General features: G+C 46.9%; 5 protein-coding genes and 1 pseudogene across 11 annotated transcripts; 5 read left to right on the plus strand and 1 right to left on the minus strand.

Moving 5' to 3' along the window:
- Positions 1-259: 259 nt before the first annotated feature.
- Positions 260-18,275, plus strand: C24H1orf100 (chromosome 24 C1orf100 homolog). Of its 3 annotated transcripts, none has more exons than XM_008149906.3 (5): positions 260-320; positions 2,674-2,742; positions 13,877-13,972; positions 15,822-15,994; positions 18,174-18,275. In XM_008149906.3, exons 2-5 carry the CDS (start codon positions 2,687-2,689, stop codon positions 18,263-18,265), a joined length of 417 nt encoding a protein of 138 aa, XP_008148128.2. In that variant the 5' UTR covers positions 260-320; positions 2,674-2,686; the 3' UTR covers positions 18,266-18,275. The 3 variants fall into 3 exon arrangements, with proteins under 3 accessions (XP_008148128.2, XP_054569087.1, XP_028013901.2); XM_028158100.2 differs by having other exon boundaries at positions 272-329; XM_054713112.1 differs by lacking the exon at positions 15,822-15,994.
- A 2,124-nt stretch (positions 18,276-20,399) lies between these two features.
- On the minus strand, positions 20,400-56,984 carry ADSS2 (adenylosuccinate synthase 2). Of its 3 annotated transcripts, XM_008149847.3 has the most exons (13): positions 56,660-56,984; positions 42,669-42,771; positions 41,595-41,663; positions 39,197-39,247; positions 34,995-35,061; positions 34,618-34,725; positions 33,582-33,663; positions 30,487-30,613; positions 29,169-29,323; positions 27,450-27,574; positions 25,813-25,910; positions 23,055-23,204; positions 20,400-21,534 (listed from the first exon to the last, which is right to left on the minus strand). In XM_008149847.3, the coding sequence occupies exons 1-13, from the start codon at positions 56,840-56,842 to the stop codon at positions 21,482-21,484; spliced, it is 1,371 nt and encodes a 456-aa protein (XP_008148069.1). In that variant the 5' UTR covers positions 56,843-56,984; the 3' UTR covers positions 20,400-21,481. The 3 variants fall into 3 exon arrangements, with proteins under 3 accessions (XP_008148069.1, XP_028013902.1, XP_054568947.1); XM_028158101.2 differs by lacking the exon at positions 39,197-39,247 and having other exon boundaries at positions 56,660-56,904; XM_054712972.1 differs by lacking the exons at positions 39,197-39,247; positions 41,595-41,663; positions 42,669-42,771 and having other exon boundaries at positions 56,660-56,717.
- A 3,755-nt stretch (positions 56,985-60,739) lies between these two features.
- CATSPERE (catsper channel auxiliary subunit epsilon) lies at positions 60,740-139,885 on the plus strand. The gene is made up of 22 exons (XM_054713085.1): positions 60,740-60,811; positions 64,964-65,012; positions 65,934-66,007; positions 66,289-66,358; positions 68,337-68,407; positions 75,349-75,373; positions 77,120-77,197; positions 80,551-80,657; positions 85,775-86,267; positions 94,114-94,588; positions 96,341-96,783; positions 101,701-101,759; positions 105,375-105,450; positions 106,146-106,198; positions 110,724-110,774; positions 111,176-111,209; positions 111,278-111,357; positions 123,403-123,502; positions 127,419-127,505; positions 133,665-133,822; positions 138,162-138,215; positions 139,624-139,885. Exons 1-22 carry the CDS (start codon positions 60,747-60,749, stop codon positions 139,766-139,768), a joined length of 2,847 nt encoding a protein of 948 aa, XP_054569060.1. The 5' UTR covers positions 60,740-60,746; the 3' UTR covers positions 139,769-139,885.
- LOC103293486 (non-POU domain-containing octamer-binding protein-like) lies at positions 98,369-99,911 on the plus strand. The gene is given in 1 exon segment (XM_008149848.3): positions 98,369-99,911. A coding segment is annotated over 1 exon segment (1,371 nt). The 5' UTR covers positions 98,369-98,395; the 3' UTR covers positions 99,767-99,911.
- LOC103293488 (protein MIX23-like) lies at positions 135,583-136,269 on the plus strand (annotated as a pseudogene).
- Positions 139,886-145,209: 5,324 nt separating the features above from the next.
- DESI2 (desumoylating isopeptidase 2) lies at positions 145,210-183,388 on the plus strand. Of its 3 annotated transcripts, none has more exons than XM_054712884.1 (5): positions 145,210-145,324; positions 173,803-173,875; positions 176,904-176,997; positions 178,272-178,413; positions 181,814-183,388. In XM_054712884.1, the coding sequence occupies exons 1-5, from the start codon at positions 145,283-145,285 to the stop codon at positions 182,027-182,029; spliced, it is 567 nt and encodes a 188-aa protein (XP_054568859.1). In that variant the 5' UTR covers positions 145,210-145,282; the 3' UTR covers positions 182,030-183,388. The 3 variants fall into 3 exon arrangements, with proteins under 3 accessions (XP_054568859.1, XP_054568861.1, XP_054568860.1); XM_054712885.1 differs by lacking the exon at positions 145,210-145,324 and adding an exon at positions 145,885-145,908; XM_054712886.1 differs by lacking the exon at positions 176,904-176,997 and having other exon boundaries at positions 178,289-178,413.
- Positions 183,389-255,178: the final 71,790 nt, after the last annotated feature.

Consider the following 255,178-nt stretch of genomic DNA (forward strand, 5'->3'; position numbering starts at 1 on the left):
ATTAAACAATCTGGGTTATTTGCCCACGTGGTGTTCCTTTCCACACTCCTTTTCACCCTTTCATGTCCAGCTGGGCTTTCACAGAGATCAAAAGACACCTACTTGCTTTAAGCCCAAGACCCGAAAGGCGTTACCTAGCAAAACTGTCCAACCCAGAGAGCATCACAATAGCTTTTGAGTGATGTAAAGGGATCAAGTCCCCTAACTCTGCAGGGTGCCCTAGCTGTCCATCCAATACCCGGAGACAGCTGAAATAGCCGCTGTCCTCAGAGGACCCCTCTTTAAAGCAAGAAGGTCTCCAACTACTGCAGCCCAAGCAGGTAACACCGGTATGACTGTCACCGCCCGCACCTCTCTCTCCTCCCACTTCGTGGTTGCATTACTGAATAGCTATGATTGCATGTTGAATGTTCTAGAGACTGGAGCTCACGATTTACAGACACTTGGTGGCAAACCTTTCCTAAAGACAAGAATCCTTTTACAAAGTGAACATTCATACTCAACTTTGAATTGTTTGAATGGTTCTAGCTCAACATTTTTTTCTCTCTTAGAAATGGGGTATACCTACATTAAGGTATCTGACTCTATGATGCCAGAAGAACAAAGCTGCCGAAACCGGTTTGGCTCAGTGGATAGAGCGTCGGCCTGCGGACTCAAGGGTCCTAGGTTTGATTCTGGTCAAGGGCATGTACTTTGGTTGCGGGCACATCCCCAGTAGGGGGTGTGCAAGAGGCAGCTGATCGATGTATCTCTCTCATCGATGTTTCTAACTCTCTATCCCTCTCTCTTCCTCTCTGTAGAAAATCAATAAAATATATTTTAAAAAAAGAAGAACAAAGCTTAAAAACTGTTAACTGAGTTACTAGGTTACTGAGTTGACTGACTAATCGTGTTTTTTGTTGTTGTTTTTTTTTTTCATTTATCCATTCATTCCAAAGGCTGCATAGAGCACTTCCTTGGGTGGGAAACACTTCTCACCAATGACAGTGAGGTAGGAGGGCAATGAGAGTGGAGAGACTGGCCACCAAAACAATATGGTTCCGGCATCTAGAAGTTTCCATTGCAGCTGGAGAGGCAAGGCACCGTACGAAACTCATGTCTTCTTCTTAGAAGAATCTCTAGAGCCTTGTCCACGCCCGGGCCAAGTTGTCACTCACTAAATAGTTTCTTAAACGACAGGCTTTGTAAATGAATTAATAAACCAATGAGGAAAGACCTCAGAACCAAAATGCATAATGGAATTCATCAAGGGCTCTGGGAATTCAGAGGCGGGCTCTGGGCCATTGGGAAATCAGAACAGAGGCCTTGAATCAGGCCCTGAAGAACTGGCAGAATTGAGACTGGACGAGGGAGAAGGGAAAAGCATTCAGGCAGCCGAATTCATAGTAGGGTTGGGGGGAGGATGGAAGGGGAGGAAGAGGTGGGTACCCAATCTTTCCTGAGAAAACAGAAGCAATAAAAGACGGGAGACCCTTTTCTAAACGTCCTCTCACAACGCAGGTGCTCAAAGGCGGTTGGGAGCAATCGCCAGAGAGCAGCCCTCCAGTCAGCCTGGCTGCTGTCTGAACCCTAAGAGGACCCAGTTGATGGGTCACAATTCTGAGCAAGCACCCCACCCCCACACCTTCTCTGCACTGATTGGAGGAATCTGCTTCATATCAGCACTCCAGTTGCAAGGGAGTCTGGGAAATGTAGGGCTCAGCCTGAAAGCTGGTGCAGCAGGAAGGCACCCTAACAAGGGTGGGAAGGCGGCTAAGTGCCCAACTGGCACAGTATTTTTTGTTTTTAAAGAAAAGTGCCCTAGCTGGTTTGGCTCAGTGGATAGAGCATCGACCAGTGGACTGAAGGGTCCCGGGTTCAATTCCGGTCAAGGGCACATGCCCAGTTGTGGGCTCCATCCCCAGTAGGAGGCGTGCAGGAGGCAGCCGATCAATGATTCTCTCTTATCATTGATGTTTCTTTTTTTTTTTTTTAATATATTTTATTGATTTTTTACAGAGAGGAAGAGAGAGGGATAGAGAGTTAGAAACATCGATGAGAGAGAAACATCGATCAGCTGCCTCTTGCACACCCCCTACTGGGGATGTGCCCGCAACCAAGGTACATGCCCTTGACCGGAATCGAACCCGGGACCTTTGAGTCCGCAGGCCGACGCTCTATCCACTGAGCCAAACCGGTTTCGGCTCATTGATGTTTCTATCTCTCTCTTCCTCTCTGAAATGGATAAAACAATATTTTAAAAGAAAAAAGAAAAGCATATCTGCATGCATTAGTTTACACTTCCATGTCTTTGTGCTCCTTTTCAAGTCTATTGCCTTCCCTAAAGTGTCGGGCAGAGGATCTCTACTTTATATATATATTTTTTATTGATATTTAGAGAGAGAGAGGAAGGGAGAGGGAGAGAGAGATAAAACATCGATGATGAGAGAGAACCATGGATCGGCTGCCTCCTGCAACGCCCCCTACTGGGGATCGAGCCTGCAACCCATGCATGTGCCCTGACCGGGAATCAAACCCAGACCTCCTGGTTCATAGGTCAATGCTCAAACTCTGAGCCACGCCTGCCGGTGATCTCTACTTTTAAGAAGGACTTTGTAGTACCAGATGGCTTTCACCTGGAAATGTACATACACTTGCCATGGGAACATTCTTCAATTTTTTTTTTTCTTTCAGAATCCCATTCATCATGACTGCCATCCGGCTACGGGAATTTGTTGACCGCCACCCAGTGATCCCACCCAGGTAACCTCCTTCCAGAGGCAGACAGGCAGGCGCCTGGGGAATCGGACCCGGTCACATGCTGCTCTGTGATAGGCAGACAGCTGCTGCCAGGCGCCTCTAGTGAAGTTTCTTTGGGTTTAGTTGTTAAAAACAAAACAAAAACTAAAAACTCCCACACTCGTGGCAGAACCCAAGCAAGCAGGCAACTCTGAATCCCCAAAAGATTGAAGGGCATTGGCTTTTGCTTGGGAAGGGCTTTAGCAAGAAGACTGAGGGACCCCTTTCCTCCGCTTGGAATCACACCAACCACCCCTGTGCTTCTGCTACGCGGGAGGTGACCGCACAGACGGAAACTAGGGCCGAGTATCACTCTTCCTCCAAGTTCATCCGTGGAATAACAAGTCCTAGACATGTCTCATTGGACTAAACTCATCTTGCTGGGAGAGATTGTACAACAATCTGTAAATTCTAACCCCGCCCACCCTTCCCTACTCGCCATGGGACCGGCAGAGATTTATAAACTACTAGAGGCCCGGTGCACGAAATTCATGTACCGGGCGGGGTGGGGGGTGTCCCTCAGCCCAGCCTGCACGCTCTCCAATATGGGACCCCTCGAGAGATGTCCGAGTGCCCTTTTAGGCCACGACTGCTGGCTCCCAACTGCTCACCTGCCTGCCTTCCTGATTGCCCCTAACTGCTTCTGCCTGCCAGCCTGATCACACCCTAACCACTCCCCTGCCAGCCTGATTGATGCCTAACTGCTCCCCTGCCAACCTGATTGCCCCTAACTGCCGTCCCCTGCAGGCCTGGTCACCCCTAACTGCCGTCCCCTGCAGGCCTGGTCACCCCTAACTGCCCTCCCCTACAGGCCTGGTCGCCTCCAATTTCCCTCCTCTGCCAGCCTGGTCACCCCTAACTGCCCTCTCTTGCAGGCCTGGTCCCTCCCAACTGCCCTCCCCTGCTGGCCTGATCACCCACAACTGCCCTCCCTTGCAGACCTGGTCCCTCTCCTGCTGGCCATCTTGTGGCAGCCATCTTGTGTCCACATGGGGGCAGCCATCTTGTGTGTTGGAATGATGGTCAATTTGCATATTACTATTTTATTAGACAGGATAGAGGCCTGGTGCATGGGTGGGGACCAGCTGGTTTGCCTTGAAGGGTGTCCCAGATCAGGGTGGGGGTTCCCTTGGGGTGTGGGGCGGCCTGGGCGAGGGGCCTGTGGTGGTTTGCAGGCTGGCCACACCCCCCAGTGACCCAAGCGGAGGCTCTGGTATCTGGGATTTATTTATCTTCTATAATTGAAACTTTGTAGCCTTCAGCGGAGGCCAGGGTAGGCCAGGAACTTGGCTTCCTCCATCGCTGGGGAAACCCAAGCCTCCTGCTCTCTACAGCTCCGTGGCTGCTGCCATTTTTGTTGGGGTTTATTTATCTTCTATAATTGAAACTTTGTAGCCTTGAGTGGAGGTCTGGGCTCGCCAGGTTGTGCAGAAAGCTTGGCTTCCTCCATTGCCAGAGAAACCCAAGCCTCCTGCTTGCTCTGTGGCCGCAGCCATCTTGGTTGGGTTAATTTGCATATGTGCTCCTGATTGGCTTGTGGGCGTGGCTTGTGGAGGTACGGTCAATTTGCATATTACTCTTTTATTAGATAGGATAAAATTGTGGTAGGAACCTCATACAGCAAGTGACTTTGGGGTCAGCCTCCTGCAGCCCCAGTGACTTGGTGGTTTTGAGCAAACCTCGTGTTCATTCTAGTATTTAGTTAATTTTAACAATATTTAGTCAACAAAGGTAAGTTCTTTTGCTTCTAGAAATTATCAAAGGAAGAAGGGGGGCGGGAGGGATCTTGGTTCCTAGGTATTTTGAGAGCCCTTTCAGAGAAAATCCAGAGCCTGCCTCTCGCTCCCTGAAACCCTGAGAGGAGGAAGCAGGGTGGTTCCAGTGGCTCCCGGTTTCTGTCTCCCCACAAATGTTTGGCCTTTCTGTGTGTTTGACATCTGTTCTGTCCACGGTTGGGCCTATTTAACTGTGGTCTCATCTCCTGGGGAAAAATGGAAACAAACTTCCCTTTGTGGCTGCTGCCTGGGGCTCAGCGGAACTAACTCAGTCACTGGGCCTGACCTGAGCCAGCCGTGGGCAGCCTGAGGGTTTGGGTGGAACTCGGTGTGACAGGCACTGAAGTCGAAAGGCTGGCTGGGTTCCGTTCTCTGTGTTCATCCATCAGAGCCCCACCAGGAGGCGCCTGTCTGAGCTACACTGGGTGCCCCACCCACCACCCAACCGCCCACCTTCAGTGTTCACTGTGGAGCAGGGCTGTCTGTTTTCTGCCTTGGCAACAATCGTGGGTCCAATCCACCAGCATGCTCAATCCTGCCTCCAGGATACATCTCCCATGGCAGTGACTCACCATCTCCACTGCCAACCTGGGTCCGGACCACCATGGCCTCTCCCTTGCTCATCTACACTAACCACCTCTCTTGTTGTCCTACACCCCATTCTCAGGAGCGAGCTTCATGAAATAGAAATAGGATCAAAGCCACCCCCCTTTGCATAAAGCCCTGTGATGATTGCATTTTGCATAAAATCCAAACTCGTTGCCAGGGCCCACGAAGTCTATGTGAACTGGCCTTGCCCATCTACAAAGCCCCATTGTCTTCTTCCATCCCTTCAACAGACCACACTCCATTCCTCGGGGCTTTTGGACACGTCCCTTCTCCCTGGATCGCTCCCTCCCTGACCCTGCCTGCCCTGTCTTAACTAGCCTCCTGTCACCACCCTGCTTAGCTCCTTGTCAGCTGCTCAGAGAGTGATTCCTTAACCACCCTGGCTAGAGAAGGTCTTCTGTCCACCTCTCCAGCTCTGTTATTTTTTATTATTATTATTGATTTCATAAAGAAAGGGAGAGGGAAAGGGAGAGGGAGAGAGAGATAGAAGCATCAGTGATGAGAATCATTAACCGGCTGCCTTCTGCATGCCTTCTACTGGAAATGGAGCCTGCAACCCAGGCATGTGCCCTGACCGAATCAGACCGTGACCTCCTGGTTCATAGGTCAATGCTCAACCGCTAAGCCACACCGGCCGGGCTCCACCTCCGTTTTACTCCAACTCACACCTTTTTTGGACACATGGCCTCGTGGCTCTTATCACAACTTATTTTTTTCTTCTTGGTCTCACCCACTGGAATAACAGTTAACACTCATGCAACTCTTATCCTGTGGCAACCACTGTGTTTAACCTTCACCGCAACTTTGAAGTACAGTTGAGGAGGTACAACTGAGGCACAGAGTGGTTAAGTAACATCCCAAGATCCCACAGCTAGTAAGTGATTGGCAGAGGTGGGATTTGAACCCACTGGCCTGGCTCCAACATCTGTGCTCTTAATCCCTGTGAAGAGCGGCTACAGTGTTTGGACAGGTTCAAGCCTCGGACTAATGAGAGGGCACAGTCCTCTCATGGCCACGTGCAAGTCCCAGCTTGGAGGGCAGAGGCCTCCCAGCACAATTATAGCCAACAGCTGGAGTTGTAAGCTTGAACCTATGGTCCCAACACGTGGCCTCACGTGCCTGTTCAGGTGCATGTAATTGAGTAGGATTGAAACTCATGAGAATGTTGTAAACATCTTGACCACACCCTTACTTTGCCTCGTGGCATCTGGCTATAAAATAAAGACACGGCTTGTAGTCTGGGGCGCTGTCGCTAGCTCTCCATCAGAGGCTCTCCATCAGAGAGGGCAGCGTCCCACCCAGACCCAGCTTTTATTCTCGTCTGTCTTTTCTCAATCCTTCACTGCCCCCTCTCAGGCTCACCAAACCTGGCTGAGCTGGCGTGGCACATAAGGTGCCCTGGGGCTGAGTACGCCATGGCCGTGCCGGCTCACCACAGATCCCCGCACTCTATTACATCTGGTTAGCTCCCTAGGGTGGCTCGTTTGCCTCTCCCTACAGCCCACCATCGTCACCTCTGCCCAGCTGATTGTCACACGTGGTAGGTCCTATGCACATTGGCTGAAAAAAAATGAAAATGAATGAAGCCAGTCTTCGTTGAGAAAAAAAAATGATTCTGTCATTTATCTGTGGTTTGGTTTCGTGGTGACTGGCAGGGCCTGGAGAAGACCCGCCCGCCCTTCTGCCGATCCTTTGGCTCAAGCTTTTATCCAATCCATCCTTCAATGCCCAACCCTGTGCTAGGCAAGACTGAATTTCCAGCCAGTAGGAGCACCTAATAAAATGAAATGGGAAATGGCTCCCAAGTAGCTGTGACCGCGCAGAACTTCCGTAGTAAGAACTATCGTAGATGCAAATGTTAACTTGTGCCGACGCCCAGCTCCAGACCCGTCACTCGGGGGCAGGGCTGGGAATTGCCATGGTTTGTAGAGCCCCCGCTGCCCCTGAAAAGATCACTTCCGGTGGAAGACACTCAGGATGGTGCAGAGGGTAACAGAAAAAAGAATCGGTGTCAGCATTTTACCAACTCTGGTTGGCAGCTGTCTCTGAGGGGTCCAGGGCCGCTCTGGGGTCAGCGCAACACCTAACAGGTGGGGTATCTGCGTCAACAGGACAGTCGACTCTTTTTTTAAATATATTTTATTGAGTTTTTACAGAGAGGAAGCGAGAGGGATAGAGAGCTAGAAACATCATGAGAGAGAAACATCGATCAGCTGCACACCCCCTACTGGGGATGTGCAACCAAGGTACATGCCCTTGACCGGAATCGAACCTGGGACCTTTGGTCCGCAGGCCGACGCTCTATCCACTGAGCCAAACCGGTTTCGGCTCATCGACTCTCATGTCATCGTTGGTGGAGGTGATTGTATCACCCCCACGTGACTGATGGGGAACCTGAAGCTCCCTCTTCCTCGAGGAGACGCGTGGGGACAGTTGTCTCAGGGACGAGGCCCCAGCATGGCGGCCTTCATCTCCTGTCCTCATCAGCTCGTGTCCTGACTGAGTGACTTACTGCCCCCAAGTCTCAGGCTCCTGGCTCATTGGTTGCCTGGATACGGCTTTCCTTCCGGATGATAAACTCTTGAGTGGAAAGATTTTTATTTATCACCGCTCTATCCCTAGCACACTGCAGACACACAGAGCATGTGTTCTACTGCATTCAACAAGCGTGTAAGTGTTCTTTCATTGAATTGCAGCAGCTTCCAGCTAACACTGCCATGTCTTCTTTCTTTTCCTATTCCTTCGGTCTATGACGTCTACTTCCTGCCTGCCCATCAGTCAGGGAGTCATGACTCAGTGGATAGAGCGTTGGCCCACGAACTGATGGGTCCTGGGTTCGATTCCAGTCAAGGGCATGTACTTTGGTTGCAAGTTTGATCCCCGCCCCTGGTCGGGGAGTGTGCAGGAGGCAACCAATCAATGTGTCTCTCTCATATCGATGTTTCTCTCTCTGACTCTCCCTCTCTGTTCCACTCTCCCTAAAAATCAATGGGAAAATATCAGGTGAGGATTAACAAAAAAAAAAACAAAGACAGTACAAGTAAGAGAATGTAAAATATCTTATTTTTAAAAAACGCTAAACTCTTCTGAAAAAAGTAATCATACGTACATATAGATGATTCTGGATGCAACATGGAGTTTGGAGAACTGGGCTTGACTCATGGCTCTGGCAGTTGCTAGCGGGTAATATTTAGAAAGTCCACTCTCTGAGCCTCAGTCTCCTCTTGCACAACCAGGTGTAAATATTTACCTGGCAAGGTGACCGTGAGAATTGGATGAGATCATCTCTGCACAGACACTTTGGGCAGCAGGAGGCAGACATAACAGAGAATTGCAGTCACAGCCGCAGCCCCCTCGGGGACAGACACTCCCGACTCCCCGGGGCATATCGAATGGTGTCTGTGGTTACAGTCACCCTCCCAGGGGACAGGTCTGCTCTTGTCTGAACTGAACGCGTCGCCTCCGAGAGCCGAGCTGTCCCGGACTGTAAATAATGCATCGGACACAGCAGACTCCTGCCCCATCGGAGGAGAGCAAAGGCAGAAACCGAGGGGGTGTGAGCCGAGCCGGGCGGGGAAAGCTGACACGTGCTTTCCAGCCATCCATCAGTTTGCCCCACACCCACCCACCCAACCTGGGAGAGGCCGAGTGCTGACAGCCAGGCAAAGGCATTTTCCTGTAGGAGGTAGCAATTCTCTTCCAAAAACTGATGTTTTAGCCTCTTCGTTGGGAGCTTTCTCCTGTTTGAAGGCCACATAGGAGAGGTTGGAAAGTCTAACCAAGGAGTTAGAGGCAAAGTGTCCCATCTTCAGCCCCCACCCTCCAACTCCCACCTTACACACGTCCCCACTGTCCGTTCCTGGGCCAAAACCTGCCCAGGCGCACCCCCAAACACACACAAGCTCAATGGCAGAGCATTAGCTGGTGCTGGTGGAGGGCTCCTCCCCCAAACAGCTTGGGCTGCTACCTTCGCTCAGCGAGGGGAGAAGAGTCCGTGGTCAGAGCACAGCCCGGCACACGGCACAGCCGCCGTGAGAAGCCAGTGCCGCTCCGGAGCTCCATTGGCGTCTAATACACTGGCACATGGCCCTGGGGAATCATTCAGACCTGGATGGCGCCGAAGGAAGCCAGGGCTCCCATCCCGGGCACTCAGAAACGTCATTAGTTCCCAGTATTGTGCCAACGCCTCTCTCTCCTTGTGACTCAGTCCCCGCTGTTAGTTACCATCCAGGCCTCGGTCATATTACCCACCTCTGGGCAGACTCAGACAGCCTGTGGTTTCTCTGAAAATCAGAGCTCCCCGAGGTCCTGTTTGCACAGACAGACAGACAGGCCCGCCCTGCTCACAGAGCTTGCCTTTCATACCAGGTAGGAAGCGGGGACCCCACCGGTCCCCACATGCCCCACTCTGACCCCAACTCTGTCCAGGTCTTGACTTCTGAAGTTGCCTCACCTGGAATCTCTTCCGTATCTTATTTGCCTCCCCAAACCCTAGACACCTGCCCAAACCCTACCCATTGGCCTTTATTCAGACCACTGTTTTGGCACATGAAGAGCATTTTGAGGACAAGAACTGCTGCTGAGTCAGTGCCAGAAACCCACCATTGTCTCACTAATAGAAAAAGGCTGGTCTTGCCGAAACCGGTTTGGCTCAGTGGATGGAGCGTCGGTCTGCGGACTGAGGGGTCCCGGGTTCGGTTCCAGGTCAAGGGCATGTACATTGGTTGCGGGCACATCCCAGGTAGGGGGTGTGCAGGAGGCAGCTGGTCGATGTTTCTCTCTCATCGATGTTTCTAGCTCTCTGTCCCTCTCCTTTCCTCTCTGTAAAAAATCAATAAAATAAAATAAAAAAGAAAGAAAGAAAGAAAAAGGCTGGTCAACCTTGAAGCTCTGAAAGGTCAGAGCCAACCACTCCCTATCTAATTGAGACAGTGGTAACTGAGGCAACTTCCCCATCTTGTAATCATGTAAATCCTTACTGATATGATAATCCACTTATTACCTGCCTAAGGGCTATGGGTGTGTCCCAAACCTGCTTAAGGGTAATGGGTGTATCCCCTAGTCTCAATAAAAGGCATAGCAAGGCCAGAGCCTAGTAGTAGTTCTCCCACTAGAGTTGGACTACCGCCTGGCCCCCCATATCGCCAAACTAATTTTCTTCTAGTCTCTTTTAATTTGCGTGCGGCCCTTCTCCAGAAACCGAACCCTGAACCGGAACCCTGAATCACGCAGGACATGAAAGGGTCTCCCACAAGTCAGCTAGAACCTAGCAGGGTGTGCAGAGTAGGTTACGTACATTCCCTAAGTGATGTTTGGACTGGAGGTATATAGCTTAAGTTTCCATTGATCGTCAGCACCTATTGGAGAGCTACTTCATGCAAAACCATGAACTACTTTCTACTGACTCCTCCCTGGAATTCTTACAGCGCCTACTGAGCACTCAGAATCTGTGGAAGGTCCTACAAGACTGCACACCTCACAAACGCTATGGTCATCCAACAATGGCCATCGTCCTGTGTCCCCTCTCCCAGGGAATGGCAGCATCTTCCCAATGCCTGAAGCCTAAGACTGGCCTTGGACAGCTCCCATCTTTTACCTCAATCCTCTCCTAACGTATCCCCACTCCATCCTCTCCTTGCCATCCACCTTTTCAACACATTGCTCAGAGCTTCACCATGCCCCACATAAACCACTAAAATCTCCTCCTAACCAGCCTTTCTACTCCTAGTCAGATTGTCCTCAAATTTGTTTTCCACCGCCACCAGCAAAAAACTTTCTAAAACAAAAAGTGTATTATAGCCTGCCTAGTGTGGCTCAGTGGTTAAGCATCGACCTATGAACCAAGAGGTCACGGTTCAATTCCCGGTCAGGGCACATGCCCAGGGTTGCAGGCTTGATCCCCAGTGTGGGGCGTGCAAGAGGCAGCCAATCAATGATTCTCTCTCATCATTGATGCCTCCAACTCTCTCTCCCTCTCTGAAACCAATCCTATCTAATAGAAGAGTAATATGCAAATTGACCATACCTCTGCTACACCCACAAGCCACATCCACCAGCCAATCAGGAGCGAGTATGCAAATTAACCCAACCAAGATGGCTGCAGCCACGGAGCAAGCAGGCTTGGGTTTCCCTGGCAATGGAGAAATCCAAGCTTCCTGCACACCCTGGCCTCTGCTGAAGGCTACAAAGTTTCAATTATAGAAGATAAATAAATTCCAGATACCAGGGCTTCCGCTTGGGTCGCCTGGGGGCGTGGCCAGCCTGCAAACCACCACAGGCCCCTCGCCCAGGCCGCCCCATGCCCCAAGGGAACCCCCACCCTGATCCAGGACACCCTTCAGAGCAAACCAGCTGGCCCCCACCTGTGCACCAGATCTCTTCCTATCTAATAAAAGAGTAATATGCAAATTTACCATCACTCCAAGACACAAGATGGCTGCCCCCATGTGGACACAAGATGGCCGCTAAAAGATGGCCAGCAGGGGAGGGCAGTTGGGAGGGACCAGGCCTGCAAGGGAGGGCAGTGGGGGCGATCAAGCCTGCAGGGGAGGGCAGTTAAGGGTGACCCGGCCAGCAGAGGAGGGAAGTTGGGGACGACCAGGCCTGCAGGGAAAGGCAGTTGTGGGGGACCCAGGCCTGCAGAGGAGGGCAGTTAGGGATGACCAGGCATGCAGGGAAGGACAGTTAGGGGTGACCAGGCATGCAGGGAAGGGCAGTTAGGGGGGACCAGGACTGCAGGGGAGGGCAGTTAGGGGCAAACAGGTTGGCAGGGGAGCAGTTAGGCATCAATCAGGCTGGCAGGGGAGTGGTTAGGGGGTGATCAGGCTGGCAGGCAGAAGCGGTTAGGAGCAATCAGGAAGGCAGGCAGGGAGCAGTTGGGAGCCAGCAGTCCTGGATTGTGAGAGGGATGTCCAATTGCCCATTTAGGCCCGATCCTACTGGTATCCGGCCTAAACGGGCAGTCGAACATTCCTCGAGGGGTCCCAGATTGGAGAGGGTGCAGGCTGGGCTGAGGGACACACACACACACACACACACACACACACACACACGTGCACAAATTTCGTACACCGAGCCTCTAGTCTATATATACAAAAGCCTAAGCGACCTTTATGACCAGTCGCTATAATGCACACTGACCACCAGGGAGCAGACGTTCAATGCAAGAGCTGCCCCTGGTGGTCAGTGTGCTCCCATGGCCAGCCAATCTCCTGTGGTCCCTTCCCAGCTAGCCAGCCCTGATCAGCCCCGATTTGGACTGGGTGAGACAGCCCCTATGGGCCCCAAATTGCCAGCCAGGTGGAAGGACCCCACCCGTGCACAAATTTGTGCACCAGGCCTCTAGTAAAAATATATTTTTAAATGTGTATTATGTCATTAAGCTTTTAAAAAATCCTACAAAGATTCCATTATCACTTACATTGGTGGTTCTCAACCTTTCAGACCCACACTCCCTTTTTTTGTAACAAATATTTTGTAATGTCCCTACAGTTCTTTGAAATAAAATCTGTAAATAACAGAATCTAATCACAATTTTAAAATATCCACAGAATACTCAACTATAATCTAAAAGGAAAAGTAATTCATTCTAAAATGAGATGAATTTCAAAATATAAGGTCTGTCTGGGCACCACTACTCTGCAGCCTCCTCTCCCCCAATGCCACTGCATTTCAGCTGCACACACCTGTCTCACCTTCACGCCCCGGAAGCACTTCCTGCCATTCTCCACCTCATTCATTCCCGTTTGTGCTTCAAACCTTCCTCCTGACCCAACCCTCCCAGGCTTACAAGACCATCACAGTGCTTCTTAATTTGTAGCCCCTATATACTTACCAGTTTTTTAAAAACTTGTTGTGCAAGTTTATAAATATATTAAAAATAAGAGAAAATAAGCTCGGCCTGCATGGCTCAGTGGTTGAGCGTGACCTATGAATCAGGAGGTCATGGTTTAATTCCCGGTCAGGGCACATGCCCAGGTTGCAGGCTTGATCCCCAGTGTGGGGCGTGCATCTCTCATCATTGATGTTTCTATCTATCTCTCCCTCTCCCTTCCTCTCTGAAGTATACGTGTTTGTGTGTGTGTGTGTGTGTACACATGTGTGTGTGTGTGTGTGTGTACACATATATATGTATATATGTATATATTTATTTTTTTTAAGTAGAGAATATAAGAAACCCCCATTTTCTAATTCCCACTTTTCAACTATGATCAACATTTGCCCCACTGGTTTTAAATATCATTGCATTTTTTTTTCTGATATTTTGAAACTGACACATCAAATATTTCCTTATGATTCCTGAAACCTGAACCTGAAAACTGGATAAAAAGGACACTCCCATCAAGAAAGTTCAAGGGGGAATAGCATTGGGAAGGCAGTCAATAATATTTCAATAATTATGTGTGGTGCCAGGTGGGTACTAGACTGATCGGAGGGATCACTTTATAAATGATATAAAGGTCTCATCACTATGCTATGCACCTGAAACCAACATAATATTTAATGTCAACTGTAATTAAAATACAGTCTTGAAATAAAAAATAATTAATTAACTAATTAATTAAAAGTTGGGGGAGGGGGAGTCCAAGAAGTTCTGTGCCAGGAAATAGAGGCAAAGACCGAATATCTTCTTGAATTACATCACAGCTGGCATTCCTCTCTAAAGAACTGATCGTAGTAATTGCCTTTTTCTCACCCCTCACTTTCTCCACCAGCCCACTCATTGCTCATCAAGGAAAGGATGTCCTTGGCTACCTCCCTGGGCAGCTGGCACGAATCCATGTTGTTTCCACTTTAAGGAGCTCTCCCAGGTAAGACACCTAACAATTACACTAAAGTTAGAATGACACATTTTCTTAAACAGGAATCACATCTACACTAATAAAAGAGAAATATGCAAATTGACCGTACCTCTGCAATGCCCAACAGCCAATCAGGAGTGAGTATGCAAATTAATCCAACAACTATGGAGAGTTAATTTGCATACACAGGTGCGAAGGGGAGGGTGAGGCAGGACGCCTGCTATGAGGGAGAGGGTCAGGGATGGAGGGAGCTACAGGAGCGGTGCTCTGGCCGGGAGCGAGGACTTGCAGGCTCCTGGGCGGCCGGGAGTGAAGCCAGGGGAAGGAAGGCCTATTCTTGCACGAATCTTCGTGCAATGGGCCTCTAGTTTTGTAATAACAAATATGAGTATGAGAACAATAATAATTATTACTTGATGAATAGAAAATGTTTAGAAGGAAATACACCAAACTGTTAACAACAGTTATTTATGAGTGGTGAGATGAATGGTGTTTGTGTTTTATATTTTATTTTCCAGATTTTCTCTAGTGAGCATATATTACTTTTATAGTCAGCAATAAATAAGGATCTTTACTAAATTATCTAAGAAATGTAATCACCATGAGTTTAGAGTTTCAACTTAGTCAAATAATTTAACTTTTCCTGAGTCTGTTCCCTTCTCAGTAAAATTACACATTTGACCCGGATGGTTTCTGCCTCTGTGGATATAATTTTAATAACAACAAAAAAGATACTTTGATGTTGCGTTCTAGTTTGTAGAGGCTGGAAACCATGGGAGTTAAAAGCAGCAATTTGAGTAACTTTATGAAATGTTTGATCTTGGGCAATTTTCATTGCATCTCCGAGTCTATTTTCTTATCTGTTAAACAAAATAATTGATATAAAATCCCAGGGCATAGTAGGCACTGAAAATATGATTGCTATTACTCTGAGTTCATCTGGCATATTTTACAAATTTCTCTTTTTCTCTTATTGCCTTTGATATAATCAACTCCTGGTTATCCTCCATGCACAGACAAGGGCACCCTGGCATCCATACAGCAGCACAGAGTCTGGACTGAATAGATGGCACCAGAAGTAGTTTTAGAGGTCAATCTGACCCAATTAGATGAGGAAGATGCAGCCCAGAGAAGGGGCATGTCTTGCTTGAAGTGCAGTTGGTTAGCATAAAAGCTGAGACTGGAATCTATCCACATTTTCTGATTCCCAGTTCAAAGCCCTTTGCTCCAACTCAAATACATACTTGACTCTGAAAAACCAAGGGGGAAATCTAGTGCAAATGTCAATCAACTATTTTATTAAGTTTCTAGATAAGAATAAGAATAAGAAGGAAGCCCAACTAGTGTGGCTCAGTGGTTGAGCATCGAGCTATGAACCAGGAGGTCATGGTTCAATTTCTGGTTAGGGCACATGCCCAGGTTGCAGACGCCATCCCCAGTGTGGGTCGTGCAGGAAGTGGCCAATCAATGATTCTCTCTCATCATTGATGTTTCTATCCCTCTCTCCCTCTCCCTTCTTCTCTGAAATTATATATATATATATATATATATATATATATATATATATATATATATTTTTTTTTTTTTTTTTTTAAGGAGAATACAAAGGAAAAGAGAAGCAGGTTGCCTTCTGTGACCCGAAACTGGGAGAGAAGGACTGCAAAGGGAGGGAAAGGGGACTGGAACCCCTGAGCCATCTACTGACAGCGTGGCTAGGGCTGGCCTTGATCGATGAAGTCTGACCAACACTGTCTTGGTGGCCTCCTGGCTACTTCCAGGGAATGGATTTCAGCTGATGAGAAAATGGAACGCTTTTCTCCGACTGGGTGTTCAGCAAGCTGTTACTATTTTCATTTAGATCTCTCATAGACTTGGCCATGCCACCCGAGGGGAAACATCAGTGTCAGCCTCAACTAGACCAACAAACTCTCATCCGATATATCTGTTTTCGAAGACACTCCAAGCCTGCCGAACCATGGTACAAAGAAACCACGTACCAAAAAGACTATTCTCTGCCATTTTACACGATTGGTAAGTCAAGCCAACTGCTCTTACTCTTTGAGACCAACCCCACCTGCGCCGCAGAGGAACAACTCCCACGGGCTTGCCATCTCAGCACGTCTGGGACCAGCCAAGTTGGGAAGAGGAGGGGGAGGGGGAGGTGTGTGTCCCGGTGCAGGAAGAATGGTGAGGTCGGCCCTGGGGCGTCTTCTTCCTTTCCTAGCTCCCTGTAGAGACTTCAGGAATGAAGATATACAAATGTCCTTGAGAGTAGGCGGCTCAAGTCTGATCACTCTTCACATATTGTTGAGGAACTCTACTCATTCTCAATATACATACATTTTTTTAATTGATTTCAGAGAGGCAGGGAGAAGGAAAGAGAGACAGAAACATCAAGGATGAGAGAGAATCACTATCAAGCTGTCTCCTGCAGGCCCCCTACTAGGGATTGCAACCCAGGCATGTGCCCTGATTGGGAATTGAACCAGTGACCTCTTGGTTCATGAGCTGATGTTCAACCACTGAGCCACACCAGCTCAGCTTCATTTTATTTTTCAATGATGGCTTTCAAAGAAGGCACCACCCCAAATCCATATGAACTGTCATATCACTTTGTCAAATGGTGTGGACATTTTAAGAAATCATTTCCCATGTTCCTTCCACCCCCAGATCTGCATCAGATGCTAGTATTTCAGGTTGGATAGCATTCACTGTGGGCATGTATGTTCACTAAATGGAATGCCACCAGGAAGCCCCCAGAAGTTTGTCGTGTCTCCTGAGGACATTTACTGTTGGATTTGCCTGGCTGACTGTATAATTCAGCTCCATTGTAACTTCTACAATGCGGATCTCTAAGGCTCCCACTTCGAAACTGCTTTGATATATGTCCCTGGAATACTTGGTCAACTTCAAGGTCAAGAGTTGCTGTTCAACTCCATAGCAAGCCTTGAGAAGTGAAATGGTTACGAATTACATACAGGATCACACTTAAATTAGATTTTAAAAACCTTCCAGGGATGGCAGTTCTAGTTGTACTCTCTGTGCTAATGAAATGTTATTTGTTCTTAATAGCAAGAAATGTTTGTTTGTTTGTTTAAATATCGTTGAAGTGCTATGGGAGGTGGAATAGAACTGTGAAAAGATTAGGGACTTTATCGGCCTGATAATCCTGGGTCAAACAGGGTACTGCTCTTCCAAGTCCTGTAAATGTGGGCACATTAATGAATCTATTTGAGATGGTGGTAGTAGTATCAGTGGGCCTTTGAGGGTTACTGTGAATATGTGTTAATGTAAGCAAAACACCTAATCCAGAGCATAGCACGGTACTTATGAAGTATCGTTTCAACATTGTTGTAGAAACACTCTGGTATTTTTTTTTAATGTTTTTTTTTTATTGATTTTTAGAGAGAGAGGAAGGCAGAGGGAGAGTGAGATAGCAACACCGATGAGAGACAAACATCTATCGGCTGCCTCCTGCATGCCCCCTACTGGGGATTGAGCCTGCAACCCGGTATGTGCCCTGACTGGGAATCGAACCAGTAACCTCTTGGTTCATAGGTCAACGACACTCAAGACGACACTCAGCCACACTCTGGTCTTTGATTCACTGAGCGTAGATGCAATGATTGCTGTCTTCGCAGTTTGATACAAAGAAAGTGGCCCATTTATAATGGAAAGTTTAAAGGGTTTGGGGGAAATCTAGAATTAGGAAGTCAAAATGCAAATTTGTGATTTATTTTCATTACATTTTTGCATAACTCAGTATTATGAACTGATAGCATTCACTTTGGGCATATATTTATTATTAAGCCACATAAATAATCCTTTGGTCCTAGCTGGTTTGGCTCAGTGGATAGAGCATCGGCCTGCAGACGCTGGTTCGATTCCGGTCAAGGGCACATGCCACGGTTGCCAGCTCAATCCCCAAAAGGGGGGCGTGCAGGAGGCAGCCGATCAGTGATTCTCTCTCATTGATGTTTCTATCTTTCTCTCCCTGTCCTTTCATCTCTGAAATCAATAAAAGTATATTAAAAAATAAAATAAAAATAACCCTTTGACTAAGTCCTTTTTCACATAGCTTTTAAACATATACCTTTGTCTAAATCCCGTAAGTTTTGTTATTGTATACAATTGCTGTTGAAATGACAGTGAGTTAAAATTTAGGAGTGAGTAGTCCTAAAGTAAATAATTAATTTGTTTTAAATTCCAGATTGGGACCGGAAATTAGGCACAGTTTCATCGAATCGTCGACCAATCAACTCACTGCCAGAGTTCTACTGTTGTGAAGATAGGTGGCGCTGAAATAAAAGCTTTAAACCAAAATAGCTATGGCGTTTGAAAACAATATTTGGCGTTTTTAGGTGACTCTTTTAGACTAAAACCATGATAACAGACCTACTTTTTCTTTTTAACACATTTTTATTGATTTCAGAGAGGAAAGGCGAGGAGGAGAGAGAGAGAGAGAGAAACACCAATGATGAGAGAGAATCATTGACTGACGGCCTCCTGCACGCCCCCTGGGCAGGTGCCCTGATGGGGAATTGAACCGTGACCTCCTGGTTTATAGGTTGAAGCTCAACCACTGAGCCACGCTGGCCGGGCAGAACTACTTTTAATTTCCGTGTGTTTCCAATGGTTAGAATCCTAACATATTCACATGTTGCAAGTTCTTTCCAGATTAAGTTGGTCATCCCAGGGCAAGGAATCGACACCCAGCCCCACTACCAGTCTTGCGGCTGGTGCTGGTAAGCTGTCTTACATTTAGTCCAGCGGTTCTACGTGGGCCAGGTAGGAACGTAATCGCATCCGCTCGAAAACTGCATCACTGAGAGAGAGAAAAAATAACTGGGGATGTGGCCAAGGAGGGAGGCCCTGGAGGTGCTCGGGATGCAGAAACCCAGGTAAGGCACAGGACTGGAGTGAGATGTGAGACGAGGGGAGGAGCGGGGGAGAGAACTTACTGAAAATCTGTGTACAGTTACCACTCCTGCCCTAGCCGGTTTGGCTCAGTGGATAGAGTGTCGCCTGTGGACTGAGGACCTCAGGTTCCACTCCAGCCAAGGACAAATGTCCCGGTTGCAGGCTCGATCCCCAGTAGGGGGCGTGCAGGAGGCAGCCAATGATTCTCTCTCATCATTGATGTTTCTCCCCCTCTCCCTTCCTCTCTGAAATCAATAAACATATATATAATAATAAAAGCAAAATATGCTAATTAGACCGGATGTCCTTCTAGACGACCTTCTGGACAAAGCAGAGGCTGCGAGGGAAGCCTACGTCCTGGGTGCCAGAGGGAAGCCGGTGCCGGCAGCTGAGGGAAGGAAGATGTACTCTTGCACGAATTTTGTGCACTGAGCCTCTAGTGTTTAAGATAAGAGTTACCACTCCTATCCTTGGGAGAAAGTTGACAACTAGGCATCAAGTCCCCAGGCCAAAGGCTAGAGGTTCTTCTCTAAGCAATTAAATCCCAAAGAAAAGACTCCTACCTTCTGGCCCGAGACTCCCCAGCATACTAGTTGGTTCCCAACTCAATACCCCAAAGTGAAGCCTACCAGTCAAAAGCTTCCCCCAAGAACAGATTCATATAGCTTTGCATTGTCTCAGTCTTAGTTGTAAAGAGCCAACCAAGGATCACTGGATTTGGAAAAAAAAAAAGAGTTACACTTTTTGGGTAAAAATTTAGTATACTCCTGGCTCAAAGAATGGGTTATTTCCATTTGCTTCTGGACCATTGCTGAAAATGTTTCAATACGGCAATGTTTCAGCCAGATAAGAATGTGGACTTTAACATGCTTACTTCTGCCCGGCCGGTGTGGCTCAGTGGTTGAGTGTTGTCCTATGAACCAGGTGGTCACGGTTTGACTCCCAGTCAGGGCACATGCCCAGGTTGCGGGCTCCATTCCATGCAGGAGGCAGCCGATCAATGATTCTCATATTTGTTATTTCTATCTCTCCTTCTCCTGTCCTCTCTGAAATCAATAAAAATATATTTAAACAAAAAACATGCTTACTTCTAATGGAGCTTACATCTCTGGGCAGCTAATCTAATTTAAAATCCAAGTAGGAAGATGAAAAAGCAAGAAGAAATAAAAGCCAAGTCAACTTCCATTAAAATAAGTAAACATTAGTTATTATGTACCAAGTATAAATTATTATTTTATATAAAGATCATTACTGATCAGCAGTGGGCTTTGTAAGATCACCTGTACTATCCTTTTTATTGAATCCAACAAGGCTGATCTTATTTTAATATTTTTCTTAAACTAAGTATTAATAAAAAATATATCTAGTGAAGATAAAATGTATTTAAATGTTTTCAAAGATTCTGTTCTTGCTCTTTCCCCACCTTATCCCCCGACACAGCAGGGATAAAGCTCCTTCTTATATACACTAGTATTACCACTACTTCTCTTGCCAGAACAAAAACACAATACAAGTATACTAGAAATATCTGGTTCTTTTTAATCAGCTATTGATGGAATAATAAAATAAATTTAAGTGGCACCTAATTTAACATTCAAGATAGTTCACTGAAGGATAATCTACAACACAATATGTTAAGCCTAATTGTTAAAATAACACCTCTTTTTTATTTTTTATTTTTTTCCCAAGAAAAGAGAAATAAAGGCATGACCAACAATTTGGGTTCATTTGGACACTCACAGATGATTTTGTAGGCATACTGGCAGGCACAATGTTGAAAAAACAATGCACAGATTTAAAATAATGGTAAGATAAAACAGGAAACCAATTCATTTCAGATTTAATATCTGATATTGAAGAAAATATTCACCAAATATCACAATAGATCTTTTAATGACTATTTTTTTAACATTAAAAGTACTGTATTAGTGAACACCTTATCTCTTTGAACATTTGTTCAATGTATTAAATAATTTATAGAGAGAAATAAGTTTTGTGTTCTGTACAAATTAAAGGACCCATGAATATATCACCCTCCCCCCGCCAAAGCTCGAATTCGCAATGGTCTTAGCAGAAAATAAACAGTTCACAATTTAAACAGAATTCATAGCATTACAAAAGTTTACAGAACTCCTCTCTTATCCTTTTTTCTAACAGCAAAGGTTACAATGACAGAACTGAAAAATCAGAATGTAAAAATATTTGTGCAAAACTGCATTAATTGTTCTTACCATTTAATAGAGGTAAAACCTATGAACACACAAGGACGATAATAAAGAAAAACTACATTGAAAGTCATTCTATTTTGGGTTTCAAACAACATGGATTATACTATTACTAAACATGAAAGAAAATGTGGCACCATGAGCAGCAGGAGCAACAGATGATTTCGGCAATTGTGCCAGCCAAGGAAGTTGACACTGGAATATGCCGAAGCTTACCTCCACACCAGCCATCCATCTTAAAGACTGGAAACAACTATAGGGCTTACAAAGCACGTCAATGTCTTTATTCTTGAAGTTTGTAGATCATAATGACACAATTAAGAAAGTCCTTTGCCCCCTTCTCAAGGAGTGTTTCTTGTGTAATTGGAAATCCTTAGAAGAGTTGAATCATAGACTCTCTGGACTTCCCTACACCAATCCACTTAACTGAGAGAGGAAAATAAAGTAGAAGAATTGTATTAATTAGTTTATAATGTTGAATCTTTGGGATAAGAGACTCCCCTCCCCGCCCCCCCTTTTCTCATTGTCACCACAGAACTTTGCCCTAGGTGCCTTTCGTTCCCTTTTGTTCTATTCTGTAGCAGATGGTGCCAATTTCTAAACCATTAGAATGTGCAGGTGAGATCCAGCACAGAGTAGTTAGCTTTACCAGTTTCTGTTTTAATGCACAATATTTACAATTCCTCAATTCCTAATAATTAGGATAAAAAATATTGGCCCAAACCAGCAGAGACCTAAAGAACCTTTGATTAAGTTCCTAATAACTAGAAAAGATAAGCCCCTTTGATGAATGGATGATGCTAAGATGATACTGAAGTGTCACAGTGCCTTTTATATCTCATAAAAGTAGAACTTTCCGGAAGAGAACACTATGTTAACTTGCACAGCCTTAGGAATTGCCTACTGTACCAGCCTATGGGCATCTCTAATCATTTGCACCTCCTGGGCAAATCTTATGAATTTTACAGAATCATTGTTAAATTCATTGTTTATATTTCAAACAATGTTGACTAAAGGGTGAGTTGACTGAATTTGACAATCTAGAAGGGGCAGGTAGCAATATGGAAAACATAATTCATGTTTGAGATGAAAAATCAGAATAGATTATACGGAGGATACCTCCCACCCACTTCACTTTCTGTCTCTCAGATCCTCATCAGTGTAAATAAAAGGGAAAAAGCAATGTGTTAAAACGAAGACTTCACACAGCTAGTCACAGCCATAACCTGGTTATGCCTAATCCCCTGGCCAGCTGACACTTTTTTATTCTTTATTCTTCTCTTATATTTTTTCAAACTAGAGTTCCTATCTTCTGTACCTATTATTTTCTAATGTCTAGTCAGGAAACTCCTCCAATTCTCAATGGTGGGTTAACTCCAAATGAAAAAAAAATCACACACTATTTTTGGTGGTAATGAAGACACAAAAGGAGGTGATTTAAGAGGGAGAAGGAAACAAGAATCAATGTCTTAGGGTGAAAAGCAGACTAACAGAATTAAGACAGGGTCAAAAATGGTGAGAGGAATCTATTATCTTCAGGCACATGAAGGATTAGAGAAAGATGATTATATTTACTCTAAAGAATAAAATTATTGCCGAAACCGGTTTGGCTCAGTGGATAGAGCGTCGGCCTGCGGACTCAAGGGTCCCAGGTTCGATTCCGGTCAAGGGCATGTACCTTGGTTGCAGGCACATCCCCAGTAGGGGGTGTGCAGGAGGCAGCGGATCGATGTTTCTCTCTCATCGATGTTTCTAACTCTCTATCACTCTCTCTTCCTCTCTGTAAAAAATCAATAAAATATATTAACAAAAAAAAAAAGAATAAAATTATTTCATTTCTTCCTGGGCATCTATGAATAATAATCTTTTATCCTATTTCAAAGGTCGACAGTCCAGTCAAAAGGAGAGAAAGCAAAGACAGTTGTTCGTAAAGTGTTTCTATTTACCTGGAATCTGAAGCTCATCTTCAATAAATCGAACGTAATTTTGTGCGTTAACAGGCAGCTCTTTAAACGTCCTTGCATTTGATATGTCTGTGTTCCATCCTGGAAGAGTCTTATATTGAACTTCAACTTTATTTAAGATCTCTTGGTTTGCTGCAAGTTAAAGAGCAAGTATATTAGTTCATGCTGTACAGTGCCTATTGTCCAACAACTTTTTGCTATCTCATAGTTTCACAATCTCTTATTAAAATCTTTGAAGCCAGATGCGTTTTGCAATTAGAAATTTTCAGAGTTTAGAAAGGAAAAACGGTGCACCTGGGGTGGAGTTTTATAATCAAGCATATTTCTACAGCAACACAGGATTATGCACTGTAAGCAGATGGATTATTGGTTTCAACACCATGATCTGTGGAATGTCCGAAGGCTCCCGGAAAGAAGGCTACCCTTGTTCTCATCTGGGAAATCTCTTGCTTCTGTGACTGTGTGCCAAAGCTTAGATGGAACCTCCTTCACTATCACCAAACTACTGTCTCTGCATCCCCTAGGACCGTGGTCGGCAAACTCATTAGTCAACAGAGCGGCAAACCGCGCCTTGCAAGCCGCATGTGGCTCGTGAGCCGCAGTTTGCCGACCACTGCCCTAGGAGAAGGTGAAAATGGACTAAAGCCAGACCAGCTCTTCTGACCAGAGATCGCACGGTGGATGCCGAACCATGTTCAGATTCCCCCTGCAGGACTGACACAGGCATCCCCCAGCTGTGGGAGTACCGCCTGCGCACAGCGCCCTGGTCAGGATGCCCCCTGGGATGCCCTCCACCAAAGCGAGCTGCCCGTCTGGAGCAGCCCGCTTCCCAATGGCTTCCTGTGCGAGGATGTCCAGGACCAGCTGAGGGCTTTTGATGTAGCTACTTTGCAGTTCAACTTCTCCCTCTGCCTAAGCCTGCTTCTCTCACTCTCTCCCAGACACTGTTGCTCAGAGCACTTACGAATAAACCACCCGCATGCAAATCTCTATATGAAGTCTGTTTCCCAAGGAATGCAATGTAAGACAGTTGGTGCCAGGAGTGGAGTGAGGAAGAAGGCTCTAGAATGGGGTCCTGGAGCTGGATCATGGCCAGCTGGCTGGCAGGGAGGCCCATCAGTGGTGTCAGGCAGAGCACGGTAGTATCTGGCATGTTGCAGTTATTAAAACGTTCACAGGAGGTGACTGGGGGTGCCCTGCTGGTACAAAGTACAGCGCTGGCAATATCTGAAGCACTGAGAAATAAGCACATGGGAACAATGGATCGGATGGCTCTCGACATTCATGAACTGGAGAAAGACAATGAAAGATTCAGTCTTTCATCAGCTTCAGGCAAGTGTGAAAGGCGGGACCTGCGGCAGCAGATTCTAAAGAGAATCTCATCTCCTACTGAGGCTCAGGCTCTGGCCTCGGTCACACAGACAGCAGAGCTCCAGAGACAGGTGAGTTCTCCAATCCAGCCAACCTGCTGTGACAAGGCCAGGGCCCTTGTTTGGGGGAAGTGGGACCTGAGACTTTGGATGGGACACCTGAGCGGATGCACGGAGAAACCCTGAATCCCTAGATTTGCTGGTGGCCTGCAGAATGGCCTACTACTTTGTGGGGTCGTCACGTAACTGCACTAAGAAAGCATAAAACCAGGCTAAATAGTTCAAGATGATCAGCTAGTAATTTAATTGTCCCCTAAAACAAGAGCCAATACGCTTCAGAGGAAAATAACAGAATCTGAGTCTCTTAAATATATTCAGACATAGAAACAGTGATTCAGAATCAAGGGAAAGAACAGCCAAGAGCAGGCGTCCTCAAACTACGGCCCGCGGGCCACAAGCGGGTGTTTTTGCCGTTTTGTTTTTTTACTTCAAAATAAGATATGTGCAGTGTGCATAGGAATTTGTTCATAGTTTTTTTTAAACTATGGTCCAGCCCTCCAACGGTCTGAGGGACAGTGAACTGGCCCCCTGTTTAAAAAGTTTGAGGACCCCTGGCCAAGAAAAACCAAACTGTAGATGGCCCAGAGGTCGGACTAATAAGACAATGACGTCACACGTTTCAAAGAACTTGCAACTATCCTCAATTCCCACTGACTGGCCATTAGCAAGTCACAAAACCTACCAGCCCACCAAGCTTCACTGAGCTAGTCGATATGCCTTCGTTTAGCATATCCCCAGTCTTACAGGATGGCTAAACAAATTACCAGTTCCTACTTCCGGAAGCTGGAAATATTTCCAGAGCTTCCTGAGTAACTGAGGAAATCATTTAACTAAAGGTATATCTGAGAAAACACCTTTCCTCACGTAGAAAGTCTCCCTACATCCATCCACTTTAGACACAGATTAGCGGTTAGAGAAAATCCTTTATGTGGCTTGAAGGACAAGGTGGCTTAATGTAGTAAGGACCTGCCTTTCCTGACAAGCAGGGCTCTTTTCTCCTACCCCACATTTTGCAAGGGATGGAGGAATGCCTACATCGATTAAGAAAGGTGAGATTCAGGGGCAGCATAGCTGGGCTCAGAAATAACATGTTTCTTCATTCCTATGTTTTATTTTGCTTGCAGCAATCCAGCACCCAAATGCATAGCAACTATGCAACAAATGCCAATACTAAGTGAATATACTTGCACTGTTCACAAGGACATAATAACCATGTGGCTATATATCATAAATCATACAGAAAAGCTTTATGAAATTGCTCTAATATATTCACCTAAAAATATTCTTTATACACAGCCTAAAAAAAATACCTGGGAAATGAGGTATAATTTCACCATCTAACTTGTAGGCAACTCCAACTTTAATTTCTGTAAACATGTCCAAAATATCCAATTTGGTAAGTGCCAACCTAATTTTGGAAGAAAAGACAATGTTAAAACAGCAAATTCTTAGAGGCTATAACATCTAACATGATGAGGGAGTAAAGGAAAATTCATAAAAGCTAAAAAGCTCCACCCAGCCAGCGTGGCTCAGTGGTTGAGCGTCCACCCAAGAACCAGAAGGTCAGGGTTTGATTCCCAGTCAGGGCACATGCCCAGGTTGCAGGCTCGATCCCCAGTGTGAAAGAAATATGCAAGAGGCAGCCAATCAATGATTCTTTCATCACTGATGTTTCTATCTCTCGCTTCCTCTCTGAAATCAATAAAAACATATATATTTTTTAAAAAAAGCTAAAAACTCCAAAGCAATTCTGAAAACTGATTAGGAATTTGTTTTAAAGCATGATACACATAAAACACAACAGGACAACATACTGATGAATTCGCCTCACAATAAAAAAATGAATTAATTAATCTACTAGTAAGTTACTCTTCTAATAATGAAAATAGATTTTCACTGATTCACCCACACCCTCTTGTTTAACTTTCTTATGATCAACACATATTTGTGGGCCGGCAGCCTGGGGTACGGGACACATTCTGTGGCCGTGGGACAGCGGAACTCACTGTTCCACAGGGCTGACCACAAGGTACATGCATATTCACACCTGTGCCAGCAACCCTCATTCCCTCACTCTGGGTGCAGTCCCCTCCACCCTTCCGGTCAGATCCTGTCAAAGGAGACTGAGGAAAACACAGCAAGGACTCTTCGTGATACATCAACATCTCCCAAAAAAATGACTGGAAAACAGAGCTTTAAGGGGAAATTTGTGGAAATTAGATACAACACTAGGTTTGGGCAGGCAATACTATTATAATTAAAAAGAAAAACAGGCTCTGGACAGTTTTGCTCAGTGGATAGAGCATCAGCCTGCGGACTGAAGGGTCCCAGGTTTGATTCCGGTCAAGGACATGTACCTTGGTTGCAGGCACATCCCCAGTAGGGGGTGTGCAGGAGGCAGCTGATCGATGTTTCTCTCTCACTGATGTTTCTAACTATCTCTCTCCCTTCCTCTCTGTAAAAAAAATCAATAAAATATAAATAAAAGAAAAGAAAAAGAAAAAAAAAGGCACAGAAGGAATAACGTGCCCAAGGTCACACAGCACAATGCACAGATCTGAGGTTTAATCCAAAAGTCAGACGTCAATCAAGCCCATGCACAAAATCACTGTTGTATGTCCTCCGCCATGTATCTATACTCCACCCTTGCACTCCTTATCTATCTCCTCACCTACCCACCTGAACTTCCCTCCATACTCATACGCATGTAAGAGTATTATGATTTTTTCCTTCCAACCTTGGACGTCCAGGAAGATCACCTGGGGTCCCTCTCTTGCTTCCCTTCTCCTATATGTTGGTCCACTTCTAACTTGAACTAAAATTTCAGAGGTTAAAGAGAGAATTTTTTGGATTGGAGTACTGCCTCAAGTTTGCATTTTGAAAATTTAACCTGTGGTCATGAATTATCCTATTATTTCCTGAAATAAATGTTTCTAAGAAAACTCACGCAGTAAATCCGTTAATCATATGAGCATATTTAAGCAAAACGAGATCCAACCAGCCACATCTTCTTTTCCTTCCAGTAGTCACACCAACCTCTCCACCCCGTGTCTGTAATAATTCACCAATTTCCTAGGGGACAGAAAATAGAACTTTATAATTAGGACACCAATGCTGTCGATCTAGAACAATTATACTTAAGATCAGATAACAAGTTAGAGTCTCTTTGAGATAAATATCTTCCAGAAAATAACTAAGTTGAAGACAGAATTCTACAGAGATGACGGATTTTATGTGAAGGAGACATTATTTGGAATAGATCCAATTTTGGCTTCATTTTTCACCTTATTTTAAAACCAATATTTTTTTATGATGTCATATAGATCACTTCCCAAAATTTAGGTTAATATATAAAAAATATAAATGCTGCATTGGTATATTAAAACAAGCCAAGCCCTAGCTGGTTTGGCTTAGTGGATAGAGCGTCAGCCTGCAGACTGAAGGGTCCGGGATTTGATTCCGGTCAAGGGCACATGCCTGGGTTGTGGGCTCGATCCCCAATGGGGGGCTTGCAGGAGGCAGCCCATCAACGATTCTCTCTCATCATTGATGTTTCTCTCTATCTCTCTCTCCCTCTCCCTTCATCTCTGAAATCAATAAAAATATATTTTAAAAAAACAAGCCAATTGTCCAAAGAACAACTATAGCTTGATGATTTTCCTGAAAACCATAAGGCAAACTTGCATCTAACAAATACTTGTTGATGTCACAATGCTCTTTTGAAGAGAATTCAGGTTGAAAACAATGCTCAAAGATCTAAGTTACACTTCCTACAACCTACCTTTCCCACCTCTGATCTCTCTATTCCATAATTTACACCTTTCTGTTTAAAGCCATCATTTCTTTTTCTTTTTTTTTTAAATATATTTTATTGATTTTTTACAGAGAGGAAGAGAGAGGGATAGAGAGTTAGAAACATCGATGATAGAGATACATCGATCAGCTGCCTCTTGCACAACCCCTACTGGGGATGTGCCCGCAACCAAGGTACATGCCCTTGACCGGAATCGAACCTGGGACCTTTTAGTCCGCAGGCCGACACTCTATCCACTGAGCCAAACCGGTTTCGGCAAAGCCATCATTTCTTACTTCTTATATTTTGACATTATTACAGTTACATATTTTTAAAATGTTTGCTCTGTCATGTTTGATTCCCAGCCCTGTTTGTGTGGCCTGGGGCAAGTTACTTTAGTTCTCTGTGCCTCAGTTTCCTACTGTGTACAATGGGGAAGGAGGTATGATGAGGATCCAAAGAGCTTATAGGTATAGAGCGCTTACACAGTGCCTGTCCCAGGTCACCCCCATGCAAGTGTTGGCTATGAGGAGACAATGTCCAGAGATCACTTTCCTCACCCTTGTCTCCTAATGAGCTTTTGGTGAAAGGCAGTTGTCATTTTTAACAACTTCTTCCGCCTCCACTATCTCAATGCCCTTCATAAACCCGCCTTCCTTCAGCCTTGCAATGACAATGACCTTTAAGTACCCTCTGATCCCTCCTTTTTTGCTGCCACTAACGATAAATGTGTGCATACATTTTTTATAATGTTGCTCTGATCAGTCTTGCAAATTAAGTGAAATGCACGGAAAATAAGAATTCATTAAGGGAAAAAAGCATGGACTTTTCTTTTAAAACTTTCGAATTAGATTCCCTGAGAAAGAGGCTTACGTTGTCTTGCTCTGTAGGAAAGGCACCGATACCAACTCTAGTTGTGTAAGCTTTCACAACCCCATACACTTCTCCAACATTTTGAGGGGGCATACCCAGTCCAGTACAAACACCTCCAACTGTACAGTTTGAGGAGGTCACGAAAGGATAAGTTCCTAAAAACAGAAACAAATATTAAATATACACACATACATACAAATTCTTTTAAAACAGAATTACTATGAAGATTCTGCACTGGATTATACTCTAGGTCTTTGACAGACTTGAATCTAACTGTAACCACCCTCCCAAAGCCTCAGTGTTTTGGTCCTGATTCCTTCTGTCTGTAATGAGATAAAAGCATAGGTCAGAGCTATGCCTGCAGCAAGTACACTGGAGTAGCTCCGGGATGCGTGCGCTTACTCAGCTCTGGAGGGTAGATACTCACCTAATGGACTGCTAAATAATGTAATGCCAAAACCCTGGTGTTAATCTGCCATGTAGACTTATAATCGTATACTTGGACACTCGCCTTTTAGTTTAAAACCAATTTATTTTACTCCCTTTATTAAATAGGGTACAGCAGCAACCTGCAGTGACAACAGTAGAAAAACTGTATGGTATTTTAGCATTTTCCTACCTTTTGATGTCTATTCCAGGAATAATCCCAGAAATGACAAGAGTAAGCGAAGAGTGGTATGCCCCCAACCCAAGATCTTCTTCATGCTTAAAATTATTCACTATGCTAATTAGACCATCTGTTTTCTTTCCAGATTGGATAGGCCAGTGGTCGGCAAGCTCATTAGTCAACAGAGCCAAATATCAACAGTACAACGATTGAAATTTCTTTTGAGAGCCAAATTGTTTAAACTTAAACTTCTTCTAACGCCACTTCTTCAAAATAGACTCGCCCAGGCCGTGGTATTTTGTGGAAGAGCCACACTCAAGGGGCCAAAGAGCCGCATGTGGCTCGCGAGCCACAGTTTGCCGACCACGGGTTCAAAGCATTTATTTGGTCATCATACAGTCCTACGGAAGTGAGGTCTGGAATTGAACCATGAACCAAATAATAAATTCAGTTTACAGAATTTCAAACCTACTGACCCAAATATTAATTTGACTTTTCTAATAAACAACAAAACTTAATCTATGTATTGTGTTTTCCACAATAATCCTTAAAAAAAAAAAGACTAGCATAAGATGACAAACTTCCACCACTCCTGAACATGTATACAAGCTAACAGCCTTGTTTTAAAACCCCTTAATGCTAACATGAATTATTTATATCTTAAGCACTTTAGGGCTCAGTCTTGCTCCCCCTAAGTCATAGCTCACTTACCAAAATCGATATCCAGAAGTGCTGCATTCGCACCTTCTACCAAGATTTTCTTTGGCGGTCCATGGAGGGCCTCATAGAGAAAATACACTCCGTCTCTCACCATTGGTTTAATTCTTTCCATATAACCCTATATACAAAGACAAAAACCAATTTCAATGTACACTAATAAATTTACAATATAACCAATCCGAGTAAAAATTCCTTGACTTGCCCTAACCGGTTTGGCTCAGTGGATAGAGCGTCGGCCTGCGGACTGAAGGGTACCAGGTTCGATTCCGGTCAAGGGCATGTACCTTGGTTGCAGGCACATCCCCAGTGGGGGGTGTGCAGGAGGCAACTGATCGATGTTTCTCTCTCATCGATGTTTCTAACTCTCTATCCCGCTCCCCTCTGTGTAAAAAAACAATAAAATCTTTTTTTTTTTTTTAATTCCTTGACTTGACGACAGTGGAACCTGACAAAGGCCAAGCAGAAAGGGGCAGGTGATGTTGCCCACCCTACCGCAGCACTGGGGTTACCTCTGGTCTCTCATGCTGACTCCCAGCACCAGGAGAGAGACACTAGCTCAACAGCAGCAGAGATACAATGACATTCAAAGGCTAACCTCACTGCAAATAAGGTGACAGCCTCCGAGCAGCCAAGTACTCACACTTCATAAACCAGCTTTCAGGAAAATGAAAACAACTGAGTGTATTACATTACGATTTTATATTGTGTGAAGTATTTAATAATCTGTAAGCCATGTAACCATGAGTTTTAAAACTTGCATCTCAAAATGTGATTCTCAAAATGTGGTGAGGGCCACCAGTGACACTGCCAAGCATGCAAACATCAATAATTGATTGCTAATGTTCTTCTTCCATTAGATTCCATTACAGTACAATATCTCAGTGGTATTACTAGTAGACAATATCCAGTACTATTGTACACGTGAGCATTATAAAACTTGCTCAAAACATATTTACATGAATAATACTGCTTAATTTTAGAATTCAATTAAAAATGTAGTATAAACAAGAGTTGCACCACTGCCTATGGTATAAAGCATAACTGCAATAAAACCTAGTTTCAACTATCCTACCTAATAAAAAATAGTAATATGCAAATTGACTGCACCTTCGCTATGCCCAAGCCATGCCCACCAGCCAATCAGGGCGAGTATGCAAATCACCCAACAAAGATGGCGGTTAATTTGCATACGCTGAGGGAGGGAGGAGTGAAGACTGAAGACAACTTAGAAGGAAGAGGGAGGAAAAGCGGAAAGCAAGGAGGCTGCCAGAGGGAAAGCTCCAGAGGGGCGGAGCGGGGGCGGGTGGCAGCGGCGCGTGGGTGCAGGCGCAGCGGCCGCAAAGGCGGCGGCCGCGGCAGTGCACGCTGCCGCAGCGGCCGCTTGCAGGATTCTTCCTGCAAATGGGCTACTAGTGTTTAAATATTTTGCCAGACTAGTATGGAAATTCCAACTTCCATTCATGAATTCACCAAAGTGTGCTCTACCCACTGATGAAACCATGGTCCCTCCCCTCTTGGCTCTAGTCTCCAATCTCATGCTTATTCCTGGTTTAGTCCTTTTTTTAATGCCTAAAATGACCAATCCATCATCACATCCCTTGTTCCTTAAAGACCTGGTTCAACATATATTACCTATGAAGAACCTTCTTACCCAATTCTGTTCATTATTATTCATCTACTTTTCATTCACATGGAACGTGTATAAAATAGAATTGAAAAGCCATATCCATACTTTAGTACATAAATATTTCCAAGTTGCTAATAATACATAAGCATCATGTCAGTCACCGGTGACTGACACTATTCTTTCCGTCCGGAAGACAAAACAAGCTGGGTGCTTAACGTGTTAAAATAATTGTTGCAATGGCAGAATGAAAAGAAAATGGCGATCTAGTCTAAGCAACCATCAATACACTGAAATCCAATTTAGATTGTTCCTTGGAGGTCTTTTATTTTTTAGGACTTTAGTAAGGGGGGAGATCTAAGGTCTGCAACCGTTTTAGAATGGCACATGAAGTTGGAAAGCTTCTATCCAGTTCTGGAATGGTTATTTATACTTAATTATAGAAGAGAAAGAATAGCAGTCAGATACATGGGAAGCAGCTTGAAATTCACCAAAAACTGTGGAGGAATGGAGGGTGGAGCAGATAGGAGACTTGACTACTGACTAATTCAGGCACCACGGACAACTAATAGCTGCCAACTGGGCCTAATCTTTGGCCAATTACCTTATTTGTCTCTGAAGAGATTGTCGCTGTCTGTTATCACTTCTAAATGAGCTGGTTAGCTTCCAGAGCTGTCTCACTTGTCCCTTTGTTCATTAGCCTCCACATTGCTATGAGTGATTTTATATAATATAAATCGTCTTTATTCAGCGCAAAATTATTCAGTAGTTTTTCATTATCTCCAAAATAAAAGCTTATCTCCTGTTTAAGTCCTTGGCCAAAGCCACATAAGACCAATATAAGACCTACGATTTGGGCCCTAGCTGGTTTTGCTCAGTGGATAGAGCGTCGGCCTGTGGACTAAAGGGTCCCAGGTTCGATTCTGGCCAAGGGCACATGCTGGGGTTGTGGGCTCGATCCCCCCAGTAGGGGGCATGCAGAAGGCAGCCAATCAATGATTCTCTCTCATCATTGATGTTTCTATCTCTCTATCCCTCTCCCTTCTTCTCTGAAATCAATAAAAATATATTAAAAAAAAAAAAAAAAACGACCTACGATTTGGTTCCTACTTGTCTAACTTTATTTTCAGGTAGTTTACTCCTATTCCCTGCTCCCCACTCAATATTTTGTTTCATGTCATATGAAGTTACTCAAATATACCACTCCTTTTAGGCCTGCATGCTTTTATATTTAAAAAGGGCAAACACTTTGCTTTCCCAGTTCTTATCTATAATACTTCACACATACCTGTGTAGCACTTATTACACTATAAACTATTTTATGTATAACTTCTAAGTCTCCATATATTCTTCATCCTTATAATACCAGTTCCTAACACAAAGCCTGAATGAATGAAAGCTCTAGATGCCAATTTGGCAAACAGGTTTTTAAAAGGACATTAAAAAGATCAGAAAGCATTACCTTGAGTTTTTGTAATTCACCTTCGATGTCTATTTCCAAAGTGGGGTATATAGATTTGTACTGGTTTGCCAGAACTTTGAACCTGAGAAATAAAGAAAAATCAAGACATTAGCTCTCTTTCTCAAATATTCTGAGTAATATCATTTTATTCAAATGGTTTTTGTTGATGAGTGATCTAACAAATTAACCCCCAAAATGGAGTTACGTTCTGAAAAATAAAATCTAATAAAGGAAATTAGTCATTATGAATAAATGATACACTCAAAATATTTTTCACTCAAGTTTAGGTATATGTAGGGGGAAAATAACTGAAATCTATAAGACTTATATCTGAATTAATTATATTATACTGTGTTTAAAACAAAAGCGATGTCCCAGCCAGTGTGGCTGAGTGGTTGAGCATCGACCTATGAATCAGGAGGTCAAGGTTCAATTCCTGGTTAGGGCACATGCCCAGGTTGTGGGCTCGATCCCCAGCAGAGGGCATGCAGGAGGCAGCCAATCAATGTTTCTCTCTCATCACTGATGTTTCTATCTTTCTCTCCCAATCAATAAAAATGTATTTTAAAAGTAAATAAATAAAATAAAACAAAAGGAATGGTCTACATGACGCTTTTAAAAGAGATGGAGGCAGACATTATCAATCAGCCTCTAATATCCCCGGTGGAGGTGCATTGACAGTGCAGACAAACCACTGTCTGGAAACGGATAGAACCCATGATGCCTTTGATGTCACCTATCATTAAATGCAACCAACTAACCCCCCATCACGGAATCACCATCTGGCTTTCCTTAAACATAATTTTGCTTTTGTCTTCTTGGGAGTGCTGCTATGATAGCATCATGTTACTTTTCATAAAGTTCATCTGAAATTAAGGACCAATGAAAATGCATAAAAATAACTTTAATACTCTAAATAAAACAAACACGCCAACCACTAGTCAAGTAGAATGCTGATTTTACCAGTCTGCAATCTGAGTTTTAAAAATTCTCACATTCCATTTGCTCTCTGCATTGTGAAACACGAGTCAGTTACCTCTCAGAGAAGCCATCGAAATCAGAAACAAGGTCGCACATCCTGAGTCCACTCCGAGCAGCTTTGGAAGAATAAACTGGGCCAATGCCCTTTTTGGTGGTACCCAAACTTCAAAATAAACCAAAACAAGCTTTAAGTTAGACAAGAGGCAATTCTTATGGCCAGACGGACTGTTTTCTGTTTATGCTGTTTCCTGTAAGTTTCTTTTCACAACCCTATTGATTTTCTCTGCAATCTAAACTATTTTTCTCCAACCTACATTTATATTATATAAAAGCTTAAAGGGAACCTGCACGGTTGGCCTAGAATTTAAGCATAAGGGTGTGGGTATGCTTCAACTACACCAAAAACAAAAAACAAAGAAAAAAAACCCATACTTCTTTCCTGCTTGTTCTTGTCTCTGCTGTTCCTGGATGCCATCAGCTGCTTGATGAAAATCAAACACTGCAGGGAAACAAAACAAGAGCAGTTTTGTTGAAACAAAGATGACACAGGAAAGCAAACCATATTGTATTTTAAATGACCGAAGCTATAAATCCCTTCAGTCGAACTTCATTATGAGAAATGAGGTACAGTTTAAGAAGCAACAATAAAGGTGGGAGTGAAGGTTCCAATGCCAGCGGGTATGTTAATATAAAAATATGTCTGATCGTCCATTCCTATTTATTGCCATCTATACGATTTAAACAATGAAGAGGGTTATTTTGGAACACCCTACCCAATAATTCTATGAAGCTCCGTTTACTAAGGTATCTTCTTTTCTTCAAGCTCTGGACTCCAGAAATCTAGGGATTATTTTGACATCTCCCTCTCCCTCACTAGTCCCAATCCTCCCTCATCTTTCACCAAAACTGTGGCCTCTAGTGAGTGTGCCTATTTCCTCTGGGACACCTCTAATTCAAAATTTTTATGTAGCCAAAGCTAGCTTTCCAAGACACAAATATGGTGTCACCATTCCTTTGCCTTAACAATTCAGTGGCTTTCTATTGCTGAAAAAATGATATATCTGATAAAGGTTTAACATCTAAAATATATAGAGAATAAAATTTTTTTTAAAAGCAAATAAAAGAAAAATACATAAAGAACTCCTACAACTCAACAGCAGAAAAATAAACAATCCGATTAAACACTGGGCAGAAGACCTGAATAGACATTTCTCTAAAGAAGACACAAGTGGCAAATAGACATATGAAAAGATGTTTAGCATCACTAATCATCAGGAAAATGCAAATCAAAGCCACATGAGCTATCACCTCACACCTGTTAGAATGACTATCATCAAAAAGACAACAAATACCAAGTGCTGGTGAGGATGTGGAGATAAGGGGACCTGCCCAGCTGGAGGGAATGTAAATTGGCGCAGCCACTATGAAAAACAGTACAAAGCTTCCGCAAAAAATTAAACACAGAACTACCATATGGCCCAGCAATTCTACTTCTGGGCATTTATCTGAAAAAATCAAAAATACTAATTCAAAATGATATATGCACCCTATGTTCATTGCAGCATTATTTATAACAGCGAAGATACAGAAGCAACCTAGGTGCCTATCAACAGATGAATGGATAAAGAGGATGTGGTATATGCATGCAATGGAATATGCCTCAGCCATAAAAAAGAATAAAATCTTACCAAATGCAACAACATGACTGGACCTAGAGTGTATTATTCTCAGTGAAATAAGTCAGGCAGAGAAAGATAAATATCATATGACTGCATTTATATGTGGAATCTGAAGGTCAAAACAAGCAAGCAAGCCAAACAAAACAGAAAGAGACTCATATACACAGAGACCAAACTGATGGCTGGCAGAGGGGATAGGTGACAAGGTAACGGGGATTAGGAGGTGCAAATTTCCAGTTATAAAAGGAAGTCACAGGGACATGATGTACTGCATAGAGAATATAGTCACAATCCTATATAATAAAAGGGTAATATGCAAATCATCCGAATGGCAGAACAACTGGTTGCTATGACATGCACTGACCACCAGGGGGCAGACGCTCAATGCAGGAGCTGCCCCCTGGTGGTCAGTGCGCTTCCACAGGGGAGTGACGCTCAGCCAGAAGCCCAGCTCATGGATGGCGAGTGCAGTGGTGGTGATGGGAGCCTCTCCTGCCTCCGCGCACTGAGGACATCCCCTGAGTGCTCCCGGACTGGGAGAGGGACCCCTGAGTGCATGAATTTCATGCACTGGGCCTCTAGTATTATAATAACTATACGGTGACAGAGGGTTATTAGATTTGTCATGGTGATCACTTCTTAAGTTATAAAGATGTTGAATCACTATGTGTACATCTGAAACAATATAACATCATATACCAACTATAATAAAAAAATTTACAAAACAAAACAAAAAATAAAGTGAGCAATTTATTTATTATTTTTAATACATTTTTATTGATTTCAGAGAGGAAGGGAGAGGGAGAGAGAGAGACAGAAACATCAATGATGAGAGAGAATCATTGAGTGGCTGCCTCCTGCATGCCCCCCACTGGGGATCAAGCACAAAACCCAGTCAAGTGCCCTGACTGGGAATCGAGCCATAACCTCCTGGTTCTTAAGTCGACGTTCAACCACTGACCTTTTGCACTCAGATGTCGAGTGTGACTCAACACGGTTAGCATTAGAATAAAGGAATCGAGAAAAAAGCAAGCGAGTGCAAAGGGTTAAGCCACAGCAGACAGGCTAAAATAACACATGTTAAAGCATACATATATAGGGTGGGGCAAAAGAAGGTTTACAGTTGTGAGTACACAAAACACGTAGTTTATTCTTGTATTATTATCTATTATTATATTATTTTCCATACGGACAACTGTAAACCTACTTTTGCCCCACCCTGTATTATTACACATATTATTACTAACATCTAAATTTTAGTCTGAACTTTCTTCCTCTACCAGGAAACCTTTCCTTTAAGGACGTAAATTTATAAAAAAGAAAAAATCATTACTAAAGAAATATAATAAAAATATAAAATTAATTCGCATTTAAACCACATTACTTTCTAATTATTCTGGTCCTTTGGTCCTTTGCATTACTATTGTCTTTGTTTTTTGTAGTCTAAAGTAGTTAAGTAACTTGCTTAGCCATGCGCTATACACCCAAGGATACAAACTGTCATGTGACACACCCAGAACATTTGTCACGAGGAAGGAAGGCGGAGAATCCAGGCAGGGATACAAGTCACTCCTAACACGGTGACATCACCAGCATGCTTGTATGTCTACCCATGGCCGAACTATCTGGTTACGTACATTAAGGTTATAATTTACTCAAAGGGCACACACTAGGAATCATCCTATTGTGCAATCCGAAATGGTGGCGCTCAGGTTAAGACACTGAATTCCACAGGCAGCTGCCAGGGGACCATGAGAAATATCTGAAGATAAGCAGTGGCTTCCATCTTCCAACACAGAACCTCCCTTTATGCACAGGACAGAGGCAATGAACACAAAACGCTACACGTAAAACCCATGAAGCGGGAAGAAGTTAACGATGATGTAATAAAATATTCATGATATCAGAATACGTACAAGGTAGTAATTAGTGAGTGTGAGCAGATAAAAATCATATAAAGTAATGAACAAAAATACATTTTTCATTACCTAAGAGACTGTCAGTATAAAAAAATATTAATAACACTACATTGCTTTCTATATTAAAGCACTATAGTGATGACATATGAAAGTATAAAACAAAATTACTAAGATAAGCTAATAACCAAAAGAATATGTTTTATATAAGTGACAGCTGAGAGTATGATTTTTTTAAACCAGAAGCTTACGATAGCCAACAAAAATGACAGATTTACAGCTTCATTGCTTCCGTCCAAAGGGTTTTAATTTGCTTTCTTGGCTGATACTAAGAACTTTGATGGGGCTGCCTCTTAAATGAAGGTCAATGTTCAAACTAGAGCAGCAACTGCCTCAGGAGAACTACATATTTAGGTAGAATTTAAGAGTTCAATCACTCATAAGTTTCTTACATGGCTTATAGTTCTTTCTCTTTCCTGGGTATTATCTCTTAATCATGTCACCATTAATAAACAATTCTATCACTTAAGCAATAGGATGATAGGGAAACAAACCTCAAATTTATCGGTGGTGGCTGAATTAATTTTAGAATCCAGTTTGCTCTAAGTAATGGAAGAGAAAGCTAGTCTGAATAAAGGCTGGATCATTTAAAAAGCAGCATTATTACAATTGAGACACAAAAAGTCACTCGATTTGCCAGATGGTAAACCTACTTTTACATGAGTATTAGTGTGGGGAAATAAATGCTCTCGATATTTTGATATGCCGTATTTTTTTGTAGATCTAGAGAGTCTCATGAAATATTGCTTATATTATTCATTTGACTAGCTAATTCTTCCTTCAGAAATAGGTAAATTTTAGCCTAGCTTTTATAAAAAACAAAAAAGAAGAAAAAGTTAATAAGACTTTATGTATTTGGAACCCAATTATTACAATCCACCCAATTAAAGACAAAGTTGGTTACAGAATGCTTTTGTGTGATAAGTTTCTGGGAAAACGATAGTTAAAAATAAATGCATTATGCTTACGTCCCCCTTACCAATATGAGCTCTGTCAGAGATGATAAGCCTTTTTTCCCAGCCTTCCAGACCTAGAAGGAAGGGGGGGAAAATACACTTAACTGAACATTTTGTATAAAAATTCTTTCATCTTAATTTCTTTAGAAACAGTGTTTAAAAGTGTTTTTCACTGAAGTAATAACTTTCATAGCTTTTCTCCTGCATAGGAAACATGTTTAACGAGAATTTTCTCACCTGTCATTCATTATATATACAAACTCATTCACACATTCTTTCTAAATGTTTTGCTCATAAAAGCTCCAAACACAACCAGCTCTATCCACATAAAACACTTCTAGGAACCCAAACAGCAAATGGTAAAAAAAATGACATATTGTAGGAGTTGGGGGGAAGAGGAGGTAGTTGTAGAGTAGGGGGAGAATTTCAAGTAAAGGGAGTTGCTAATCTTGGGAATGGCACCCTTTCCCAAGACAATTATAAAAAATATGATTAAACAAAATAATAAAATGTTCTCACTAATCCCTTCAAAGTATTTCAATTACTCTACTTAGTACACCGAGCTGTAAATATACCTCCCCATCCACCTGTGAATGCCGGCGAGCAGGGACCAGGAGGTTTCATAACATGGGCCAGTCATCCAATAAATGTTCAAAAAAATTGTTGAATGAGTAGGTAAATGAAGGTAAATAAATATTTTTTAACATTTTTATTTCAGAGAGGAAGAGAGAGAGAGAGAGAGAGAGAGAGAGAGAGAGAGAGAGAGAGAGAGAAACATTAAGGATGAGAGAGAACCATTGATCAATTGCCTCCTGCACGCCCCACACTGGGGATCGAGCCTACAACCCAGGCATGTGCCCTGACCAGGAATCAAACCGTGACATCCTGGTTCATAGTGACACTCAACCACTGAGCCACATTGGCTGGGCAATAAATATATTTTTTAAAGACAGTACACCTTTGTAAGCTATATACGTTTTAAGGATAAGCCACTATACTCCCAACATTTTCAAAACTCATGTTTGATATTAAAAATTGTTCATTTTGACATTTTAAAATTATTCCTTATAGATTAGAGAGAAGGACTTCTTGATAATGTGCTATAAGCCATAATAGGAAACCTTCCCCTCTACAGCTGGTTTTGACAGGAAAATATGCACTGCTTAAGGAGTATTACAAAACATGTATTACAAAGAAACACAGTACAGTGGATTCATCTGGATTAGACAGGCCAGAGGGAAAAGAAAGTAGGGCGAAGCTTTCAGAGGACGGAGGGAAGCAGAGCGCAGCACGGGAACCTCAGGCTGGCCAATTAAAGAGCTGGCCCCAATACAAAGGCTAACACCGCAGGGAGGGCAGCGAGACAGGGTTCTGTGGAGCCAGACTGAGTTGTCTGAAACACTGGAGGACAGACTGTTACTTTTAAGCCTGAACAATGAACTTGAGTGATGTAGTAGAACTGGGTATTTTAAATTCGAGCCAAGCGAAAGAGAAACTCACTAATGATTTCCCTCAATTGTGTATTATTTGCATTGCCAAATTCCTCAAACCCTAGCAAGGTAGTCAAGTTGACTTCCAAAAATCCAAAAGGGATTAAGAAAGGCAGGAAATCAAGATTTTTTCAAGGAGATGGACGGATCCATAGCACAGAGGAGCATTTCTCTCATTTGGAGGGAGGGACCTAACAGCCATCCTTTACCCCTGGGTTGTGGCAACCACGGAGCTCCAAGTCAGGAAACAAGACCGGCAGTGTGCGCCGTGCGCTTCGGTGGCTCCCGCACTGCCCTAAACTCATTTCTGGTTTGTGCAGAAGGATATGCTAACCTGAGTATAAACGACAAGATGAACTCATAAATTTCCTAGAGCTTTGCCAACAAGATACAGTAAGTAGTTTTAGCTCCCTAAAGATAAAGTTTAATTTGTAAAATAACCAAGACTTACACAATGACCTTGTTATGTTTGTCTTTTGATTAAATACGGATTAGAATTGATAAAATTTAACGACTGACATTAAACAACTTGCCCTCAATAACCTGCAATTTTAAAGTATAAGACAAAAGTGTGAAGTGCCTGGCTTAGCCGGCATGGCTCAGTGGTTGAGCATTGACCTATGAACCAGGAGGTCACGGTTCAATTCCTGGTCAGGCCATATGCCCAGGTTGCAGGTTCAAGCCCCAGTGTGGGTGTGCAAGAGGAAGCCAATCAGTGATTCTCTCTCATCATTGATGTTTCTATCTCTCCTCTTTCCCTCTCCCTTCCTCTCTGAAATCAACAAAAATATATTTTAAAAATATAAAAAATAAAAATAAATAAATGTTAAGTGGCTGGCACGAGATCCGAATAAAATTTTACCAATAATAATAATAATAATAATAATAATAATAACTAGTTACTAAACAAGGCAGACTCATTCTTTCATACCTTTTCCTTTTTTAACATTTTTTTCTGCTTCCTCAAATAATCCCGGTAGATGAATTACCACACCATTTCCTAAAGGAAAACAAACAAATTAATCCCAACCTTAAACATCTATACTTTATTAATATAGAAATACATAATGATATTAAAATAGAGACATCTACAATTACCCTTTATCTAGAACATAGGACATTGAGGGACTTGACTTTACAGGACATTCTGATTTATCAAAGTGTTATCACAGAAATGGTTCCAAGTTTTAGACAGTAGTATAATGTAAGTACACAAAAGAACATAAACAGAATAAAAAAACACTAAAATTACACTCAATATAATTTACAATTTCTTTGAAACAAAGTTAAACTGTTATTTTGAAAGAAACTAGTTATGTAGCTTTAGGCAAATTAAACCAGATCACAGTAGACTCTAGATCAATGTCTTTCAAATTGGGAATCACACTATTACTGTTAATAACATCAATTTAGTGGGTTGTAATTAGCATTTTTAAAAATAAAAAACTAGAACATATCAGATTGCACTATATGTTCTAAGGGTTCAGAATCAATTTATAAAACATAGACTTGTTTGCCTTATTGTGTCATGTTTGAAAAAATGATCAGATGACCTAATAGTTCTTTATAGAATTAAGATTACCAATGAACACAGTTAAGTGCAAAGCAATCATTTCAAAAAGTATTAGTGCTAAAAGATCTAAAAGGAATTGTAAAATAGCCAAAGTTAGGTATATTTCCAGAACAGGTGTCCTCAAACTACGGCCCGCGGGCCACACACATGCGGGTGTTTTTGCCATTTTGTTTTTTTACTTCAAAATAAGATATGTGCAGTGTGCATAGGAATTTGTTGATAGTTTTTTTCAAACTATAGTCTGGCCCTCCAACGGTCTGAGGGACAGTGAACTGGCCCCCTGTTTAAAAAGTTTGAAGACCCCTGTTCCGGAAGATACCAAGGTCAAGATTAATCATTTAAATAATAAAGGGTGAAATCAGTTTGATAATGAAAAATGAACACTATTATGAATTAGGGGGGGAAATTCTCAAGGGATCATTCTATACTTACCAATGAATGCAGTAACATTTGGATTAATTATTCCACTGGGTAAAAGATGAAAATCATACTCCACGGAATCTACAACAACTGTGTGGCCGGCATTATTTCCTCCCTGAAACATATGATGGGAAATTGAACCTGACAATAAATATGACAAGTAATAGATCTCCTTCCAAAGGAAATTAATGATTTCCTGCTAAAATGTCACTATCACTTAAGGAAACCCAAGCATTTGTCACAAATACTAATTCTTTGGAGGCTTTGTAATAGTTTCACTATCCTCTCTCCATTCCTCACTTCTGAAAACTGGAGAATTCAGGTTTCTGGAAGATGGTAAGACATGCCCTCTAAAAAGATTTAAAAAGAAAAGAAAAGACCACAGGGGACAATTCGTTTTTATTGTTTTGGGCACTCACTATGTAGGACACGTAGTAATCTAATTAATTATCCATGATATTCCAAAATAAAAATCCCTAAAATAGAAAAGGGTAATCCATTCAGTTAGCCTCACTTGATATAAATCCTATATAATAAAAGGCTAATATACAAATCGACCTAACGGCAGAATGACCAGTCACTATGACATGCACTGACCACCAGGGGGCAGATGCTCAATGCAGGAGCTGCCCCCTGGTGGTCAGTGCACTTCCAAAGGAGGAGCACTGCTCAGCCAGAAGCCGGGCTCACAGCTGGCAAGCACAGCAGTGGTGGTGGGAGCCTCTCCCGCCTACCAGCAGCACTAAGAACGTCTGACTGACGGCTTAGGCCCACTCACTGTGGGGAACGGGCCTAAGCTGTCAGTCGGATATCCCCCAAGGACTCCCGGACTGCGAGAGGGCACAGGCCTGGCTGAGGGCCCCCCCGCCCCTCTGAGTGCACAAAATTTGTGCACCAGGCCTCTAGTATTCATATAATTCCCATGGTCTTAAGAGTGTCAAACAATTTCCTGACCTGACATTTGTATTTTACATGGACTTATCAACTAGCAAATCTCCCAAGTAACTACCTCAAATATTGGCTATCCTGAGACTCAAACTTTTAAATTTATAAATCAGTCTTGTGAGTTTGGTTAGTAACAGATCCCTGGGATCTACTCATCTCTGGATAACGCAATACACTAGGTCAAAGACTCTCTAAAGCTGGGAATCATACTGCCAACCCAGGGTGAAATTTCCCCTCTGTGAAGCTCAAGACTAAACAGACAATTAAAGCAAAATTTGAAGTCAAATGATAAAAATTAGGCACAAAGCAGACAATATTAAGTGACCAGATACATTTTCTAATTTCTAAGTTTAAAAATGGGAGAAAACACAAATCAATTAATTAGTTTTAAACTTCTATACAATTTTTTTTTAATTCCAAAGTAAACCACATACTAGGAATATATTTGCAACAAAAAGTTTGACATTTTCGTGGGACATTTTTAAAAATACCCATCAAAATAGTATCTCCAGAGAATGACTAGTCTAACTTGATCACAAGACAATTTTTGCCAAAATGAATGTTATTTACATTTTACTAAATCCTTACCAATCATGAATTCAGAAAAATGGTCCTTCAAAAAAAGCAAATGCCCATTTACACTGTTTTGCACTGTACAAAGCAAAGAATCCCTGTTTGAAGGCTACTGTGTGTCATGTATGTTTAAAAACAAACAAACGACTTGACAGTGGTGACCTATAGTCTACAAGATGACAGGTGGGAGGCAAGACACAGGAAGACAGAAGCAGGAGTGTCAAGCAATACCTCCCGCACTGGATACCACCAAGGGCACAGGTGAATACTTCTTACTATTTATTTTTAACAGGAAACATCTGCATAGGATACGAAGGCACAGAGGATGAGCAGTATTCCAACCCGACCCTGCCCTTGTTCCCTGGACAAGGCAACCAGGTACCACAGGTTTTGTGTCCTCCCAGAGGTAATTTTGCATATACAAACATATTTACGTACTAGAGGCCCGGTGCACGAAAAGCGTGCACGGGTAGGGTCCCTATGCCTGGCTGGCAATCAGGGCCCATCAGGTTCCCCACCTCCTCCTTCCCTCGTTGCCCACGCACCGCCACCATGCAGTTCCCCCCACCTCTTCCCTCCCTGCCTCATCGCCTCCTCCTTCCCTTACTCCCTCAGCGCCCCGCTGCTGCCGCTGGTCGCCCGCCATGTTCCGCACCACCCCCCTGGTGGTCAGCGCATGTCATAGCAAGCTATCAAACTCCTGCTCTCCCTGTTGAACTCACAAGGGACCACTTTGCATATTAGCCTTTTATATATATAGAAGATTGTTTTATTCCATGTTTACAAATGTGAGCAAACTATATACACCTGGGCAGCTTGCTTTTTTTAGAGCAATCTTAGAGCTAATTCCATAACTTTGCAAACAGAACTGTCTCATGCTGGAGGCTAATTCCAGCAGGTCATAAATGCAAGAAGTTTCATCAAAAGGTTGATGGAACCTTGAGGCTTCAGCAGGGCTGAATACATATTATTGCCTACTGGAATGGCCGAAGGCAATTCCCCAACCTGAAGATCTGCATATATTATTGCCTGCTGCCAGACAGCTGAGGGCATTTTAATCTACATGTTATTGCCTCCTGCTGGCCAAACACCTGAACAGCTGAACGCAGTTCCCCCAAAACTGACAATGCCTCTGTATACTAAACCTTACCCTTTGATATGTGTATCTGCTTAGCTTAGGGCAATTTGTGTTAATAAAGAGCGAGGGGTCCAGAGACTCAGGGAACTTGGTTCCTACAGCTAAGCTCCTCTGGCTCCCCCATGGATTACAAATTTATATTTCTAGTCTCTTTATTAATTTACGCCGCAGCGCCTTCTCCAGATTCCTGAACCTTTCTAGATGCTGGATATCACCCCAGCAGTCTCATTCTTTTAACAGCTGCACTATACTGTATTCCTTTTTATATGGACACATAATTCATTAAATTTGTCTCATAACAGAAGCATTTGGGTTGTTTGCAATCTTTTGTCATTTTGAATAATGTTACAATACACTTCCCAGTACATACTTTGTTATTTCACACTTGTGTAAGTTTATCACCAATACTGATAGAAGACTCCTAAAACAAGTATTACATACCAAAAGGACATACTGGTCTGTCCAATTTTTCTTTAGAGCCCAGAAAAATGCTAATTTGCTATTACAATTATTTAATTCTAAGTTATTATAAATCACTAAATTTAATAAGTGCTTACTAAATTGTTATAAAGTATTAGTAACTTTGAGACAATCAATGAAGCATTATTATTTAAATTAAAACTAGCTTTTTAAATAACCTATAATTTGCTTCATATAAAAAACAAACTACTCTGTAATTTTTGGAGTAGACCTTAAAAGTAAGCCTACTACTTTACACAAATCATCTTTACAGATATTAATACAATCATTTGGTGAAACAGTGACTAACTCGGTGGTGCACAGTGGTCTTGTTGCACAACCAAAACCTACTCTCTGAGATAATATTGTACAAAAACAGGCAGTATTGATGGCAACAACCATAGTGGAGAGATGATGGCTGAAATGTGTGTGTGTTTGAGGAGGTTGGGATTGGTGTGACAGATGACTTTAGGGGGATAAACTGGTTTAATTCTTTAAGCTCTCCCAAGGTGGTGGTTTAGGCTGGAAAAGTTCAGCTGCACACGGCTTGAAATCACATTTTAATTAACAGCTTGCTCACTCAAACATTAACCAACAGTTTTCAATAACCCATGTCTTATTAAGGATAACTACAGAGTCTTAATCTCATTTAAATTCTGCTTTAGTATGAAAATGTGGTTACATTTACCCGATTATCCTAGTAAGGAGCTAGGGGAGAAAGTGTTGGGCTGGTCAGATAAGTCTACGTGGTCACAGAGCCCTATGGGGATGGTGGGTGTGGTAGCTTCTAACCATGAGGCACAGGCTGTGCAGAAAGGTGCTCAGAGGAGCTGAGTGTGAGCTGCGCACAGAAGCTCCTGACAAGGTATCTCCACAGAAGCTGAGTGTGAGCTGCTCACAGGAGCTCCTGACAAGGGAATCTACATATATTATCAGGTAACAAGCCCACCAAGAATTACAAGGGCAGCTGCTCTGAACTGCATGTACATTCCCCCGTTTGTGATGGAACTGCTTCTCACATGGGCAACTCTATGAAGTGTGCACCGGCATATCTAGCAAGGATATATTCATTTAATCATGTCTAACGATTCTCCTTAATTAGCAATGGCCACATAATACTATGTAAATGATAGGAGATCAGTATTTTTTGTTCTGTTTTTAACAGAGATGCAGTATTCCTTACTCATTCCAAAATTTTCCCAAGCCAAACTTGGTGAATCAACCCCCAGATACAGTACTAATCATATATTCATATTAATAGTTACTTGTAACTATCTCTTGCTGCTTTGCTAAATTCCCAAAGCACTATGATCCCAGTCCCTCCTGTAGCATTTAACAACACCTTTTTAATCAAGGCTGTGTTTTCTATGATTTAACTAAATTTAAAAACAACACAGAAAATGTTCAGTTAACTGTTATACAAGGAGGGCCTCAATGGCTCTGAGGTTCAGTCCCCCTTTTTCCCACCTTTACTCTTACTTTGCAAATCACCCCTCTGGCCGAGCCATTAGATCCAGCAGGGAAACCTGACCCCAGCAGGGCCAATCCAGCTCCGCTCTCTTGGGCATTTGATTTGAGTAGAGAAGAAGGCACTTAGGAGTTAGAGATGCCAGTCACCTAAGGGCACATCCTCAAGAGAAAGGCCGCCAGTCCCGACCTTTGACCCCAGAGCTGCCTTTGGGGCTACTCTGAGGCGGGGCCATCCCGCTCTTCTTTCAGACAAACCCCATCTTGCTTAAGACCCGGCTCTTTCCATTGTTTGCAAACAAAAAATCCAAATGACTGACAAAACAAACGCATTTCGACAGAGTATGTAGACAGCTGGCTCTTTAAGTTCACATCTTTCACTAAAGATAAATACATATAAAAATGATTAACTTCTAAACTTTAACACTTATGCTGTGCGGAACAAAGCTCATGGTACTGCAGAATACAGGGGTGCTTTCTGTACTGTCCCCAGCCATGCTTTTGCTTCCCCATTTGATTTGAAGCTTTACAGAAGTCAGAAGACAGTGTTTTTGAAATTATTTTTGATGGCTCCAAAGAACCAGAGGTTGTCAAGCCCAACTGTGGAACAGAAGTTTAGAACCAGAAGTGTTGTTATGTGAAGTTTCTAACTAAGAAGCTCCAAAGGTCCAGAGGAGATTAAAAAAAAAAGGTTTGGAAGGGAATAAAATAACCTTAGTCTGCAAAAGTGCCTCCTAATCCTTAAATTAGTTTGCTATTAGGTCTTTCTCGTCCCCCATCACTCCCCAACTGACTTCCTGCCCTGACGTGTTATGAGCCTGAAACAATGGTCTCTTTGCAGCAACAGTGGAGGCCCCGTGTCCAGGGCTAACACTCATGCCCATGGCCCAGAGGCACTTCTCAGGCCTAGAAAACAGTCAGTGTGTCTTCTCTTCCCCTTTCGCTCTGGATACAGGGGCACTGTGCTGGGATCATGCCGCTCAAAGTGAACATCAGTCAAGAAGTCCATTCTAGCCTGGTACTGGCATAAAAACTGGTCAATGAAACAGAATAGAGAGCCCAGAAATAAACCCACGTCTATATGGTCAATTCATATTTGACAAATGAGGCAAGAAAGTGCAATGAAGTAAAGACACTCTCGTCAATAAATGGTGCTGGGAAAATTGGACAGATACATGCAAAAACAACTGAAACTAGACTCCCTCCTTACACCAATATACAGAATAAGCTCAGAATGGATTAAAGACTTAAATGTAAGACTCAAAACCATAAAACTACTAGAAGAAAACTTAGGCAGTAAAATCTCTGACATTTCTCTTAGCGATATTTTTTCTGATATATCTCCTCAGGCAAAGGAAACAAAAGTAAAATAAACAAATGGGATTACATCAAACTAAAACGTTTTTGCACAGCAAAGGAAACCATTGGCAAAATGAAAAGAAAACCTACAAAACAGGAGAGTATATTCGCCAATGATACATCTAATAAGGGGCTAGTTAATATCAAAAATTTAAAAAGAACTCGTACTACTCAACACAAAAACAATCCAATTTAAAAATAGTATGAGGACTTGAATAGACACTTCTCTAAAGAGGACACACAGCCCTAGCCGGTTTGGCTCAGTGGATAGAGCGTGGGCCTGTGGACTGAAGGGTCCCAGGTTCGATTCCGGTCAAGGGCATGTACCTTGGTTGCGAGCACATCCCCGGTGGGGGGTGTGCAGGAGGCAGCTGATCGATGTTTCTCTCTCACTGATGTTTCTAACTCTCTATCCCTCTCCCTTCCTCTCTGTAAAAAAATCAATAAAGTATATATTTTAAAAAAATAATAAAAAAAAGAAACACAAATTGGTAGTTACAAAATAGTCATGGGGATGTATGAAAAGTATAGGAAACACAGTCAGCCATACTGCAATCACTATGTCTGGTGCCAGTTGGAATACTAGAAATATCAAGGGTAACACTATGTAATGTATACAATTATCTAACTACTAAGCTGTACACCTGAAACCAATACAAAATAAAACTGAAAGAATATTTTTTTAAAAAGGAACATGCAATCCAATAGGGCAATAAAATATATCCAATGTTGGTACTTGCTTCGACAGCACATATACTATAAAATATATATCTATAATAATAAAAGCATAATATGCTAATTAGACTGGACGTCCTTCCAGACGACCTTCCGGATGAAGTCCGGGCTGGGAGGGAAGTCTGGTCCCAGGTGCCTGCCGGAGGGAAGGAAGGCCTACTCTTGCACGAATTTTGTGCATTGGGCCTCCAATAAAAAAAAGAAGTCAGAGTTTGTCCTATAAACCACTGTGGATCAAACAGAGCGTTCCTATTTCTTGCCTAGTCTTCAAGCTTCCTGGGAACCCAACCATCTTTTGAGTCACTGTGCTGCTTTCTTAGTAAAAACTGTAAGACCTGTGTCTCTTTCAGATTAAACATTTCACTGTTGCCAAAGCTAAAAGACTTGTCAACCCACAGCAACAAAGTAATTCTAAGGATGACTTCTCTTTTGTGAAAACATTCATATAATTGCAATTAGCTTTTGATTTCAAAGTAGAGCAGATTAAGTTACTACCAGTAAGTTGATCAAATTAAACTATTCAACAGTAACCAGACACACTAGATAGGAAAACATACACAGGGTATCTGAATTTCTTTTCAGCAAAGACATCCAAGTGCACTGCTCATTATCTTTTAAAGGCTTAGGCTATCCCCTTCACCTCACAGTTACATACACAGGCAAATGTCACACATGGTAAAATTCTCAGGTACCTGTGTTCTAGGCCTTAAATTACCATTATAAAACCCTTTCTCACAATGAAAGTGGAAAGAGGCATCTTAAGATCCTAATTAAGAAGCTTGAGACTCTAGGTACCAAACTGGATTTAAACACTTACTGAACGAGGGTCAGAGATGATCAAGGTCATGGGTAGGAGGATCAGACATACAACCAACAACTGCCCAAATCAATGATGCCGTGCAACTTTGTAAATGCTTGGTAAAAACTCACCTACTCTTTCCATTTATGAATAAAAGTGTCAATCAAAAAAGTTTTCTCTCACAAATAAAATCCTTTAAAAAGGGTTTTAAAAGTTTGATAAGAGACAAAAACCCCATTTTAAAAATTTTGAAAGAAGAATTGTATCACACTGAATTAAATATAATTAAAGGTTGATTCAATGTAAAGTACCATCCCATCTTGGAGCCAGCGTAGCCATGGGAACTGTCCTCCATTTGCTGTTCTTTTCAATTGCCTTGACCAGGCAATACTGAATACCTCAATGTCCCTTTTCCCACTGATAAATTCTAACAATCCACACTGATATTTAGTGATTGTATTACATCCACTCTAATATTTAGTGTCAAAATCTGACATAGTTCCCAAAGGGTAATACAACTACCTTTGTATCCAGTTACAGTGAGTAAGCTATTAAGTATCTATCATTTTACCAGTTCATTCTAGATTTGTTCTAGGCACACACTTTTCCTAGAGATACTTGAAACTATCCAAGTAACCCACCCATTCCCACCAAAATTTAAAAAACAAATAATATTGGTTAGACACCACTGAGATGATCCCATACAATTTAAAATGTTATGCCTTAAAAGTAGAGATGGCCCTAGCTGGTTTGGCTCGGTGGCTAGAGCTTCAGCCTGTGGACTGAAGGATCCCAGGTTCAATTCTAGTCAAGGGCACATGCCTGGGTTTCGGGCTTGATCCCCAGTAGGGGACGTGCAGGAGGCTGCCAATCAGTGATTCTCTCTCATCACTGATGTTTCTATCTCTCTCTCCCTCTCTTTTCCTCTCTGAAATCAATAAAGATATGTATGTGTGTGTGTTTTTTTTTAATTTTTTTAAAGTAGAGATGATGGTATATTAAAACAGGCTTAAGTAGCAAACAACTTAGAACATCCACATTGACCAAACTTGAAGGTCTTCTGCCCTCAGCAGAGAAAAACTATTTACTAGAATTGCACGGCATTCAACTGGTATACGCTGAGGAAAATACTCTAAAAAGAAGTATCAGTTGCTGAAACTGGTTTGGCTCAGTGGATAGAGCGTCGGCCTGCGGACTCAAGGGTCCCAGGTTCGATTCCGGTCAGGGGCATGTACCTTGGTTGCGGGCACATCCCCAGTAGGGGGTGTGCAAGAGGCAGCTGATCGATGTTTCTCTCTCATCGATGTTTCTAACTCTCTATCCCTCTTTCTTCCTCTCTGTAAAAAAAATCAATAAAATATATTTTAAAAAAAAAGTATCAGTTACCTATTTTCTCATTGATAAAAGAGAGAAGACTTTAATATAAACTATTAAAGCTTTTGAACATAATGGTACCATGTAAAAAAATACTTGTTCAAATACTAAGTTCATCCAAAAAATGCTGGTGATTCCACCTTAAACTCATTCTAATAGTCAGTGAGATTGTCCAGGGAGTGTTAAAATAATTTACAGGACAGGGTGAAACTAATGATTGGGGTGATCCAGTCACCCAACAAATGTTGAGTGTTTACTTCCTCTCTGCCTCACACAGTACTGGGTGCCCTGGAAGAAAACAAACAGGAAACAAGTCTTCTTTCTGAGAAAACTACATCCTATTAAGGAAGGCACAGTAATCCAAGAAAGCAAGTTTTAACCAAGTATACAAAAACAACAACTGGTATACCCTTATGTACTTGGGAGATACTATAAACTATGTGTATAAAAGGCAACCCTGATAGGAGACACAGAAATAGCAATTATAAACCTGGAAGAATGGTTTTCCTTAAATGCTAATTCTCTACCATCTCCGAAATAATGGGCCGGGGTTTGGGAAAGTCATTTTAGCAGTAGCCAGTCGAGGCACTCAATAACACTTAAGTTGCTCTCTTTTTCAATTGTTCTGCGGTTTTCCAGGAGAAAGCCTGTTTGCTGCTGGTACGTCTTTTCTACTCAGTTACCACCTTTTAATAGCTGGTTTCAGAGCCTTCAGCCTCCTAGCCTCTAGCTACAAATTAACAGTTTTCCATTGAGTGTTTGTTTACGGCAAGCTTTTTTATATAACCAAGTGACAGGATACACTGTCCCTTTATAATTAATTTTAGTTAATATTTTCCCTTTATATTAACTTTTTAGCCCTGGGGGGAAGCACAAAGGGAAAAATGTTCCGGCTGATCCTGATCACAGGCAACGTCGTGTCTGTCCAGGACATGACGTATCCAGGACTTCGAAGCTTGCTTTCTCCAAGAACAATAAACAAGCCCTTGCTTAAGGCCTGGTATGAACTCCAATAGCTAAAATTTTCTCTGTGGTTTCTACACAACATGAAGGAGTTATGGTATAGTCTACTTAGGTGGAGCAGCGGTAATAAGCTTTCTAACAAAACTACTTTTGTGCCGCCAGAAAGAGGCCGTCCGATTCCCTTACTTGGACCCCTGGGAAAACCTGTAGTGGCAACCTTCCCCATGCCCATCCTGGCAATACTGGTTTCCGTAAGTTGTCCACTAGACCAGCGGTCGCCAACCTTTCGGACCTCATGGACCACCAGTGGTCCACGGACCACCAGTTGGTGACCACTGCACTAGACTACACTGAGTGGCCAGATTATTATGATCTCTGAACACATAATAATCTGGCCACTCAGTATATCCTATCTAATAAAGAGGGAATATGCTAATTAACCCTCACACTGTTGCAAAGATGGCAGTGCCCATAGCCAATAAGGAGGGAATATGCTAATTGACTGCCCCACCCTCAAAGATGGCGGTGCCCACAGCCACAAGATGGCGGCGCCCAGTCCCCTCAACCCCTCCCGGGCAGCAGGTGCGTGGCAAGGCCGGGCCCGCCCCCAGGCAGGCCCAGCTACTCCACGCGCCTGCCTCTGGAGTCCCCCAGTCCCCTCAGCCCCACAGCTGCCCAGGGCCAGCCCGAGGTGCAGGCAAGCCTTGGATGGTGGCTGCCCAGCTTGCCCAGGGCAAGCCCAAGGCGCAGGTAACCAGGGCCGGCTGAGGCTTGCACTACCAGCAATGGCAGCAACAGAGGTGTGATGGGGCATCGCCTTCTCCTGACCGCCAGGTCACTTCCTGCCCCTGAGGGCTCCTGGACTGTGAGACAGGGCAGGCTGAGCTCAGGGACCCCCCATCCAGTGCATGAATTCATGCATGGGTGGGGTTCGGCCAGCCTGGCCAGGAGGAGGGGACATAGGCGGCTGGCCGGCCTGCCTGCTGGTTGAACTCCTGGTCGAGGGGACAATTTGCATATTAGCCTTTTATTATATAGGATATACACTGAGTGGCCAGATTATTATGCGTTCAGAGATCATAATAATCTGGCCACAAAGTGTATATGCTCCATGGAGACACAATCTGTGCCCTTGTCAGCTTTTTCCCCTAACACCCAAAGTCAAATCATCTTCTGTCACCATATACTAGTATTGGCCCCCTTTACCCTTTACCACCTCCCCACCCCTTCCCCTCGGTCATCACCATGCTGTTGTCTGTCTGTCTATGAGTTTCAGTTTAATGTCCCACATTTGAGTGAAATCATATGGTTCTTAGCTTTTACTGACTTATTTCACTTAGCAAAATATTCTCAAGGTCCATCATATTGTCACAAATGGAAGTATTTCATCTTTTCTTATGGCTGAGTAGTATTCCACAGTATAGATGGACCACATCTTCTTTATCCAAACACCTAGTGAAGGACCCCTGGCCACTGTGCGTAATGCTGCAATGAACATAGAGGTGCATATATCAAGAGTATCTACCAAGTTATAAACAATTCCTTATAAATCCTGCATCTGAAATACAGGCCTTAAGTGCTATGGTGATAATAATGCCACTGGCTTTGCATCTATTCTTTCCAAAAAGAAAAAACATAGTGTGTTTTTTTTTTTAATATATTTTTATTGATTTCAGAAAAGGAGAGATAAAAACATCAATGATGAGAATCACTGACCAACGGGCTGCCTCCTGCATACCCCGCCACTAGGGATGGAGCCCGCAACCCAGGCATATGCCCTGACTGGGAACTGAACCATGACCTGGTTCACAGATCAATGCTCAACCACTGAGCCACACTGTCTGGGCCAGTTCTTCTTTTACAAACTGTATTTTATATTGAAAGAAATTCCTTATTTTATGGTTCCATTGTTGAGACATGGATACATTATGTACATACCTCTTCTGAAGACACAATCTGTACAAAAGTTGAGTTTATGAGATGAATATCACACAAAAAAATATTAAATTCTAACAAAGTACCTATTTTCAACAATCCACAAAACTTGAATCATCAAACAAGGCAATCCAAGCTCAAAATATGAGCTCTTAAAAGACACTGTAAGAATATAAAGATTTGAGGATTATAGAAGGAAGGTAGTAAGTCAAAAGTTTACAGGTGAGGCAAGCCTGCCTAACAAGTCTGCTCACCTGTTTCTCCTCTGTCTGCAGCTCACATTGGAAAGCCACACTTGGCTCCTTGTCAATCACTTCCCTCCAGACCTTCCCAGGACAGCAGAGCAGACTGGTCCAGGACCTCCTTCAAGCCTACTTTCACAGTAACCCATCTACAAACCAATGCTACTATTAAAACTGGAGATCTTCTCTAATAAAGGTTATAATGATACCACTCCCAAAACCTTCTTTCCAGCTACATAATGTAGCTCAACCTGAGCACAACTATTTCCAGATAGGAAGATGGCCAGGAGTGCGTGCAGGAGCAAACAGGCCGGGCTCCCTCTTTCTACCCAGCAAGGTATGTATTCCCATACTTCTTCCCCAACAGCATGGCCAGATCTGGTCTGAAGACAAAAGGAAGCGAAGGCTGGGCTCTGGAGCAACTCCAAGGCAGCGTGGGGCAGCAGTTCAATGCCAACACCTCCAGGAGTGTTAGTAAGAAGGTAGGTGTGTTGCCGGAGGGCTGGAGGAGCAGAACGGAAGGAGAGGTGATGGTGGTGCTAGTGAGAATACTAAGAGCCAGCTGGGCACCTACCTTAGCTGAGGAACGGCCAGGGTGGATTTCTGCATGCAAAAAAACACAAAACAGCCCTAGCTGGTTTGGCTCAGGGGATAGAGTGTCAGCCTGCAGACTAAAGGGTCCCAGGTTCGATTCCCGGGGTTGCAGGCTGGATCCCCAGTAGGGGGCATGCAGGAGGCAGCCAATCAATGATTCCCTCTCATCACTGATGTTTCTCTCTCTCTCTCCCTTCCTATCTGAAATCAATAAAAGTACATATTTTTAAACACACACAAAACAAAACAAAAACCACCAGATAAGTTAGAATGATCGTATTTAGCTTTCTACTTCCTTGTTTCTGCATGCTCACATGGTATTTATTCAATTTTCGGTGGAGAGCTTCCAATCAAGGGGGCCTACTAACTTGTCAAACATATACAACATGGCATCATCATACTGTGCCATGTATGTTCATGAGGAAGAAACATTCTGCGAACGAAACAGACTTCAAACGTAACATTACCATTTGTTTTGAAACGGGCTATTGCTCAACTCTCCCCGAATTTTGAAAGGGGTAATAGTAACAGGAGCCTTCACAAAGGCCTTAGCCTCTAGGCTGCTTCGGAGCAAACGGCAAATAGGAAGAAAGCTTACACCGAAAACCACGTGTCTCTCAGGAGGAAGTACATTAGGACCATTCTATTTCCCCAAAGTTCACTTTCAATGTCAGCGTAACGATGTAAATATTTCTACATACCAGCTCTGACATCCGGTATCTCCTGGCGTCACTCGGAAAAAGAACCGGGATTCCGTGCACGGGGACCAACAAGTGAAAATAACCTCCCCTTAATACTAACACACAGAGGACGGAGCCCAACCAGGGGGCCATTAGGGGCCATTACCCGGTCCACAGCCCCGCGGCGGTTCTCCTGTCAACCAAGTGGACGCGAGGAGGCCACGATCTGTTAGCTCGGGGCCCTGCAGGTGGGGGCCATGGTGGGTCTGGATTCCGGGGCATTTCGGGACAATCCACTCCCACCTGATTCCCGAGTGGGCGGGTGGGTGATGGGAAGGAGGATGCCGGCCAGTTCCTCCGCCGGGAGAGTCCGGAGCAGGCCTCGGCCGGTAGCTCCTCCAACTCGCCCCGCATCCATCCCCGCGCCGGCCCCCAGTCCTGGGCTGAGAGCTGGTCCCCAGCCCGAAACCTGCTACCCCCGCCGGGCATCGCGCATCTCTCTACGGCTTCCCCCCCCCCCCCCTCAAACCGCATTTTCCTCCAGAGCCACCCCAAACCCCGCAACCCAAGACCCCCCACCCAGGTCAGGGGTCTCTGACCTCCCGCCATTTCTCCAGGTCGCCGCAGCTCCCAGCAAGAGGAGGGGAGCTCAAGGTGACACCTGGTTTTGGAGAGAGGATCCAGGTTCTGGGCCCGACCTCCCGGGCCCGGCTTCCCGTCTCGGAGCCCGGTCGCCTCACCTGGCAGCGGCACACGATGTCCGCGTCCTGCGCCAGCAGATCCACCACCTTCCCTTTGCCTTCGTCGCCCCACTGCGCGCCGAGCACCACCGTCACCCGGTTCCCTCCGGGCCGCGCCCTGGGGCGGCCGCAGTCGCCGTTGGGCAGGGAGGATGCTGCCGGGTGGGTCTCGGCCAGCGCCATGGCTCCGGTGACGCGAGGAGAGCCCGGGGGAGAGGCGGACGGCAGGGAGTGCGCGAACGGAACTGCTCTGCAGCCCGGAGCCACATGCAGAGGAAGCGGCAGCCAGCGGCGGCCCCGCCCCGGCCCCGCCCCCGCCGGGCCGCCCCCTCCAGCCAGGCCCCACCCGGCTCCCCGCCGCGGCCCGCTCAAGGGGGGACCATGACTGCCCCGCTCTGGCCGGCCGCGGCAGCTCCGCCTGGAGGGAGAGGCCCTGGTGGCCGCAACCGCCGCCACCCGGAACCGAAGCCACGCCCCTTTCAGGGCCGGGCGCGCCATTCCCCCCCCCCCCCCCGCCGCAAACCCGAGAACGGAAGCGGCAGGGGCGGGGCTTAGAGCGCGCGCCAGCCTCAACGCCCCGCCTCCCCTCCCTGTCTCCCGCTTTTCAAACTGGAGGGCACGGAGGCGCGTGCTCCAGCGTCGGACTACAACTCCCGGCATGCAACGCTCCGAGCTGAAGTGTAGTATTCTGGTACCAGAGTGCCCTGCCTTGTATAGGTTTCAGTCTCTGAAAAGGTTCAATTTTAAATTATTTTTTAATTCCTGGGTTTGCATTTACGGCACGCCCGACCCCCTGAGTCTCTCACAGTGCCTCATGCCAGAGCAACTGTGGCCTTGAACTTCTGGCCGAAGGCGGCAGGCACTGAAGCGGGTTGCACAGAGAGGGAAAACAATTATCTTTTAATGACTTGTTTTTATTAAGGGATGAGATTGTGTGCAGAACAAAAAGGGCGGGATTTCATCATACAAATGGGGTGGAATGGGAAAGTATAGGTTTCGAATTGGAAATTAAGGACTAGGGGTAAGAACAGAGATGGGAACAGGGAGTGAATAGGGCCAACTCAAAAGTAAAGCAATAAGGTGGAGAATGTTAGACCTGAAAATCTGGGGATCAAGTAGAGTCCTAGCCCTTCTCATTTTACACTTTAGTAACACAGGCTCGGGGAGGAGGAGTGTATTACCGATGTCAGATAGTATATGCCAGATACTGTGATGCACTTAGCTCTCTTAATTCCCACAACCATACGAGGTAGGTAATACTGTCTTATCCTTATTTTACAGGATTTAAAAGTTAACGTGTTCTACTGAGAGCTCAGTTGCTATCTAAGCAGCCTGAGTCCACAGCCCAGCCCCTTTGTGTATATTCCACTCCTATTAGTGTTTCGGGTGTCCCTAGATTCCAGAGTATGTCTCCTGCGGAGTATCTTCCACCTGCAACACAAATTAACTCTGACATAGAATTCTGATATAAAGTTGCCTGGGCCCAGCAGGCGTGGCTCAGGGGTTGAGCATCGACCTATGAACCAGGAGGTCAGGGTTTGATTCCTGGTTAGGACACATGCCTGGGTTGCGGGCTCAATGATCCTCAGTGTGGGGCATGCAGGAGGCAGCTGATCAATGATTCTCATCATTTATGTTTCTATCTCTCTCTCCATCTCCCTCTCTGAAATCAATAAAAAGATATTTATAAATAAATAAATAAATAAAGTTGCTTTGGGGAAAAGGTGTGCATAGAATCACATTAAATGTAGTGTCTCCCAAATAAAATAAAATAAAAGATTATATGTGTTTGTCCCAAATCATATGTATGCAATCATGTTCTCTAATGGTTCCCAGAGCATATTTTATAATTTTTATTCAAAGATTTATTAAGTCAGCCGAAACCGGTTTGGCTCAGTGGGTAGAGCGTCGGCCTGCTGACTCAAGGGTCCCAGGTTCGAATACGGTCAAGGGCATGTACCTTGGTTGCAGGCACATCCCCAGTAGGGGGTGTGCAAGAGGCAGCTATCGATGTTTCTAACTCTATCCCTCTCTCTTCCTCTCTGTAAAAAATCAATAAAATATATTAAAAAAAAAAAAAAAGAATAAGGTAGTGTTTCAAGGCCACAGTTGCTCTGGCATGAGGCCCTAATGACGTAAGGTAAGGTGACCAGACGTCCCACTTTTGGCGGGAGAGTCCCAATTTTTAACAATTTGTCCCGCGTCCCGCGGCATTTTATAAAAGTCCCGATTTTTGGAAAGAATACACGACAAGCTAGGGAACGGCAGGAGAATGGGAAGGGAATATACGGTTTTCGGCGGCCAAGTGGCTATTTAGCCAGTATATGAGTTTTATATTATTTTTCTTAATTTTATAATGTTAAACTTTAATAATAACAAATAATTGTTGAGAACTGATTATCGAGAACTGCTTATCAAAGTTCGCATTGCTGATCAGTTGTTAGAATTCGACCACCATTGTTTGGACTTAATGAACAATGGCATTTTTTGGGATTGGCAACGACGAAAACATTTTGTAACTGTCTCTCAGACGATACACATCGTACTGCGTGCTAGTAAGCTAGTTAAACAAGTGATGTCATTACAAATCAGCTATTCAGATAACTTAGGTAAGTAATTTATTTATTTATTTCATAAATACATAAATTTTCTTGAATTTAGCAGACAGTACTCGTATTATTTGTATTTTATAGTGGCAGCAAAAAGTCTAGCGCCGGCCTTGAAAGTGACACTTACGACTTACGTTACAGCAAATTCAGAGGAAAAATAATACAAGTTAGTATTGTATTATTTAGAAAGAAATATAGGATTAAAATAATTTTTAAAATATAGTTACTTTATAACAATTAAATTAATTTATAAACTAACATTAAAATATGTTCATGTAATTATGTACCTACGTACTGTGTTTTTAAGCAATATGTATATAATAATTTATAATATAATTTTAAATTATTTTTTTTAGATTTTTAACATAATGAGTAAGAAAAGAGGATGCAAATTCAACAATGATCTAAGAAGTGAATTTCCTTTTATTAAAAAAACCAAAAGCGATTACAATATAGACCAAATTTTTAATCAAGAACCCCCCCACCCCCAACCCCGGGCCGAAACTGGTTTGGCTCAGTGGATAGAGCATCGGCCTGCGGACTCAAGGGTCCCAGGTTCGATTCCGGTCAAGGGCATGTACCTTGGTTGCGGGCACATCCCCAGTAGGGGGTGTGCAAGAGGCAGCTGACCGATGTTTCTCTCTCATCGATGTTTCTAACTCTCTATCCCTCTCCCTTCCTCTCTGTAAAAAATCAATAAAATATATATATTTTTAAAAAGACACACACCCCCCCTTCCGGTCAATGGTGTCCCGCTTTACCAACGTTAAAATCTGGTCACCTTAACGTAAGGAGGAATAAAGATACAATTGCAGCCCTTCAGGATGCAGATTATTTGGTCTACCGACAAGTAAACAGGTGAATTATACTATTGCGTGATAAATGTCGGCGTTCGTCTTGTTTTTAACCACAAGATTACAAGCCCCTTTGTAAACCAGAACGCTCTATTTTTTAATTTATTTTTTACTCAAGGGCACGAGACAGCGTGGGGCATACAGTGGGTGCTCAATCAGCACCTGTCTCTGCTCATTTCTGTTCCATTGAAAAGTCCTTTATAGAGTGTGCCGGCACCTGTTATGCACTGCCAGGTGCGTGTTTGTTATCGCAGTGCTTCCATGCAGGCGAGGAAGATTGGGTCTAAAAGATGCACCAACTGGAAAGTTTTACCTTCCTTCCCCCCGGGTTTTCCGAAGCGGTTTTGCTCTTCCACTCCAAACAAAGCATGGCTCTGCCTTTCCTAAAACCTGGCTTAGATTTTATTTTATTTGTTCTTGTTGGTAGTATGACAGATCCCTCCCATTTTCTCCCCCTCTCCCCTCCTCCTCCTCCCGACCTCTCCCCACCCTGGTTTAGGTTTTCCACTGAAGCATCCTCTGCAGGCGCCGGGTCGCTGACGCGCACGCGCACGCGCACGCGCACTTGCCGGTGGGCGGGCGGGACCCGCGAGGCGGCGCGGTTGCGCGGAGCGTCCGGGCGCCATGTCCGCCGGGGGAGTGGCGGTGCTGCTGTCCTGTCTGAGCTGCTGCGGCTCGGCTCTGTGGAGGTAGAGGCGCCAGTGGAGGACGGGGCTCCCGGGGCCTTAGCAGGGGGTCCCCATCCCAGCGCCTCCGAGTCCCCGGCCACCCGCCCGCGCAGACCCCCCCCCCGCCCCCCCGTCCGGGCCCCCAGCAGCTCCCCGAACCCCCCCGGGCGTCTTCAGTGCCTGGAGGCGCAACAGGAGGGGGCGCTGTGGGGACACGGCTGCCGTGGAGTCGTGGTCACTTCACGTCGCTGACCCCTGGGAATCCTGAAACGGCTTTTGCCCGAGAGGAGAGGAGAGGAGCGAAGGAGAAGCCAAAAATGGCCACCCGATTGGGGATGAGGGATGGGGGGGGGGGGGGGTCGGGGGAGGGCACTTCACTAGGATAACCAGGCCACTGGTGGTTGAGTGAAGTGTATTAAAATCTCCTAGGAAGGTTTTCAACGTAGGTTAAAGTTCCGGGGATTATTCAGAAGAAAAAAAAGCACACCCTGCGAATATTCTGTTTAATGGAGGTTTTGCTCTCACAGTAATTACTGCTCTCCAACGTTGTGTTAAGAACACCAACAACCAACCAAACCATCACAGAGGTTTCAGATGGGACCCAGGCATCTCACTGGACGGGGGTGGGGAGGGGGGGTCAAATAATAAAGAGAGGCCATGGGAAAGGTCAGGGAGGTCATGAGAAAGCAAAAAAAAGGGGGCATTCTAACAAGTGTGAAAGCCTTTTTCCTTCTCTATAAAAAGAGAAAAACCTCTCTCCTGGGGTGCATTAAAAAGCTGTGGTACATACATACGGTGGATAGTACTCGGCCATAAAACATGGAATCTTACCATTTACAACAGCATGGATGGACCTAGAGCAAGCATGTCCAACTCAAAGGCTGAGGCAGGCCAAATAAACAAGATTTCAGTGCATGTGGGCAGCAGAAAACAAAAGCTTCCATTTTCATAGGAACGTAGGTTCATTTCGATAGAGACATGCTGAATACAAGGGCCGAAATAAATGAGTCATCGTTAACAAAATAATAGAACATTGTAATAAAACTTAATATTTTTTTTCTTGAACATTAACTTACCAGACACGGAATACCTGCACAAATGAATAAGCGTAAAGCAAGTAAACCTATTTTTCTTGTTCTCCGAAAGCGAAATATTTCCTGTTGCGCACACCAAACAAGTCAGTCCAAGACTAAAGATGTGGCCATCGGCTGCTAAAATATTCGCTGCTGGTATTAGTGGAGAGAAATGGTGCGCCTGCGTGTAAGGCACGTAAGGGAAATGAATGCAACAGGATTATAGTAATCAGTCATTATCTAACATTGTAGTTCGTCATTAATAATGATGTATAACAGGATATTGTAAAACAAGTTATGAAATTTTTATTAAAACGTTTCTTACATACCATTATATTGGCTGGGCCACAAAAATATTCATTGTGGGCCGCAGGCCTCGAGTTTGACATGCTTGACCTAAGAGGGTATTATGCAAAGTGAAATAAGTCAGCCAGAGAAAGACAAATACCCTATGATTTTTTAAAAATCTATTTTTATTTATTTCAGAGAGGAAAGGAGAGGAGAGATAGAAACATCAATGATGAGAGAGAATCATTGATCGGCTGCCTCCTGCACACCCCCAGCTGGGGATGGAGCCCGCAACCTGGGCATGTGCCCTTGACCGGAATCAAACCCAGGACCCTTCAGTCTGCAGGCCGATGCTCTACCCACTGAACCAAACTGGCTAGGGCCACATACCATATGATTTCACTTACATGTGGAATCTAAAAATAAATGAACAAACAAAATTGAAACAGACTCATAGATAACAGAGAGCAGACTAGTGGTTACCAGAGGGGAGGGAAATTGGGGTCTGGGGGAAAGGGGTGAAGGGATTAAGAAGTACAGAATGGCAGTTACAAAGTAGTCACAGGATGTAAAGTACAGGATAGGGAATAGAGTCCATCATATTGTGATGACTATGTATGGTGCCAAGTGGGCACTGGAAATATCAGGGGGAGCAGTTTGCAAAATATAGGATTGTCTAACCGCTGTGCTGTACAGCTGAATACAAAACAATATTAAAAGTATACTGAAATGTAGATTTTAAAAAAAGAATGCTTTATGAGAGCCACTGGCCACATGTGACTTTTGAGAAGTTGAAATATGGCTAGTCCAAATTAAGATCTTTTGTAAGTGTAATACATATAAACTTGATTTCAAAGACTGTACCAAAAAATGTAAAATATCTCATTAATAATTGCTTTATATTGATTACATGTTGAATAAAATATATTATTATTTTTTTTTTAATATATTTTATTCATTTTCTACAGAGAGGAAGGGAGAGGGATAGAGAGTTAGAAACATCGATGAGAGAGAAACATCGATCAGCTGCCTCCTGCACACCTCCCACTGGGGATGTGCCCGCAACCAAGGTACATGCCCTTGACCGGAATCGAACCTGGGACCTTTCAGTCCGCAGGCCGACGCTCTATCCACTGAGCCAAACCAGTTAGGGCTAAAATATATTATTAAAATCAATTTCACTTGCCCTAGCCGGTTTGGCTCAGTGGATAGAGCGTCGGCCTACGAACTGAAGGGTCCTGGTTTCCATTTCTGTCAAGGGCACGTATCTCGGTTGCAGGCTCCTCCCGAGCCCAGGCCCTGGTTGGGGTACATGCAGGAGGCAACCAATCGATGTGTTTCTCTCACATAGATATTTCCCTCTGTCTTTCCCTGTCTCTTCCACTCTCTATGAAAAAAATCAATGGAAAATTCTCTCTGTCTTTCCCTCTCTCTTCCACTCTCTCTGAAAAATCAATGGAAAAATATCCTCAGGTAAGGATTTTACATTTTTTCAAATTAAAAAATAAAATTAAAAAATCAATTCACTTGTCTCTTCTTGCTTTTTTAATGTGGCCACTAGAAATTTTTTAATTACATAAGTGGCTTGCATTATATTTATGTTGGACAATGTTGCTTTAGATAGAATCAAGGACCCTGAATAATAGAAAGAAATGAAAATGAACAAAGACTTAAAGAAATTTGCTCTTCAGTGTTTCAAACAAGCAATACTGTTTTATGGGTTTTAAATCTTTATTCATTTTTTTAAAGCTCAGTTTATAAGTGAAGGAAATACAGCCAATATTCTTAACAGTTTTCATCCTAAAACAAAAACAGCCCTACCTGGTTTGGCTCAGTGGCTAGAGCGTCAGCCTGCGGACTGAAGGGTACCGGGTTCCATTCCAGTCAAGGGTACATGCCGGGTTGCAGGCTGGATTCCCAGTAGGGGGCATGCGGGAGGCAGCTGATCAATGATTCTCATCATTGTATTTCTATCTCACCCTTCCTCTCTGAAATCAATAAAAATATCTTCTATATCTATATATATATATAAAAGCCTAATATGCAAAGTGTCCCCTCAGGAGTTCCACCGACCAGAAGTTCAATCACTCGCTATGACGTGCGCTGACCACCAGGGGACGGCGCGGAACAAAGGGAGGCCCTGGCCGACAGCTGGGGAAGGGAGGCCCCAGGTGGCAGCCGGCAGCCTCTAGGGACCCTACCCGTGCATGAATTTTATGCACTGGGCTTCTAGTATTAAAATAAAGGTAAATTTTTTAAAAAATGTAAAAGTATTTACAGACAGTCCCCGACATATGATGGTTCCACTTAACAATTTTTTTACTTTATGGTGGTGTGAAAGCCATATGCATTGTAAACTACATGAGATTTTTCAACACTTCATTATAAAATAGGCTTTATGTTTAATAATTTTGTCCAATTATAGGCTAATGTCAATGTGCTGAGCACATTTAAGGTAGACTAAGCTGAGCTTTGATGTTTGGTAGGCTAGGTGTATTAAATGCATTTTCGAATTACAATATTTTCAATTTACAATGGGGTTATTGTGATGTAACGCCATTGTAAGTCAAGGAGCATCTGTACTTCTCATTCTAGTGTCTTCAGATACTGAGCTAACCCTAACACCTCTTGAGTGGTGGGTAGAGTTCATGGATAATCCTTAGTTTTAGCCCTGACTATGCTCTCCAGGAAGATGCTTGGGCAGAAATGTAAAGCTCTTGGCAGCCCAGGCATGCTCTGACCATGCATAGAATCCCTCTTCCTTGGAGGAGAAATTAATTTTCATATTCTTATTTAACCTTTTCCTCCACAGATATTACGCTAGCAGCCCAAACTACCGCATTTTTAGTACCAGAAGTACTGTAAGTGTTTAACTTTTTAAAACTATAGTTAAGTTTTTTTGTTTGTGTGTTGTTTTTTTTTACCTTAGGGCAGAGTTAATCATACTCAGTTGTATAGCACAGTGTCATTCTTTTATTTCTTTTTCATATTCATTTCATCTATCTTCCTAATATAGATCTCCCTCTCCAATAATAGTCCTTAAATATGTAAGTCGCAAAAACAAGTGGTGTTGGTTTGAGTGTTTTGTGATTAATATTCAAAAAATAATGTCATGATACAGATAGGATGACCCTGTCTCCCAACCTACTAGAGTACCTCCTAGATACTTAATATATTATTTTTGAAATAAAATAAAAATCTTATTTGGTGGGGAGACTACTGAAGTGTCCCAAAAAAGTTGTCACTTTTCCTTCATTGTATTACTTTGTATAATTCCAATACATCAAATTTTAATTATTATCCTATATAATAAAAGGCTAATATGCAAGTTGACCGAACTGCAGAATGACCGGTTGCTATGACATGCACTGACCACCAGGGGACAGACGCTCAATGCAGGAGCTGCCCCCTGGTGGTCACTGCGCTCCCACAGGGGGAGCGCCGCTCAGCCAGAAGCCAGGCTCATGGCTGGTGAGCACAGCAGTGGTGGTGGGTGCCTCTCCTGCCTCTGCGGCAATGCTGAGGATGTCCAACTGATGGCTTAGGCCTGCTCCCTGTGGGGATCGGGCCTAAGCCATCAGTTGGACATCCCCTGAGGGCTCCCGGACTGAGCACAGGCTGAGCTGAAGGGCCTTTCCACTCCCCCCGAAAGCACGAGTTTTGTGCACTGGGCCTCTAGTTTCTTTAGTAAGGACCTAGAAAATTGAATCGTACATCTGAACAAAGAGATGAATATTTTGGAGCAAATGTTTTGTTTGAACTATTTTATCTTCTTTTTTTAGATTACATTAGAGTATGAAGGAACATTATTTTCTGAGTGGAGTGTGCCAGGAACTTGTTCTGTGAAAAATAAACGGTAATATTTTTGTCGTGAATGTCAATGTATGTGTATTTACAAGTAACAAAGCATTCACATAGCATGAATTCAGACTTGAGGCTGTGATTTAATGTCAATTTCTTCCCATTAAATAGATGTGAAAAGAAAAACAAAATCAGTTTGAAAATAGAATTCAAATATTGCTGTATTTTTATTTTTCTTATTTTAAGATTTTAGGCGTAAAGAAGAGTAGGAAACTTTTTATTAATCTCGTATGCATCTTTATTTATTTCTCCCTTCTTGTTCTCTTTAAATGCTAGTTCACCCAGGACAGAGCTGCGCTGTTCTTCTCCAGGCTTTCAGATTATAAAACCACTTGTTACAGGGCCAGTGAGTTGATCTTAATTATTAAGCTTGAATAATCCAGTTCATTTTTCCTTTTTTTTTTTTGAGCTTTCAACCTAATTCAACCTGTTTTAACTAATATAAATTATAACTATAAGTTAGAGGTATTTTTAAATTACTGTCAAATTTTCTTTAATTTTTAGATATGTCTTTGCAAATTATAACTAATGAAATGATATGTGATTTTCATTTAGTCTTTTTATTAGCCTGTTAAAGCCCGTTACCATTGTAATGATAACAGTACTCCCGGCTGAGAGGGCTCACATCATATACTTCTATGACAATGCTCAGGATAAAGAGCCATTCTAGAAGATTTGTTTTTACTCTGTTTTTGTCAATAAAACATATGTGAATGCAAATAAATGAATGATGTTGAATCCTCTCAGGTTTATCAAAAAAAAGTAAAGCATTTTAATATTTTTTTATTGATTTCATAGAGGAAGGAAGAAGGAGAGAGAGATTGAAACATCAATGATGAGAATCATTAATCGGCTGCCTCCAAGCCCACAACCCAGGCATGTGCCCTTGACAGGAATCAAACCTAGGACCCTTCAGTCCCCAGGCCAACACTCTATCCACTGAGCCAAACCAGCCAGGGCAAGCATTTAAAAATATTGGCACTTTATCAATTAGTAACAAAGTACTGGCCCCACAGCTCACAGCTTAAGTTTCCACACAAGTGTGTAAAACCACCGCTATAGAGACTCCGTGTGACGAATCCTGCCTTTCCTCTGGGGCTTGTGCCTTCTTTTTAACTAACAATCTTCATTTTCATGAAACAAGTAGAGTGATATGAGAGAGGCCAGATGAATATTAAAACCCTTTGCACTCGCTTGCTTTTTTCTCGATTCCTTTATTCTAATGCTAACCGTGTCGAGTCACACTCGACATCCGAGTGCAAAAGGTTAATTCATCTTAACCCCTATAGTTGGAAAAATATTTGAATTTGGCTTTTTGAGTTTTTTGAGTTTTTTAAGTTTCATGAACATAATTCCTGAGAAAGTAAAGGATTCCTTTCTCTTTTATTGTTTTTTTTTAAAAATATATTTTTATTGATTTCAGAGAGGGAGGGAGAGGGAGAGAGAGAGAGAAACATCAGTGATGAGAGAGAATCGTTGATCAGCTCCCTCCTGCATGCCTCCCACTGTGTAAAAAGCCCCCAACCTGGGCATGTGTCCTGACCGGGACTCAAACCATGACCTCCTGGTTCACAGATCAATTCTCAGCCACTGAGCCATGCCAGCCGGGTTCCTTTTCCTTTTTTTTGTATGTTGGAAACCCCTAGAAACATTATGAAACATGTTATGTAAAAAAATAAGCATATACAAATACATGCAAACATAGGGACTACCTTTGTCATTTAGGTATAATGTCATCAGATCTTACAACCTATAAGGAGGGACATGTGGCTTTTAAAACACACTAAAAAAAGAAACAAAAATATTTCCAGGCATTGCCAAATGTCCCCTGGTGAGCAAAATCACCTCTGGTTGATAGCCATTAAACAAGGAAATTGGTTGAATTGTGTTTCAGTGGGGAAAACTGTAGGAGCTCTGCATCAGACACTCACTCCTATCCCTTGGGAAATTACAAGAGTTTAGGGATCTCTGTGTCAGGAATCATGGTCAAAGACTCAGGAACTGGGGGAAAAGACATATATTTCTTATTATTACACAAGGTCAAATATAATAGAAACAATAAGCCATCTAAATTTGTCTCCACCCATGATAGTAAATCCTCAATTACAGAGAGTAACTAAAGAATTGGACTAGTATTATATGAATATTTATTAGTTCTATTCTGAAATTTATTCATTATACTTCCTCTAACCTTAATCTTATTTATCCTTTCAAAGAACCTTAGATAATTAACTTAGTTCCTCTGTGACTTTGATGCCTGTATTAAATTAGTATTTTTTTAAGTTAACTTCATATATCATAGTTGCTTTTGCAATTTCTTTTAGGATTTAGAAGAAGAACGCAATTTATTTGTGGACAGTTCTAATATTTGCTTTCTGTGGTATCATAGAGTTATGTAAGTAATGCAATATTGAATACAAAGGTTATTAATACTTAAGAGTATTTAGCTTTAAATCTTAATTAACAAAATTAACAAATGGGTTATCTACATTACAGTTTCCATATAAGCTTTCTTTCACCAATCAAGATATTCTCAAATAGCCCTAGCTAGTTTGGCTCTGTGGGTAGAGCATTGGCCTGTGGACTGAAGGGTCCCGGGTTTGATTCTGGTCAAGGGCACAGGCCCTGGTTGTGGGCTCGATCCCCAGAAGGGTGTGCAGGAGGAAGCCGATTAATGTTTCTCCTTCTCATCATTGATGTTTCTATCTCTCTCTTTCTCTCCCTTCTTCTCTGAAATCAGTAAAAATCTGTTTTTTAAAAAGGTATTCTCAAATATGCTGCCAAACTTATATTGAAAAACAGACAATAAAAATAATCACAACCACTATTTGAACATACACTGCTTCTATTTTATTTAAATTATATCTCTCAGTTAGTCACAATAACCACACAAATGTAAGTATTATTATCTTTAGTTTATAAATGTGGAAATGTAGGCTTGGATAGATTAAGGAATTTGGACAGAAATACAAAGCTACTAAAAGATAGCATTGGGGTTTGACTCTGTTTTTTCAGGCTACAAGGCTCTTTTATTTCTGTTATATACATTACTAGAGGTCCGAGGCACGAAATTCATGCAAGAGTAGGCCTTCCTTCCCCTGGCTGCCAACACCAGCTTCCCTCTGGCACCCGGGACCCGGGCTTCATCCAGAAGGACGTCCGGTCTAATTAGCATATTGCACTATTATTACTATACACTAGTAACCCTGCGCACGAATCCGTGTGCCAGTAATTCTCTGCAGGGCCTGGCTGCTCCGTGCCCGCTGCCCAGAGGTTCTCCACTGCCCAGAGGCCCTCTGCATCTGGGGTGGAACACTGCCCGCATGCAGTGGCCATCCTCCCAGGACTGGGGGACTCCGTGAGGCTGAGAGTACTGGGCGCCGCCATATTTGTGACAGAGTGATGGTTAATTTGCATATTACCCTTTTATTAGATAGGATATTACAAAAGGACTCTGTCCTGGATAGCTCTTCAAACCCATTGGAACATGAGAGTGAATGACTATAATTAAGAAAGGAAAACTAGTACAAGAAAAAATAATTAGCCCTGGCCGGTGTTGCTAAATGGTTAGAGCAGTGGTTCTCAACCTTTTTAATGCCACGACCCTTTAATACAGTTCCTCATGTTGTGGTGACCTCCAACCATAAAATTATTTTCGTTGCTACTTCATAACCGTGATTTTGCTACTGTTATGTAATGTAAATATCTGTGTTTTTCGATGGTCTTAGGCGACCCTGCTAGAGGTTCTCAACCTGTGGGTCGCTTTCTCCTGCTGCTTTTAATATTCTCTCTTTGTCTTTTGCTCTTGGCATTGTAATTATGATGTGTCGTGGTGTGGTCCTCTTTGGATTCCTTTTGTTTGGAGTTCTCTGTGCTTCCTGGACTCGTAAGTCTATTTCTTTCACCAGGTGGGGAAGTTTTCTGTCATTATTTCTTCAAATAGGTTTTCAGTATCTTGCTCTCTCTCTTCTTCTGGCACCCCCATAATTCGGATGTTGGTATGCTTGAAGTAGTCCCAGAGGCTCCTTACACTATCTTCATATTTTTTTATTCTTTTTGCTTTTCCGGTTGGGTATTTTTTGCTTCTTTGTATTTCAAATCTTTGACTTGATTCTTGCGATCCTATAGTCTGCTGTTGGATCTCTGTATATTATTTTTTTTTTTAAATTTCAGTCAGTGTATGCTTAATTTCTAGTTGGTTCTTTTTCATAGCCTCAAGGGTATCACTAAATTTATCAGCCTTTTCTAGAAAATTCTTGAAAAACCTTATAACCGTGGTTTTGAACTCTATATCCAGTCTGGAGTCCATGTTGATGAAAACCCCTTGGTGGCTGCGGCGGCCAGCAGTGGCAGCAGCAGTGGCATGATGGGGGTGGTGCCTCCCCCTGACCAGTCTGGTCACCTCCCACAGAGGGAGGCCAGACTGTGGCTTAGGCCCACTCCCCTGGGAGTGGGCCTAAACCATCAGTAGGACATCTCCTGAGGACTCCCAGACTGTGAGAGGGTGCAGGCTGGGCTGAGGGACACCCCCCAGTGCATGAATTTTGTGCACCGGGCCTCTAGTCTATACTAATAAAAGGGTAATATGCTAATTAGACTGGACGTCCTTCTGGACTAAGCCGCAGTGGCTGCAAGGGCCGAAGGCAGGCAGCCATGGCGGTGGCTGCGAGGGCCGAGGACAGGTTGCTGTCATGAGACAGGCCGCCGCAGAGGCCGGCAGTGGCAGCAGCAGCGGGGTGAAGGGCGCATGCCTTCCCCTGATCACTGGTCACCTCCCACAGAGGGAGGCCAGAGGCAGCAGCAGTGGTGGGGTGATGGGGGCACGCCTTCCCCTGATCGGCCTGGTCACCTCCCACAGAGGCAGGCCAGACTGCAGCTTAGGCCTGCTCCCCTAAGCCACAAGTAGGACCTTCCCTGAGTGCTCCCGGACTGTGAGAGGGGGAAGGCCAGGCTGAGGAATCCCCCTGCCAGGTCCTGGGTGCCTGCAGTCAGCCAGAGGGAGGGAAGCCTGGGTGCCAGGTGCAGGGGCCGAGGCAGAGGTGGTTAGGGGTAATCAGGCAGGCAGGGGAACAGTTAGGGGTGATCAGGCCAGCAGGGGAGCAGTTAGGAGCGATTAGGGGTCCCAGGAGAAGCCACCCGGGGTCCTGGCTGCCTGTAGCCAGCCCAGGCAAAGCTGGCCTGGGTCCTGGGTGCCTGCAGCCAGCCAGAGAGAGGGAAGCCCAGGTCCCAGGTGCCTTCGACGGGTCAGAGGGAGGAAAGCCCGGGTCCCGGGTGCTGCGGCCAGCCAGAGGGAGGAAAGCCTGGGTCCTGGGTGCCTGCGGCCGCCCAGAGGAGGGAAGCCTGGGTTCTGGGTGCAGGCGCCAACGCAGAGGCAGTTAGGGGCAATCAGGCAGGCAGGAAGCAGTTAGGGGTGATCAGGCAGGCAGGTGAGCAGTTAGGAGCCAGCAGTCCCAGATTGCGAGAGGGATGTCTGACTGCCGGTTTAGGCCAGATCTGTGGGATCAGGCCTAAACCAGCAGTCAGACATCCCCCGAGGGGTCCCGGATTGGAGAGGGTGCAGGCCAGGCCGAGGGACCCCACCCCCCATGCACGAATTTCATGCACTGGACCTCTAGTATATCTATATAAAAGGCTAATATGCTAAGTGTCCTTCCCACCTTCCAACTGGTCACTATGATGTGCACTGATCACCAGGGGGCAGATGCTCAATGCAGGAGCTGCCATGACACACACACAGGAATGGCACTGCAGACATGGCTCCCACAAAGCAACACTCGGTTTCCCCCAAGTGGGACACAGGCCCCACCACTGCCTTGGAGTGACAGCCCACCAAATCACAGCCAAAGCTGCCAACACCCCATTTCACAAAATGCAGCCCACAGCCCAGCCCAACCCGGAAACGGTTGCTGTGGGTGCCTGGTAATGATGTCACATAGCAACGCCTGGCTCCCTCTCCCTAGCAACAACTATCCCCCTTGAAGTTTTTTCAGCCCAGGAACACAGGTGGAAACATTTCACACTGTAACCAAATGTCTGTGGAGCGTTTTCCCTGCCTCATCTCATTTGATCCTCACAGAAATCCTGAAGTAGGTAGATAGGAGACTCGGTGGAATCCTATTTTCTTTTCATTAGCCAGAAAACGGAGATTTAGAAAGCTCAGAAACTTGACCCGACTGAAAAGAAATAAGAAATGGTGGACCTTGAAAATGACTTCAGGTTTTCTCATGTGCAGAATATAGTCAAACACTGCTGCAGTTAAATATTTTACCCTTTGTTCTCCCTGCATGATCTACAATGATAATCTGCTTCGTGTTGATATTTATTGCTGTGTTGCTAACAATTACCTGAAAGAGAAGTTGGGGTGCTCCACTGGGCTGGAAAAAGTTTAGCTAAATCAGAAAGCAGGCCTAATTAAGCAAGTTTATTATATACATACAGTATATATGGCTAAGTTGACTCACGCATGCGTGATACATATAAAGCTCTCACTGGCATCAATCGCATGCGTGTGTCTCCATCTGTCATTGTCAATTGTGAATTCGGTTGACACTTCTATTATAGAGAAAGGGTGAATAGTGATATTAAAATATTTCTTCTAATTAGTTTCCTTTCAGTGTGCACAAATTCATGCACTGGGCCACTAGTAATATATATGGATGCCTGGACATCTTTAAAAAATGTGTATGTGTGTATATATATATACACATATATATATGTGTGTGTGTGTGTGTGTGTGTGTGTGTATATATATATATATATACATTTTTAAATCATATATATATAATTGATTTCAGAGAGGAAGAGAGAGATAGAAACACCAATGATGAGAGAGAATCATTGATCTGCCACCTCCTGCATACCCCCTACTGGGGACCAAGCACGCAACCCGGGCATGTGCTCTTGACAGAAATCGAACCTGGGACCCTTCAGTCCACAGGCTGACGCTCTATCCACTGAGCCAAACTGTCTAGGGCTGGACATTTTTATTAGACTTATTTCTAGATACTTTATATTTTTATTGCTATTATAGTCAAATTTTTAAAATTGCATTTTCTAACCAGAACTTCTTGTTGTATATAATGCAGTTTACTTTTGAATACTGGTTTTTATATCCAGCAACCTTATAACATTCTTTTTTTTTTTTTAATATATTTTATTGATTGTTTACAGAGAGGAAGAGAGAGGGATAGAGAGTTAGAAACATCGATGAGAGAGAAACATCGATCAGCTGCCTCTTGCACACCCCCTACTGGGGATGTGCCCGCAACCAAGGTACATGCCCTTGACCGGAATCGAACCTGGGACCCTTGAGTCCGCAGGCCGACGCTCTATCCACTGAGCCAAACCGGTTTCGGCAACATTCTTATATTAATTCTAATAATTTACTTATATATTCTCTTGGAATTTTTATAAATCATATAGCCTGAAAATATTTTTTCCCAATAATTACGTCTCTTATTCCTTTTATTCCATACCGCATGGCTGGCACACAGTGTTTCTAGAAGGATTATATAACAGGCCTCCTTGTCTTATTTCTGATCTTAAAGGGAGGTTGTCATCATTTTATTATTTTGCATAATATTTGTTATAGGTTACAAGTTAACTTTTACCCAGTTAAGGAAATTTCCTTTTATTCCAGATAGTGGTGAATTTTTCTTATGAATTGGTGTTAAAACTTATTTAAAGTTTTTTTGTTTCCACTTAAAAGTTAATATGGCTTTTCTCCTTTACTATGTTAATTGGGGGAATAATATTCATTAATATTTGTATTTTAAACTGACCCTGTATTTCTAGAATAATCCAACTTGGTGTTGATGAATTCTCTTTCATATATATTGACAGATTTTGTTTGCTAATATTTTTTAAATATATTTAAAGACAGAGGGTTTATAAGGACAACGAGGGGGGAGGTAAGGGTAGAGGGGGGTGGTAACCGGGTGGTAGGGAGATATGGGGGGAAAAAGGAGAAACAATTGTAATAATCTGAACAATAAAGATTTATTTAAAAAAAAAAAGAAAGAAAAACAAGAAAAAAAAATAAAATAAAGACAGAGGGTTTAATGTAGAAAACATCAAGATGGTGATAGAAGATTCTATACTCCCATGTTTGCTAATATTTTGTTTAGTATTGTGTGTGTGTGTGTGTGTGTGTGTGTGTATTCAGGAGTGGGGTTGGCCTGTGATTTTTCTCCCCTCATACCATCCTTTTCTACTTTTGGTAGCAAGACTATGCTGGACTCAACACTTAAGTTATTAGTCTTTTTTTGTTGTTGTTCCTCTAAGAGATTTTGTATAAGATTGGAAATACATATTCTTTGAGTATTTGATGGAAACTTGCATAGAAATCCACTTGAATCTGGATTCTTTTTGTGGGGAGAGGATGTGGAAGATTTCCTAATTTAATGGCTATTGTGCTAGTTTGGAATTTTTCTTCTTGTAAGATCCATTTTCACCAGTAGTATTTTTCTGGAAATTTATCCTGTGTCCTCAGCAATTTTAGTATAAATTTCAATGTCATAAAGTTGTCTATAATGTCCTCTTGTTTTTGTTTAACCTCTGAGATCGGTGCAGTGATTCCTGTCTTACCTTTGTAACATTTTTATTTGCGTCTCCCTTCTATTTCCTTGTTCTTCTTCCTCGGGGTATTGCTATCTTATTAGCCTTTTCAGAGAACCATCGTTTGGCTCTGTTGAGCTTTTCTGTTGCTGCAGATGTGAAATGATGATGTCAGATTTTAAAAGAAGATTAGTCATGCATCTTGGCTATGTGAATGTGCACTGTTGTTAAGGAAGCATGCAGATTCAGGCCCCTCAGCCTTTGTGAGGACACATGAGAGTCATCATTATATTTAATTTTAGACATATGTAGCTTTTTTGGGGGGTGGGGGGGGAGAGAGACAGAGAGAGAGACTTTGATTTGTTGTTCCACTTATTTATGCATTTATTGGTTGATTTTTTTTTTACTTTATTTATATTGTTGACACTGTTAAAGATGTCCCCATTTCCCTCCCTTTTGCTCACCTCCATCCAGCTCACACCCACCCCCCTTCCCTCTGGCCATCACCACACTTGTCTGTGTCTATGTGTTGTTTCCCGGATGTACCCTGACCAGAAATCAAACCCACACCTTTGGCATATCGGGATGACACTCTAACCACCTGAGCTACTCAGCCACAGCCATATGTGGCTTTTATTACATTTAGCTGTAATAATTTATCTCTCTTGGAATATAAAGGGAATATTCCAAGATTTAGAGTCATGTATATTGAAAGTAAAGTATTCAAACTAATATTTAGCATACTGTTTACTAACATATGATTCCTCTTTTTCCCAACAGTCATTACCATCACAATTTAACCCAGGTAAAACTTTTTTTTAATTTTATATGTCCTTCATATATCACTACTATATTATTTCTCTCTTATCTTCCATAATTACCAGAAGAGGAATTTTCCAAACTAATTTTTCAATGGAATGTGTGTAGAGCATGGTACTAAGGTATGGTCTGAGGATCCTTAGGGCTCAGGCCTTTTCAGATCTACCCTTTTCCAACCTCGTATCTGCATGGGGACAGATTCTCCCAATATGCTTTCACCAAAACAACACGTACAGCAGCTTGGTGCAGGAACATAGAGGAAAATCCAGCTATTCTGGGAAGCAAGATATTAAAAAGATTTTGTAATATAAAACAACCATTCTTCTTACTACTTTTTTGTTGTTTGGAAAATAGTTATTTTTTCATAAAAGCATGTTGGTTATGTTAGCATGCAAATATGTTTATCTTAGTTTTAAAACAAGTTAATAAATATTTTTAATTTGTTTTACATATAGAGAAACGTAACCCACATAAGAGAAAAGCTTTATGGAATGCTCAATAATTTTTAAGACAATAAATGTCTTGAGTTCAAAGGTCTTTAATATATGGATGAGAGGATCATTATGTGTGATAGATATGTTCAGAATGTTTAAATTGAAATCAGGTGATAATATTTGGAAGTTAAAGCACTATAGATATTTTAATTTTCTAAAAGCAGTGATTTACTAGAAAAGGATGCAGTAAAAATAATAATAATAAATAGGCTTCCTATATCACATCCAGATGGTTGAATGTGTCTGTTTGTACTTCTGTCCCAAATCCAATTGACATCATGCAATGCTTTATTACAGTTATAACTCTTGCATGAAAAAGCAAGAAAATATTATTTGTGAATAAAGAATTTAAATATAGAAAATAGAGAAACTTCTAGAAGTAGAATACATATTACACACCAAAATAATGCAGAATAACCTCCATCTCACTCAAAACACACAGAAATGCCTTTATAAAATATTATGTCTGGCCCAGCCAGTGTAGCTCATGGCTGACCGTAAACCCATGAACCAGGAGTTCATGGTTCGATTCCCAGTAAGGGGTCATGCGGAAGGCAGTCAATCAACGATTCTCTCTCATCATTGATGTTTCTCTCCCTCTTCCTTCCTCTTTCTGAAATAAAAAAAAAAAAATTTTTAAAGAGAATCCTATATAATAAAAGAGTAATATGCAAATTAACCATCACTCCGCAACAAAGCTGGTGGCGCCCATAGTGCCAGGGCGGGACGCTGGCGTCGTCGCCCTGGTGACGATGCCAGCCAAGGCCATAGAGAGAGGAAGGGCTGACGACAGAACACTGGGCCGCTGGGCCCGGGGCAGTTAGGGGTGACAAAGCCTGCAGGGGAAGACAGTTAGGGGTGACCAGGTTATTTGTAGTGGCAAAAGCAAGCTACAAATAACCTGTGTAGTGTGGCTTCATCTTTGTAAAATGTGTGTGTGGGGGGGGGGGGGGGCGGGGGAAGGGTGCTGTGTCTATTTGTGAGTGCAGAGAAAGATAGGTAAGCATTCCTATGAAGTTTTAAAATTACCTCAGGTGTTTAGAGGAATATTATTAACTCTTCCTTCGTATGTCTTCGAATTGTTTCACTTATTTAAAAACAACACATAATGCTTTGATTTTTTAAAAATATGTGATAATCAAAGTTTTAAAAATATATCAACATTTTTATGGTTATGTTTTGCTATAACTAAAAAATTAAAGTTGTCCAAAATTAAATGCAAACATTTTGTTTTTTAGGATATCATGGTATGGGTATACGATCCAGAAAATGCTGACACAAATGAGTTGCATTTGAATGCAGTTGCGCCATCACTAGTAGGTGGAAACATTATCATAGATAAAATAATATGCTACATTTCTTTTTTAAGGGCTGTGAATAATTTATTTTAAGTGGCCCAGAACTAACTAAATACATTTTAATTATCCATTAAGTTGAGTTTGTGCTCTATCTCTACAATTATAAATTTTCCTTTAGAATTCTTTCCTGAGCAATTTTTTTTTTTTGCATTTTCTATGCACCTCTTATTCATGAAGAAGCTGATCTTTAAAGTGCCTTATAGGTATTCATTGAACATCTATCTTGAAATCATGTTTCAAAAACCTGTTCAGTCTCTTATTGAGTTAGAGGTGGGTTGAGGTTCAAAATGCGTTAAAAATTGGGGATTATTTACAGTTCAGCCAGAGATGTTTATGGAAGAGAATGAAGAATGAAGAGTCGCGATAGTTAAGACTTGGGTATCTCTTGGGCACATTGCACATTGGCTGATGAAAACCCAAACAGACAATTTACATTTTGCTAAAATTAGTTTGTGGATGATTTATCAAAATTGTAGCATTAAAACAATTCCTCAAACTACTCATGTGAAAACATCCTGATTTGATCATGGGTAGGCATCTTGGAGGCAGATACCTGACTTGAAACCTAGAATGTGAGTAGAGAAGAAAGGATATGAGAAGTTGCATAAGCAAAGACACAAAGGCATATATTTATGTTACAACTAGAAAAATACTTTAAAAAATAATAATGCAAAAGTTGACACTAGCACAGTGAAATTTATTCTGTTATACATTACCAATAATAGAGTTACTTGTCATAGTTCTTTTAGAAATCATTTTAGTAATATGTATCAATAATTTTTTAAGTATTTATAATTTTTGACCTAGTAATCACACTTCTAAGAATCTAATCAAAAGAGAAATAGTCCTGCCTGGCTGGCGTGGCTCAGTGGTTGAGAGTTTACCTATGGACCATGAGGTCAGGTCACAGTTTGATTCCCAGTCAGGGCACATGCCTGGGTTTCGGGCTCAATCCTCAGTAGGGAGCATGCAGGAGGCAACTATGAAATCTATGATTCTCTCACATGATTGATTTTTTTTCTCTCTCTCTCCTCTCCATTTCTCTCTCTCTCTCTCTCTCTCTCTCTCACACACACACACACACACACACACACAGAGAGAGAGAAAAAAATCTCACACACACACACACACACACACATACACATACACATATATATATATATATATATATATATATACACACAGAGAGAGAGAGAGAGAGAGAAATAGTCCTAATTGTGGAAAAGACTGTATATCATGGCAATAATATTAGCAATAGTGAAAATATAAAACTACCTAAATGTCCAATAGGGGATTGTTAAGTCAATGATGATAATTCACTCAGTGGAATATCATGCTATCATTTATATAGACTTCTGTTTATATAACATGAATATATAACAGTAGCCTACATTTGATAAATCCTAAGAAAATATACTAAATATGTTTTTATATTTTTGATAATTTCTATGTGGTAATTTTTCTATATTTATAAAATTACCTTTAATGACCATGAACCACCCTTTTTAAAAATATTTTTTTTATTTTATTGATTTTTTACAGAGAGGAGGGGAAAGGGATAGAGAGTTAGAAACATTGATGAAAGAGAAACATTGATCAGCTGCCTCCTGCACACTCCCTACTGGAGATATGCCCGCAACCAAGGTACATGCCCTTGACCGGAATCGAACCAGGGACCCTTCAGTCTGCAGGCTGACACTCTATCCATTGAGCCAAATGGGTTAGGGCATGAACCACTCCTTTAATGAAAAATGTTTTTAAGTTTGTGGACATGATTGTCCTAACTTTTTCTTGGCCTGTCCTATTCTCTATCATCTTGTTGTATGTGTTGTTTATTATATTTTATTTCCATCTTATCCAAGCTACATTAAGAATGTTTCATTTACTTTTTGCCTTTACAGTTATATGAAAGATTGCTATGCTTAAAATTCTGAATAGTGAATATGATTTTCAGAAACAAAAGGAAAATATATATTATTCTTTATGTACCAGGCAAACCTATATTTCTCTATCAAAATCATTAAATGTGTATTCTTCAGGGAAGCCTTCCCTGACCACCATATGTACTCTTCAAAACTAGGTTAAATCCTCCTATTGGGTAACCCTATAGTCCCAATGACGAGACCCTTACTGACGCTCATCATGGCAACCTCAAAGGCTCCTTTGTAGGTGGTTGACATCTATACTAATAATAGAGGAATATGCAAATTGTCCAGGACACTGTCACACAACGACCAATCAGGATGGGGGCAGGGCGGTGGCAGAGAGCTCTCAGCATGCCTGTGCTGGGGGTCTGAAGGGCATGGAGAGGAAGGGACAGCAGATAGGCAGTTAGGGGGATCAGGCCAGGAGGGGAGAGCTGATAGGCAGTTAGGGGAATCAGGCCGGTAGGAGGTGGCAGTTAGGCAGTTAGGGCAATCAGGCCAGGAGGGGAGAGCAGTAAGGCAGTTAGGGGAATCAGGCCAGGATGGGGGAGAAGTTAGGCAGTTAGGGGGACCAGGCCGGCAGGGAAGCAGTTAGGGGCATCAGGCAGGCAGGCAGGTGAGTGGTTAGGAGCCAGTGGTTCCGGATTGCGAGAGGGATCCTGGATTGGAGAGGGTGCAGGCCGGGCTGAGGAACCCTCCCCCCCCACATGAATTTCATGCACCAGGCCTCTAATATTTCTAGAAAATTAAACAGGAGCATTATCGGAGGATTAGGGCAGAAGGGAGCTATGGAATTCTAGACTGACCCTCATTATCTGACTTTTTAATTCTAGGGATTCCCCATAATAAAACTATTGCCTCTTCTAAAAATACCTTATTAGGGATAATTCCAGTCAATTCAACTTATCCTTAAATCTCTTGAGAAAAAGAGGGAGCATGTCATATTTGTCTGTTACTAAGAGAATTTTTCTTAAACTCTCCAGATATCATTTGAAATCTTCCTTGAAAGAGTATGTTGCTTTGAAGGCAACTCATGTAGAAATAATTTTAACAGATACGTTTTAGAAGCTCCATTATGTATTCTATTGATAGTAAAATTAAGGGTATTTATTTAGGGGTCCTTATAGTCTCAGTTCATTCAGTATTCTGATTGTGCATAGTATATTCAACATATTGGAAATTGTATTATGATTTCATTATAATTCATAAAATTCTAATGGGGCGGGGGGGTCAAATGGTAGAAAAAAAAGAAACCTGCACATTGAAAATGAGGTAAATTTATAAAGTGTCTTAACTAAAATAATTGATTCAATATAACATGATGTAATTTCCAAGTAAATTTGGCTATGAAAAGAGTAAAAATAATTTTTTTTTTTTTTTTTACAGAATTCCTTTGTACTTACAAAGCAGATGGCCACTTTGGGACAGAGGCCAGCCATATATACATTTCTGAAGAGAAGAGTTTATTTTCCAGATGAAAAACTGAAGGATGGGTATTTAATTTTTAAAATTTCAAATATAAAATTAATCTATATAATTCAGTAAAATAAGTATCGGAGACTTAAAGCAAAAGAGGTTTAAAACCCTAGCAAAATTTCATGGAATATCTTATGTGTAACTTCCAAGTAGATTATTTTATGATACAAAAAAAAAAAGTAATAATGAGACCTAGTTACCAACTCAGAAATTGCCAGTCACACTCCTGGATTATAGTCTCACAATTTATATTAAAAGCTAAACTTTCAGGATGGTGGCACATTCTGGCAATACCTCAAAACTAGAGGCCCGGTGCATGAAATTCATGCACTCAGAGGGAGGGGTGTCCCCTCAGCCCAGCCTGCCCCCTCTCGCAATCCAGGAGCCCTTGTGGGATGTCTGACTGCCTAAGCGGGCCTAAGCTGTCAGTTGGACATCCTCAGCGCTGCAGCAGAGACAGGAGAGGATCCTATTACCACTGCTGCACTTACTAGCTGTGAGGCTGGCTTCTGGCTGAGTGGTGCTCCTCATGTGGGAGCACACTGACCACCAGGGGGCAGCTCCTGCATTGAGCTTCTGCCCCCTGGTGGTCAGTGTGCATCATAGAGACCAGTCGTTCCACTGTTTGATCAATTTGCATATTAGCCTTTTATTATGTAGGATGTTTTCTACTGATGTCACAGTTGTGCCACCACATACACATAAGTGCACATCACAAATTCCACTTGAGAAGTAAAATCTGTTACTGTTAAGTTGGCAAGTTATCATGGGGTTTAGACAGCCTTTCTTAATCTGTTGAACCACCTAGGCACAGGTCAAGGAGCTCATAACTGAAAGATACAATATGTACTTCTAATATGATGTTGAATAGTGGTAGTAAGAGGAGACATTTTGCTTCGTTCCTATTATTAGGAGGAAAGGCTATAGTTTCTCATCATTATGTTCTTGGTACGCTTTTTGTAGATGCTTCTTTATCAAGTTGAGGCAGTTCCCCTCTGTTGCTAGTTTTCTGAGAGTTTTTATCATGAATGAGTGGTGGATTTTGTCAAATGCTTTTTATCCCATTTATTGATATGATTATATACTTTTTCTTACTTAATCTGTTGATGTGATAGATTACATTAGTTGATTTTTAAATGTGGAACCATATATGCATAACTGGAAAAAGTCCCATTTGGTCACAATACATAATTATTTTTACACACTGTTGGATTCAAAATGTCTGTAGCTTTATCTGTGATGTGTTTACCTGATTGTGGTATTAGGGTAATATTGGCCTCATGAAATGAGTTGGGAAATATTCCCTCTGCTTTTATTTTCTGGAAGAGATTGTAGAGAATTGGCATAACTTGTTCCTTAAATGTTAGAATTCACCAGTGAACTGATCTGGGCCTGGTGCTTTTTGTTTTGGAAGGTTAATAATTATTTATCAATTTTCTTTAATAGATATATCCCTATTCACATTATCTATTTCTCCCTGTGTGATTTTTGGTAGGTTGTCTTTCAATTGGTCCATTTCATCTAATTATCAAATTTATGGACATAGAACTGTTCATAGTATTATTTTTTATCTTTTAATGCCAATGCAATCAATAATGATGGCCTCACTTTCATCTGTGATATTAGTATATTGTGTCCTTTCTCTTTTTTTCTTAGCTCAACTAGAAAGTTTATCAAGTTTATTGAACTTTACAAAGAACCAGCTTTTCTTATTGATTTTCTCCATTGTTTTTGTGCCGGGGGTTCTTGTCCCAGCCTTACAAAGAGTTCAGCAATCTGGAGAAAGGGGCTGATGCATAGATTAAGAAGGATTCCAAAGGTGAAAGGTAATTTTGAAAGGCATTGGGGGTCAGAGGAGCTTCAGCTGAAGGAGCTAGAAGACTACCTCCTTGTCTAGGACCCTTGCTTTTATTAACACAATTTGTCCTAAGGCAAGGTGGAGACATACACTTCAAAGGGTAAGGTTTCAAAGGGTAGGGTTCAGAAGCATTGTCAGTTTGGGGAATAGCCTACAGCTGTTCAGGTGTTTGGCCAACAGGAGGCAATAAAATGCCCTGAGCTGTCTGGCAGCTGACGATTATCCTACTCAGGTTTGGGGGAGATGCTTTTTAGCCATCCCAGATGATTCAGCCCTGCTGACATGCTGGAATTGGCTTCCGGCATTTTTGTTTTCAATTTATTGATTTGTGCTCTAATTTTTATTATTTTTCTTCTTCTTTTTTTAGGTTTATAATGCTTTTCTTTCTCTAGTTCCCTAAGGTGGAAATTTAGATTATTTATTTTAGATCTTTTTTCTTTTCTAATACAAGCATTTGATGCTATAAATTTCCCTCTAAGCACTGCTTTCACTTCATTCCCCAAATTTTGGTAAGTTGTATTTTCATTTAGTTTGAACTACTTAAAATTTCACTTGAGATTTCTTTCTTAACTATGTGTTATTTTAAAGTGTACTGTTTAATCTCCAAATGCTTGGGGATTTTTTTTAGCTATCTTTTTGTTATTCTAGTTTAACTGTATTGTGTTTTAAGAGCTGACCTTATAATTTCTATTTTTTTAAATATTTTTTTATTGATTTTTAGAGAGAGAGGAAGGAAGAGGGAGATAGAAATATCGATGAGTGAGAGAAACATCAACTGGCTGCCTCCAGCATGCCCCATACTGGGGAATAAGCCAGCAACCCGGGCATGTGGCCTGACTAGGAATTGAACCAATAACCTCTTGGTGCATGGGACCATGCTCAGTCCACTGAGCCACACCAGCTGGCGGACTTCTATTTTGTAAAATTTCTTAAGGTGTGTTTTATGACCCAGGATATGGTCTATCTTGGTGAACGTCATATTTGAGCTTGAGAAGAATGTATATTCTGCTGTTGTTGGATGAAGTAGTCTTTAAACCAATTAGATCAGTTGGTTGATGGTGTTGTTCCTTCAACTATGTCTTTACTGATTTTCTGCCTTCTAGATCTGTCCATTACTGACAGAGGGAATTGGAAGTCTCTATACTAGTGGATTTTTCTATTTTTCCTTGCATTCTCTATGATTTAGTAAGACATACATCTGGCAAAACTAGTTTTTATATATTTTTTATTTTTTCTGTCGGTGGGAAAAAAATGGCAGTTAAAAAACGTTATGTATTTATTGATTTGGAAGCGGAAGAGAAACATGAATGATGAGAATCATGGATCAGCTGCCTCCTGCACGCCCTCTACTGGATGGGGATGGAGCCTGCAACCTGGACATGTGCCCTGACCAGGAAAGGAAGTGGGACCTCTTGGTTCATAGGCCGACGCTCTAACCATTGAACAACACCGGCCAGGGCTGCAACATTTTTTTTTTTTAATCTGCCCTCCCCTCTCCTCCCCCATGCTTGTCTCCAAGACCTGAAACTGTGGCAAAACTAGTTTTTAAAAGCACAGGAATGTGGACACAAATGCAAACAAAAAATAGGCCTGTAGTGGGGAGGGAGAGACATTAACTTTCCACAGTATTGGTATGTTCTGAATCTGGATCTGGGTGACTACTACACAGGTAGGTGTTCACCTTAGTATGAGATTATTATAGCCAGTGGACAATGGAACAAAATGGTACTGGTGATTTTTTTTTGTGTGTGTAATTGAACTTGAAACAGATGTTAGAGTCAGAATCAGAGTTGCACTGATTTTCATGGTGGCGTGGTTAGGGCATAGAGGTTTGATGGTAACCCTACAATTACTCCAACATGGGGTCCTCTTGACCCGGGAAGACCTCATTTTGAGTGGGCAGAATGCCATCACCACCAACCCAAGTGTGTGTTGATTGAGGAAATAGGAAACTAAAGAAGACTTACTGACCATTCTGCAGCCTGATGTGTCTGGATGGGCCTGCTGAGAAACGCTCCTCAGAACTTTCCCTGACTTCTAAGATATATGTCCGAGTGCTGGTTTCCACAAATTCCTCATGTGTCCACTTCAAAAGATAAGACCCAGCCCTGTCAAATTTTAGAATACCAAGAAAAAAGGGGAAGACCCTAAAAGCGTATGGAAAGGCAAGTCATTTAAGTAACAAGGACCAATGTGTCATTCTCATTAGTAATTCTCCCTAAATACAAACAGACTGGAGAAAATGCTGTCCAGGCTCTGAAGTCTCTGCCCAGACAAACTATCAAACAAAAGTGTTAAAGATATTTTGGGATTTCAGGATCTCAAAAAATTTATTTTCAGATGCACTTGGACAAAGAGTACTTACTGAAGAATATGTGTTAGCAAAACAAGATCAAAGTATTAGATCCAGTAAATGGGTGCTTCAACCCAGAGAGAAGCGAAGGGAAATCCCAGCAAACAAGTGCTAGATTACCTCTGCGTTCACTCCATGGAAACCACGATGAAGGGCCATTTCAGCTACCTGTTGGAAAAGTTAGAACACTAAACAAATTTTCAAAATAAAACATTAACTCTGGGGAAAATATTGTAAATATACATTTATCAAAGAAAACAATCTTAGTATAATAACTGGCTCAGTAGTAAACAATATATACATATTAATAACAATATAAACACCATAGATTTAGCTAAACATTGTGACATTTGAAAGGAAAGATGTTGCATCAGTAGGTATACGCTATGAGAGATACAGTTTCATCTGTCATATAAGAAGCCAATGTGTAAAAATCATATTAAGAAGCAGTATAAGAATATTTGTTTGAGAATATGAAGGAGCATTAAGAGTCAAGACTGTTCTCCTTCACCCAGCCAGTGTCGCTCAGTGGTTGAGCGTCAGCCTATGAACCAGGAGGTCATGGTTCAATTCCTGGTCAAGGCACATGCCCAGGTTGTGGGCTTGATCCCCAGTAGGGTGCGTGCAGAAGGCAGCGAATTGATGATTCTCTCTCATCATGGATGTTTCTAGCTCTACCTCTTCCTTCTACTCTGAAATCAATAAAAACATTTATTTTTTTAAAAAAAGATTGTTCTCCTTTGGGAACAAGAGTGAAGAATGAGGAGAAATGGGTAGCATTTAATGCTATTTGATTTATTTTACCCAGGTTTATGTTGATAAAAATTTTTTAAAAGTTTTAAAGATGATAAATGCCAACACTCTGCAAGATGGATGGGAGAGGAGAGACCATTTAATTCTTATCTTTTCTGTTCTCTTCTTAGGGCCTGGCATATCTCAGTACCAATGGCAGCAAATGATATAGCAAAAGATATCAGAGGAAATCAGGTGTCTTTTCAAGATTGCTTTGTTGCAGATATCCTTTTCCTGATGGGTTTTCCTTGGTTGATAATCCCTGAGATTCCTGGCTTTTTACCAATCTCTTCACCGCTTGGTAGTCAGTTAATGACAGTCTGGGATGCCTGTGTTCCATCATCTATTGTCCTGGTAGCCAATATGGAGACCTTTCAAACCAACGATTCATTTCGCACTTGGACCAGAATCAGAGTGCCTCCAAGCATCCTGACTGACAAAGAAAGAAGCAATGTGTCTGATGTGACCCTATCCCATGATGGAATATTTTTTTTAATAAATGGTATCCTCTATCTAAAAAATTTGACCACGTTTGCAAAACTGGGAAGCAAGGAAAATCTTCCTGAAGGTGGAATTATTGGCATTACAACAAGAAAATGGTGTTGGATGGACTATTTATTGAAGGTTAGTAAAATATTATACATATGTATTTACACTTACACATTTAAATATTCACCATACCTTTTAGTTCAGTGAAATATTAGATTACCCTCTGCAGTTTTTTTTGCAAAATTATTTTACATGGCTGAAAATAGCTCTATCTTCCTGACCTAACTTCTCAGCGCCCTTTACAGAGCTGTACCTCCGACAACAGAGAATAAAATGAATCTTGTGTATTATTGCACAGTGTTACTTAGTTATATTATGAGAGTTTTGTTTTGTCTTGTCATGGGCAAAAGATCAAAAAGTTATTTTCCGCAAACAAAAATTCCCATGTGCTCTCAAAAATGAATTAACTCTTTAATTTCCGACAATAGAGTGAATAAGATATCCTTAAGCTAGAGCATTACAAAACACCTGAAATGCTGCATAAAAAATTTTAAACTTCTCTAGGCACATAACTGAGCTTCTGTGGAAGTAAGGAAAATTCCAAGAGGAAAGTGGAGTCCTGTAGCACTAATTCAGAGACATAAGCAAATGCCAAAATCTCGGCTTCCGAGGCCAGTGCTGGTCCCAAGCATTTAGACATCTGGTACTTAAACACAAAGGCTGGGACCTGAGCAAGGAGGGCATCTGCTAATTTTTTGCATAAAAGAGGAACCTTCCAAAATTTCCCAACATAATTAAATGTATCTCCACTTTAACTCTTAAAAGGCCAGAAAAAGTCTTGTCTTTGGAATTCATGACCAAAAAGCAACCGACATGGACTTTGGGGCCCAAATTTACAGTGGGCCAAGAAATATCGAGCCTAGTACCAGGCAGAAGCAAACACAAATCCCTTTTGGAGGAACAAACCATAAAGTTAGGCTTTGAAAACTTTTCACAAATAATATTCTGGCAGAATTGAGCTCATATTCAAAAATGGCAAAATATATGAAGAAGATGTCACAGGAGTCAGCACAAACAATAAAGAGCAGAATCATTCCTGCAAGGACATCAGATGTTGGGACTGACAGATATGACATATTTTTCCTGGATTTAAATAAATTGAAAAAGAAAATAGAAAACATTTTTTAAAAAGTCTATCAAATAGCAAGGTAATTAGTAATACTAAAAGCAAGGAATTCATTATCATAAAATTTAGGATAGTAGTTATCCTGAAAGTAAAGATGTAGTGATTGGGAAACAGTATGAGGGGCATTTGGGAGTTCTGACAAGATTCTATTTGTTAGACTCTGCTTTGTGATAAATCTTTCAGCTATATATATTTCCATTTGGTCCATTTCTATATGTGAATTCTATTTCAAAATATATTAATATATAAGAATTAATGTTGAAATATGACATTTGATGTAGTAAACTTACTATTATTATTATTAAAATTAATAATAACTGAAATATAAAATTCAATGGAAAGTTTAAATAGAAGATTGGATACAACAAAAATAATTAAATTGTAAATTAGATAAGAAATTAAACAAAATGAAAAGATGAGAGAAAAAGGGATGGAAAACAAACAGAGTAGAAGAGAGAGATGAATGGAAAAGAGAAAATCCAATATATAATCTAACCAGAATTCCAAAATAAAAGATTAGATAAAATGGGAAAGAGCTGAGAATTTTTCAGAGTTAAGTAAAGATATCAATATTCAATCCTGAAATAGTAATAAATTCTGATTGATATAGGAAAAAAGAGAGCCCACTGAGACACAAAATAATGATATTGCATGGTATCAGAAACTAATAAGAGATATAAAAAATATTCAAACAGAAAATACAAATTATAAACAAAGACAATACAACAATTGGATGAGATGAATGGAAGTCAGAAGATTGTGAAATACTTAAATAACTGAGAGCCCTAACCGGTTTGGCTCAGTGGATAGAGCATCGGCCTATGGACTGAAAGGTCCCAGGTTCGATTCTGGTCAAGGGCATGTACCTTGGTTACGGGCACATCCCCAGTAGGAGGTGTGCAGGAGGCAGCTGATCGATGTTTCTCTCTCATTGATATTTCTAACTTTCTATCCCACTCCCTTCCTCTCTGTAAAAAATCAATAAAATATATTTTTTAAAAAATAACTGAGATAAAGTTCATATTGGCCCTCAGGGTGGGGCAAAAGTAGGCTTACAGTTGTTTGTGTAGAAAAGATACAATAATTAATGAATAATACAAGAATAAACTCTATGTTTTGCATACAACTATAAACCTACCGTAATTTTGCCCAACCCTGTATTTATCCTGTAGAGGTTCAGCTGAGCTTCTTGGATTTGGGGGATTATGTATTTTATTAATTTTGGGATGTTGTCAGAGCAGGATCTAATTCTCATGGGAGAGCTTACTCCTAAATCCTGCTCATAGCACTAATTGTGAGAGCACTCACTGCTCTATTCTGCCAACTGGTCCAAGTGTGGGAGTACAGGTCCTAACCCTGCCCTACTATGCTAACTATTGGGTCCAAGCCCCTCTGCTCCTGGCAGGACCTTCCTGGACGCTGGGTAGTAGATGGAGAAGCCATGAGGAGTTGTAGGTGGATAAGAATGAGTATTACAGAAGCCAGCGGCCATAAAACCATCAGACAAAACCGTTCTTCATAACAGTCTCTATTTGAGACCATTTAATATTGTCCCAGAGATCTCAGACCACCTGTTCATTTTTTTTCACTCTGCTTCTATCTTTGTACTTTAGTTTGTATACATGCTGTTCACTTTCTTCAAGTTCACTGCTTCTTTTATACATATATATATATATATATATATTTATTTCAGAGAGGAAGGGAGAGGGAGAAAGAGCTAGAAACACCAATGATGAAGAGAATAATTGATCGGCTGCCTCCTGCATGCCTCCCACTGGGAATCAAGCCCACAACCCAGGCAAATGCCCTTCTCCAGAATCAAACCTGGGACGCTTAGGTCCACAGGCCAATGCTCTATCCACTGAGTCAAACCGGCTAGGGCAAGTTCACTGCTTCTTTTCCTCTGCTTTTCCCAAATAATTCTTAAATTTGTCTAATAATGTCTTCATTCCTGATATAACATTTTTTATTTCTAGCATTTCCATTTTCTTCTTTTCTATCATTTACATGTCTCAGCTGATTCCTCATCTCTGCACTCAAGTTGCCTCTTTCTCACTAGATAGTTCAGCATTTTTATCATGGTTATTTTCTTGTTAGCCATGCTTGGTATCTTAACGCTGACAAGATTCCAGAGATCTCTTCATACTTTACAACTGAGCCACCAGCATTCTAAACCAGAAGAGAGCTGTCTCTGCTTTATAGTCTAGCTGTCAGCTTTTTTTTTTTTTTTAATCACCGAGGGATTCTCTTTTCTCTCTCATTTGCCCCTGGATTTGTGTGCCTTGGCAGACCTATCTTTCTCTCCTGCTTCCCTATCCCCAGTCTTGGCAGGGAGACTGCTTTACAATTTGGGTAGAGGCCAAGCATGACTCAGAAAGTGAACAGAAAGTTTCTCTCCGATCTCTTATCCAACTCCCAGCCTGTGTACCTGAGAATCCAAAATGCAGATGATTTCTCGCAACTTTGCTGCCTTGCTGCCTGCGCCCTGCCTGTCTTCAGAGGGTTATATGTTACTAAAGTCCGTCAGCCTGGCCTGCGGGGACCGGGCCAAAACCAGCTCTCCGACATCCCCCAAGGGGTCCCGGATTGAGAAGAGGGTGTTTCTTGGGTGACACACCCGGAATCGAGCTCCCTCCTCTCTGGTTCTAGGTGCAACACCCGAGAATCACAGCTGCCAAGTCACCACAGCTTGGTAACTCCTGCGATGAGCGTCTGACCCCTGGTGGTCATTGTGCATCATAGCTACCAGACCATTAACCAGTTGCCAGTTAGCGGTCACTTAGGCTTTTATATATATAGACCAGAGGCCCGGTGCATGGAATTTGTGCATGGAGGGGGTCCCCTCAGCCCAGCCTGCACCCTCTCCAATCTGGGACCCCTTGGGGGATGTCCAACTGCCGGCAGTTGGACATCCCTCTCACAATCCAGGACCACTGGCTCCTAATCACTCACCTGCCTGCCTGCCTGATCGCCCCTCACTGCCTCTGCATGCCGGCCTGATCACCCCTGACTGCCCCCCCCCCCTGCCGGCTGGTCACTCCTAACTGCCACCCCGGCAGCCTAGTCACCCCTTACTGCCCCCCCTGCTGGCCTGGTCTGCCCCCAACTGTGCCCCCTCTGCTGGCCTGGTCGCCCCTAACTGCCCACCCCTGCCCACCTGGTCACCCCACACAGCCTGCTGTTCAGTCATTTGGTCGTCCCTCACTAACCCCCCTGCTGGCCTGGTCATAGGCAGCCATCTTGTGAGGGTGTGAGGGTCATTTGCATATTACCTCTTTATTATATAGGATAGTTGCAAGAGACCCTGAATGCTTCAAAGGGATCCCCCAGCTCCCCTGCCTTGCCCCAAGATCTTTGATTTATTACACCCCAGCATTAAGTGAAGATCTTAGGAGAGTTTGTGGGTGAGTGAAAAACTCATTCCCTGGCTGGGCTCCCTGGGATTCCCATCTGTCATATTTATAGCCTATTCCTCTTCCCATCCCTCTGCCAAGAATGAGAATAGCTGTGAGTCTTTTCTGTGAAGGGCTCATCATTTTGTTTCTAATATGTTTCCTCGTTGAAGGTGTTTCACACTCTTTTCCAGCAACATGAGCTCTAGACTTGAAGTTGAATCTTTATTTGATAAAAATACTTTTTACTCCAAATAGTCTTAGTCTCTTTCTTTGGTTACCTGTTTGATATCTGTCTACAGCCTATTTGAGTATAGACAAGATGTGCCCAAAAGACTCCTTCTAGTGGTCATGAACATAGGAGTTACATTTTATATAAAAATCTCTAAGAATTAGAAACAGCTGGAGAAGGGCCCACTGAATGAAATGAGGACCTCTGAATGTCAGACGTAGTCTCTCAATAGCCTTTGTCTCTAACAGACTGGGTCCACAAAAGGGAAGTATTGATTTGTTTAAAGTTTTAATTTCTCTCTTCCCTTTATCTGATACCCATCGAAGCTAGAATTAAAAAAATAATAATGTAATGTTTGAGGTGTCATTATAGATTGATCTTAGTAAACAGCAAGGTCAAAGGGACACTCCTGACCAGAGTAAATATATACTTAGGTAAAGAGAAGATCGATAGTCTTTGAGGAATTAAAAGGGAATTAAGATTGATTATTTCTACTGATTAAAAATAAAATTACTGGAATAATTTCTTTTTATTGTAATATGACATATTTCTATGCCATATATTTCTGTCCCTGAAGTATTTTTCAGAAATGTACTAAAAAATAAACCATTCTAGTTACTATGTTTTACTTTTTTAAAATGTTATTTTATTGTTTAAAGTATTACAAATAGTAGTACATACGTCTCCTTTTTTCCCCATTGACCTTCCCCCGGCCTCCCCTACACCCCGGCACCTGCCCTCACCCCCTCTCCAGTGTCTTGCGTCCATTGGTTATGCATATATGCATGCATACAAGTCCTTTGGTTGATCTCTTACCTCCTCCACCCCTGCAACCCTCCCCAGCCTTCCCACTGTAATTTTCTCTGCCTCTGTATCTTTTTGTTCTTCAGGTTATAATGTTCTTTATTATCCATAAATGAGTGAGATCATGTGGTATTTTTCTTTCACTGACAGGCTTATTTCACTTAGCATAATGCTCTCCAGTTCCATCCATGCTGTTGCAAATAGTAAGAATTCCTTCTTTTTTACAGCAGCATAGTATTTCATTTCATAGATGTACCACAGTTTTCTAATCCACTCATCTGCTGATGGGCATTTAGACTGTTTCCAAATCCCAGCTATTGTAAATTGTGCTGCTATGAACATAGGGGTGGCATATATCCTTTCTAATTGGTGTTTCTGTTTTCTTGGGATATATCCCTAGAAGTGGTATTACTGGGTCAAATGGCAGTTACATTTTTAAATTTTTTTTTTAAATGTATTTCTTTTTTTTAAAATATATATTTTATTGATTTTTTTTTTACAGAAGAGGGAGAGGGATAGAGAGCTAGAAACATCGATGAGAGAGAAACATCGATCAGCTGCCTCCTGCACACCCCCCACTGGGGATGTGCCCGCAACCAAAGTACATGCCCTTAACCGGAATCGAACCCAGGACCCTTCAGTCTGCAGGCCGACGCTCTATCCACTGAGCCAAACCAGCTAGGGCACATTTTTAAATTTTTGAAGAAATGCCATACTGTTTTCCACAATGGCTGCCCCAATCTGCATTCCCACCAGCAGTGCACGAGGGTTCCCTTTTCTCAGCATCCTCTCCAGCACTTGTCATTTGTTGATTTGTTGATGTTACCCATTCTGACAGGTGTGAGATGGTACCTCATTGTTGTTTTGATTTGCATCTCTCAGACGATTAGTGACTTTGAGTACCCTACCTAATAAAGGGTAATATGCAAATTAACCATTACTCCATCACAAAATGGCGACACCCGTAGCTACAAGATGGCGATGCCCAGTCCTCTCAGCCCCACTGGAGTCCCCCAGTCCTGGGGGGTGGTGGCCATTGAGAGCGGGCAGTGTGAGTGGTCTGATGGAATGATTGCTTTGTCGCCACGGCAACGAGGCAAGCGTCTCGCCCTGGCTGTGGAGGGCCTCTGGGCAGCGGGCGAGAAGCTGCCAGGCCCCACAGAGAGCTACTGGCGTACGGATTCGTGTGCAGGGCTACCAGTGTTTTCACATGTCTCTTGGCTTTCTGAATGTCCTCTTTCGAAAAGTGTCTATTTAGGTCCTTTGCCCATTTTTTGATTGGGTTGTTTATCTTCTTTTTGTTAAGTTGTATGAGTTCCCTGTAAATGTTGGAGATTAAACCCTTATCAGAGATAACATTGGCAAATATGTTCTCCCCAGTCGCCTTTCTTGTTATTTTGTTGATGGTTTCTTTTGCTGTGCAGAAGCTTTTTATTTTGATGTAGTCCCATTTGTTTAATTTCTCCTTAGTTTCCATTGACCTAGGAGCTGTGAAGGTAAAGATATTGCTACGACATATGTCTGATATTTTGCTGCCTATGGAGTCTTGTCAGATTTTTATGGTTTTCCATCTTACATTTAAGTCCTTTATCCATTTTGAGTTTATTTTTGTGTATGGTGTAAGTTGGTGATCTAGTTTCATTTTTTGCATGTATCTGACCAAATTTCCCAGCACCATTTATTAAAGAGACTATTTTGACTCCATTATATGCTCTTGCCTCCTTTGTCAAATATTAATTGAGTATAATGGCTTGGGTCAATTTCTGGGGTCTCTATTCTGTTCCATCCTATATAATAAAGATGTAATATACAAATAGTCATTACGCCATGAAGCCTAATGAATGACCACTTAATGACCGGATCATGGATCAGCAGGAGGGTGGGGCAGCGAGCTACACTTGGGCGTTGGAGAGCTACAGGAGGGGGCAGGGCAGCAAGCTATGGGATGAGTGGGGTGGGGGGAGGAGAAACGGGGGGGGGGACTACAGGAGGACGGAGCAGCAGGCAGAGAGTTACTGGAGGACGGCAGCGAGCTACTGGCAAGCTACTGGCACATGGATTGGTGTACAGGGCTACTAGTTGGTCTATATGTCTGTTCTTGTGCCAGTACCAGGCAGTTTTGAGAACCGTGGCTTGGTAATATAGCTTGATATCTGGTACTGTGATCCCTCCAACTTTGTTCTTCTTTCTCAAGATAGCTGTGGCTATTCGGGGTGTTTTTTTATTCCAGATGAATTTTTGGAGAGCTTGTTCTAGATCTTTGAACTATGTTTTACTTTTAAATATAGCAAGTTAGAAGACAGGAATTGTTAGGACTATCCCTAAAATTGAAGATATTCTAATTATTTTCTATTTTCCATTTTCCAGGCTAATAACAGAAGCAACATGGCAATCTGGACAAGAGATACAATTTATCTTGGATATGATTCTCTTCAATTTGTCAAAATAATAAATACTAAAAAACTGATGGAAATTCTAGATATACCCTCAACTGCTACTCTGAGTATACACAACATTGAGTATACAGCCCACCCTTTGGAATTGGGCTTGTTGTTAAATTTCTGTGTTACATGTAATGTCATGAAACAAATTCACCTAGTGATATATAATGAAGATTCGAAAAAGTGGGTGCACCAAGACTTTTCATTAAATGTCACAATTGACAGTTTCATAACTCCACATTTTATATATTCATCATTGCCAGACTTAATACTATGGGACAAACACAGGGTCTACTATTCTTATCACAATTTCACTACTACTGGAGTTATACAGACACCTACAGAATTTGGGAATCTATCAAAATTATCACATGACAGTATTATTCATGATGCTTATTTAGGTGAGGCATTCTCATTGTGCAAAAAAAAAATACTCTTGATTTTGTAATAGATGACTTTCTTATGAAGATGTAGCAAATTTAAATGTACATTAAATATTGATAGGTAAAGGTGGACTTCTTACCACCTAAAAATGGGTATCAAATTCTACTAACATTAACTAGGATCTTGCATAGCAAAATGGCAAACTCAAGTTCTTTTTTTTCAGAGGTTCATTTTGGTCAATCAGAGGATATGAAATAAGCAACTTACATGTGCCTTTTCAGTGCAGGAGGTGACGTGGTTTTATTCATTTCCTAGGGCTCCCGTAACAAACTACAAAAACTGGGTGGTTTAATACAACAGCAGTGTATTGTCTCCTGGTTCTGGAGGCTAGAAGTCTGCTTTCAAGGTGTCAGCAATGCCACACTCCCTCTGAAACCCGAAGAGGAATCTTTCCTTTCTCTCCCTAACTTCCGGTGGCTTCTAGCAAACCTTGCATCCCTTGGCTTACAGCCACATCGTTCCAATTTCTACCTTTGTCATCACATAGCGTGCTCCCTGTGTCTTGTTTTAAGGACAACAGGACTCCCCTACTCTGGTATGCCCTTGTCTTAACCAAGCTCAGCTGTAATGATCCTATCTCCAAAAAAAGGGCACATTCCGAAGTTGTAATGAGAGCTAGAACTTCAATGTCTTTCTTGGGGGGAACACAGGGCTCCAGGAGGGCAGGTCACCAGCCCGAGGTTGGCCAGCTAGGAAGTGGCAAGAAGCAGCACCTGAACTTGAGCCTTCTGCTCAGCATATCATGGGGGTGGTGTGGGGACCCCCGGCTAGAAGTGGCCCACCAAGAATGTTGTATCTGAAAAGAAAGCTAACTGTTGACATCAACTAACTGTTCATTTTACAGAGATGGCTATAGAACCAAAGAGGTTAAGAGACTTACTGTCTATGAACCTCTAAGACTTAAACATAATACTCTATTGAGGGAAGAAAACGTATTATTATTTACAGAATGAACATGAAGAAGTGACCACCCCTCCCCATTCTTCATCCCAATTATATTCTGCTAGGACTGACATACCAAAATGCCACAGAGTAGGTGGCCTAAACAATAGAAATCTATTTTCTCATGGTTCTGGAGGCTAGAAGTTCAAGATCAAGGTGTCATCAAGTTGGTTTCTGATGAGGACTCCCTTCCTGGATTGGAGACAGCAGCCAACTTCCCATTATGTCCTCATATGGCCTTTCCTCTGTGTGCATGCAGGGAAAGGGGGCGGGGTGGGAGAGAGAGATCTGGTGCCTTGCCTTCTGAGGACACCAGTCATATAGAAATAGGGCCCCACCCTTATGACCTCATTTAATCTAAATAACCTCCTTAAAGACTAATCTCCAAATACCGTCACAATGGGAGTTAAGGCTTCACCATATGCATTTGAGAGGGGGACATAATTTAGTCTACAATGCTTCCTATAATGCCATTCTTGTCATGCTCATTCTCACTATTTAATACACATTAGTAAGCTCTTTTTTCCCCCTATAAATGATGTGATATATAAGTGATATCGTGAATGCAGGAAAAACCTACTGTACTGTGAAATGGAGGAGAAGTTATTGTGTAAAGTTGCAGGTTTGTGCCTGAACACCCTAATTTTCTCAAAGTACGTGAATAGTCATTATAAAAAAGATTACTTTGGGTAAAAGTCCAATTACATAAAAGAGCGTGGATTTATGGTTACTTAGAATAACAAACTTCTCTCTCTCTCTTTTTCTAGATTACTATGGAAATATCTTGGTAAAAATGGAAAATAATATCTTGTTTTATTTCAAGATTAATATCAGAGATGCAGTGAAGCTACATTTATGGACAAACACATCAACAAAATCATCAGTTTTTTTGAATTTATTTAGTCAAATAAATTTTGTACATGTTTTTGAAAATGGCACACTCTATGTACAGGAATATCCCTTAGGTCTGGAAGTACGAAGTGTAACTTTCAAAACAAAAGAAAAATGCCCCTTTGTGGCATTTCATAATAATATTAATCGTGTTTTTTACATCTTGGACAAAGGAGAGAATCTGTCAGTTTGGGCTCAAATAGTCTACCCAGAAAATTATGGTTTGTATATTATTGTGGAACCTTATGGCCCAAAACTATTAGAAAATAAATTCTATCTTCAGTATGAAATTGCTTCAGGATTCTGCACTAAAACCTTGGTAAGTTATTATTTTAAAATGTCATTTGATTTTAATAAATGTAAAAGCATAATGTTAATATTCTTTAAAACAGATTTCCCTTCTAGGTTTAGCTTGGAACATGTTGAGAAACATACGTGTTTTTCATAAATAATATGATAAGCCATTAATTCCTGAGCCACAGTTTTCACTTGCAATATCTAAGGCCTCTTTGCGACTTAAAATACGTTTCTGAAGAAATATCTGTCAGTTGTATTGTGTTCTTCCTTTTATCTTTTATTTTATTCTTATGCCTGGTTTTTCCGTCAAATCCACAAGTTAGGGTTGTGAGTAACTGGGCATTTCACCTGGGCTCACTCATGAAGCTGTGGTCCTTGGGCGGCCTGTCTGGGTAGGATGGTCTCAGGTGGCCTCATTCACTGGCGTGGTGTGAGGGGCTTGGGCTGGAGGACTTGTCTCTACTCCATGTGGCTGCCATCTGCACACGAGGTCCGGTTTCTCTGCGTGGCAGTCTCAGGGCAGTGTTCCACAGCAGAGAGAGAGGAAGCGACTCGGCCTCCTGAGGCCTGGGCTTGGCCTCATTCTATTCATCAAAGCAGTTCACAAGACCAGCCCTGATTAAGAGGATGGGGAAATAGACTCCGCCTCTTAATAGAACAGCTGAAGTGTGTTGTACAGGGACTTGCACGCTTGAGTGAGAGAAGTGACTGCAGCCATCTTTGCAAACATTCGCTCACAGTTGGAGTAAATAACCTTCCGATAGGTCAGTTTCCCTTTAGCCACAAGGAACCTTCTACATTTTTACACACAATACCGATTTCATATCGATCCAGACACTTGAAGGAATTTCCAATATGGATATTTAAAAGGATATGAGGCCATGTAAATAAAAGGATAGCCACAAATCGAGAACCTGAATAGCATATTTAGCATGAGCAGGTTCTAAAAGTCATCCTCACTGCAGCTTAAAGTAACTAGCCATCTACTGCCTCATGGTTTACATTCAGAGACAACGTTGCCTTTTGCTTTTGTTGCCTTTGCTTTAGGTGTCAAATCCGAAAAATCATTGTCAAGACCAATATGAAGGAGTTGACACCTGTGTTTTCTTTTAGGAGTTCTTCAGGGTTTCAGGTGTTCCATTCAAGTAACTAATCTCATTTTGAGTTGATTTAGTATTTCTTCATCCATATTTATCTTGAGAGATATAAAACGACGTGTGTGTGTGTGTGTGTGTGTGTGTGTGTGTGTGTGTGTGTGTGTTTAGAGGGAGATCAGTTTGGTGCTGGCTAATATATTGTGATCAGAACAGAGACTCTGTGCCTCTGAAAAATCTTAGGAAAAAATCTCATTTCTGAGACAAGGTTTACTTACTCATAAGCTGGATGTTAAGTGGTATAACACAAAATCTACAATCTTGTGATAAAGTTGAAGGTTGTGAAAGTCATTATATTAAAAATAAATCTAGTTCCATGTTCAAGGAAAGGAACTACTGTTAATGTGTGTGTGTTTATATGTAAATATAAAAGTGTAAGGGAAAAGGTTTAAGGATCTAGGGATGTAATCACTATACTTTAAAAATGTGAGGCTTGGCCGTTACTTTGAGGAGCGAACAGTCGGTAGAGGGGTACAAAAAATGCAGAGCAATAAAGCCTTTAACTTGGAGAAGCAAAACCATGCTCCAAGAAAGCACCATCAGCATCACTACGAGCAGCAACAGCAGCAGCCACCGCCGCCAGCAGTACCTGCAAATGGACAACAAGCCAGCAGCCAAAATGAAGGCTTGACTATTGACCTGAAGAATTTTAGGAAACCAGGAGAGAAGACCTTCACCCAACGTAGCCGGCTCTTGGTGGGCAATCTTGCTCCTGACATCACTGAGGAGGAAATGAGGAAACTATTGGAGAAATATGGGAAGGCAGGCGAAGTCTTCATTCATGAGGATAAGGGCTTTGGCTTTATCCGCTTGGAAACACGAACCCTAGCGGAGATTGCTCAAGTAGAGCTGGACAACATGCCACTCCGTGGAAAGCAGCTGCGTGTGCGCTTTGCCTGCCATAGTGCATCCCTTACAGTCCAAAACCTTCCTCGGTATGTGTCCAACGAACTGCCGGAGGAAGCCTTTTCTGTGTTCGGCCAGGTGAAGAGGGCCGTAGTCATTGTGGGTGACCGAGGAAGGCCCTCAGGAAAAGGCATTGTTGAATTCTCAGGGAAGCCAGCTGCTCGGAAAGCTCTGGACAGATGCAGTGAAGGTTCCTTCCTGCTCACCGCATTTCCTCGACCTGTGACTGTGGAGCCCATGGACCAGTTAGATGATGAAGAAGGGCTTCCAGAGAAGCTGGTTATAAAGAACCAGCAATTTCACAAGGAGAGGGAGCAGCCACCTAGATTTGCACAGCCTGGCTCCTTTGCGTATGAATATGCCATGCGCTGGAAGGCACTCATTGAGGTGAAGAAACAGCAGCAGGACCAAGTGGACCGCAACATCAAGGAAGCTCGTGAGAAACTGGAGATGGAGATGGAGGCTGCTCGCCATGAGCACCAGGTCATGCTAATGGGGCAGGATTTGATGAGGTGTCAAGAAGAACTTCGGAGGATGGAAGAGCTGCACAACTAAGACGTGCAAAAACGAAAGCACCTGGAGCTCAGGCAGGAGGCAGAGCGCAGGCGCCGTGAGGAAGAGATGAGGCGACAGCAGGAAGGATTCAAGGGAACCTTCCCTGATGCGAGAGAGCAGGAGATAGGGATGGGCCAGATGGCTATGGGGGGTGCTATGGGCATAAACAACAGAGGTGCCATGCCCCCTGCTCCTGTGCCTGCTGGTACCCCAGCTCCTCCAGGACCTGCCACTATGATGCCAGATGGAACCTTGGGATTCACCCCACCAACTACCGAATGCTTTGGCCAAGCTGCTACAGTGAAAGGAATAGGGGCAATTGGTGGAACCCCTCCTGCATTCAACCGTGCAGCTCCTGGAGCTGATTTTGCTCCAAACAAACGTCGCTGATACTAATAAAATTGCAGTGTCTAGTTTCCCAAAACCCTTAAGAGAAGGACCCTTTTTGGACTAGCCAGAATTCTACCCTGGAAAAGTGTTAGGGATTCTTCCCAATAGTTAGATCTTCCCTGCCTGTACTACTCTAGGGCCAGAGGTCAAGAGAGGGGTGATATTTAAATCATTTCTGTGTGGCATATTGTTGAATCCTGTCTGTGTGGTGCATTCCTGAAGTCTCTTGATTATTGAAGGCCAAGGATGGGGAGCAATGGCAAAGGGGATCCAGTTAGAGCCCCCATGAATCTTGATCATTCCATTCTGTTTATCCTGTTCTATTTGCATTCTCATTCTTAAATTTCCCGACCCCGGAGACACTGCCACATGTACTGTTAGAGAGTGGGAATTTTTGAGCACTACTGAGGCCGTGGACTATGCCCCAGATAGAATTGTCAATGCTGACAGTAGGCCAGGCCTTGAGATATGGTCTCATGGCCCCTTCCCAGCACATAGCCTTCTTTCACAGAACACTGTCAGCTTTCTGAAGAACAGGATGACCCTGTGAATAATATGGTCGTCATTGGCATGATCCTGATGTTGCTTGGGAAAAACTGTTTTGTCTTGGGTTACTTGTTCTGCAAAAACCGGATGTGGTTAATGTGCTTAAAAGCGGTCCTACACAAAGGGTCGCTGCTGCTCTCTGGTCTCCCTGCGTGGAGAATGGCAGAGCAGTCGCCAGGTCGTCTGGCCGCCCGGCTAATAAAGGCTCCCTAAATTTTAATTTGGTCTGGGCTCCAGTGGTCATTCACTCGCAGCCGCTCCACAACAGTACCACAAAAACCACAAACATCCTCCATCACTTTATCCACTCCCAGGTGGGAATTCAGGCAAATGTCTGCGGAGGTCACAGATAACATACATACATACGGTTCTGTTATACCCCATATATTATCCCTTCATACCCTAAAGAAGACATTTTTCTCTTAGAGATTTTCATTTTAGTGTATCTTTAAAAAAAAAATCTTGTGTTAACTTGCCTCCATCTTTTTCTTGGGTGAGGACAACCCAGGAATGGCCCTTTTGTGTCTGATGTAGCTGTTCACAGCTTTTCTTGATAGGCCTAATAACAGCCTTGGAACAGGGTTGCTGTATGATGAATGTCCAACAGTATAGCTCTTAGCATTGCCTATCATAAGTAGTTATGCTATGCTTTATTTTTTATTGGTGTACCATGTTTGATTTGTTCCTGATACCTTTGGAGTTTTTTTCTGAAAATGAAGCAGTAATGCAGCATCAACTTATGAAAATACATTTTAATCCTTAAAAAAAATGTGAGGCTTATAATTTTCTGCCTCTAATATCATCTATGTTCTGTAAATGACTGTACCTTAGAATATAGCAAACTTTTGAAATACTGGAAATTAAGATGAAGCATACCCCAGATGGAATCAAATAGCAAGGACATATGCAAATAACAAATGGAGATTTTTTTTAAATGACTCAAAAACTACAGAGGAAAGGTTCAGGCAGATAATTTCTCATTGTCTCAGAAATTGCAGACAAGATGGTATCTGTAATCACTTAAAACCATCAGAGAACAAATAAAATGGTCCAGAAACAAGGTTATTAGAAAACAGAAAAGTGAAAAGTCTTCTATGCTCAGGATATAAATGAAAAATAAGAATAATACGGTCATGACAAAAGTCAAATGAAGTGGGAGAGAGAAGCAATAGGAATAAGACTAATAATATAAAATTAAAAGGAAAATGTAACAAAGGGAATCTAATATGTACATAGTTGGAGTTTCTGAGATAGTAAAGAAAAATTTAAAAACGCTAAATATATTATTTTTCTTACCTAAAGAAAGATTTAAATCTGTCTTGAAAGTATCCATTTTCCCCATTCCCAATTTTCCTACTTTACAAAAACTTTTTAACTTTCTTTTTCAGGACATAATATTTTATCAGAATGTAAATTATGAGGCAGTACATGATTACTTCAAGCTACAGTGAGTATGACTTTTATTTATTTATTTATTTATTTATTTATTTTTTTAAATTTCTTTATTGATTAAGGTGTCACATATTTGTCCTCATCCCCCCATTCGCATCCCACCCCTCTCCCCACGCATGCCCCAATCCCCTGTTGAACTTAACCGTTGGATAGGCTTATATGCATGCATACAGGTCCTTTGGTTGAACTCTCCCCCTCCCCCCACCCTCCCCCTACCCTCCCCTATCCTCCCTCTGAGGCCCGATAGTCCGATCGATGCCTCCTTGCTTCTGGTTCTGTTCTTGTTCCTCAGTCTATGTTGTTCATCATTTCCCCTAGATGAGCGAGATCATATGTCACTAGATATATACTAATAAGAACTGAATGTGAGACGAGCAATAATAGTTATGCTGACAGGCAAATGAATCAATCTGTAGCGAGCTTCCCCCTGGACCAACAGTTCTTTTGAGACCCAATTTCAATGTCCAGTAGTTCCTTATGTGTACATGTCAGCACTGACCCCTCAGCTCTGGATGGTGGACAAATGGTGGTAATGGAGGTCCGACTCCCTCTGGTTTGGTCTCGGCCGAACCCAGGGGCACGGCGTCACCCGGACTAAGGGGCACGTGGCCTCACCCATACCCAAGGGGCGCGTGGTCTCACCCGGGCCTGGGACCCAGCCTCACCCGGATGGATCCAGGGGCGCACGGCCTCACCCGGACCCAGGATCTGGCTTCACCCGTACCCAGGGATGCTTGGCCTCTCCCAGACCCAGGGGCACGTGGCCTCACCCGGGCCTAGGTGCACGAGGCCTCATCCGGATCCAGGGACACATGGTCGCACCCGGACCCAGGGACGCTTGGCCTCTCCCAGACCCAGGGCCACTTGGGCTCACCCGGGCCTAGGTGTACGAGGCCTCACCCGGATCCAGGGACACATGGTCTCACCCGGACCCAGGGACGCTTGGCCTCTCCCAGACCCAGGGCCACTTGGGCTCACCCGGGCCTAGGTGCACGAGGCCTCATCCGGATCCAGGGACACATGGTCGCACCCGGACCCAGGGACGCTTGGCCTCTCCCAGACCCAGGGCCACTTGGGCTCACCCGGGCCTAGGTGCACGCGGCCTCACCCGGATCCAGGGACACATGGTCTCACCCGGACCCAGGGATGCTTGGCCTCTCCCAGACCCAGGGCCACTTGGGCTCACCCGGGCCTAGGTGCACGAGGCCTCACCCGGATCCAGGGATACATGGTTTCACCCGGACCCAGGGACGCTTGGCCTCTCCCAGACCCAGGGCCACTTGGGCTCACCCGGGCCTAGGTGCACGAGGCCTCATCCGGATCCAGGGACACATGGTCGCACCCGGACCCAGGGACGCTTGGCCTCTCCCAGACCCAGGGCCACTTGGGCTCACCCGGGCCTAGGTGCACGCGGCCTCACCCGGATCCAGGGACACATGGTCTCACCCGGACCCAGGGATGCTTGGCCTCTCCCAGACCCAGGGCCACTTGGGCTCACCCGGGCCTAGGTGCACGAGGCCTCACCCGGATCCAGGGAAACATGGTCTCACCCGGACCCAGGGACACTTGGCCTCTCCCAGACCCAGGGCCAGTATGACTTTTAGAAGAGCCTGCTCATGCTAAATATGCTATTCAGGTTATTGATTTGTGGCTATCCTTTTATTTGAATGGCCCCATATCCTTTTAAATATCCAGATTGGAAATTCCTTTAAGTGTCTGGATAGATGTGACATTGGTATTGTGTGTAAAAATGTAGAAGATTCCTTGTGGCTAAAGGGAAGCTGCCCTATCAGAAGTTCTCACTCACCCAATTGAAGATGTAAAAAAAGGGTGTTATTTCTTGATTCAATACTTTTTGAGCACGTTTACCCTTCATTCCCATCCCAAAGTCTTTACATACTATCCTTAGGCAAAAACTAGAATGCTGATCTTCCCAGAAGTCTTCAACTAGGAGTAGAATCGGATAAAAACCCATCTTTGACTCCTGGAATAAGGTAGCACTAAACACTTAATTTCTGGAGGAAGACAACCAACTTGGAATTGTGTCTTAAGGCATTTCTGTGTTTCTCATTGTCCTGACTCAATATATTTTCTTGGAAAATAGCGTTGTTTTTCTGGGAAGAAGTCCACTCTATGCTAGGCATGTTCTAGGTGTTCAAACTGCCTAATGAACAAGAAGAGGGAAGCACTGCTGTGGACAGATCCCTAGTGGGAGAAGTGCTCAAATAAGTAGACAAGATAATGCCAAATAGTTATAAGTACTACTGAGAAAATAAAACAAAGAGGTGATGGAGTGTGGCCAGGAAGGACAGGGAGGAAAATGATAGACATGATAGCCATCCCTTTCCCCTCCCCACCACCATTTCTCATTCTTCTAATGTCATGGGCTAGTAGACTGTTTGGCATTTTGGGTGAGGTGGATATTTACTGAGAATTCTGTTGCTGTAGAATACATATCAAACTATCCAGGATACTGAGACTTGAGAAAAAAACACCAAAAGCTTTGAAATCAACCATGATAGGGGAAAAAATGTGCCCATAAGAAAAACTGGGAAATTAAAGACAAAATATTTACCTTAGTGTCCTTTACAGATCTATACTATATAATGAATTTATCAAGCCAAAGGTGCCCTCAGATTGAAAAAAAGCCATAATTGGCATAGTTATATTTACCGTATTTTCCGGTGTATAAGACGACTTTTTAACCCAGGAAAATCTTCTATATGCCCAGTCGTCTTATACGTCGGAAAATACAGTAATTATAAGAGGCTTCCTGATTTCAAAAGTGTTAAATGAGGAAAAAAATGAACCTTAGAATGGTAAAATATGGTACACTGATTTAAAAATATGAAAATGAACTATTTGTATCCTCATTTACTTATTACATTTTATATAAATTATATAACTAAACAAATATTAAAATACAATAAATATTGGGAGAAAAACAACATTTGTTTGTGGTTAGTTAGTTTGTATTTGTTTTTCCCAGTGTTTTTTCCAAAGGTAATAACCTTAGCAGAGGTGAGGGGCAGATAAAGCCTTCTAAATTTCTCCTGTGATTTTGAGTCCTGTTTTGCCCGAGCACAGATGACTTAGGAGCATTTCACAAGGTAGTAAGGCATTGTGTCTGATCTCCCTTTCCATTCCAGTCAGATCATATTGTGCAGCATAATGTGGTTCAGGAAACTAATTTCATAACTTAGTCTTCATTGTTCCAGAGGTGTCATCAATAGGAGGGAACACCTGTAGAGACCGTGGTGGCTGCAGCCTTTAATAGGGTCAGGAAGCAGCAGACCTCTGCCCTCCAGGCACTGAGGGTGTTAGTGAATCGAGAGGTTGAAATGCTGATAGATGCTCATTTCTGTTGCCATTGTGTCAACCCTATGCTGGCCAGAGGAATACCATGAGGTGGGAGTGACTTTCAGGTCTGATGGTGGTGCCCTCAGCACAAACAGGGCACTGTAACCCCACCCCCTTCCAGTCCCCCAGCATTTCTCAGGAGGGGCCAGTCACAGCAGGTACATGGGGCTCTTATCTGCTCTACAGAGAGGCAGAGTCATGTCTACCTCCCTGTGAGTCTATACTCACCTGTATGTGTTTTTTCTCCTAGATACCAGAACACGGGTCTTATGCTTATGCAGGTTAGGCCTAGTGAATTTGAAAAAACATGCCCAATACCCCCAAAGGTAAGTGACACAGGTGAAAGGTTTAAAAAGACTTATTTCAATAATACATAGATACAAATTTCCAGTTATAAAAATAGACACAGGATGTATACAGTACAGCAATTTGCTTCAATAATACATGGGTACAAATTTCTAGTTATAGTCACGGGATGTAAAGTACAGTACAGGGAATATAGTCAATAATATTGTAATAACTATGTCTGGTATTAGATGGGTCCTAGACTTATTGGGGGCAACACTTCATAAGGTATATAAATGTCTAATCACTATCTTGTACACCTGAAACTAATATAGTATTGTATATCAACTGCAATTGAAAAATAAATGTTAAAAAATAATGCATAGCCTGGCCAGTGTAGTTCAGTGATTGAGCTTCTACCTATGAACTAGGAGGTCACAGTTCGATTCCCGGTCAGGGCACATACCCAGGTTGAGGGCTCGATCCCCAGTAGGGGGGCATGCAGGAGGCAGCTGATCCATGATTCTCTCTCATCATTGATGTTTCTATCTCTCTCTCCCCCACTCCCTTCCTCTCTGAAATCAATAAAAATATATGTATTTTTAAAAAATGATCAAAGAAGTAGGAAAATACACTTAAAAGGTTATTATTTCTAATTTGAAATGGAATTGCTTTTAGCTATAGAAATGTGTGGGTCAGAACCACTGAACTTACCAACCAAATGGCTTTGTTTTAGGTGTTCCAAATAGCTGTTGGCTGTGATACCACCAAATATATTATGGTTAAAGGGCAAGTATATTTACATTTGACCTGTCTTACTCTTTCTGTTTTAAAAACAAGTGGTAAACTAATTAGTAATTATTAGTGATAATTTAGGCTAATAACTGACATGTCCATAGTGTAATAAAAAACTGAATTGACAGACAGCTTTTCGAGGAGAAACCAAGATGGTAGCATAGGTAAACAACTGAACTTGCTGCCTCGCACAACCACTTCAAAACTACAACTAAAACACAAAACGGACATCATCCAGAACCACAGGAAGGCTGGCTGAGTGGAAATTCTACAACTAGAAGGAAAGAGAAAAGCATGCTGAGACTCAGAGGAGCTGCGGAAGGCAGAGGTACGAAGGCACAGGCACGGACAGGGCTGGCAACTGAGTACGCGGCTGGCTTTTTCAATCCAAAGGGAGACACAAGCTCCCGACTGCTCTGAACTCCAGTTCCGGGCGAGACTCTGGGGACCCAGACTCATATGGGGAGAAATTGGATTGTTTGGCAGCGGGCAGAACTCTAGGGTGGCTTTCTCTCAGAGGTGCTTGCAGCAATTACTGAGGGTCACTGAGACCCAGGGGCCTCTTAGGGCAGGACTGACAGGAAGCCATTGCTGTTTGCTCTGCCCTGAGACTCTGCCCCACCCCAGCTGTGCACAGAGGCTTTTGCATATGAATGGCCTGGTCCTTTGAAATCTAAACTTACCTAACAAACTGCAGCTGAGTCAGAGAGATCCAGAACATCCAAAAGAAGGCCCAAGGCCCCACAGCAGCTTGCATTGCTTCACAGCTGGGCCTCATCTGGGCACCTACAAAACCCAAACAAAGAAGAGGAATCTGCAGATCTCTCCATAGCTCCTGCTGGGTGGTCACAGATAGAGGCTAAATTAGCACCTCCTTAGAGATTCAAGAGCCAGTGTACCCAGGGGTCAGAGTGGGACCATCCAGATTACAACTCCTCAGATCCATAAGGGACACATTCAGGGGGCAGACTCAGTGAGCATCAAAGCCCCACTGAAGCAAGTCTTGTCTCATAAGGGTGTCTCCAGCACAGAAGTTCTCCCATCGTAGACACAGCTGATCCTCACAGCCAATTGACCTGGAGGTCAATTCCTGCCAGTGATACCAACAACAATCAAGGCTTAACTACAACAAGAGTGTGCACACAGCCCACAAAGGGGTGCACCAAGAGTGTCCACACCTCAGGTAACTGGGGAGGCTGAGCCACTGGGCGCTATAGGACACCTAGCACACAAAGCCACTCTATCAACTCAGGGAAGCAGCCAAAATGCAGAGACAAAGAAACAGGTCACAAATGAAAGAAATGGAGGAAAGCAAACGACTGGATATAGAGTTCAAAACCACAGTTATAAGGTTTTTCAAGAATTTTCTAGAAAAGGCTGATAAATTTAGTGAGACCCTCGAGGATATGAAAAAGGACCAACTAGAAATTAAGCATACTCTGACTGAAATAAAAAATTGTATACAAAGATCCAACAGCAGACTAGAGGACCGCAAGAATCAAGTCAAAGATTTGAAATATGAAGAAGCAAAAAACACCCAACCAGAAAAGAAAAAAGCAAAAAGGATCCAAAAATATGAAGATAGTGTAAGGAGCATCTGGGACTACTTGAAGCGTACCAACATCTGAATTATGGGGGTGCCAGAAGGAGAGAGAGAGCAAGATACTGAAAACCTCTTTGAAGAAATAATGACAGAAAACTTGCCCCACCTGGTGAAAGAAATAGACTTACAAGTCCAGGAAGCACACAGAACCCCAAACAAAAGGAATCCAAAGAGGACCACACCAAGACACATCATAATTAAAATGCCAAGAGCAAAAGACAAAAAGAGAATCTTAAAAGCAGCAAGAGAAAAACAGTTAGTTACCTACAAGGGAGCACCCATACGACTGTCAGCTGATTTCTCAACAGAAACTATGCAGGCCAGACGGGAATGGCAAGAAATATTCAAAGTGATGAATAGCAAGAACCTACAACCAAGATTACTCTACCCAGCAAAGCTATAATTTAGAATTGAAGGTCAGATAAAGAGCTTCACAGACAAGAAAAAGCTAAAGGAGTTCATCACCGCCAAACCAGTATTATATGAAATGCTGAAGGGTATTCTTTAAGAAGAGGAAGAAGAAGAAAAAGGTAAAGATAAAAATTATGAACAACAAATACATATCTATCAACAAGTGAATTTAAAAATCAAGTGAATAAAAAATCTGATGAACAGAATAAACTGGTGAATATAATAGAATCAGGGGCATAGAAAGGGAGTGGACTGTCAATCCTCAGGGGGAAAGGAGTGTGGGGGGTGCGGGAAGAGACGGGACAAAAATCTTACACCTATGGATATAGATGTTCTGTCATTATTTTTCTGTCATTATTTCTTCAACAGTGTCCTCATCCATAGGTGTAATCACTGCAAGCACCTCTAAGAGAAAGCCGCCCTCGAGTTTTGCCCACTGCCAGACAGTCCAGTTTCTCCCCGTATGAGTCTGGGTCCCCAGAGTCTCGCCCGGAACTGGAGTTCAGAGCAGTCGGGAGCTTGTGTCTCTCTGCAGATTGAGAAAGCCAGCTGCGTACTCAGTTGCCAGCCCTCTCTGCGCGCACGCCTCTGTACCTCTGCGTTCCGCAGCTCCTCTGAGTCTCAGTGTGCTTTTCTCTTTCCTTCTAGTTGTAGAATTTCCACTCAGCCAGCCTCCCTGTGGTTCTGGATGATGTCTGTTTTATCTTTTAGTTGTAGTTTTGAAATTGTTGTGTGAGGCAGCAGTTTAGGTGTTTACCTATGCCGCCATCTTGGTTTCTCACAAGCTAATATCTTTTTAAAGAATTCTCGTGATTGGCCACAAGCCTTAGAACAGAAAACACTCGAATTCTCTTGATCCATCCGAAATGTGTTAAGTATTACCATCTCACTCAGCAAGGAATCTGCATTTCCAGGAAACGCAAAGGCTAATTGATTTATACAGCCTATAACATCCTCTTCCTGAGATGGTCTACATCCTTGCTCATTTGAGTATGGTCTATGGACCAGGCATCACCTGTGAACTTATTAGAAATAAGGTTTCACCTCACATCTGCTGAGTCAGAACCTCTATTTTTAAAAATTTTCCAGAAAATTAGTAGGGCCATGGTAATTTGAGAATAGCTGCTCTAAGCAACAAGTTACCAAAATAAATTCCCAGTATCACTGAACGTGGGTTTCCTGCTTCAGTGAGGGGCCAAGCAGCTTGAACCAATCTGCTTGTGGCAGGGTCTAGACAGCGATCTTCAAGCTAGTTACTCATCAGAATCACCGGGAGAGCATGTTTACAAAAACACAGACTTCAAGACGAAGGTCCAGGCCTCTTAGTCAGTGGCGCATTGTTCTGGAACCTAAATATAACCCTAATATTTTAGGTTCAGGTTGTGGTTGTAGTGGCCTAAGGCTTTACAGTTGCTAGAGGCCACCTGTGGGGCCCAAGGTACTTCTGACCGGAGACTTCTCAATGAAGGAGGGCATTTCTTCGGGTCTAATTTGCATTTGAGATGGGAGATAGTCTAGACTTCCAATATCTATCTAAACACAGTGGTTTGTTCTTATGAGCTACTCTGGAAGCAGCCAACAAAAATGGTCAAATGAATAATTTAACTTCCAGAAAATGCTATCATTTCATATACCATGATAGCCTTATGTCTGCATGAACCCTAATTAGAAATATGTGAATCCTTAAAGTAGCTCCTTACCTGCACAACTGCATAAATTAGAAATGTGTGTTTTAAAAAATGTCTGAGAGCCTGGCAGGTGTTGCTCAGTGATTCAGCATTGACCTATGAACCAGGAGGTTAAGGTTCAATTCCTGGTCAGGGCACATGCCCGGCTTGTGGGCTCATTCCCCAGTAGGGGACCTGCAGGAGGCAGCAGATCAATGATTCTCTCTCATCATTGATATTTCTCTCTCTCTCTCCCTCTCCCTTCCTCTCTGAAATCAATAAAAACATATTTTCCCTAGCTGGTTTGGCTCAGTGGATAGAATGTTGGCCTGGAGGCTGAAGGGTTCTGGGTTCAATTCTGATCAAGGGCACATGCCTGAGTTGCGGGCTTGATCCCCAGTGTGGGACATGCAGGAGGCAGCCAATCATTGATTCTCTCTCATCATTGATGTTTCTGACTCCCTCTCCATTCCTCTCTGAAATCAATAAAAATATATTTTAAAATAATAAAAATATTTTAAAAAAATTAAAAAATGTATGAGGAATAAAATCATCTACAGGAATTTTTCTTCATCTTTGATAGATTTTCTATCAATTTTTCACAGTTATCAAAAAAAATCAATAGATTTCAAATTCTGGTGTCTTCAGGAACATTTGTGTAACTGATTTTTAAAAATAGAAATGCTAGGGCAACACACCAACCCCAGAGATTATAATTCAATAAGTAATGACTCTGTAATACTCTCAAGTTTTAGAATTATTGAGTTAAATGATTAAATGTTTGTGCAAGTATATAAAAAGAAATTATATTACAAATTCATTATGTTTCTTTTTGTAGATTTAATCACAAAGATTGTCTTCGGCATAATTTCTTTTACATTATTGAAAAGTAAGAAATATTGTAACATAAGCACTGAATTTTTATTAATTTAGTATTAATAATTTAGAGTCAGTATTTATTCCTGTTAATATCAGTCTTTTATAATATATGCATTTATTGCTATAAATTTACTTCTAGTCACTGCATCTTTAACTGCATCTCACAAATTTTGAAAAGTTGCATTTTCATTTTTATTTAGTTTAAAGTATTTTTAAATTTCTCTTAAGATTTCTTCTTTCACTCATGTATTACTTAGAATTGTATTGTTTATTCTCCACATATTTTGATAGTATTTTGGAATTATGATTATCTACTTGACTTCTCTGATAACTCCCTACCCAAACCAAGTAATGGTTTAATGTTTAAGTTTGAAAAGAGGAAAGATAAGTAATAAAAATATCTTTTTATAGGTCATATCTGAGGCATCGACCATCTAAAAACTTGGTAAGAAAACTATAATTTTATTAATCAGCCTAGTATGGAAAATAACCAAAGCATTTTTCCTTTTCTAGAGAGTAAAATATAGTTGGAAAAAATATGGCTGCCCATTTAGAGTTGATTTCAGAAAAAAATTTCACCCTTTGCTTCAACTGTAAGTATATTCTATTAAAATTTGAACTTACTTTCAAAGTTTCAAAATAAAGGATGAAAAGAGGGCTAATTAATAATGCATTTAATAATAAATATTTTTGAACACCCAATATATGTGACTCTAGGTTTTCAGTACTAGTTAACTAAAGTTAGATAACCCATGGTTCCTGCATGTTGAGAGAGGTTACAATTTAGCACCTGAGACATAAATGGGTGAGAAAGCTGAGACTCTTTCTCAGAGGTGTAGGCAGTCTCTTTTTTAAGAAATAAATATTTTTATTGACTTCAGAGAGGAAGGGAGAGGAAGAGAGAGAAACATCCATGATGAGAATCATTGATCAGCTGCCTCCTGCATACCCACTACTGGGGAGCAAGCCCGCAACCTGGGCATGTGCCCTGACAGGGAATTAAACTCTGACCTCCTGGTTCATAGGTCGATGCTCAACCGCTGAGCCATGCTGGCTGGGCTGTAGGCAGTCTCTTAACCCTCCCTTTCCCTCTCTAAATCGCGTCCCAAGCTCTACTGAAGATAGTTTGATAGAAACTACCTTCCTGGGGTAACATCTGACTTTTCTTTCTGTGGGCCAATAATAACAAAAGCTTGCAAGGAAAGAAACTATTACTAGTAAGGGAATAGTGAGATTTCAAAAATATCTCTAACTTAATTTTTATAAACAGTATTTAAAATATTAAGTAAAAATGCTATGAGGAAGGCTTTTTCAAGTAATTTTATATTCATTTGCTTGCTTCTCTGACTTTATTCTTGATTTATGATTACAGAAGTCGCATAGTTTGTTACAAAAATTTAAAATACATAAAAAAGATAAATGATCATGTTTCTAATTGTTTTGCTGTTATAAATAAAATAATAGTGAATATCCACTTATGTACATGTTTGGACTCTAGTCCAGATATGCCATTAGGATGCATTACTGAAAGTAAAATCCTAGGTGTAAAACATCAAAATTGTAGTCAAGGCATTCAGCTTCTGGGATCCCACAGGGTGGCTGGCTGTGGAGTAATGAGTCAGGAGCTCCAATTCAGTTTTGCCATCAAACCTTTCCCTGTGAGGATCCCAGAGGCCTCTGCCAGCATATCCCCCGCCACACACACACACACACACACACACACACACACACACACTCTTCACCATGCAGTTGTAAGACTCCACGCTGTTTCCTCACCCTCCTACATCACCTCCTACAATCTCTCTGTCACGGGTCCTCTGTGCCTCCGGTTAGTCTGCTATCTTGTTTAGTTTGATCTTCTATACACCCACTCAGGCCACTGCTCCTCCTGGGCACCCCACACTCTTCCTCTCACCAATGCCCAGTGTACTTTGTTTACTTTATACTAGGGGCCCAGTGCACGGATTCGTGCACCTTGAAAGGAACTGTGGGCTGCCAGGCTGTGGTAGGCACAGGGGCAGGTCTTGACCCATCCTCCACACCCCTGCCCGGCTCCTTCCACCACGAACCCCTGTCCCCTCTCTGCCCACAGCCCTGCTCCCATGCGCTGACAGCGCTGGCCCTACTTGCACCCACTGATGGCACGGAGCGACTGGGGACAGCGCCAGCAGTGGGTGCGAGTGGGGCCAGCACTAAATAGGTGCGAGGGGTGGCTGCTGCCCTGATCGATCGCCCCTTAGGAGGAGCAGGGGGAGGTGGAGAAGCCCTCAGGGGTGATCAGGGCCAGCAGCTGCCACTCGCATCCGCTGATGGCGCTGAGCGATGGGGACCAGCACCGGACACCGGCAGTAGGTGCAAGCAGTGGCTCAGGCACTGGCTGTGGGTGCGAGCAGGGCTGGCACTGGCCGAGGGTGTGAGCAGCGGCTCCAACGCCAGCAGCAGGTGCGAGTACTGGCAGGACCACGGCGCGGGAGCAAAGAATTTTCAGTAACCACCAGAGGCTCTCCCCGATGACAGTGACCGGTGCCCCGCCTTGGTCTGGCGCCCCTGCTCACCTGCTCCATCATCCCGCTGCAGCCGACGCCCACCATGTTCCACACTCGCCTCCTGGTGGTCAGTGCACGTCACAGAGACCAGTTGTTCGGTTGTTCTGGTTGTTCCGCCATTTGGTCTATTTGTATATTAGCCTTTTATTATATAGGATGGTGCCTCATCCCCCACGGGTAAGCTATTTTAATGTTCTCTCCCAGAGAAGCGCACTCTTCAGCTCACTTCATCATTATTAAACGGCTACTCTGCACTAATTACTGTGCTGGGCACTGGGAATTCAAAGGTAAATAAGACAGGATTGCTGCACCCAAGGGTTCAAGAGTCTGATGAATTAGATAAACACATGAGCGGGTAAGCTAAGTGGCATGATAGAAAGAAACAGTGTGGGTGGTTGGCATTGAAGCTCAAAGGGAAAGTATCCAGCCTAGCTATGGAAGGAAGGGGGGCTCTGGGGAACGTTGCCAGAGAGCATGCCTTTGAACTGAGCCACTGAGTCTTAAAGGATAATGGGCATTTAGCTGAAGGCAGGGGAAGGAAGAAGAGAGGTGAGGAAGGTAATCAATTCCATTGGGGAAGCCTTTTCAGCAAAAGTGATAGTTTGAGGAAGGAAATGTGTAGTTCAGGTAGAGTCACGTAGGTGGGGCTCCCAGGGAGAAATGAAGTGTCCGGAGAAGAGGCTGAACAATGGGCCAGGTGGACTCAGATCCTGGAGGCCTTCCTCTCCGTTCCTCCCATGGAGCACTCGGACCCACCACGTGCTCCAGCTAGTCCTCTCTGGGAAAAGTGCAGAGACGAATTTCCAGGAAACAAGTCCGAGGACGCTCAGGTAGTAAAACTGTATAACCAAATTACTGAAATAGCAACAAGAAGAGGAATCATTATGAGAAAATTAGCGATTATAATAGCAGGGCTTGCTCTGGCCAGTGTGGCTCACTTGGTTGGGTGTCATCCCATGCACTGAAAGGTTCCTGGTTCGATTCCTGGTCAGGGCACACGCCCGGGTTGTGGGCTCAATCCCCAGTAAGGGAGCGTGCAGGAGGCAGCTGATCAATGTTTCACTCTCACATCAAAGTCTCTCTCTCTCTTCCCCTCTCCTTTCCTCTCTCTCTAAAAGTCAATAAAAAAATCTTAAAGAATAGATAGATAGATGATAGGTAGGTAGGTTGGTAGGTAGGTAGGTAGGTAGATAGATAGATAATAGATAGATAGATAGATAGGTAGATAGATGATAGATAGATGATAGATCTTAGGCAGGGCTTGATAAGTGATAGATGTGAATGGTAAGGATAAGAAAGTGAGGAAGATGAATGAGTCAAAGGTGATATCAGTCAGAAGAGATCTTCCACAAACTTCCATCACCATATCCATTCATCTTCACGCCTCTGTATCCATGAACTCTGTCTTCCTATCACCATAGATTAACTATATGCATATCTAAGGTCTGTCTGTCCATTTGTGAACTGTAGGTATCCCCACCCCTTTCCTAATTAAGAGCATTGCTCCAGAAATTGTCCCCTCTTTCTCCTGCATCATCAACTTTACCCTCTGGTTTGCCATATAAATATGCAGTTCTTTCCCTCAACAAAAACAAAAACCTGCTCTTGACCCCACTACCCCTTTAGCTACTATATTCACTGTCATCAATTCTTCTATTCTCTCCCATATCCCTGTCAGTCAGACTTTTACCCCCACCACTTCATTGGCCCTGCTTGCCAGTGTGACCAATGGCCTCCAAATTGCTAAACCCAAGGCTCAGTTCTCTAGTCTAACCTCACTTTATCTCATTAACAAGAATGACACATTTGATCATTCCCTTCTACTTGAAATATTTTCTTCCATCGGCTTCAGGATATTGCATTCTCCTGCTTTTCCTGCTACCTCACTGGTAGCTACTCCTTAATTTCATAGTTTCTCCCTCCCCTCCCCCCATGACCTCTTAATATTGAAATGCCCAAGGTTCAGGGCTTTCTTTTTTGTTAATCCTCACCCAAAAATATTTTTCCATTGATTTTTAGAGAGTGGAAGAGAGAGGGAAAGACAGAGAGAAATATTGATGTGAGAGTAACACATCGATTGGTTGCCTCCTGCACCAGCCCGGACCAGGGCCCGGGCCAGGGAGGAGCCTGCAACCGAGGTACGTGCCCTTGGCCGGAATCGAACCTGGGACCCTTCAGTCCACAGGCTGATGCTCTATCCACTGAGCCAAACCAGTTAGGCTCAAGGCTTTCTTTTCTCTGTCTCAACTTGTTCTTCTTGTAGTCTCATCCAGTCTCATGGACCTGAATGTCTCAATATACTGATAAACCCCCAAAACTCTTATCTCCAGTCTGACTATTCCCCTTGCATTAGTCAAACATGCATTAGTCAAACATGGCCAGGTTATGCTGCAGTAACAAAGAAATTCTAGCATCTCAGTGTTTCCCTCTTTTCATGTTATAGTCTGACATGTATCATAGCTACATATGTGGTTATGGCTTCCTATGTTACCACTATGAAAAAAGAAGACTGGAGGATTGCATTAGATGTCTTAAAGGGCCAGCCTAGCCATGGTTTACACCACTTCCACACACATGTTACCTGGGACCTAATGCCATGGCCCCAGTCTAACTCCAAGGAGGGCTAGAAAATGTAAACAGCCACAAGGGTATTTGGTGAGCACTAACAGTTTCTGCAAATTCCTGAACTCCAGGCCAATAAATTCACTTAGGTGTTGAACAGATATAATATCATTTTTCCACTTAGATAGTGAATAGAGCTTTCAAACTTACCCTGTCCAAAACTGAACTCTTGATCTTTCCCTCAAAAACCACTCTATCAATAATAGCCTTCCTCATTTAGACGGAGAGCAACTCCATTCTTCTGGTATCATTTCTCCTCTAATCTATCCATAACGTCAATGCAATTCCAATAAAAATCCCATCAGGGTTGTCAGCGGAATGTGACCAGCAGATCCTATAAGTTATACAGAAAACAATGGGCCAAAAACCGTCTAGACAAATATGTTCCAGAATTCAATTTCAAGAAATAGCAAAGTAATTTTTATTTGACATTCACTCTGTCCAATAACAATGACCTATGCTCTTTCAGTTCGCAGACCGACGCTCTATCCACTGAGCCAAACCGGTTTCGGCTGACCTATGCTCTTAACAAAAATGTAACACATCGTTGTGTAGATGCACTGGAGAGCAAAACCACATGACCCTTGAAAAAAGGGAAGATTTCTAAGTGAGAGTGTTCTCTGAGGTCACCCTCCAGTTTGGGGCAGGGTACAAGGGAGCAGGGCTTTAACAGAAAGTGACGGTCCCACTGGATTTAAGAGACAGATATTGAAGTCTGGGACTGCAAAACAGCTGTAAATTTAGATTTTAAAAATCTCAGAAAGGCCCTAACCGGTGTGGCTCAGTGGATAGAGCGTTGGCCTGTGGACGCAAGGGTCCCAGGTTCGATTCCGGTCAAGGGCATATACCTTGGTTGCGGGCACATGCCCAGTGGGGAGTGTGCAGGATGCAGCTGATCGATGTTTCTCTCTCATTGATGTTTCTAGCTCTCTATCCCTCTCCCTTCCTCTCTGTAAAAAGTCAATAAAATATATTTTAAAAGATCTCAGAAAGGACAGTCACATAGAGGGGAGCAACAGAAATATGGAAAACTCTTGCCTCAAATTCTTGGCTAACTCTTAAACTGTGTTTGTACAATGAGAGGAAGAGATTTCAACAGCTAGCTGATGCTAAGAGAGAAAGTTTGGTGTGTTAAGTCCCACCACCTTGCTTAGAGGGTATTGGAGAACACACCTGATGGATTCCATTGAAACCAAAAGGGTGACCTCTGATAAATAAGCTAAAGACAAAATGCTATGCCCTAGGATTTAAGGGCAAAACTAAACATTTTTAAAGCCCTACAAATCCTAAAATTAAGCCTTAACAGGATCAGGGAGATCCAATCATTATTTATCTTTCTTCCAGAACAAAAAAAAGAAAAAGGAAACCCTTTTAGAGGAAACTAACAAAACCTAGAGTCTCAACAATGTATAATTTTAAATGTTTGGTACAAAATAAAAAATTACTAGACATCCAAAGAAGCAGGAAAATGACCCATAATCAATAAAAGGCACGGAAAGTAACAGACTACAGATGACCCAGAGTCTGGCTGGCAATAGCATAAAAGGACTTTAATATAGCAAATATTAAATTTAAAAATAAAATTAATAGGATGATTTAATGGCAATTGGGTAAAGCAGATAAGAGGATTAGTGAAATTATCCAAATGGTACCACAGTGGAAGCACTTTTTTCTAGAGGTAACTTACTTGTATCTTTGCTACTGGGAATCACTTAACAAAGCTTCTTGCCTCCAATTCTCTTAGGATAATCAACCAAATATTAGAGGCTCACTACAGAGGGACAGAACAATAGGCTCAGTATCCAGTTCCACTGAATTATAGCAATACATACGTGATAACAGAGTGTTCAATTAGGTGTTTATGAGGGCAAATTTGGGTGCTTATTAATTAAGCTTTTTGAAGCAGGCAGACGGGCAGTCCCTGGGAAATTAGCCTGTAGTCTAGGACACCAGGTTACCTTACCTCTATAGAGAATGGCTCAGGAACAAGGCTGGGCAGAATTTTACAGATAAAAGGACAACGGATTCACCATCAAACACTAGCAAGAATGAAGCAAGTCCTGGGAGTATGGTCCAGCTGGCAATGCAAGTCATCCCAGCTGCCTTTTTGCTTTCTCAACGCCCATGACAATCCCTCCCAAACTAAAATGTGGTGCCACAGAATCCACCCTGCTCTACTCTGAGGCAGGGAGTTCAAGAACAGGCATTATGGCTATTTTAGGGGCACTTGGGATTTGTTTTCATCAGATACTAGAGGCCCAGTGCACAAAATTCTTTCACGGATAGGGTCCCGAGGCCTGGTCAGCAATCAGGGCTGATTGGGGCCTTCCGGCTGCCGGCCAGGACCTTCCTTCATTCCGCAACACCCCCTGGTGATCAGCACACATCATAATGAGCGGTCGAACTCCCGATCTCCTGGTTGAACTCCCAGTCTCCCATTGAACTCCCGAGGGACAATTTGCATATTAGGCTTTTATATATATATAGATGGGAAGACACATAGACAGAAATGACTGTCGTGAAGGAAGACACTTATTCTACACACTGATCCCAAGAAACAGGAGGCACAGCAGGTCATATAGGGCCACATGGGAAGCACCAGGGTCGTTAGGAGCAAAGGGAATGAGAGGAAGCTGGGGAGAGAGCCTTTCCAGCGTTTTCTGTGGGAAGGACTGGATAAGGAGGGTAAAGCAGGCTTAGGATTGTCTGTTTTGAAAAAAATGTGAGCAGGCTCAGGGCCTAAGAGCTGCCTCTAGTTGTCTGACACCTGGCCCTGGGTGATTAGGGCAGTTGGATAGTGGCTCGGAGTATGAGCACCCAGGAAGGAGGTGGTTGGGGTGGGAGCTCTGGATTGGTTGATTTGCATAAGAAGGCATGCTCAAAGGCAAATTATTTGCTAGCTATACAAATTAATTAATCCTGGGAGGGTCAGTCCCTCCAGGGTCACAAGGCCCAGGATTGAAATCATGTGTCTGCAGCGTCAGCAGAGAGGTCTCTCCTTCCCAAAAGTAGAAGTTGCAGAGGGAAGTCGAAATTGTAAGGCAGTTAGTTGCCAACTAGTGCCATTTATAAATTTCCCAGAATTTAGTAATACTATATCTTCTATTAGTGAACATTAATGAAAATAATCCATGCTTACACAGGCAAGTATTTTTGTCCCATAATCTCAATGAAATAAATAAAATGTTACCTAAGATCATTTAAAAAAATATTTATTAAATTGATTGGGATGATATTGGTCAACATGAACATACAAATTTCAGATGTGGGTTTCTATGTTGCATGATCTGTATTTTGCATCGGGTGCCCACCACCCAAAGTCAAATATTCTCCCGTCAACGAATATTAGGACTCCGAAACCCAGAAAGTGGGGGTCATGCAATTTATCCTATTGCCACTAGATGGCACTGTAGCTTATTGTTTTTTGTGAATGTTAAAAGATGCCAGCTCAGAGTTCAAGATCCTTTTCATTGAAATAAAACATATGGCTTTGCAACTAGTCTCAGTCATTCAAAAAATCTGATCGCTTATAGAAGATGCAATCAAGCATGCTGCACCTTCTGAAGTTCTAGAATTAGAGCTTTACTGAAGCCTGACCCAAATCTCTGAAACTGTTTACAAAATTGTGTATATTCCCACACATGTGTTAGTTCTCTATGACTTTCCTCCCGCTCCAAGAATTAGTCCGCTACTCATTACTCACATCTGATCTCTCTCTACGATTTCTAAGAAAAATTCAGATGAAAATGAAATAGCTTCTCAGATACCACTTTCTGACACTTAAACTTTTTCTGCCCAGTTGGGACAATAACTGCTTTTTTTTAAAAAAAATTTATTTTAATTTCTTTATTGATTAAGGTGTCACATATTTGTCCTCATCCCCCAATAACTGCTTTTTATAAACAGGAGTGGATGGTAGCAATTTGTAGCTGGCCTGGGAAGCCAGATAAAATAACTGCAAAGTCAGGCAGAGACCTGGGCGGTGAATGAGACGCCAGCAAGGATGTGTTGTTTTTTATGAATAGACACAGAGGTGGGACCCGGAAAATACATCAGACACTGAGGCATCCTGCCTGAGCCCAAGGCCCTACGTGAAATGCCCATCCCAGGAGTGTGGGGGACAGTTCCATTGAGAAAAACAAGCAATAACTGACAGAGAAGGAAGACCCAGAACCATTTTAAATGAGTCACAAGCTCTGGTTAGCAAAAGTGTGCCTTTATCAGTACCTGAACTGTAACTTTGGTCTCAAGTCCCTATTTTTAAATATATATGTGTGTGTGTGTGTGTGTGTGTGTGTGTGTGTGTGTGTGTGTGTGTGTATTGATTTCAGAGAGGAAGGGAGAGGGAGAGAGCGATAGAAACATCAATGATGAGAGAGAGGCATTGACTGGCTGCCTCCTGCACACCTCCTACTGGGGATCAAGCCTGCAACCCCGGGCATGTGCCCTGACCCAGAATCAAACCTTGACCTCCTGATTCATAGGTCAACACTCAACCACTGAGCCACGCCAGCCGGGATCAAGTCCTTATTTCTTAATGATAGCAGGGAAAAAAAATCTTACTAATTTGAAATAACACATCTCTTTTAAAACCCACTGAGTTTGGGGTAAATACTCTAACCTCAATGGGGCCTATGTCTCAGGCACCTGTGTCAGGGAGTGGGCAGCCTGTCCATGTGGGACCACGTGCTGGCGCCTGCTGCTGGCGGGAGTCCTCACGTGTCCCTGAGCATGCGCAGTGCGTGACCATCACTCCAGGAGCTTCTTTTATTTTTTTAATTTTAAATTAAATGAAACTTTATTTTTTTTATTTTATTTTAATGAATCTTTATTGTTCAGATTACAATTGTTTCTCCTTTTTCCCCCCATATCTCCCCACCACCCAGTTCCCACCCCCCCTCTGCCATTACCTCCCCCCCCGGCTGTCCTTATCCATAGGTGTATGATTTTTGTCCAGTCTCTTCCCATACTCCCCACACAGACACCCCTTTCCCCCTGAGAATTATCAATCCACTCCCATTCTATGCCTCTGATTCTATTAAGTTCACCAGTTTATTCTGTTCCTCAGATTTTTAATTCACTTGACTTTTAGATTCACTTGTTGATAGATATGTATTTGTTGTTCATAATTTTTATCTTTCTTCTTCTTCTTCCTCTTTTTAAAGAATACCTTTCAGCATTTCATATAATTCTGGTTTGGTGGTGATGAACTCCTTTAGCTTTTTCTTATCTGTGAAGCTCTTTATCTGACCTTCAATTCTGAATGATAACTTTGCTGGGTAGAGTAGTCTTGGTTGTAGGTTCCTGCTATTCATCACTTTGAATATTTCTTGCCACTCCCATCTGGCCTGCATGGTTTCTGTTGAGAAATCAGCTGATAATCGTATGGGAGCTCCCTTGTAGGTAACTAACTGTTTTTCTCTTGCTGCTTGTAAGATTCTCTCTTTGTCTTTTGCCCTTGGCATTTTAATTATGATGTGTCTTGGTGTGGTCCTCTTTGGATTCCTTTTGTTTGGGGTTCTGTGCACTTCCTGGACTTGTAAATCTATTTCTTTCATCAGGTGGGGGAAGTTTTCATTCATTATTTCTTCAAATATGTTTTCAGCATCTTGCTCTCTCTCTTCTTCTGGTACCCCCATAATTCTGATGTTGGTTCGCTTGAAGTTGTCCCAGAGGCTTCTTACACTATCTTCAACTTTCTGAATTCTCTTCTCTTCATGCTTCTCTGGAGGAGTGTCCTTGGCCTCTTTGTGTTCCAAATCTTTGAGTTGATTCTTGCAATCCTCTAGTCTGCTGTTGGGTCTCTGTATAATATTTTTTATCTCAGTCAGTGTATGTTTAATTTCTAGTTGGTCCTTTTTCATATCCTCAAGGGTCTCATTGAATTTATCAGCCTTTTCCATGAAATTCTTGAAAAACCTTATAACTGTGGTTTTGAACTCTATGTCCAGTCGCTTGTTCTCCTCCATTTCTTTGGTTTGTGATCTGTTTCCTTGCCTCCTCATTTTCTCTGCTTCCCTGAATTGGTAGGGTAGCTTTGTGTACTAGGTGTCCTATTGGTTCAATGGGTCAGCCTCCCAGTTACTTGAGGTGGACACTCTTGGTGTACCCTTGTGTACTGTGTGTCCCCCAGCAGGAGCTACAGCAAGGACTAGTTTTCTCCTCCTTTGCTTGGGCGGTTTTGGAGCAGTCTGACTAGAGCTGCAGTTAATTTGGTTAAGCTGCCACAGAACAGGCCATTTATATGCAAAAGCCGCTGTGTGGAGCCTGGGTGGGGTCTCAGGGCTGGGCAGGGTCTCAGGGCGTCACTAGGCTGGGCCGTGGCCAACGGCGATGGCTGGCATCAGCCGTCTCTGCCTTTCCACATTTCCAAGTCCCTGCGCCCCGCGCTCCAGCGCAGTAAAACAATGATTGCTCGGCACACCTCTGCAAAAAAGTCACTCTCACTTTCCCACCCGATGGCCGAGAGTCCAGCTTCTCCCCGTAGGCATCTGGGTCCCCCGCGTGTCCCCAGAGCGATCAGAGCTTGTCTCCCTTTGGGTTGAAGAAAAGCCGCGCACCCAGTCGCCCGCTGCCAGCCCGATTCACGCGCCTCCCTACCTCAGCTTTTCAGCGTTTGTGCTCCTTTCTCTCCTTAGTTGTAAATCTACCACTTAGCCAGCTTTCCCGTGGTTCTGGGTGGTAGACGTTTTGTCTTTTAGTTGTATTTTTGAAATTGTTGTGTGAGGCAGCAGATTAGTTGTTTAACTATGCTGCCATCTTGGTTCCTCCTCCTAAAATCACTCCAGGAGCTTCTGATGACTCCTGCTTCTCAGCCCACCCCCGTTCTCCTGAGGGCAGCTAACCCTCTGACCCCAGTGTCACCTCCAGCCGCCTCCTCCAGGGAGACCTGCAGCATCTCCATCCTCACAGTCGTCATTCTGTGGGTTAATTCCCGGGGACATACTAGGCCACACTGGATATTCATTGATTAAATGACACCAGGGGATCTTGCTCTGCCCTCCCTCCCTCCATCGCTCACTTCCATCTTTCTCCCTGCTGCCAGCCCACTCGCAGGGCCCCGGCCACCCTCGCCTTACCAATACCTGGTTCCTGTCAAGCAAAGAGAAGTTACGGCTCCAACTGTTAAAAAACAAACAAACAAACAAACAAAATCTGCTTCGTTACTGTCTGGTGTGTTCTGAGAGCTGAAGGAAACCCACACAGTAGGTACGGTGATGGTTTCACAGATAGGAGCTGAAGGAACTTCCCCGGATCACTAAGCTGTTCAGTGATCAGGACAGGATTTAACCCTAAGCCCACCCAATCCTAATATCCCTCTATTCCACTGGAAAATGAAACCAGCCACTGAAAATTAATGTATGAAAAAAGAGTCATTGTCATGTGAAACAGCCTTAAAGGGGTCAGAAGAAATGAAATAACGTTTATAGTAGGATGATGCAATGGTGTTTTGTGTTTGCTGTTTTTCAGATACAATGAAAATGGCTACATCGAAGATGTGGAAGTAAATTTCATCGTGTGGGAGATCCACGGCAGGGATGACTACACCTTTAACATCACTATGAAGAAGGTACGCCATCCTAGAATTAAATAGAATTCAGCATGCAATCAGACATGTCTTTCTATTTTAATCCCATATATAAATTATCTAAGGAAAATAAAACCAGCCTGCTGAGGGTAGGAAAAAAGAAGCATATAACCTCATGTTATAGCCTATGACTGCTAAAATTAATTTACGAAAAAGAAGTCATTGTCACATAAAACAGACTTACAGGGGTTAGAAAAAAATAAAATAATATTTATAGTAGCATGATGCAATTATAGATCAATACTTCCTTTTCTCGCCACACTGTATTTAATGTTGGAGAATTTATGAGTCTGCCTCTGGCTTCCAGACATTGATCACATTTGTGCTAAATCAGACAGACACTCTCCCGGCTTCGCCTCACTTGAGTTCTTTGCATCATGTGACTCGCTGACCTTGACTTCGCTGTCCGCACTCTCTCCCGGTTTCCCTGCATCTTCCACGCCTGGTGGAGCGTGGCCTGCACAGTGAATCTCCCTTATTCTGCCTTTCACCCTGCAGGCCACGGCACAAAGGCCTGGCCACCTCCACTCCCACGTCCCTCCCAGCCGCCCCTGCGTGGGGCTTTCTGCCCTTGAGAGGGCATCATGACGGAGCTTCTCTAGAAGTTACAGCATTGATTCCTGAGAGTCCCCAGAGAGCGCATGCTCAAACGAAGCCAAAGTGACCTGCTCCTTCCAAAGTAACTCTCTCCCCAATCAGAGACCTTAATTCTCCAAGAAGGACCACCCAGCGGCTGGCAGCTGAGAAACCTTCTCCCACCTGCTGTCCCACGTCCCCCCCCCCCCACCCCCCAGTACTACTGCCAGAACTAATTGCCCTTTAATTAGGTACCAAACATAATGCGTCGCACCACACATTCCTCCTGCGCTTGTTGAACACTTAGTATGTAAGTCCTTCTGTTCTACTTTCCCAACCCAGTCCCATCCTGAAACTATTCTATCCTTGGCCCAGGCTCCCATTACTCTCCAGCTTCTCAAACTTTCCCAGTGCACCTTAGGGTTCAATGCTCTGAAGGCCTTCAATATGCGTTCCTCACAGGATATCATTTTCCCTGTTTTCCTACCAAATCCTCTCACGGCTGAGCTTGTGGGATGGATGTTCTCCCTAATCCACAGTATTATTCCCAGATTGTCTCCTCACCCTAACTAAAACGTCATTTGTCATCCATTGTCATCTACCCCATCCCTACTTGTGACCGTCAGATACTCAGACTCAGTGGTTTCTCCTCCTGCCCTGAGGAGAGTCACAGTGGACTCCCGAGTTCCCCCAGCCATCAGGCAGGGTCACTGCGGGAGGGAAGAAGCTTTCTGAGCAGGGCCTGCATTTTCCAGCCCCGTGTGTGTGGGCTCGGGCCCTGTGACTGGGTCTCACCACTGGACTAGGAGCAGAAGTGATACATGTCATTTTCAGGATGAAGTGCTTAAGGAGGCACCACATGAGCCTCCATGCTTCCTGTCTTCCTTCACATATCAATATATTGCAGCAACAATGAAACATGGAGTATCTGAGAGCTGCGTGAAAGGATCTAGTGAGGGGGACTTCGAGGAGCCACCAGACAGAAAAGTCCTGAGTTCCTGATTCACTTCTTTGTGATCCAAAAGAACCATCTAACCAGGGACGACTGTGTGGTCAAGAATTAAACTTTTAAGGTGTAAATCTGAGAGTTGGGGGTTATTATTGCAGCAGAGCAGAAATGATCTCAACTAATAGTATCACTGCCCCTACCGAAATTACATTTAAACTCACACATTTCAGTCTCTGATCTCAACCCCCCAGTTCTCTCATTGTTACTCCCACTACTTCTCTGACTCCTGCTTTTTCTCACACAATCTAGGTACCCATTATACTGAACCCTATGCTTTCTCCCTCTCTACCCCTCCCATTTTTCTTCCTTTCTTTTCTTATCTAATTTAAGCAAGGGGTGCATATGTAGGCTGGAAGAAGTTAGACAAAAATCCTGAATTTGTATAAGACTCAATATAAACTCACGTGGTATTAGATATTGACCTGGATATAAATATATGAATATCATATTTTTATAGAGAGAAATAGAAAAATTTTTTCTACTCTGTCTTTTAAGATCCCTGGAAACATAACTAATCAGTAGCAGTTAGTATCCTCAGTATCCAGATTGTTGTCTTGAAATAGCATTTCCCACTAAAAGTACTTGGAGATTCTTAGATGAATGACTGATTCCAACCGGAAGGAGGAAATGTACAAGATGAACTTGCAATAGTTCAGCATACCCAACAGCAAGGAAGTATCCAAGCCTGCTAGTAACCAGAAGTCAACATGAAGAGGTTCCTACAGGCCAAAGATGGGACAAGTTGAGCTTTATTACGATTGTTATTGCAATGGGTCAACCCCATTAAATATGTTAAATCTATGAGCTCATGATGGTTTTTTTAAGTTCACCTTTGGAGATTGATAGCAAACCAATTCCTTATTTTGAAAACTGGCAAATACAGAGAGAGAAACAAATATTCATCCTGCCTTCCTCAAATAAACGGTACCAGTGGTTCGCCAAAGAATAGATGAGGGGAAGCGTCTCTTATAAGATTATTACAGTTCACACATGAAAAAAAGGCAGAATTAGAATATCACCACTTTACCACCAAAATAATAGATGTTGTTATAAATAAATTTATCTCAACCAATTTGCCAATGGACAAATGGATAAAATGAACAAATGCCAAAGCTTCTTGTATTCCAAGAAAAAAAATAGAAATCTCTAATCCAACTTACTTTGTGAATCCAAGAGAACCTTAAAACAAAACAGAATTATGAGACAATCTCACTCATGACCATTGATATAAAACACCAAAACAAACTAGTAACAAAACTCATCAATATAATAAAAATATTATATCCTGCCCTGGCTGGTGTGGCTCAATTGGTTGGGTATCATCCCATGCACCAAAAGGTTGCCAGTTCAATTCCCGGGCAGGGCACATGCCTAGGTTTCGGACTTGATCCCCAGTAGGGGTTGTGCAGGAAGCAGCTGATTGATGTTTCACTCTCTCTCTCTTAAAAAAAAAAAATCAATAAACAAACCAAGTTTTGTTCATTTCACATAGAAGAGTTGAAAATCAAAGTAATCCACTATATTATCAGAATTAAGAAAAGGTATAAGATTATTATAATAGTTGATGAAATGTTATTTGATTAAAAATTATCATCCATATATAACATTATTTTTATTATTTTTTTTAATTGCTTTTCAGAGAGGAAGGGAGAAGGGGAGAGAGATAGGAACATAAATGATGAGAGAGAATTATCAATCAGCTGCCTCCTGCATGCCCCACACTGGGATTGAGCTGGCAACCTGGTCATCTGCCCTGACCGGGAATTGAACCTGGGACCCTTCAGTCTGCAGGCAGATCCTCTATCCACTGAGCCAAACTGGCTAGGGCTAACATTATTTTTAAAATAAGTCTTAGGAAATTATAAATAGATGGTAACTTCCTTAATTTAATAAAATATAGATTTTAAAAACCCTATAGAAAACATCATACTTAAGGTGAAAATTTGAAAACCTGAAATCAGGAATGAAATAAGAGTGCCAATTACTACTACTTCAGTACAATATTGTTCCTGATCTTTGTAAAGGGGCAAACTATAAACAATAAAACTATGTAAAAAGTAAAAGGATTGGAAAGGAAAAACTGAAACTGTCATATTCACAGGTAACATAACTGTTCATATGAAACAGTTCAAATTAAATGAATTTAAGAAGTTCTCTCCATACAAGGTCAACATACAGAAGTCTATTGTTTCTCTGTATATCAGCAAACATTTAAATAATTAAACATTTTTTAAAAATATATACTTTTTAATGGCATTAAAATATATGAAGTACTTATGAATAAATTGATATACTATATATATATCTTGACAGAGTGGTTGTTTAAATGAGGCCCAGACGTGGAAGTCAATGACCACACTTAACAAAGACCTCCCATTAGAAGAAGTTTGGGGACCTGAGGTAAGAAAAATTTTACCTTGCAAACTGCTCTATTTATTTATTTATTTTTATTATATCATTTTATTGCTTTCAGAGAGAGGAAGGGAGAGGGAGAGAGAGAGAGAAACATCAATGATGAGAGAGAATCATTGATGGGCTGCCTCCTGCATGCCCCACACTGGGGATCAAGCCCGCCAGGCATGTGCCCTGCCTGGGAATTGAACCTTGACCTCCTGGTTCATAGTTCAACCCTCAAACACTGAGCTACACCAGCCAGGCAGAAGAACATTTCTTAATGCCAATTACCAACCCTAGACCGTTTTTAATTATTTTGCAATTGAATTTTCTTAAATTTAAATTAATGTATGTTATTTGGAGAATCAAATCATATCTCATGAATAAAAAGTGACAGAGAAAGTACCTCAGCCTATAAAATGTTCACCCTAAAATCAGAATGTTACTTTGCTTCTGCATCAGAATCTATACATGTCAAGACAAAGATATATGCAAATGATGTATATTGTCCTCTGTATTCCAAACATTCCACTCTCCATCCACTACTCCCTAACTTTCCAGCAGCATAACTCTAGAACAAGCATGTCAAACTTGGGGCCCACAGGTCGCATGCAACCCACAATGAATATTTATGCAGCCTAGTCAATATAACGGTATGTAAGAAACATTTTAATAAAAATTTCATAACTTAATTTTTACAATATTCTGTTATACATCATGTACACTAATAAAAGAGAAATATGCAAATTGATTGTCACTTCACGACACCCACCAGCCAATCAGGAGTGAGTATGCAAATTAACCTGACAAAGATGGCGGCAGCCCCGCCCCCCAGCCGCTCTGGGCCTCTGGGCAGCATGCATGCATGCGAGGAGCAGCCAGCGGGGCTGGACGCCTGCTATGAGGGAGAGGGCGGGGGCGGGAGGGGTGGAGGGAGCTACAGGAGCAGCACTCCAGCTGGAGCGAAGATTGAAGGTGGCGGCCAGAGCGAAGGCCTGGGTCCTGGGTGCTGGAGGAAAACTGGTACCGGCAGCCAGGGGAAGGAAGGCCCATTACACAAATCGTACAACGGGCCTCTAGTTATTAATAACGAACTACAATGTTCGCTAATGACTGATCACTATAATCCTGTTGCATTCATTTCCCTTACGCGCCTTACGCGCAGGCGCACCATTTCTCCCCACTAATATTAGCAGCGAATATTTTAGCAGCCGATGGCCACATCTTTAGTCTTGGACTGACTTGTTTGGTGTGAGCAACAGGAAATATTTCACTTTTGGAGAACAAGTAAAATAGGTTTATTTGCATTACGCTTATTAATTTGTGCAGTTATTCAGTGTCTGGTAAGTTAATGTTAAAGAAAAGTTATTAATTTTTATTAAAATGTTCTATTATTTTATGTTAACGATGACTCATTTATTTCAGTCCTTTTATTCAGCATGTCTCTATTGAAATAAACTTACATTTCTATGAAAACTTACATTTTTTGCAGCCCACAGAAACTTAAACCTTGTTTATTTGGCCCGTGTTAGCCTTTGAGTTTGACATACTTGCTCTAGAAGCTTGACCCTAACAACTCTTTGAATAATCCTTTAACCCCAGCCTAGCCTTCAATCTAGTGATCTTACCACCCTCACCTCACTCCCAGGTTATCTTTCCCTCTTTATCCAGCTTAAATTCCATGGTCAATAATTATATCATTCTATTAATATGTACCCTCAATTCCGTTGCCTCTCTTACTTCTTCATATTTGTGTGACTAAATCACAACCCTGGTTAAATTCAACTATCCACCTTAGCAGCTGACTGTGGTCAGAGAAAAACATGCTCATGCTGACTTGTTTCATTTTCCTTTCATGATTGAAAAGGTCCCATCATTCTGCCCAAAAATATAACTGTATTTCTCTACTTTGTTTGCTCTCCCCATCTCATGTATATACTAGTGTATACTTTCTCCTTTGTCCTAAAATCTCCAACACCTCTTCACCCATCCTCATTCTTACCTAATGAATTTGTTTCCTCCTACACCAAAATAATTATGGTACTTATTAAATCTGGTGTTAGGTCCTGTATTTAAAGAAGCACATATTTTTATTTTTAAAATATATTTTATTGATTTTTTTTATAGAGAGGAAGGGGAAAGGATAGAGAATTAGAAACATCGATGAGAGAGAAACATTGATCAGCTGCCTCTTGCACACCCTCTACTGGGGATGTGCCCGCAACCAAGGTACATGCCCTTGACTGGAATCGAACCTGGGACCCTTCACTCCACAGGCCGACGCTCTATCCACTGAGCCAAACCGGTTAGGGCAAAGCACATATTTTTAAATTTTAATATAGTACCTTATTGTTTTTAATATTTTGTCAGCTATAATTCTTTATAACTAGTTTCCCTTGTAGACACAATTTTATATTGTGTCTTTAACCTTTTGCACTCGGATGTCGAGTGTGACTCAACACGGTTAGCATCGGTAGCAAGAATCGAGAAAAAGCAAGCGAGTGCAAAGGGTTAAAAACATTATTCTGCCCTTGCCAGTTTGGCTCAGTGGATAGAGCGCCAGCCTTCAAACTGAAAGGTCCCAGGTTCGATTCCAGTCAAGGGCACATGTCCGGGATGTGGGCTCGATCCCCAGTGGGGGACTCGCAGGAGGCAGGTGATCCATGATTCTCTCTCATCATGGATGTTTCTGTCTCTCTCTCCCTCTTCCTTCCTCTCTGAAATCAATAAAAATATATTTTTTAAAAAAATAAAAATAAATAAAAATAGGAACATTATTCTAAGAAGGTATCCTTGGTAATCCATAGGTTTTATCAAACTGACAAAAGGACCCACATAAAAAACTTATACACACACACACAATAAGTTTAGGAAACCCTGATATAGAGACAAAAAGAGGAGAACTAAACACTGGGTCATTCAACTATTTAGAGATTGGGGAAATGAGAAGGGGCAAAGGAGATGAAAGAGGAATAACCCAAGAAGCAGGAAGAACGCCAGGTAAATGTGGTGTTCCAGACACACATCATGTAAAGCAAGTCTCGCGGGAGGGAGGGACCAACTGTGTCAAATCCACACTAAGATAGGTCAACTATGATGAGCATTGAAAACTGGCCATTTACTTTAGCAGCATGGAGCTAACTCGTAACCTTGAAGGATCCTTTTAGGTGGCAGTGTGAGAGGCAAAAACTTACCGAAGTGGGTTTAATTAACAGAGCAAAAACGAATTCAAAGCAGCAAGAATGGCCATGTCTGCTGAAGAGTTTTGCGGTAAAGGGGAGAATGACATAGTGTAGTAGCTAGAGAGCAAGAGGTGGAGAGAGGGTCTTATTTTTTTACTAAGATGAGACAAACAACCACATGTTAAAGAAAATTTATGGTGCTTCCATTAACATCTCAAACTTCACATGTCCCAAACTGAGCTTCTACTGTCCACCCCGCACACATACCCCAACCCTTCCCGCCTCGGTGAGTGGGAATTCCATCCTCCAGCTTGATCAGGGAAGAAGCCTCTGAGTGTCATCGCACGCCCACATTTGGTCTTTCGGGAAATCTGTTGGCTCTTCCTTCAAAGTCTATTCTGAATTCGGTCATTCCTTACCGCGCCCCTTCCCCCCCCACCCCCCTAAATTGCCACCACCCTGCTCCTCCATCACCAGCCATCTGGGTTAGAACAGCAACATCCCTTCAGCCTTGCCCACCAGGAATCTAGGCACAACACAGCAGCTAGATTTCCTTCCAAAACATAAATGAGGACATGTCACTCTTCTGCTCAAAACCATTCAATGTTCCCATCTCCGTTACAGCAAAGCCTTTATTATTTGCTATGCCCCGCCCCTATGACTAGCCAGCTTCCTCCTCCAGGTCTTTACTTAAAAATCAACTAGTCAAGCCCAGCCAGTGCGTTTCAGTGGTTGAGCATTGACCTGTGAGCCAGGAGGCCACGGTTTGATTCTGTCAGGGAACGGGCCCAGGTTGCGGGCTCCAGCCCCAGTGGGGGGTATGCAGGAGGCAGCCAATCAATGGTTCTCTCTCATCATTGATGTTTTGGTTTTGTTGTTGTTGTTTTAATATATATTTATTGATTTCAGAGAGGAAGGGAGAGGGAAAGACAGAGAGAGATAGAAACATCAATGATGAGAATCACTGGGGATAGAGCCCGCAACCCCGGCATGTGTCCTTGACCGAAATTGAACCCGGGACCTTTCAGTCCTCAGGCCGATGCTCTATCCACTGAGCCAAACCAGTTTGGGCTCATCATTGATGTTTTCATCTCTCTCCCTCTCCCTTCCTCTCTGAAATCAATAAAAAATACTTTTTAAAAGAAATCAACTAGTCAATGAAGACTTCCCTGGCCACTCTCTAAAAAAGTTAACCATCACCCCATGACAGTCCATCTCTCCCTTCCCAATTTTCTTTAATGTCATTAGCATGTGTCCCTCACTGACACATTGGGTATGTAGTCTGCCTATTTATCCAATTTATTGTCTGGCTCCCCAACTGGAATGTAAGCTGCATAAGCGAACAAAGTTGTGTGTGTTTTGTTCACTGCTGTATCCCCACCATCTACCCATTATGAGTGCTCAATAAATATGTGGGACTAATTAATGGAGTATAGTCATCTACCCTTTTATAGAGTATTAATTCCACTATTAAGAAAGGATAAGGAATTAAACTAGTCATGGAGTCAGTTAAAAAGAAAACTTGTCCTATGACTTTTGTTGAAGGGTCTGGGGTTGAGGATAGGTGTGACACTCTATTTGCCCAAATCTCACAAAGGGCACCCAAAGGTTCTAAGATTTTGCCAAAATAACACATTACTTGAAGCAATGGGCCACCTGTTAATTAACAGTCCTGGAGTGTGCCCAGTCAGTATGCTACAGTGCAGTGGCTCTCAGATGTTAATGCACATCAGAATCACCTAGGGCAGTGGTCTGCAAACCGTGGCTCGCGAGCCACATGCGGCTCTTTGGCCCCTGGAGTGTGGCTCTTCCACAAAATACCACGGCCTGGGCGAGTCTATTTTGAAGAAGTGGCGTTAGAAGAAGTTTAAGTTTAAAAAATTTGGCTCTCAAAAGAAATTTAAATCGTTGTACTGTTGATATTTGGCTCTGTTGACTAATGAGTTTGCCAACCATTGTCTAGGCCAGTGATGGGCAACCTTTTGAGCTTAGTGTGTCAAACTTTGCCAAAAAACTGAGCATAACTCGGGTAGTGTGTCACTTTGAGGAAAAAACATTATTTCGCAAATATTTCATCCTCAGGAGCAACAAATGTTTCATCCTTGGCATGTGGCGCCTCAGCGGCCGCATGTCTTCAGAAATGGCTACGCGTGTCAGTGCTGACACGCGTATCATAGGTTCGCCATCACTGGTCTAGGGGACTTGCTAGAACAGGTCTCTGGACCCTACCTCCAACATTGCTGGTTGAACAGATCTGGGGAGGGGCCCCAAAATCTGCAGTTCTAACAAGTTCACAGGTGATGCTGCTACTGCTGATCTGGGGACCACGTTTTAGAAGCAGTGAAATAGTGGCTTACATTCAAGGAGGGTTTGGAGTGCCCGCACCAGGCCCCAAATACTCACTCCTACTGTATGGAGACACAAAGCTCTCCACCAGAAGGGGGCATGCAGTCTGGAGTCTGAATATAATAGAACGCAGGTACCTGCAAAGACTAGCTATGTCTGGGTGAGCAAAGCTACCCTTCCTGAGGGTGTATTAACTGAACATGGCCACCAGCGGCGCTCTCTCCCTGAAACATGTATTTGGAATGAAATAGCATTCTAGCTCCTGGAGCCGCGCTGATTGCTACATAGTCCTGACTCTACAGGGATGAATAGCCTGCATAAAAGATCTGGGAGGTAACTCTAGAGATGTAAATTCTCAGAAGAGAAACTGAAGGACTCAAAAGGAAAAGTGACATTTTCACAGGTTCTTCCAAGTTAACGTTAGAGCTTGAGAAGGAAAGGGAGAACGTGGGTACTGAATTGTTGGCTACACACACACAGCTCAAGACAGGATTCAAGTTTCTAGACATGGCTGACACACTATTCCGAGAAGTACTCGGCCAGAAAGGAGGCGTACTTCATGAGGCTAGGGAAGATTTGTTTTCTCAGAGGCTCGATGGCTTGATCGAGTGGGTTTTTGTTTTTGTTTCCTGTTCAGAACTATAAGCACTGTTTTTCTTATGCTATTGGGAAACCAGGAGACTTGAGTCAGCCATACGAGATTATCAACAAGTCTAACCACAACCATTTGGTTTGGCCTATGCACCGTACTGGAATGTATGTGTTTCAAGTGAAGATCCTGGATCCAAACTATAGGTGAATATAAATGTTTTATTACAATCATTTTAGCATTAATTCCTCAAAACTAAATTTTCATTTTTTAATTTAAATTTAATTGATTGGGGTGACATCCTATCTAATAAAGAGGGAATATGCTATTGACTGTCATGCCCTCACAAAGATGGCAGTGCCCACAGCCAATAAGGAAGGAATATGCTAATTGACTGTCACACCCTCAAAGATGGCGGCGCCCAGTCCCCTCAGCCTCGCCGGGATGGCAGGCACGCAGCACAGCCAGGCCCACCCTGAGGCGGGTCCAGCCGCTCTGCATGCCTGCCTCCGAAGTCCCCCAGTCCCCTCAGCCCCCCAGCCACCCAGGGCTGCCCGAGGCTCAGGTAACCAGGGCCAGCTGAGGCTTGCGCTGCAGGCAGTGGCAGCAGCAGAGGTGTGATGGGGGCGTCGCCTTTCCCTGATCACTGGGTCGCCTCCCGCCCCTGAGGGCTCCCGGACTGTGAGAGGGGGCAGGCCAGGCTGAGGAACCACCCTCCAGTGCATGAATTTTCATGCACCGGGCCTCTAGTTGGTTAATAAAATTATATAGGTTTCAGGTGTACAATTCCTAATACACCATCTATATATTGTACTAGTAGCCCTGCACACAAATCCATGCGCCAGTAGCTCTCCAATAGCTCGCTGCCACCCTCCAGTAGCTCTACGCCCGCTGCCCTGCCCTCCTGTAGCTTCCACCTCCCCCCTTTCCTCCTCATAGCTTGCTGCCTTTCCCCCTCCTGTAGCTCTCCCCCGCCCACTTGTAGCCAGTAGCTCGCTACCTCCTATAGCTCTCTGCCTGCTGCCCCGCCTTCCTGTAGCTCCCTCCACTCTCCCCCCGCCCCATAGCTTGCTACCCTGCCTCCTCCTGTAGCTCTCCACCACCTGCTTGTAGCTCACTGCCCCACCCTCCTGCTGATCCATGATCCGGTAGTTACACGGTCAGTCATCACACTTCACGGCATAACGACCATTTGCATATTACATCTTTATTATATAGGATTGTGTGTTCATCATCCCAAATCAAGTCTTCTTCCATTTTCCCCCCATACCCTCTTCTACCTTCCCCACCCCTTCTCCTCTGGTAATCACCATGCTGTTGTCTATGTTAATTTAATTTGATTTGGTGTCGCCTCGATATTCAATTTTTGTTATGATTTACATATTTGCTTTCTAATTTTTGTAGCAATCACAATAAGCATTCTATGGGGGTGGGAGATAAGATTTCATGTTAAACATTAATTAATCAATTCACAATTACTATGTTCCTTGGTTATGATAGATGCAAATATAACATAAGCACAATCTCAGCCTTCAAGGTACTTATAATTAAACTGGTTGGGGAAGAAGGAGTGGGGAAGACACACACAAACCAAGGGAGGTTAAATCAGAGCAATACTGAGATATTTTCAAATTTAATAATTTGTATTATTAATGAGCAGAATAATAATTTAAAGATGGGAAATATCAATGCTATTTTGAGAATTGGAAGAAAACTTCATGGAGAATAAGGAACATTGGTAGAATTTACATTGCCAGAGGACTAGGATACACCCTTCAGAAACCACACTAATAATGAAATGTCTATGGCTTGTGGATCATGAAGGAAAGTGGAAAACACCTTGAGTGAGGAAGGTAGGAAACAAAGGAGGCAGACTAAGGTAAGGCATAATGTTGAAGTCAATTTCAAACCATGTCCTAGAGAGCCTTCTTAGCCTCCTTAGCACCTTTACAAGGGGAGTGTTGTGATGAAAGTAAGTTCCTAAAATAATTAGCCGGAGAAGAGCACAAAGAATGGTATAACTATTACACACAATATTTTATCCAGGGGTGGGGAAGAACAATTCCACAGAGAATTTGCTTAAAGGAATAATGACAAGATAGAATAAAATTTCGATTGCACTCTGCAAAGTCCAATAAATAAGTTACACAAAGACATGTCAATATCACTAAGCCAAGAGGGAAGGAGATTCCTAGTAGGAAGAATGAAAGATATAGGTCCAATACGGTGGTGTTCAGTGGCATGTGAACCATGAGGAGTTCGCCCAGTTCCAGGAATTACTAAGGTGATGAGGGCAACTGATGACAGGACAGGACATGAATTAAACACTATGGTTATAACAGCTCTCTCTGCAGGAAAAAAATGATGCCAGCCAAATCTGTAAACAACTTTATGAGTTTGATGAGGCTCATGTCAGTAGGGACAAAGTCATAAAAGATTGTACAGCTCAGACTTCATCAGCATTAAAACACCTCCGAGAAGAGAGAGAAAAGAATCGGGACAATTTCATGTTATTAAAGCAACTTAGAAAAGAACAGACAAAGTTGAAATGGATACGGTCAGAAGTGAATGTGGAAGAAGTGGTAAATGACAGGAGCTGGAAGGTGTTTGATGAACGCTGCCAAATTCATTCAAGCCTCCAAAGAATGAATAAAAAGATTTTTTTTTTTAATAAAAAGGACCAGGTCATCTCATAAAAGCTAAGCATGACATATATCAACAAGGCGGGCTTCCTAGGATGATTTCTGAGCCAACAGTCCAAGACCTTTAGTTGATTTCAGCCCCACTTAGCCAAGACCTCAAGTATAAATAATTCTGATAATTATGAAGAAATCAACGGCTATTTTACACTGGTTCTGTTAAAAAATATTTTGTAGCTATTAAAATAATTTTCTGACTTAGCAGAAAGAATAAAAAATGTCATAGAGTCTGGGCTCACCATTAACCGAAGAGTTCCACAAAACACTATTTCAAAAGGATACCTGTACCTCCATGTTTATTGCAGCAATAGCCCAGACTTGAAAGCCACCTAAGTGTCCATCGATGGATGAATGGATAAGTAAGATGTGGTACATATATACAATGGAATATTACTCAGCTATAAAAAAAAGAAAATCTTCCCATTTCAACATCATGGATGGACCTTGAGGACATTGTGCTAGAAAGTCTACTTTGAGTCTTTTTTTTAAAACATATTTTCATTTTTATTTTTAAATATATTTTTATTGATTTCAGAGAGGAAGGGGGAGGAGAGATAGAAACTTCATTGATGAGAGAGAATCACTGATTGGCTGCCTCCTGCATGCCCCCCACCCACCCTTATTGAAGATCAAGCTCACAACCCGGGCATGTGTCCTTGATTGGAGTCAAACCCAGGACTCTTCAGTCTGCATGCTGACACTCCATCCACTGAGCCAAACCAGGGAGGGCGCTTTGAGTCTTAATTTTGCACTAGTAGCTATGCAGTCTTACGCAAATTGCTTTTTCTCTTTGAGGTTATTTCTTTGTCTGTAAAATGAGTCAATAATACCTATTTTATAGTATTCTGGGGATTAAATGAAGTACCTGGGTTAAAATCCCTAACATTGCTGGGCACTCAATAAAAGAGTTCCTTCTCCTTTCTTCCTCCGACATAAAGGTAGGTAAAATCATATTATTAATGTTTATTTAGCTATATCCTGTCTCATTTCGAGCAATATGCTAAATTATAAGAGAGACTCAGTAACTTTGGATATAATAACACAGTTTCATATATTGACTTCCTAACATTCTCAGCTTCCTGAAGGAGTTAGCCTACATCAGGTAAACATCACATGCACTTTGATCAGGAAACCTTGAATTCAAATCCCAGCTCTACTACTTACAACTGTGTAAACATTTATAAGTAGCTTAACCCCGTGGTTGGCAAACTTCGGCTCGAGAGCCACATGCGGCTCTTTGGCCCCTTGAGTGTGGCTCTTCCACAAAATACCATGGCCTGGGCGAGTCTATTTTGAAGAAGTGGCGTTAGAAGAAGTTTAAGTTTAAAAAATTTGGCTCTCAGAAGAAATTTCAATCGTTGTACTGTTGATATTTGGCTCGGTTGACTAATGAGTTTGCCGACCACTGCCCTAACCTATCTGAGTCTCCATTTCCTCATCTAAAAGGAACAGTTGCTATAAATTTGCTACATTGCCTGGTACATAGCAAATACTCAATTAGTATTATTTGCAATAAGTGTTAATGATAAAAAATAACTTTATTATTTTTGTCAATACTTATTATTGTTAACTATTATTAATATCGTTATTGCGTTTGTCTTGGGAACCACTATCAAAATGGTGTAAAACTGTTAGCAGGTCGGTGAGGTTGTAGTGACCAGCTTGAGGAATTCTGTAGCACACACATGGAAAAATCATCACTGCTGTTATATAAATGTATCTGTTATCTCCTTTGTCAAGATTATACTAAGATTATACATGATTTGATCATTACCATAGAGATGTGGAGGGAGCCTTAATATATTGTATTTAATTTAATCTTTAATATTGTTTTTCTAATTTGCAGTTTCTGTAACCTAACAGCTTTCTTTGCAGTAGAGACCTATGGAGTGATTCCCAGGTAATAATTGTGCCTAATCATGCTTTAAAGAAAAAAGTTGTAAAAGACACAGGTGGTAGCTAAAAAGGAAAAGCCCCTCACCCATTTTCCTGGGACCTAATATTTCTTCCCTATATGCCGTCCTAGAAATTGTATCTGTTGCACCAGGGACCCAGCAGGAGGGAACTCCTGAGAAGTGTTATTACCGCTAGTTTCCTCTTTTTAAAATATATTTTAATATATTTTTAATTGATTTCAGAGAGGAGGGAAGAGGGAGGGGGAGAGAGAGAGAGAGAGAGAGAGAGAGAGAGAGAGAGAGAGAGAGAGAGAGAAATGATGAGAGAGAATTATTGATCAGCTGTCTCCTTCATGCTCACACTAGGGATCCAGCCTGGAACTCAGGTATGTGCCCTGACCAAGAATTGAACCATGACCTCCTGGTTCATAGGTCATGCTCAACCACTGAGCCACGCCAGCCAGGCTGGGTTCCCCTTTTATTCCATCATCCTCTACAGCTCCCTTCTTCCCATAAAACATGTCTTTCAACTCCACCTCGAGGGTAGCAAGTAGACTGGCAGTGGGACTGAGAGGGGACAGTGGCTGTGCCCACACAGACCCTGAATTAGCTCTAGGCCAATGGCCATTGTCTCAATACACCCAGGTAACTGGTTGTAAAAGCATTTCCCTGGACTCCATGCCAGTTTCTTTGGAGAGCAGAAGAAAAAGTCTTATGTTAATACTAGAGGCCCAGTGCATGAAATTTGTGCACGAGTAGGATCCCTAGTGGCTGCCAACTTCCAGCTGCCAGCTGCTGGCTGGGGCCTCCCTTCCCTGGCTGCCAGCTGCTGGCCAGGGACTTCCTTTGTTCCATGCCACCCCCAAGTGGTCATCACACATCATAGCGAGTGATTGAACTCCCAGTCGGTTGAACTCCCGAGGGGACATTTTGCATATTAGCTTTTATATATTTAGATGAAAGTTGGGACCACAAATGACTTTGCTCCTCTGTCCTGGGCCCGATTTTATTTTTGTTTTTTTTTTTTGTATAATGTTAAACAAACGTGCAAGACAAGTCATTAATTATAGCCCTACTTTAAATATTACTGAGTCCTCAATTTGTTGCACTGATGGGAGGTTAATGGTGCGAATAATCTGCAAATGAGAAGAGCCATGTGTTGTTTCTAAGTAACTTTGGGAAACAGGCTTCGCCTTTTTGCAGCAGCCTCTCATGCTATTGATCATACTGTCTATTTTCCTGCCTGGTCAGCCTCAGCCACTAAAAGGTAAACAGTTCAAGGGTGGACAAGGTGTCTTATTCACCTTTGTTCTCTGTCAGTGGAATAGTAGCTAGCAATTCAGAAATTGTTTGACTAACTAAATTAACCAAAGTGAACAATCATTTCTAATGACTTTTTTCTTTTAATTTCAGTCCAAATGGCTACCTGGTTTTTTCTTTCCTCTTTCTCCTGATGCTACTGTTCTTCAGTATTCTAACTTTTAGCTACTTCCATTACATGAGGATCTACAGACATCTTTACGAACCAACTGACAAAAGAAAACAGAAGAATAATTAGGAAAAAAATGAAAGTTTGTTTACTATGGATACATATATGTAGGAATATACTCAGAGTATAAATATATATTATATTTATATTGAGAACATGTGTTTGACCAAGAAGTACTAAGAATAAAAGTTCATAGTATCATCAAATTCAAGATCTGAAAAATGTTCCTAAATTATCCAAAACACAAATATTTTCATGTATATCTCATATTATAAAATTAATTCTCAATGTGTTTGCATTTATCTTTTTAAAAATATATTTTTATTGATGTCCATAGAGAGAGGAAGGGGGAGGGCTAGAGAGATAGAAACATCGAGGAGAAAGGAAGTCATCAGTTGGCTGCCTCCTGCACAGCTCCCACTGGGAATCAAGCTGCCCTGGCACATTGGTTGTGCCCTGAGGGGTCCGGAAAGAGGGAAGTTACAAGTTACCCTGACATTCCAAAGGTATGTTATCATAGACTGGAGGCCCAATGCACGAAGATTCGTGCAAGAACGGGCCTTCCTTCCCCTGGCTGCCGGCACTGCCTTTGCTCTGGCCCAGAGCCGCCATTCCGCCTTCCCATGCTGCCCAGAGGCCCGGAGCTGCTGGGGCGGTGCGTAACGCCTGTGTTGTCACCATGGCGACAATGCAAGCATCCTGCTCCCAGCCGCTCGGCGCCTGAGTTTACAAATTAACTTGCCATCTTTGTTGGGTTAATTTGCATACTCACTCCTGATTGGCTGGTGGGTGTCACGAAGGTACTGTCAGTTTGCATCTTTCTCTTTTATTAGTGTAGATGCAAAAAGACAATAGGCTCAGTCAAGGTCAAAGTTGATCTTTGTCAGGGAAGATACCTGTCTAGGACATGACTACCCACCATTAGACTGCTTTTCAAGTTTTAATTTCAGACCATCCTTTGTGGTTACTGTAGGTCTCTGAGTTTGCAAAGCCGCCATGCAGGGCCTTCCCTATGTTAGTCAGTCAGCATGTGACCCCTTTTTGTCAACAAATGTTTGACTGGAACAGTAAGATACAGAGAAGAAAACATGGGCACTAAACTTGTAGACCTTGAAGTGGTGGTTTTGTGAATTAGAATGCCAAAGGCAAGGGGAATGAAATAAAAAATAAACAACTGGTATTTCCTTCTTTACACGGAATTTATTAGCAACCTTGCTCAATACAAAAGAGTCATTGGCTAGGCCCTGAAGATAGTTTTCACAGGAAGTCTGCCACAAAGGAATTTGGCCTGTTTCATGGCCATTGAGCAGAGTACCAAGGTTGCTTGGTTTCCTTGCAGCTAAGTCATCTTAGGTATGAATAAAAAGGAACTATCTCAAAATCTGGTCTGGATATGTGATTTTTTAATATATTGATGAGTTTTATTTGCTACTATTTTGTTTAGGTGTTTTATATAAATGATCAGGAGCAAGACTGTCCCATGTGAAAGGAAGATCAGAAACAGTTCACACTCACATGGTCAACAACATTCAATTACCTGCTGATCCTATGGAATTCCCTGTAAACATCCTCATACAGATAACCAACAGCAAACCAAGTTCCTGTCTGATCTGGTCACAGGGTTTGGGCCCCAGCTCCCATTGTACCGATTAAGAATGAAGCAGGCCCTGGCTGGTTTGGCTCAGTGGATAGATTGTCAGCCTGCGGACTTAAGGGTCCCAGGTTCCATTCCAGTCAAGGGCACATGCCCTGGTTGTGGGCTCGATCCCCAGTAGGGGGCATGCGGAGGCAGCCGATCAATGATTCTCATCATTGATGATGTATCTCTCCCTCTCCTTCCTCTCTGAAATCAAATATACATATACATGTACATATGTGTGTGTGTGTGTGTGTGTGTGTGTGTGTGTGTGTGTATATATGTATATATATAATGAAACAGGCAATGGGGCAGCTGATTACCCAAATTTCAACAAGGATGATCTCTACCTTAGCACCAACATGGAATAATTCTCCTGCAGACACATGAAACACAGGATTGACAGGTAAGCTATGTTTAACCTAGCCAGGGAAAATTATATACCTCTGCCAAGGTGATTACCACTCCAGACACAGAGTAGCTTTGCCTACCTGGACAGTGACTACAACCCCTACAGTCAAAGATTGGTCAAAGATCAATCACATTTCACTGCCATACCAACAAGCTTAAAAAGTCACTTTATAACTAGAGACATCTAAGACAAAAGTCACCATTATTCTCTGAATCCCAGCTATGTTTTCTCCTCAGCGAGCTGACAATTTTAAAAGTTTGTCCACAACTTTGTCTGAGGACAGTCAATTAACAGTCATGATGAATACAGCACTTACTGTCACTCAACACTGCCTGGAGTTCAACCCTATTTTCCTAGTATATTTGTTTTTCCTATTTTATACCTTTTTCTCTCTTCAAATTCCTTCCACTCCACCTCTCCCCTCTCGAACTCTCCACTGATCATCTTGCCTCTTATTCATTGAGAAAATAAAAGCAAATCAGAAAAAAAAAAAAAAACCATTTCCCCATTCCCAAATGTCTAACCTACTTCCATTTGTCTCTGTATCTTCTAGGCCATCACTATGCACCTGTATCTACCTTACATGCTGTCACTATGGATGAAGCATCCCTCCTACTGATGGTCAACCTCTCCACTTCCTGCCACTTGTGCACTGGAGAATCTCTTCTTACCTTGCCCTTGGGAACCTCGCCCTCTCTCCTAGATCACCAAGTTCTCTCTGTACATACAAGTATACCTTAGTATTCTCATCTTTAAAATGTCCTCCATTGACCACACAGCCCGATCCCATTTGTGCCCTAGCTGCTATAGTCTCCATTTCTTCACCTTACATTCACTCCTCAAACTATTCTTTGGACCTCACCCCTCCCCGGAGACTGCTCACGTCAAGGCTGCCAGTAACCTTCACATTGCTAAATCTAACTGTCTTGTGGCTTTTGTGTTACCATGTTCCCCAGCCACACGGTTCCTCTTCCTTCTCTACTTGACCTGTAAATGAAGGGTCTAAGAGTTTTATCTTTGGCCCCTTTCTCTTTACACCTTTTCCTAGGTAATCCAATCAGTCCCACAGCTTCATTTATCCAAATGCCCATTGACATGACAGATGTCTAAAAGGCACCTCCAGCCCTAGCTGGTTTGGCTCAATGGATAGAGCAGACCGAAAGGTTCAATTCTGGTCAAGAGCATGTACCACGGTTGCAGGCTCCTCCCTGGCCTGGGCCCTAGTCAGGGCGTGTGCAGGAGGCAACCAATCGATGTGTTTCTCTCACATTGATATTTCTGTCTTTCCCTCTCCCCCACTCTCTCTCTCTAAAAATCAATGGGAAAATATCCTTGGGTGAGGATTAAAAAATAAATCCTGTATAATAAAGAGGTGATATGCAAATTGACCCTCACACCTTCACACAAGATGGCCACCCCCATGTGGTCAAAGATGGCCACCACAAGATGGCCGGCAGGGAAGGGTAGTTGTGGGCGATCAAGCCAGCAGGAGAGGGCAGCTTGGGTGGGACCAGGCCTGCAGGGGAGGGCAGTTAGGGACAACCAGGCCGGCAGGAGAGGGCAGTTATGGGTGACTGGGCTGGCAGGGGAGGGCAGTTGGGGGCAAGCAGGCCTGCAGGAGAGGGTAGTTAGGGGCAACCAGGGTGGCAGGGGAGAGCAGTTGGGTGGAGGACCAGGCCTGCAAGGGAGGGCAGTTGGGGGTGACCAGGCCTGCAGGGGAGGGCAGTTGGGGGCAATCAGGCTGGCAGGGGAGCAGTTAGGCATTGATCAGGCTGGCAGGGGAGTGGTTAGGGGGTGATCAGGCTGGCAGGCAGGTGAGCGGTTGGGAGCCAGCAGTCCCGGATTGTGAGAGGGATGTCCAACTGCCTAAACCAGCAGTCGGACAACCCCCAAGGGGTCCCAGATTGGAGAGTGTGCAGGCTGGGCTGAGGGACACCCTCCCTCTGCCCCAGTGCACGAATTTTGTGCACCGGGCCTCTAGTAAATAAATGGCACCTCCAACTTAACATGACCAAACCATAACTCCTGACTTTCCTCCTACTGACCTGTTCTTCCCAATTTTCACATCTTATAAATGGCACCACCATCCTCACAATTTCCCAAGTTGAAAATCTAGAAGTTATCCTTGAATGTTCTCTCCCTAATAAACTCAACACCCAACCCATTAGCAAGTCTAATATACCCTACTTCCAAAATATTCCAAAGCTCTCTAATTTTCTATGTCCCCCACAACTCCAATATCCAAACTACCTTTTGGTGTGCACTTATGAAACGGTTTCCTAATTAGTTGAATCAATTAGGTTTGTGGTTTCCTGTTAATGGGATACTTGTCCCCTGATATTTATAGGGCTGCCTTTTTGTCATTCAGATCTCAGCTTAAAACTCACTTTGGCAAAAGACCTTCACGCTGCAGCCACTCTAAGATTACTCTCAATCAGTTCATCCTATTTCTCTGCAAAGCACAAACCACCAATATTTTGTTTGTCTTATTTCCTGTTTATTACTGTATTTCCCAGGGTCTACAACACAGCCTGGCACATGGCAGACACAACAAATATTTGTTAAGTGCATTCAAAAGCACCAACTATGTGCTAGGGTTAGGCTAATCTGAGTCTCGTTTCATCAGGACAATTTCATAAAATGTAAAATTCCACATTGAGGATTAACTGGATGTATGTTACACCCCACCCACCACCAGTGACCCGCCTACCTTTATTCCCCACCCCCTCCCCTTGCAAAAAAAAAAAAAAAGGGGGGATTTGGATAATAAGGTCATTGCTGCGGTCTTTTGCCACATTTCGTTATCTTCACCAGGCTCCACGCGACAAAACTAGCTTCGCCAGGACCAATGAAAAGGGGTCGAATATTGAGGACCTCACCCCGCAGCCAAGGGCGGGCCGCAAAGGATCAGGGGCAGATTCCCAGGCACTGAATGCTGGGAACTGTAGTCTCCCGGGAAACCCTAGTCTGATAGGGTCGGGACCCGCGCAGCATGCTGGGAGTTGTAGTCAAGGCCTGGAAAGAACACCGCGACGAAGGACCGTAATAGATGAGACTCCGCCTCCGCGCTTAGGCACGCAGCGGGTGAACCCACTGCATGCTGGTAACTGTAGTTTCCCCGGAACTCCGCTCCCCGAGGTGGAGAGACGCGGGGGCTGCGCCATTTTAGGTCCGAGGTGCGGCCGCGGAAAGAGAAACGCCGGCGGGCTGAGCTCGGGCGCCGGGCCGGCTCCGCCCTCGGAGCTCCCGGCGCCCGCCCCTCGCCAGGCCCCGCCCTCCCCCACGTGTCTGCCGCCCGGGGGAGGTGCCTGAGCCCGAGCGGGCCGCCAGCAGTCGGCCCCGTCGGCGCGGAGGTCTTGTCGGCGGCGCCCTGGAGCGGCCCGGCCTCCCGATGCTCCTGCGCCGGCTGCCGCGGGCCGGGCTGCGCGCTTAGTGCCCGGCTCCGGCCCTGAGGCGGCCGCGGGGCGGGGCGGAGCGGCCTCGGCCCCGCGGAGACCGAGCGGCTGGGGGCGAGGCGGCGGCCGCGGGCAGGAGGATGGGGGCCAACCAGTTGGTGGTGCTCAACGTGTACGACATGGTGAGTGCGGCGCGGCCCGCTCCCCTGGCGCGCGGCTCGGACCCCGGCCCCGCGCCCCCGCCCCCCGCGGATGCCCGGGGTGGGGGAGGGGAGCGGCGTGGCTTTCCCGTCCTCGAGGGTGTCGGTGCCGCCCGGGGCGCCGAGGGCTGCGGCCACGGCTCGGGTCGACGGGGATCGCCCTCGGGCCCCCGCTCGGCGCGGACCCCGGCCCCGGGCCCGACACCCGGCCGAGGAGCCGTGTCCTTCCGGCCCGGCTTCCGTCGCGGGTCCGACCTCCGACTCGCACCGCAGGGACCCCGGGTGCCCCCCCGGCCCCTCTCGGTGGCCGGCCCTCCACACGCCTCTGTCCACGCCCCCGTCTCCAGCACTCCCAGCCCCTCCGAAGGTCCACCCGGTCCCCGCCGTCGGGGCCGGGCCGGTCTCTCCGGAGCGCACGGAGCCCACCCCCGGCCGCCGAGGCGAGCTCCCTCGGAAGACGAACGAGGCTGACGTTTGTCCCGAAAACAGCCCCGCCGAGGTATAGAGAGAGGACGGTGGCGCGCCTCTCCCGGAGCGGGGGGACCCCCGTCCCGGTGATGCAACAGGTGCCTGGCGTGACCCCGGGAGCGGGGCGGGGCGGGGGGCCGGCGCGTCGTGTCACCCCGCGTGGGAGCCCTGCGCGCCCGGCACCTGCGCGCGGGCCGGGTCCGGGCGCTGGAACCCCCGGCCGAGCGGAGCCGGAGCGGCAGGGTCGCCGGGGTTGGTTCGCTTTAGGCGGTGAGCGCTCCTTTCGTCCTTGACTCGGCTCTCCCGGAGTTACTGTCCGCGGCTCGGCGCCTGTGAGAGCCCGAGTCCTCCCGGTTCCCAGGCACAGCCCCGAACTTTTTCTGTTCTCTTCCCTTGCTTTGCTGACGAGGTGACCCCGCGGGGAGAAAGGAGCTGTGCGGGGAGGGCCTGGGGGCCGCCTAGGGCTCGAGGTGGGCTCCCCGTTGAGTCCACCTAAGAGCTCGGAGGTTAACATCCTGAGAAGCGTGAAACGTGATCACATGGCAGAGAAGCAGCATCAGAACCAGAGAGCCTGGAAGAACATGGCCCCGTGTCAGGTTTTTGGCCTGTGTCTGGTTAAGAACTCTCTATATTTAAACTTGGTTTTTTCTTCTTCATGACCTACAGTCGGCACTTAGTAGAATATACATATATACACACATACACATACATATACATATATTTTTTACTGATTTCAGAGAGGAAGGGAGAGGGGTAGAGAGAGGGAAACATCAATGATGAGAGAGAATCACTGATTGGCTGCCCCCTGCTCGCCCCACACAGGGGTTAGAGTCTGAAACCCAAGCATGTGCCCCTGACCAGAATCGAACCCAGGATCCTTCAGGCCACAGGCCAACGCTCTATCCACCCAGCCAAACCCACTAGGGCTGAAACCACTATATTTTAATATCTAAGAGACATTAACACTGTTAACTAGTTCCTCACATCACCTTTGTACAGAGGAAGCAGGTGGAGAAAAGGGTAACTAAAAACAGGGAGGGGCTGGAATTTCCAGGCCGCAGTCTGATTCATTATCTTCTCTACTAATTCCCGTTTTTCATTTCTTACATATTGCTTTGTCCTGTCAACAGGAGAAGTACATGACTGTTTATCAAAATGGTTAAGAGTTATTAGGCTTCTAATAAGCTTGCTTTTGTATGTTCTTTTGGGGGCTTCAGTTTGTGATTGTTTCATGCCACTAATTCAGCAGTCTACACTTATGTAAGTGTGACCCTATAGAAGTCACAAAAATGAATTGATTGTCCTTGTTTAAGGAACTTAGAGTGTCATAGGAGAGGTACAATGGTAGTAACAGTTCAGAATAGAAGAGCATGATTTGGATAAGAGCATAACAAGAAGTTAAGGAAGGGCTCCACGAGGCTGTAGGGTGAGGAAACATGGAAAGGTACAGGGGGGACGTGGAGGCGGGGTCGGAGCTCTGCCCAGAAACTGCCAGCCTGGGGGAATGGCAGGGGCAGGAAGCACGGGTTGGATTTGGAAATAGCAGCTGGTCCAGAATAACAAGAGGGTAGGATACAGGAAAGGAGACACACTGAAAGTTCGATTAGAACTCTTCTTAGTTTGGGGCTGGAATGAAGGGTTTGTGGGGGGGGGGGCGCGTCTGTGAGCCAGGGGGACCCACTTTAAGGTGTTGTGGTCCAGAGCAGCATGATCAGAGTTGCGTTTTAGAATTGAGACCAGTGGGTTGAGGTGCAAATTTGTGTCTATTACACTCACGTTGCTCAAGCCCGTATTGGATTTTGAGACCTTTTCTTGATGTCAAGGGCATGTTCCTTTACCTTTGGTGGTGCTTCCTGCTCCTCGTGGGCCCTTTGATGAGGGTTGCTGTCGTCTGCTGTAAACATGCGCTAATAATCACTGTCTCTAGGGACTCTTGCCATGCATCCTGTGCCCCTTGTCTGAGACGGCCACCCGCTCCTCTTTGCCAGGTTGGGAGCTGCTGGTCATTTCTTTCCCCCGTAACTCTGCCACGTGCGCAGTCGTACGAGGATCACCTGTGTTACCTTCCTCTGGAGGAGGAGCCGCATCCTCCTGAGGTTACCTCATCTACACAGCGCTGTCAATTACTGTTTGTGATTATGTTTCTCTGTACTTCGGGGTAACCTGCCACCAATAAAACATGTCCTGGAGTTACTTTCCGAGTCTTGGGAATGAGGTTATGCACATACTCCCAGTTGACTGGCCTACATTGTAAAGCAGGTGATTCAGATCAGCCTCAGTTGCTGGGACAGTCTGGGGTGTAGTCACTCCGGCACAAGCTCTTCATTGGCCGTAGTTCCAGATTATGTGCTTTCATATTATCTTGGCTACTAAGGAATTTTTATAAAGTCAGCGTATGCAGTAGTGTGATGATGTTTGTAGATTGTCAAACAATTTTCTTCCTGTTTTTATTTTTTAATATATTTTTATTGATATTCTTCCTGTTTTTAAATAGTATCTGTCCATCTTCAAAGTCTTTTTTTTTAAAAATATTTTATTGATTTTTTACAGAGAGGAAGGGAGAGGGATAGAGAGTTAGAAACATCAATCAGCTGCCTCCTGTACACCCCCTACTGGGGATGTGCCCACAACCAAGGCACATGCCCCTGACCGGAATCGAACCCGGGACCTTTCAGTCCACAGGCCGACACTCCATCCTCTGAGCCAAACCGGTTTTGGCACATCTTCAAAGTCTTAATAGAAAATAAACACACTTTCTAGAACTCTTCAAATAAGGAAATTTTGGTCTGCTCTCCATTCTTTTGCCCCCCATCCCACCCCCCTCACCACCCCAGTGTCCTCCATTAGACTCTTCCAAGGAAGCTGAGGTCCTGCAGGGGTGATAGGCTCTGACTCCCCACGCCTCAGCAGGCAAAGGCGGACTTTCTGAATGTTCATCTGATCATACCCTTCACCTGAAGGGTCCCATAATCTCTGAAGCCACATGTTCAGTAACAGCCTTTCCCCCCCTCCCTCCCCACCTTAGACCCTTCCCCTTCACCCCCACACCCCCACACCTCTCCGTTGTACTGTTTATTTTTGTACCTAGCTTAGTTTCCCAAGCCAGAACCCTGGGAATAAAACTGTAAGTTCCTCTCAGTTGCAAATAAACAGTCAGTTAAGTCACCAGGCCGTGTCTGTTTTGGTTTGGTTATTTTGCTGAAAGGAACAGCTTGATAATCGGTGGCTTAAACTGGAAGGATAATGATCTTAAGTCCACAAATAAACAGACCCTGGGGTAGGCCCGCAGCTCAGCGTGTCATCCAGGACCAGGACTTGCACCCTTCCGCTCTGCTGGCCTTTTGTTCCTGCGTGTCCCCTCAGAGTTGTAAAATGACGGCCATAGCACCAGACACTAGCCCTGCTCAGGGTGTGAAGGCAGACAGGTGAGGAGGCCTTTCTCCACCTGCACCTCCCCCTTCAATGACGGGCTTTCCCGGAGAGCGTCCACAGCTGTCCCGTGGCACTGCGGAAGCCGAGAAAGGATCATCCGGCTCTCCTGGCTCTCCTAGCTCTCCGGGGCGTTACGTGGGAGGGGTGGGGGGGCAGGGAGTTGGAAATGGCAGTTAGCTGGGACCTATGATGTCTATCACATCCTTTATTTTCTGAGTATTCTTTTTTTCCCCGCCCCCATCCTCTCTCCTCCCCAGCCTTTCCTCTAAGATGGTGGCCCGAAGCTGGGCTGCCTGTGAGTATTCTTTAAAGTGGTTACCTGATCATCATTTCCACTGTTGCTTCTCAAGTTCAAATGATCTGTTTTCGTAATATAATAGCCTTCTTACTAGTGTCATTTTTTGGTATTACTTTGTTTTAACCCATCTTCCCTTCTGTTACCCAAGGGACCTTTCTGAACCATAAGTGATTGTGGCATTTTTGTGCTTAAAATTCACCTACAGGATACAGTCTAATGCCCTTTATGATGTAACAGCTACCTGACTTAGGATGTAACTACGTACCAGTCCCCCGCTAGTTCCCACACACCCTGTCCACCTTCTGCTCACACAATGAAATTTTTTCAGTTTTCCAGGCAAGCTGTACTGTACTAGTGCACACCCCAGTACCTTTGCACATGCTAGTCCTTCTGTCTGAAATGTCCTATTCATAAGTGATCAGCTGCAACCTCCCGCTCCTCTGGCTGTAGCTTAGCCCATCTTCACCAGACGTGGTGAACTTCTGTGCCCTCGGACTTCCCACCTGTCTCAGTCACTGCATGTACTGTGATTCTGTGAACCCCACTAGACTGAGCTCCTTAATAGCATCTTCCTGTCGCCAGTGTCTACAGCAGGCCTGTCACCATAAGGCAGGGGTCCTCAGACTTTTTAAACGGGGGCCAGTTCACTGTCCCTCAGACCGTTGGAGGGCCGGACTATAGTTTAAAAAAAACTATGAACAAATTCCTATGCACACTGCACATATCTTATTTTGAAGCAAAAAAACAAAACGGCAAAAACACCCGCATGTGGCCCACTGGCCGTAGTTTGAGGACGCCTGCCATAAGGTGTCCTGTAAGTAAATATTTACCACCGAGTGGGGTTTTAATTAGGCATTTTTATCAGTGATGGTGTCAATACTGAAATAGCATGAAAAGGTCACCTGATCTCCCTTCTGTTGGTGCCAAATATCTATTTCTGTGTTTTTTTCTTGTACTTAGTGTACTGCTGGATTCTAGCTTTTATTATTGGAGTAGGGTGACCACATGAAAGGGCGGGGGATCATGGGAATGGGAGAAGAAATATCAAATATTCTTCGGTGTCAGTTTTTTTTAAGCATCATGGGACTAGGCTGAGGAAATGTTTTTAAACCGTTTATTTTTTGAAGTTGGGTCTTAGTCATTCCTTGGAACATAATCTTTCCGAAAACATTGTCAGTTCCTGAATTTAACATGGATTAACTAGTTAGTAGAAACTAGACTTAGTCTTCTTGTACCAAGTATGCATTTTGGGCCAGAGCCATTCCACCACTTGACGTAGAAACTGACGCAGGAGTCTAGCTAAATTAAAAAAGAGGACAATCATCAGTCTGTCCTCCTAATTATCCATGGAGTGTCTTTATTTTTATTTTTTGGTTTAGATTCAGTGAGAAAAGAATTCACTCTCTGTATGTATTTGTTTTCCATTGCTGCAATAACAAATTGCCAGAAACTTAGCCTCGTTATCCTCTCACACTTCTGCGGGTCAGAGGGGTGGGCTGGGCTGTCACTCTGATGGAGTCCGTGTCAGCCAGCCTGGCTGGGGAGAAGTCTGCCCCAGGGTTCTCGGGCTGCCCCAGAATTCAGTTGCCTGAAGTTGTAAGACAGGTCTCATTCCTTGCTGGCTGCTTCAGTTTCTGGTATCTGCGTTCATCTCTTTTTATATTTCACCTGGGACTCCAGGGGAATCCCCCCCAAGAAAAAGGAGTGTGTGTGCATTGGACTGATAGGTCAGCAGCGGTGGGAGGGCATTTCAGAGGCTTTCCTGGCGAAGGGGATGACGGGACTGAATTGAGGAACTGCATTTGCCTGTCCCACTTCATTTCCTTAGCTTCCTCATTCTCCGGTTTCTTTCTCTTCCCTGTTCCCTGGGGCCACGCCTCCATAATGTGGCCCTAATGGGGGGAGAGCAGGCAGAGGCCTCCTGGGTGGCCTGGGGTCAGCGAGGAGAGGCCAGGGCCTGCGTTCTTCATCCTCAAACCAGCAGAAGTGCAGTGAGTCCTTCCCCCTCTTCAAACCTGCCTGCCCCCCCCCCCCCACCTCCCGGAGCAAGTTCTCCACTTTTAAAGGCTCATGTAATTAGATGGGACCCGAGAGGATACTCCAGGATAATCTCCCTGTCTGAAGGCCTCTAACTTTAATTACATCCCGAAGTCCCTTTGCACATCATGTAACACATCCGCAGGTTCTGGAGACTGGAGTGCGGACATCGTAGGGAGTCATTCTGCCTCCACACATCTGTGAAAGGTATTGTGCAAACCCAGATATGTTCCGTGTTCCCTTCCACAGGCCCTTGACTTGGCATGGAGTAAATTTTAACTGAAAATGGAGAATTTGAAGTTTTCGGAAAATAATGTATGGAAACCCTTTGTGACTGGCAAATGCGCAGACGTGAAGGGTCCAAGCATGTTGGTGACCACAGGCCCTTCAGACTGCAGTGCATAGTGTGTATCAGCCCCAAGGTCACACTGATGACGGAGAACGTTAATAAAATAGAATTGAATGAAACTTGGAAGTTAAATGTTTTTCAGTACCAAGAAGAGCCTACTGTTTTAGGTGATTTCTTTTGTTAAATGGATTTTTCTTAACCTTTTGCACTCGGATGTCGAGTGTGACTCGACACGGTTAGCATCAGTAGCAGCTCGTATGTATTTGAAATGTAAAAAAATCCAAATAAATAAGTTTGTATGAAAAGAAACTCCAGTTTTTTATTCTACTGCCATGCTTTGTAAAATCTGGGGTATTTAAAAAATTAAATCCCGAGTAGAATAAAGGAATTGAGAAAAAAGCAAGCGAGTGCAAAGGGTTAAGGCGGGGTGTACTTACTTTTAGCATTTGTTGACTGTCAGATTTTCTGCAAGATTATTTAAATTTTAAAAAGCAACATTATTAAGTGTCGCCCAGTTGGTTAACAGAATTTAAAGAGAAGGCTGCCAAAATAATCTTAAAGTATAAGGAAGGCAGAAAAATAATACAGGGAAATGAGATACATGAAAATAATTTTGCTTCAACTTATTCAGGTTGTGTATTGGTATATGTCTGATGATTCCCTAGCCCCAAAACATTAACTCACAAATTAATTAATTGAGCCCACATTATCTATAATAATAAAAGTATAATATGCTAATTAGACCAGACAGCTGAACAACCTTCCGGACGACCTTCCAGAAGTCGGGGCTATGAGCACCGAGCCCCTTGCATGAATTTTTTTTTAAAAATGTATTTTATTGATTTTTACAGAGAGGAAGGGAGAGGGATAGAGAGTTAGAAACATTGATGAGAGAGAAACATCAATTCAGCTGCCTCCTGCACACCCCCCACTGGGGATGTGCCCACAACCAAGGTACATGCCCTTGACCGGAATCAACCCGGGACCCCTTAGTCTGCAGGCCGACGCTCTATCCACTGAGCCAAACCAGTCAGGGCTCCTTTGCACGAATTTCATGCATCGGGTCTCTAGTTTGAAATAAAAGCCTTTATTCATTAAATTGTGATATCATCCTTATCATACTAAATTCTTGCCATACAGAATTCTTGCAACTACTCATCACTACACTATTCTAATTGTTACAGTTTCACAGCATATCTTAGTATGTGGCTAGGCCAGTTTCCTTTGTTTAATAGTCCCAAGTTTTCTTGACTGTTATTCACTTCCTTTTCTATGAATATTTTATAAGGCTCTTGAAAACAATACATTTTTTTAATCTTTTTGTTTTCTTAAGTTGTGTTAAAAAACACACAGTTTACCTACCATCTTATCCATTTTTGCTGTATAGTTCAGTAGTGTATGTTCTATTCACATTGTTGTGCCCCAATCCCCAGAAATCTCTCATCTTGCAAAACTAAAACTATATCCATTAAACAACTCCCAGTTTCCTCTTGCCCTCACCTCCTGGTTACCTCCATTCTGCTCTCTGCCTCTCAGTGTGACTAGATGCCTCATGTAGTGGAATTGTACGGGACTTGACTTTTCATAGCTTATTTCACTTTGCACAGTGTCCTCAGCCTCATCCACGTGGTAGCATGTGTCAGCTTCCATCTTTTTTAAGACTGAATAATATTTATCCCATTATCCTCTCTAATAATAGACAAATATGCAAATTGACCATACCTCCGACACACCAACAAGCCACGCCCACAAGCCACACCCACCATCCAATCAGAGCAAGTATGCAAATTAATCCAAACCAAGATGGCTACAGCCACAGAGAGCAAGGTTTCCTAGGTAACAGAGGAAGCCAAGCTTTCTGCCTGCCCTTGCCAGGCCTAAGCCTCCACTCAAGCTACAAAGTTTCAATTATAGAAGGTAAACAAATTCAAACAAATGGCGGCACAATGGAGCTTGAGAGAGCAGGCCAGGGTTTCCGCTGGCAACAGGGGAAGCGAAGCTTTCCACACACCCTGGCCTGGCCCACCCACTTAAGGCAACAAACCCCAACACAAATGCTGCCGGCCGCGGAGGGAGCCCCAGGCTTGGCTCCGCTCCAGGCTACAAAGTTTCAATTGTAGAAGGAAAATAAATTCCAGACACCAGGGCCTCTGCTTGGGTTGCCAAGGGGCATGGCCGGCCTGCAAACCACCACAGGCCCCTCGCTCAGGCCGCCCCACGCCCCAAGGAACCCCCACCTGATCCGGGACGCCCTTCAGGGCAAACCAGCTGGCCCCCACCCCTGTACCAGGCCTCTATCCTATCTAATAAAAGAGTACTATGCAGATTGATCATCACTGCAACACACAATATAGCTGCCCCCATGTGGTCAAAGATCCTGCCCCCATGTGGACACAAGATGGCCAGCAGGAGAGGGCAGTTGGGAGGCACCCGGCCTGCAAGGGAGGGCAGTTGGAGGTGATCAACCCTGCAGGAGAGGGCAGTTAGGGGTGACCAGGCCAGCAGAGGAGGGAAGTTTGGGGCAAACAGGCTGGCAGCAGAGTGGTTAGGGGGTGATCAGGCTGGCAGGCAGAAGCGGTTAGGGGCAATCAGAAAGGCAGGCAGCAAGCAGTCGGACATCCCTCAAGGGGTCCCATATTGGAGAGGGTACAGGCTGGGCTGAGGGACAACCCCCTTCCATGCACGAATTTCGTGCACCGGGCCTCTAGTATGTATATACCACATTTTGGTTAGCTGTTTATTTATCAGTGTACATTTGGGCTACTTCCACCTTTTGGCTATTGTAAATAATACTACTGTGAACATAAGTGTACAAATATCTCTCCCAAGTCCCTGTTTTCAATTCTTCTGTACATATATACACCCAGTAGTCCATAAATTATTTTTAAGCTGGAATTGCACTAAACCTATAAGTTAATTTGGAAAGAATTGGCATCTTTTCTGTAATATCCTCCCTCCGCCCCCCAGGGATAAAAGTAGGATTTTTTTCTTTTTCTTTTTGAAATATTTATCCAGAAGATACATCAAATAGTTAAATAAGTTAAGGCCCAACTCCTGTATCTGAGCCCTCTTAACAGAATAAGCTTAATAAATAAGTAAGATATATGGTATGTTGAGTGACAGTCGGCTCAAGGGAACCTGAAGCAGGGAGGGAAGGGCAGGGCGGTGGCGCAGTTCCTGCCGCAGTTCCGAGTCGAGTGGCCGAGAAAGGCCCCCAGCGGGCATTCCTGAAAGGGGCAAGGGCTGCGCCGTGGGGATGATGTCCAGGGAAGGAAAGTTCTGGGCAGAGGTAAGCAACACAACGGATTAGTCGGCCCACATGCCTCTTCTGAAGGAAGTGTACAGCAAGAAACAGGATGTGTTTAGGGGAATTTATGAATTATATTCTCAGGTAGATTAGTGAGATCATTGGAAATAACAGCAGGCAGGATCCAAAAAGGAACAGTCTGAGGTTAGGATACATTCCACAAAGGTGAAAGGCACCATTTCCGGATTTAAAACTACAACCAGAAGGAGTTACTGAACACAGATTGAAAACTAAAGAGAAAACAGCGCGATTTAGAAAGTCTCTCAGAACCCTGAGTAGAAGGGTCAGTGCTGATCTCCAAAAGTGCTAGGCAGACTGTTTTAACGTTAGAACATTCAACCAAAGCCTGGTTTAACTTTCAAATTTCAAGGAGAAAGCAGAAATCCACAAATACACACAGGCAAAGAAGTTACTAGAAGGGAACAAAATCAAGCTGACTTCAGGCTCCTCGCTCATGACAGCAGCGCCTCCATAAAACAGCACTGTCTGCAGAGTGTTGCGGGCACCACGTCTGTCGGCATGCTCCTGCTTCTCAGGTGGTCATTCCTGTGCAGGCCGCATAGACGTGCCAGGTGCCTCGGGGGGAACAGGTAACTAAGAAAGTGGTGACAGTATAAAAGAAACAGCCGTTGGGCATCCATACTTGTTTACTATAGATGCAGCCTAATGGATAGGTGGTTTAAAAATGCCAGTACCCAGAATTCCTCTCAAAGAGAACAAACATGGTGTTAAAAACGAAGTCTCAGGTTATATCGACCAAGCTTGGGGGAGGGAGGAGAAGGGAGGAGAAGGGAGGAGACAGAAGCATCAGCATAGCATCCTACATAAAGCGATAACCCAGTAGATACAATTGGTTCTTGTCGGTATTGGAAAGTCTATTAGAGTGTGGTGTAATTTTTTTTCATGTAAATGTAAGTATTGTTGGGATAAAGTCAGATCTAGAGGGGAAACAGCAGAGAAAATATAGTCCATATGATGTAAGAGAGAAAACAAAAAAGACTAGTGTAAAGTGAAGATAAGTAAAGGCAAGGCATAAATTATGAAATGACAGTAAATAAATTAAAATCCCCTATTAAGCTTGTTAAGTATGTTTATAGTGTGCTTTGCGTTACAGAATTTAAAATTGCATGTGGTCAAAGCTATTGTTGTGTATGACCTTTCAGCTTCATGTCGTCCCTAGAAAGGCTTTCCCACGTCTAAAATTATACAAATAACCTGCGTTTGTTTCCAAGTGGAAAGCCAGTCATCCCAACACTGCTTATTGCGTGACCCATTGCGCCCCTTGTTCATTGGCAGTACGGCCACATCCGTCCCGTGCTAAGTTATCAGCGCCATCTAAGTCTATTTCTTGACTTTCTTTGCTGTTCATCTATTTAGTTGCTTCTTCCTGCAGCTTTATCAGGTGTTTAATTACAGTATTCCAGTGTGTTTTGATATCTGGTGATGGAGGTTTTTTCTCTTACTCTCAGAATTTTCTTTATCGCACATTCATTTTTCAAATAAAATTTAGAATCAATTTCTCAAAAAACTCACTGCAATTTTAAGTGTAATGACATTAAATTTATGCATATTTTTGGGGAGAATTGATAGATTTACAATATTGAATCTTCCCATAATAATAAGAGCTACCATTTTTGAGTGATTTCTTTTTTTTTTTTTTTTTTTTTTTTTGAGTGATTTCTTCATGCCAACCATTGCCCTAAACCATTTCTTTATACACTGAGTGGCCAGATTATTATGATCTCTGAACGCATAATGATCTGGCCACTCAGTGTATATCCTTTATAATAAAAGGCTAATATGCAAATTGTCCCTTCGGCCAGCAGGCCCGCTGGCCAACCGCCCATGTCCCCTCCCCCTGGCCAGGCTGGCCGGACCCCACCCATGCATGGGGGAGTGCTGCTCAGCTGGAAGCTAGGCTCCCGGCTGGCAAGCGTAACGGCGGTGACAGGAGCCTCTCTCGCCTCCGTGGCAGCGCTAAGGAGCAGCGAGCAGGCAGGCAATAAGGAGCAAGGGGTCCTGGACTGCGAGAGGGCACAGGCCGGGCTGAGGGACACCCCTGTCCCTCCCCGCCCAGTGCATGAATTTCGTGCACCAGGCCTCTAGTGTGAAAATAGATAAAACAAGATACGTGATAAAAACGAGGAGGTGAAGGCTAAGAAACCTGGGTCTCATTTATGTAGCTTAGCCACTCATTATGTGATGTTGGGCATATTATTTTCCTGAACATCCCTATGTGATTTACATATTTTACATGGACTGTTCTCATTATGAAAAACAAAATAAGTGAAAGTGTGGTTTATTTTTGAATGGTATCCAAAAAAATGAGTTATTAATTTACTACATATGCATATATTTCTATTTAACACCTATCAAACTGTGATTGTTTGCATTCTTAATGAGTTCCTCCACATGAGGCCTGTGAATTGATCATCCTGTATCGCCAGTGTCTAGCAGAGTCCCTGACACATGGGCGGCATGCATACATTTTATGGAAGCCAAGTTGTCTAATTTGCTTTATAGCAAGTAAACCTTTAAAATGAGATTTATTGTCTAACCACTATGCTGTACACCTGAAACTAATTCAAATTAATGTAGAATGTAAACTATAATTGAAAAAATAATTTTTAATTAAAAATAAAATGAAGTGAAATTTAAACTGAAACTCACAGGTCCTTCTAGAACAGTGTTTCTCAGTTTTATCCTGGCCCAACCAAGAAGTACATTTTACATCATACCCATTATACACACACAGTATGAAACAAAATGTTAGGAAACACCTTGCTTTGTGTGATGTCCTCTCATTAGTTCGATTTCATTATTTTTTGTTCATTTGAAATAATGCTGGTGTAACCCACCGTAATGATTTCAGGATCCCCTGAGAGGTTCTAGGACACAAGAATGCAAGCTCCCTGAGAACAGGATCTTCATGTTCACGTCTATATTGCTAGTGCTTGGCACATAGTAGGTGTTCAGGAAGTATTTCTGGAATGAGTGAAAAAATGGAGAGGCTCTTTTCCATAGGTCACAATTAAGGACAATACAAAGAAAAAGCAGGAGAGATCTGTAATACTGTCAACAGTTAAAATATACACTGAGTGGCCAGATTACTATGATCTCTGAACACATAATCTGGCCACTCAGTGTATATCCTATATAATAAAAGGCTAATATGCAAATTGTCCCCTTGCCCAGGAGTTCGACCAGCAGGCAGGCCGGCCAACAGCCCATGTCCCCTCCCCCTGGCCAGGCTGGCTGGACCCCACCCATGCACGAATTCATGCACCGGGCCTCTAATACACACACACAACACACACACACACACACACACACACACACACTGAGTGGCCAGATTATTATGCGTTCAGAGATCATAATAATATGGCCACTCAGTGTATATATATATTTATCTATATAATAGAGGAATATGCAAATTAGCTGGGATGCCGTAATGTCATGACTGAACAGCAGGAACCTGAGGCTGCATGGCACCTGGCCGGGGCGAGGGACATCAGGCCACGCCCTCCGTCCCGGCTCCGGGCCGGGAGACCTCAGGCCGCACCCCCCGCCTGGCAAGGCTTGACAGGACCTCAGGCCGTGCCCCCTGCCCCAGCGCTGGGCCAGGAGACCTCAGGCCACACCCCCCGTCCCAGCGTCAGGCTGGGGGACCTCCGGCTGCGCCCCCTGCCCAGCGGGGCTTGATGGGGACCTCAGGCCCCACCCCCCGTCCCAGCGCCGGGCTGGGGGACCTGAGGCTGCGCCCCCCCCCCTGCCCGGAGGGGCTTGATGGGGGTGGGGCCAGCCGGGTCTGGGTCTCCTGCGTTTTTGAAGCGCGTGCGGGTGGTGGGTGGGGACTTTATTCTAGGTCCCTCAGCGCGCCCCAGACTCTTGACAGGAGCGAGATTTTCATGTACATTTTACTAATTTTCTTTCATCTCTGACACTTCTATTATAGAGAAAGGGCAAATAGCAATATTAAAATATTTCCTCTAATTAATTCCCTTTTAATGTGCACGAATTTCATGCACCGGGCCACTAGTTAAAATATATCCTACCTAATAAAATAGTAATATGCAAATTGACCGCACATTCGCTACGCCCAAGCCACGCCCACCAGCCGAAGCCACACTCGCCAGCCAATCAGGGCGAGTATGCAAATTACCCAACAAAGATGGCGGTTAATTTGCACACGCTGAGAGAGGGAGGAGTGAAGACTGAAGACAACTTAGAAGGAAGAGGGAGGAAAAGCGGAAAGCCAGGTGGCTGCCAGAGGGAAAGCCCAGGTGGGGCGGGGCGGGTGGCAGTGGCGAGTGGGTGCAGGCGCGGTGGCCGCAAAGGCGGTGGCAGCGGCTGCGCACACGGCTGCAACAGCCGCTTGCAGGATTTTTCTGCAAATGGGCTACTAGTCTATATATAATTTTTAAAAACATACAAAGAAATAGCCTTATAAACTCCTTGCTACATTTCAACTCCTAGTATTTGAGTGGTCTACTAGAATAATGTAATACCTAAGCATCATGGAGGAAGCAAAGGTAGGTAAGGCTAAGTCTCAGACCTCATGCAGTTTAGAGCCCAATCCAAGGGAATGGTCAAGTACAAGTAGCCTTAGAAGACGTTTCAAGATTTTACCAACATTTGACACCAGTCACAGACAGACACAACTAAAGCTAAGTGCTGATAGGAGGGTTTTCTGGCATAGAGGTGATAATAGGATCAAGAACTGATGACAGTACCCTGCCTCATCTATTTCTCATCACTAGTGGAATCAAACTGTGGGTTATATATAAAATAGATTTAGTCTTAAAAATATTCAAGGGACACTTGGTTTGGCAGTTAAAAATCTGTTCTCCGTTAAATAAGTAAATTCATAATAATCCTGTGTGTAGTTTGTGGATCCTAAAAATTAGGTCTTTCTGCAAGCACAATAATTTGTTTTTGAAAATTAGTTGGCCTGGTTGATAAAGAGGAGGAAGCTTTAGCTTTATACAAAATACATTTTCTTGGTTTTCAGTTAGCATGTAAGTCTGTAGTTTTGTGTACTCACACTGATGAGTTCAGGACTGTGCTGAGGAGCTGTTAAGACTTACAGTCCTTAATTAAGCCAGCCTTAGACTAACCTTAACATTTATCATCGAAACGAACTTGAGCAGGAGAGGAAGCGGGTTGAATAGCCATGCTGAAACAGGTGGAAATAGGGTCTGTCCCCGTGAACAAGGAAGCAGGGCTACCCCAGCTTTAGTGCATGTGTTCATGTTTGGTTACATTATCCTGAAAAGAAATAAAAAGAAGCTTTATAGAACATTTACAAAACTTGAAACACTATTAACCAAAAACCCACTGGCAAATCTTTTGTAATCAGGAGAGATTACTTTCAAAGATTGCAAGTAATCAATAATTTATAAGTAGCATTGTAATGAAAATGTTTTTGTTACATAATTTCTTTCTAAGATCAAGAAAGTGAGTCGTGCTTATTTTAGATCATCTCTAGTAGTGAAAAGATTGAACATTTCCTTAGAAATAATAATAATGGAATAGATCTATTCTTATAGTGTAAAGCAAGTTAACAGACAGCCCTGGGTGTTCATGATTTTATCTAAAAAATACTAGAATATCTCAGTTCATTCAGTGAGGCTTTTTTGACTCCACTTTCTGACTAGCCAGATGCTAAGGCACCGTAGGTAGCATTTTAATGTGGTTTTCTGTTAAATAGCAGTTGCTATAGGATTATCTGGGACTCCACCCAAATGGTACCGGAAGGGCCTGACAGGATAGTTTAGCAGTGTGAACACGAACACCACGGACATTTTGTATGAGAGGGAGCTATAGCAATTACCCCGCAATCTCCACGCGACGCAGTTATTTTGGATTTGTAACTCGGTAATCCAACGCCTTCGCTATTCCCTAAGCACCTTTTTATGGCAATTAAGTAAAACACTGCTCTAGCCGCAGGGACAGGGCTCTGGGTTTTCAGAGGAAACAGTGCTTTCTGCTCACAGCTCATTCAGGACTGCCTTTCCCGGAAGCAAGGCCCGACCCCCAGTGGTTAGTTAAGTGTTTCAGGTTCCAGACCAGGGAGATGGCGTTTATCGTTTGGTTGCTTGCAAACAGAAGCATAAAATTTTATTAAATCGATAAGGCAAATCATTGACCAAAATGAAGTTTAATGAAAGTTCTCTGTCAGAAGATTAATCTAACATTTTAATAGTGTAGGACTATAACAGAGCACAGTCAGTTCTCCTCTATAAACTATGCTTTAAAATAATAGAAATATTTAGGCCTCTTTTTTCTGTATTGAGGCAAAATTGGGCTCCAAAGTAATTGTACTTACGTATTTATTGCCGTCCCACATATTTTAAGATGATAATCTTCCTGACGTGTTTTTTCCTGTCTTTTGTTGTATTAATGCTTTAGAATGCTCTGAGAAGCCCTCTAAACCAGCGGTCGACAACCTCGTGGACCTCCCGGACCGCGGACCACCGGTTGGCGACCGCTGCTCTAAACCAGTGACACTGGCTGGCACAGAGGAGGCCGTGTGTTGGTGGCTCTTCCATGGCCATCTTCTGCAGAGCGGCCATCTCCATCGTCTCAGAAGTGCAAGGCCAGAGGGTCCGAGCACCCAAGTTGAGATGTGGCTCCCCAGCCCTCGGCTCATGCCCCTTGTGAATGTAGAAGCGTTTATGAAACCACTGCCTTGCTTACAGACCTTTTACTCAGATCTGTACTTCCCAAGAATGGGAATCATTGCGTGTAGGAGCTCTAGAGGCAAGTGAACTCTGCCCTTGTTTGCTGTTCAGCTTAGTGAGTTGCTGCTCCTGGTTATTTGATATCCTCTCCCAAAGGTTCTTGAACATTCTGAGAATTAACCGAGCCAGAACTGATCTGCCAGAACAAAAATGTTAGAAAAGGATCATACTGTCAATAACCATATGTGTGTACTGCTGCTAGCACTTAATGTTTACTATGCTATGGGTCATGCACTCTTTAAGTAATTTGTACATCACTAGTTCGTTTAATCCGCACAATAGCCCTCTGAGTAGATACTGTTTACCTCCATTTTATAAATGCTGGGAGGATCCGTCTTTCCCAGGTCACGCTAGTACATGGTGAAGTCAGAATTCGAACCAAGGCCTTCTGTCTCCAGAAACTGAATGGAATCCAACTTTTGAGATAGATTGGGTATCTTTAAAGTTATCAGATATTTATGAAAATATAAGGCAAAGAGCCTCAGCTTCGTGACACACCGCCCAGTTTCTTCTCCACTGTTGTTCAAATGCTTCAGCTTGTGCTAGTTGCAGCACTTGGCTCAACCTTTTCTTATCCAAGCGGCAATCTCTGAGGTAAATGCCGGTGTAAGAGCAGCAGTGCCCTGCGATCCCAGCTGGAACCTTTGGGTTTCCCGTTTGCCTAAGGGAAAATTGCCTAGATCCGTGGTCGACAAACTGTGGCTCTCGAGCCACATGCGGCTCTTTGGCCCCTGGAGTGTGGCTCTCCCACAAAATACCACGGCCTGGGCGAGTCTATTTTGAAGAAGTAGCGTTAGAAGAAGTTTAAGTTTAAAAAATTCGGCTCTCAAAAGAAATTTCGATCGTTGTCCTGTTGATATTTGGCTCTGCTGACTAATGAGTTTGCCGACCACTGGCCTAGATTAAGCTGACCTGATGTGTCCTCGGGACAGATGGTTTAAGTGGGTGGTGGACGTGGAGATGTTGTGGTAACTCTGCTGTTGCTTCATGGTTTGAGAGATGCTATTTTGTGGTAGCAACTGGCTGGCTTACTGTTTTCCTTCGGTATGTTAGGGGTTTAAGAACTGTAAACTAACTCAAGTGAAAACATGTGATTTCTCATGGATCCCTGAGGGATTACCTAGTTGTCCGCAGTGAGTAACCTTAAGTATACGGCCTCCTCTGGTGACCCGCCTGCTGCTGTGCCTCCTCCTGCCCCAGCAGGGCCGCTGTGTGGTCCACTCGGAAGGAAGGCTGGCCCCAGCGCCGCTACATCTTCCTCGCGGCCGCTGCAGCGTCTTGGGGCACCGGCCTTAAACTGTCTCCTGGACCCTAGCTGTGCTCTTACACATGGTCCACATCTAGGCATGAAAGTGCTCCTTTCCCCGGTCACATAAAAAGCTAAGCTTTCGGTTCAACTTGTCCCAGATTTTGCATTTTTCCCAGTCATGTAATTTAAGCTTTTGGCATCTGCCACTATTTAGACAACAACATCAATGAAGATATACCCAACAAAAGTGAACAGAGATCTTGCTGACATCAGTCATAGCTAATTGAGCAGCTTGTTTTGTTTGTTTGTTTTTCCTGCCTGTAATTTCATGTTGCATATTTATGATATGTTTCTGTTAGAAACGATCAGTGTTTCATGGTGTTCTACCAGAGCATGAATTTTCATAGAGCAAGTTTGAGAAGCTCTGTTGAGCTTTGTACAGAGATTTTCTCTCCAGAGATGCAATGTGCGAGGTTTTGACAGCGGTAAGTAGTTTTTTAAAGTAACGACGGGGGATGGAAACCCAGATAAAGAAGCATTGAGAAACACTATTAATTTCTAAAATCTTAAACTACAAGAGGGTAGTAATTACTTCTGCATGAATAGCAACAGCAAATCATTGTAGGGGAGTTTCACAACCAAAATCATTCTGTAAAAGGCTTAGTCCTCGTATACCTTTTCTTTTGTTTTATTTACAGTTATCTCATGAAATCCCCACTTAAAATAAGCATTATCCATGTTGTCTGCATAGCCTGGCAGGGCTTTGAGGCAGAAGCACCGGATAAGACACGCTGACCTTGAATTAAGCACCCTCTTCCGCAGGCAGCGTGCCCGGTTTTTAAAGATTGAGCCTTCTAGGTGTTTGCTAATTACGGAGCTAGGGAGCCCTACCGGGAGCCCAAGCATTTGGAGGGCATCTCTCTCTAGCTCCCCGTGAAGGCTTACCCTCTTTCTTCCGGATCCATTCAGAAAAAAAATCACAAGAAGAAAAACGTCCAAATTCTAAAAATTTCGTCAGTTCATGTGTGAAGAGGTGGCTGACCAGAATACATATATTACAAGTTGTGTTTTTTCTATTCTTGTGTTGTTTTTAGCCTGTTTTCCACAAGTTTTTTTAAAGCAGCTGGCTGGAATTAAAAATGTAGTGTTTAGTCCTGCCAGTGTGGCGCAGTGGTTAAGCGTTGACCTAATGAACCAGGAGGTCATGGGTTCAATTCCCTGTCGGGCCAAATGCCTGGGTTTTTTTTTTTTTTTTTTTTTTTTTTTTTTTTTTTATTTTTATTTTTTTTTTTTTATTTTTTTTTTTTCAAATGCCTGGGTTTTGGGCTCCATCCCCAGTAGGGGTCATGCAGCCTATTGATGTTTCTCTCTCATCATTGATGTTTCTCTCTCCCCCTTTCCCTTCCTCTCTGAAATCAATAAAAAAATATATTTTTAAAAAAGAATGTAGTCTGTAATTTGAGAAGTAACCTACTTAAAGGTTTTTAATTGGGGATTAGAGTTCAAGAACTAATGGGACCATCTTTTCTTTTTTATTAGAAAAAGATACTTTCTTTAGTGTCCTTTGAAGCACAAAATTTTTTTATTTTTTCTTGTTTATTTTTATTTTGTTGCTTGTTTTTTTCTTTTTTAAATATGTTTTTAATTGATTTCAGAGAGAGGAAGGTGAGAGGCAGAGAGGGATAGAAGCATCAATGATGAGAGAGAATCATTGATTGGCTGTCTCCTGCACGCCCCCTACTGGGGATTGAGCCCACAACCTGGCATGTGCCCTGGCCCGGAATCAAACTGTGACCTCCTGGTTCATAGGTCGACACTCAACCACTGAGCCACACCAGTGGGGCTTGTTGCTTGTGCTTTTGGTGTCAAAACTAAGAAACCATTGCCTAATATAAGATCATGACGATATATTTTTGCTTTCTTCTCCGAGTTTTATAGTTTTAGATCTAACATGCAGGACTTTGATCCATTTTGAGTTAACTTCTATATATGGTGTGCAGTAGAGTCCCACTTCATTCATTTGCATGGACATCCAGTTCCCAGTTCCTTTTTTTTTGGCTGGAGCTTTTGGTTGTTTTTGTTGTTGTTATTTATTAGGTAGTATCTTAATTTTTTTATTTCTTTATTGATTAAGGTATTACATATGTGTCCTTTTCCACCCATTACTCCCCTAACCCCCCACCCATGCCCTCACCCCCCTGTTGTTTGTGTCCACTGGTCAGGCTCATATGCATGCATACAAGTCCTCTGGTTGATCTCTCCCTCTTACCCTCACCCTCCCCTGCCTTCCCTCTGAGGTTTGACGGTCTGATCGATGCTTCTCTGTCCCTGATCTGTTTTTGTTCATCCGTTTATGTTGTTTCAGTTCCATTTCTTAAAAAGAGTATTTCTTTCCTCCACTGAATTGTCTTGGCGCCCTTGATCAGTTGACCATAAATAAGGGTTTATTTCTGAACGGAATGCTGTTTTTTTCATCTGTATGTCTGTCTTTGTGCCAGTCCCACAGTCTTGGTTACTGTAGCTCTGTACTAATTTTTGAAGTCAGGAAGTGTGGCTCTTCCAATATTTTCAAGATTTTTTGGCAATTATGGGTCTCTTGAATTTCTAGCATTGACCTGTCAATTTCTGCAAAAGGGGCAGCTGGGATTTTGATGAAGATTGTAGTGACACTGCAGGTTAATTGGGGAGTATTGCCATCCTAACAACATTAAGTCTTATTTAGGTCCTTAATTTCTTTCAATGGTGTTTATAGTTTTCAGATACAAAGTTATGTAGTCCTGCCCTGGCCGGTTTGGCTCAGTGGATGGAGCGTCGGCCTGCGGACTCAGGGGTCCCAGGTTCGATTCCGGTCAAGGGCATGTGCCTTGGTTGCGGGCACATCCCCAGTGGGGGTTGGGGAGTGCAGGAGGCAGCTGATTGATGTTTCTCTCTCATCGGTGCTGCTAACTCTCTCTCCCTCTCCCTACCTCTCTGTAAAAAATCAATAAAATATATTTTTTTAAAAAAACAACAAAGTTATATAGTCCTTTTGTTAAATTTATCCCTAAATATTTTTGATGTAACTATAAATGGAATTGTTTTTTAATTTCATTTTTGTATTGTTCATTGCTAGTATATAAAAATAGATGTCTGTATAGTAAGCTTGTACCCAGTAACCTTGCTGAATTTATTGTTTTTAATAGTTTTTTTAGTGAATTTTTTGTGATTTTCTATATACAGGATCATGTCATCTGCAAATAGAGATGATTTTTCTTCTTTTCAGTCTAGGTGTCTTTTAATTATTTTATTTTTCTTCTCTAATAGCTCTGGCTAGAATCTTCAGAATAGCGTTTCATAGAAGTAACAGAAATGAACATCCTTGTTTTGTTCCTGATCTTAAAGGGAATGCATTAAATCTTTCGCTATTAATATGATATTAGCTATGGGTTTTTCATTGATGCCCTTTATCAGTTTTGGAAGTTTCCTTATATTCCTAGTTTGTTGAGTCTTTTTATCATTAAAGAATGCTATATTTTGTCAAATGCTTTTCAACATCTAATGAGATGAATTTGTCCTTTATTCTATTGATATGGTATGTTAATTAATTGATTTTTCAGATATTAAACCCACCTTTCATTCCTATAATAAATCCCACTGTTCATGGTGTATAATCCTTTTAATATGTTTCTTTGCTTAGTTTGCTAGTTATTTTGTTGAGGATTTTGAGTCCATATTCATAAGATATTGATCTGTAGTTTTCTTGTGGTGTCTTTGTTTTTGATGTCAAGTTAATTCTGGCCTCAGAATGAGGTGGGAAGTGTTTACTTTTCTTCTGTCTTCTAGAACAGTTTGTGAATAATTTATATTGATTTTTTATTAAATATTTGGTAGAATTCACCAAATTCTTCCCATCATAGCCTTTTTCCTTTGTGGGTAGTTTTTAAATTACTAATTCATTCTCCTTTCTCTCATTCTCATTCATTATAAGTCTACTAGAGGCCCGGTGCATAACATTCATGCACAGGTGGGGTCCTTAGGCCTGGCTGGCAATCAGGGCCAATCGGGTTCCCTGCCTCCCTGCCTCCTCCTTCCCTCGCCACCCGCATCCATCCGCCACCACCCATCCCCAGTTCCCCATCCAAGCCTGGGGCCCAGCCCCGATTGGGCAATCGGGACCTGCCGGCCGGGGGGAAGGTACTCAGAGGTTGGCCAGCAGGCCCCCATCAGGCCATCAGGGCCTGCAGGCTGTGGGCAGCTCCTGCATTGAGTGTCTGCCCCCTGGTGGTCAGTGCACATCATAGCAACCAGTCATTCTGGTTGTTCTGTTTTAATGGTCACTTAGGCTTTTATATATATAGATTCAGATTTTTAAATTTCTTCTTGAGTTAGTTTTGGTAGTTTGTGTCTTTTGATGAATTTGTCCATTTCATCTCAGGTATCTAATTTCTTGGTATACAGTTGTTGATAGTGTTACTTGAAATTCTTATTTCTGTAAGAAGAGCTATCTATTCATAGATTTCTAACTAGTAAATAGTTACTTAATCTCTCAAAGCACTTAACCCTTAAATTTGGTGGTCTTTCTGGAGATAAGAACACAAAGAAACATAAAAGCAGAAAGTTACTGAGTCCCTTATTGTTATTGTGAACAGTAGGTAAGCACCATCAACATCAGTTCCTGCCGGGCACAGAGTGTGGAGATGGGGCCTTGGAAAAACGTTAGGAGTGGATGGCCTTCTGCTGTTTACTACCGACCAAGAAATGCGCTGGGTCAGAAATCATTTTCCCTGCAGCCTGGGGGCTTCCTATAACCTTGGACAAAAACACTTGACCTAATTGTCCAACTTTCCATTTGAGAGTAGAGATAACACTACCACATGCAAAACTATCAGGTATTCATTTTTCATTGTAGTGTCTCAGCAATTCTTTAGAAACCTTATATAGGTCAGATCGCAGTATACTGAACTCCAAAGGCTGACCACATTTTTGGATGGTACATTTACTCCTCGTTTTTAAGTTTCTCTCATTTTTACAGATTTCCCAATTTATAAAATGTTTATTTTTTTTAAATATAAAGTCTTGAGTGCAGGGAAATTTCAAACTAAAATAGTACCTACCCAGGCAACATGCAGGAGTCCCAAGCATGAAATCCCTAGGCATGGATGAGATTATTGTTATTTGTGAAAAGGCAGAGGATAAAAGATTTCTGAGTTCGGGATCCCACTCGGACAAATGCATTCCCATCCCAGCACTGTTTTTACCCTTTGGCCCAAAGCTGCTGTTCATGTATAATTTCTCTTTTTCGTGAAAACCTTTGTATCTCTCAATAAAAGAGTTAGATTCCCATTATAGACATTTATTATAAAAGCACTTTGGGAAGGCTATTTACTGCTCAACTAAAAGATAAATTGTTAAAATTAAGTGATATAAGACATTAAATGGAAATAAATGTTCAATTTACTAAGAGTTTAAAACATTGTAGACAGTGTTTTATTGTAGATGTTCTAGACAAACCATTAGTATATATGCTTTTTGGAAAATATTCTGTATTTTGAAAGAGAAGCTCATGTGTAAAAAGAGAAAGGTCACTAAAATAGAGCTGTCAGCATCCAGGAAAAAAAAAAAAGCCTGCCTGTGCCGTCGTTATGGAAATCGGCAGTACACAGGCCAAGTGACTGGCTGCAAACGCTGAAAACAATGGGACTCCTCACGTGGAAAAGGCGGTTTAAGTCCTAGGAGTGCCTGCCAGGGAAACCGCTCACTGGAAAAAGACTGCAGCGTGTTTATGGGGCCTGGCAGGGTCACCTTATATTTTCTACTCTGCAAAGGAGAAAGGAGGAGGTTAGCAAGAAACTTGGGAAGTATCTCTTCTGTTGAAGGGAGGCAAGGACTGGATCAGTGGTCGGCAAACATGCGGCTCGCGAGCTGCGGTTTGCCGCTCTGTTGACTAATTAGCTTGCCGACCACTGGACTAGATCATTCTCTTTAGTTCCCCCTAACTTTTATTTTGAAAATGTATAAACCTTCAAAAAGAAGTTGTAAGGCCTGGCTGGTGTGGCTCAGTGGTTGAGTGTTGACCTGTGAACCAGAAGGTCACGGTTCGATTCCCTGTCAGGGCACATGCCCGGGTTGCAGGCTCAATCCACAGTGTGGGGTGTGCAAGAGGCATCCAATCAATCATTCTCTGTCATCATTGGTGCTTCTCTCCCCCCCCCCCCCCCACCTTTCCTCTCTGAAATCAATAAAAATATATATTTGTTAAAAAGTTGTAAGACCAATACAATCTGTATACTTTCACCTGGAGTCACCAGTGAAAACCTGTTAGCTTTCTCTTACCCTCACACTCACACGGAAAGTAAGGCGGAATGCCCAGGCTGGTGTGGCTCAGTTGGTTGGACATCGTCCCATGCACCAAAAGGTTGCTGGTTTGATTCCCAGTCAGGGCACATGCCTGGGTTGCAGGTTCAATCCCCGGTAGGGGGCGTGCAGGAGGCAGCTAAGCCATGTTTCGCTATCACATCAATATTTCCCTCTCTCCTTTCCTTCCTCTCTAAAAATCAATTTAAAAATATATTTTTTAAAGAAAGTAAGGCAGAAGCATTATAGCATTTCATCTGTAAATACTGCAGCATATATTTTCTAAGAAGACAGCCCTAACCACATTATTATAACATCCAAGAAATTTTCAGTTGGTACAATATCATCTAACGTACAGTCCCTATTAATGTCCCCCCCCCACCCCCGTTGTCCCAATAATGTCCTTTTGGCTTTTTTTTTTTTTTTTAATCTAAGCTCTAGTCAAATTCCTTCATTGTATTTAGTTGTCAAATCTTTTTAATCTTCCTTTGAAGAATACCCGCCCTTTTTTTACTTTCATTTCATTATTTTTAAAAGACCAGGCCGCACTTCTTATTGAATATCTCACACTTAGCTGATTTTTCCTTATGGTTATACTAGAGGCCCGGTGCACGAAATTCGTGCACGGAGGGGGGTTGTCCCTCAGCCCAGCCTGTACCCTCTCCAATCTGGGACCCCTTGAGGGATGTCCGACTGCCTGTTTAGGCCCGATCCTGGTGGGATCGGGCCTAAACAGGCAGTCAGACATCCCTCTCACAATCCAGGACTGCTGGCTCCCAACTGCTTGCCTGCCTGCTTTCCTGATTGCCCCTAACTGCTTCTGCCTGTCAGCCTGATCACCCCCTAACCACTCCCCTGCCAGCCTGATTGATGCTTAACTGCTCCCTGCCAGCCTGTTTGCCCCCAACTTCCCTCCTCTGCGCGCCTGGTCACCCCTAACTGCCCTCTCCTGCAGTGTTGATCACCTCCACTGCCCTCCCCTGCAGGCCTGGGTCCCTCTAAACTGCCCTCCCTTGCAGGCCGGGTGCCTCGCAGCTGCCCTCCCCTGCTGGCCATCTTCTTGTGGCCATCTTGTGTCTTTGACCACATGGGGGCAGCTATATTGTGTGTTGGAGTGATGGTCAATCTGCATATTACTCTTTTATTAGATAGGATAGAGGCCTGGTGCAGGAGTGGGGACCAGCTGGTTTGCCCTGAAGGGTGTCCCTGATCAGGTGGGGGTTCCCTTGGGGCGTGGGGCGGCCTGAGCAAGGGGCCTGTGGTGGTTTGCAGGCCGGCCATGCCCCCTGGCAACCCAAGCAGAGGCCCTGGTATCTGGAATTTATTTTCCTTCTAAAATTGAAACGTTGTAGCCTGGAGCGGAGCCAAGCCTGCTGCTCCCTCTGCAGCCGGCAGCCATTTCTGTGGCAGTTAATTCACCTTCTACAATTGAAACTTTGTTGCCTTAAGCAGGTGGGCCTGGCCAGGGTGTGCGGAAAGCTTTGCTTCCCCTGTTGCCGCCGGCAACCCTGGCTTGTTCTCTCAAGCTATGTTCTGCCGCCATTTCTGTTTGAATTTGTTTACCTTCTATAATTGAAACTTTGTAGCTTGAGTGGAGGCTTAGGCCTGCAACAGCTCGTGGAGAGCTTGGCTTGCTCTGTTACCTGGGAAACCTTGCTCTCTGTGGCTGTAGCCATCTTGGTTGGGTTAATTTGCATACTTGCACTGATTGGCTGGTGGGCTTGGCTTGTGGGTATGTCGATGGTACGGTCAATTTGCATATTACCTTTCTATTAGGTAGGATTCTCTTTAACATAGTTGACAAGAAAACTATCAGGAAATGTTGTGGCCTTTCTGTTTCATCACATCAGGAGGTACATAACATCAGCTTGTCCAACTATTGACAATACTCAGTTTAATCACTTAGATGATACCATATTTTTCCATTGCAGAGGTATCTTTTTCCTTATAGTTTAGGGAAATGTAGGGTTGGTACTTGGAGACTATGTGACCATTGCTTCTCCACAACCTTCTCCCAGAGTGTTAGCATCCATGACCCTTGTATCAGCAGGGGCTGCAAAATGGTGCTTACCTAATTCTGCCTTCACATCCACATCAATCAGCTGGCTTTCTTCTATCAGAAGAGCTTTCCCTCCTTTCCTTCTTTTTTGTATCACTATGGGCTCAGATTCTTCTTATTCAATATCTCATAGTCCATTATTATCATTATTCTCTTCGATACTCAAATTTTTCCAAAGTTGACCAATGGAAGTCCCTTCAAATCAGCTTATCAGTTCCTTGAGAGCTTCCTCCTCCTTTGTATGGCTGCATCATATTCCAGATGTTGTGTGAATATATCATAGTTTATTCAAGCCAGTACCCTTGAGAATCACACTTAAGTTGTTACAGTATTTTTCTCACACAAGTCATGCTGCTGCTTGTGATGTTTGTATATATGAGCCTATTCCCTTATGATAGTATAAGGATTCAAATAAAGAGAAACAATCTGGAAATATGGAGTTAAAAGTGAAAGTATCCCTTTATACCCCTCCCTCCCACCCCTGAATATCTGCTCTCCTCTCCCAAACTGTTAACACTTTGTTCTGCTTCAAACTTTATTTTGTTGTAGTTGATGGTGGTTTTGCTTGATTCTTCCATATTTAGTATGTAAACAAACATACACTGTGTTTATTTTATGAAAATATCATGCTATAATATAATATGAATGGGATTTCCACTTGATGTCTTAGATACCGTCTCATGTCTATATGTATTGAGTTACTTCATTCTTTGTAGTAGCTGTAGACAGTGATAGTTCATAATACAGATTCACCATCACTTATTTAATCATTCTCCTACTGCTATTTAAATTTCTAGTTTTTCAGTATTATAGAAAACGCAGTTAATAAGCTGCAATGTGTCTTTGCATATGCTCAAGTATTTCTATAGAATAAGATCCCACGAAGTAGACTGGTTAATTAACTATCATTGAGTCACTCTTCTGCAGTACCTCCTTCACATTCTTCATTACCAAGTATTAGCAGCATAATTTGTATTTGCAAACCTGGTGGATTAAAGAATGATAGCTGTTGTTTTAATATATTTTTATTGATTTCAGAAAGGGAGGGGGAGGGAGAGAGAGAGAGAAACATCAATGATGAGAGAGGATCATTGATTGGCTGCCTTGTGCACGCCCCCCACTGGGGACCAAATCCACAAACTGGGCATGTGCCCTTGACCAGAATCGAACCTGGGGCCCTTCAGTTTGCAGGCTGACGGGCTAGGGCAGTACCATACTCTTTTAATGAATATTTTGATACCTAGATGAGAAAGTCCCTTGTTCTTTTTCAAATATTTTTCTTCTAGGTACATTTGAGGGCGGGGGAGAGAATCAACTTTATCCATTTCTGTTTTCCCAGCCATGTATGAGAATGTGTCTTTTCCCAGGTCTGGGAGAAAACTGACTAGGCGTTGGGAGCCAAGGTTAAAACTTAAATAAACTTAGAAAAATTAAAGATCATTTGATCTTCTGACCTGGGAGAAATCTGATAGGTTTTGTAACACTGTTAAGTATTACCCAAGTGTTTGTTTAATGAGCTTTTAGCTCATTCCCCTTCTTCTAGGTATAGCTCTCTACAGTTTACCTCTTTAACCCCTTGGACAGTCATCCCCATAATTTCATATCACACTACCTTTGTACATCTTCCCTCTTCTGGCATTTCTTCCCGTTCTCCTCCCCCCAAATTTTCTATCTTGGGAAATCTTCTTTGTTCCTAAAAAAAATCCAGTTGAGATAAGAAGATTGGTCCAACCTTTGTGCCTCATATTATTTATTCCTGTATTATCATTATCAAACTAACATTTTTAACAAGAACAAAAGACCCCTGTCTTCGAGCTGACCAGGGAATGAAAGGGAAAGCTTAGCCAGAAGAAAAATAGATATGAAAGCAGATGTCAGGTGAATTTTTTAAGTCACTAACAGAACTTTCATATCAATTTTTTCCCCAACCTGGCCAGGTTTCGATTTTATGCTCTCAATGTGCTTGTATGAAATTGAGACATTCATTTTGGCCCAGGAAGGAATTCTACATGGGCTGTGGCACAAGCAAAGGCACAGAGATGGGGCTGAACGGGTCGTTAGCGTGGGAGTTTCAGAGGTGGAAGGGAAAATACCAAGAAGGGGTCAGTGTGGGGAGTCGTGGCTTCCTGCAATGTGGAGCTGAGTCCTAAGGAACAGATGTTCTGAATCTTTCCTTTTCTCCTAGTACTGGATGAACGAGTACACCTCCTCCATTGGGATTGGAGTTTTTCATTCAGGAATTGAAGTGTATGGCAGAGGTAAGTGTACACGCCGTCTCAGTACACTTTCTGAAGGTTTTTTCTTTAAAGGTGTTGCAAAGTCATAACTATAGTGCTTCCTTTTCATTTTTTAACTGCTTCCATAACTTTCTATTGCAGAAAAGTAGATCATTTTCCATATTTACTTATACCACATTGTGAGGAAATGCCTAAAGTTGAATGTATTGGGGGAGAAAGTATCAAAGTACATGAGTGTACATTCATTTAGTTTCCTTTTATTCTAAACTAGAGGCCCAGTGCACAAGTTTGTGCACAGGTGGGGTCCCTCGGCCTGGCTGATGATCGGGGCCAATGGGGGGGCCTAAGCTGGCAGGGTGGACCGCGGGAGGTTGGCCGGCCCCAGGTGGGGTGGACCACGGGAGGTTGGCCGGCTGGGGGGAGGGACTGTGGGAGGTTGGCTGGCCCCAGGGGGTGGGACTGCGGCAGGTGGCAGGCTGCGGGAGGTTGGCTGAGGGAACACACTGACCACCAGGGGGCAGCTCCTGCATTGAGCATTTGCCCCTGGTGGTCAGTGCACATCATAGCAACCGGTCAACCGGTTGTTCGGTCGTTTGGTCACTTAGGCTTTTATATATATAGATACTGTGTCTTAAAAAAATATTTTTCTTTTGAGATTGTTATGCCACAACAATCATTTTGGTTGGAGAAGGGTTGATTCTAGCGAGTGGCACACTTGAAATACCAGTTTCCGGAGGAAATTTCAGTGATTTGTGTTTGTAGACCTACAAGTGTGAGGTTGTAAAGTTTTAAAAGATCACTGAGCAAGCCCTGCCCTTGATTACACCCAGCTTCTTGCTGGGGAACAATGGTCTTGGTCGTTCATTAACTCAGCTCTTTATTCTTTATTACCCTTTATCCTGGCACGCACGCGGGGGCCGCTCACATTAGCAGCTCTGCTCTCAGCAGCTTGTCTCCTTGTTCTAAGTCCCACTCCCGGTGAAGATAATTTACTCGTGAGCAAGTTGTGGGCAGTAATAGTGTGGTCAGACCACACTGCCAGCTTCATCAGGGCTGTAATAATGTATTAGTTTGAATCATAAACTCACGCTGTAGCAGAAACGCCTTGCATTGCCTCAGCTAGGCAGGCTTTGTGACCTCTTTAAATGTGTTCCTGCATTTACTCAGAAAGGCTACCTACACCCAGCTTAGCTGTTAGGAAGAAAAGGCTCGTTGGCGTCAATGTGTCAGTACGGTGCCCGGCATGTCCCTTTCTCACACTGCACACGGCAGCTGCGTGCCGGCGGGGTGCAGCGTGTTAAATGTGGGCCGTGCCGTCGCCGGTGAAGCTCCATTGTGCTGGAAAGGCTGCGTCTACCTCCAGTGCGGGAGTATTGCTGGGGGGGGCATTGGAGTGTGGGGCTCGCTCCCTGGTTCGACTTGGCTTTTGCCCAAGTTGTGTGTGTGTTCCTTTTCATCTGAATTGGATGGTGTGTTCGTTTTAAAGTGCCATCAAGTCTTGAACCACATGCCTGTGCTCCTGGCAGGTACATAAGAGCCACTTCTCAGATGAAGAAACCAAACCTGCTGAGAGTCATACTGTGAATCAGCCATAACCCTCGGAGGAGCCCATAACCCCTGGTGTTCTGATGCACCAGTCCATTGCTCTCTCACCTGCCTGATCATTGCTCCCTTCCAGGAAACCATGTGGGGACAATTAGAAACGTCCACATGAGCTTAGCAAAGCTAGGGCGGGGCAAAAGTAGGTTCACGTCTGGAAACAATACAATAACTGATAATTAATACACACAACTGTAAACCTCCTCTTGTTCCACTCGCTATATTCCTGCAAGTGAATGGTCACTCCTTAAATAGGAGAATGAATGGCTCTGTGACTCTTCTGACTGCAACTGAGAAAGTTAAAAATCCACAGACAGTCTTCCCATGCCAACCTGATCACCCAGTGTTTTATAACATGTCATTAAAGATGTTTTCCTGTGTGTTTCAGTATTGCGTGTGAAACACCTGCTGGTCATCTACATCACTGCTTTTTTCTGAAAGATCTGAATCACAGGTGAACTTGGTGTCTGCCAGTTCTTCCCACGCTTTGTTCTAAGACCTTTTCAGGTTACCGTTAGTAAATTGTAAGTGATGGGATAAATTAAACAGGTGTTTAGAATTCTTTCAGTAAGCCACTAAGGTTTGCCACTTAAATACCTAAGGATCTCATAGCAGAACTGCAGACGGGAACTTCCATTCCCCCTGGTTGGGAACCGGCCTCCGTGTTCATCTGGAGGAGCTGGCTTCCGCCGGGCCTGGCTGGCGTCGCTGTAGGGCAGGTGGCTCCCTCCTGCGGCAGCGCGTGCAGAGCGTGTGTATAGTAACTTGCAGTTTATTTTCTCTTGAACGGGGGAATTGAATTCAGTTTTTCAGGTTTGCTAATGTTTCAAAGATAAACCAGGATTCTTCAGCCAGGAATCATGAAAACTCATTGTTTTTTTAAATTTTATTATTGATTTCGGAGAGGAAGGGAGAGGGGGAGAGAAATAGAAACATCAGTGATGAGAGAGAATCATGGATCAGCTGCCTCCTGCACACTCCCCACTGGGGATCGAGCCCCCAACCCGGGCATGTGCCCTGACCGGGAATCCAACTGTGACCTCCTGGTTCATAGGACGATGCTCAACCCCTGAGCCAAGGGCCAAAACTCGTTATTAGACAGGTTTTTCAGTCGAGTACACTTCTGACTTTTGATCACATTGTGCTGAATGAACTGACCCCTCATTAGTGTGGCAGGCTCGATCGGCAGAGGCTGTATTTACGTCGGGGTGTTAGTCACTCGCCTCTTGCCAATTAAAAAAAGTTTTTACTTGTGACTGTCTTTCATTAGCGTTTCAGGCCTTTTGCGCCAACTGTCCTGTACAAGTAATAGCTAAATGAGATGTTTGTGAAAGCATTAGTAAACTGAAAAATATTTAGGTGGTATTGTTATCATTTATTAAAGCTAATTCAGCATTTTGATTACGTTTTGTGTGATTAATACTAAAAATCATGAGTTTTCTCTTTTCAGAATTTGCTTATGGTGGCCATCCTTACCCCTTTTCTGGAATATTTGAAATTTCCCCCGGAAAAGCTTCTGAACTAGGAGAGACATTTAAATTTAAGTAAGTAGGGAGGATATTTTTTTTACACTGTTTTAGTGCCAACACTTGTTTTCAGGCATACAGAATTCCTCTGCAGGTGAAAATCTAGGGAGGTGACATGTTTAACGTTGCTTTAGTTGCTGGCATTTCACGTTCAAATCTCCGTGGTTGTGTCAGGAAGGGGGTGGCCAGATGAAGTGCCTGGGACAGCCTTGCCTCGTGCTTTACTCAGGACCCAGGGGAGTTACTCTGTGGACTTGAAACTGTTCTGACTGGGTCTGACTCCAGCTCTGCTTTAGAAAAGGTTCATATCCAAACATTCCTTCCCCTCAACCTCCTGTTTTGGGGGGAGATGGAGGACAGTTTTATTTCAATCTGCCTGACAATCTCAACAGTCTCTTCATTGTCCCGATGAAAGGGACGCCGTTTATAAATTTCAAGTAACTGATTAGCCGGGAAGCTGTCGCTCAGGTGTAACCCTAAGTGTACGGAGCGGAGTGGTTCTGGAGCCTTGAGTGGTCAGCAGCACTGGAAACAGTGCTGAGCATCAGGCTCCACTACTTCATTAAGGTCTGAGTTACAGTGATGTTTAGAATCTTAGTTTCAAGACGCTTCAGAGAAACTTCTGGGCATGTAATAGGTAACTTGCCCAAAATGGGGAAGAACAGTGAAATGAGGTTGTACCAGTGAAATGCAGCCCAGGGCTGCCCGAGCTGCCATGCCCGTGGTCACGGCTCCCTCGGCCTGTGGCTGGATGGGAACACTTCCCGCAGGAACGCTGTAGAAAGCCGTCCTGGATCTGTTCCGCAGGCCTCCCTTAGTGCGGTTTCCTAATATCTTTAGCTTTCTTGGATGCCCTACTTGCTCTGCTAAAATCCTTCACGTTACTGGATAGTGTCGATTCCATTTCCAGGGTGGTAGCCGGGTGAGGGAGTTGGTTAAGCCAGCGTTGAGGGCAGGGGCGGTTAAGCATGGAGCTGGTTCTCTAATACAGTGTGTGACGACGTATACACAGTTGTAAATCAACGGTGATGTTGCATTTTTAATGTCGGGGTGTATAAAGAAACTGACTGACGTTGCATTGGAATTGTTCAGAAGTCGTGTGTTTAAGAGTTTATTGCAGAAAAGTAGAAACTAAAATAATTGACATTTTTAAAGTATCTCATTTATCTTTAGTCTTATTACAGAAACCTGCTTTGTTAATCACCGCGGTATTCCTGGAAATATCAAATCTTTAAACTGCTTTCTATAAAGACCTAAACCTCACACAGCGCTGTTCTTCTCTTTTCTTTAAGAGAATCTGTTGTTTTAGGGAGCACGGACTTCCTAGAAGATGAGATAGAAAAAATTGTGGAAGAACTGGGAAAAGAGTACAAAGGCAATGCCTATCATTTAATGCACAAAAACTGCAACCACTTTTCTTCAGCTTTATCGGAGGTAAGTCAGACTGACCCTGAGAGTCCTCAAGCGAAGAGCACTGCCTCGTCCACTCCGTCCCACGCACGTGCTGCTGCGCCTTTCCTGCTTGTTGGTGTTGTAGCAGGAGGTATTCCGTTTCTCCTTCCTCCTGTCTGCGTGACCTTCAGCACAGCTTGACATTGGGGTTATGTTTGCTGTGAGGACAGTGGTTGTCTCACTCTAATTCATGTCATTGCAGCCTCAAACGTCCGCTGTAAAGAAGTGAATGCCTAAGAGACTGCTGCTTGCGAACCACTCGTATTTCTCTTTCCCTAAGTCAGTGATGGCGAACCTATGACACGCGTGTCATCACTGACACACGTAGCCATTTCTGATGACACGCGGCCGCATGCCGAGGATGAAACATTTGCGAAATAATGTTTTTTCCTCCAAGTGACACACTACCCGAGTTATGCTCAGTTTTTTGGTGAAGTTTGACACACCAAGCTCAGAAGGTTGCCCATCACTGCCCTAAGTTTTAGTTGCCAACTTGAATTTTCTTCCCAGGCTGCTCCTTACTCATAAGACATTCATTTTTCCTCTCTTGGGATCTTATTCTGCCAGCTTATCACGCAGGCGTTTATCGGCCTTCCCAATCTTGAATCCCAAGCGAAGACCAAAACTAGATCAAAATGACAGGCCCTTGAAAAGGAAAACGGAAGGAGAAAACGAAAGATGCTCAGATCAGGTCTAGAGAATTAAATGGCGCTTCAAACAGCTTCCCACCTCGCTGGCCGGGCAGGGGGTGCCGTGGTGGAGGGAAGGCTCCCGAGGCGTCCCTGGCCCCCTGCGGGCTGCGTGGCCCCGGCTCTGTCCACCCCCTCCCGGCTCCCAGGGCGTAGCGGCCAGCAGGACTGTACGTTTCACCGACGTTGAGCACCACATAGGAGTCCATGAGAGGGGCATCGTCTGCTCCACGACAGACACGCTGAGTCAGGTCTCCGCTGGGACACGGTCCCCAGGTGCTTCCTGTGGACGTGGAAGTGGAGAAGCGCCCCGTCCGGTGGATGCATCGGTAGCACAGTGACCTGGGTGACCTTCAGGGAAGGAGGAGGTGGCTCAGGGCTTTCTGGAAACCGGCATGACATCGTCCGGAAGGCAGACTCGGGTGCCGATGGCTCGCGGGCTCTGTCTTAGGCCAGGCCAGTTACTGCGCAGGGTCGGGGCGCAGGCAGCGTCCAGGAAGCACGCGGCTACACGGAGGGGCAGTGGTCCCCGTGTCTGTCACACTGGCCTGTGCTCGCCGTCACCACTCCCGTGGCTGACCTTCGGCCATGCAGATAGTCCTTAGTGTGTCTCGGTGTGAAAGGTAATGCCTGTGTTTTTAGAGTAGACAGATGGCAGTGGTATCGCAGAAGGTCAGTAACCATCCTACCTAATAAAAGAGTAATATGCAAATTAACCATCACTCCGCTACCCCACAAGCCATGCCCACCAGCCAGTCAGAGCGAGTATGCAAATAAACCCAACTAAGATGGCTACAGCCACAGAGAGCAGGAGGGAGGCTTGGGTTTCCCAGGCAACGGATGAAGCCAAGCTTTCCGCCTGCCCTTCCCGGCCTAAGCCTCCACTCAAGGCTACAAAGTTTGAATTATAGAAGGTAAACAAATCCAAACAGAAATGGTGGCAGCCACAGAGCTGGAAAGAGCAGGAGGCTAGGGTTGCCCCCTGCTTTCCGCACACCCTGCCCGGCCCAGGCCTCCGTTTAAGGCTACAAAGTTTCAATTACAGAAGATATACACAAACCCCAACAGAAATGGCTGCTGGCCACAGATCGAGCAGGAGGCCTCGTTCCACTCCAGGCTACAAGTTTCAATTGTAGAAGGAAAATAAACTCCAGATACCAGGGCCTCCACTTGGGTCGCCAGGGGGCGTGGCTGGCCTACAAACCACCACAGGCCCCTCGCTCAGGCCTCCCCACGCCCCAAGGGAACCCCCACCCTGATCTGAGACACCCTTCAGGGCAAATAAGCTGGCCCCCACCCCTGCACCAGGCCTCTATCCTATCTAATAAAAGAGTAATATGCAGATTGACCATCACTCCAACACACAATATGGATGCTCCCATGTGGACACAAGATGGCCAGCAGGGGAGGGCAATTGGGAGGGACCAGGCCTGCAAGGGAGGGCAGTTGGAGGTGATCAAGCCTGCAGGGGAGGGCAGTTAGGGGTGACCAGGCCGGTAGAGGAGGGAAGTTGGGGGCAAACAGGCTGGCAGGGGAGCAGTTAGGCATCAGTCAGGCTGGCAGGGGAGTGGTTAGGGGGTGATCAGGCTGGCAGGCAGAAGCGGTTAGGGGAAATCAGGAAGGCATGCAGGTGAGCAGTTGGGAGCCAGTAGTCCTGGGTTGTGAGAGGGATGTCCAACTGCCCGCTGGGATCGGGCCTAAACAGGCAGTCGGACATCCCTCGAGCGGTCCCAGATTGGAGATGGTGTAGGCTTGGCTGAGGGACACACACACACACACCCCTGCCCCCGTGCACGAATTTCGTGCACCGGGCCTCTAGTTAAGGCATAAGGCTCACTCTTTGGAGAGGAAAGTTACATTGCTTAATGACAGGGGTCAGCCTCTGTACATATTAGCTAATTTGGGGACATAAACTACTTTGAAACCTCCTTCCTAAGTCATCAGCTAAGAGATGGATGGCACTCTAGCTTCCGTGGTCATAATTGTGGACAGGACTGGAGGCAGAAATGCGAAAGGGACCTTGGAACACGGACTCAGCCAAGCCCAGTGTTCCTGCAGAAGGAAGACAACAATGAAGAGCGAAGTTAGTTTTATGAAGACCCAGTTTGAAACAGGAAAAGGGATCAGCGGAGGGAGTCCTCAGGGCCTTGTCTGTCTGTCGTCCCTGGTGGACTTCAGCCCCGGAGCCAGGCTTCCTCGGGGAGATGCTGCTTTCTAGACCAGCGTGAGCTCCTGGGAAAACAGGGTCCAGTGGGTCCAGGAGAAACGGGCGCTGGAGACTGAGGGCGGGGAAGAATTCACAGATAGGAACATACCCAAGACATACACACCCGCCCCCCCCCCCCCCCCCCCCGCGCTCCTGGGGCGTCTCTGCATTCCAGTAAACCCTGTACTTAAAGTCCTTTCTTCGATGGTGGACAGAGTCCTCCCCCATGTGTCTCGAAGGAAGGAGCAGGTGGAACCGCTCGTTTCACAGACTGAAAAGCAAGCAGCTTGCCAGGGCTCCTCGGGAAGGAGGAGCTGACAGGAGGGACCAGGCCCCAGCTAGGGAGCTGCTTGCTATCAGGGGCCTGACGTCCCGGCTCAGCTAAGGAAGGGCTGCCCGACCTCCCTCCCCACCTTCCACCCTCCACCCTCCACGGCAGGGGGCGATCGCCATTACCTCTCACCTAATACAACTCTTCCTCCTCCAGATTCTCTGTGGGAAAGAGATTCCTCGCTGGATCAACCGCCTTGCCTACTTCAGCTCCTGTATCCCCTTCCTCCAGAGCTGCCTCCCGAAGGAGTGGCTCACGCCCGCCGCCCTGCAGTCCAGCGTGAGCCAGGAGCTCCAGGGCGAACTGGAGGAGGCCGAGGATGCTGTCGCCTCGGCCGCCGCAGCAGGCTCCCGGCGCCACACTAAACTCTAAGGGTCTCCAAAGCCACACACTCAGCACTGTCTCGGCCGTTGACTATCACTAGCGAGAAGTAAAGAGGAAGCGTCCTATGATGCTGGTATGCAAAGCTGGCTCTCCCCAAATCCCGGTTTCACAGCTCAGGATTCCATTTGTATAACCAACCGCTCGGCGCAGGAGGGAGAACTGCGTGCAGCGCCCTCTGGTTTTTTACCCACTTGTAAATGCAGATTTACTTCTTCTGTTTTATACAACTCTGTTATGTTTACAGTATTTTGTATCGCTGTTTACAAATCTTGCATGGACTCCTGCCACCATAAAAGAAGGAAATCTCCACGTCTTCACTGTCAGGCAGGCCATCTTTGTACACTTCCGACAACGGCCAGGGCGCTGGCGTCAGTCATAGGCACACAGACCAGGCGGCGGGGCATCACCTGCTTGAGAACTGTCTGTCGGGTTTGTGTGTGTTTCTGTTACGGTTTTGGCACAGGATGCAGAGCGCGAAGGAGCGCACACAGCGCGAGGGCTGGGGCCTGGGTCTGCTGAGCGGCAGCCCCTCCCGCCCCCCGCCCTCCGGGCAGCACATCTCCCCTGGCTCCTCCCCACTCCCCTCCCCCGGGGGAGGCACTCGCCTCTGGCTGGCTGGCTCTGATGCCTCTGACTCTGGAATTAAGATGTTTTTTCGTTAAAGTAACTGACGAGTGGTTTTGCACACGTGCTGGAGGCTTCGTTTTTATCTTAACACGGTGACGGGCTCCCTGCACAGGAGTCTGGGTGAGCAGCAGGACAACCGGGTTCCCTTTCAGCTGTGTGGCTCTCCCGCTGCCTTTGTACGAGACCTTGAAGACTGGTCTCGAGCAACACACTCCGAAAAGCGAATGCTCTGATGTCTCACACACGTTAGTACCACATCAGGGAGAGCAAGTGGTTAGTGTCTTAGGGAGTAGTTTCACCTCATAATGGAAAGCCTCCTCTCATTGACCTCTTGTTTAAAGTCACGTTTGTACATCTTTAAGTTCCTCTTTTTCTGTTCTCTCAAATGTATGTCTCTTACGTCACATTCTCTAAGGATGGAATTGTCACACAGATAAGTCCTCCGTAGCAAGGAATCTGTCTGCGCGAGTCTACTCCCAGTTTGGCCCCTGGATGTAAGAGCCGGGTCATTACATGTCACATTCCATCTTTCTGCCTTAAGAATGAATGTCCCACGTGAGACTGGATGCAGCGCAAAACGTACCCAAGGCAGTGACTTTGACTTCCTATACGTTGTTGTTTAAAGTCACCTACTTTTATTTCAGCGTCTAGACTGGATTGTTAGCGCTACTGCTCTTTGTAAAGATACATATCTTTCAGTAAACGACATTTTTAACTTTTCCATAAGCTGATTTTGACTCATTTAACAGCATAAGCACACCCTGTTCATAGGGAAAATAAACCTCGAGTTGTGAGTACTGACCTGAGGAGAAGGAAGCCACGTGACCTAACTTACGCTTTGGCTTCTGGAGAGGAAGCTGCCCCAGTCCCTCCCACTCGGGCAGAGCACTGGGTGTGAGGAGGGAAACTGAGCTTTAAGGAAAGGACGGGTCAGGTCTAAAGTGAGAGGAGAATGAAACACTAAGAGTCAAGCAGACCAGAGTCCCGTCACCACCACCCCCCCCCCCCCCCCCCCGTGAGGGGAAAGCCTGCGGGCATTTCCTTGGCCTGTCTGAGGGTGGTAGGTCGCAGTTCTTGCCATCCATTCAGAGCCAGGGCTTCAACCCGGGCTGTGGCAGTGGGGAGTGGCCAGCACCGGGCCCTTCCACCTGCTCCTCCAGAGCTCAGCACACCAGCGACTGTATTCTTTGTTGTGCTGACTTCAGTCTGCGGCAGCGGGTTTAAAACAAGGACCTGCGGCCCAAGGCCGGGCATGGCAACGAGCAGGCGGGTTCCGGACGTGAGAGGAGCACCGTCTAAGTGGGCTCAAGGTTGGGAGATGTCTTCACTTAGGGAAGCTCATGTAGGCCAGTTCCTGCCAACGGGTTTCGTTAACTGGCTCTTAACCAGCCTTCCCTGCCTCCGAGGGGAAGCATCTTGCTCTCGGCCTGACCTTGTCAACAGTCTGGCCCTTGGGAGGCTGGACGACGGAGTCGCCTCCTCACTGTAACCAGGGGGCCTGCGTCTCCTGGTCCGCTGGACAGGAGTCCGTGTGGAGGGTCGGTGCTGCTGTTCTCCATGCCCGTGGGGGGGGGGGGGGTGTCCCACCTTAAGAAAGGGCCTGAGCGCGGGGGAGGGGGGGGGGGGCTGGTGCCCCGGAGCCTCCTCGCTGTCGCCCACAGCAATAGCACGTTCCCTTCACCAGCACTGGCCGCGCAGGGTCCTGGTCCCGCCGCCGAGCGGCCTCTGTCCGTCACAAACGGGTCACAACACTCACCTCCCGGTTCCGGTCCGTTCCGTCTTCTCGCGGCTCCGTTTCTGCGCGATGCTCGGTGGTGGCGGTCGGCTCCGTTGCTCGCCGTGGCTGCGCTTGGAAGGCGGGGGTTGTGCACCCGCCCCCCGGGGGGAGCTCGGCCAGCGGAGTCCGGGGGTCCTCGCTGCGGGAAGCTGTTCCGGCTGTGACTTCCTGACCCTGAAGGTGGTTTCTTGTGACGTTGAATGCAAATGTACTGTCCTTCATAGTGTTTATATACAAAATGCCAGGAACCTTCACTTTTGCTACCTTGATATGGCATTGGGCTATCATGTTAACAACATTGAAATACATCCATTTATTAAAAAATACTTTTATAAGAAGTGTTTTAGCGTGCTTCCTGGCCTCCAGGCAAAGGCAGCGGTGAGGTATGGGGCTGGGGGTGGGAGGTTATTTTTCAAACCCCAGACGCCACCTGCTCCAGAGACATGGCCCCATCCTGCCTCCCTGTAGGGCAGCGGCTTCTGGGCCGTGGAGGCAAGGCCGGGAGGGGGGGCAGCCTGTCTCCACCGGCGGAAACCAGCCCACGCTGGACGGGGGGCCTCAGGGCGCTAGCCCCGCTGCACGCACACGCACCCCCTCCCCCTCCCGAAGCCTCAGTGTGCAGGAGCCTGGGCGCCTGGCCCCTCGTTTCCCACAGCCCTGCTCTGCTTCTGCCGAGCTCGCCAACCTGCCCCCTCCCCCCGCACTGCCCCTTCGGCTCCTTCAAAAGCTCCCGTGGTTACAGCTTGGGCCTCGCACCAAAGGGCCATCGGTTCATTCAATTACCTGTCAAAGGCACGGACCTGGTTCAGGGTCAATCCGGCCCAGTCAGGTGACGGCGGGAGGCAGCCAATCGGTGTGTCTAACGTTGATGTTTCTCTCCCGCCTCCCCTCCCTTCCACTCTCTAAAAATCAATGGGAAAAATATCCTCAGATGAGGATTAACAAAAAAACCACCGAAATACATTCACTAAGGTGAACATTTATATTTGCAATGTGCTTATCCAGAGCTGGTGTGTGTGTGTGTGTGTGTGTGTGTGTGTGCGTGCGTGTGTGTGTGTGTGTAGAGATGTGTCCACGCAGAGCTGGGTGTGTGTGTGTGTGTGTGTAGAGATGTGTCCGCGCAGAGCTGGTGTGTGTGTGTGTGTGTGTGTGTGTGTGTGTGTGTGTAGAGATGTGTCCGCGCAGAGCTGGTGTGTGTGTGTGTGTGTGTGTGTGTGTGTGTAGAGATGTGTCCACGCAGAGCTGGTGTGTGTGTAGAGATGTGTCCATGCAGAGCTGGTGTGTGTGTGTGTGTGTGTGTGTGTGTGTGTATAGAGATGTGTCCGCGCAGAGCTGGTGTGTGTGTGTGTGTGTGTGTGTGTGTGTGTGTGTGTAGAGATGTGTCCGCGCAGAGCTGGTGTGTGTGTGTGTGTGTGTGTGTGTGTGTGTGTGTGTGTGTAGAGATGTGTCCGCGCAGAGCTGGTGTGTGTGTGTGTGTGTGTGTGTGTGTGTAGAGATGTGTCCACGCAGAGCTGGTGTGTGTGTGTGTGTGTGTGTGTGTGTAGAGATGTGTCCACGCAGAGCTGGTGTGTGTGTGTGTGTGTGTGTGTGTGTGTGTGTGTGTGTAGAGATGTGTCCGCGCAGACCCAGGCAGTCTAGACCCCTTTCCTTAGCCTCATGAAGAGGAAGTGCCCGGACTGTCAGCGGAAACGAAAAGCCACAGTTACGTCCTGTGGCCGGGTCAGAGAGAGGTGTCTGCTTCAGCCTGGCTCCTTTCTTTCTTCAGGAAATAAACCCAGGAAACGTGAAACATTGGAACTTCTCACGTTACCCACTAGCACCTGTTCTGGGGTTTGGGCACTCGGCCATTGGTGGTCTAGTTGTCTCTCCCTTGGCCTCTTGGCGCCCACCTCCCAGCAGAGAGGGTCCCAGGGGCTGCCCCGCGGGGCCGCTGTCCCTCCCACCAGCCGGTGCCAGATGGGATTGGCTTCCTTACAGGGTGGGGCTGGCTCGGAGGCCTCCTGCCTTTTCTGGTGAAAATGCATTCCCTCTCAGCCCTGTGGGATAATTTAAGCTGCTTGGACAATCGCAGGAATAAAGGGGTTAGTCAAAGTACAAAATGCCCCTCGTCTCCGTTACAGAGGGTCAGCCTGGGGGCCTCCCTGGCCCCAGCTGCCTGCCTGTGCGTGGCTTTTTCTGCTTTCCTGTTTCCTAAGCGCCTGCCCCACCAGCACAGCGAACTGAGCAGCTTCCAGACCTCCACGCCCCTCTTCCCAAGAGGCTGCTCCCAGCCACCTCTGCAACAGCAGCGAGTGAGAACTCGGCCTGCCGCAGTCTAGCTTGCTAGTTAAAAGGCAGTTTCGGGGGGGGGGGGGGTGGAAGGAGGTGTGAATGGTGGTCCCTGCAAAGCAAAGGAGGCGATACTGACAGTTTAATACCTTGACTGTGCATGGCTCTTCAGCGACTTCAAGCACTTCCATGTCTAACATTCTACTTTCATCCTCAGAAGCCTCACTTGCAGGTTGTCATAGATGAAGAGAAGGAAGAAGCTCAAGAGCCCCCCAGGAGTCTCCAGGATTCCTCTCCCTTCGCTCTTTTCCTCTGGATCTAGTTTTTCAAACTCCCCATCCCACCCACAGCCTTAGTTCCAATGTTGCTTCACACTGATGGGTGAAGAGCTCAGCATCATCCTATATAATAAAAGGCTAATACGCAAATCGACCCAACCGCAGAAGACTGCTCGCTATGACACACACTCACCACCAGGGGGCAGACGCTCAACGCAGGAGCTGCCATGGGGAGCGCCGCTCAGCCAGAAGGCCTGAGCCGGGCTCATCGCTGGCAAGCACAGCAGTGGTGTCAGGAGCCTCTCCCACCTCCCGGGCAGCGCTAAGGATGCCCTGCCAGTTTAGGCCCCCAAGGGCTCTTGGACTGCGAGAGGGCACAGGCCAGGTTGAGGGACCCCCCTGAGTGCATGAATGTCATGCACTGGGCCTCTAACATATATATATAATAGTGTGTGTGTGTGTGTGTATGTGTGTGTGTGTGTGTATGTATATATCCTACCTAATAAAAGAGTAATATGCAAATTGACCCTAACTCTGCTACACCCACAAGCCGATCAGGAGCAAATATGCAAATAAACCCAACCAAGGTGGCTACAGTCACAAGCAGGAGGGAGGCTTGGGTTTCCCCGGTAACAAAGGAAGCCAAGCTTTCTGCCTGCGGTTGCTGGCCTAAGCCTCCACTCAAGGATACAAAGTTTCAATTACAGAAGGTAAACAAATCCAAACAGAAATGGCGGCAGCCACTGAGCTGTAAAGAGCAGGAGGCAAGGGTTGCCTCCGGAAATGGAGGAAGCTAAGCTTCTGCAGCCCTGGATGGCCTAGGCTCCTGACTCCGCTCCAGGCTACAAAGCTTCAATTATAGAATAACACAAACCCCAAAAGAAATGGCTGCCGGCCACTGGAGCGAGTAGGAGGATTGGCTCCGTTCCAGGCTACAAAGTTTCAATTGTAGAAGGTACATAAATCCCAGATACTAGGGCCTCTGCTTGGGTCACCAGGGGGCATGGCCGGCTTGCAAACCACCGCAGGCCCTTCACCCAGGCCGCCCCACGCCCCAAGGGAACCCCCACCCTGATCCGGGACACCCTTCAGAGCAAACCAGCTGGCCCCCACCCCTGCACAAGGCCTCTATCCTATCTAATAAAAGTAATATGCAGATTGACCATCACTCCAACACACAAGATGGCTGCCCCCATGTGGTTAAAGATCCTGCCCCCATGTGGACACAAGATGGCCAGCAGGGGATGGCAGTTGGGAGGCACCCGGCCTGCAAGGGAGGGCAGTTGGGGGCAATCAAGCCTGCAGCGGAGGGCAGTTAGGGGTGACCAGGCCAGCAGAGGAGGGAAGTTGGGGGTGACCGGACCTGCAGGGAAGGGCAGTTGGGTGGGACCCAGGCCTGCAGGGGAGAGCAGTTGGGGGGACCAGGCCTGCAGGGGAGGGCAGTTAGTGGCAAACGTGTTGGCAGGGGAGCAGTTAGGCATTAATCAGGCTGGCAGGGGAGTGGTTAGGGGGTGATCAGGCTGGCAGGCAAAAGCAGTTAGGGGCAATCAGGAAGGCAGGTAGGCGAGCAGTTGGGAGCCAGCAGTCCTGGATTGTGAGAGGGATGTCCGACTGCCCGTGGTAGGATCGGGCCTAAATGGGCAGTCAGACATCCCTTGAGGGGTCCCAGATTGGAAAGGGTGCAGGCTGGGCTGAGGGACACCCCTCCACCCCCCATGCACGAACTTCGTGCACCGGGCCTCTAAAAAAAAAAATATATATATATATATATACACACACACACACACACACACACACACACACATACACACACACACACACACACACACACACACACACACACACACTAGTGGCCCAATGCATGAAATTCGTGCACATTAAAAGGGAATTAGAGGAAATATTTTAATATTGCTATTTGCCCTTTGTCTATAATAGAAGTGTCAGAGATGAAAGGAAATGAGTAAAATATATGTGAATTAATAAACAATAACAAAATGATATAACAAAGATATAAAAAACATATGAAAACAACAAAAACATGATATAAGAACAAAAACATGATATAAAAATAACATTGATGCAAACAATGACTGATAAAGTGATTAAACTTATTCTAATATCTCCCTGTATCCCACATTAAGAGTGAAAACACTTTCAGAGTGCTTGACTAATTTCCCTTGTGATGAAGTATTTACAATTTTAACATCACACGCTCTTCAAACTCAAGAGAAAGCAACTTATAACTAACCATGTCCAAAACGGTTCAGGTAGGAATATTCCTATTCTGTCTAGAGTTTGTCCTTGTGATTTATTAATAGTCATCACAAATGCTGGCATCACGGGAAACTGTCTTCGAATCAATTTAAATGGGAGGACAGTGTCAACGGGACAAATCAATTCTTGGACTCAGAACAATCTCTCCTTCCACAGATCCTGTTAATACTTCAGCTTTGATAATGTTAGGTTGTAATCTTTTGATAATAAATTTAGTACCATTACAAAGACCCCAGTTACAGTTAAGATTTCTCAATAGCATGATGATTGCACCCATTTCAATTTTAATTTATGACACAGCATTCCCGAAGGAGTAATCCTACTAAGAAATTTGATGGGAAAATTTTCCTTTTCAGCGTCATCTGTTGAGTCATTGGAATCATCACTCAAATATGTGTGAAAATCTCCATCGAGTATATCCCAAATTTCTTCATTTAATTTTTGAATGCGCTCATTTTTTGGACAAAGAATCACACCTTTAGATATATTTTTAATATTATCTATAGATATACTATTTCCAAAGGTAGCTTCAAAAATAGATCCATTATAAGTCATTTCACGGGGGATTTCAATAATATCCATTCCTAAATGAAAACTGCTATCAAGTTTGCCATCTCCAAGTTTTACTAACCATTCACTATAAGCAGAATCCTCTGATCTATTTGTTTTCAGAGACAACTTCCTGAAACATCCCCAAACACTACAGTACTTTAAACTCGTTTGCACTGTGGCTGATCGCATAGCACGTGGTGCAACACTGAGACATTGTCGAAAATCCCCTCTGAGAAGGAGAACTTTCCCACCAAATGCAACATTCAAATTCATAATTTCTCTTACTAATCTGCCTATGGCATTTATATCATGACTGGATGCTATGGTGTACTCATCAATAATGAGCAGTTGGGCCCCTTTAATGGTTTTAGCAACTTCACTCTTCATATCGAGTCTAGAAATTGAAGTTTCATTTAATGGAATTGGTAATTTATATTAGGAATGCAAGATTCTTCCACCGACAAGTAAATTTGCAGCAATTCCTGTAGACGCTGTGGGTAAAACAGTACCACCATGACCTCTAATATAATGTATCAAAACTTTATAGCCCTAACCAGTTTGGCTCAGAGCATCGGCCTGCGGACTGAAGGGTCCCAGATTTGATTCCGGTCAAGGGCATGTACCTTGGTTGCGGGCACATCCCCAGTAGGGGGTGTGCAGGAGGCAGCTGATTGATGTTTCTCATCGATGTTTCTAACTCTCTATCCCTCTCCCTTCCTCTCTGTAAAAAAATCAATAAAATATATTTAAAAAAAACTTTATAAAGATATGTTTTTCCAATACCACCTGGACCATCCAAGAAAAAGCATTTGGGGTATGCAGTTTGATCTTCGATGGCTGAAGTTATAGTCTGAAAGGCTGCCAGCTGTTCGTCATTCAGAGAATTTATCAAAACCTGAGCCTGTTGTTGCTCGTACGATTCATCACATGTACTTGTATTCATTAATGAAGGATAGTCCGGAAGTTTGAAATGTGGACATTTCATTCCATGCAATGTTTTTGATACATTATATTCATTATATTCATTATATACATTATATTCATTCTTTTGATACATTATATTCAAGAATACCTCTTGAATTTTGTTAAGGGCATGCATTTCACAGTTTACACAGGCACCTTCTTTTCGGTGTGATTTGGGCACAGCCATCTTGTGTTACAGGATCCCCGCCTCTGCTGTGGGGGTCGCCATCTTGTTATGGTGTGATGGTCAATTTGCATATTCCCTCTTTATTAGATAGGCATATATATATATCTTTTTTAAATCCCCTAAACCAGTGGTCGGCAAACTCATTAGTCAACAGAGCCAAATATCACCAGTACAACAATTGAAATTTCTTTTGAGAGCCAAATTTTTTAAACAAACTATATAGGTAGGTACATTGTTATTAACTTAAACAGGGTACTCCTTCAATCACACTGTGGTATTTTGTGGAAGAGCCACACTCAAGGGGCCAAAGAGCCGCATGTGGCTTGCGAGCCGCAGTTTGCCGACCACGGCCCTAGAGTCTAGAGCCTAGACCATTGCACAGATTGGGATTGAAACACACGCAGTTCCCACGCTCTTCCTGGGGGTGTCAGGAGGACAGTCGGCCCCTCTATTCCCAGGGTCTCCGCCGGGCAGCCCTCCCGCCGGTGAGTTGTGCGGGTCCCTCCAGCCGTGGGTCCCTCCCAGCCGTGGGTCCCTCCCAGCCACGGGTCCCTCCCAGCCGAGGGTCCCTCCAGCCGTGGGTCCCTCCCAGCCGTGGGTCCCCCCAGCCGTGGGTCCCCCCAGCCGTGGGTCCCCCCCAGCCGAGGGTCCCCCCCAGCCGAGGGTCCCTCCCAGCCGTGGGTCCCCCCAGCCGTGGGTCTCTCCCAGCCGTGGGTGCCTCCCAGCCGTGGGTCCCTCCCGCCGTGGGTCCCTCCAGCCGTGGGTCCCTCCCAGCCGAGGGTCCCTCCAGCCGTGGGGCCCTCCAGCCGTGGGCCCCCAGAGACGCGCCCAGCACAGAGCCAGTTTCCTTAGCTAAAAACTCAGCACGGAGACGCTGGGTTCAAATGCCTCCAAATCCAGTCCTTCATTCAGACAGAGCTAGCTCCACTCAGGCCTTTGGTCAACCAAACAAAACCGGCCGCTGAGGGTGCCACGGCCTAGGCGGCGCCCTGCGCGCGCTCCAGCAGCAGCAGCGGGATGTGCTCGGGCTCCCCGCGCCCCTGCAGGCAGCGCCCCCAGGCGGCCAGGCGCCGCAGGAGCCGCTGCAGGCCCGGGCCCCACGCGCCGCGCTCCGAGGCCGCCTCGCAGCGCAGAGCGGGCTGCGTCTTCCTCCTCCGGGCGCCCCGCCGCAGCAGCCGCCGCCAGAACCAGCAGCCGGAGCGGGCGCCTTCGCTGGGGGCCGGGGGCAGCCCAGCCTCGGGCTCCCTGTGCCCAGGGCCGCCCCGCTGCAGGCGGGCCACCGTGCCCCGCAGCTCCAGGAGGCTGCGCAGCGGGGCGCGGGGCCCTGTGTCCAGCATCGCCATCGGGGCCAGGCCTCTCCCGGGGCGCGTGGACGCAGACGCAGACCAAGTCTCAGTGTTGGGAACTGACGGGAACGGACAGTCCGGTGACTCCACGAAGGCCTCCTGGACGCGACGTGGCTCCCTTTCAGGCCTCGGGTCCCTTTCTGCCACCTCCTCGGGGATGGATGCGCCCGAAGCCCAACCGCAGGTTCAGGTTGTCAAGGAAACGCAGCCGCGACCTCACAATGCCCAGCACAGTTGCGACCTCACAATGCCCAGTGGGATAGGCCCCCCTCACAGCAGAACTCAGACCCCTTGGCACACAAGGAAACCAGGGTCCAGAGACCCACACACTCCCCGACCACACCCCCTCAGCCCGGGGCTGGGTCACTCTCCGACAGGACCTCACACAGCGGACGAAGCACCACTGCCCACCTCTCGCCTGTGCACACACTGAGCATCTACACGGAAGGCCAGCCCTGAGGATCTCCCGGACAGGCAAGCACTGAGCAACTGCACGAACAGTCCACCCTAACAATCTCCCGGACAGGCCAGCCCAGAACATCTCCCGGACAGGCCAGCCCTGAGAATCTCCCAGACAAGCAAATCCTGAGAATCTCCCGACAGGCAAGTGCTGAGCATCCGCACAGAAGGGCCATCCCTGACCTTCCGCACAGACAGGACAGCCCTAAGCATCCACACAGACAGGCGAGCCCAGAGCATCTCCCAGACAGACCAGCACTGAGCATCCGCACACACAGGCCAGCACTGAGCATCCACATAGAAAATACAGCCCAGAGCATCTCCCGAACACGCAACTCCTGAGCATCTCCCAGACAGGCCAGCCCTGAGCATATCCCGGACAGGCCAGCCCTGAAAATTTCCAGGACAGGCCAGCCCGAAGCATCCGCACGGACAGGCCAGCCCTGAGCATCCGCACAGACAGGCCAGCCCTGAGCATCTCCCGGACAGGCCAGCCCTGAGCATATCCCGGACAGGCCAGCCCTGAAAATTTCCAGGACAGGCCAGCCCGAAGCATCCGCACGGACAGGCCAGCCCTGAGCATATCCCAGAAAGGCCAGCACTAAAAATCCGCATAGACAGGCCAGCCGTGACCTTCCGCACAGACAGGCCAGCCCTGAGCATCTCCTGTACAGGCAATCCCTGAACATCCGCAAAGACAGGCCAGCCCTGAGGAACCGCACAGACAGGCCAGCACTGAGCATCCGCACAGAAAATCTAGCCCAGAGCATCTCCCGAATAGGCCAGTCATGAGAATCTTCCAGACATGACGGACAGGCCAGCCCTAAGCATATCCCGGGCAGGCCATCCCTTAGCATCCCCACAGAACATCCGCAAAGACAGGCCAGCCCTGAGCATCCTCACAGAAAGGCCAGCCCTGAGCATCCGCACAGACAGGCCAGCCCTGAGCATCCGCACTGATAGGCGAGCCCTGACCTTCCGGACAGAAAGGCCAGCCCCAAAGAACCTCCCAGACAGGCCAGCCCTGAGCATATGCACAGAGTGCCCAGACTTGAGCATCCGCACAGACAGGCTAGCCCTGACCATGCAAACATACAAGCCAGCCCAGAGCATCTCCCAGACAGACCAGCACTGAGAATCTGCAAAGACAGGCCATCCCGGACCTTCCGCACAGACAGGCCAGCACAGAGACACTCCTGGACAGCCCAGCCAAGAGCGTCCACACAGAAAGTCAGACCTGACCTTCCACACAGACAGGCCAGCTCTAAGCATCTCCCGGACAGGCCAGAGCTGAGCATATCCTGGACAGGCAAACCCTGAGCATCCGCACAGACAGGCCAGCACTGAGCATCCACACAGAAAATCCAGCCCACAGCATCTCCCGAACAGCCCAATCCTGAGCATCTCCCAGACATGATGGACAGGCCAGCCCTGAGCATATCCCGGACAGGCCATCCCTGAGAATCCGCGCACACAGGGCAACCCTGAGTATCTGCACAGACAGGCCACCACAGAGAATCTCGAAGATAGGCCAGCACTGAGAATCCGCATAGACAGGAAAAGCCTGACCTTCCGCACACACAGGCCAGCCCTGAGCATATCCCGGACAGGCCATCCCTGAGCATCCGCACACACAGGCCAGCCCCAAGCATCCACACAGAAAAGCCAGCACTGAGCATCCGGACAGTCAGGCCAGCCCTAAGCATCGGCATAGACAGGCCAGCCCAGAGCATCTCCCAGACAGACCGGCACAGAGAATTCGCAAAGACAGGACAGCCCTGACCTTCCACACAGACAGGCCCGGCCCATAGCAACTCCTGGACAACCCAGCCCAGAGCATCTGTACAGAAAGGCCAGCCGTGACCTTCCGCACAGACAGGCCAGCCCTGAGCATCTACTGGACAGGCAAACCCTGAGCATCCGCATAGAAGAGCCAGACCTGAGCAACCGCACAGGCAGGCCAGCACTGAGCATCCACACAGAAAATCCAGCCCACAGCATCTCCCGAACAGCCCAGTCCTGAGCATCTCCCAGACATGACACACAGGCCAGCCATGAGCATATCCCGGACAGGCCATCCCTGAGCATCCGCACACACAGGCCAGACCGGAGCATCCATACAGAAAGGCCAGCCCTGATCATCCGAACAGAGAAGCTAGAGCAGATCATCTCCCAGACAGGCTAGCCCTGAGCATCCGGACAGTCAGGCCAGCCCTTAGCATCGGCACAGACAGTCCAGCCCAGAGCATCTCACAGACAGGCCAGAACTGAGAATCCGCACAGAGACGCCAGCCCCAAGCATCCACACAGTAAACCAGCCCTGAGCATCCGGACAGTCAGGCCAGCCCTGTGCATCTGCACAGTTAGGCCAGCCGTGACCTTCCGGACAGACAGGCCAGCCCCAAGGATCCGCACAGACAGGCCATCCTAGAGCATCTTCCAGAAAGGTGAGCACTGAGCATACGCACAGAGTGGCCAGAACTGAGCATCCGCACAGACAGGCCAGCTCTGAGCATCAGCACAGACAGGCCAGCCCAGTGTATCTTCCTAAGGCGAGACCTGAGCATCGCACGGACAGACAAGTTCTGAGCATCTCCCAGAGAGGCCAGCACTGAGCATCCGCAAAGACAGGCCAGCCCTGACCTTCTGCACAGACAGACCAGCCCAGAGCATCTCCCAGACAGTCTAGCACTGAGCATACAACCAGACATGCCAACCCTGAGCAGATCCCAGACAGACTAGCACTGAACATCCGCAGAACAGGCCAACCCTGAGCATCCGCACAGAGTGGCCATCCTTGATCATCTGCACACACAGGCCAGCCCTGAGCATCCTCACAGAAAGGCCAGCCCTGAGCATCCTCACAGACATGCGATCCCTGACATTCCGCACAGACAGGCCAGCCCCAAGCATCCGCACAGAAAAGCCAGTCCAGACCATCTCCCAGACAGGCCAGCACTGAGCATCTCCTGGACAGGCAAACACTGAGCATCCGCACAGAAAATCCAGCCCAGAGCATCTCCCGAACAGGCCAGTCCTGAGCATCTCCCAGACCTGACGGACAGGCCAGCCCTGAGCATATCCCGGATAGGACATCCCTGAGCATCCGCACACACAGGCCCGCCCTGAGCATCCTCACAGAAAGGCCAGCCCAGAGCATCCGCACACAAAGACCATCCGCACACACAGGCCAGACCTGAGCATCTGCACAGACAGGCTAGACCTAACCATCAGAATATACAAGTCAGCCCAGAGCATCTCTCCGACAGGCTGTCCTTGATCATCCTAACACACAGGCCAGCCCTGAGCATCCTCACAGACAGGCCAGCCCAGAGCATCCGCACAGATAGGCGAGCCCTGACCTTCCGGACAGACAGGCCAGCCCCAAAGATCCGCACAAACAGGCCAGCCTAGACCATCTCCCAGACAGGCCAGCCCTGAGAATCTGCATAGACAGGCCAGCCGTGACCTTCCGCACGGACTGCCCAGCCCCAAGCATCTACACAGAAAAGCCAGCCCAGAGCATCTCCCAGACAGGCCAGCCCAGAGCATCTCCCAGAGAGACCAGAACTGAGAATCCACAAAGACAGGCCAGCCTTGACCTTCCGCACAGACAGGCCAGCCCAGAGCAACTCCTCGACAGCCCAGCCCAGAGCATCCGCATTGAAAGGCCAGCACTGACCTTCCGCAAAGACATGCCAGTCCAGAGCATCTCCCAGACAGGCCAGCCCTGAGCATCTTCCGGACAGGCCAGCCCTGAGCATCTTCCGGACAGGCCAGCCCTGAGCATCCGCACAGACAGGCGACCCCTCAGCAACCGCACAGACAGGCCAGCACTGAGCATCGCACAGAAAATCCAGTCCAGAGCATCTCCTGAACAGGCCAGTCCTGAGCATCTCCCAGACATGACGGACATGCAAGCCATGAGCATATCCCGGATAGGACATCCCTGAGAATCCGCACACACAGGGCAGCCCTGAGCATCCTCACAGAAAGGCCAGCTCTGAGCATCCTCACAGATAGGCCAGCCCTGAGCATCCTCACAGAAAGGCCAGCCCTGAGCATCCACACAGATAGGCCAGCCCTGACCTTCCGGACAGACAGGCCAGCCCCAAGGATTCGCACAGACAGGCCACCCTAGAGCATCTTCCAGACAGGCCAGCCCTGAGCATCAGCACAGACAGGCCAACTCAGTGTATCTCCCTGAGGCCAGACCTGACCATCGCACGGACAGACAAGTTCTGAGCATCTCCCAGAGAGGCCATCACTGAGCATCCGCACAGACAGATCAGCCCTGACCTTCCGCACAGACAGGCCAGTCCAAAGCATCTGCACAGACAGGCCAGCCCAGAGCATCTTCCAGACAAGCAAGCACTGAGCATACGCACAGAGTGGCCAGACCTGAGCATCTCCCCGACAGGCCATCCTTGATCATCCGCACACACAGTACAGCCCTGCGCATCCTCACAGACAGGCCAGCACTGAGAATCCGCATAGACTGGCCAGCCCCAAGCATCCGCACAGAAAAGCCAGCCCAGAGCATCTCCCAGACAGGCCAGCCCCAAGGATCCGCACAGACAGGCCAGCACTGAGCATACACACAGAGTGGCCAGCCCTGAGCATCCGCACACATAGGCCAGCCGTGAGCATCCTCACAGAAAGGACAGCCCTGAGCATCCCCACAGACATGCCATCCCTGACCTTACGCACAGACAGGCCAGCCCCAAGATTCTGCACAGAAAAGCCAGTCCAGACCATCTCCCAGACAGGCCAGCACTGAGCATACGCACAGAGTGGCCAGACCTGAGCATCTGTACAGACAGGCTAGGCCTGACATCCGAACATACAAGCCAGCCCAGAGCATCACTAGGACAGGCCATCCTTGTTCATCCGCACACACAGGCCAGCCCTGAGCATATCCCAGAAAGGCCAGCACTGAGAATCCGCACAGACAGGCCAGCCCTGACCTTCCACACAAACAGGCCAGCCCCGAGCATCCACACAGAAATGTCAGGCCTGAGCAACCGGACAGTCAGGCCAGCCCTGAGCATCCGCACAGATAGTCCAGCCCTGACCTTCCGGACAGACAGGCCAGCCCTGAGGTTCCGCACAGACAGGCCAGCATAGAGCATCTCACGGATGGGTCAGCCCTGAGAATCTCCCAGACAGGCAAACCTTGAGAATCTCCCGGAGAGGCAAGCGCTGATCATCCGCACAGACATGCCAGCCATTACCTTATGCACAGACAGGGCAGAGCAGAACATCTCCCGGGCAGGTCAGCCCTGAGTATCTCCCGGACAGGCCAGCCCTGAGCATCCCCTGGACAGGCAAACCCTGAACATCCGTACAGACAGGCGAGCCCTGAGCAACCGCACAGACAGGCCAGCACTGACCTGCCACAAAGACATGCCAGTCCAGAGCATCTCCCAGACAGGCCAGCCCTGAGCATCTCCTGGACAGGCAAACCCTGAGCATCCGCACAGACAGGCGACCCCTCAGCAACCGCACAGACAGGCCAGCACTGAGCATCCGCAAAGAAAATCCAGTCCAGAGCATCTCCCACAGACCAGCCCTGAGAATCCTCAGAAGAAGGCCAGCCCTGAGCATCCACATAGACAGGCCACCCCTGACTTTCCCCACAGACAGGCCAGCCCCAGGCATCCACACAGAAAAGCCAGCCCTGAGCATCCGGACAGTCAGGCCAGCCCTGAGCATCCTCACAGAAAGGCCAGCCCCGAGCATCCTCACAGAAAGGCCAGCCCTGAGCATCCGACAGTCAGGCCAGCCCTGAGCATCTGCACAGATAGGCCAGCCGTGACCTTCCGGACAGACAGGCCATCCTAGAGCAGCTTCCAAACACGCCAGCACTGAGTATCCGCACAGAGTGGCCAGAACTGATCATCCGCACAGAAAGGCCAGCCCTGACCTTCCGCACAGACAGGTCAGCCCAAAGCATCCGCACAGACAGGCCAGCCCAAAGCATGTCCCAGAAAGTCTAGCACTGAGCATACGACCAGATATACCAACACTGAGCATCTCCCAGACAGACCAGCACTGAGCATACGCAGAACAGGCCAACCCTGATCATTCCCACAGAGAGGCCAGACCTGAGCATCTGCACAGACAGGCCAGCACTGACCATCCGAACAGACAAGCCAGCCCCGAGCATCTCCCAGACAGACCATCATTGATCATCTACACACACAGGCCAGCCATGAGCATCCACACACACAGGCCAGCCGTGAGCATCCCCACAGACATGCCAGCGCTGACCTTCCACACAGTCAGGCGAGCCCCAAGAATCCGCACAGAAAAACCAGCCCAGAGCATCTCCAAGACAGGCCAGCCCTGAGCATCTCCTGGACAGGCAAACCCTGAGCATCCGCACAGACAGGCCAGCCCTGACCAACCGCACAGACAGGCCAGCACTGAGCATCCACACAGAAAATCCAGCCCACAGCATCTCCCGAACAGCCCAATCCTGAGCATCTCCCAGACATGACACACAGGCCAGCCATGAGCATATCCCGGACAGGCCATCCCTGAGAATCCGCGCACACAGGGCAACCCTGAGTATCTGCACAGACAGGCCACCTGAGAGAGAGAATCTCGAAGATAGGCCAGCACTGAGAATCCGCATAGACAGGAAAAGCCTGACCTTCCGCACAGACAGGCCAGCCCAGAGCTACTCCTGGACAGCCCAGCCCAGAATATCCGCACAAAAGGCCAACCCTGACCTTCCGCACAGACAGGCCAGCCCAGAGCATCGCCCAGACAGGCCAGCCCTGAGCATCGGCACAGAAAATCCAGCCCAGAGCATCTCCCGAACAGGCCAGTCCTGAGAATCTCCGAGACATGCCAGACAGACCAGCCCTTAGCAACTCCCCGACAGGCCATCCTTGATCATCCGCACACACAGGCCAGCCCTGAGCATCCTCACAGAAAGGCCAGCCCTGAGCATCCGCACAGACACCAGATCAGATCATCTCCCAGACAGGCTAGCCCTGAGCATCTCCCGGACAGGTCAGCCCTGAGCATCTCCCAGACAGGCCATGCCTGAGCATCTGCAAAGACAGACCAGCCCCAAGCATCCGCATAGAAAAGCCAGCCCAGACCATCTTTCAGACAGGCCAGCACTGAGCATACGCACAGACAGGCTTACCCTGAGCATCTCGCAGAGAGGCCAGACCTGAGCATCCGCACAGAAAGGCCAGCCCTGACCTTCCGAACAGACAAGCCAGACCAGAGCATCTCCCAACAGGCTAGCCCTGAGCATCCACACAGACAGGCCAGTACTGAGCATCCGCACAGAAAATCCATCCCAGAGCATCTCCTGAACAGGTCAACCCTGAGCATATCCCGGAGAGGCCATCCCTGAGCATCTGCACACACAGCGCAGCCCTGAGCATGCTCACAGAAAGGCCAGCGCTGAGCATCTCCCAGACAAGCCAGCACTCAGAATTCGCATAAACAGGCATACCCTGATCTTCCGCACAGACAGGCCAGCCTTAAGCATCCGCACAGAAAAGCCAGCCTAGAGCATCTCCCAGACAGGTTAGCACTGAGCATCCAGAGAACAGGCCAACCCTGACCATCCGAACATACAAGCCAGTACAGAGCATCTCCCGGACAGGCCACCTTGATCATCCGTGTACACAGGGCAGCCCTGAGCAGCCTCACAGAAAGGCCAGCCCTGAGAATCCACAAAGACTGGCCAGCCCTGAGTATCCGCACAGACAGGCCACCACAAAGAATCTCGCAGATTGGCCAGCACTGAGAATCCGCATAGACAGGCCAGGCCTGACCTTCCGCACAGACAGGCCAGCCCAGAGCATCGCCCAGACAGGCCAGCCCTGACAATCTCCCGGACCGGCCAGCCCTAAGCATCTCCTGTGCAGGCAAACCCTGAGCATCCGCACAGACAGGCCAGGCCTCAGCAACCGCACAGACAGGCCAGCACTGAGCATCCAAACAGAAAATCCAACCCAGATAATCTCCCAGACAGGCCAGTCCTGAGCATCTCCCTGATGCAAGACAGACCAGCCCTGAGCATATCCTGGACAGGCCATCCCTGAGCATCCGCACACACAGGCCAGCTCTGAGCATCCTCACAGAAAGGCCAGCCCTGAGCATCCGCAGAGACAGGCCAGCCCAGAGCATCTCCCAGACAGACCAGCACTGAGAATCCGCAGACAGGCCAGCCTTGACCTTCCGCACAGAAAGGCCAGCCCAGAGCAACTCCTGGACAGCTCAGCCCAGAGCATCAGCACAGAAAGGACAGCCCTGACCAACGCAGAGACAGGCCAACCCAAGCATGTCCCAGACATGCCAGTCCAGAGCATCTCCCAGACAGGCCAGCCCTGAGCATCTCCTGGACAGGCAAAGCCTGAGCATCCGCACACACAGGCCAGCCCTGACCAACTGCACAGACAGGTCAGCACTGAGCATCCACACAGAAAATCCAGCCCACAGCATCTCCCGAACAGCCCAATCCTGAGCATCTCCCAGACATGACACACAGGCCAGCCATGAGCATATCCCGGACAGGCCATCCCTGAGCATCCGCACACACAGGCGAGCACTGAGCATCCTCACAGGAAGGCAAGCCCTGAGCATCCTACCAGAGAGGCCAGCCCTCATCATCTGCACAGACCGGCCAGCACAGAGCATCTCGCAGACATGCCAGGCCAGAGCATCTCCTGGACGGGGAAACCCTGAACATCTGCATACACATGCGAGCCCTGAGCAACCGCAAGAAAGGCCAGGACTGACCATCCTCACAGAAAGGCCAGCCATGAATATCCTCACAGAAAGGCCAGCCCTGAGCATCCACACAGATAGCCAAGACCAGAGCATCTCCCAGACAGACCAGGACTGAAAATCCGCAAACACAGGCCAGCCCTGACCTTCCCCACAGACAGGCCAACACTGAGCATCTCCCGGACAGGCCGGCCCTAAGAATCTCCTGGACAGGCAAACCCTGAGCATCCGCACACACAGGCCAGCACTGAACAACCGCACAGACAGGCCAGGACTGAGCATCCACACAGAAAATCCAGCCCAGAGGATCTCCCGAACAGCCCAATCCTGAGCATCTCCCAGACAGGACAGACAGGCCAGCCATGAGCATATCCGGGACAGGCCATCCCTGAGAATCCGCGCACATAGGGCAGCCCTGAGCTGCCTCACAGAAAGGACAGCCCTGAGCATCCACAAAGACTGGCCAGCCCTGAGTATCCGCACAGACAGGCCACCACAGAGAATCTCGAAGATAGGCCAGCACTGGGAATCCGCATAGACAGGCCAGGCCTGACCTTCCACACAGACAGGCCAGCCCAGAGCTACTCCTGGACAGCCCAGCCCAGAATATCCGCACAAAAGGCGAACCCTGACCTTCCGCACAGACAGGCCAGCCCAGAGCATCGCCCAGACAGGCCAGCCCTGACCATCTCCCGGACCAGCCAGCCCTGAGCATCTCCTATGCAGGCAAACCCTGAGCATCCGCAAAGACAGGCCAGGCCTCAGCAACCGCACAGACAGGCCAGCACTGAGCATCCGAATAGAAAATCCAACCCAGAGCATTTCCAGAACAGGCCATCCCTGAGCATCCGCACACAGAGGCAAGCTCTGAGTATCCTCACAAAAAAGCCAGCCCAGAGCATCTCCCAGACACACAGCACTGAGAAACCGCAAAGACAGGCCAGCCTTGACCTTCCGCACAGACAGGCCAGCCTAGAGCATCTGCACAGAACGGCCAGCCCTGACCTTCCGCACAGACAGGCCAACCCACATCATCTCCCAGACATGCCAGTCCAGAGAATCTCCCAGACAGGCCAGCCCTGAGCATCCGCAAACAGGCCAGCCCAGAGCAACTCGCAGACATACCAGTCCAGACCACAGCATCTCCCAGAGAGGGAAACCCTGAGCAATCTGCACAGACAGGCCAGCACTGAGCATCCGCACAGAAAATCCAGCCCACAGCATCTCCCGAACAGCCCAATCCTGAGCATCTCCCAGACATTACACACAGGCCAGCCATGAGCATATCCCGGACAGGCCATCCCTGAGAATCCGCGCACACAGGGCAACCCTGAGTATCTGCACACACAGGCCACCACAGAGAGAGAATCTCGAAGATAGGCCAGCACTGAGAATCCGCATAGACAGGAAAAGCCTGACCTTCCGCACAGACAGGCCAGCCCAGAGCTACTCCTGGACAGCCCAGCCCAGAATATCCGCACAAAAGGCCAACCCTGACCTTCCGCACAGACAGGCCAGCCCAGAGCATCGCCCAGACAGGCCAGCGCTGACAATCTCCCGGACCGGCCAGCCCTGAGCATCTCCTGTGCAGGCAAACCCTGAGCATCCGCACAGACAGGCCAGGCCTCACCAACCGCACAGACAGGCCAGCACTGAGCATCCGAATAGAAAATCCAACCCAGAGCATCTCCAGAACAGGCCATCCCTGAGCATCCGCACACAGAGGCCAGCTCTGAGTATCCTCACAAAAAAGCCAGCCCAGAGCATCTCCCAGACAGACAGCACTGAGAAACCACACAGACAGGCCAGCCTAGAGCAACTCCTAAACAGCCAAGCCTAGAGAATCTGCTCAGACCTGCCAGCCCTGACCTTGCGCACAGACAGGCCAGCCCAGAGCATCAGCCAGACAGGCCAACTTGAGCATCTCCCGGACAGGCCAGCCCTGAGCATCCCCTGTACAGGCAAACCCTGAACATCCGCATACACATGCGAGCCCTGAGCAACCGCACAGAAAGGCCAAGACTGAGCATCCTCACAGAAAGGCCAAGACTGAGCATCCACACAGAAAGGCCAGCCCTGAGCATCCTCACAGAAAGACCAGCCCTGAGCATCCGCACAGATAGGCCAGCACTGAAAATCTGCAAAGACAGGCCAGCCCTGACCTTGCGCACAGACAGGCCAGCCCAGAGCAACCCCTGGACTGCCCAGCCCAGAGCGTCCGCACAGAAAAACAGACCTGACCTTGCGCACAGACAGGCCAACACTGAGCATCTCCCGGACAGGCCAGCCCTGAGCATCTCCTGGACAGGCAAACCCTGAACATCCGCATACACATGCGAGCCCTGAGCAACCGCACAGAAAGGCCAAGACTGAGCATCCTCACAGAAAGGCCAAGACTGAGCATCCACACAGAAAGGCCAGCCCTGAGCATCCTCACAGAAAGACCAGCCCTGAGCATCCGCACAGATAGGCCAGCACTGAAAATCCGCAAACACAGGCCAGCCCTGACCTTGCGCACAGACAGGCCATCCCAGAGCAACTCCTGGACAGCCCAGCCCAGAGCGTCCGCACAGAAAAACAGACCTGACCTTCCGCACAGACAGGCCAACACTGAGCATCTCCCGGACAGGCAAACCCTGAGCATCCGCACACACAGGCCAGCCCTGACCAACCGCACAGACAGGCCAGCACTGAGCATCCACACAGAAAATGCAGCCCACAGCATCTCCCAAACAGCCCAATCCTGAGCATCTCCCAGACATGACACACAGGCCAGCCATGAGCATATCCCGGACAGGCCATCCCTGAGAATCCGCGCACACAGGGCAACCCTGAGTATCTGCACAGAAAGGCCACCACAGAGAATCTCGAAGATAGGCCAGCACTGAGAATCCGCATAGACAGGAAAAGCCTGACCTTCCGCACAGACAGGCCAGCCCAGAGCTACTCCTGGACAGCCCAGCCCAGAATATCTGCACCAAAGGCCAACCCTGACTTTCTGCACAGACAAGTCAGTCCAGAGCATCGCCCAGACAGGCCAGCCCTGACAATCTCCCGGACCGGCCAGCCCTGAGCATCTCCTGTGCAGGCAAACCCTGAGCATCCGCACAGACAGGCCAGGCCTCACCAACCGCACAGACAGGCCAGCACTGAGCATCCGAATAGAAAATCCAACCCAGAGCATCTTCAGAACAAGCCATCCCTGAGCATCCGCACACAGAGGCCAGCTCTGAGTATCCTCACAAAAAAGCCAGCCCAGAGCATCTCCCAGACAGACAGCACTGAGAAACCGCAAAGACAGGCCAGCCTTGACCTTCCGCACACACAGGCCAGACTAGAGCAACTCCTCAACAGCCAAGCCTAGAGAATCTGCATAGACCGGCCAGCCCTGACCTTGCGCACAGACAGGCCAGCCCAGAGCATCAGCCAGACAGGCCAACTTGAGCATCTCCCGGACAGGCCAGCCCTGAGCATCCCCTGGACAGGCAAACCCTGAACATCCGCACACACATGCGAGCCCTGAGCAACCGCACAGAAAGGCCAAGACTGAGCATCCTCACAGAAAGGCCAAGACTGAGCATCCTCACAGAAAGGCCAGCCCTGAGCATCCTCACAGAAAGACCAGCCCTGAGCATCCGCACAGATAGGCCAGCACTGAAAATCCGCAAACACAGGCCAGCCCTGACCTTGCGCACAGACAGGCCAGCCCAGAGCAACCCTTGGACTGCCCAGCCCAGAGCGTCCGCACAGAAAAACAGACCTGACCTTCCGCACAGACAGGCCAACACTGAGCATCTCCCTGACAGGCAAGCCCTGAGCATCTCCTGGACAGGCAAACCCTGAGCATCCGCACACACAGGCCAGCCCTGACCAACCGCACAGACAGGCCAGCACTGAGCATCCACACAGAAAATGCAGCCCACAGCATCTCCCGAACAGCCCAATCCTGAGCATCTCCCAGACATGACACACAGGCCAGCCATGAGCCTATCCCGGACAGGCCATCCCTGAGAATCCGCGCACACAGGGCAACCCTGAGTATCTGCACAGACAGGCCACCACAGAGAATCTCGAAGATAGGCCAGCACTGAGAATCCGCATAGACAGGAAAAGCCTGACCTTCCGCACAGACAGGCCAGCCCAGAGCTACTCCTGGACAGCCCAGCCCAGAATATCCGCACAAAAGGCCAACCCTGACCTTCCGCACAGACAGGCCAGCCCTGACAATCTCCCGGACCGGCCAGCCCTGAGCATCTCCTGTGCAGGCAAACCCTGAGCATCCGCACAGACAGGCCAGGCCTCACCAACCGCACAGACAGGCCAGCACTGAGCATCCGAATAGAAAATCCAACCCAGAGCATCTCCAGAACAGGCCATCCCTGAGCATCCGCACACAGAGGCCAGCTCTGAGTATCCTCACAAAAAAGCCAGCCCAGAGCATCTCCCAGACAGACAGCACTGAGAAACCGCAAAGACAGGCCAGCCTTGACCTTCCGCACAGACAGGCCAGCCTAGAGCAACTCCTAAACAGCCAAGCCTAGAGCATCTGCACAGACAGGCCCGCCCTGACCTTGCGCACAGACAGGCCAGCCCAGAGCATCAGCCAGACAGGCCAACTTGAGCATCTCCCGGACAGGCCAGCCCTGAGCATCCCCTGGACAGGCAAACCCTGAACATCCGCATACACATGCGAGCCCTGAGCAACCGCACAGAAAGGCCAAGACTGAGCATCCTCACAGAAAGGCCAAGACTGAGCATCCTCACAGACAGGCCAGCCCAGAGCAACTCCTGGACTGCCCAGCCCAGAGCGTCCGCACAGAAAAACAGACCTGACCTTGCGCACAGACAGGCCAACACTGAGCATCTCCCGGACAGGCCAGCCCTGAGCATCTCCTGGACAGGCAAACCCGGAGCATCCGCACACACAGGCCAGCCCTGACCAACCGCACAGACAGGCCAGCACTGAGCATCCACACAGAAAATCCAGCCCACAGCATCTCCCGAACAGCCCAATCCTGAGCATCTCCCAGACATGAAACACAGGCCAGCCATGAGCCTATCCCGGACAGGCCATCCCTGAGAATCCGCGCACACAGGGCAACCCTGAGTATCTGCACAGACAGGCCACCACAGAGAATTTCGAAGGTAGGCCAGCACTGAGAATCCGCATAGACAGGAAAAGCCTGACCTTCCGCACAGACAGGCCAGCCCAGAGCTACTCCTGGACAGCCCAGCCCAGAATATCCGCACAAAAGGCCAACCCTGACCTTCTGCACAGACAGGCCAGCCCAGAGCATCGCCCAGACAGGCCAGCCCTGACAATCTCCCGGACCGGCCAGCCCTGAGCATCTCCTGTGCAGGCAAACCCTGAGCATCCGCACAGACAGGCCAGGCCTCAGCAACCGCACAGACAGGCCAGCACTGAGCATCCGAATAGAAAATCCAACCCAGAGCATCTCCAGAACAGGCCATCCCTGAGCATCCGCACACTGAGGCCAGCTCTGAGTATCCTCACAAAAAAGCCAGCCCAGAGCATCTCCCCGACAGACAGCACTGAGAAACCGCAAAGACAGGCCAGCCTTGACCTTCCGCACAGACAGGCCAGCCTACAGCAACTCCGAAACAGCCAAGCCTAGAGCATCTGCACAGACCGGCCAGCCCTGACCTTGCGCACAGACAGGCCAGCCCAGAGCATCAGCCAGACAGGCCAACTTGAGCATCTCCCAGACAGGCCAGCCCTGAGCATCCCCTGGACAGCCCAGCCCTGAACATCCGCATACACATGCGAGCCCTGAGCAACCGCACAGAAAGGCCAAGACTGAGCATCCTCACAGAAAGGCCAAGACTGAGCATCCTCACAGAAAGGCCAGCCCTGAGCATCCTCACAGAAAGACCAGCCCTGAGCATCCGCACAGATAGGCCAGCACTGAAAATCCGCAAACACAGGCCAGCCCTGACCTTGCGCACAGACAGGCCAGCCCAGAGCAACCCTTGGACTGCCCAGCCCAGAGCGTCCGCACAGAAAAACAGACCTGACCTTCCGCACAGACAGGCCAACACTGAGCATCTCCCTGACAGGCAAGCCCTGAGCATCTCCTGGACAGGCAAACCCTGAGCATCCGCACACACAGGCCAGCCCTGACCAACCGCACAGACAGGCCAGCACTGAGCATCCACACAGAAAATGCAGCCCACAGCATCTCCCGAACAGCCCAATCCTGAGCATCTCCCAGACATGACACACAGGCCAGCCATGAGCCTATCCCGGACAGGCCATCCCTGAGAATCCGCGCACACAGGGCAACCCTGAGTATCTGCACAGACAGGCCACCACAGAGAATCTCGAAGATAGGCCAGCACTGAGAATCCGCATAGACAGGAAAAGCCTGACCTTCCGCACAGACAGGCCAGCCCAGAGCTACTCCTGGACAGCCCAGCCCAGAATATCCGCACAAAAGGCCAACCCTGACCTTCCGCACAGACAGGCCAGCCCTGACAATCTCCCGGACCGGCCAGCCCTGAGCATCTCCTGTGCAGGCAAACCCTGAGCATCCGCACACACAGGCCAGGCCTCACCAACCGCACAGACAGGCCAGCACTGAGCATCCGAATAGAAAAGCCAACCCAGAGCATCTCCAGAACAGGCCATCCCTGAGCATCCGCACACAGAGGCCAGCTCTGAGTATCCTCACAAAAAAGCCAGCCCAGAGCATCTCCCAGACAGACAGCACTGAGAAACCGCAAAGACAGGCCAGCCTTGACCTTCCGCACAGACAGGCCAGCCTAGAGCAACTCCTAAACAGCCAAGCCTAGAGCATCTGCACAGACAGGCCCGCCCTGACCTTGCGCACAGACAGGCCAGCCCAGAGCATCAGCCAGACAGGCCAACTTGAGCATCTCCCGGACAGGCCAGCCCTGAGCATCCCCTGGACAGGCAAACCCTGAACATCCGCATACACATGCGAGCCCTGAGCAACCGCACAGAAAGGCCAAGACTGAGCATCCTCACAGAAAGGCCAAGACTGAGCATCCTCACAGAAAGGCCAGCCCTGAGCATCCTCACAGAAAGACCAGCCCAGAGCATCTGCACAGATAGGCCAGCAATGAAAATCCGCAAACACAGGCCAGCCCTGACCTTGCGCACAGACAGGCCAACACTGAGCATCTCCCGGACAGGCCAGCCCTGAGCATCTCCTGGACAGGCAAACCCTGAGCATCCGCACACACAGGCCAGCCCTGACCAACCGCACAGACAGGCCAACACTGAGCATCTCCCGGACAGGCCAGCCCTGAGCATCTCCTGGACAGGCAAACCCTGAGCATCCGCACAGACAGGCCAGGCCTCACCAACCGCACAGACAGGCCAGCACTGAGCATCCGAATAGAAAATCCAACCCAGAGCATCTCCAGAACATGCCATCCCTGAGTATCCACACACAGAGGCCAGCTCTGAGTATCCTCACAAAAAAGCCAGCCCAGAGCATCTCCCAGACAGACAGCACTGAGAAACCGCAAAGACAGGCCAGCCTTGACCTTCCGCACAGACAGGCCAGCCTAGAGCAACTCCTGAACAGCCAAGCCTAGAGCATCTGCACAGACCGGCCAGCCCTGACCTTGCACACAGACAGGCCAGCCCAGAGCATCAGTCAGACAGGCCAACTTGAGCATCTCCCGGACAGGCCAGCCCTGAGCATCCCCTGGACAGGCAAACCCTGAACATCCGCATACACATGCGAGCCCTGAGCAACCGCACAGAAAGGCCAAGACTGAGCATCCTCACAGACAGGCCAGCCCAGAGCAACTCCTGGACTGCCCAGCCCAGAGCGTCCGCACAGAAAAACAGACCTGACCTTCCGCACAGACAGGCCAACACTGAGCATCTCCCGGACAGGCCAGCCCTGAGCATCTCCTGGACAGGCAAACCCTGAGCATCCGCACACACAGGCCAGCCCTGACCAACCGCACAGACAGGCCAGCACTGAGCATCCACACAGAAAATCCAGCCCACAGCATCTCCCGAACAGCCCAATCCTGAGCATCTCCCAGACATGAAACACAGGCCAGCCATGAGCATATCCCGGACAGGCCATCCCTGAGAATCCGCGCACACAGGGCAACCCTGAGTATCTGCACAGACAGGCCACCACAGAGAATCTCGAAGATAGGCCAGCACTGAGAATCCGCATAGACAGGAAAAGCCTGACCTTCCGCACAGACAGGCCAGCCCAGAGCTACTCCTGGACAGCCCAGCCCAGAATATCCGCACAAAAGGCCAACCCTGACCTTCTGCACAGACAGGCCAGCCCAGAGCATCGCCCAGACAGGCCAGCCCTGACAATCTCCCGGACCGGCCAGCCCTGAGCATCTCCTGTGCAGGCAAACCCTGAGCATCCGCACAGACAGGCCAGGCCTCAGCAACCGCACAGACAGGCCAGCACTGAGCATCCGAATAGAAAATCCAACCCAGAGCATCTCCAGAACAGGCCATCCCTGAGCATCCGCACACTGAGGCCAGCTCTGAGTATCCTCACAAAAAAGCCAGCCCAGAGCATCTCCCCGACAGACAGCACTGAGAAACCGCAAAGACAGGCCAGCCTTGACCTTCCGCACAGACAGGCCAGCCTACAGCAACTCCGAAACAGCCAAGCCTAGAGCATCTGCACAGACCGGCCAGCCCTGACCTTGCGCACAGACAGGCCAGCCCAGAGCATCAGCCAGACAGGCCAACTTGAGCATCTCCCGGACAGGCCAGCCCTGAGCATCCCCTGGACAGCCCAGCCCTGAACATCCGCATACACATGCGAGCCCTGAGCAACCGCACAGAAAGGCCAAGACTGAGCATCCTCACAGAAAGGCCAAGACTGAGCATCCTCACAGAAAGGCCAGCCCTGAGCATCCTCACAGAAAGACCAGCCCTGAGCATCCGCACAGATAGGCCAGCACTGAAAATCCGCAAACACAGGCCAGCCCTGACCTTGCGCACAGACAGGCCAGCCCAGAGCAACTCCTGGACTGTCCAGCCCAGAGCGTCCGCACAGAAAAACAGACCTGACCTTCCGCACAGACAGGCCAACACTGAGCATCTCCCGGACAGGCCAGCCCTGAGCATCTCCTGGACAGGCAAACCCTGGGCATCCGCACACACAGGCCAGCCCTGACCAACCGCACAGACAGGCCAGCACTGAGCATCCACACAGAAAATCCAGCCCACAGCATCTCCCGAACAGCCCAATCCTGAGCATCTCCCAGACATGACACACAGGCCAGCCATGAGCATATCCCGGACAGGCCATCCCTGAGAATCCGCGCACACAGGGCAACCCTGAGTATCTGCACAGACAGGCCACCACAGAGAATCTCGAAGATAGGCCAGCACTGAGAATCCGCATAGACAGGAAAAGCCCGACCTTCCGCACACACAGGCCAGCCCAGAGCTACTCCTGGACAGCCCAGCCCAGAATATCCGCACAAAAGGCCAACCCTGACCTTCCGCACAGACAGGCCAGCCCAGAGCATCGCCCAGACAGGCCAGCCCTGACAATCTCCCGGAACGGCCAGCCCTGAGCATCTCCTGTGCAGGCAAACCCTGAGCATCCGCACACACAGGCCAGGCCTCAGCAACCGCACAGACAGGCCAGCACTGAGCATCCGAATAGAAAATCCAACCCAGAGCATCTCCAGAACAGGCCATCCCTGAGCATCCGCACACAGAGGCCAGCTCTGAGTATCCTCACAAAAAAGCCAGCCCAGAGCATCTCCCAGACAGACAGCACTAAGAAACCGCAAAGACAGGCCAGCCTTGACCTTCCGCACAGACAGGCCAGCCTAGAGCAACTCCTAAACAGCCAAGCCTAGAGCATCTGCACAGACCGGCCAGCCCTGACCTTCCGCACAGACAGGCCAGCCCAGAGCATCAGCCAGACAGGCCAACTTGAGCATCTCCCGGACAGGCCAGCCCTGAGCATCCCCTGGACAGGCAAACCCTGAACATCCGCATACACATGCGAGCCCTGAGCAACCGCACAGAAAGTCCAAGACTGAGCATCCTCACAGACAGGCCAGCCCTGAGCATCCTCACAGAAAGGCCAGCCCTGAGCATCCGCACAGATAGGCCAGCACTGAAAATCCGCAAACACAGGCCAGCCCTGACCTTGCGCACAGACAGGCCAGCCCAGAGCAACTCCTGGACTGCCCAGCCCATAGCGTCCGCACAGAAAAACAGACCTGACCTTCCGCACTGACAGGCCAACACTGAGCATCTCCCGGACAGGCCAGCCCTGAGCATCTCCTGGACAGGCAAACCCTGGGCATCCGCACACACAGGCCAGCCCTGACCAACCGCACAGACAGGCCAGCATTGAGCATCCACACAGAAAATCCAGCGCACAGCATCTCCCGAACAGCCCAATCCTGAGCATCTCCCAGACATGACACACAGGCCAGCCATGAGCCTATCCCGGACAGGCCATCCCTGAGAATCCGTGTACACAGGGCAACCCTGAGTATCTGCACAGACAGGCCACCACAGAGAATCTCGAAGATAGGCCAGCACTGAGAATCGCATAGACAGGAAAAGCCTGACCTTCCGCACAGACAGGCCAGCCCAGAGCTACTCCTGGACAGCCCAGCCCAGAATATCCGCACAAAAGGCCAACCCTGACCTTCCGCACAGACAGGCCAGCCCAGAGCATCGCCCAGACAGGCCAGCCCTGACAATCTCCCGGACCGGCCAGCCCTGAGCATCTCCTGTGCAGGCAAACCCTGAGCATCCGCACACACAGGCCAGGCCTCAGCAACCGCACAGACAGGCCAGCACTGAGCATCCGAATAGAAAATCCAACCCAGAGTATCTCCAGAACATGCCATCCCTGAGCATCCGCACACAGAGGCCAGCTCTGAGTATCCTCACAAAAAAGCCAGCCCAGAGCATCTCCCAGACAGACAGCACTGAGAAACCGCAACGACAGGCCAGCCTTGACCTTCCGCACAGACAGGCCAGCCTAGAGCAACTCCTAAACAGCCAAGCCTAGAGCATCTGCACAGACCGGCCAGCCCTGACCTTGCGCACAGACAGGCCAGCGCAGAGCATCAGCCAGACAGGCCAACTTGAGCATCTCCCGGACAGGCCAGCCCTGAGCATCCCCTGGACAGGCAAACCCTGAACATCCGCATACACATGCGAGCCCTGAGCAACCGCACAGAAAGGCCAAGACTGAGCATCCTCACCGAAAGGCCAAGACTGAGCATCCTCACAGAAAGGCCAGCCCTGAGCATCCTCACAGAAAGACCAGCCCTGAGCATCCGCACAGATAGGCCAGCACTGAAATTCCGCAAACACAGGCCAGCCCTGACCTTGCGCACAGACAGGCCAGCCCAGAGCAACTCCTGGACTGCCCAGCCCAGAGCGTCCGCACAGAAAAACAGACCTGACCTTCCGCACAGACAGGCCAACACTGAGCATCTCCCGGACAGGCCAGCCCTGAGCATCTCCTGGACAGGCAAATCTGAGCATCCGCACACACAGGCCAGCCCTGACCAACCGCACAGACAGGCCAGCACTGAGCATCCACACAGAAAATCCAGCCCACAGCATCTCCCGAACAGCCCAATCCTGAGCATCTCCCAGTCATGACACACAGGCCAGCCATGAGCATATCCCGGACAGGCCAGCCCTGAGCATCTCCTGTGCAGGCAAACCCTGAGCATCCACACAGACAGGCCAGGCCTCAGCAACCGCACAGACAGGCCAGCACTGAGCATCCGAATAGAAAATCCAACCCACAGCATCTCCCGAACAGGCCAGTCCTGAGCATCTCCCAGACATGACACACAGGCCAGCCATGAGCATATCCCGGACAGGCCATCCCTGAGAATCCGCGCACACAGGGCAACCCTGAGTATCTGCACAGACAGGCCACCACAGAGAATCTCGAAGATAGGCCAGCACTGAGAATCCGCATAGACAGGAAAAGCCTGACCTTCCGCACAGACAGGCCAGCCCAGAGCTACTCCTGGACAGCCCAGCCCAGAATATCCGCACAAAAGGCCAACCCTGACCTTCCGCACAGACAGGCCAGCCCAGAGCATCGCCCAGACAGGCCAGCCCTGACAATCTCCTGGACCGGCCAGCCCTGAGCATCTCCTGTGCAGGCAAACCCTGAGCATCCGCACAGACAGGCCAGGCCTCAGCAACCGCACAGACAGGCCAGCACTGAGCATCCGAATAGAAAATCCAACCCAGAGCATCTCCAGAACAGGCCATCCCTGAGCATCCGCACACAGAGGCCAGCTCTGAGTATCCTCACAAAAAAGCCAGCCCAGAGCATCTCCCAGACAGGCAGCACTGAGAAACCGCAAAGACAGGCCAGCCTTGACCTTCCGCACAGACAGGCCAGCCTACAGCAACTCCTAAACAGCCAAGCCTATAGCATCTGCACAGACCGGCCAGCCCTGACCTTCCGCACAGACAGGCCAGCCCAGAGCATCAGCCAGACAGGCCAACTTGAGCATCTCCCGGACAGGCCAGCCCTGAGCATCCCCTGGACAGGCAAACCCTGAACATCCGCATACACATGCGAGCCCTGAGTAACCGCACAGAAAGGCCAAGACTGAGCCTCCTCACAGAAAGGCCAGCCCTGAGCATCCTCACAGAAAGACCAGCCCTGAGCATCTGCACAGTTAGGCCAGCACTGAAAATCCGCAAACACAGGCCAGCCCTGACCTTGCGCACAGACAGGCCAGCCCAGAGCAACTCCTGGACTGCCCAGCCCAGAGAGTCCGCACAGAAAAACAGACCTGACCTTCCGCACTGACAGGCCAACACTGAGCATCTCCCGGACAGGCCAGCCCTGAGCATCTCCTGGACAGGCAAACCCTGGGCATCCGCACACAGAGGCCAGCCCTGACCAACCGCACAGACAGGACAGCACTGAGCATCCACACAGAAAATCCAGCCCACAGCATCTCCCGAACAGCCCAATCCTGAGCATCTCCCAGACATGACACACAGGCCAGCCATGAGCATATCCCGGACAGGCCATCCCTGAGCATCCGCACACACAGGGCAGCCCAGAGCATCTCCCAGACAGACCAGCACTGAGAATCCGCAGACAGGCCAGCCTTGACCTTCCGCACAGACAGGCCAGCCCAGAGCAACTCCTGGAGAGCTCAGCCCAGAGCATCAGCACAGAAAGGACAGCCCTGACCTCCGCAGAGACAGGCCAACCCAAGCATGTCCCAGACATGCCAGTCCAGAGCATCTCCCAGACAGGCCAGCCCTGAGCATCCACAAAGATAGTCCAGCCCTGACCGGAATTCCGGACAGACAGGCCAGCCCCGAGGATCCGCACAGACAGGCCAGTCTAGAGCATCTCACGGACAGGCCAGCCTTGAGAATCTCCCACACAGGCAAACCTTATGAATCTCCCAGAGAGGCAAACGCTGATCATCTGCACAGACATGCCAGCCATTACCTTAGGCACAGACAGGGCAGACCAGAGCATCGCCCAGACAGGCCAGCCCTGAGCATCCCCTGGACAGGCAAACCCAGAGCATCCGCATACACATGCGAGCCCTGAGCAACCGCACAGAAAGGCCAAGACTGAGCATCCTCACAGAAAGGCCAGCACTGAGCATCCACACAGACAGGCCAGCCCTGACATTCCGCACAGACAGGCCAGCCCTGACCTTCCGCACAGACAGGCCAGCCCTGACCTTCCGCACAGACAGGCCAGTCTAGAGCATCTCACGGACAGGCCAGCCCTGAAAATCTCCCAGACAGGCAAACCTTGAGAATCTCCTGGAGAGGCTAGCGATGACCATCCGCAAGACATGCCAGCCATTACCTTAGGCACAAACAGGGCAGACCAGAGCATCTCCCAGACAGGCCAGCCCTGAGCATCCCCTGGACAGGAAAACCCTGAGCATCCGCACAGACAGGCGAGCCCTGAGCAACGGCACAGACAGGCCAGCACTGATCATCTGCACAGAAAATCCAGCCCACAGCATCTCCCGAACAGGCCAGTCCTGAGCATCTCCCAGACATGACGGACAGGCCAGCCCTGAGCATCCACACAAACAGGCCAGCCCTGAGCATCCTCACAGGAAGGCCAGCCCTCATCATCCGCACAGACAGGCCAGCACAGAGCATCTCCCGGACAGGGAAACCCAGAGCATCCGCACAGACAGGCGAGCCCTGAACAACGGCACAGACAGGACAGCACTGAGCATCCGCACAGAAAATCCAGCCCACACCATCTCCCGAACAGGCCAGTCCCGAGCATCTCCCAGACATGACGGACAGGCCAGCCCTGAGCATATCCCGGACAGGCCAGCCCTGAGCATCCGCACAGATAGGCCAGCCCAGAGCATCTCCCAGACAGACCAGCACTTAAAATCCGCAAACACAGGCCAGCCCTGACCTTCCGCAAAGACAGGCCAACACTGAGCATCTCCCAGACAGGCCAGCCCTGAGCATCTCCTGGACAGGCAAACCCTGAGCATCCGCACACACAGGCCAGCCCTGACCAACCGCACAGACAGGCCAGCACTGAGCATCCTCACAGAAAACCCAGCCCACAGCATCTCCCGAACAGCCCAATCCTGAGCATCTCCCAGACATGACACACAGGCCAGCCATGAGCATATCCCGGACAGGCCATCCCTGAGCTTCTGCACACACAGGCCAGCCCTGAGCATCCTCACAGGAAGGCTAGCGCTGAGCAACCTGACAGAAAGGCCAGGCGTGATTTTCCGCACAGACAGGCCAGCCCTGAGCATCTCCCAGACAAGCCAGACCTGAGCATCTCCCGGGCAGGCCAGCCCTGAGCATTTCCTGGACAGGCAAACCCTGAGCATCCGCACAGACAGGCCAGTCTAGATCATATCACGGACAGGCAAGCCCTGAGAATGTCCCAGACAGGCAAACCTGGAGAATCTCCCGGAGAGGCAAGCGCTGATCATCCGCATAGACATGCCAGCCATTTCCTTAGGCACAGACAGGGCAGACCAGAGCATCCCCTGGACAGGCAAACCCTGAGCATCCGCATACACATGCGAGCCCTGAGCAACCGCACAGAAAGGCCAACACTGAGCATCTCCCGGACAGGCCAGCCCTGAGCATCTCCTGGACAGGCAAACCCTGAGCATCCGCACACACAGGCCAGCCCTGACCAACCGCACAGACAGGCCAGCACTGAGCATCCGCACAGAAAATCCAGCCCACAGCATCTCTCGAACAGCCCAATCCTGAGCATCTCCCAGACATGACACACAGGCCAGCCATGAGCATATCCCGGACAGGCCATCCCTGAGCATCCGCACACACAATGCAGTCCTGAGCATCCTCACAGAAAGGCCAGCCCTGAGCATCCGCATAGACAGGCCAGCCCTAACCTTCCGCACAGACAGGCCAGCCCAGAGCATCGCCCAGACAGGCTAGCCTTGAGCATCTCCCGGACAGGCCAGCCCTGAGCATCTCTTGGACAGGCAAACCCTGAGCATCCGCACAGAAAGGCCAGCCCTAAGCATCCTCACAGGAAGGCTAGCCCTGAGCATCCTGACAGAAGGGCCAGCCCTGAATATCCACACAGACAGAGTATCTCCCAGATAGGCCAGCACTGAGCATCCGCACAGAAAATCCTGCCCAGGGTATCTTCCAAACAGGCCAGTCCTGAGCATCTCCCAGACATGACAGACAGGCCAGCCCTGAGCATATTCCGGACAGGCCATCCCTGAGCATCCGCACACACAGGCCAGCCCTGAGCATCCTCACTGGAAGGCTAGTCCTGAGCATCCTGACAGAAAGGTCAGCCCTCATCATCCGCACAGACAGGCCAGCACAGAGCATCTCCCAGACAAGCCAGCCCTGAGCATCTCCCGGACAGGCCAGCCCTGAGCATTTCTTGGACAGGCAAACCCTGAGCATCCGCACAGTCAGGCGAGCCCTGAGCAACAGCACAGACAGGCCAGCACTGAGCATCTGCACAGAATATCCTGCCCAGGGCATCTCCCGAACAGGCCAGTCCTGAGCATCTCTCAGACATGACGGACAGGCCAGTCTTGAGCATATCACGGACCGGCCAGCCCTGAGCATCCGCACACAAAGGCCAGCCCTGAGCGTCCTCACAGAAAGGCCAGCCCTGAGCATCCACACAGACAGGCCAGCCCTGAATTTCCGCACAGACAGGCCAGCCCCAAGCATCTGCACAGTAAAGTCAGGCCTGAGCAAGCGGACAGTCAGGCCAGCCCTGAGCATCCACACAGATAGTCCAGCCCTGACCGGAATTCCGGACAGACAGGCCAGCCCCGAGGATCCGCACAGACAGGCCAGTCTAGAGCATCTCACGGACAGGCCAGCCCTGAGAATCTCCCAGAGAGGCAAACCTTGAGAATCTCCCAGAGAGGCAAGCGCTGATCATCCTCACAGACATGCCAGCCATTACCTTAGGCACAGAAAGAGCAGACCAGAGCATCGCCCAGACAGGCCAGCCCTGAGCATCCCCTGGACAGGCAAACCCTGAGCATCCGCACACACAGGCCAGAACTGAGCATCCTCACAGAAAGGCCAGCCCTGACATTCCGCACAGACAGGCCAGCCCAGAGCAACTCCTGGACTGCCCAGCCCAGAGCGTCCGCACAGAAAGACAGACCTGACCTTCCGCACAGACAGGCCAACACTGAGCATCTCCCGGACAGGCCAGCCCTGAGCAACCGTACAGACAGGCCAGGACTGAGCATCCGCACAGAAAGGCCAGCCCTGAGCATCCGCACAGATAGGCCAGACCAAAGCATCTCCCAGACAAACCCGCACTGAAAATCCGCAAACACAGGCCACCCTGACCTTCCGCACAAACAGGCCAGCCCAGAGCATCGCCCAGACAGGCCAGCCCTGACCATCTCCCGGACAGGCCAGCCCTGATCATCTCCCGGACAGGCCAGCCCTGCGCATCTCCTGGACAGGCAAGCCCTGAGCATCCGCACAGACAGGCCAGCACTGAGCATCCGAATAGAAAATCCAACCCACAGCATCTCCAGAACAGGCCAGCCCTGAGCATCCCCACACACAGGCCAGCCCTGAGCATCCTCACAGAAAGGACATCCCTGAGCATCCGCATAGACAGGCCACCCCGGACCTTTCGCTCAGACAGGCCAGCCCTAAGCATCCACTCAGAAAAGTCAGGCCTGAGCAACCAGACAGTCAGGCCAGCCCTGAGCATCGGGATGCACAGATAGGCCAGCCCCATGGATCCATACAGACAGGCCAGCCTAGAGCATCTCCCAGACTGGCCAGCACTGAGTATATGCACAGAGTGGTCAGACCTGAGCATCCGCACAGACGGGCTACCCCTGACCATCCAAACATACAAGCCAGCCCAGAGCATCTCCCTGACAGGCCATTCTTGATCATCCGCACACACAGGCCAGCCCCAAGCCTCTGCACAGATAAGCCAGCCCAGAGCATCTCCCAGATAGGCTAGCACTGAGCATACGCACAGACAGGCCTGCCCTGAGCATCTCGCAAAGAGGCCAGACCTGAGCATCCGCACAGAAAGGCCTGCCCTGACCTTCCGAACAGACAAGCCAGACCAGAGTATCTCCCGGAGGCCAGACCTGAGCATCTCAAGGACAGGCCAGCCCTGAGCATCTCCCAGACAGGCAAACCTTGAGAATCTTCCAGACAGGCAAGCGCTGAGCATCCGCACAGACATTCAAGCCCTGACCTTACGCACAGACAGGGCAGACCAGAGCATCTCGCAGATAGGCCAGCACTGAGAATCCGCATAGACAGGACAATCTGACCTTCCGGACAGACAGGCCAGCCCCAAGGATCCGCACAGACAGGCCAGCCCTGACCTTCCTCACAGACAGGCCAGCCCAGAGCATCTCACAAACAGGACAGCACTGAGCATCTCCCAGACAGACCACCACTGAGCATCCTCAGAACAGGCCAACTGTGAGCATCCGCACAGACAGGCCAGCCCTGACCATCCGAACATACAAGCCAGCCCAGAGCATCTCCCGGACAGGCCAGCACTGATTTTTCGCAAAGACAGGCATGCCCTGAGCATCCGCACAGACTGCCCAGCCCTGAGCATCTGCAAAGACGGGCCAGCCCTCACATTCCGCACAGACAGGCCAGCCCTGACCTTCCGCACAGACAGGCCAGCCCAGAGCATCTCCCATATAGGCCGGCACTGAGAATCCGCATAGACAGGCCAGCCCTGACCTTCCGCACAAACAGGCCAGACCCAAACATCCACACAGAAAAACCAGCCCTGAGCATCCGCACAGATACCCAGCCCTGACCTTCCTGACAGGCCGGCCCCAAGGATCCGCACAGACAGGCCAGTCCTGAGCATCTCTTAGACATGCTGGACAGGTCAGCCCTGAAATACCCAGACAGGCCATTCCCGAGCATCCGCACACACAGGCCAGCCCTGAGCATCCTCACAGAAAGACCAGCCCTGAGCATCCGCACACACAGGCCAGCCCTGAGCATCCGCACAGAAAGACCAGCCCTGAGCATCCGCACAGACAGTCCAGCCCTGACCTTCACAACAGACAAACCAGCCCCAAGCATCCGCACAGACAGGCCAACCCTGAACGTCTCCCAGACAGACCACCACTGAGCATCCGCAGAACAGGCCAACTGTGAGCATCCGCACAGATTGCCCAGCCCTGAGCATCTGCACAGACAGGCCAGACCAGAGCATCTCCCAGACATGATGGACAGGCCAGTCCTGAGCATCTCCTGGACAGGCCATCCCTGAGCATCCGCACACACAGGCCAGCCCTGAGCGTCCTCACAGAAAGGCTGGCCCTGAGCGTCCTCACAGAAAGGCCAGCCCAGAGCATCTCCCAGACAGACCAGCACTGAGAAACCGCATAGACAGGCCAGCCCAGCCCCAAGCATCTGCACAGAAAAACCAGCCCTGAGCATCCGGACAGTCAGGCCAGCCCTGACCTTCCTGACAGACAGGCCGGCCCCAAGGATCCACACAGACAGGCCAGTCCTGAGCATCTCCCAGACATGCCGGACAGGTCAGCCCTGAATATCCCGGACAGGCCATCCCTGAGCATCCGCACACACAGGCCAGCTCTGAGCATCCTCACAGAAAGTCCAGCCCTGAGCATCCGCACACACAGGCCAGCTCTGAGCATCCTCACAGAAAGTCCATCCCTGAGCATCCGCACACACAGGCCAGCTCTGAGCATCCTCACAGAAAGTCCAGCCCTGAGCATCCGCACAGACAGGCCAGCCAGAGCACCTCCCAGATAGGCCAGCCCTGATTATCCGCACGGACAGGCCAGCCCTGCGCATCTGCACAGACAGGCCAGCCCTGATAATCCTCACAGACAGGCCATTCCAGAGTATCTCCCGGAGGCCATACTGGGGCATCTCAGAGACAGACCAGCCTTGAGGTTCTCCCAGACAAGCAAGCCCCGATCATCCCCAAAGGCAAGCCATCCTTGACTTTCCGCACAGACAGGCCAGCCCAGAGTATGTCCCAGAAAGGCCAGCACTGAGCATCTCGGGGACAGGCCAGCCCTGAGCATCTCCTGGACAGGCAAACCCTGAGCATTCGCACAGAAAGACCAGCCCTGAGCAACCGCACAGACAGGTCAGCACTGAGCATCCGCACAGAAAATCCAGCCCAGAGCATCTCCCGAACAGGCCAGTCCTGAGCATCTCCCAGACATGCCGAACAGGTCAGCCCTGAGCATATCCCGGACAGGCCATCCCTGAGCATCCGCACACACAGGCCCGCCCTGAGCATCTCCCAGACTGGCCAGCCCTGAGCATCCGCACAGACAATCCAGCCCAGAGCATGTCCCGGACAGGCCAACATTGAACATCCGCACAGACAGGCCAGCCCCAAGCATCCGCACAGAAAAGCCAGCCCTGAGTATCCGGACAGTCAGGCCAGCCCTGAGCATCTGCACAGATAGGCCAGCCCTAACCTTACGCACAGACAGGCCAGCCCAAAGCATCCGCACAGACAGGCCAGCCTAGAGCATCTCCCAGACAGACCAGCACTGAGCATCCACAGAACAGGCCAACCTGAGCATCCGCACAGACAGGCCAGCCCTGACCTTCCGAATAATACAAGCCAGCCCAGAGCATCTCCTGGACAGGCCAGCACTGATTTTTCGCACAGACAGGCGAGCCCTGAGCATCAGCACAGACAGGCTAGCCATGAGCATCCGCACAAGACAGGCCAGCCCAGTGTATCTCCCAGAGGCCAGACCTGAGAATCTCACGGACAGGCCAGCCCTGAGCATCTCCCAGACAGGCAAGCCTTAAGATTCTCCTGGACAAGCAAGCACAGAGCTTCCGCACAGACAAGCCAGCCCTGAGCTTCCGCACAGAAAGGCCAGCCCTGACCTTTTGCACAGACAGACCAGCCCAGAGCATCTCCCGGACAGGGCAGCCCTGAGCATCTCCCGGACAGGCCAGCCCTGAGCATTGGCACGGACAGGCCATCCCTTAGTATCTCCCAGACAGGCCAGCCCTAAGCATCTCCCGGACAGACCATCCCTGAGCATCCGCACAGACAGGCCAGCCCTGAGCATCCGCACAGACAGGCCAGTCCTGACCTTCCGCACGGACAGGCCAGCCCAAAGCATCCGCACGGACAGGCCAACCCTGAGCATCTCCCAGACAGACCAGCACTGAGCATCCGCAGAATAGGCCAACCCTGATCATTCACACAGAGAGGCCAGACCTGAGCATCTGCACAGACAGGCCAGCCCTGACCATCTGAACATACAAGCCAGCCCTGAGCATCTCCCAGACAGGCAAGCCGTGACAATCTACTGTACAGGCAAGCCCTCAGCATCCGCAAAGAGAGGCCAGCCCTGACATTCAGCACAGACAGGCCATCCCAGAGCATCTCCCAAACAGGTCAGCCCTGAGCATCTGCACGGACAGCTGAGCCCTAAGCATCTGCATGGACACCCCAGCCCTGAGCATCTGCATGGACACCCCAGCCCTGCGCATCTGAACGGACAGGCCAGCCCTGAGCATCTCCTGAACAGGCCAGCCCTGAGCATCTCCCGGACATGCCAGCTTTGAGCATCTCCTGGACAGGCTAGCCCTGAAGCAACTGCATGGACACGCGAGCCCTGAGCATCTCCCGGACAGGCCAGCCCTGACCATCTGCACAGACACCCCAGCCCTGAGCATCTGAACAGACAGGCCAGCACTGAGAAGATCACGTACAGGCCAGCCCTGAGCACTGGCACGGACAGGCCAGCCTCCCGGACACCCCAGCCCTGAGCATCTGAACGGACAGGCCAGCCCTGAGCATCTCCCAGACAGTCCAGCCCTGAGCATCTGCACGTAGAGGCCAGCCCTGAGCATCTGCACAAACAGAAGAGCACTGAGCACCTCCCGGACACCCCAGCCCTGAGCATTTCCCAGACAGGCCAGCCCTGAGCATTGGCACGGACAGGCCAGCCCTTAGTATCTCCCAGACAGGCCAGCACTGAGCATCTCCAAGGACAGGAAAGCCCTGAGCATCTGACGAACAGGCCAGCCCTGAGCATCCGCACGGACAGGCCAGCCCTCAGCATCTCCCGAACCTCCCCACCCTGAGCAACGGACAGACAGGCCAGCACTGAGCATCTGCACGGACAGTCCAGCCCTCAGCATCTGCACATAGAGGCCAGCCCTGAGCATCTGCACAAACAGAAGAGCACTGAGCACCTCCCGGACAGGCCAGCCCTGAGCATTGGCAAGGACAGGCCAGCCCTGAGTATCTCCTGGACACCCCAGCCCTGAGCATCTGAACAGACAGGCCAGCCCTGAGCATCTCCCGAACCACCCAGCCATGAGCAACTGGACGGACAGGCCAGCACTGAGCATCTGCACAAACAGGAGAGCACTGAGCATCTCCCGGACAGGCCAGCCCTGAGCATCTCTCAGACAGGACTGCACTGAGCATCTCCCAGACAGGCCAGCCCTGAGCATTGGCACGGACAGGCCAGTCCTGAGCATCTGTCAGACCGGCCAGCTTTGAGCATCTCCCAGACAGGACAGCACTGACCATCTGCAAGGACAAGCCAGCACTGAGCATCTCTCAGACAGGCCAGCCGTGACCATCTGCACAGACACCCCAGCCCTGAGCATCTGAACAGACAGGCCAGCACTGAGAAGATCACGTACAGGCCAGCCCTCAGCATTGGCACGGACAGGCCAGCACTGAGCATCTTCACCGACAGTCCAGCCCTGAGCATCTGCACGTAGAGGCCAGCACTGAGCATCTGCACGAACAGGAGAGCACTGAGCATCTCCCGGACAGGCCAGCCCTGAGCATCTCCAAGGACAGGCCAGCACTGAGCATCTGCATGGACAGGAGAGCACTGAGCATCTCCCGGACAGGCCATCCCTGAGCATTGGATGGACAGGCCAGCCCTGTGCATTGGCACGGACAGGCTAGCCCTGAGCATCTCTCAGGCCTGCACTGAGCATCTCCCAGACAGGTCAGCCCTGACCATCTGCACGGACACCCCAGCCATGAGCATCTGAACAGACAGGCCAGCCCTGAGCATCTGCACGAACAGAAGAGCACTGAGCATCTCCTGGACAGGCCAGCACTGAGAATCTCCCGGACAGGCCAGCCCTGAGCATTGGCATGGACAGGCCAGCCCTGAACATCTCCCGGACAGGACAGCACTGAGCATCTCCAAGGACAGGCCATCCCTGAGCATCTCCCAAACTGCCCAGCCCTGAGCAACTGGATGGACAGGCCAGCAATGAGCATCTGCACGGACGCCCCAGCCCTGAGCATCTGCACGGACAGTCCAGCCCTGATCATCTGCACGTAGAGGCCAGCACTGAGCATCTGCACGAACAGGAGAGCACTGAGCATCTCCCGGACAGGCCAGCCCTGAGCATCTGCACAGACACCCCAGCCCTGAGCATCTGAACAGACAGGCCAGCACTGAGAAGATCATGTACAGGCCAGCCCTGAGCAACTGGACGGACAGGCCAGCACTGAGCATCTGCACGGACAGTCCAGCCCTGAGCATCTCCCGGACAGGCCAGCCCTGAGCATCTCCAAGGACAGGAAAGCCCTGAGAATCTGCACGAACAGGCCAGCCCTGAGCATCCGCACAGACAGGCCAGCCCTCAGCATCTCCCAAACCTCCCAGCCCTGAGCATCTGCACGAACAGAAGAGCACTGAGCATCTCCCGGACAGGCCAGCCCTGAGCATTGGCACGGACAGGCTAGCCCTGAGCATCTCTCAGACAGGACTGCACTGAGCATCTCCCAGACAGGTCAGCCCTGACCATCTGCACGGACACCCCAGCCATGAGCATCTGAACAGACAGGCCAGCACTGAGAAGATCACGTACAGGCCAGCCCTCAGCATTGGCACGGACAGGCCAGTCCTGAGCATCTGTCAGACCGGCCAGCTTTGAGCATCTCCCAGACAGGACAGCACTGACCATCTGCAAGGACAGCTAGCACTGAGCATCTCTCAGACAGGCCAGCACTGAGCATCTCCCAAACTGCCCAGCCCTGAGCATCTGCATGGACAGAAGAGCACTGAGCATCTCCCGGACAGGCCAGCCCTGAGCAACTGGACGGACAGGCCAGCCCTGAGCATCTCCCGGACAGGCCAGCCCTGAGCATTGGCACGGACAGGCCAGCCCTGAGCATTGGCACGGACAGGCCAGCCCTGAGCATTGGCACGGACAGGCCAGCCCTGAGCAACTGGACGGACAGGCCAGCCCTGAGCATCTCCCGGACAGGCCAGCCCTGAGCATTGGATGGACAGGCCAGCCATGAGCATTGGCATGGACAGGCCAGCCCTGAGCATCTCCCGGACAGGACAGCACTGAGCATCTCCAAGGACAGGAAAGCCCTGAGCATCTCCCAAACTGCCCAGCCCTGAGCAACTGGATGGACAGGCCAGCAATGAGCATCTGCACGGACGCCCCAGCCCTGAGCATCTGCACGGACAGTCCAGCCCTGAGCATCTGCACGTAGAGGCCAGCACTGAGCATCTGCACGAACAGGAGAGCACTGAGCACCTCCCGGACACCCCAGCCCTGACCATCTGCACAGACACCCCAGCCCTGAGCATCTGAACAGACAGGCCAGCACTGAGAAGATCACGTACAGGCCAGCCCTGAGCAACTGGACGGACAGGCCAGCACTGAGCATCTGCACGGACAGGCCAGCCCTGAGCATCTCCCGGACAGGCCAGCCCTGAGCATCTCCCGGACAGGCCAGCCCTGAGCATCCGCACAGACAGGCCAGCCCTCAGCATCTCCCGAACCTCCCAGCCCTGAGCAACTGGACGGACAGGCCAGCACTGAGCATCTGCACGTAGAGGCCAGCCCTGAGCATCTGCACGGACAGAAGAGCACTGAGCACCTCCCGGACAGGCCAGCCCTGAGCATCTCCAAGGACAGGAAAGCCCTGAGCATCTGCATGAACAGGCCATCCCTGAGCATCCGCATGACAGGCCAGCACTGAGCATCTGCATGGACAGGAGAGCACTGAGCATCTCCCGGACAGGCCAGCCCTGAGCATTGGATGGACAGGCCAGCCCTGAGCATCTCTCAGGCCTGCACTGAGCATCTCCCAGACAGGCCAGCCCTGACCATCTGCACGGACACCCCAGCCATGAGCATCTGAACAGACAGGCCAGCACTGAGAAGATCACGTACAGGCCAGCCCTGAGCATTGGCACGGACAGGCCAGTCCTGAGCATCTGTCAGACCGGCCAGCTTTGAGCATCTCCCAGACAGGACAGCACTGACCATCTGCAAGGACAGCTAGCACTGAGCATCTCTCAGACAGGCCAGCACTGAGCATCTCCCAAACTGCCCAGCCCTGAGCATCTGCATGGACACCGCAGCCCTGAGCAATTGAACGGACATGCCAGCCCTGAGCAATGGCACGGACAGGCCAGCCCTGAGCATCTCCCAAACTGCCCAGCCCTGAGCATCTGCATGGACACTGCAGCCCTGAGCAATTGAACGGACAGGCCAGCCCTGAGCATCTGCATGGACACCGCAGCCCTGAGCAATTGAACGGACAGGCCAGCCCTGAGCATCTGCACGAACAGGAGAGCACTGAGCATCTCCCAGACAGGCCAGCCCTGAACATTCCTGGGACAGGCCAGCCTTGAGCATCTTCATGGACAGGCCAGCACTGAGCACCTGCATGGACAGGCCAGCACCGGTTCGTAGCTTGGGTTTCGGGTCAGGTTGTGTGCCCCAGAGCCTCCAATCTTGCGGACGGTTTCAGGGGTACCCTATTTTTTTTTCTCTCAATAGGGAATCAGAGTTTTAGGAAAGATCTCAAAGATTCTCCTCCTTTTAAGATTGTGATTGAATTTTTTCAATAATTTTTTTCTGGTCACAAACATAAGATGTTTGGCGCGGGGGGACAGGGGGGGGGGTGTGGAATTTAAATAAAAAAAGAAAGAAAGCCTCCTTTATCCTGCTTCTTTATATATATTTTTTGTGCTAGTCAATTTTCTCAACCTCAAGTAAGGAAAAGTTGAAGATCACAATAGCTACCAGGCTTATTACCTAACATTTTGCATAATTTTTGCAGCCCCCTGGCTAGTGTACAGGCTCTGCAGTGCGTCGGCCTGCGATTGGCTCCGACATTTCTAGCTTTAACTGGGCAAGTCACTCAGCCTCTCAGCGCCTCAGTGCACTCCTCTGTGGAATTGAGATAATACACTCCTACCTTTGAGGATTAAATGAGATACCACATATAAAACATGTATTACATACTGGGCACATAGTAAGTATACATTGAGTAAACTATTAATACACACTCTTCAACAACTCGAAGGGAAATTACAGAGCCAACTAAAGTCTAAAGAGGCAAAATCATTCACCTGAGATGGCATAGCTCCTACGTGAAGGAGACATCCTTTGAACCCAGGACACTAAATGACGATGCTGATGTTGAGCTTTCCACTCTTCACCTGACCGGAATAGGGACCCTTCAGTCGACCTCGCCTCCCAAATGCCCTCAGTCAACAGGTAGGGGGTCAGCATTCAATATTTGTGTGGATCCTTGACGTAAAAAACAACCACCCGTCCGGTCCTTATTTCTAACAACTGTTTAAGTGTCATATGACCTGGGCGGGAGTCTTTCTGTCTTCATCAGCCCTGAGCACACCATAAGTGCCCTTCGTCTGCCCTTCACCTTGGTGTGACTATGCAGAGCCAACCCCCACCAGCCATTCCCCTTGACAAAGGCTTTACGTTTTATTTGCTCTTCCCATTTCTCCACGGGGGCCTCTCCCTTGTGTTCAGGCTGCGCTGCCTGCCTCCTGCGCCGAGGAGTCAAGAGCAAGGTCAATCCTGGCAGACTCGCTGGGAAAGAGACGGCGAGCCCCATGTGGGACATAATCTGCACGTTCAGTGCAAGAACGAGCGGCACAAGGTGCCAGCTCCCTGCAGCCTGTGCTCCCGGAAGGGCTGAGGTGGGAGGGGCAGGGGACTGCAACAGGGGGACCCCGCTGCTGAGCTAATGCAGCCACATGACAGCCTGCAACTGGGCCCTCCCTGGGGGGGGGGGGGGGGGCAGGTCAAGGCTGCCAGGACGCTAGGGGGCCCCTGGAAATAATCGCCCTCCTCGCAAGCCTCCTGGGCCCCGTGTTCCGGGAGGAGTACAGGCGCTCTGCCAGGATTCAGCTCCAGTTCAGGCCTGGCCCCGTGGCTGTGAGTATGGACATGGTGCCGAGAGCCACTCACATGCTTCCTGAATCGCTCTCTGCCGGTTAAGAGCTGAGTTGTGCCCCGCCCCCCAAAACGCATCCTCTGGAGACCTAAGCCCTAGCACCTCGGAATGGGGCTGTATTTGAGACAGGTCCCAAAAGGCAATTAAGTTCCCGTGAGGCCACGAGGGTGGGCCCTGGTCCAGTGTGACTGGAGTCCGGATAGGCCATCAGGACACAGACACAGAAGGAAGGTCATGTGAGTACCCGGGACAAAGCCGCCATCTACAAGCCAGAGAGCGCCCTCCGAGAAAACAGGCCCCCGACACCTTGACCTTGACTTCCAGCCTCAGAGCTGGGAGGGAACACTTGGTGGTGGTTAGGCCCCGTCTGGCATTGTATCACGGCCGACCCAGGAAACACACACGGTGGCTGCGGCTCTGCCTCTCATTTTCTTCGCCCCAAAGCCCCCTCTTATCCCCACGTCGCTCCATTCTCAAGACACCAGGAGGCACTGCCCTGGCGGCCAGGGCGCAGGCTCCACTCCGGCCACCAGGATCCCCACGCCACCAGCGAGGGTCAAACGTCAAGGCTACCCAGACGCCTGGCTCAGAGACGCCCGTCACCAAACAGCTGTTCAGTCCTCGAGGGCCCTGGGCCCAGGGTTGCCAGATAAAACACAGGAGACCCAGTGAGTCTGCATTTGAGATAAACAACAAATACTTTTTTTAGTGTGAGCATATCCCAAATATTGCATGGGTATACTAAAAATTTATTTACCAGAAATCCAAATTTAACTGGATATCCTATATATATATATCTTTTAATATGTTTTTACTGATTTTTAGAGAAAGAGGAAGGGAGAGAGAGAAACAATGTGAGAGAGAAACACCAACTGGCTGTTTCCTGCACCCCACCCAGGGATCAAACCTACAACCCGAGGACGTGCTCTGACTGGGAAATCGAACCCACGACCTTTCGGTGCACAGGACAACACTCAACCGACTGAACCGCCCAGCCAGGGCATGGGCATCCTGTGTGTTTTTTTGTTTTTTTAAAAAATATATTTTATTGATTTTTTACAGAGAGGAAGAGAGAGGGATAGAGAGTTAGAAACATCGATGAGAGAGAAACATCGATCAGCTGCCTCCTGCACACCCCCTACCGGGGATGTGCCCGCAACCAAGGCACATGCCCTTGACCGGAATCGAACCTGGGACCTTTCAGTCCGCAGGCCGACGCTCTATCCATTGAGCCAAACCGGTTTTGGCCATCCTGTGTTTTTATTTGCTACCCGGGCAGGTCCCGGGAAAGGCCAGGGCGCTCTCCTTAAAGTAACGACGCGGAGCTTCCTCCAGGCCTCGGGAGATTTCCTGGACCAAGAGCTGGAGCTCAGCATCCCAAGCCCAGTAGAAGTGTCACCCCAGGCCTGTGCCCCCCCTCCTCCGCCCCGGTCCTGACCGAGCACCAGGAAGGGCAGCAGAGACCTAGAGTCTCCAAAGGTAATGTGAGCTCACATCCTAAGATAGTGGGCGCCCTCGCTGGTGTGGCTCAGTGGATAGAGGGTCAGCCTGAGGACTGAAGGGTCCCGGGTTCGATTCCCGGTCAGGGCACATGCCCGGGTTGCAGGCTCATTCCCCAGTAGGGGACATGCAGGAGGCAGCTGACCAATGATTCTCTCTCATCATTGATGTTTCTATCTCTCTCTCCCTCTCCATTCCTCTCTGAAATCCATGAGGAGGAGCAGGAGGAGAAGGAGAAAGTGGGGTGTGGAGACCTGCTTTCTCCCCGCCAGGATTTTAAAGTGGCAGCAGATATGGACACAGCCCTTGGTGCCCTCAAAGTCCAGAAAAAAAGAAAGAATAGCATCATTGTGAGCACTCGCTTTGGGGGGTCACAGAGACCTGACCCGGAATAGCAATGTGGCCTTGATAGGTTAGGGGCCCTCTCGTCCCAGCGCAGGACCTGTTCCCACCCCACCCCCCGAACCTGAGGAGCAAAGGAGACAAAACAGGCAGGGCCTGACCCGAGCCCCTGCTCAGGGACCCCCCGCTTTGCTCTGGGACCCTCCCCGATTCTGCGAGCTCACTCCCAGCCCCGCCCTGACAGCCCGCGGGGGCTCTCCTAAGGGAGGCCCAGCAGCGCCCGAAGGCCCAGCGCTGCTGACAAGCCCCGCAGCTCCAACGCCTGGACACCTTCCCAGGAAAAGGCTCGATGCAGAGATCGGGGAGGAGAAACAGATGGCTGTGGGCTTGGGTGGTAGGAACGGTGAAGGTCAGCTAGCTCAGGAGGAGCGAGCACACGCCCAGGGGACCCTGCCCAGGAGACAGTCTTGTCACCTCTGCAGCCGGCCCCTCCCCCGTCTCAGCCACCTGCTCCCATGCAGCCAGGTGCCTGGAGAGGGGGAGGGCAGGGGGCCGCCCCGCACTGGGACGAGAAGAGGGAGCCAGCGCTCAGTCCTGGCCAGGCTGGGGTGACACCACCCCTGTGTGTGAAGGGGGGGGGGGTTATTTGTAAGCAGAGGCATGACGGGGGAGAGTGCGCCCCCCAGGGCCACGTCGGCCACTCCCCGGGTAACCGGGCCAGGAGCGGGGTGTGGGATTTGAACACAACAGAATGGACTCCGCCTTTTCTCTTGGTAGAGGTTGCCCTCATTCTAGTGCCCGGATGTTACAAGGTGACCCTTCCAATCACTCCTTTTTATAAGAACCAAATGTTTTCTCCAGATAGTTTGAGATGAAATGTTGATTCCATAAGTGCGTCCTGGGACAGGCCTGGCTCCCGTATTAGGAAAGGAAACTCCGTAACAAGGACCTCGGGTAGTTGCACCCGAAAATGTGTGTGTGCTGTTCCAGCGACTCTGCGGGAGGCAGATTCCTTTGTCAACCTTGTTCTCAGGGCCTCCCCCGAGGAGCCCCCCAAAACCGTGGCCTGTGGAAACGAACAGCATTCCCCCCAAGATTTCTGCAACTGATAAATTCCTAATTCCTCTTTCCACATGCCCATACCTATCACCAAGTGTAATTTATGAATTAGGCCCAGTAAACAATTAACAACAGTCATATAACAGAATAGAAAAATTATAACCATCTACTGTAATAACAGTTACGTGACAGTGGGCTCTCTCTCAAAATATCTCCTTGTCCTGTGCTCACCTTCTTCCTGTGATGTGAGATGATGCAATACCTACGTGATGAGATAAGGGAGGTACTCAGAGTGGCACACGATTTTAACATTTGTCAATTGTTTATTTCTGGAACCTTCCACTTAATATTTTTAAAATATTTATTTGTTTGTTTGTTTATTTGGGAGAGGGAGAGAGCGACAGAAACATCAATGATGAGAGAGAATCATTGATCGGCTGCCCTCTGCACGCCCCCTACTGGGGATTGCAACCCAGGCATGTGCTCTTGACAGGAATCGAACCAGGACCCTTCAGGCCGCAGGCCAATGATCTGTCCACTGAGCCAAACCTGGGAGGGCCATTTGATATTTTTGAGCTGCGGCTGACCGTGGGCAACTGAGACTGCAGAAAGCAGAACTGCAGACAAGAGGGAGCTGCTGTCATGTAGAGCTCAGAGGTGGGAGGCCGGTGCCCGAGGAAGGAGGGGAATGCCCTGGCGTTGACATCATCAGCGCCTTCACCACCATCGCCTTCCTTCACTGGCTCTCATTTTACGCACGATCGCATGTCAGCCTCACCACAGGCCTATGAGGTCGACAGACACAGCCCCCCACGTCACAGGTGACGACGCTGAAGGATACGTTGCTGTTGAAGGCTTTATCGCCAAGCAGAAGGGACAGGCCACGCCAGGGGAGGCGTGGGGACATCACCTCCCCTCAGAATTTTAGTCTTTTAGGTGTGCCGTGAGATGAAAAAGGTTGAAAATTGCTGGCCTAGGTAACTGATGGAGATTCCCCCCGAATGTGGCGCAGTCTGCAGCCCAGGGGGTGGGGTGCCCCCACATTCCACCGCAGAAGGGCCATCGGCCTGTGTCAGCACTTCCAGGAGCCCAGGGGACGCCCTTCTCACTCTACGTGGAGTTTCTAGGTCACAAACTCAGAATGATTACCATACATTCAGGTTGCTTTCTCAGGGTGTCTGTTTCCACATCTGGGGGGACGGGGGTTGTGAAATAAGACGGGAACCACCGAATGTGCTCCCCTCCAAGGCAGCTGGGAGGCTCTCCCAGACAACCACCAGGAGCAGCAAGCGACAACAATTACAAGCCCCCCAGCCCCCCTCAGGCTCCCCGCTGGGCCTCCCTCCCACCCCCGGGCCCTTGGCGCCAAAGCCCTAGCCGCCAATGTCAAGTGCAGGACGTGGCTGTTTGCTGCAGGAGTCCGTCAGCAGCCCCTGGAGCAGCCGGGCAGCAAGCCCAGGTACCCGGTCAAGCGGGCTGAGCCCTTTGGAAGGAAGGTGGCTTCGCTCCAATCAGCTTCAGTCGGAAAAGAGTTGGCCAAGGCTGCTGGTATTGGGGCAATTTTGTTGTATTTAAGAAACCCAAAACCTTTGTTTCCATCAACAAATCCCGTATTTAACACCCAACCGCCGAAGCAGCCTCAAAAGAAACTGTCTGGGTGGGTGGTTTATGCTGTTTCTGAAAAGAGACAAAGGCTGAAATCTCTGCAGTTTAGACAATGGCCACTAAATGCTCGGGCCAGATGCCCGGCCAGCGTGGCCAGTGGTCGAGCATCGATCTATGAACCAGGAGGTCAAGGTTCAATTCCTGGTCAGGGCATAGGCCCGGGTTGCCGCCTCAATTCCCAGTGGGGGGCGTGCAGGAGGCAGCCGATAGATGATTCTCTCATCATTGATGTTTCTATCTCTCCCTCTCCCTTTCTCTCTGAAATCAATAAAACTATATTTTTTAAAATAAATAAACGTGGAGGGGTCAATCCCGTCAATGTCCTCAAAACCCTTTCAAGCAAGAAATCTGCCTTCTGCAGGACAGGGCAGACTCGGTGTTCAGAACACATGAGGCAATGTCCCAAGATCATACAGTAACTCGCCAGAAAATCGGGCTGGAATTTGGATTTCTCCCTGGGAGTGAGAACTGCGGTCTCCCACGGAGTGCCACGTTCCCAGATACCGTGAATTTCAAACGTCTGACAGTCCTCTAGGGGGATTATCAACCCAGCGAGCGCTCGGCAGGAAGCTGCCAGCCCCCCAAATTCCCGCGCCCAGCGGACCTCCCCAATTACGGGCACTCAGCTCTGTTCTTAGCTCTCCATTCTGTAAAAGCATTTGCGAAGGCAGGACATCTGTGACAGAATTGATTAAGGGTGAACTGCTCACCTCCGACCTCCAAGTCAGCAGACACACTGCCATTTCTCAGGTTGTACTATTTTTTGGGGGGGGGGGGGGGTGAAGGGGGGAAGGTTTTTAATTCTTTACTTCTTCCTAGAAAACCTAACACGTTGAACCTAGAACGTTCCTCAAGGTCTGTGGGTGAAATCATGAGCACGCTCTTTTCCAGGCGTGAGGTTGTTAAGAAGTCAAACACCAGGAATTGGTTTTCCTTGACAGATATCTGTATATTCCCACGGGCCAGAGGGGCGTTCGCAACACGGACGAGTGGGTGGCCTAGCTGTCTGCAAGGAACGCCCCTAGCCAGTGCCCCCGCAAGGAGACAGACCGGCTCACACACGGGCCAGCCGTCTGGGTCCCCTAACTCCACGGCGCCCAGGCTGACCGAGGCCCCCTGCACTCCAGCAACATCAACCGCATCGGTGGAGGTGAACCATCTGCAGAAATCAGCCCCTTAGAGTCAGGATTCCAGGAAACAAAACCTCAACCCAGAGACGGACGGACGGACGGAGGAGCCAGAGGGGTGGGGCGATGGGATACCTCCCCGGCTGGGCAGGCCCGAGGTGGCCCTCTGCCCTCCCCGTGGGCACCGGTCCAGGATAACGGTTCTGCGCTACCCACTGAGGATGGACGTCCTCAGAGGTCATGAAGGAGTCACCACGCCCAGGAGCTCAGAGGTCAACCCCAGAGCTTCTCCAAGCTGCCAGATGGCGATCATCACCATCATTTCTTTTCTTTTTTTAAATACATGTTTATTGATTTCAGGGAGGAAGGGAGCGGGAGAGAGAGAGATAGAAACATCAATGATGAGAGAGAATCATCGATCGGCTGCCTCCTGCATGCCCCACACCAGGGATCGGGCCTGCATCTCGGGCATGAGCCTTGACCTCAAATCGAACCGTGACCTCCTAGTTCATAGATCAACGCTCAACCACTGAGCCTCACCGGCCGGGCTCATCACCATCATTTCTGACTCCCGAGCCATTCCCCTGGGTCTAACCAGGGAAGTCAGGGCCCTGAGCACCCACACTCGTCCCCCAGCCACTGGTCACAAGTGACATCAGAGAGACTGGCCCCCAACTGGTCAGAGGGCCCAGCACACACAACACCCGAAATCTGCCGAGGGAGCCGTGGGGGGGCAGGGGCAGTTCCCTCATTTTTCTGAGCCCCCGGTTTCCTTGTCTGCAGTATCATCTTCAAAGGTGTGAGAATTGAGTGGGAAGTAGGAGTGAGTGTGGTAAATGGGAGCTCACGGAGAACTGGGGCTCACTGTGACATGTTAGCACCCAGCACATGGGCCTTGATGTAGAAGGACTTAATAGCGAGTGGGGAGTGGAGGGGTCCATGGTGGGGGGAGGGGACATCGTTAATGCTTTCAACAATAAAGATAATTTTTTAAAATAGCACATAGCAAAAAAAAAAAAAAAAAAATACACACACCACTAAATATATATTTGAGGAAAAGGAGGATTATCTCCCCTTTTGCTGCCCCCCCACCCCCCCCATCCCTCCTGCAGACACAACATGAAAGAAAATGAGTCATGACGTGTGGGTGGGAAGGTGCCCTCTGACCTCTGTGGGTGGAGATGCCTGGGGTGGTCCTTTGAGGTCCGTGGGAGGAAGGCGGCCATGTGTGTCAGCTCTACAGTCATCGATGCTTTCTTTCCTTAAAAAAAAAAAAGAAACAGGAGAATCTATCAGGCCCTGGTCGCCAGGCAACCATGCTCCATCGGGTCCACGTGGTGGCAGTTCTTTGATGTGTGAGTCATACGTGTAATGAACTTCGGCAACTCCACGCAAGGGAACACAGCTCAGACCCAAATTGATGAGAATGTAGGGGCATTTTAAATATATATATATATATAATATTATTTTTTTTTTAATTGATTTCAGAGAGGAAAGGAGAGGGAGAGAGAGAGAGAAACATCAATGATGAGAATCATTGATTCATTGATCGGCTGCCTCTTGCACACCCCCTACTGGGGATCGAGCCCACACCTGGGCATGTGCCCTGACTGGGAATCAAACCCAGGACCCTTCAGTCCGCAAGCCGATGCTCTATTCACTGAGCCAAACCAGGTAGGGCAGTGCATGAAGCGTATGGACCTCTTCTAAGAATAAGGTTTCTGTGTGCATTAAAAGTAAAATGCATGTCCAGCTGGTGTGGCTCATTGACCTATGAACCAGGAGGTCACAGTTTGATTCCCGGTCAGGGCACATGCCCAGTAGGAGGCGTGCAGGAGGCAGCCGATCAATGATTCTCTCTCATCATTGATGTTTCTATCCCTGTACCTTCCTCTCTGAAATCAATAAAAATATATTTTTCAAAAATTAAAATACAATAATAAGGGAAAATGCATAACATTATAAAGGAAACAAAATATTTTTAAAATGTGTCACAATCGATTGGTTTCATTATACGCATACTTAGTAGCAAGATGGAGCAGCAGGTCTAATAAACTATCAAAATCATGGACGTGATGAGTGCAAACAGCACTTCGTGACACAGCAGTACCGTGGCCTCAGGCCGAGTCCTGCCGGCCGCAGGCACTGTGCTCTGGGACCGTGTTTGCATAAGGAAGCACCTGCTGGGCTTCAGGCAGATGTTAGAAACCTCCCACTGGGTCCCTGGTTCCCAGGCCAAGAGGCCCTTCCTCAGAGCCAGCAACTCAGGTCCTCAGCAAGTTAGACAGCGTGTCCCTCCCCGCAGGACACGGGGCCAGCTCATGCATCACGTATTCGCTGGGCCATGGGGGCGGTCCCAGCAGAGCCCCAGGAAGCCACGCCAGTGGTGTGTGCCGGTGTCCTGGCAAGAATCCCCACAGGAGCTGAGTGAAGACGCCGGGGAGGACAGGCTGCGGAGGGAAAGGACACGTCTGGCCCTGGACCACCCAGAGCCCCTCACTGAGTCCAAGCAGGTTCCAGAGCGGGCCACACCCCTCCCCTCACACCCACCCCCGCCCCTGGAGACCAAGCAGACTCCCAGAGCGGGCCACACCCCTCCCCTCATTCCCCCCCTCCCCCCCCACCCCCCCCCGGCCCCTGGAGACCAAGCAGGCTCCCAGCGCGGGCCACACCCCTCCCTCACCCCCCGGCCCCTAGAGACCCCTCTGACAGAGCTTCCTCATGCTCTTCCCTCCCGCTGCCCCTAACACTCAGCATGGGTGACGGGGTCTCCCGCCCCTCCAGCGTGTCCCGTTCCTGCTGTCACACTGACATCTTCCCGTGACTGTCCTCTCTGCCCGGGGCACCTTGCTGGCACCCCCATGATCCCTGCTCCCAAGGCCCACATTTCCTTCTGGCTTTGGGGCCTTCACAGCTTCACCCCATCCGCCCAGCCGAGTTTATTTCTCAGCAGTCCTCAGCAGTGCCCAGTCTCCTCCTGGTTCACACACTCACTCACTCACTCACTCACACACACACACACTCACTCACTCACTTACACACACTCTCACACACACACTCTCACACACACACACACTCACTCACTTATACACACTCTCACACACACACACACTCTCACACACACTCACACACACTCTCACACACTCACTCACACACTCACACACACACACTCACTCACTTATACACTCTCACACACACAGACTCACTCACACACACACTCACTCACACATACACACACACTCACTCACACTCACACACACATCACACACACACAGACTCACTCATACACTCACTCACACATACACACACAGACACACACACACACTCACACACACATTCACTCACACTCACACACTCACTCGAGACTGGGCTGATGCTGTCTCCACTCTCCGGACCTCCCTCCTCCCGTCACTCAGCCACACGGAGTCCTGCCCACCGAGACCCATGGAGATGTTGATGGGCAGGACTCGTTTCTCTAAATGCCTTGGGGGAGGGAATCGCCTCTCTCTTCCCCTTCCCTTCTCCCTGGACCTAGACTAACGCTGAGCCCACAGAGAATTCATGTCACCGGCCGGCGTGGCTCAGTGGCTAAGCGTCGACCTATGAACCAGGAGGTCACGGTTCGATTCCCAGTCAGGGCACATGCCTGGGTTGCGGGCTCATTCCCCACTGGGGGTGTGCAGGAGGCAGCCGATGAATGATTCCCTCTCATCGTTGATGTTTCTCTCTCTCTCTCCCTCTCCCTTCCTCTCTGAAATCAACAAAAAATATATTTTAAAAAAGAGAGTCATGTCGCTGGCGGGATGTGATGAGATTGGGAGAGTGCTGCATGTGTTTGGAAGAGACACGTGGACACGCTCCTGGGCGGAGCAAGGCCTCCAGGCATCTCAAGCCTTAAAGACGATGCATAATACACACGCAGAGTCCGGAAGTGGGGGCTCACAGGCATTCTGAAAATGTGATGACTGCAGACAGTACGGAGGGTTTTTTTCTTTGCAGAAGAGAAAGTTTTTCTTCCTGAAATTATCAGGTCAGACAAACCCAAGGTATAGACTGACAACGATTGTGTAATCCCTGGGCTTCGTCTGACGTCCTCTTTAAGGAATATCAGCCGTCGGTGATTTACTAGTGAGAACTTCATGTGAGTCACAGCCTGTGAATCATGCTAACACATCCAAAGGCTCTGCCTGGGGAAGACGGAATTGTATTCCTGCTCCCACACTCCAGTGAAAGCTGGCCTCCCACGGGGCTAGAAGGAAAGCATGGCTTTCAGCGATGCCCTTGAACTTGTCTCCTTTATTTCTTCCTGGTTTGGTTTTTATGGGAATCTGGGCTGGGACGCTGGCTCCTCGGGCGCTCACATTATTTAGGGTTTCCTGCATGTGGGATGTCACCCTCCCTCGCACACTCGCTGTTATTTCCACAGAGAACAAGACATCTACAGTTTATAAAGCACTTTCATAAATGACCTCATTTGCACATCTCAACAACTTTATAGGAAACTATAAATTAGGACCCATTTCTACAAATCAGGGCAGGCGGGCCTGAGAGGGGGTGTGGGTGCTGAGGCAAGAGAGGGGCCGGCGTGGGGCGCCAGCCTATGGCCCATGAAACGCCAGGGACACAGAGAGCCCTCGGGAGTTTCTTTCGTGGCAAACAGCCCGGAAGCTTCCAGAGCCGGCTGCATGGTGCAGAGGCCACTGCGGGCGGGGCGCCAGGCCCAGGTCCCCAGGAGGACACCGTGCACCATGAGGAGTCCGTGGACACAAGGGCTCATCTCAGAGATTCTATCCCAGCCCCCAAAACCCGTGTGCACATGCGCCCACCCCCCGCCCCCGCCTCACCCTGCCCCCGGCTGTGAGTTTCGGTGCAGAACCAACTCCTCTGAGGCCGAAGCGAATGAGAGCCGCTTCCCAGGCCACAGCTGATCAGCCACCCAGTCCAGGGGCATCCACCTCGTGCAAGCGGCTCAGACTCAAAGGCAAACATGGGCCAAATACATGAGGCATGCGGCCCGCGGGCCGGGAGTTTGACATGCTTGACCTAGTGCCTATGCGCATAGAGTGGGGGGCAGTGAAGCCGTCGCCATCATACATCTGTGCTCAGTGCAAAAGCCGGCCCTGTGTCTGCTCGCCCCTCCTTCCCTGACGGTCACCGTTGGGGTCGCTTCCCCAAGCAACGCTGCTGGCGAGCTAGAGACCCTCTGTGAGCACAGGGGCTCTCACCGGCCCGTGGACCCCTGATCAGCGGGGCCCAGGCTTCCTGGCCCCAGGTCCCCCTCCTCCTCTCAGCACCCACACCCAGTCACGCCTTCACCTGTCACTGCAATGTCGCAGCCCCTCCATCACTCGCTCAGACCACCTGCTCTGTCCGCCCAGCTCACTCCCTCAGCACCCCGGTTCCAACCGTCCTGGCCCTCCAGGGGACCTACAGTCACACAATCGGGAGACCTCGCCCCCTTCTCCTGCGCCCCAGCTTCCTCTGTCCTCACCCCCGTCCACCTCCACCTGCTTCCGAGCTCATCCTTACCTCATCGCTTGCCTCTGCCCTCCACACCCGCCCCTTCTGATGAAACCACGGCCCGGCTCACCTCACTGCCGCCTGCTCTGGCCCTGCACCTCCGGGGCCGTGGAAAAGCCACCACACGCTCTGCTCACCCTTCATATTCGGACAGCCCCCAAGGGGGACCAAGCATATTGCACTTCTCTAGTCTCGTTCCCTCCCCCTCACCCAGGGGATGACTTCACACCTTCTCTCCCCTCTCCAAGCCCTCACCACCTCCTCCCATCCTCCCTCTCCAAACCTGGCTTCTACTTCCCCGAGAAAACCGAAGCCGTCAGAGAAGAACGGCCACCCACCCCCACCACCATTTCCGCCCACCCCTGCGGCTGTGGACTCCCCTTCTCCCCACACTGTGGTGGGCTGCCCAGCCCTGGCCCCGCCCGCCCATCAGGATGGGGTTCCACACTCTCACCTACTCAAGGTGACGCCTCTCACCTTTCTTCTCTCTACTGAGTTACTCCCATCAGCATATGAAGGTCTCCATTTCCCCCCTAAAGAGAGAAAATTCTCTTCCCTCACTCCCCCTCCAGCCACCACCCCATTTCTCTCTTCCTTCACAACAGAACTCCTTGAAAAAATTGAGTATATTGTCCTGCTCCCACCCCCAATCTCTCTTTTTTCTCTCTTTTTTTAAAAAACCTAGTGTCCTAGTTCACCCCTCCTACTCAAGCCATAGTTTTTTTATTTGTTTTTAAATATATTTTTACTGATTTCAGAAAAGAAGGGAGGGGGGGAGAGAGAGAGAGAAACATCAATGATGAGAGAGAATTATCAATTGTGGCTGCCTCCTGAATGCTCCCCCACTGGGGATCGAGCCCACAACCCGGGCATGTGCCCTGACCGGGAATCGAACCGTGACTTCCTGGTTCACAGGTCGACGCTCAACCATTGAGCCACGACGGCCGGGCCTCTTTCTCTCTTGAATCCGCTGCAGCCAGACTTGCACCCGCCCCCCCCACCCCACCCCACTCCACCGAGTCCTCAGGTCCCAGTGGAACTACTCCTCACCTCTCAGCCCCGTCTATCCCCCCGTCCCACCGCCCCCCCGCGGCGTCCACACAGCAGCCAGGCCCTCCTTGAATCTCTTCCCCCCTTGGTGTCCAGGCTCCCACGCTCCGGCTCTCCCCTCCCTTCCCACCCCTTTTCTCCGGTCCTCTTGTTCTTTCTCGCACCTGAGCCTGCATTCCAGCTCCAGGGCTGTCTGTAATCAGCCCAAGGAAGGCTCCTCTCGTCTGGTGGCTTTAAAGACGGTGTTTATGATGAGGGTTCTCAAACCTCCATCTTTAGCAGGAACCTTCCCATGAGCTCCACACCCGGATCCAGCTGCTGCTGCTTGATCCTCACTCGGATGCTTAACCGCCTCTTCCCAGGCCCCGCACTGAGCTCCCAGCTCTCCCCTCCCTGGCGCCCTGGCTGCCTCCTCTTCAGGACGAGGCAGCTTCGTTCTTCTCGCTGCTGGGACCCCAGGCACTGCTGCCCTCCCAGCTCGCTTCCCTCCTTTTCCCTGCACATCCGGTTTCTGAGGCAATCTCCGCGGCTGTCCCTCAGAGCACACCCAACATCCTACTGAAGCATAGTGATCCCTCCTTTGGAAAAACTGTTTGCAACTCTCTGCTATTTTTAGATAGTCCCTTGCCCTGTAAGTCAACTATGTTATTTTTAGACAGTCTCTTATTCTGTAGAATATTACTTTGTTTTTTAGCTTCAATAATAGAAAAGAAAAACTTAACTGTCTGACCTTGAAAGCTAGCCATCTACACTAATAAAAGAGAAACATGCAAATTGACCATCACTCCACTACACCCACCAGCCAATCAGGAGAGAATATGCAAATTAGAAGGACTAAGATGGTGGCCACCCAGTGCCCCAGGCGCGGAGTGGCCGGGCGGGGCAGGACGCCTGCTCTGAGAGGTAGGACGTGGGGTGAAGGGATCTACAGGAGCAGCACTCCAGCTGCAGCAAAGACGAAGACGGCAGACTCTGGCTGGAGTTTACACTGAAGATGAAGGTGGCAGACTCTGGCCAGAGTGAAGACCTGGGTTCCAGGTGCCAGAGGAAAACCAGTGCTGGAAGCCAAGGGAAGGAAGGCCTATTGCACGAATCTCTTCATGCAACGGACCTCTAGTCTAACATAGGGGGTGATACTAATGCCAGGTGTCTGTATAGATATGTACTCAAGGTTACAGGTGTCTGTATAGATATGATATGTACTCAGGGTTACAAGTTGTCTGTAAAAATAACTTACACAAGGACCTGAAAAGATATAAAAAGAGAATGCTTCCTCCTTCGGGTGTTCAGAATGTGACAGAGGTATTCTGCTCTGAACCTGTGCGCAATAAAGATGACTCCTAACTAACTGCCTCATTAAGGCGTCTTGTCCAGCTCGCTGATTTGTGATACAACACAACCACATTTCACCTCCCGCACGGCCACCGCCCTTGTCAAAACAACTGTCACCCTCCCCTGGGTGAACTCAACAGCCTCGGGACAGGCTCCCTGCTCCTGTCTTGCCCCCCCCAACCCCAACCTCCTCTCTATTCAGCTTCCAGAATGACCGGGTTAAATGCCGTACCCCACTGCTCAGACCCTCCAGTGCACTTCCATTTCATTCAGAGAAGAGCCATGGACCTTAGCCTGGGCCCACGGTTCCCCGACCTCACCCCGATCTGGACCCTCGGCCCCTACTGCCCCCACTCACTCTGCTCTGACCACAAGCCGCGCGTTCGTAGTCCTGTTAATATCATCACCATCTAACAAACCATGTGTTTTACTTATCCTGTCAATTGTCTACTTCCCTCAAAAATGGCCTTGGGGGCCCAGCTGGTGTGGCTCAGTGGTTGAGCATCAGCCTATGAACCAGGAAGTCATGATTCAATTCCCTGTCAGGGCACATGCCCATGTTGCAGGCTTGATCCCCAGTGTGGGACGTGCAGGAGGCAGCCAATTCATGATTCTCTCTCATCACTGATGTTTCTCTCTCTCTCTCCCTCTCCCATTCGCTCTGAAATCAATAAAAACATTGAGAGAGTGAGAGAGAGAGGGAGAGAGGAGGGAGAAGGGAGAGAGGGAGAGAGGGAGGGAGGAAATGGCCGTGGGGCAGAGAGTTTGTTGAGTGACTGCCATACCCCAGTGGCAGGGGGGTTCAGGCAGCCACGTGGCAGGAGGTCACAATGCATGCTTTTGCAGACAGAGGCCTGTGCCCAGGCACATGGGTGGGTTCCTTCGCCTACCTGAGCAGTCACATGTGAGACGGTGTTTTCAGAGCCGGCACCTGGAGTGCTGCTGAGAAATGACTCCGTGGGCCCCTCGCTGACACCCCTTCCGTGGGCCCGTGGAGACCCAGGAGGTAGCCAAGAGCATGATCTATGGAGCCAGGCGCCTGGGCTGTGTCATCCTGACACTTAGCAGTTTGACCCTGGGAAGAACACGTTACCTTCGAAACCTTAGTTTTCTAACAGTAACGTGGGGATAAAGGCAGCTACTTCCCAGGCCTTTGGAGGGCCACATGAGAGTCTGTTCAAGTACTTCCTCCGGGGCCGATACAGACTAGTAACTTGGAGGATGGAGATTATTAGTGAGGAACGTTACAGGAGGCGCAGGTACTTGGCCTGGAAGAATTTCACTGGTGATTTATTTATGTATTTATTTTATTTTTTTAAGGGAGAGGGAGAGGAAAGCATTGATGATGACAATCACTCATCAGCTGCCTCCTACATGCCCCACACGGGTGATCGAGCCCACAACCCGGGCGCCCTGACCAGGAATCAAACTGTGACCTCCTGGTTCATAGGTCGATGCTGTCACCCAGCCACACTGGCCCTGCTCGCTGGTGATGTAAAGGGGCGTGTCTATTCACAAAGGGACTCAGAGGGGCGGATTGCTGACATCTCAGAACAAACCTGCTTTGGCTACAACCGGGAAGGGTCAAGCTCAATCTATGCGAGATGCCTCCAGTGTTAAGGGGAATTAACCATGACAACAGGCTTATCTAGAGACGCTGGGGTAAGCCATGGGTACAGATCCTTAAAAGACCAGTATATTCGGGTTATCTGGTCACAGACTCCCTGCACCTTCCTGGTTGAGAATCTGGGATCGGAAAAGAGCCACGAACACGTGCCTCCTCAGAAACGGCGTGAGCACCACGGCCGCAGGGGGCAGCCGACCGGACCTCTGTGCGCCGGTATTGTCAGTTTCCACCTTCTCAGTTTGTTTTGTCTTCTCTCCGTGCTCACTGACGGAGTCAAAGCATTTAGCCTGGAAAACTGCAGGCTCTTCTCAGGGCTGGCGAGAGACGTCGAACAAGATGAGAAAAACAGCTGCTTTTCTGCATCGAAAACCATCCTTGCAAGCATCGCTGCGAGCAAGAGAGCTGGCAAGGTCCTGGGGCTTCCGGGACGGTTTTGAAAATGACCTTTAACCTTTAAAATAACTGCCATACTGGTTACCTCACTTAATAATGTGTGCCTTGGTGGTAGTGATTGCATGGAAATTGACATCTGTTTTCTGAACATGTTTTAAGCAAGAAGAGAATTAAGAGTCCCTCCCCTCCCACCTGCAAGGCGGTAAAATAAAACCCAAGACTCTCTTGAATTTGTATTTACACAATGAGTTTGAAAGCCTGCATCTTTTTTTTTATTTCTTTATTAAGGTATTATGGTAGATATGTGTCCTTATCCCCCCCCATTACCTCCCTCCCACTCATGCCCTCACCCCCCTGTTGTCTGTGTCCATTGGTTAGGCTTATATGCATGCCTACAAGTCCTTTGGTTGATCTCTCCCTCTTACCCCCACCCTCCCATACCTTCCCTCTGAGGTTTGACAATCTGATCAATGCTTCTCTGTCTCTGGACCTGTTTTTGTTTTTTTTTGTTTTTTTGTGTGTGGTTTTTTATTATTTTAATGAATCTTTATTGTTCAGATTACAATTGTTTCTCCTTTTCCCCCCCATATCTCCCCACCACCCAGTTCCTACCCCCACTCTGCCCTTACCTCCCCCCCGCTGTCCTTACCCATAGGTGTATGATTTTTGTCCAGTCTCTTCCCATACCCCCCACACAGACACCCCTTTCCCCGAGAATTATCAATCCACTCCCATTCTATGCCTCTGATTCTATTAAGTTCACCAGTTTATTCTGTTCCTCAGATTTTTAATTCACTTGACTTTTAGATTCACTTGTTGATAGATATGTATTTGTTGTTCATAATTTTTATCTTTTTTCTTCTTTTTCCTCTTTTTAAAGAATACCTTTCAGCATTTCATATAATACTGGTTTGGTGGTGATGAACTCCTTTAGCTTTTTCTTATCTGTGAAGCTCTTTATCTGACCTTCAAATCTGAATGATAACTTTGCTGGGTAGAGTAGTCTTGGTTGTAGGTTCCTGCTATTCATCACTTTGAATATTTCTTGCCACTCCCGTCTGGCCTGCATGGTTTCTGTTGAGAAATTAGCTGATAATCGTATGGGAGCTCCCTTGTAGGTAACTGTTTTTCTCTTGCTGCTTGTAAGATTCTCTCTTTGTCTTTTGCCCTTGGCATTTTAATTATGATGTGTCTTGGTGTGGTCCTCTTTGGATTCCTTTTGTTTGGGGTTCTGTGCGCTTCCTGGACTTGTAAATCTATTTCTTTCATCAGGTGGGGGAAGTTTTCGTTCATTATTTCTTCAAATAGGTTTTCAGCATTTTGCTCTCTCTCTTCTTCTGGTACCCCCATAATTCTGATGTTGGTTCGCTTGAAGTTGTCCCAGAGGCTTCTTACACTCTCTTCAACTTTCTGAATTCTCTTCTCTTCTTGCTTCTCTGGAGGAGTGTCCTTGGCCTCTTTGTATTCCAAATCTTTGAGTTGATTCTTGCGATCCTCTAGTCTGCTGTTGGGTCTCTGTATAATATTTTTTATCTCAGTCAGTGTATGTTTAATTTCTAGTTGGTCCTTTTTCATATCCTCGAGGGTCTCATTGAATTTATCGGCCTTTTCCATGAAATTCTTGAAAAACCTTATAACCATGGTTTTGAACTCTATGTCCAGTCGCTTGTTCTCCTCCATTTCTTTGGTTTGTGATCTGTTTCCTTGCCTCCTCATTTTCTCTGCTTCCCTGAGTTGGTAGGGTAGCTTTGTGTACTAGGTGTCCTATTGGTTCAATGGGTCAGCCTCCCAGTTACTTGAGGTGGACACTCTTGGTGTACCCTTGTGTACTGTGTGTCCCCCAGCAGGAGCTACAGCAAGAACTAGTTTTCTCCTCCTTTGCTTGGGCGGTTTTGGAGCAGTCTGACTAGAGCTGCAGTTAATTTGGTTAAGCTGCCACAGAACAGGCCATTTATATGCAAAAGCCGCTGTGTGGAGCCTGGGCGGGTTTGTAGAATGTGCGGGGCGGGGTCTCAGGGCTGGGCGGGGTCTCAGGGCGTCACTAGGCTGGGGCGTGGCCAACGGTGATGGCTGGCGTCAGCTGTCTCTGCCTTTCCACGTTTCCAAGTCCCTGCGCCCCGCGCTCCAGCGCAGTAAAACAATGATTGCTGGGCACACCTCTGCAAAAAAGTCACTCTCACTTTCCCACCCGATGGCCGAGAGTCCAGCTTCTCCCCGTAGGCATCTGGGTCCCCCGCGTGTCCCCAGAAACTGGATTTCAGAGCGATCGGGAGCTTGTCTCCCTTTGGGTTGAAGAAAAGCCACGCACCCAGTCGCCCGCCGCCAGCCCGATTCTCGCGCCTCCCTACCTCAGCTTTTCAGCGTTTGTGCTCCTTTCTCTCCTTAGTTGTAAATCTACCACTCAGCCAGCTTTCCCGTGGTTCTGGGTGGTAGACGTTTTGTCTTTTAGTTGTATTTTTGAAATTGTTGTGTGAGGCAGCAGATTAGTTGTTTAACTATGCCGCCATCTTGGTTCCTCTGGACCTGTTTTTGTTCATCAGCTTATGTTGTTCATTATATTCCACAAATGAGTGAGATCATGTGGTATTTATCTTTCTCTGATTGGCTTATTTCACTTAGCATAATGCTCTCAAGTTCCATCCATGCTATTGCGAATGGTAAGAATTCCTTCTTTTTTACTGCAGCGTAGTATTCCATTGTGTAGATGTACCACATAAATTAGTAGCAGCAGCAGATCTGGGTGACCTTGGAGGTCAGAGGCTCTCAGCCACCACGCGGCCATCAACTGGGTGAGTGATTAGGGAGGAGAATCACCGGGAAGTTTGGTCTGGCCCCAGCCCGGGCCAATCAGAATGAAATCGGAGTTACTGGGTGTGGGCGCAGGTGCCTGTGCTGAACTAACTAAATGCTCCCCCGGTGGCTTTGTGGGGCCGCCAGGGTTGAGAACCCCCGCTGTGTGAAGCTCAGATGTACCCCAGTTACTGGAACAGAGCGCTAGCACCTCACTTGCTAGGCCTCGGGCCGTCAGGCCTCCTGGCACATGAAGGAGGGCTCTGTTAGCAGGAGAGAGACTGCGCTACTCCGAGCTCGCCGTCTACACCGAGTCCTCTTAATGTGTGTGGCCGCCACAATTCCCTTTCATTTTGGTGTGAAAATTTTTGTTTAATCAAATCCCATTTTTAGAAAAAAGAAAAAGAAAAAAACAACAACCTCCGATGTCTCTTTTAAATATATTTTTATTGATTTTTTACAGAGAGGAAGGGAGAGGGATAGAGAGCTAGAAATATCGATGAGAGAGAAACATCGACCAGCTGCCTCCTGCACACCCCCCACCGGGGATGTACCCGCAACCAAGGTACATGCCCCTGACCGGAATCGAACCTGGGACCCTTGAGTCTGCAGACCGACGCTCTATCCACTGAGCCAAACCGGTTTCGGCCCGATGTCTCTTTTAAACACTCCCACGTCTGTCTTTGCAATGAGCCTTTGCCTGGTGGTTAAAAGTTTTTGTGGTAATTGACCCTCTTGACCAGTGGTCGGCAAACTCATTAGTCAACAGAGCCAAATATCAACAGGACAACGATTGAAATTTCTTTTGAGAGCCACATTTTTTAAACTTAAACTTCTTCTAAAGCCACTTCTTCAAAATAGACTCACCCAGGCCGTGGTATTTTGTGGAAGAGCCACACTCAAGGGGCCAAAGAGTCGCAGTTTGCCGACCACGGCTCTTGACCCTCTTTCTTCTCATTAGCAAAAATCCTCACTTTAGATTTCTCAAACTTTTCAAGATACTTTTTTTAAAATTGATTTTTTAGAGAGAGGAAGGTAGAGAGAGAGAAACATTGATGTGAGAGAAACATCGATCAGTTGCCTCCCACAGGCACCCCAAACCAGGGGTCAAACCCACAACCTGGGTATGTGCCTTGACAGGGAATCGAACCCGCCACCTTTGGGTGGACGGGATAGTGCTCCAACCACCTGAGCCACCCTGCCAGGGCAATACCTTTTTTTTTTTTTTAATATGTTTTTCTTGATTTCAGAGAGGAGGGGAGAGGAAGAGAGGGATAGAAACATCAATGATGCGAGGGAATCATTGATCAGCTGTCTCCTGCATGCCCCCAATTGGGGATTGAGCCCACAACCTGGGCATGTGCCCTGGGCCAGAGTGGAGCCCAGGATCCTTCAGTCCACAGGCCGACGCTCTATCCACTGAGCCAAACCGGCTAGCCCCACCCCACCCCCACCTTTTTTTTTTTTTTTTTTTTTTTTTTTTTATCGCAACTCAGTCCCAGAAACAGAGGTGCCTGTGACTATGGTGTTTGTGTCTGTGTTTCCGACATGGAGCTGCCCTGACGCCGGGGCCAACAGCCACACGTGGCTCCTGACATTTAAATGAACTCAAATGAGAAACAGCTCCCCCGCCCGACCAGCCCCACGGGGCCTGTGGCACCTGCGAGCAATTGAGTGGATGGCGACTCTCCCCCTCATTGCGGAAAGCTGGGCAGCACTGGGTTCCAGAGCGCGGCTCAACTTGTGCAGCCACAGAGGGCTTTACTCCCCGACCTGAGGGACACAGAGGTCCCCCCATCCCTACCTGGGGCAGGCCCCCCATCCCTACCTGAGGCAGGCCCCCCATCCCTACCTGGGGCAGGCCCCCCATCCCTTACCTGGGGCAGGCCCCCCATCCCTACCTGGGGCAGGCCCACGCGGAGAGAGCAGGCAGCCTGAAGCCGCGTCCCTGGGAGGACCTGGGACCAGCTGGGAGACAGCTGGGCCAGGAGTGAGGAGCGGATGGCGGAAGCGCGGTCCTCCACAAGCGGGGCGGCACATCACAGCGCACACGGGTGGAGCTGGCCCCTCCGCCCGCTGTAACTGCCACGTGGTCCCTGAGCTACAGACTGACCAGGAGCACACACCAGCCCACCCGCGCCAGAGCGGAGCACAGTCGCCCCCGATCCGCCGGGAGTCCATGGCGAGACCCCAGCGACTCCCGACACCGCGGAGCACCGAGGTCTGCGGACCCTGGTTTCCTGGCCCACGCACACCGGTCATAGAGCGGGTTACACACGGGACGCGGGAGGAGGCTCACAGCCACCACCCGTACAAGACGGACCAGGAGAACACGCGCTGGAACTACCGCGCCCGGTGCTCACCTTCCCGCCGCTCCTCCGGGGCCATCAGCGCGGGGATGCGGGACCTGGAGACACCCGGACAGTGACCGAGGCGGTGCTCCACAGCCCCACGCCCAACAGGGCCATGGGTGGGCGGGACAGAGCAGGCCTCGCGAGATTTCAGCCCCACGCCCAACAGGGCCACGGGTGGGCGGGACAGAGCAGGCCTCGCGAGATTTCAGCCCCACGCCCAACAGGGCCACGGGTGGGCGGGACAGAGCAGGCCTCGCGAGATTTCAGCCCCACGGAAACCGTGCCCAATTTAAAAGGTCTTGATTGGCGTGAAGCAGGGGTTGAGCACGGACCTCTGAACCAGGAGGTCAGGGTTCGATTCCCGGTCAGGGCACAGGCCCGTGTTGCAGGCTTCCTCCCCAGTAGGAGGGTGTGCAGGAGGCAGCCAACCCATGATTCTCATCATTGATGTTTCTCTCTCTCTCCCTCTCCCTTCCTCTCTGAAATCAATAAAAATATTTTTTTAAAACACACACACAAAACGTACTGATGGTTTATTTCTGGAATTATCCATTTAATATCTTCAGACCACAGTTGAAACCGAAAGCACAGAAAGCAAAACTGCACCTGAATGGGGACAACTGGCCCGGCTGTGGTGGCTCAGTGGGTTGAGCATTGTCCCCTGGACCAAAAGGTCCCCAGTTCGATTCCCGGTCAGGGCACATGTCTGGGTTGCAGGCTTCATCCCCAGTGGGGGGCGTGCAGGAGGCAGCTGATCAGTGATTCTCTCATCATTGATGTTTCTCTCTCTCTCCCACTCCCTTCCTCTATGAAATCAATAAAAATATTTTTTGGGGGGAAAAAAGAGGGGACAACTATCCAGAGAAACCCCCTACTCACCCTGCAATGGCCAGGGAGCCAGGCCCCGCCCTCTTCAGCCTCGCTGCCCAGCGGAGGGCAGATTCCCGCCGGGAGAGGGAAGGCGGCCATCTGCTCTGCTCCTTGTTTTCCTGCCTCGGCCACACAGCTCTGAGCCAAGGCGGCTCCCAGGCTGTGAGCCCTTCCCTGGGGTCTGTCCGTCTGGCCTGGGCCTGCAGCTACACAGGCTGGTGCAGAAGCAAAATGGGAGGCCCTCCTCCCACCCGCCCATGCCATGAGGGAGGGTTTCTGCCCTCTGCGGGGCAGAAGATCCGGCTCTGCGTGCACATGTGTGCATGCGTGTGTCTATGCACATTACCGAGCTTCCATCTTGTCAGCATCCGTCTGTCCAGCAGTTAACATGGGAATGAATGCAACCACACCCCCTACTGTAAACTGTAAAAGCTGTTCAAAATTGTGTTAAACCTTCAGAGGGAGGCGCTGGTCCTGTGCGACCCCCTGAGTGGCAGGCTTGGGCGTGGACAGGAAAGTGAGTTCTTTGGGTGATGAAGTTGGCTGTGTTGGTGACTGCCCCGGCCTGTGAGCACACGGATGCCACCGATCTGTTCACTTGAAGTGGGTGAACTGCATGGTCTGCACTTAAGTCTCAATAGAGTGGTTAAAAAACAAAAGCACGTCTGGGGAGGCCACAGCTGTGTGCGTGGGATGAGTGTCAGCAACACGAGGACCTGGATTCTTCCTGTGCCTCCCAGGGCGGAGGGGCCTGCAGCAGCCCAGGCGTCCCAGACCTGAGATCCAAACCAACCCATTGAGCCTGCATAGTCAGCACCCCAGGTGGTCACAGGCACGCTGCTTGCACACTGCAAGGCTTCAACGCTAGAAACAAATCTAAAGTGAACTAGTGATGGATAAAAATCGAGGTGACGTACTTAGGTTTTCTATTTCTTTAAATACTACTTTGTCTTTTTTATTTCTGTGCTTTGAGATAGTTAAATGTGTACATTTTTAAAATATATTTTATTGATTTCTTACAGAGAGGAAGGGAGAGGGATAGAGAGCTAGAAACATCGACGAGAGAGAAACATCAATCAGCTGCCTCCTGCACGCCCCCCACTGGGGATGTGCCAGCACCCAAGGTACATGCCCTTGACCGGAATCGAATCTGGGACCCTCCAGTCCACAGGCCGACACTCTATCCACCGAGCCAAACCGGTTAGGGCTGTACATTTTTATTCAAATATTAGAGGCCAGGTGCACAAATTCATGCACATGTGTGGCTGATCAGGCAGGCCTGCTGGGCAGAGGGGCTGAGGGCCATTGGCAGGCTGGCCCCACCCCCTGGTCAAACTCCCAGTCAAGGGGACAATTTGCATATTAGGTTTTTGTTATATAGGAGGAGGATAATAGACATGCTGGTAACTGACCTCCACTTAACCAATCCATCCATTGCGCCCGCTCTCCATTCCGGATGCAATATGCATGCCTGGGCTGGAGTATGCGGACCCGCTGCTGCAACACTGCCCTTTTGGAAACCACTGCATGCCTGCCCCCATCAGCGAGGACACGTGCACTGGTCTGTCTGCTTGGGCTGATATAACAAAGCACCGTAGACTGGGTGGTTTACACAATAGATGTTTATTTTTCACACTCTGCGAAGTCCAAGGCCAAGATGCCAGCCAAGTAGGTCCCTGGCAGCTCTCTCACAGATGGCTGGCTTCTCGCTGTGTCCTCACATGATGGAGAGATCTCACATCCCTTCCTCTTTTTATAAGGACATTAATCCCATCACGGGGGCCACATCATGAAAACACCTAATCTTAATGACCTCCCAAGATCTACCTCCAAATACCATCATTGAGGATTAGGGCTCCAACAAATGAATGGGGGGGGTTGCAGGGCGGGGACACAAATATCCAGTCCACAGCAACTCTTTTTCTAAGAAGAGTTATAGAAGTATCACATGACCTCACTCATATGTGGAAGCTAAGTAACAAAATAAACTGATGAACGGAGTGGACCCAGAGACATGGAAGGAGGGAACAGAGTATGGGACCTCGGAGGAAAGGTGGGGGAGGGGAGGGTGGGTGGAAGGGAGGTAATCAACCAAGGACCTGGTATGCATGTATGCATAACCCATGGACACAGACAATGGGGTGGGGCAGGCCTGGGGTGGGGGCGGGGGGCAGGCTGGAGGGGAGTAAATGGGGGGGGGGGGGAAATGGGACATATGCAATACTTTCAACAATAAAGAATCATAAAAAATACAAAATTATAGCACATACAGTTATATACAGTACACAATACTTGAGAATGATAATAAACAACTGTCACACAAAATATAAAATGAAAAGAATTGTAGCACTGAAGGTCAAACATGTTCCTTCCTTCCTGTTACATGCAAAGTAAAATAAAACCCCTTCTTACCATGGTTCCTATTCACTGTTTTAATCCTCATTGTACTTTGTTTTTTTTAATCTTTTGAGTTGCATGATACACTTACAGTTAGCTGAACTATCAATCCTTGGAGAATTCAGTAAATTAGGGATTCGCCAATGAAAGGAACCGGTGTCGGTGTGCTACGGCGACACCTGGTGGTAGAATATGCGATAACAGCGTGAGCCTCCTCTAAAGGCAGATTCCTGATTTCTTCCCGGAAGAAAATTAAGTAAAATGGAAACTGGAAGGAGCATTGCATAGAACGGAGCCAAGGAGAGGCGAACGTGTGACGGTGCGTGCAAGTGCGTTTCTTTCTGTGCATCAGAGGCAGGAACGAGCCACAGCACGGCCAGGGGTGCGCTTGGTCCGCTGCCTCCCGGTTTTCTCACCGGGTACAAGATGCTCAGCCCCTCTAGGCCCTGCTTTCTCACCTGTAAAATAGGAAGATTGAATAGTCCCCACTGAGCTTACTAACCCGTGTCCCTAAGTGAAAACTACTCTGTAAATTATATAAATGTTGGGGGCGGGCTATAAGGGATCAATGAGGGGAAAAAGGGGGACATATGTAATACTTCCAACAATAAAGTTTTTTTAAAAAAGACTAAAAGATAAGAGAGTCATTGAAAGACAATACCCAGGCCCTGCTCGGTTTGGCTCGGTGGATAGAGCGTCGGCCTGCAGAATGAAAGGTCCCAGGTTCGATTCCGGTCAAGGGCACATGCCTGGGTTGTGGGCTCGATCCCCAATGTGGGGCATGTAGGAGGCAGCTGACCAATGGTTCTCTCCCATCATTGATGTTTCTATCTCTCTCTCCCTTCCTCTCTGAAATCAATAAAAATGTATTTAAATATATATTTATATATAAAAAAATAAAGACAGCCCTAACCTGTTTGACTCAGTGGAGCTCAGTGGACAGAGCATCGGCCTGCAGACTCAAGGGTCCCAGTTTCGATTCCGGTCAAGGGCCATGTACCTTGGTTGCAGGCACATCCCCAGTAGGGAGTGTGCAGGAGGCAGTTGATCAATGTTTCTCTCTCATCGATGTTTCTAACTCTCTATCCCTCTCCCTTCCTCTCTGTAAAAAATCAATAAAATATATATTTTTTAAAAGACAATAACCAGAAGAAGAAAAAATAATAAACTGTATGAATATTATGCGATACAAGTGTTGGCTATTATTATACTAGAGGAAATTAGTACAAAGTTAGCTTTCAGCCGCAGATTTTCCTTCCAAGGGATTTTAATGCCGCTTAACGTTGAGACGGCATTAGTCCACTTCCCTCGGGGGCTCGCTGCTTAAAAGTCCAATGTGCCGATTCATGGGGTTCGGAACAGCAGGTCTAGGGCCGGGGCCCTCAGCCAGGGGTGACTCTGGAGACATTCTAGCTCACAGCGCGGGGTGGGGGGGAGGGGGGGTGTTAGAGGCCAGAGATGCTGCTGAACACCCTGCAGGGCGCAGGCAGCACCCACAGCAAAGCCTTACCAGCCCCACGTGCGGGTCGCGCTGCAGCTGGGAGAGCTGGGCCGGGAATGGGAGGGGGTGAGTCTGCCTTCTCTGTCCCTCCTGCTGTCCTCACCGCCGCTGCCGTCAGCTGCAAGGACCGGACGTGGGTTGCAAATGAGCAGTTCCTCAACTGCGCGTGCTAGTGCCTGAGCAGGGTCTGCAGGTTGTCTCCGTGAGTGGGCACCCTCTCCCTTTTGGGGGGAAGGGGGACCTGCGGGAATAAAGCTCCCGCTGCGGAGAATGCGTGGCTGCTTGTGGAATGAAGTTGGAAGGCGCTAGGAGAGCGGATAGTCTTTGTATTGGCCATATGCTCCGACCATGGAGAGAGAGTATAGCTGGGTGTTGTTTTTTAATGGGACAAGTATAGGGCCAGGGGGCATATACTAGTAAAGAAAGGGGTTTTAAAACGTGCTTTTAGCCCTAACCGGTTTGGCTTGGTGGATAGAGCGTCAGTCTGCCGACTGAAGGGTCCCAGGTTCGATTCTGGTCAAGGGCATGTACCTTGGTTGCGGGCACATCCCCAGTGGGGGGTGTGCAGGAGGCAGCTGATCGATTCTCATCTATGTTCCTAACTCTCTATCTCTCTCCCTTCCTCCCTGTAAAAAAATCAATAAAATAAATTTAAAACAAATCAAAACTGTTTTTAGCCCTAGCCAGGTAGCTCAGTTGGTTAGAGCATCATCCCAATACGCCAAGATTATGGGGTTTGATCTCTGGTCAGGGCACATAAGAAATAACCGATGAATGCATAAATAAGTGGAACAACAAATTGATGTTTCTCTCTCTCTCCCTCCCTCTCTCTCTAAAGTCAATAAATAAAATTTAAAAAATAAAGTAAATAACTGTTTTTAGTAATTATATTGGCAGTGATAGTATTAGTATTGTTGCTTTGAGACTGTTGTAATATAGGATAAAGCAAATGAGTAAGTATGGAATATTCTACTATCCATCTGGTTTCTGAGAATGATATTTTCTATTTGGAAAAGTAGTTATACAAGTGTAAGATAGAAGAGGCTAAGTAAAACCCTGTAGTTCTAAATCTGAATTTGAAGTATCAGTATGAACTCATGGGGTATTTGTTCTATATATTATATTATTAAATTACTAGAGGCCCAATGCATGAAGATTCGTGCAAGAATGGTCCTTCCTTCCCCTGGCTGCCGGCACCGCCTTCACTCTGACCCAGAGCCGCTGCCCAGAGGCCCTGAATGGCTGGGGCGGTGCAGAATGCCTGCGTCGTCGCCATAGCGATGATGCAAGCATCCCACCCCCAGCCACTCAGCACCTGTGTATGCAAATTAACCCGCCATCTTTGTTGGGTTAATTTGCATACTCATTCCTGATTGACTGGTGGGCGTTGTGAAGG

Source organism: Eptesicus fuscus, chromosome 24, assembly GCF_027574615.1.
Source record: "Eptesicus fuscus isolate TK198812 chromosome 24, DD_ASM_mEF_20220401, whole genome shotgun sequence".
NCBI lineage: Eukaryota > Metazoa > Chordata > Mammalia > Chiroptera > Vespertilionidae > Eptesicus > Eptesicus fuscus.

Excerpts from the sequence above, each read along its gene's own strand:
- DESI2 (XM_054712884.1), top strand. The coding sequence starts at position 145,283 with ATGGGGGCCAACCAGTTGGTGGTGCTCAACGTGTACGACATG. Across the intron at positions 145,325-173,802 it reads TGCTCAACGTGTACGACATG|TACTGGATGAACGAGTACAC; the intron begins GTGAGTGCGGCG and ends CTTTTCTCCTAG. Across the intron at positions 173,876-176,903 it reads AATTGAAGTGTATGGCAGAG|AATTTGCTTATGGTGGCCAT; the intron begins GTAAGTGTACAC and ends TTCTCTTTTCAG.
- ADSS2 (XM_008149847.3), bottom strand. The coding sequence starts at position 56,842 with ATGGCGCTGGCCGAGACCCACCCGGCAGCATCCTCCCTGCCCAACGGC. Across the intron at positions 42,772-56,659 it reads ACATCGTGTGCCGCTGCCAG|GGAGGAAATAATGCCGGCCA; the intron begins GTGAGGCGACCG and ends CATATGTTTCAG. Across the intron at positions 29,324-30,486 it reads ACTTCTGGATATCGATTTTG|GAACTTATCCTTTCGTGACC; the intron begins GTAAGTGAGCTA and ends TTCTGTTTTTAG.
- C24H1orf100 (XM_008149906.3), top strand. The coding sequence starts at position 2,687 with ATGACTGCCATCCGGCTACGGGAATTTGTTGACCGCCACCCAGTGATC. Across the intron at positions 13,973-15,821 it reads ACTTTAAGGAGCTCTCCCAG|ATCTCTCATAGACTTGGCCA; the intron begins GTAAGACACCTA and ends ATTTTCATTTAG. Across the intron at positions 15,995-18,173 it reads TCTGCCATTTTACACGATTG|ATTGGGACCGGAAATTAGGC; the intron begins GTAAGTCAAGCC and ends TTTAAATTCCAG.
- CATSPERE (XM_054713085.1), top strand. The coding sequence starts at position 60,747 with ATGTCCGCCGGGGGAGTGGCGGTGCTGCTGTCCTGTCTGAGCTGCTGC. Across the intron at positions 80,658-85,774 it reads GATGAAAAACTGAAGGATGG|GGCCTGGCATATCTCAGTAC; the intron begins GTATTTAATTTT and ends TTCTCTTCTTAG. Across the intron at positions 110,775-111,175 it reads TTCTTTTACATTATTGAAAA|GTCATATCTGAGGCATCGAC; the intron begins GTAAGAAATATT and ends ATCTTTTTATAG.